Source organism: Anser anser, assembly GCF_964211835.1.
Source record: "Anser anser genome assembly, chromosome: 12".
Lineage (NCBI taxonomy): Eukaryota > Metazoa > Chordata > Aves > Anseriformes > Anatidae > Anser > Anser anser.
Window position 1 is genome coordinate 16775215 of NC_139733.1, and position 287051 is coordinate 17062265.

Genomic DNA, 287051 nt, shown 5'->3' on the forward strand with positions numbered 1-287051 from the left:
TCTCTGGGTCTGGCTGCTGCAGTGCTAGCGTTAAGTCAGCCTTCCAGAGGGAAACTGGAGAATGGCGTTAGTTCAGGGAGCTGCACGGGATGAAATTACAAGACAGAATGTACAGCTTTTGCATGTGGACTATAAATCCCCAGTAAAGCGTCAGGGCTGAGGCATGAATGGGTGTATCAGACAGATACGATCAGAATTAAATAAACTGAAATTGATAAAGAAATAAAAGAAAAAGTAACAAGATCATTGGACAAGGAAAGAAAAGTTACTTCAGGTTTTAAAGGAAGCAGAAATCCTGTCACTTTCTGAGTGACATAGAAATTGAAGTAGGCAGTTAAAAATGATAGAATAGAGAGTGTTATGCTCTTGATCATGGCTCTCACTTGATCATCTCAGGACCTGACCACCCTGGACCCCTCAGCCGTCCTACTCTTTTTGAAAAAAGACTATGTAGCAGATGATCACTTTTTCCTTCTTTCAGGAGAGCAATGTAAGTACCTGTTCTTGCTGCGTATCCAGCTGTGGACGCCAGGAGGTGTCGCCTTTCTCTATGACCGTCCATTATTTGGTGTGGCTGAGAGGCCAAACTGCTGCCAAGAGCCTTAAAATACTTCAGGTAAAACTGCTGTGACTATTTCCTGCCAGCTCTTGCCTAAAAAGTTTTGTTAAGAAGCCCTGCAGGTTCCTCCCAGATCCTCCTTCACAGGACTAGGCTCAGATCGTAAAATGACTGAGCGAAGTCAAAATCTTTCCAAAGGGGGGGGTCTTTAAAAATTCTCTCATGCAATTAGCATTTTTCTAGGTAACACTAAAAGCCTTGCTAGAATTAATTTATTGGAGGCAGACAAAAAAGACAAAACGATATTTATTCCTTAGCACCTGTCAAGAATGAAACCATAACCCTCTACAGTATTCGATCAATTGCCTTAACCTGCAGTAGTACCTTGTGACAGCTGCAAATCTAAGAGGAAGTGATTTCAAATGTAATGCTTTGCTAATGGGCTAGCTTTCTTTTCAACAGCTAAAAAGCCACAGTAAGGGAGAGGCTGTTACAGTTCTAGGTGTTCCCAAAATTATAGTCTTTACGGGTTTCATGGTTGTATTAGTGCTCTACGAGTCATTTGCATCCTTATTCCTTTTCCTTACACTGTAATCTTATAACAAGAATTCACACTGTCTGGATAACATACAAACTCAACTAACATTTTTGGCTATATAATATTATGCACCTGTTTCTTTTCATTTTTGATTCAAATACAGAAGTCTTAAAAACACAACCGCAGAATCGCAATTGGTTCTTTCTGTTTGGCTCTTGACCTTGCTTTGCTGTTAAATATTGAACACTGCATAGGCAGGCAAGTAAAGGAACAAAATATATTCCAAGAGATCAATCGTATAATACATTTAATAAATGAACTGGGATCCATACACCAAAACAGAACATCGCTTACATAATGAAGTGGAAAGTAAAAACACTACCTCTCCTGCTAGTATTTTTTTTTTAACCTACAGTATACCAAGTTATACAATATATTTATAGGATACTTCCAAAATGTTTTAAACATCTACATTTTGCATTCCCTTGCATTACAAAAATTACATATTAATTACTCTGGAAAGTTTCTGAACTCTGTTTAGCAGCAAATCTCCTTTCTTGATGGTTTCTTGGTACTGCCAATTCTTGCTATCAGGCCTAAAAAAAATTGAGAATAAAAAGGTGTTTAGAATTGAGACCATGTTTTACACCAAGAAACTTACATTTATGTAGTAAGCGTGATCAAAATGTACAGAATTCAACTGGGGCGTGAAATACGATTTCTAGGAATTGATAACGTACCTGTTAGTTTCTACAATCTCATTTACTTTGTCTATTTTGCAGTGTAATCGCCCAGCTGCAATAAATCTTGAAAGCTCCCTAAGAAGAGAGAAAAGAAGTTGGTTAAATGATACTTCACCAAGGACCTGCAGGCCTAGCAGCACAGAACCTGCTCACATGGATAGCCTGCTGACAAAACAACACTGTCAACACAATATTTCTGAAGCAGCAACCTCTACGTATTTTCATAAGGTATCTTACACACCCTAATCTTATTAGTGCTTGGACATGAAACAAGAACAATCACTACAGCAAGCTGAATGCAAAACGTCTTCATATTTTCTTCTCAGGCCAAACTCTTGCTCTTGAGTTAAAGTGAGACTTATTGTTTAGCTTAGCTTCAATTACTGCTCAAACTCAAAGGCAGCAGTCACATAATACTTACAGGATAAATTCTGAATGTGTGTATAATAATCCTTCGTGCCAGTCAATTCATTTTAAAAGTCCCTTAATAAAGGTTTCTTATTTTCTGGTAGTTCTAAATATGCTGTCTTTTTTTTTTTTTAATTAATGAACTGGTGGCTCACAGAACATTGCTGATGTCAACAAACAAACAAAATTTCTGGGATATACAGTAAGACAAGTTACAACTAATACTAAATTAACGAGAAGCATAAGAGCTAGTATGACTTAAACATTTACCTCTGAATTGAATGGTATTTGGTTTCCCTTGAAACACCTATTAATTCATTTCTGAGTATTTCAAGCAGTACTCATATTTCTGTAACACTTTTCTATGTTAGAAAATCTGAAATTTCTTTATGAAAGAAGAATCATTCCTGTGAAAGCATTTGAAACAAAGCATTTCACATACATAATCAAGGTAAAAGTCAATTTCTCACCTCACAACAGTTCTCATCTAAGCTAACACACTTCACATTAGTTCTAATCTGATCTAAATCTGACTTTCCTTTTTTTACACTAGAAAAGGAATTGGAAACCGAGACTGCAATGTATATCTGATTTAAGTGAAAAACATCACATCCTGTTCACGTACCAGAAAGCAAGCAAAACTAAATGAAGGAGACGTGTAGGGCAGATAAAATGTGTTGATCCTTAAAGCTGAAATACTTACTTTGGCGTATCTGTGAACTAAGTTGTCTTCTAAAATATTAAGTTTCATGGCTTATGAGGGCCCACAGAAATACCAGTATAAAGAACAAAGTTACTAGTAAAAGCCTAGTTTCTCAGATGGCCCTCAGAATGAAAGAAGTACTGGAACAGTTGTGACGAGAGACTGCTCTCAAACTATTTTCTTTACTGAAACAAGATTCACTTATGTTTCTATGGAAGGAAGAGCTTGGCTAAATTTAACTTGGCAGGTTTACAGTCAAAGTAAAACAAAGATTTTTATTCATGAGATCATTATAAACAATTAAAATGTGTAAAGTGAGATCTTTATAAACTTAAAAAGCTAAACAACTTACTGATCTATGAATTCTACGCTGACTCCAAATGCTTCCGCCATGTATCCTAATGTCAACGACCGGTAAGACTCGAGGAGCTGGCTGTATGCATGGATTCTCATTTCCCGTACGTAGTATCGATAGTGAGGTGCAAACAGCCAATCTTTTTTCATCTCTTGCTCTACAATAGCTGAAAGGAGGAAAGAGAAAAAAATCAATTTCTAATTTGTAAGAAATGTAAAATATCACTTAGGTAAATTAAATATATATAACACCAGTTAATAAATAATTTGTGTGACCAAAACAACACTGTATTCTTGCATATTCCTGGGTATGAAAAATATTCTACGCTATGCATAAATAAATTTGTACAACTGTATTGGTTCTAGAACCAGAAGCAGTAGTAAGATGCAAACAATGTTGTGGCAAAGCTAATTTGTCAGCACAGAATACTTCTAGGATGTCAGCAACTCTCTCCCGCGTACTGCAGGGGGATCACCTCGCTCGAAGTGAGGGCTGAAACCTGCAGCCACGTTGGCGTAACCTGGTGCTGAGATGCAAGCAGGTGTTGGTGTGTATCTACCTGAAGAAACGTTCTTACCCAACGCCAGGTAATGAAATAAGATTAACTGTCTGGTTACAACAAGTAACTTACTTACACAGATTTCCAGGCACTACGACTTTTTCTCCTGCTGACACTTAGTTCTCAGCTTGTGGCAAGACCAGCAACAGAAAAACACTGGCCTTCATTTTAATCTCGTCAGGCCTCGTCTTCCACAAAAGGAAGGGTTCTTTTTTGCTCTTTCTAAATGTCTGATTTTCTTCTATTCTAAATAAAAGAACTGCCAAGAACGGAGAAAGTTTTCTGAAAAGATTTTTCTTAAGCGTCAGCCTTTTACACACAAACCAGACCAGAAAGCCTGGTAGCAGCAGTGGTAACAGCAACAATGAAAACTTCCCATGTAATTTCTTTTACAGTCTGAGATTTCAGCATCTTCATAAGGCCTGTAATTTAGTTCAAAGATAAAACTTTCAAAACTTTCCCGTTTGGCCTGGTTCTTCATGTAAGATGGTGCTCCACAGCTAGGTGGAAAAGAATTTGAAAATAATCAGAGGTGACCTTTCGTAAGGCTCACTGTATGTGAAGATTTTTTTTATTTTTTTTTAAATCAGAGAGCAACAAATTTCAGGTCACTGTTTGAAAGAAAGACCTTTTGTTTTCTGCACAAAGAAGCTCTAGTCCTAGACTGTAGCTACTCCACAAAAGTTGTGAATGATCTGAAACAAGCAACTGTAGCACCCGAAATACTGTTGTAAGAAACAACTCACCTAGTGACTGGAAAAAGGCTGCGTAACTGCATTCGTAAAGGGAAAAGAGATACTGTCGTACAGCAGGCAAACTATGTAACACTTCCAGAATCTCTGCTCCTTTAATAACCTGAAAGCAAACAAAAAAAAACATGTTTAAATATTATTACTTTCAGCATGGAGATAGAAAGAAAGGCTGGGTTTGTTTGAACCCACGCTTACCTTTTCCCTAAGGTCGGGCCTGTCTAATGCAATCATGCTGACGTAGACAGTGTATGTTACAAACGTTTTGTAATCCATAAGTTCATAGGACGTAAACGTCGAAACTGTGTCGAGGAAGAGCTCCGCTGCCTGTTTGAAATCCCGAATAGCTACACAGTACAGACCCTGGTACACTTTTAGACGATTTCTCCTATCCCAGTCTCCGCCTTCTTCTATTAGACTTAAAAGAGAAAAAGAAAAAAATTACTTATGCAAATGTATTATGGAATAAGTTATATGAAACAAGTACAGTGAGTCAACTGACAGGATGTGATCTGAGCAAGAATAATTTATTTTATGTCACAACTTGCTGAAACAGTCCGTACTTCATACATCTGCCAGGGGCAGCAGCGACACTTCCTTGGGGCAGGAAAAGCCAGCCGCTTTTGCACAATGCACGTCTCGACTTTAAAAAGTTTATAGCTTCTAAAATTCCGACAACAGCCTTTTGAGATGCACACGTAAATATTACTGTCAACCTCAATCACAACAACATACTTCCGCTGCTTTTGCTGCTAAAATCAAAGCTGTCCAACTAGCAGCACAGAAAAAAATCTAACAGCCAGACCACCGAAACAGCCAAACTTTCAGAAATCTCATTAACAAAATCGATGTGGCCAGAAGCAGGAGCACAGGCCAAGACAAAATCCGTTCAGAAGGCAGCGCACGAGAAAATCAGCGCCCAAGGAGCACTGCAACGGGTAAGAGCCTCTAACATCACCTCCCAAGGCACCGGCACAGACTGGAAGCTGCGGCTTGCTACAGGAACCAGTGAAACATGAAATGCTGAGAGCGCAGGGGGAGAAGCTAGCAGTGGAAATGGGGGAAGGACAGCTGCACCAAGGCACGCCGTGCTGACACTGGGCTCTTGCTCCTAGAGGAGACGCCGGCATTTTATCGGCCCAGCTGGACGGCGCTGGCGTCAGCTGAGTCCAGCCGACATTCCTGCACCGCGCTTTGTTGTGCGGGGCAATCGCACCCACGGCTCTGTGCTAACAGCTACAGAACGGGGCAGCGGGGGGGCACAGCTTCAAACCAAGTCAGCTGCCAGAAAATAACTGAAACAAAAACACCAACCTCTTCCCCTTCATAAAATTCTAAGGACTAGGAAGCTCTATAGTACAAGGTAACACCAGCCATTATTCTGTGATTCTGTCTGACAACCAGCCGTTGTCGTTTCGTGATAGCAAGGTGTTTACCTTCCATTTCTATTGCTAAACTTTCTCTGAATGGTCCCCCAGCCCAAACCACACCTTTTTGCCTTTTCAATGTTCCGCGTGATGAGGTCGTTGTCCATGTAAAACAAGCCAATCCTTAGGAGATAGAACACGATATCCAGGCGATGTCCCAGCGCCACCGTTTTGTCGTAAGTCTTGCGGAACGCAGTCAGAGCCCCTTCCTAGCAAAGCATTTTCCGTTACAAGAGCTTTAAGTGCAACTAGAATATTTGCAGAACATCTGTCAAACGCACACGCACTGTCTTCCATGGACAGTCCTGTCAGTTTCACACGTAATTTTAACGCTGCATATTCTGAATAATCTTAAAGAATCAAAGTTTAAACCGGAAGTTAAAAAATGTATGAGGAATGGCTTTTTTTAACTCTAAGGACTACGGCAATCAGGACTGTAATTTGAAATTAAGTTGCGTTGTGTAACTAACTTAGGAAAGCCTAAAGACACAAGGTAAATGAAAAATAAAATCTACAAATGGAAAATAAATGTCTCTCTTTTCAAGAAAAAATGTTTTAATAGCCTGCTTGTTTGTTACTAGATAATTTACGTTTCAATAACACCCCCCCCTCCATCTCCCACCCACGGAGAAACCACACTGCTGGTCAGCCAGCTTCCCCTCTATGAAGAGCCCTCACCACAACCCGCCCAGTTAAGGGGATTGCAAAGGGGATTGCAGTGCAGCATTTTAAACCATAAGCCATAAGCCATAAGGCCCATGCCAGGAACCAACCTTGTCCCCGATCCTGCACAGGTACTCAGCTTTGGCCATCATGGCATCTCGGATTTCACTCTCCCCCAGGATCTTTTCAGCATCCTCTAATTCGTTATCGAGACGTTTCAACTCTTCCTCGTTAGCTTTCTTCATTTTGCTCAGCAGCTCCGTGTCTACCTGCCACTCAAGGGACTTGCAGAGCGCTTCGTAATACGGAGCCATGTCTGAAAGAAAAGCCAGAAGGTTTGTTACTGACAACAGGGGTGCGTTTGTAGAGCAGGGCACTGACAGACACCACAAGGGCTCACCAATGCCAGCTACATTCTTTCTGCTGCCAGGTACCTGGTAAGCCCACACAGCCAGCCGCACGCTACTGAGACGCTTCAGCAGGCCTTGCCTCTCCTGGTTGGTTTCCCAATCCTTCCCAGCACGGCTCTTTTTACACCTCTCCCACTCAGCACTTCCCTTACCATTTATTCAACCCCCAGCACACCCCAGGCACAGCTCCTGCCTCTTATACCACCAGCACCCTGCTGAGAATGCTGATAGCCAGGGACGGGCACCGCACTGGTGCCTCCAACTCCCCTGGACCCTTATCCTGCCAGCACCCCAATCCTCCCCGCTGCTGTCGGGCTGCCCGTGTCGAGGGGCTGCTGGTGGTGCTCTCCAGGCGGGCTGTGGGCACACAGATGGACAGACAGAGCCCCAGGGCTGCCCCAGGGATCTCCCCAGCCACCTCTTGCTACCAGACAGACACATCCACCCCGTGGCTGGCTCACTGACCGGCAGACACACTGACAGACCCATAGGCTGCCAGACAGAGGGGCAGGCTGTCAGACAGCTCGTCAGACAGACCAACAGGCTGTCGGACAGACCGGGAGGCCGCCAAATAGACCAGCAGGCCGTCGGACAGACCAACAGGCTGTCAGATAGACCATCAGGCAGACGGGCAGGCCGTCAGACCGACCCTCAGGCCATCAAACAGCCCGGGAGGCTGTCAGACAGACCGGGACGCCGACCCACAGACCAGCAGACAGACCGGGAGACCGTCAGAGACCGACGGGCTGCCAGACAGCCCGGGAGGCCGTCAGACAGACCGGGAGACCGACCCACAGACCAGCAGACAGACCGGGAGGCCGTCAGAGAGACCGCCAGACCGTCGGACAGACCGCCAGACCAGCCGACAGACCGCCAGGCCGACCCACAGGCCGTCACGCAGACCCACGGGCCCTCCGCCCGCCCCTCCGGCCGCTCCCCGCCGGCCCAGGCCCTCACGCACCGTGCAGCCGCACGGCCGCCATCAGCTCGTCCCGCGCGGCGGGGTCGGGCGCCCGGGGCCGGAGGCTGAGCAGGAAGCGGAGCTGGGCGATGCGCAGGTCGGGGTTCTTGGGCAGCCCCTCCTCCTCCAGGTTCTCCAGCGGCATGGCGGCGGCGGCGGCGGGGCCCTCCTGAGGCGGCAGCGGCGGCGGCGGCGCGGCCTCAGTGACTCAGCCGCGACGGCCGGAAGCGGCGCCCCGCTTCCGCTTCCGCTTCCCGCCCCCCCGCCCCGGCCCGCAGCGCCCCCTGCCCGCGCGGAGGGCTGCGGGAGGGCGGGGAGGGGAGGGGTGCGCAGCGCGCGTGCGCGGTGTGGGGAGGGAGGGGAGGGGGGGAGCGGTGCGCGGGCACGGCGCGGGCTGCAGGGGGCGCGCGGGCACGCGGCCTGAGGGGGGGGGGGGGCGTGGGGACGGTGCCCGGAGCCCCTGCAGCCGCCTCAGCCGGCGTCCCGCACGCCATCCCCTCAGCTCCTGTGCTGCCCCTTCCCCACGGGGGGCGCGTGGAATGGGGAAATAATAAATAAAAATAAATAAAAATAATAAAAATAAATAAAAACCTGCCCGTGGTTGCGAGGCGGTGCGCTCGCGCTGCGCTGTGAGGGGAGCCGAGCCGCGCGCAGCGGGGTGCGGCCCCCCCTCTGATCATCCCCCCCAAATCGTGCCCTCATGCCTCACGTTGGGCCAGGGTTGGAAATTTGGAGGCGTTTCGTGTCAGGAAGAGCGGTCGGGCGTTGGGACGGGTTGTGGTGGGGTTCAAGGGGAGGTTCGGGGGTCCCTGGGGGGCTCAAGGGAAGGTTGGAGGTGGTGCCTGGGGACAGGGGTTAGTGGTGACACTGGGGGGTTGGACCGGGTGATCTGGGAGGTCTTTTCCAACCCTAATGATTCTGCGATCCTGCGATCTGCCCCAGAATATCTCAGTTCTCAGATATTTGGTGCTTCAAGAACAACGCGGGGGGAAAGCGCTTCTAAGGGATCTCAGCTTCTGCGGTGGGACAAATAGAGAGAGAAATAAATCAGCTTGTAGCCTTCATTGTGGCGGAAACAAACTTGACTATGTTACCCAAGAGCATACTTGTGGCTCAAAAAGCCAGAAGGCAGACAAAAAGGGCTATTAAAAACCCATGTTTTGATGCCATCACATGCTGTGCGGGACTGTGACTCCTGGCTTCTTCACCACACTCCCATGTACTTCTCATTTAGCGTTTGTAGCATTTCTCCATCTCTGTGTTAAACATTTTGGCTTTATCTTTCCCAGCCTCGTGCTCTTTCCCCACACCACGGTCCTGCAGGGCTGCTGCAAACCATTCCTGCTGCATTTCATAGACGGGGCGTGCGGCGGCAGCACCGCGCGTGTCCCCATCAGTTCCTCTTTGTGGAGATGGTACGGTTCAGCTCCGCTTGCCGCCCTAAATCAAGGCCCTTTCTCATCCTATAAAGCAAGGCGAGCATCAGCCCTCATTTTCCCTTGCCCGTTTGTCTCTGTCATCCCTAACAGGATAACGACGTGGCTGGAGTTGAGCTTTAAACACAGTGCCTTTGGTATTTTGGAGTTGGGTTTCTCTTCTAGGTCATGGGAGAAATTGTTTCCTCCACTGTTTTAGCACAACTTATTCCCAAGATTGGTTTCTTTACGTCGGTCATGAATTATTTAGAAGTTTGGCAGCAGACACTGTTGTCTGCTGCATTTTTGATACGTGCTAATATTTGTTATGTTGACTCTGATCTTTTTGTTTGTTTCTTTGTTTTTCATTTAAATTGCTGGCTTGCACTTCTACAGCATTTTACAATGAAAAAAAGGAGAACAAGTGTTTAGAGTTGGGCAGTTCCTTTGTTCTTGCGGAGCAGCCATTTCTTTTTTTCCCCGTTTCTTTTTTGACTTGCAATCTCTTTTGTATTGATTGTGCCATCAGGAATTGCTTTGATGCTTTGCAAAGAGCTGTACATTGCAGTAATGCTGATGATATTTGCCTGGTGGCCTTTGCTTTTGCTCAGAAACCTATTAATTAGTTGGTTGCTTTTTTGTTTTTTTTTGCTTAGGACAGACACTTTTAGGCCTCCTGCATATTTTCCTGTTGGAATCTTGTCCCCAGATATGTCTCAGGACGACGTGCTCTGGAGCTGTGGCCTGCCGCATATTGCTAGTGTGCCGTGGTTAGGAAGAAAAGGCCGGCTGGTTCTCTCTGACGAGTCCTGAGCGCCCAGGCACTCTGCTCACCCAGTGGGTATTGCTCATGAGAGACATCAAGCTGGGGTTTGGTCACAAAAATTTAGTTCCTAATAAAGATCAGTCTTTTTTTAAAGACTGTGCATAACTACTGTAGCTCTGGTCACTCATACTGGCTGCCCAAATCCCCTCACCCTTCTAATCCTGCTGCATTTTGGCATCCGTGACGCATTGTGGAGGGCAGAGCCAAGGTTTCATTATTGTGCCGCATGAAGAAGCTTTTCATTCTCCCATTTCTGGATTTGCCACCTTTTACTTGGCCCCAGTGTCAGTTGTTAGGAGCGAGAATAAAGTAAGGGAGTCGATTTTTAATTTTCTTGGGCTTAGTTACTGCTGAAATGTCATGTTTTGTTTTGTAACTGTATGAAACACTAGTTAATTAAAAAAGCCAACACTTCTCGTCTGTAAATATTTGCCTACACTTTGCATATTTATGTATATTTAAGCAATAACTGGGAGTAAGGGAGCTGGCTGCACGCATGTGACATTCACTGCTAAACGCGGAAGGAAATTGAGAGAGGATATTTGGGTCTCAAATACCTCTATGAGGAAATAAGGCCCCGTGGTGACTGTAATTCTCATGTGGCCTTACAGCATTTAAAAGGATCCAAATGAATAAATACAGGAGGTTTGGTTTTTTTTTTTTTTTTACCAAATGGACCTCAGCTGACTGCTTCCCTCCCAGCAAGGTGCGGTGGTGCTGAGGGCAGCCCGGTGATGGCCAACAGAGACAGCAGGGCTTGGCTGAAGTCTGGGAAGCGCATGCATTTCCACATCAGTGCCATGCATCGGGCACAACCTGGGACACGAGAGGTCCCGTCTGAGCATCAGGCAGCGCTTCTGTGCTGCCAGGTCAGCCACCACTGCCCGCAGGTCAGGATCATGGCCCCGAGCTCCCAGGAGCAGCGCAAATCCCACCGTACTGCGCATAAAACTGCTTTTTGGATACCCAGCCCCTCTGGTATGATGCACGAGTGATCTCTCCATGGTATCCAAAACGTGGGCGCAGTCCTCCCAGGGTTTTTGCATATCAAGGGAGCGCTGGGAGCAGCGAGCACCCCCACGAACACCAAGCTGCCCACCCCAGCTCACTTGCCCCCTAGTCAGCTCTCCTGCCACTCTCCTCTTTCACCAGCCACGGCTGAGCCCAAATATCACCAAATGTCTTTGCTTTCCACGTGCAAAAGGAGTGAAGGGTCCCGTGAGCGGGCTGCAGTGTTTCGTGCTGCAGCGAGGAGCCCTGTGCACACACCATCCCACCGTAAGCTGCGGGCTCACCTCCGTAGTGCCAATTACACCTTCTTACCTTGCTTGAAGCCACGCTGTGATCCTCCGGCTTTTTCATCTCGTCAGCTGGGTACCCGTTTCACTTTAATTGGTGCCCTTTATTTATTTATTTGGATATTTTCAAATCAGTAGGTCCTTCCCTGTTAGCGCACCGGGGGTGCTTTGAAGGGCAATATTTCCCTTAATCCACACACGAAGCCTTTTGCGGAATTAAATCAGGGAGTTCCAGCAAACAGCCGGTTTAGGGGGAAGTTAGTACCCCGGGAGGACAAAACCAAGCTGCATCATTAGTCGGAGATGTGGGAAGCTGTTAGCGTCTAATGGCCGTGAGACATCGCAGGGCAGGTGGGCGGCTCGGGGGCTCTTCCTTCGCTCCATCACCTGCAGCAGCCCTGGGCGCAGGGGCTGGCAGGGCGCTGAAGATGTTGGATGCGGCTGCTCCAGCAATCTGCTGGGGAACTCCTATTTAATAGGTGAGAAAACACTTTTATTTGTTGCCAGGAAAGCACACAGGAGGAGAAAGTTCCTGGGTGAAAAGGCTGACGGGAGGCAGGGCGTCCTTCTGCCCAGAGCCTGGTCCCGATTTGCCGTGCAGATTTTTGGACTCTTGTCATGATCCAGGCTCCTGCCCTGCATTTATCCCGCCATCAAGCACAGCACCACTGAACTGACATCTGCACAGGCACATAACAAATGCACGTGCAAATGGTTTACACTTGAACCTTAAAGGCTGCCTTTTATTTCAGATATTGTGGCTTTTAATGCAGTCAGGTGGATGTTGGTGTTGTGTGGCTGCTTGCTAACCGTCCGAAATGGCAGACCGTGAGCCTGAATTTCACAATGAGGTCCACTGACTGCATCTTTTCTCCTAAATGCAGATTTACTTTCAGAAAATTGGTGTTTTGGAGCAACCTACTGGTGCACTTGTTTCATATACAGCAGCAGCACCTGGGGTATAACCAGCGCTGCTATTGAGAAATGATGGGAATGTTTTCACAGCCTGGTGACGGATCTGGCCCTCGCCTGCCCACGGGAAGCACCGAGATCGATACCTCCCACAGACCGATGTCAGAGTTTTGTGGGGTGTGGGATAAGGTCTGCTGCTTTTTAAGATATCCTATTGTTTGCAGAAATCCACAAATCTTCATTAAGGTCTGTGGTCTCCAGCTGTGTGCCTGTGTCTGCCTTTGTTTTTTAGGTAATTTGTGCTGTACACTTTCACCAAATGATTGCTTTTATTGTATGCGGTTCCTTCTGCTGGGCACTTCTCTGTTGACTATGATTACTGCCATGTCAACTGTAAATGCTCCTTTACTGTATAATTAACTTTATCTGCTTTGCTACAATGCCTCTCCCTGGTAATTACACACACTTCAGCTCTTTCACTGCATTTCTACAACTTTACGAAGTGCTGTGATTACTCTTGCCCGGTCTCTGTTCAAACTGCAGGGTTTTCACGTCTACAATTACATCTTTTTCCTTGCAGCAGCCCTGCTGTAATCTGGATATTGATTACGGTACGTACATGATCTTTAAATAAGCCATCTGTTTGGAGTTCATTGGGGTTTGCATGTGCTGGTAGCAAAAAGCTCATTCAAGTCCTCGTGTTGTTGAACGGCTGGCGTTGTAGTTAGACCTGGGGAAATTTGAAATGGAGAGCAAGAATTTAAAAATCTTTCAGTCTTTCCGCTCTCTGGGGAGTTACTCTGTTTTCTTCCTTAGCTCAGTCTTGTCAGCCTTTTTTTTTTTTGTGTGGTGCATTAGTGACTTTTGTCCTCCGTAGATTTTTTAAGCTCCTTTTTTCTCAAGGTAATGGTCGCGTGCAATCATACTGGCCACCCGTCAGCCTGCGCTTCTGCTCTCTAATGGATTTTAAACCTGGGTCAACTTGAAACAGGTTTGTCAGCTGCCAGGAGACCTCAGCGGTGCATGATTGCTTGGATTTAGGTGCAGGCCAGGTAGGACTGACCCAGGCCAGGAAAGGCACAGGGGTTGTGGTTAACCCGTGCTGCCCTGCCCTGCAACGCCTGCACCTCCGCCCCAGCGCCTTCTGTGCAGCCCAGGCTAATTTTGTGCAGCCGTGGCAGGGAAGGGAAATGCGGGCGGCCATGAGAAACGTAGAAAGGAGAGCTGGGAGCGTTGCAGTGGTGGGGATGGGGACAAACTGGGCAGAGGGGCGTCTGGCCTGCGAGAAAGCAGCCTTCATTGGTGAGTGCGCACAGAGCGGCAGCTGACACCGTAATTACAAATATTGACGTGCTTTGCCAGGTCTTTTGCACAGCTTCTTTTCAAGCGCCGCAGCCTCGTTTTCTTTTTCGCTCTTTATAATGACAGGTCATTTTCACATCACGCAAAGAAAAGCGCTCGGCTGAGGAGTGTCATGTAACTTCTATTTAGATCTCGTAGCAAGTCAGTCAAACACCCATTAATCAAGGGAAGCAGCCTTTGATGCGAACGCGACTGCAGCGTTTTATCACAGTGCTGTCTTTTAAAATAAACACCGCGGTGGAGCGGATGCAGCCCGAGCACCCTGCTGGATTCACAGGGCAGGATACCGCTCTGAACCGCGTGGGAATCGGGCGCTGACCGTCGCTGAGGACTGGTGCTGTACCTGGCGGCGCCTGCCCACTGCCCGCGGCCGTGAATGTCAGATTAGCTGAGGAAGCCGCCCTCGCTCCTTGCCCCGAGTGCTCTGAGTGCCAGGGTGGGACTGGGAGTGAGCTACACCCGCACAGCAGTGCTGCGAGAGAAAAGTCGGGTTTAGTGAAAAATAGACGGATTATTGCTGTGGTGCTGCAGCGACGTAGGTACCTTCTGGTTTCGGGTTTAATCTTCTTCAGCAGCAAGTTGACATTTTAGTCCCTTTTGCCGTCTCTCTGTGTTGTAACCACCCCAAAGTAAGGAAACCTCTGCCGTGGTGGTACGTCAGGAATGAGCTCTTAGTGCCCTGCAAGCCCCTGGCTGGCTGGGTTCAGCCCGTCCCCCTGCTTCACTCAGGCTTTGCAGCTGAACTACAGCACTGCCTGCTAGGTGGTGTTATTTGTCTCTCCGTTTCCATTTTCCTTTCATCCCCAACTTCCCCCTCCCCATCTCTTGCTCTCTGTACCTTTTCTTTTCCCACGTGCTTTTTGCGCTTGGGGGGTGGCAATTCACCTCGCCTGGTAAAGGAGGTGGCTCTCCTGCTGTCGCCTCCTTTCAGCGTGCAGTTCGGGTTTATCACCTAGCGTATCAGATGCTCTATTTTACACAGTGTGATTTACAACTTCTAAATCCTCCCGGTAACTCACACGAGCAGGGCGCGATGCCCAAGCCCTTCCCAGGTACTCACCCTCTGAATCCACCTCTTTTCGCCTTACCCTCTGGGACGTGCGGTGTGGCAGCTACCAGTGCATGGACACCCATCTCTGCCTCAGCATTATTCCCATTTATTCGCTGTTTATTGCGATTTGGCACAAAAAAAGGATCGGGATAGTCCTGGCGCGCAGCCAGCAGTGTGCGCCGAGGGGTGGCGCGGCACAGCCTGCTACTTCTAACATTTTCCAGGTTAACGTTTTTTCCCTGGTACAATTTAATCCCTTCCTCTCTCAAAGCATAAATCGCCTTTAGTGTTTTCCTAGCGTGACCTGCACGACAGCACCTCCCCATCTTGCCCGTTTCCCTCCGTATTCACACCGAACCCTGCACTGCCACCGGTTCCAGCGCCGTCCCCATCGCGCTGGGGCTCCCTCCGGGGCCGTACCTGCTGCTCTGCTTTTGGGGCTGGCACCCAGAGCTGTCCCCTTATTATGTTCCCATGCCTGCTGGCAGCCGTGGCAATCAGGGCACGAAGAACAAGCTTGGACGCTGCGGCAGGAGGGCTTCTGCCCCAGAGCCCTTCTGGCACCGGGAGGCGTTCCTGCCAGCAAAAGGCAAGGCGCGTGGGGAAACGCAGCTTGCTGCTCTCTCGAGCAGAGACAAAGGTGTCCCAATTTGTGGCCATCAAGCGCTTGCTGCTAATTGCAAAATACCTCATCAGCTGGAGGTCCTAGCCCCACTTTCAGCACACCGGGGACACGCCGAGCTCCCCGATTCATGCCTTCCCCTGCTTATTTCAGAGCTCTGGCACCAAGCCGCTCTGAAGTTGGTGGCTTGGATGCAATCTGTGCGTGCTTCTGGTGACGGCCATCCCTGGTGAGATGCCATTTAGCCAGGGGCCTGACTGTCAAACAGCCTGCCCACTTGTCCTGGGTTTGGGCTGCAGTCAGGCTGAGCTCCGAGAAACCCTGCCTGCCTCAGCCTGGGGCACCCAGCGGTTGCTCTCTGCTGGCGTCCTTCTAACCACTTGTGCAATAACACTTATATACATAGCTACACACACCGTAAATAACTATACCTACATGTATATACATCTATATACACTGTGCTGTATATATGTAAACACACACGTATGAATATATCTGAGTGTGTATATATATATATATATATATCTATATATCTGCGTATGTAATAAGCATTGCAGGAGTCTTACTCGCATTTTTCTTTTCCCTTTCAGAGCATTTCCCTCCTGGAATTTTCTTTACGGCTGAGCCATAATTTTCTGTTTTGCTTCCCTTTTTCCCTCTAGACTCTATTTTTGAAGAACATCTAAAAATTACTATTTATTCAATAGACTTTTAATGTCTAGAACCTTTGCAAGGAGACTTTCCTGTCCTTTTTTATTTTTTTTCCCCAGCTATTTTCAGCTATCTTTTTCCCACCTACCTTCTCTGGTGTTTTGTGCCACTTTACTTGTAGTTTCCATGACAATTCTCCTTAGAGTTGGAGGCAGCCTTGTCCTTGGTTGCTGTTTTGCAAAGCAGCCCGTGCTCGTGCCCATCCAGAGACCTGCCTGCAGAGGTGCCTGCCCAGCTGAGTTCCTTACTTTCACATCTCCCGTGTGTCCCAGCAGCGCTATATGGGTGCAGCAGGCTGATATAACATATATTGCATTCAGCACGTTGCCTTGGAAGTGATTTGGAAGGCAGAGTCCTCTCTTGCTTGAAGGAATCCGCGTGTTCTGCCGGTTGGAAAAGGCCACTTGACCTGCGGAAGGGCTGTTAGGACGGATTGTCTTCTCCTGGCAGAAGGAAACCCGCTGCCCCTACTCGAATTCCCAGCAGCATGGCATTGCAGGTGTGCTCAGCCTGGTACAAACACCTCCTGCCTTTCTGCACGGCCTACTCAGTTTGCCCATATGCGAACCCCCCCCCGGCCATTTCTGCTCTTGAGGCTGATTTTTCTCCAGCTGACCGTTTCCTTCCATTTTTCTCTGCACCGCCTCCCCTCGCGCTTACCTCCTCTGGGCTCCCCCGCTGCCCCCAGCTTCCTCCCGTGACTCCGCTTCAGCGTAACCTAAACCACACCGCGTGGAAGTGGGAGCCCAGGGAAATATTTGCTCTGGCTCTCGGTGATGCCAGCGAGCTCGGAAACGGGTTCGCAGCCCGGCAGTAAACCGAGCCTTTCCCGTAAGTTGAAAATTCGAGTCTTCCGCGCACGCTGCAGTCAAAATGATTGTCAGCTCAAACAGCGCCTTTCAACTGGATTCAAAGGAATGCATTCAGAGCAGGTTTGGAGTTTGCACCACGATCAAACTAATTACAATTACCAGCTCATTACTGAAACAGAAAACACCCAGACTGCCACAATATTTGAAGCAGTGTTTTAAGGCACAAACACACCACTTCAGAAAAAAAAATGCTTTAAAGGCCAAAACGATCATTTTTTAAACAGACTTAATTGCCTGTAAGATAAATGGAAATGACGTGCTGGGGGGAAGGGGAGAGCAGTTAGATAATCCTTGTGGCTACGAAGGAGGAGGAGGAAAGGGAGGTCGCTGCAATAGATGGGCGAGCCACCCTGGGCACGTCCCCAGCCAGCTAGAGAAGTCCATGCCTCCTCCTGCAAAGCCGTGTCCTCCTCCAGCTTCTTTTTGGGAAATTAGTTTTCAATACTGAGTTGACTGGGGCCTTGGCTTACTCCTCCGTCCCCAGCAGGTGACCTCTGCTGGCGCTGGGCAGAAGCAGCAGTGGGCTCAGGGGAAGCTGCCCAGACTGAGCTGTGTCCCTTGCGTCCCTCATGGCCCACCTGGGGCTCATTTTTGTATTCGTTTCTAGCAGACAGAAAGCCCTTTCTGCCCCCGAGCTCACGGCTGGATGCACCCTGCGTTCAGGGACGTGCGGTGCGTTTTCCCCGAGAGCTGCTGCTTGCTGCATGCCCCCTGCCCTCGCGCTCTGGCTGCCTGGGGCCGGATCCCCAAAAACCAGAGCAGCAGGGAGCAAGGCATGGGATGAGCCTGGGAATCGTGGCCGGAGCTCCCAACCTGCGGCTTTCCTCTGTGTTTGGGCTCTGCCCCCGTGCCCCAGGGACATGGAGCCAGGCGGCGTGGGCACGGCTCGCTTCTCCTGCCGAGCGGCGGTGTTTATGGCTGGCCGTGGTTTTGGCACACGGGGCTCGTCTTGGCTTCGCCCCAGACGTGAGGTTTGGGGATGACGGCTCCCTGCAGCACGGGGCTTTGTCCGAAGGTCCGGGAGCTGAGAGGGCTTCGCCAGCAGCAGGCTGACCCCCAGGTGGTGGGGTCGAGGTGTGGCCGCTCTGCAGTCCCCTCCTGGCATCGCAAGGTGGCTGGCATTTTGCTCCAGGCTAGGCTAACGACGGGAATGTGCTGCAAAGAGATGTCTTGGGTACACAGAGCCGCTCACAAGCCTGAGAAGAGAAGAGGGAATTTTTCATTTGGCAGAGCGATAGGCATGGTGAGCGCTCTTGTTTTTAATAAGCTTACAAAGCTCTCTTTAAAGCCAGGGCTTTTTTTTTTTTTTTCCATCCTGAACACATGAGGTATTTTCATTTCATAATGAACACGTGTTATGTCCAACTTCCAGAAAGCCTTTCACATGAAAAAAAAAATAGCAAAGGCTTTTTTAGATGCCGAAGTGAACAGGGTGGAAGTAATCATGAAACAAAATGCTGGAGTATTTGTTCTGCGCTCGGAGATTGTGTGGCATCTTGCATTGTCTGAACCAGAGCACCGGGTAATAATCATACGAGCACATCTCTCAGGCTGGGGCAACAGGGAGAGAAGCCAATCTCTGCGTCTCCACAGAGCTGGAAGAAATCTCAGATATATCTGTTTGTCTGCAGAACAGCTGGGGACTTCTCAGACATGAATCTGATTAAGCATATTCCTCGCCACAAACACTTCAAGTCCTATTTCTGAGATCCGGGTGTCTGTCCAAAATGAATCCTTAGGAATATTGCTTTCATGCAGTGTGTGTTTGTTGGTTTTTTTTTTTTTTTCCTTTGGTCTGGGCAAAATTAAATTATTTTTATAAGCTCGGCACAAAATTTACTGAAGTCAATAATATTGATTGATATCTGGCCATCAGCAGAACGCCCTGCATTAATAACAGCCGAGTTTAATGCAGAGGGCTGGGGAGGCTGCTCTCGGAGTGGTGGCAGTGATGAGAAGGCTGAAGCCAGCCAGGCGGGGATGACATATATCCATGTACATACATTTTACACACCCAAAATGCTCAATCCTCTCCCTGCAGGCATGCCGACTGCCCCTGCTTGCAGGCAGTCAGGGGAGGACCAAACCAAAGGCATCATTTTCTCTGCTCACCACAAAAAGATCTTTAAAATACGGCATTTACTTCCTGAGATGTGGGCACTGCCGGGGTCTCCCTTACATTTCTGCCTCCCTGGTTCCTCGCAGCTCTCCCATGAGCCGAAGAGGAGGCAATCAGTGTAATTAGGGCTCGTTCGAAGTTTCTCCTTGCCTGCATTTTGCTCGTGGCTCATTTTCTGGGGAAGTGTTTTGCAGCTGGAAAAAAGAGACAGAGCCCTGCATGGGGTGAGGCTCTAAAATGGGGATCTCTCCCTTAATAATAATAATAATAATAATAATAATAATAATAATAATAATAATAATAAACCCCACCCATTTTTAGAGATAATTAATTCCTTTTCCTCCTCCTCTTCCTTATTGCACCTCCGAACTGCCCGGGAGCAGCAGCAGCCAGGCCTGGGGTGGCCGCGGGCTGTGAAGCTGCTGCCTGGGTTTGCCCAAATCCTCCCTCAGAGGAGGTGAGGCTCGGGCAGGGCAGGGAGCCCAGGGCATCCTCCTCACCTGCGATTTCACCACTCTCACCCTCAGGTGGGTTTTCCAGGGCTGGTTCTTTCACAGGTCATTTCCCTCTGGATTTTTGAGGATTTGGAGGACTCGTTTCCTCCTAATATTCCAGGGAATAAATTTGCCTGAGGAAAAATTCCGGTATTGATTCATTGAGGTTTTTATCCGTCCTCCTATCTCCTGCTACCTCTAATTTCATTCTTAATCCATCCGTCACCAGGCACACGGCTTGCAGGAATCCAGCCCTGGGCTCCAGGTCCTGCTTCATGATGCAGCTGAACTGCAGCTGTGGCGAGGCTGGTTGGTACAGCCACGTATCCTAAGACTGTCAACGGGAAAAAAAACAATAAGCTTCCATCTCATAAGCTCCTCCTTGGGTCTCTTACATCCGAAGTTATTTGTCTGTGCTCCTCAGTTTGGTTTATGTTCATTTGCATACACAATGTATAGCTGGAGACGGCGAATTCTCCTGGTACGCTTCCACTCTCGTAAGAAATGTGATGGGAAGCGGAAGATGTGATCATCTCTCTCCCTAGTGGCACCAGTAAATATCACACGCATCAGATTAAACCCTTGACATTTTTCCAACAGTGTGAAATTTGCTTGAAGACGTTGGAAAATGAGTTATAGATGTGAAAGCAAGGCTCGGGATATGAATGCAAACACGTTAACCCCAAAACCGAGGTAAGTTGCTCTCCCCAGTGTCCCAGAGCACGGAGCTGGATGGGGAGAGCTCCCGACACGGGGGCAGAAGCGGGGGGTACGTGGGGTGAGCTGTGAGACAGAAATGCCCCCGGCTCTTGAGCAGCAGCGGGTGGTGAAGTCCTGCCCTGGGGTGCTCGGGGGCGGACGCCAGCAGCGGCAGGGCCGTTGCCCACCCCAGCATTCACTGAGCAGCGTTAGCAGAGCAAGACCCAAGATAAAGGAGGAATATTGAGCATTTCAAGAGGCCGATCCTACTGCAGAGGAATCGTGGCAGCAATTACAGTACTCAAAGTAGCTTGATGCCTCTCATTAATTTCCTAAGCACTACCCTGTCAGCCCTTCGGAGACGACCGAGACAGGACCCGATCCCAACTGCTACTTGTGAGTGTGCTCACGAAAACTGCGGCTACTTGCAGCGCCTGTGAGCATCGCCGGAGTTTCCATGGCGATGCCCAGGCTGGCTGCAAGACGCCTTCCTTCACCAGCTCACCGCGTCCCTCCCCGGGGACACGGGCTGCGCAGCACCTCGCTGGGGCAGGAGGAGGCAGGGGGCTCGGGGGAGGCAGTGCTGCTGCTCGGGGGCTGACAGCGAAATCAGAGCGTGTACCGGGTGCCGGGTGGGTTGGGAGGGCGCCCGAGTGCTGGAGGGAGCTGAGCCCGGACCTACACCTGCAAATGGAGCTGGGGGAGGAATTTGCCGTGCCAAAATTCAGGCCCAAATACCCCCGCGGGATGCTCGCGTGTTGGCCTTGCTGACCTGGCCCGGAGCTGCTCACGGGTTTTTGTGCCCTCCTCAAAGAGGAGGTGGCTGCTTGGCAGGTGTGGAATTAACATAAATTGTCAGAGGGCACACTGATGGGTGGCACCGTAAAGGTCGCCGCGTGGCAGCAGGTGGCTGCCTTCCGCGCAGCAGATATTCCAGTTTTCTAAGCAAACATCCCCCAGACAAAAAGGTGAGGCGGTTACACGTGGTTAAGCTACTCGCAGATCTGGCATCTGGGGAAACGGGTCCGCTGCCGGTGTCTGATGGGAAGCGTGTGCCATCTCACGGGCGGGGAGGTTTCACTGGTAGTAAATCCTGCCCCTCACCTGAACGCAGGATGACTGCGTGTCCGCCTGCACGCCCGGCCCCTTCGGCTTCGTGTGCTCAGCCACCGCCTGCGTTTGGCATGTTTAGGTTTGCCAAAGAGATCCGACGAAGATAACACTTGTCTGGATGGGCTGAGGCACTGCACAACGTCGCTGCATCGCTTCTGCCACGGGGCATGTCTGCTCTGCCAGGTCCTGCTCCAAGACCGCGACCATCCATCCCCCTGACACACAAAGTTAGTGCCGTTCCTACCAATTCCAGTCCTCGGAGTGAAGGTCAAGAGTACCTTCTTTTTTTTTCTTTTGAGAGCAGTAATGGAAAAAAAATCTTACCAGATATGGAAACGGGGTCAGAAAGCCATGGATAAGTGGAGCAGAGCATCAAAAGAAATGACAGGAGACCTAATTACGGGATTGAAGGTATGGCAAGAAGGAGGTAAAAATCTCACAGGAACTTGTGTCTCCTTGTATTTTTTCGAGAACATGAAAAGCTCTTTCCTCTTCTTGCCTCAGCCTTTGAGAAATCAGTACATTTTTAGCTGAAAGTTGAAGACGGGGACCAAATGGCCTTGGAATTAAACAGCAGATTTCAGTTGTCTAGGAACAGCTGGAGAAGTGTTAGCGTTTTCTTCTTCATACACAGGATGGGATGACTGACCTTGAAAATGTAGATGAAGTCAAGGGAAACAGTTGGGCTTTTTTTCCCCACTTTTCCAAACTGGAGTTTGCAGGCACCACCACCACATGTCCAATAGTGCTTTCTACCAGCTACCCACTCCGTGTGCTTAATTTAGAAGGACAAAGTTATGTAGCACCGAGCTATTATATCTTTAATGCCTCAGTGAGTTCATCCTCGCTGCTTGCCCTGCTGGGCTGGCATGGGCCACGTTTGCAGAGTTGTATTTGCAGAATCACAAGCAGGCACTCACCTTCCTGCCTAAGAGCTTGCCTGTCCCAAGGTTCAAATTTGCTCGTGCAAATGGGGCAGCAGAGAGGAGGCAGCCAGCTGTAACCCACCCTGCCCAAAATTCAGCCTTCTGAAAGCCTCAAATCCAGGGACCCAACATCTGAGGGAGCGAATGAAGAGTGAGGTTGTGTTGAGAAAACATCCTCCAGACCGGGCTCTGGGGGAAAGCATAAGGAGCGTGAGCAGCATGGGCGGTGCAGAAGGGTCCAGGCGCCCTTCCCTGACGCAGGGAATTTCGGTTGTGGATGCTGCGGTGCTTCCTTGAGCTGCATTTCTGGTGTGGCTGCGAGCTGGCATCAGGCCCTTGCAGAAGTAACCGTGGAGCACCAGCGAGAGGAAGGCGTTAGGCTGCGGTGTGCGGTCCGCTCCCACTGCTCGTGAGGCTCTTCCTTCCCCGAGGCGCCGTGAATAAGTAACGCGGGATGAAAACGAAGCCAAGGTGGTTATCGGGGCTATTAGATGAAAGCACGTCGGGAGCTGATGTGGCTTTAGATATCCCGGCTGCAGTTTGATGCAGCGGGTAATGGGGAAATCACGTCTCTGGAAGAGCACACGTGCCGGTGGGAAGAGGGTGCCCCGCCGTCCCCGGGCCTGCCTTATCTTCGGGAACGAGTGCTGTGGAATCTGGCTCCGTGTTGGTGAAACTTGATTACTGCCTTATCAGCCAGACCTCGAGGGATACAGGCGTGCTGTTATTAAAATACGTTATTTCCTCGCAGCTCCTCATGTAAATGATAGAGGCTGCGATGCAGAACCGCCTGTGTGTCTGAGAGCACATGGAGCTCACCTCTGTAAGTGAAAACCCGTCTGTTTCAGAGCCGGAGGTAGGTGCTCACTGCAGGGCACTGCCTGCTTTCTTTGTCTTTTGCAGCAAGCCATGGTCTGTGACGGGGTAAAAGCCTCATGCACTAGAAATAGGAAACTTGCAGTAACTCTCAGGACAGGCAAGCAGCTCCTCTGGCACCAGGAGGTAACAAAAAGGCTTCCTGCTTTCTTCCAGCACCCTCCCTGGATCCCAAAAGCTGCCCGGTTTAAGCAGCTCAGGGTCCCCTGGAGATCTCCTATGTTCTGCAGCACGGCGCGTTGCTGCTTCCGTGCAGAGAGCGCTGGGCTGGGACCAAGCAGCCCGGTGCTGGGGTGCCCCCGCGCCCCGCCAGCCCCATCCCAGCAGCCTGTGAGCCTCAGGCTGGTCCCCGAAACCACCCTGCAAACCCCAACACACCCAGGGGCTGGCCACCAGCCTCAGGCTGGTCCCCGAAACCACCCTGCAAACCCCAGCACCTCTAACGCCAACAGGCAGGAACCTGCTGGTGGTGCTGGGGAGGCCCCAGGCACTGCCTGAATATCCCCAGACAGTAATTTCCTCAGAGGAAAACAGTTTAAAACATTTTCATTTTGCTCGTCGTGTCTCTAAACTGCCTGCAGATTCCATCAAGGATTTGGGGTTGTTTTGACCTGGAAGAATCAAAGCATCTCCGTTCTGACAAGCTGGCGTGCTTTGACTGATGCCAGCTAAAATCAGCTCTTTCAGACTAAGACATTTTACAGCATCATTTGCATACAAACGGGGATCCAGACAAGCACTTGAAAATTTCTTGCGCATCCTGGCGCTTGAGACGAATAAAAGGAATTTTACACGGAGAGCCCAGCGGATGCTCAGCAGCATCGACATCCTCATCAACATCAGTTTGAAACTCCGGATTATGAAAGTGATACGGGGATAATTCCACCTTTCTTTCCTCCCCCCCAGCCAGGCTCTCCCGACACCGTGGCTGTTATCAAGCAAGCAGCATTAAAGCTGGAGGCCTCGGGGGCTGCCATAAAGCCTCCACGGGGAGCGGTGCTTGTTTGCTCCGGTTCTCCGCGCATCCCAAATCAACTTCCTCGCTTTGCATCTTTCACTGCGAGCGATCGCCTTCATCAATATGCAAAGAGCTGCTTCCTCCGAGCACGGCCCTCAGCCAGCACCACCGGGCCAGGTGGTGGAGGCAGGCGGGGAAGCCAGGCGTGCTCACCCCCACCGTTACAGAATCTGAAGCAAACTGTTGGAAACGTCCCTTCCCTTCCCTTCCCTCCATTTGGCCCCCAAAAATGGCAATTTTACACCAGCACTCACTTAGCTCCCATGTCCTGCCCCTGTGGCCACGCAGCTGGTGCAAAACGCGACGTGCAAATATTTCGCTCGACATTTTTAAACCATTTTTACAAGGTTCTATGAATTTAGCAAAACTCCTTAAATATTCATAAACCACTCACCAGCCACACCATCTGATGAAGGATGGAGCAGGCTCAAGGGGCGGGGGGGGAGGATTTACTATTTTGAAGAGTCATCCCATAAATTATTCAAGAGCTCTAATGTGACCAGCTGTATTTACTATCAGGGGCCAAGAGCTCCCAAGGCTGCTGCCTCCCCGCTCTGACCAGAAACCTCCCTGCTTCGCCTCTTGGCTCGGCGTCAAGGGGCGATCAAACCCATCCGGCCGGGGCAGGAGGAGGCTGGGGGCGTCTTCGAGTCCTCCCAGCCCGGTGGCGAAGCCTTTCGCTCAGCATCTCCTCCCAGGTGCCCTTCAGATGCCAAACACAAATATACAAGAAAGAAAGAAAAAATAAATAAAATCACTTTTCCATTAGAAATGATGTCATTATATTTAATTATTTTTTTTTTTTTTACAAATGATGAGGATCGTGAATGAGCAAGAGAGGGGCACTTCCAGCCCCATGGGGTACCGTGGATGGGGTCCTCCCGCAGCCCCCACCCCAGCAGACCCCCTCCATTTGGCTCAGCAGCCACACGGACCCTGTCCATCGCCGTGCCCCGTGGAGCCCCTGTGCTTTGCGAGCGATCAGTAACAACTGCAGCACCTCCAGATGTTTTGTGTATGCTTCGGCTTTCATTTATTTGTTTTCTGGGCCGAGTTACTTGGGATACTGGAAATGTAAATAATGAATATGTGATGAGCAGCAAGAATGGATGTTGCCCCTGCCTCGCTGTTCCAAAAATCCTAATTAAACCAAGTACCAAAATAAAAGCTGCTTCAGCCTGCTCCAGCATCAGCCATAAGAGTACTTGTGAGCAAATAACTGACAATTAGAGACCAACTTACAGAAAAGAATCGAGGATTTAAATAACCTAGGATTTTTAAGCTCCTTGTGGGTAAAGACATAATTGTGCTGAAGCTTTGGAGTTGGGGAAACTGAGGCACCGAGCCCTGGCAGAGCCAGCAGCTGGGCAGGGGTGGCCAGGGCCGGCTGGCTGCAGGGCTGGAGCTGTTATCAGTCCCTGCACGTGCTAATATATATATATATATATATAAAAATATATTTATACGTAGCCTAATGTACACACAGCCCGGCCGAGGGCCAGCGTTCCCATGGGGGTGAAGCTGACGTGGGATCGTGTCCCCGGGGACGGCGCGCTGGGCTGCATGAGTGATGTGTGTATATATCTGGGTGCGTATAGGCACGTACGTGTGTGTATATGCTGCGACGTGATGGGCGCTCTTCAGAGCTTAATGCTTTATTTAGGCTGAATTAGCTCGCTTCACGGGGCTTTGTTTATCCATTTTAATAAATCAGTTCTTTCAGCTAAATCTCACTTTAAGAACTGATCGTATCCAGAGCCTCCAAGAGCGCAGCAGATATAAATATTTGCTTTTACAACGGGAAAACTCTCCTGAGAGTGCTTTAGCAAACGACTGCGGTTTTTGCCTAAAACAGGGATGTCGGTAATTCGCTGTGTTATTAATAAGGAGGGGAGCGGCAGCAGGGTGGAGCAGCAGGCAGGAGCTCTCGGGTCACCGCTCCCCCCAGGTGGAGCAGCAAGGGGGGGATGCGCCCAACCCAGCAGGTCCATGCCAAGGAGCAGAGACTTGAATGATTGAAACTTCCTCCTTTCTTTTCTTTTTTTTTCTTTTTTTTTTTTTTTTTTCCCTGCTTGGAGATGCAGAAGGGCATTCTTGGCACCAGCTGTGGCTCCAACAGTGTCTCGATAACTAGCAAGTGAGTGTCAGCATCCAGCAGTACCTGACTGGGAATAAAAGGCTTTTTTTTTAATGTTAATTTTTATTTTTAGTATTGTAGAATAGAAATACCTGTGGAAAATAGCTGGTATTCCAGCATGGTTGCTCGCAGATGCTTTTGGAAACAGGTGCCAGCTCTCTCGTGGCTTGTTCATGGCCCTCAGCATCCCTGGCCACCAATTCCCCTTTTCCCCTTGTACTCAAACAGGACCTGAATTCCTAAATAGATTTAAGGACCTAGGTTGAAAGTAGGTTGCATAAAGTCTCCTCTTTCTCATCATGTCAGGTGGTGTGAGCGAATGGGATCCCCCACCCCCTACAAAAAAAAGAAAAAGGGCATTTAGTCTTTAAAATAGCGCCCTGGAATTGCTCTTAGCTAATGAGCTTCCCCTGGCCGCGGAGGGTGGTAACCAAATAGGTGACAGCAACCTGCAGGAGAATGAGGGCAGCCCATATTCAGCAGCAGCATGCAGCTCCCCAGGCTTCCCGTCCCGAAGCCAGCCCACCCGGGGGGTTAGCCGCAAGGCAGGGCAGCGGCTGGCACAAAGGCCTGGGTAGAAAGGGGAAATGGGGAAGGAAACTGCTGGCTTCAAGCGGCTGCTTCTGAAAGTCGAGAATATTAAAAAAAAAAATAAGAGAATCCATTAAAATTAAAGTTGAGTGCTCCTTTGGATACTGCGTCTATATGGGGGGAAAAAAAAAAAAAGAAAGATCTTTTATGGAAGAGAACTGTGGCAGCAATAGGCCTAAACAGATTTTTTATTTATTATTTTCTTGTAGCAGGGTTGATGCTGTGCCAGCCCGACTCTGGTACCACAGCTGGCAAGGGCTCCCTTGGCAAAACCCCTACATCAGCAGCACCCCCGGCTCCCCCACCACCTGGCGCTCATCTGCATCAGCTGGGGCCACGTTAACCAAATTTTGGGAGATGGGGAAGACAGAAATGACTGTGAAGGTGCCCCAAGGTGCCCCCTGCTCCCCAGGCTGCCGGCGACCCGCAGCCAGTGGGTGCACGAGGGTAACCCAGCGGGGCCAGATGGCGAGGGAGCGGAATTTCACGGGCTTGTAGCTCCAGCCCTCAGGCTCAGTGGGTTTGTCAGAAATGGTTAATCATACCCTGAACAACGGGAAAAAAAAAAGAAAAAGAAAGGAAGAAAGAAATTTTCTTTTTCCCCATGTGCACAATTGTATGGGACTTCTGGAGCCCATATGAAGAGTAAAAATGATTTCGAAGTTGGGTTTAGCTGGTTTACACTTTTATTGCTGAAATTCAAACTGACCTGGGGCTTTCTTCCTTCCAAAATGCGGTGTGAGATCTTTATGTTGGGCTGGCAGAGGGGAGCATCGCGGGAGCTGCGCTTATAGCAATAGCACGGGAAAAGGTGCAGCCCTGCTGACGGTCAGTAACGCTTTAACCCTGGTTGGGCACCAGGCAGAAGCACTGCTCGAGTTGGATTTTTGGAGAGGCAACAAGCGGTTAAACGAGCAAGCGAGGGATTAGTTCTCTGTCATTTGCCGAGCAATTCAGGGTTTGCTGTACAAACAGTCGTTAGTCCTCAGGCAGCTCAGCTGCACAAGGTACTTAGGGCTGATAGACAACATTCATTGTGCTTTTAATCAGTGACAAAGAATTAAATTGTACATATTAAAAGCCAATTATATAATAACCTGTAGTTAGTGTCATACTTGTCACTGAAAGCTATACCCCTACCCTCCTTACCAGGCCTGTTTGGGAAAACATGCAAAGATCTGTGATCTTTCTGAGGAGAAGGCTGTTATTTATAAATTACAGGTTGAAGTCTCGCTCGGCACAAACCAGAGCTGTGCTGGGGATTTCAGCTGAGCTGCGCTGACTTGCCCCAGGTGAAGATCTGGGATTCTTAAACACCAAGCCAGCAGTGGGGGCAGCAGCCCTGGGGGGCACGAGCCTCCTGCCTTGGGTTTCCCTGCCCACCAGAGGAGTCAGGGATGGGATGGAGTTGATCCTCATGCTTTAATTGTAGCACTGGCCTGGTGGAAATACAGTCTCGTACTCCCCAATTAACCATCACACCTTCAGAGTAAAATCATACACGTGAGACTCTTCCCTTTGGATGAATACTTCCATTTATTCCAACTGGAAAAAAAAAAAACAATATTTTTTTTTAAATATACTTAAGTGTCATTTCTTTTTTTTGTTTTCTGTTTAAAGGAATAATAATTATCACATTGTCCTTTACAAACGACAAAAAAGTTCCTAGCAATAGTTTGTGGTGTGGAGACATCCATCTTCACGATTTTCCTGCAGCTGCTGCTGTGGGCAGGCAACGCCGGGTCCCCGCGCTCTGCAGGGATGCTCCTGCAGTGGGGAGGAGACGGGGCCCCTCCGTCCTCCCGAATTTCCACTGGGAGGTGGTGAGGATGCCGGGGACCGCTGCCACAAGCAGCATCGCCTGCGACCCTGCTGCTACCCCGATGGTTGAAAGCACGCAGAGAAAAACTCGTGTCCACCAGAACCCAGCTGAGCCCCACCGACGTGACTCTCGACCAGGGCGATGCTGTCGGTGGTCGGCCAGGGCAGGAGCAGTTTGCAGTCGGTCTCTGAAGTGTTAGGCAGTAGGCAATACTGAGACTTCCACTTAGTAATGAACAGCAGTTAACATAACCCGGAAAACTAGAGCACCATAAGACAAGTCTATATTCAAAACAACGTCATGCTGACATCACACAATTGCACCATTTACACTTTTATTTACTCCAAATAATAGTTCAACGTTTAGTAACTTCAGCATTCTCTACAGAGATGTAAAATTCCTTCTCCAGCTTTGGTCATTTACAACTTTGCAGACATTTGGTAGTTCTGTTCTTTCCTATTTAACAAAAAAGTCACTTTTGCAGCTGTCAGGACTCCTGTATTTGACTGAGAGTGTACCTAAAAACCACAGGTGTGAGCAGACTTCAAAGTGCCACCTAGGCCTCTTCAAGATTTAATGAATCAGCGAATGTTCTCTTTATTTACCAGGAACAAAACAAACAGAGAGACAAAAAAAAAGGAGTTTAAAAAATAAAACAACTACTCAAACTCTCACTGATATGCTTAAGAGATTTGATGATGAAATGAAAAGTTGAGGGGGGCTAAAGTACTGTTTGTTCAGCTCTGGCGGGATACAGCTATGGATGTGCATGCATTTTCCCAGTGACTCCTAAGATATAGAAATTCCTCTGATATTACAAAATACAAAAATATTTTCTCCAAACTCTCATTTACATTGCATTTACAACAATCATGGAAATAACTTAGGCTCCCACACTGTTTGAGAGAGACAAAGACGTAACAAATTGGGTAATGGGAAATGATGGCATGGTGGAAAGCAAGAGCTACCAGCAAGCAGATGGTGATAGCCAACAGTGGTAACAAAAACGTACGGGCAAAGAGAACTCAACGGGTGGCAGTACTCGGGAGAGAGAAGAGAAACTACTAGGTAAATATTACAGGCTAAAGTGAACTTTTTTTTTGTTTTCAAAGTAAGATGTGCAAAATATATTCACTGTGCCCACGATTATGACTATTTATAGAAGCCAGTCTACAACCTTCTTACAAATCCCTACTCCTCAGGCCTTTTTGTTACAATAAAAGCGCTTACATGGTCTAGAACAGTGCAAGTTTGTGAGTTAATCTACATTCTCCGAAGGTGCCCGGCAAGGATGCCATTAGGATATGATACAGTTTTTGCTCTTCTGTCTTTTCCGGCTGTGCAACTGTCCTCTGCCGCCCAAGGTGGAAGACTTGGGCATGCTGTAGGAGCCGTACTTGTGCAGGAGCTCCTCGCTGGTCACGTACCGGAGGCGGGCGGGCTGGGGAATCGGCTCCCCGAGGAAATAGCCCTCGTTGTCGGACTCCGAAGAGGAGGAGCACGTCGAGCACCAGTCGTACTCGGCGAAGTAGGGCCCCCAGCGCTCGCCCAAGTGGTTCTGCAGGGCGAGGTCCGACACCGTCCTGGGGCAGTGGCCGTAGGCGTCCCTGCGGGGACCCTGCTCCAGGCTCTCTCTGCAGCTCCGCTGTTGCACGAACTGGTCGTAGTCATCCCTGGCTCGCAGCGAGGGCCTCTCCTTCAGCCGGCAGCACTGCTCGCTGGCCAGGTGCAGGGCGTTATCCGAGCGGGAGCGCCGGGAGCGTCGCGAGCGGTGCGGGCGGTAGTGCCGGTCATCGTCCCGCAGGGTAGTTCGCCGGCGCGTGCGCTCGCTCATGGGGGCATGCCTCGCGCCGTCCTGCACCCCCAGCTTGCCCCCGGGCACCCCGCTGCCGTAGTCGAAGCTCTGGTGCAGGCGGCCGTGCGCCGGCCGCTCGCGGTAGCCGATGGGGCTGGCCAGGCCGTGCAGGTTGGGCTCCAGGTCTTGGTACTGCTGCACGGAGAGCAGGCTGCGGACGGATTCGGCGCTGCGGAACTGCACGGAGGAGTTGAGGGTCCCCATGTTGCTCAGCTTCTCCGAGACGTTCATGCCCGAGTCTTTGCTCAGGTCGGGCATGGAGAACCTGGAGAGATGCTCCTGGCGCTTGGCTCCGCCGTCTGCTGAGAGGCCTTGGTGGGGAAGGGGAAAGGGAGGGAAAAAGAGAGATCAGCAGGAGAATTTCCTGTCATCGGAGATGCAGGGAGAAGGCTGGTTTTGGCCTGAACCTGTGGGTTTTTGCTTTAAAATAAGCTCTGTTCTACATGGTGTCCTGAAGAGCCCTTCAGGAGGATGCTTTCTGTTTTATTTTATTTTTTAAGAGGAGACAGATCCTCCTTTGGGGAAATCACGCCAATTTAAGGTGTTTTGAGTAGGACTCCAAGGACTGTTAGATGCTTTTCGCGACTCCCTTCCCCATATGTCTACACTGTCTGCGACTTGATAGGAATAACCAGTGATGCCAGAAACGAATTCATGCGTCAGAGGTAACCCGAGGCCCCCGGCACGCTGAGATAACTAGGGTGCCATGATCCGGCACCCACCCCTTGCTCAACGGTGACATGTTTTGAAGGACTGGGCAATGTCAGGAGCAGCCAGAAACAGGGCCGCCGACCAATTCAGGCTTGTCACCGAGCTGTGCTGCGATGTCCCCAGGCGGGGTGGGAGGCGCAGCCTTGGCCATGCTCAAGGTGCTTCCCTCCAGCCCCGAAGGCTGCCGCAGAGAAGCGGGCCGTCTGCTCTGTACCATCTCATGGACAAGAAACCCGGCGTGCTCCCTGGTTCCCTAGGCCCTGGCCTGTTTTCTGGGTGTTTTCTGACTATTTTCTGACTGCCTCCACGTTGGCTTGACAACTGGCAGCAGTAAGCTCTTGCATTACAAGCTAAGGACAACATATTTCGCAAGCTGTTTCAAAGGAAATACATTTCATCCCAAATCAAATGCAGAGTGTTTGCTTTGGCACTTTTCTCCCCGTCACTCTCCGGCAATCTCCCCGTGCAGACCGAACTGGGAGCGCTGTGCACCATCAGCAGGATTTTCAACATGACGCACGCCCCTTATGCAATCGCCAAGAATTTACGACTTGGTAAATTAATTAAAAAAAACAACAACCCAGCCCACAATTCAAGAGTAAATTCTTTCTCCCTTCACAAAAGCTGCTTGCATTTCGTCAAGAGCTCGGCTCCTTCGGCACTACCCGCTGCCTGCCAAAAACGAGCAAGAAGAAGGGCTGCTGCCACTAACCCCGCTCACAATCCGCTTCGGCTTCTTTGGGACTTGGCCTTAAGAAGACCTACAGATCCTGCAAAGTTGGGCAAGGCTTTCCTGAAGTGCCCAGCCCAGCTGAATCCTATCCTTGGGGGCACTGGCAAGAGCTTCAGCACTCGAGCACAACCGGCTGCCAGTGTTTCAGCCCGGGTCTGGCACTGCCTGGCTTTGCTCGCCGAGTCCCAGCCGCCGGCACCATTTATGAAGCGAGACTCTCTGCTTGTTTGCTTTCCTGCTTTTAATTGGGAAGCTTCCAGTTTTTATCCCAGCAGAGCAGAGCTAAGCAAAGGCAATGCCTGAACGCTACGGGAAAAGGGAGAGGCTGGGCTAAGAAAAGCAAAGCTGCATTTATTTTTGAGGACGCACTTTGCACACCAGCTTCGTGCCTTTATTTTTTGCTGATCTCAGGTGAGTTAAACCAACCCCGCCGGCTCCTGCAGCTGCCCCCCGCCTCCTCTGTTTGGAAGCAGCCCTGCACGAGGCTTCCCAGCCCTGCTGCTGCCTTTGCAGCACCGTCTGTCTCGTGCCACCGGAGCAGCTGCCTTCTGCGCTCTGCTCCTGGTTATGCCGTTTGTCGCATTATTCGCTTCGCCCCGGTCCCCTCTGTGCCACCGCAGAGGAGCTGGCGAGCCCCCCGTGAGGGATAAGCACCCTCACAGCATGAGCAAAAGCCTCTCGAAAGGCTGGAGGAGCAGCGGGGTGGCCGGCTGAGCCGACCCAAGCGTGAATCACAGCTGCCGACAGCCGAGTTTGGCCTTAATCAGCTGTGTCAGACAATAGCTGATGTCAAAGAAAACGAGCCCTCGGTGACATTCATGCAGCCCTTCGTTAAGAGAAGCAGCGCAGCCCCGTAATGAGGAAGAACGACACGGGTGCTTTGCAGAAATACAGCTCTGAGCACCGCAGGATGCTCCGCCAGTGGCAGCAGATCCGTTTTGGCAGCACCATTCGCAAGGGGCCGGTCTCACCCTGCTCTGCTGGGACAGAGATTTGTCCCGGTGCACAGCCAGCCCCTGCCACAGCACCTGCACTCTCGGCTCCTCCGGGTCTGCATCCAGCGAGAATAACCTGAGCGTGCAGGGAGAGGCTCCCGAGGCATGAGAGAGCTGAGCAGGATTTCCAAACTAAGCACCACGGCACCGGCAGGAGCCCTGCACGCAGGAAAAACAACCAGCAGTGCTCAGGTTGAGTTTTTGGAGGACCCCAGCCCCTTTTTGGAGGTCTCCAGCCCCTTGCATGCACCTCAGTGGGAACAGAGCCCCTTCCTTCCCCTCTTCGAAGCGCTGGTCAGCACCCAGGGAAAATTTTGGACAAGGGGCTTGCGCTACGTGCACAGCTGAAGCTCCCAGCATAAGGTTCAATCAGCAATTATTAGGCCCAAGGGATGGTTTTGGCTGTTCATCCGGATGGCCTGAATATAATTAAGCGCACACATTATGAGGTCTTTAATCACTGGGAAAACATTGATTGTACCAAGGCTGAACGCCGAGCCGGCTCTGGGAGGGAGCGTGGCTCCGCCATGCAGACAGGGGAAACACCCGAGAGTTTCAATTTTGAGATTACCAAGCCTAAACTAAATTTGCTTTAAAAGCGCCATAAATGTGTTATATTTCCCCACTCGGCTGGAAGCAAAGCACAACGGGTGCCTGCCCGTGGTCCGTCCACGCTCTGAAACAATCCTGCCCTCCTCCAGGGAGCCGCGAAGCCTCAGCGAGCCGGGAGCGCTCCAGCCTGACTGCAGGGAGTCCAGGGGACAGCAATAACAAACGGTCTAAAATGTTTGATCTGGAAAACGTGACCTAGGAATAAAGTTTGAAAGACCAGGGGTTGTTTAGTCTAGAGAAGAGGAGGCTGAAGGGGAATGTAATAACAGCCTCCAAGAGCTGACAAAATGCTTGCGAAGAGGAGGGGAACGCGTTGTTCTCCAGGTCGGCCGAACTCCTGCAAGGAAAATTTCGGCAGTAAAAGTGGCCAGAAACCTGCAAAATGGGATGCTGGAGGACTGCTGGGCACAGGCAGCCGCTGCTGGTCCTTGCGCCCCATGCTGAGGGCTGCGGGTCCCTGGGGATGCTGCTGTGGTCCTGCATTGCCCCTCCCTTCCCCTCCTGCGGCTGTTTAGCTGCAGTACTGCAGCGAGGCCCGAGCTTCTTGAGTTACCAGCACTTATTTACAGCCACTGCAGCTCCCCCTTAATGAAGTGTTTCATCTGGGAACACAGCTAATAATCCGATCGAGCCCTAACCTGGAAAAAAAGGGAATGTGAGAGGGGGACCCTGCCACGCAGCGGGTATTTTTCCAATAAGGAAACCCGAGAATCTGTTTCACGGGGCTGCACGGGAGCCTCGCTCTAGCCCGCGGTGTGAGCTGGCTGCTTCTGTGCAAACCTCTGGCCCCTTTCCAAGGGCGCAAGCCCAGGGGTGACCCAGTAACCCAGAGACGGCTCCCATGAGGCTTTCCTTCTGCAAAGGCATGAATCCCCAGCGGTACATGCAGCAAACGCACAACGCGGGGCTGGGGGTGATGCAGAAGTCCCAAATGTCATCAGGGGCTTCTCCCCACCATCCATCGCACCCTGAGGCTGCTGCTCCTGCTTTGCTGATGCCGACCATGGCCAGCCCGAGGGCTCTGGCTCAGGCAGGAGGCGATGTGCCCGGCTGTGAGCGCGGTGCCGCTGGCATGCCCGTCCCTGCAGCCCGTGCCCGTGGGCTCAGCAAGCTGTCCTGCTGCTGCCTGCCGCTGCGTGGGGCTGCCAGGCTCAATATTTCACGCTGAAGCCATGGAAACGCACACGTTTGGGATGAACACAAGCGAAAGCTGTAGCTCGTCTGCGGGCACGCGATTTAAAGCTCGGGCTGGCTACGGCTCTGGGAACGCAGAGCGGGTTTCTGTTTAACATTAGGGTTTGCTAGGAACACGCTGTACGATCCCCACCCCGACTGCAAAGGCTGCGTCTATCCTATCGGATGCTTCCAAGGAAAATATAACAATGGGAAAAGCAAACCAACAGCACGAAGTCCAAAGAGCTGATGTTCCTTGTACGCATCACCTCTAAAGCCTCGCCACAACAAAGCTCCGCAACGCGCTCACATCTCCCCAGCTGCGCTACGTGCTCTGCTAAACCAGGGCTGCATTAATTATGGATTATTAAAACACCGAGCAAATGACAGCGGAGGGGCTACGGCGAGCACGTACGCTTGGTGTGAGGCTGGAAACGAGGCACCCACGAGGGGAGGCAGCTCCCGGCCGCCGTTACGCCGAGCTCCCCGCGAAGCTTGGCTCACGCAGGGCGGCATGTCCGCAGCCAGCAGCAGCCCGTGCAGAGATCGCATCGTCTGTCTCTGCATGGGGAGAATGCAAAATTTGTGATACTGAGAACAAACAGGGCTCTCCTTGCCTTTACATTTACCAGGGCGCAGGCATTTACCCGCACATCACAGTCCTCAGCACCCCAGCCTCATAGAGGTGCCTGCGCCCGGACAGGAGAGCTGCTGTGCGACAGGGACACAGCCACGCAGGAGGGGACGGCGTGGCTTCCCTTCCCTCGTTCCCCCCCGTCACAGCCTTGTCTCTCCCCTAGCACCAGGCAGGCACGTCCTCCCTGCCCCTGAAACAGGATTTATTTTAAGTTCAATCCCCAGAACTAAAAAGGGACTTAAGGAGAAACAGCCTTCCCGGGGATTTGTTTATAACTCAGCCTCGCTCCGCTTCTGACCGGCCTTGGGGTGGTGCAGAAATAAAGCAGAGCCCTTGTGTAACTGGAAGTCACAGAACGTAAACAGGGCTGCGAGGGAAAGGCCAGGAGCCCTGCAATTCGGGGGGAGCCACAGCGCTTGCCAAGCACATCATGGACCCGATGAAATCTTCCCATGTTGGGCACATCCCTCCCCAGCTGAGCGGGGGGAGAAGCACCCAAGGGATGCAGCGGGGGGGTCTGACATCCCCCTGGCACTGGGGGCACAGGGATGGGGGCCAGCCCCCAGCCCCTGCTCGCCACAAGGACCATGCCCACCATCCCCAACAGTGCGGGGGACGAGGTATTTGGCGCCGGGAGCAGCATGGTCAGGAGCTGCTCCCAACCTCTCAGTGCAGGAGACGTTGAGCCACTGAACTTTTTCTTGGGAAAACATCCCCCAGCCCTGGGAAACAGCTTTTTCTTTTCCCCATTTCCCCCTGCTTTCAGCCTGTCTGCACAGGGCTTGGACACAGGCTGTGCCAGCAGCGCAGCCCTGCAGGGACCAGGGCTGGCGCACACGCATGCAGGCATTTTCTCTCCCCACTTTCTGGCTATATCACAGTTGTTTAGTCCTGGGGAAAAAAGAAACAAAAGCTGTTTGGGGCCTTGGAGCATCTCGTAACAGAGGAGGTAACAGAAACGTGTGCCATCCACGTGCAGTCACACTGCACCCTGTAACGGCACCAGTTTTTTCTTTTTTTCCTGGATTTATGCCTGTGACAGATGAGGGGAGGAAATGAAGCTCGGCTGTTACCCTCACCCAAACATGTTTTCCCAAGAAATACTTCAAATCCCTTTCTCCTTTTGCATGGAGCAGTGTCACCGTTCAGCGCAGCTCCCCTCCGCAGCACTCGTGCTCTCTGCACGCGGCTCGGCCGTCAGCGCGGAGAAACATTCAGCCCGCGGGTACCTGCTGAAGTGGGCTATTCGACCAGCTGGCATTGCGTGGAAACGACTGCTGGGGATCAGCAGAGATCAGCTCCTGATTTCTGATTCAGCTGCTAGGCACACACAGCACTTGCAAAACCTTTTCAGAGGGCGATGCAAGCACCCCACGACTAGCAGCACGCTGGGCACACCGTGAACACCGGGGTTGGGGCTGTAGTGGACCAAGCGCCTTTTGGGAAGGGACAAACCTCTGGTGGGACCAGATTCCTCCCCACAAGAACAGCTTCCTGACCAGCTACATCTTCGCATAGCCCTGGTTGCTTATGAAAGGAGCTATGGGGTAATCACTGCCGCAGCAGCCACTGGTTTGTACTGTTGCTAATGACATTAATAAAAAATAAAAAAATAAAGCAACCAAAGGAAAACAGATATAAAGGGTAATATAAAATACAGCAAAAATCAACTTGGAGAATATGCTTTCAGATCTCAGCTGAACATCCAGGAGCAGGCGCTGGCCCCAAATCTCACTGGAAAACCCCCGTGACCCTCGCTGCTTCTCCCCACCGCTGCCTCTGCTGGCACCTGGGCCGGGGCAGGAGCCGGCCGCCCAGAAGGGGCCGTTCAGTTCAGGTCTGTCACAGCCTTCGGCTGAGAGCAGAGAGGGATTTCCAAACTGCAACGTGGGAGGAAGGACGAGATGAGCCCCAGCAGCAGGAAACTCTTCCCTTTGCCAGTGCTCAAATCCCGTCAGCGTTCACGGGGATTACACAAGCACAAGCAGAGGCCAGCAGAGAGGCTGCCATCTAATTCCAACCCAGAAACGAAGCCCAGGGAAGGCTGTGCTACCTCCGACACTCGGGCACCTAACGGAGCCTGCTGAGGCACCACAGCGTGGCCGCAGAGCACAACGGAGCCATTTAAGGGTGAGTGCTCGGGAGCATGGGATGACCGTGGTGCCGCACACCCCAGCTAAGCCATTCGGGATCTGCTTTAGGGCGACTAAGCAGTGTCTGGTTCATAAGAGGCTCCCCAGGACTTCAGTTCACTTCTGTCCAGAGGACAGGAACCACCATCAGACACCAGGTTTGTTCCCCACCCCTACTGACATCTCCGGCTAATTACTAGTTAAGTCATAATAGAAACATCACAGCGAGAGCTGCTGCCAGGGAGGAACCAGTCAGCTTTTAATACGCACTCTGCAGGTCAGGGACTGTTTGCCCTTCAGCTCCCCATAAAAAAAAGAACGTTTCCAACCATGCCATAAAATATTAGATGGATTCAGTGCTAATTATTTCATTTTACAAGGTGGAGCAACGTTCAGAGTTAGTAACTCAAAGGGAGCTCGCAGCTGGGCAGGAGAGAAGCTGCCCGCAGAGGCTGGGGCGTGCTTCACAAGGGTCTGCAAACCCAAGGAGTTACCGGTGGCCCCTGCCTGACTTCCAAACATAATTTACAAGATGTGCATAGGGAAAAGCATACTCTGGCACAAGCGGCACCGCAGCCCGGTTTGCATTAGTATGGTGTTTGCCATGGAGCTCGCTTTGAGGGGCCCAAGGAAAGGCAGTGGCTGTGCCCTGCTGCAGAATTTAGGCTTTGCACCTGGCTTCAAAATCCCACCCTCCCACAGACCTTGGCCAGGTCACCAAGGCTGTCCTCAAAACACTGCCGACGAAGTGGGATAATTCTGTCTCTGTCCCCGATGCTCCCCGCCAGCGAGCGCAGCCCTGGAGAGCTGCGGTTATTAGCACAGCGCCCCTGAGCCCGAGCTGAGCCAGGTCCCAGAGCAATGAAAATTACTAGATCTTACACATTAATAAAAACGTTATCACCTCCCTCTTCAGAGGTACCGCTCACATTCGTTACAAGCCTCATCATGCTGAGCAACTTCTCAGAAAAGCAGGAAAGAAGAGAGCTGCTTGCACTGCCTGCAAAGAAACACACTACAAGCACACAACGAGGATGCCTCTGGAAGATCTCTCTCCCAGGATTCCCGAACGAAATACAGAACGAGTTTTCACTTTAACATGAAAGATTTTCTACGTTTCTCACCTCTTGACTTGTATCTCAGAAAATTTGTTACACTTCAGCTCCAAAGCAGGAAGCAGCCGCTTCAGTATTCAGATATTGCTCACTGGAACTCGGTGTTGCTCAAGACTGTTTCTACTGGCAGGGTTTACACAATATGGGTTTTCAGGAACAGGAGCAACTTTTGAAATACGGGGCTTTGTTTTGGAGGGCAATTCCCAGCTGCCTCTCCATTTCACATCTTATTTTCCTTTTTTTCTGAGGCTGTTTGAGCCCTCTCCAGCTCATCAGCCTCTCCTCTCCCTCCATGCTCTTAACGTTTGCTGTTTAGAGGGATCCTGGCTCATTTCACATCTTGCCACGGGGCTGGCAACTTCCCTAAACAAACACACCAAAACCCATGAATAGGGCAAGGGTGTACCAAAGCAAACCTGCCCGTCCGGGCTGGGTGAGCACAGACCCCAGGTTCACCAGCACGGGCTCCCCAAGGCCAGCGATGCTCCCTGGGGGGAACCCCTCAGGACCAGGCTCCTCTGGGCTGCTCATGGATGGGGGACAGTGAGGGAAGGACTCGATTTTGCAAGGGCAGGAGCAGGATGAGCCTGGCTCCAAACAATGCTTGGCTGGAACGGAAACATGCCGGGGGAGTGGTGAAGAAGGAGCAAGCCAGCATCTCTGGCAAGCAAACCAGGCTTGGTATTTTCTTTTCTGAGTTTGCTGCTCAGGGAGTCCGAAGCAAACGCCAGCTGTGTCTGGTTTGGGATTGGGATGTACTGGGGAGAAAAGGGCTCGACACTCATGCGAGATGGGAAAAGCATCTTGCCTGGCTTTTTCCTGCAGTCGCAACAGTATTGGAAGAGGAGAAAGAGAGCTCCATAGAAATGAGAAGGAATTTGTCTTAACTAGCCGCGAGCTTGATGGCTGCCTAACAAGCAAAAGGGGTTGCAAAACTGGGCCTGTTTCAAAGCATTTAAAAATATTTTTAGCCCACAACGGCAGCTGACAGCAGTCCTCAAAGTGCTGAATGCTAGGATCTGTCTCTGCTTTAGCAGTTGGCCTTGATTTTTCCTCCCTCTGCACAAAAGGGAGGATTAAAGAGCTTGAAAACATTTGTTTTGAGCTATGCAGAGAAGCCAACCAGCTCTAAAGAGCTGCATTTGCTAAACAAGCAGACCAAGTGAGACGGGGCTGCCATGCACACCGGGGGCCGGGCAGGCGGCCGGTGGCCCCCCGTGATGCCCCCAGGCTGCCACCCACACCAGTGCCAGCATGTCTGGTGGCTGAGAGCAATGGGAGAGGGACGGGAACACTTGCACCCCACATTAATTACAGTAACAGGCTATAACGAGCCCAGCTGCTGGGCTGTGCCCACCCCCATGTGTCTCACCCCGGGGTGACCAAGCACTTTGCGGGTCCCCGGGTCTGCTTCAGGGGGAGGAGATATGGAGGACACCCGCCGTGGTGACCCAGCACACGGGTCCCATCACACGGAGGGGGACAGGAGCCCGGGGTGACGTACCTGTGGCATTTGAAAGCGCCAAGGACTCCATGGAGCCGCGGGGAGTCTGCTCGGTGGGTGTCAGGTCCTCCGTGAACTTCAGGGCGTTGATGGGATGCCGGGTGCGGCACTGCGGCGTCGGCATCCCACTTTCCTCCTCCTCTTCGTACTTGGGGACTTTGAGGCTTCCTCTGGTCTCGGGGAAGCTCTGGTTGGACATGTCGCTGTAGCTCTCCTGCGAGCGAAGCCGCCCCGAATAGTAGTCCTCTCTGCAGTCCTGGATGAAGCTGCCGCCGTGCCCCTTCATCGCCAGCGAGGAGCTCCTCTTCGGGTTGCTGAAGTGCTTCGCCCATAGATCTGGCTGAGAGCCCGGGACCTGGCCGGGGTTGTAGGAAGTCCTGATATTGCATTGGCTGAGAAGCTGCAGAGGGCTTTGGGACTGCCCCTGCTCCATTTTACTCCCGTAGTGGTAGAGCTCGTCCCTGCTCCGCCACACGTGCTCCCTGTTGAGGCTCGGCGTCTGGCTGGCCAGGCTCAGCAAGTCCATCTGCAGCGAGAGCGGGTCCACGTCGGCGGAGAGGCGGCTGGAGGTGACCTGCAGCTGGCCCAGCGCGCCCTCCTCCGCCTTCCCCTTGTTCTTGCCGATCTTGGCGCTGCGGCGGGACTCCTTGGCCCGGGCGCTCTGGAAGGCCGAGTCGGAGGAGTCGGAGCCGTTGGGGTCGTCGCCGACGCTGCAGGCCCTGGAGCAGAAGATCTGCCCCTGCTTGGGCAGGAAGGGCCGGCCCAGGAGGGACTTCTTGCACTGCGCGCAGCAGAAGCAGGTCTCGGTGGCGTGCCAGTGCTGGCCGTCGTACGTCATCTGGCCCTGGTCGATACCTTGGGGGGAACCACACAAAAAGTCAGCCCTGAGCCCTTCCCAAGGCCTGGTGTGCTCACCGCGGAGCGTGGCGCTCAGGCAGGCCGAGCGGCCCTCCCGCGCCAGCAGCACCTACACCCGCGCTCGCTCTCACAAACCCTTCGGAGGAGTTTCTCCAGCGTGCGAAGTTACACCCGTTCCTAATTCTTTGCAGGCCTCTGCTAGGGAGTTACTCAGTGCTGGGAAAGGCAGCGGAGTCGAGCCTCAAGCTATTTCACATTAAACGGGGATATTTCCGATCATAAAGCATAGGAATGCGAGTTCTCCATAAAGGCCTCGAAGCCAAAGCAATAAGATGCTGCCTATTTAAAAAAACAAAAAGCCTCCAACCGAACCATAAAGAGGGATCTGTGCTGCCTCGGTAAGTACGTAACAGAACAGATCACATCCCTGCCCCTCGCTGCTCTGCTCCCGACCGCCTTCCCAGCCTGACTTTATTCTGGCTGCTGGGGCCCCTTCCCCAGATCGGAAAGGAAAGAGCCTGCCCAGGGGGTCTGAGCACGTCCCCTTGCCTTTTCCCCCAGCCAAATTTCCTGGCTTGCCCCTGCCAAGCCCCTTGGGATAAGGAATGATTGCACTGGGGGCTGACAGAGAGCCTGTCCCCAGCCAGCGACACCCCGGGGCTGGCTGCAGGCACCGGCCAGAGCCGCTGCAGCACGTTTACTGGTATAGATGCAGCGCTCAGTCAAAGCCATGAGCAGAGCTCCCGAGGCTTCAATTATAGCATTTACTCGCCTGTTTAAGCTGCCGTTCTGCGTAAAAGCCCCCGTTACCTGAGAAACTGCTGCACAGGGCGCAGGCTGGCCAGGGCAGCAGTGAGCCACGCTGCACGTGTGCACAGCTCGTGTTTGCACGCACGTTGCAGCCCCTGCTTGCACACACTGCACAGCTCGTGCCTGCACACATGTTGCAGCCCCTGCTTGCACACACGCTGCAGCCTTGCTGTTGGAAGGGCTCAGTGCCCTCAGAAGATTTCCAAATTAACAGCGTGTTCACAGTCCATTTTACTCCAAGCTAAATTTGCTTTAGCCTAGCTGTTTTTTTTCCCCTCCCCTTATAATGAGCAAAATGCCTTTACAGAAAGCGCCCTTGTAGACAGAAGAGAGAAAAGACAGCGGGTGGGATTTTATCAGCTCCTTTCTCAATGATCCAAAGCCACCTCTCAGAGACAGGGGCACAGCTTCCTTGCTCAGTAGCTCTACCAAAAATCCCAGTCCTTCCAAGCACATGCCTAACTCTAATATATGTGGCTGCTAAGCCCAACAGCTAGCAACTACTCAGAGCGAGTCGCAGCAAAATGGCTGCAGTCCCTCGTTGCTAGAAACGTGCAGATATGCTGCAAAATGGGAACCGGAGGGTAAACCTGACAGCGAGCGGGCTCAGCGCCGATCCGCCGCGCCAGCCCTGACGAAGGTGAGCCCTCAGCCCATGCCAGGTAATCAGCTGTCACATTTACCTGTTACAGGCACTTTTCTTCTATCAAGGCCTGGCAGATTGAAAGCACGTCTGCCACAGGGAAAGGGATGCGAATGGCCAGCTAGCCGGGGTCGGTCCATGCAGGGCACTGCGGTAGAGCCAGCGAAGGGGATGGAGGGGAAAACAGGCAGCAGATGGGGGAAGCACAAGGGAAGGGAGCGTGAGAGGCGTAACAGCTGCTTCTTCACTGCTCCGCAGCTGAGCTTTCGGGAAGGATGTGCTATAGGTCGCAGCAAACACGTCCTCCAAGTGTTTTGTTGAAGCCCCGTGTCTTCCCCCGTGCCATCTGGCCACCGCACAAGAGCAAAATGTTTTTTTCTCTCCCTGCAGCCCGTGAATGATTCGAGCGCTGCACAGACACGTGAGCTCACCTCCACGGACAGATAAAGGGCCACCCCGTGCCGTGCTTCCAACTGCAAGCAAATGCTCAGCCAAGTGGCAAAGTGAGCACGGAGAGCAAGGCTGTGACAGCCCGGCTTGCTGCCCTGCGGCCATGTACCAGGGTGACAGCTAGCCCCAGCGTAAAACGCACCCTAAATCACCCCGTCTCCCTGTGCTAGGAAGGCAGGTCAGCTCTGATCCATCACTTCTTTCCGTCTGAGAACATCTATCTGTGGGTTAATTAAAAACGGCAAACACAAACAATAATGATGCCTAATGAGCAACCATCTTTCCCATCAGTAGCTCATTAACTCGTGCGAGCCTTCAGCAAGCTCGGCTGGGCAGAAGCTGCAATTCAAAGAGCCAGGCTGCTGACAGGAAAATGAGTTTTAGAAGAAAAATGCACACGTTAAATTCGGCCAGAGGAAGCTCTCACTCGTTCCAACAGCTCCTGGGGCTGCTCTCCAACAGCCCTCCTGCCACGAAGAGGGATGCAAACCCGTCTCGGGGAGGAGCACGTACCGATGTGCTGGGCGCAGGTGTCGCAGTACTCGGCGTAGAGGGACTCGAAGCAGCTGCAGCAGTAGGGCCGGCCGTCCTTCATGATGTACCTCTGTCCCCCCAGCACAGTCTCGCACTCGAAGCAGCAGAAGTGCTTCATGTGCCAGTGCCGCCCTTCGGCCTCGGTGCACTCGTCGGCAAAAATGATCTGGGAAAAAAAGGTGGAGAAGAGTTAAGTCAGAGAAGGGATCTGGGATGTGGGCCCCGGTCTTTGCGCCTCCTGCCTGTGTGATTTGGCCGTGCCCCTTTGCTCACATAACCTCTGAATTTTACAGCTAAACACTCCGGCCCCTGCAGGGCTCCCTGGGTCTGGCTGCAGGCAGGTGCACCCATCGGATCCAGCACCCAGGGGAGCCTCCTGTTACAATGCAAATACACCAGGAGGGTGTCAGTGCACAGACCAGAAAGCGTTAACACCCAGCTCGCAGCAACGCGTCCTGGCGGTGCTCGTAAGCACATCCATCAGCAGAAGGGGTCGATCAGGGTAATAAACACACTTATATACAACCTATTGATCCGGGGGACTTTTGAAGAACAGAACAGCCACTTATTAAAACACATCTACCCGTCTCTCAGACAGGGGCCTGAATACAAAGGATGATCAAAAGGACAATGAAAAGTGGCAAGTCTCTGGAGGGAAGGGAAGAAGTCGCAACCTGGCTCCTCACCATCGTCCTTCCCACGGCTGCCACTTGCTTGTGCCGAAAGCTTTCCCCTTTCTGAGTTTCTTTCTCACGTGCTTCAGCGGAAGAAGCGTGTGTGAAAGAAGACGCTGAATGAAGGACTTGTATGAGAATTTGCAAGGATAAAAAATACATGAAAAAAAATTACCCAGCCTAAACCACGAGGAAACGGGGCCAGTTGCATGGTTAGGAGTTGTTTTTTCACTGGTAACATTACAAATTTAATTGGATACATACGTCAATGTTCTTTATATTTGAAGCGCATATAGTCTTGGATTTTTACTATTATACGCTTGCATAGATGGGACTTGCTATTTTATAGTACATATGGTTTTCCACACTATGGTTTTCATAACTTTAAAAGCCAGAACAATTTCCTTCACCAGCCTTTTAAACAGAGATTGACACTTGAGAAACGTTCAGAGTCAACTCTGCATGGTTTTCTATATTCGTTTTGTATTCCATTTGTTCAGCTTCCTATATCCCTTTAATCTCCTCTCTGAAAGCCAGTTTCAGCTCGGCGTGCACTCAAACACCACTACTTGTAAGAAACACAACACTCATCCTACCAGAGGCTTCTTCTGGGGGGGAGAGAGGAGAAGGAACGGCGCACACACAACCAGGCTAAAATTACGCAGCACGGGTGGGTGTGTTGTTACTGGAAACGCTCATGGAAAGCCCTCCCCGGATGCTTGTGCGTAAGTGAGGACCTGTCTCATAACAGCCTCGGGCAGTCTTCAGCTGAAAATCCCACAGTAACCCCAGGATGCCAACTGGAAACCCCAGGAAAAGCATGCATGAACGATGCCAAAGCATCGCATTTCTTGCGTGCTCCCCACATGCACAGGGGGAAAATAAGTGTCTGTGCCATCCCCGTGGGCTGTGTCCATACCGGGGGTGCATCTTTCAGTGGGCAGAAGTGGGGTATTCCCCTTTGGTCCGCCTCTCAGCTCCCAGGCTCAAACCACTGTCCATCCCAGGACTTTGCTTTATTCTCAAGAATCACTCAAGAAAAAAGCTTTGCACCTTAGAAAAACATGGTACAGGGGTGGGCAGCTGGGATTTTAACAGGGCTTGCAGGCTCTTACCTCGTCGCACGCTGCGCACCGGGGCTTGAGGCACTCGGCGTGGTGCCTGCCGCAGTAAATCTTGCCGTCCTGGTAGAAGTAGATCAGGTCGACCAGCAGCTCGTTGCAGACGCTGCAGATGAAGCAGGGAGGGTGCCAGCAAACGCCGTGCCCAGCTCGCGAGGCAAAGACAGCCATGTCCCCGCCGTTGATCTGCCCGCCGCACTGTCGGGAAAGCCAGGGTATGACATGGGTACGGCGAGCCCGCTGCTGCCCATCCCTAATGAGTTGTTTTTCCACAAGTGGGAGAAAGTGCTAATTCACTGCTCAAGGGAATATCCCTCTTTTTGGTGTCTCTCCATCCCTTTTCACCCCCAGGATCCCAGCAGCTCCCCCCACATGAGGCCAGAGGCTTTGGGATTAGCCAAAGAGACTGCTCTGGTCCCCCAAAACTATGGGGTGCTCGTGGCACACACCTGGCTGACCCCAGCTTTGGTTATTGGAAACCCGCCCTGCTCACACCGCTCCGTCAGCCGCTACCCACCTGCTCGCAGATGGCTCCCGTCATGGTTACAGGGAACGGCCGGACGTTGCCTCTCCCTAAGTTTTCCCTCTTCCTCTGATTGCTGAAGAGTTTGAGCTCTCTCTTCTCCTCCTCATCCAGCGAATTGCAGTAGCGGACCTAGAAAACAGGAGCGACACTCGGTGTTCCGAGCCGCGGTCCCATAGGCTCTGCGAGCCTCGCTAAGGCACCCGAGAAAACACAGAGCTACCTCCAGAGGCGGGATTTCAGCAGGAATCCAAACCCTTCCCGCAACTGCTTCAATGACGTATAAAAGAAAAACAACCACAAATGCACAACCAGGCCCAGGATGCCTGTAGTGAACAATAACTGCTGTGACAGTGCCGGGCTGGCGTGCCGCACAGCAGGTCACACAATGGGACTTGGTCCTTGCCATGCAGGGGGTTGCTCTCCAGCTGCTGGGTTTCTAGGAAGGCTTGGAAGTCTTAAAAGTTGTGTCCAGACCCAGCAATGGGACCGATGGTTTCCTCCTTCCTCCACCAGCCACCTTATGGCAGAGGTTTTACAGCGGCTTCAAAACATTTTGTCGGTGTTTCTCGAGCACAGCCCATGTTCCCTACGTAAATGATGGTGTGCCGGCTGTTCAGGACCTACGCCTATTATTCCAATATAGGGTAAAGTTTGCGTGTTTGCAAAACCTCCTTGGAAGGCAATAAGTAAAATAAAAGGATATAAGCAATGAATGTTGCAATTTCCCCGAAGCTTATAAAACTGTGAGGTTTCTCTGGATATTTTCACCCCGCAGGCCTAGTTCTTGGCTGACCAGATCTCAGCTGAGAACACGAGCAGGGTCCCTCCCGTGAGCACACCGCGACTCTTCAGAGGAGCAAAACCGAGCACGAGGGGGAACTGGCTGCAAAACCTGCCAAGGTGCAGGGAAGCAGCGCAGGCTCTGTGTTTATCCCGACGTCTTCCAGCTGCGGGAGACCGTGGGTGTCCGCGGCTGCCAGGGAAGGCAGGCGGGCAGGTTGGGGCCCGAGGGTGCAGGCGAAGCCCCTGCCTGCTGCCTGCAGCTCCCCTCCGCGCCGGCAGCGCCGCCGTGCTCCCGTGGCACCCGGCCACGCATGGGCAAACTCGTTAACGTCTGACCTAGATGCAACAAGCTCCCTGCCTGCAATTCCCAGAGCGGATTCTTCAAAAGGAGCACGAAAAACTTTGTTGTTGTTGTTTACGCAGGGAAATTTCGTGGGCTACCAGCAGCCAGTGATGTCACTGTTGGAGGAGCATGTCAGAGACCAGACCCTTCTCGCTTGCCTCTTGCGAGAGGCACCGAGGTGTGTTTGCTCTGCTGGTGTTGACTCAAACCCTGACTTCCCAGGCTCACAGGCTCCCTGCTCGCACCTGAGAGCCAAACACCTCCTCGCTGCACGCGCTCGTGAGCTGGAAGCGGCGTTTGGGAAGGGCTTCCGTAACTTTGGATCTGGCCCTGACTGATCCAAACAGCACCCGGAGCCGCTTTCAGCGTGGCTTTGGCCTCCACGGGCTGAGAAAGCTCTTTTGTGACAGAGACGTGAAGAAAGCCCGTTTCAACAAAGAAAGCTGAAACTTTAAAAACAAACAACTCCCAACCTCCAATGGAATCCCACCAGGTAGTAACCTGGTGTCTGTTTAAACAGCAACGTCACTGAAATCCAAGTAAATCCCCCCCAGAAAGCACCCTTAAGAGCTGCAGAGAAGTCCAGCCATGCCTCTGACCAGAGGGACCCCAGGAGGAGCACCCCGTCCCCTCCTGCCACCCCGCCACCGTCACGCTGTCCCCGCGAGGACGCTCACCCCCCTGGGCCACCCACCTCATTGTCGTGCGGCGGCAGCTGGTGCAAAAGCTGCTTGATGCGAGATTTTTCTCCCGGGCTGTTGACGTAGGGGACCTTGTCTTCTGGGAGGCAGCTGTAGTACTGGTGCACCTAGGGGACGACAGAGGGGACTGTGGTGACGCTCCCGGCCGAGCCGTGCCCCCGCGCACGGAGCAGCCGCCCCCGAGCGCAATGGTTATTTCTCATCATCTCAAGCGGGGCAGCTGCGTGCTGCTTCGTTTTTCCTGCCCTTTTTTCTCAAAAGAGGGCTCGGGAAGGGCGGCAGCCCCAGCCGCGGCCCCGGTGGCTCGTTACCGTTTGCTCCGTCAGCCTCCATAGCGTTAGCATGCTTCGCCGGCTGCGGGGATGTGTCGGCACCTGCCTCGGCAGGGGAGGTTAAAAAGGCTGCGCCCCGGCAGCCTCCGTGTTGCTGGCTATCTCAGCCTCCACCTCCATCAAAACCCTCCGGGCCTTTTCTGCTGCAATTTGTGGAAATAAACAGCAGATAAAATCTGTTGGAAGGCTCGCTTTTATTTATTTATTTTTAATTTTTTTTTTTCCCCCTTCTCTTTCGTCTCGGAGCGTGTAATTAAGATCAGTTACTGAAAATGCAGCACGGTGGGGCACGGCGTGCCCCGGTGCAGGAAGAGCCCGGTGGCAGCCCGGAGAGGAAGCACGCCCTGAACTCCGGTGACTCTGCTCCGGCTGCCACACCTGGGACATGCACTCTAGGGCCGGGATGAGGCTCCTGGGCTCAGGATCAGCTCCAAAGCAGCCACGGTGGCGTTCAGGCGTTTGGAGGGACCAGGAGAATGTGAAGGTAAGGGAAAGCTCTCACTGCTCGGCTGGGATCTGGGGTCTGCGCAGCCTCGGACACCTCGGGATGCTTGGGCAGGAGCAGGGGGATGGATGCCTTCCTTAAATCTGCACTCGGCTAGAGAGACACAAACTGCTTTCCCAGCACTTGCAGCTTTCTGCCTTTGCCACGCTGGATGAATCCCCCGACACGTTTCCTCTGCTTTTGAGCGCTGCAGAAATTCATTTCAGAGCATCTGCACTGCTGGCAGATTTCACAGCGCTTTTCCCAAACGGCACACGCTTTGCAGTGGCTTCACGTGAGCTTTTGTGGTACCTGCACGGTTCGGGCTTTGACCTGGGCAGCAGCACCTGGGCTGGGCTTCCCCAGAGAAGGTTGTTCCTCTGCTGGCACAACCACACAGCATCTGCGGGATGTACAAGCTACAGCCGATCACCGAGAGGGACAGGGCTGGCAGGAGAGCTCACCCACGGGCTGGCAGGCTTTGTTCGTTTTTATTCTAGGCTATATGTCCAAACCCAGCATTATTCTGGAATAATTACTCCGCATTCAGCTGTCTCTGTCCTCATTCAGAGCTACCTGCAGGCAGAGCTGCAGTGGTGCTTGCAATTGCTCTTCCTCTCAGCAGCTCCATTTTATGGTTCTTCTCTGAACCAACGCTTAGATACGACTGTCCCTTCATTGGATTTTATGAAAAAAGAGATTTTTAGCAGATTTCCACCCATAACTCTGCAGTGCTGACAAAGGAATTGCTCCTGCCATGATGCTGAGGAACGCACTGAGCGTGTGCCACTGCAAACCCCTGAATTTGCTTTGCTAAAGCACGGCAGAAACAGACCCACCAGCTATGGAAACCCTCAAAGCAAGAACGGCTGCTAAGTATTTTGTTATGTTAAAAGGGGAACAAACTACATACGTTAGAACACTTACTTTGCATTTATAGAGCATCCTTCATCCAGGGACATCAAAGCACATTAAAAACACTTAAATTCTTATGGCGCGCTACACGAGGGAGCAAATACATCCACTGCAGAGCATTATTTGGGGGATAATGACGTGAAACGGGCTGCCCGAGTTCATGCACCTAGTCCACAGCGGAGCTCGCAGCTGAAAATCTGCTGGCAATGTCCCCCCTGCCATGTCTTTTGTCTGGCTGCCAGGCTCCAGCTCTTCCCCGCTGGGCCGTCCTGGGCGCCCCAAACGCCTGCTGCCTTCTCTGGGCCAAACTTCCCACGTGCGGGTGGATGGGCTGCTCGGGTCGCTGGGTTGGTTTGTTTTCCTCGTGACAAAGTTCTTTTCCCCCGTTGAGTCCCTGAAGTTGGCGGAGACCAGAAACGACTTCTTTTTGAAGAGCTGCCAAATTACATCAGGCTGCTCTGGTCCCTACAGTAATGAGCTGTAAGACGCGCACCCTAGGCGAAAAAAAGCAGGGATGTGTGTTTTGTTGTTTTTCCCCTGGCAGCCCAAGCGGCCAGGAGCTGTCTTCCCGCAGCCCGGCACGGCGCTACGTGTGTGCACGGCTCCTCTCCTGCTTCCGCTGGGAAGTTTTCCATTTAATCCCATCAGGTCTGCGGGAACTGGCTCCCATCTCACCATCAACATAGCTCGGCAGGGATGGGCGATTGGGTTTGAAAAGCAAAACAAAATAAATACTACAGGCTCCAACCTGCGTTTCGTTGCCCGGAATAACCCGAAAAGTTTGCTTTGGATCCGCATCAGCCAGCGGGACCTTCTGCTCACGGAGGGGCTGCAGAGGAGGTGGCTGCCGGTCCTGGGGCCACGGATGGCAAACAAGCCCCGCGGCCGCCGGCCGGGACTACGGGCACGTGGCTGGTGCAGATGCTGGGTGACAATAACCCAGGCTCCTGCCAACAAAACCTCTCATTTATTGCTTCCTGGGATGTCCCTGATCCGTGGGACAGGGACATAAGCTGCCAGCGAGCAGCCAGCGGTTGGGCTGGCACAGCCCTGGTGTGATGCTCAAGAACAGGGAAAAGTAAAGGAAAAGGGGGGATTTTCAGATAAATCTGGCTTTTCAGAGAGGAAGGTCTGCAGAAAATGTTAACTCACTGGAAAACTAAAACTGCTCCGTCTGCACTTTGCTTTTGTACAAAAGGTCGGTATTTTCCATGAAAGTAACTGCTGCTCCATCGGTGCCGGTTCAGAGCACACACACAGGCCTTTGGAGCCACCACGGCCAGAGAGCCTCATCCAGACCCCCCCAGGAATGAGCGGACGGCTCGTCGCTGACCTCGGGGGCTCTGCAACATGAGCTGCACCCAGATAAGGACAACAGCACGGGGCGATGACTCAGGACGGATAACACATCCCTTTTAAGTCGTGCGGTATCCAACTGCTTTATTATTAAATACTTGCACTGTACAGCACAGCAGCTCAACTTCCTGCTATTTCCCCTTGCAACAGGCCTATTTTGTCCAGGATTAGCCTCACAAGCAGCATTAAAACACACAAACCACGTGAGGGGCCCAGCTAGATTTCCTCCTAGGTTTCCTCGCTTGCCCCTCTGCTCACATCTGGATGGGAGAAACCCTGGAGGAATCTGGAAAACATCAGAGCAAATCAAAATAAGACTTCAGAGTGGGTCGGGGGCCTCAGATACCATCGGGATGCGGTGGTAGGGTGCAGGGTGAGCCCCCTCCTGCCACGGGGAGGTCTTGGTTGTCCCATGAGTGCTCGGACACGCTCCATGCCGTGAGTGTCTGGGCACATCAGTCGCTCACCTTCCCACCCATCCTCCCCATCCCGGGGTGTTATCCTCATCTTCAAAAAGAAAAAAGTTATCCAAGCGCCCTGTGTTTTAACGAAGGCACGGCTAACAACTGCTGATACACAACTTGGAAGTTAACAGCTCCTTCAAGCTAAAAGAAGGCGGGGGGCAAGATAGAAACCAGGAGAAAGGAAAGAACATAACGTAAAATGAGGGTAGGGAAAAGTCTTTAAAGTGGAGCCAACTTTATTCAAAGGCACTGAGGAAAGTAATTACATTAGTTTACAAATGCCTTTGTGTTCCGCAGCCTTCCTAGGTTTGGGGTGTGTTTCCAGTTTAACTTTTACAGTTTAGAAACCTACCCCGTCCCTGCGAAACACGGGCATGGCTGCGGCTCCTGCCAGCGGTCCCACAGGCTCCTCGCCAAAGACAGAGCACGCCCAAGCACCTTCGTGGGCAAATCCCTCTGCACCTTCTTCAGGAAGGAAAAATTTGCAAGCAACCTGTGAACGTAAGCCATTGACGAAGGATCTCTTTGATAATGAATTAAAGGGGGGTGGGGAGCAGGGATCACGCTTGTTATTCCGCGAGTTGTTGGGAAGCAGCACTGGGCATAGCCCCTTGGCAAACACCACAGTCACCAACAAGAACACACCTCTCTTACAACACCCCTACCCCGAGCACCCACCCAGCAGGGCTGTTCGGTGTGACTGTACCGCTGGATGGACCACAAAGGAGCACGAGGTGTCCTGGCATGCTCCGTATAGGTAGGTGCTGAGTCGCTGAGCCGCAACAGCTCCGGCACAGCCAGCAGGGCCGTCCCGCCTGGCTCTGACAAAACCAGCCCTGCGAGGGCAGGAGGCAGCAGCCTGAGTGCAACGGAGCACCAGGACGTGTCCCCAAAGGGTGACCCTGGTGGGGTCAGCAGGGCCGTGGGAGATTTGGGGAGATGTGATGAACTCTGGTGAAGTGGGGAGAAGGCAGCAGGCAGCTCCAACAAGCCCGTGCTGGCCTGAGCGAGCGGGGCTGTGCCGCCTGCCCGCCCGCTCCTGCCCTGTGTGGGTTTTTAACAGCACCGAGACGTTAAATCATCTTTTACACCAAGCACCTGAAAGCTACAAAGGAACGAAGCTGATGTCTTCGATATTTCTACCAACCCCGCTGGTCTGCCATGGAAAAACAAGGTGGAAAAAACCAAACAAACAAACCATACAAAAATAACTCTCTGAAAGCATCTGCAAAATTTTGCAAGTGCTTGCACACAGCCCTCACAAAAGAGCTCTACAGATCGCAGACGTGTACAGCTAGAAAACAGGTTCCGCTTGGCCCAAACCTGGCACGTCTTCCTTTTCTGTGGCCGTCAGGATACAAAGCACTTATTTCTGGGAGCAAAACAATCCTCGCAGTGAGACCAGGCGCTCCGAAACAAAGCAGAGAGCGAGCACTGCACGGCTGGGGCTGGCTTGGGGATGCAGCTGGGCACGTCCCGGGACAGCCGGGCACCCCACGGGATGACCAGGGCAGAAAGGCTGCTCTCCATCTTCCTCCTGTGCCCACAAGCAACCTACTCTGAAAACAGGGAACTGCTGTTAGGACGCAAACCATTAAAAGGAATCCTTTTATGCTTGTTATTATTTAAAACTATCTGTTCCCTCTTATAACTGAGGAACCCCCAGGGAGAGTGTACAGGCCTGTGTCTCCAGGACTGGAAATTGTGCTGGCAGCTGATAAGCACCACAAATGAAGAGAGGTGTTGGGAAAAGCACACAAAAGCCTCAGGTGGGAGAAGATCTTTATCGCTCCCCAAATCCGTGATCGTGCCTGCGTGCTGACAGCAAAGACCATCCGCAGCGCCAGGCGGCCCAGCATCCCGCCGTGCTGTCCCCGCGCCTGCCGCTACGGGTTTGCTCTTGCAAACCCACTCCAGAGTCATAGGGACAAAGGCAGAGAACAAAGAGAAACAATTCCCATAAATTCTGTTTGTTCTGGCACACTTTGCAGCTCTCCGTGTGCTTCTCTCCCACAGCTAATGGCAGCGGATCCATTTGAGTGTTGCTGTTCCTTGGTTTCTTGTTGAGAATGACATCAATTTCTGTCAGGCTTTTGGAGCAGTTCTTGCTCTATAAAAGATCCTGCAGAGACATTGCTTCCTGCTGGCATTAAAGAAGAACATTTGAATCAAGGACGTACATCCACAAGTTTTAGACTTGTGAAAGCGCATGCCATGATTTTTCTTTTTCTAAGCAAAAATGGAAATTGGATTAAGCAGTCAGAAGCAGTGCTTTCAAAAGCTTTTGATGGTGGTCTTTTGGCTGCTACGTGCTGACCAGCAGCCCTGCTCCCACACCACTGAGTCCCTTGGAGCACCAGCAGTTATAAGGATCATCTGCTGCACTGACTGTAGCTGATAATTCCTCTGGGTATGCTACTTAAAATGCTCTTTTATTTTTAAGTTGAGGGATAGCATACTAGAATAATTCTGTATCAAGCACAAGCTGTAATTGTAAACTGGAATAAAGCTCCAGGACAAGAAAGGGTGAGAAGGTAAAATCCACTTGATCGTGATACGTAGGCACAAGTGAGGCACATGTCCCCCAGAGATAAACGGCCCAGATAACTGCCTTTCTTTTACCACTGAGGTGGTAGAAGTTGGTATTTTTAGTTAAGGTGTAAATGGGTGCCCACTGCAGGTTTGCCTCCACTGCCCTTTGCTCACTAACGACCTGAACAGCAACTCATAGAGCTTGGAGGTTTTGTAACTCAGATATGTGCTATAGGCCCTGCAAGAGCTCCAAAACAGGAATCAACACGTACATTAGCCCCCGAATAAATTCCCCTGACACCTATGGTCTCACACCACACTGCAAAGCTCTCGAGCTCCTATCTCCCGGTGGCTGCCTTAGAAGAAAATGGCCCCCTGAATCATAACGCTACTAATATTAGCACAGATGAGATGTTCTTAACTTTTAAGGAATTTGATTTGACAAACCGTGCTGTCAGCAAGAGGGAATTACGTTCTTATGGCACATACGAGGGTCTTGAATGTTGGCGTGTTGAAGCCATACGGGAAGCCATACCACACCTAAGGCAAGGCACATCTTTTGTTCAATTTGAAATCTGTGCCTGTAGCCAGCTGCTCCTATTATGGAGACACAATAAAGACAGAAATCCTCAAAAATCCCTTGTATCCAGAAATTCAAGTTGGCACGTTGTAACCTCTTTGGATTTCTCCAAACCACAGGCCCGAGGAATTCAAGGCTGCGCATTCACATGTATTTGCACATGCTTTGCCTAAAAAATGTGAAAAACACATTAGAGGAGTGCTTATTTTCAAGCATCTGCCCCAGACTGGGTGTCAGCGCGAGGAAGGCCCAGCTCGTGGGCCACCAGCCCCAGCAGACACGCCGGCTCCTGCAGCCGCCCTCGCAGGCCTCACAGCCAGGCCCATCTTGGGGCCACTGGGATGGGTTTCTATTGCTGCCTGCCAATTTCAAGACTTTCACACTTTATCTGACCAGGGAACTGCAGGCAGGCAAAAAGAAGAATTTCTTCAAACCCCGAGCTTCTGTTCCTCCCTTCGTACAGCCGTATTTCTCCCATCTGCATCAGCGTCTTCCAGAAGAGAGCTCCCTCCTCTACCACGAGACGATTTTTCATCAGGGTCCTGATGCAGGTGGGATGAGAGCTCACAGCAACCTCCCGGCCACCCTGGGTAGCCAACTGCTATTGCAAGAAACCACATTTTCTGAACACACTGTAATTTATGGAGCTCACTCTTGGGTTTTTACTCTCCGCCTTCCCTGTTGGCAGGTTGCCGCTGAGCCTAACACCTCTGATGGTTTGAAACCTCTTCCAATTTCCTGCCTGAATGCATTCAGAGCCAGTTTATATCTATGTTCATGTGCCAAAGTTTTAGCTTGAATAACTGCTCTTCCTCCTGTAATACATAGGGAGTGATAACAGCCTTTCGACTGGGGAGGCTGAGCAAACCGAGCTCTTCTGGGCTCCGCAACACAATAACATTTTCAATCTCCTTCAAGTTTAAATTTCTTTCTTGAGCATGGGTTTCATAAATTTTAGCCCATTTTCCAGATGATTTTTTACCATACCTTATGCAGTTGTATTTTAACATTTTTATACCACTATCCTTGTTACAAACATGCTTAGAAATATATAATATTTATAACTGTTGTGTAAAGCACTTTGTAGTCCTGCAGGCTAACCAGCTGTAATAAAAGGGATAACTTGCAGCTCTTCAGTGCAACAGCTGGTTCATGATCCAACGGCTGGATCTGACTTGACCAATGCTTTTTTTCTGTTCAGTAATGGGCATTAAGTAATCAACAGGATTTTTCACACAGCTGGAATGTACCATGGGCCAGCTGATCACTCCTGAATTAGTGTCCAGGAATCCAGCAAGACCTTGCATGCTTAGGTTGATTCCCCTTCAGATTATATTTAATAAATATTTTAAGCCACAGATAGAAGGGACTCTCCAAATTCTGAAATGACCTACTGAAATTGCCAAAAACCGATGTCATGTTTGTTGGCCAACTTCCCCCACTGAAACCCTGTAAATTGCTGCGCTGAGTGAGACGTGAAAACTGTCTCCCAAGAACAGCGAGGTAGGAAGGCTGTTGTCCAAGTATAATAAGAAAACTGCATTAGTCTTTCAGGGGACTACTTACCTCCCCAGCTCATATGCTGCGCGGAGATTTTAATAAAGTAGAATATTGCAGAAAAAGTTGTTTCATTTCATCTGTTTCATGTCAGAGAAATACGACAGCAAGGCAATGGAAGGCAGAGAAAAATTCATTGCCTGCAAATATGCATTTTCACCCCAGCCTGACAGCAGCGTCCCCATCCTGCAGCCGGGCCCAACACCAGCTGCTTGACGGCAGCTGCAGGCTTCAGACACCAGCCTTCGAGAGGCTTTGCATCACGTACGCACGCTTGACTCATCGAGCAGAAAGCCACATGTCTGTCTGCAGCCTTGTACAGCTCCAGCAAGTCGCTGCAGAGGTTCCTGCTCACCGCACCGCGCTGGGCTGTGCAGGAGGCCAACCTCCCCGGCGCCCCAGGGCACCTCCAGCACCACTGTTATCTACAGGAGAAGCTCAGGGTGCTGCTCTCCACCCCAGCACCACCACCACTACCTACAGGAGAAGCTCAGGGTGCTGCTCTCCACCCCAGCACCACCACCACTACCTACAGGAGAAGCTCAGGGTGCTGCTCTCTATGCAGGCACAATGCCTGACCCTTTGTGGCTCTTCTAAAACCAAACCTTGCTTTTGTCTCCCTAGAGGCGAGATCCCCAACGGGCTGATGGATGAGCTATGCTGGAAAGATTTCAGTGCCTGTCTTAGGCTCTGCTTATGGCTGCTCTTCATCTATCTCCATGGTGATTAGAGACAGGCCTGAAGTGGTAAATCTGCTGAAAGACCCAGCAACACAGACAGAGAAGTGTAGTCAGAAAGCTCGTGTTTGTATCGAAGAGCACAGTGACCTCTGAAAGAAACAGGTGCTGGAAGAATCTAAAAATACATTAACTTGGGTAACGCATCAGACGTCAGTACCTACTGCTAGAACTAATGGACTTATTTTCTCCTGAGCATCCCAGACTCCCTGAAGGGAAATAATTTCTTAAATATCACCTCAGGGATCAAAGAAGCATCCACATCTACAGGGATATATCACCACTGTGCTGGAGATGGCTCTCAGTTGCTGTCCATGGCATGCTGCAATCATCAGATAACATGTCTACGTGGTCAGGCGTTGCCCGTTGCTAAATAGCTGTATTTCTACCCAAAGCTACAGTGACACAGGCCAGTGTGGGCTCCAGAAGCCACTGGGCACAGGGCAATGCTGAGAGCCTCCAGCTTGGGTATGGTCCTGCAAGGAGACTTCTGAAACCCACCTGGTTCGTGTCCCCTCAGCATGAGGGACAGGCAGAGCTACTCCAGGACCATCTGAACCTGGCCATGCACCCAGCCTGGCACCTCCTGGGAGGCTCACAGGGAGCCTCCACCACCGGGAAGGGGACAGAAGACAAGGCTACTGCCTGACTGCCACAGCTGGTTGGCACCAAATGGTGCTGCGGAGCTGAAAGCAAGCGCTAAGCCAGGCTTGTAAAGACAAGAGGGGAAAAAAAAAGAAAAAAAAAAGAAACCCAAACAACTGGATTTTCTCTAATCAGACAGATAATATTTACAGCCTATGGGTGGTGCCAAAATATTTCAGGAAATGCCTAAGCCCCTTGAATAAATCTCAGGAAAACACAGGATTTAAAGACAGTAACTGTAACAATAAGAATGAAAGCCTTCCACCCTCTCCCAGCCTCCTTACATGGTTTAAAATGATTGCCATAGCAATTATCAAGGCTAAGCTCATTTTGAAGTCCCCACTGCAAATTAAGTTCTGAGTTGAACATGTAAAAGATCAGCATAAAAACTAAACGAATCGTGTAAGCTGCAAGGAGCAGAAATCAATGCACTTTCCACGCAGACAGCATGCTGAGGTCTAATCCGTCCTGTTAAATTCCTACACAGAGATACTTGAACTTCACTGGAGAGATTCTCTCCAGTAAGTGAAACTTCTTGCCCATTTTTAGAGCGACCTGTTGGCTTTGTCCGTCTGTCCTGGGCTTACTGCAGGGGCACGGTGGCCCAGGAGAGCAGAAATGTGTGCCAGCTGCCCCAGGCATACTGGTGTCCCACCACTTCTTCCCCATGAAACAGAAATATGCATGTCTGTACCTGTTCCTTTCCACAACCACAACAAAATCCATCCTGAAAGTATTTTGCTTCCCCCCTCTCAGTTGCCAGTTACGCCTACAGACGCAGAAAAACCCAAGTCCCACGAGGACCGCATCCCGACGTCAGTACATTTGTGCATTCAGACCAGACCTGCATCAGAAAGTTTCTACAGCACACGCAGAAACGGAACTGTACGCAGCAAGTGCTCGCTCTCCTGAAAAATCAGGGCAATTATTTCCAAAGAGCAGATTCCCACAATGTATTTTGGCATCTCGGCGTTACGGTTACCTGCTCGGGTTTCAGGCCGGGGGGCACCCACGCGTACTCCTCCAGGGCACAGCCCGAGTCGTCGTCGGAGGTGGAATTCCTCTGGAAGTCGAACATGAGCTTGGTGACGGTCTTCTCCATCTCCAAAGGCATAACTGTCACGATGTGCTCTTCCTGGGAGCACTTACAGTGAAGGCAAATCTTCCTGCAAGGGGAGGAGAGAGAAAAAAGAAGAGGTCCCCTGGTGAGCTGCACTGCAAACGGGAAACAGCCGAGATCCCTGCCAGCCGCTGGCCTGCAGCTACTGAGCTCAGCCACTTTTTTTTTTTTATGCTCAGGCATTTTCTAACAAAGCATTTGTCTCTCTTGCACGCAGGAAATAAAAAGTCCGTATTTGCTATAACAACACTTGGCAATTCAGCTGAGTCAGACTGTCAGACATTTGGGGCTATGTAATTGCTCGTCCCTTTGCTGCTCTGCAGAGAGCATTTCCAGGGGCCACGCGCCCGCCTGGCACGGACCGGCCGGTAATTGCGGAGCACTTACCAAAATTAGGACAGCCAAGCACTTGGCTAATGCATAAAATGGTGGATTGACCGGGAAGCTGTGAATGACAAGTCCTTTTAGCATGCTGATAGCATAAATTTGCTTATTAAAGTAGCATAAAAATTGATTATAGTCTGAACATATACAGCTAAATTAAATTAAGGGAGGCGACACAAGCTACAGTCGCACACCAGCGGGATGCTAACGGCCCAGCTCGATGGCACACGCCTCAGCTCAGCGGCACGCCAGCTTGCACACTGCCCAAGACACATGCAATATTATAATATAATATATTATAATAAGAAGTACAGAGAGAGTAACCAAAAGGTTGCCATTTGACACACGTTAGCTGAACTCAGCGCAACTACTACCACTTAACGTTTCTTTTAAGTGTTTTTTCCTGCAGCTGGTGGTCCAAAGGAGATTTTTTTCATGGGCATGGACCCAAGTATCCAGCTGCTCTGCTCCTAGAACACCCCAGCCATTCACCAGGGGTGACAGCGAAGGACAAACCAGGCTGAAAACACTCCCCATGCCCCCAAACTGGGGTTAGAGGGCTGATAAATTGCCTTCTATTTCTGAAAACACAATGCTCTTCCACAATGTGGGTCAATGTTATCTATTTTAAAGTAACCGCGCAGGGTTCTGAATTAATTGGAGCTAATCAAACACTACTGACTTCTGAGGAATTGGGTGTCACTTCACGTGGGCAGCAGAAGGGGGAATCAGGCCCACATTTCAGAAATAGTAAGGGAACAGACAAAAAGCAGGAGAAAAGTTACTGCGACCATTGCAGCTCTCTCTGCTATAATTTCCCTGCCCTCCAAAGAAAATTGGAGAGCAGGAACAGTTAAACATCAGGGGCTTTAATTTTCAAACACCTTTCCTTCTTTTTAACCGCCGCGCAAAGGCTAGCAAAGCATACCAGTGCTCAGATCCAGCTTTGAGTCTAAGTTTCCACTTGGCCATTACAGCACAAAAAATGCACTCTAGCAAAAGTCAAGAGGCTCCGTTCAGTCAAGCCAGGGAGATTTGCCAGATTTTCCCATTTCCTGCCTTTCATCAGATCTAACGTACACACAGACCCAAACGCACCCCCAGCGTCTGGTTTGCGTCCAGCCAGAGAGTCTCGGCATCGCCTCTGGCCGTTACCTTAAAAAATAATCAAGGCACAATTTCACGCGAATACTTTAATTAATCAGCTACTGTGGAAAGGCGCTCTGCCACAGCAAAGCTGCCGGTTTCTTAGCCGTTTCCATCTCATTTCACAACACGATTAGAAGCAGCTCGATATGCAACAAGATGTTAAAAATAATTAATAGCTCCAGAGCCTCGGATTCGGGGTTTGCGACTTGGGCAGTTACCCTAACGGAGTTTAGGGCTCCTTTGCCAAATTTAATTTTCGGGACATCAATCACGGGCTTCAAAGGGAGGCAGCCCAGCAGCGTGTGTGCTCGGAGAGCTAACGAGAGAAATTGCGGTATCAGGTGGCAGGGTGGAGAAAACGGCACGGGGAGGGAGGCTGAGCGCAGGCAGCCTCTGCCCCGCTGCCGCCGGGATGCGCTACGTGCCAGCGGCCACGGGAGGATCAGGAGAGCGAAGGATGAGAAGGACGCACGGAGCCCCTTGGCAATGTCCCCAGGCCGGGACAACGGGCTCTGTAAAAACCTTGCACTGTTAAAAATTGAGCATCTCCAGGCACAGGGTTTCTGCAGCCTCCCTGGGCAAACCGTACAAACTTCAAGATCTTGCCCTGGAGATGTTCAGTACTCCTCCTTTCCCCTCGTTAAAAACGGAAGATTAACAGTTTTAATTACAAGTATTTTCTTTATGTTAGGATATGCTGTTTCATGGGAACAATACTCAGCATCCTAAGAGTATCTTTCTGCTCCTATGATATGGTTTCCATGACTTCTTCACATAGGTCTCACTTACTCAACTTCACTCGATCATCTTCCAGCTCCTTATAATTAAAAATAATTCCCCAGAGTAAAAACTTAATATAAAAATGTACATTTCAAACGTGAGATGAAACTGCAAAAGCAAGATCCCCAACCACAACTCAAAGCAGGAGGGCGTTAAGTGAGTTAACACCGGTACTCGATCGTGTGAATAGTGACCAGAGCAATAAGATGCTGGTGCTGCTGATGCCCTGATGCTGAGCTGATGGGTTTTGGGGGACACGGGGGGCCACCAGCCCGCCCGGCAGCTCCCTCTACCACGTTAGGCATTGCTGCGGCCACAGGATGAGCATCCGAGCCCGGAGCAGCTCAGCGCCGCCCCGGCGTGCCGCATGCCTTTCCTTATACAGGGTGCTGAGCTGCACGTCCTGCGCAGGGACAAACCCTCGACTTGGCCAGCCACCAGCCTCAGCTGAACACCGCCACCTTGTCTGGAACCGCTGCTGCTCCCCAGCTCGGCTCGCAGCCTCAGCCAAGGAACCCGATGCTGCCGGGGGTGAGAGCAGGCGGTTGTCTTCTGTTGGTTGGGTGGTGGTTATTTTTTATTATTTTTTTTTGAAAGCAAGAAGGAATTAAGGCCAATCGCTCTCTGGAAATCCCATCTTCATTCCTGAGCCCTTCTGTCCTGCTCTCAGCCACGCTGGGGTGGCTCGTGCTAGTCCATGAGAATGCAGAAAGGATCTGCAAGCCCCTCTTGGGGAAGTCCTGCCCCAGAGAGTAACGGGGATGCCCAGCAAGGGAGAGGCTGGAGATTTTGGTGGTTACTGGAATCTGGGAGCATCCCAGAACCTCACCCGACTCCAGAGCTGAGAACTAGCAAAGAGAAGGCCAGCGATGCTGTGATTCCTAAGAAAGCAGGGGGAGCTGACAGCACTGCCAACCTCGGGCATGGAGAGCAAATCCAGGAGCTGCCAGCCGGGAGCAAAGAAGAGAGGGAAGGTGCTGAGGGAGGCACGGGCTGTGGAGCATCCTGGCACGTCCGCTCCGCGTGGAGCTGCGCGTGGGGACAGCCCTGCAGCCGGGCCGGGAGGGAGGGAGGGGAGAAAACCGGGAGAAAATGACATTTCCTGGTTTCAGATGGAGCTGGAGAGAGGCCCGCCTCGAACTGACTGCACGTGGCATGAAGCAGCAGTGGCCTGAAAACAGACTGAAAACTTTGTTGTACTCAGGGTCAGCAATTCATCGGGTGAAGTTACAAGACGGACGCGTTTGATTTTGCGACGGCTGCGTGATGTGGTGCTCCTGGCACCGGGGAGGCCCCAGCCCGTCCCGTTACCTCCCCACCCACTGCTGGCACACGCTGCATCCACCAGCCCTCACCTGAGCCCTCTTCCTTCTGCAGCCAAAACCAGGCACAAAAGGGGAATGTAAAGGAAACAGGGCCAAACAGATCAAGTAGAGAGCCTGGCTGCAAAGTCCCTCTTGCTTGGGATGCAGAAGCACGCTTCCAACCTAGGTGCACATCCGTGAGATTCAACATGAGTCAAACTGACCAACAAGGTCTCTGGGACAAGGATCTCTCTTGTTACACACGGCAGTCAGCAAATGACACAGCAAATGGCACCAAAGCGACCTGTGTCCAGTTTAGGACACTTTAAAGCTGTGGCAGAAACGTTAAAATTCCTCTTGGACAAAGAAGGAGCTCGGCAAACTGCTCTTATCATCTACCCGCGCTGCTTATCTCTGTTCCTCACTCGTTTCTTCTGCGATGGAAATAAATGGCTTGTACCAGGGAGCGATGTGAGGAACAGAGCCTTGTCCGCAGCCGGGCCACGAGACGCCTGTGCTCCGCTGTCATGAAGGATTTGCATGCATTTGTGAGCACATTAGCATGCAAGGTTGGGAATCCCTCAAAAAGCAATCCTCTGCTCAGCTCGGATGTGATGTCTGAAAAATAATGGGACGATTCCCTTGCATCGTTGCGTAGAGTGATTTTTTTTTTTCCCAGGATTGAGCCATCATTCTGATTGCAATCAGACTTTTCGGTCAGTTGTATGTCACTAAACCACAAGGCTTCATAGGAAAAGGGAGAGGCTGCGGATTTGGGGCAGCTCATGTGACCCCTGAGCCTCTTAACAAGGGCTTCTTAATGTCTCTGCCTGTTATCTCCTCCCTTCATTTGAGAGCTAATGAGGCATCCTCCCACCCCGAGCGAGCTCCAGCTACACGGACCCGTCTCTCCAGAACCCACAGGCAAGGCAAACATTTGTCCTGACTGAAAAACGAACGCGGCCCTTCACTCCTGCACCCAGCGCCCTGCAGCTCTCCTCCAGTGTGGGCAGTGCCCTCCCATTTTACAGACGGGGAAGCTGAGGCACGGCAGCAGAGCTCTGCCTACGAATTCACCATGGCAGGCTGAAAGAAGAGTGGCTGACCGGCACCCCACGTTGGAGCTGAAGCTCTGTATCCTCCTCCTTCTCTAACACCATATTTACATTACACATTACCCCAGGCAGCTGCTGCCCAGAGGTGCCCGGTGCCCACAGAGCTCAGCTACGAAGTGGCATCTCTCTGGACAAAACGTTTCTGCCACTTTTACACTCTTCTGGACTCACTTCAGCCAGGAAAAACAAACACAGCTATCAGCAGGAATGAACCGCAAAGACTTTGTGAGACTCGGGTTGAAAAGAAAGCTTAAAAAAAAGCTTTTATCTGCAAAACCGGGGTGCAAAAGGCTAACAGAGGTGAACTAGCCATGGGCATTTGTGGTAGCAGTAATCTAAAGTCTGAGGACAAGGTGCCCTTGGTGGCCTCTAAGTACAGCTCAGTTGACCCAGGATGCTCGGATCAAGCAGTTGGCTTAAGAGATCACCATAAGGCAGCAGCAAGAGAGCAGGTAGCACAGTAACGCCACGAAACTAAGGAAGGGAGAAATAACCCAGCAACCAAACTACCCCGACAGCCGCAGCTCCTCCTGATCTCAGTGCTGACAGCCAAGCATGCACAGGCTGCGCACCTCCAGAAAGGCTTGCAGCACATTATTTTATTTCCCTCCGACCTTCACGGTGCCAACAGCAGCAATTGCTAAGGCACTCAGGTTGGTGTTGAAACTTTTATGACAAACCCCATTTCCACTCCTGGAAAAATTCTCCCCTCCTGGCTGATGCTGTCCATGCTCGGATTCAGACTGGAGACTAATTTTACTTTTAAGACTTGGTAAAAATCCTTTACCACTGCAAGATTTGTTCGTGCTTAATTAAGAAGAAAAAAGAACTATCCCCACTGTCGCCAATTTCAGCGAAATATGAGCAAACCAGCCTAGGATGGTTTTCCACTTGGTCTGCCTCCATGGTGAGTTCAAGCAGCAGGTGGAGCATCTGCCTGCAGGTCCCCACTGCTGTCCCCAAATCCTGCTCCCCTGGGGCACGGCCCCAGGCAGCCTCCAGTTTTGCTGTCTGTCGTCTTCAGCCCCACGTGGTAGATAAGAACCACCAACACACAAAGCTGGGCACCTGAACGATGAGACCAAGGAGTTGGGGCAAAACAGTGCACAATTTACCAGGGGGAAAAAAAAAAAAAACACCACCACCAAATCCCCAGTCTGGGTTCTCTTTGTGCATTCCTAGACAGGCAAGAAAGCAGGACTGCATCCAAAACCATGGCCAGAGCTCTCAGCGGCACCACGAGACGGATTAAAACACACCAACCTTCCCGTGCTCAGGTGCCACCCTGTGGCTAAACCCAGCTGGAGGAGCTGGGGTGCTTTGTGGGTGGGCTCGTGGAGCCCAGGGGCGCCCCAGCTCTCTCCAGTAACACCAGTCCCCTCCCGAGCTGGGCGAGAGCCCCGGGGTGCTGAGCACGCTCCCGATCCAGATCCAGACTGCTCCCCCGAGCTGCAGCCCCCAACCCTGACCACGACAGATCCAACGCGTAAAGGTAAGATGCTTAAATTAAGGAGTATTAATAACGTGGCAGACCTCAGATGAAGCCTATTTGGAGTTCCCAAGATATTGTGCAGAGGATGCAGCACTTTTATTTCCCATAACACAGGACAGACAGGGGTGGGCTCCCTGCTAGCCGGTGCGAGCTGCAGACCAAGCACGGGAGAGAAGAGCGCGATGCAGCGAGCCCCATCCCTGGCCAGGCAGGCCAGCAGGAGGGGAGGTGTCCAACAGGCTGCTCTGACACATCCTAAGCGACGGAGGCAGCCTGCCAGCTCAGGCTCACATCTCAACATATCTGTGTTTTTTTTTTTCCCCTTAAAGGTCCAGCCCTTAGAATACAGAAAGGAAAACAACTGCCTATTTTTCCCCAGTCACAGAGATGAAATGCAAGCGTTAGTTTCCAAGTCAGAGAGCACAACAGGCTCGGTAACAACCCCAAAGCTGGTAGGAAACCAATCCTTACGACAACCTCATGATTTTGGGAAGGGAGCCCCAGGAAGGGGGCTGGGGACACCTGGGGGGGTTTGGTGTCCCCTGTGGCAGGACAAGCCCAGCCCCAGAGCTCAGCTCTGCCTGGCAGGGACCGAGCCCTCGCTCCGGGCTTTGCTCAGCATCGCTCCCTGCCCAGCTGCCCAGCACTGCCCTACGCCACGGGTTATCTTGTCGGATTTTTAATTACATCGTTCAGCGGCTTTGCAGCCCAACGAGACGCAGAGCTGTACCTCAACGGGTTTCTTTCCACTGCTTAACCGTAGGAAGAGAACTGCCTCCAACCTCAGGCTCTAGCAAGATGTAGGCTCTACCTCTCGATCCAGAACCAGCTCTCCACGAGCCAGGGAGCAGCCCGGCTCTGCTCAGCATGCAGATTCTCACAGTCCCGTCTGCCTAACACCAGCCTCTCCGTGAGCAGGATTTATCTCCCCCGTCCCTCTCCCTTTGCCCCCCAGTTCCAGCTCCTGCAGTGTGTCCCCCAGCAGCGGTCCTTGGCCAGCAGCGAGGCCAGAGCAGGAGCGGCGACGTGCCCCGGGGCTGTCTGTGCCGGCTAAAGGGACTTCACCCGCTCCCATTTGCGGCATGACAAGCAGAAACCAGGGGAAGCAGCGAACCCCTTTCAATCTCAGCGCATCCTAGGCCGCGCGTCCTAAAGGAAAAAACCTGACTGATAGGCAAAATGCTCAGACGCGGGATAAGCTGCGCTCGAGACTGTAATTATTTCAATAGTTGAGGCTCAGACAGCGTCCCCCGAGAGCGGCAGTGCTGACCCAGTTGTGCAAGCAATTGCTGCCAGACTGCCGTGTGTGTGTGTGTGTGCCGGCTCACCCCCAGCCGGGCTGCCACCAGCGAGTGCATGAGGCTGGGTCGTTTTGTTCAGCCCCATCCGCCTGGTATGAAACAAGCAGCAGGAGAAGATTAAAACGCGAAGCAAAACGTAATCTGGTTAGCTGCAGACAGTTTTACTTGACAAATCTTTATCGCGGGCTCAAGCCGGCACCCTTATAAACACAAGGCATTGATGTGAGACGTTCGAGTGCTCCCACAGCAGGTGAAAAAATAGCGGAATAAAAATAAGTCAGATAAGTTACAAGATAAGGGAGCTAAAACTGAAAGGATGACACTGCATCTGGTGCGAATAATTATTTTGGCATTATTCTGCCCAGTGCTAATCCTCAACAGCTCGAACAGATTCAATCACTGTTTAACCAAGGAATCATGACTACAAAACAAAGAGTAACTGGATTAAAATCTTTCCATGGTCACAGGTCACGTCTGTGTCACATCTGCTTAAAACGTTCCTCCAAGGAATAGAGAAAAAAAAAAAAAAGAAGATTTGACTTTAAAAGATTGCATTGAAATACACAGCCTCCAGGTTTCAGTTCTAGCTTGGTTTATACTTAGACATTCTGGCATTGCAAAGAAGGACGCGTTATTACTTTAAAACTGTCTGTTCTCAGGAATCCAAACCCAGCACAATAAACATCCGAACAGTAATGTCATCATCCACAACACCAGCCTGCACACAGCCTGCTCAGAAAATGCCCAGAGAACCCAGGCTTCCTGAGGCTGCGCTTGCCAAAGCAATAAAATTAGCACTGAGAGATGAGGGTTTTTTAATACTTATTTAAAGCCAGCTGAGCCTTTCTGATTATTTTTAAAATGAAAAATCTGTTCGAGTGGCATCACCGCTGCTGACTTCCTGCAGCTGCAGCGACGCAATTTAACCATTAACCTTTTACATCCATAAACAACGAGAACAGCAAGGGCTGAAAAAAAAAAAACCTACAGCCCCTCTAAAGGTCGCCGCTAACTAACAGTGCGTGGAGCAAAGTTACCAGGCAGCTACGTGCATGCACAGAACACCGCTCATCCCTCCTCCCTTCTGCTTTCCATTCCTCCCAAAAATACACGACGACTCCGAAGCTGTTGCAAAAAAGGCAGGCTCTTACCTGTCCCCGCCGCTGACGGTGGCCGCGCTAGTTGTGACAGCTCGCTTTGGGCTGGCGAGCTGCTCCCCGGCACGCCGTGAGCACCGCAGTGCAATAAAGCATCCTGGATGCTCGCAGAACAGCGCAACAGCCCGGCCGGGGCGATGGTGAGGAAGGCAGCGGGGCTCCGGCCGCTCAGAGCAGGCTCGTGCTCGATGCGGTGTAGCAGCGGGGAAAAACACCCGTGGAAAACCGCGCCGCTCCTGCCCCACGCATCAAGCTTTTGCTTCCATCGCCTCGCTCGAATCGCAGCTCCGGGGGGCGGGGGGTGCCTCCCTCTCTGCTCCCAACTCGGCCGAACCCAGCAGCCCCCCGAGCTGCCTTCCCCTCAGTGACCCTCGGCGGTGGCAGTGGGACATCCGACTTGCTCTGCGAGCGCCGGGCACTAAGGAGCAGAGATGCAGCCCGCGGAGAAGAATTGCGGGAGCGGCGCGGGGCTCTGCTGTTGCATTGCTCTCCTCTGCTGCATGCTAATGAGCAATGATGTCAGCCAGCCAAAGGCACCGCATCCGGACCGCGCCGCCACGGCCCGGCCACCCTCGCATTGATTTACATGGAAATCAGCCCGCTCCTATAAATCAATAAGCCCCGCAGGCTGCTTTGGGAAAGGGAGAGCAAATCCTTCCCTCTGGCTCGCATGTGCGCCTTTCAAAGAGTTGGCTCCGCACCAGCCGCCCAAATTGAATGGTGTGAAGACACTAATTATCCTTCCCCAACCATCGCCTCATTTGATGCTGACCCAATCGCAACTTGCTGTCAAACTTAAGGCACGGCTTCGTAGGTAAGCGGGCTATTAAAGCAACGATCTGCTGGCTCTGAGCAACGGATCATTTTTCTCCTGGCTTTCAGTGCCCTCTTAATTATTTTCTGCAGTCACTCGCTACGATTCCCCACTGGTTTCTCAGACGCAGCCTGTTTGCGCACCAGCAGGGCTAAATATTCTGGGAAACGCGAGTTATTAGCGTGGCATTTCGGTTGCCGCATATTTTAATGCGTTTTCTCTGCTACGGCCCCCAGAGATGCCCCGCTCACACCTTTTCTGAGCGCCTCGGGCAGGCGCTGCAGCCCCCGGGGAGCAGCTGCCCCAGCGGGGATGCTGAAGCCTCCTGCCCCGCGGGGGGAAAAGCAAAGGCACGGAGGGATGGAGCTCCGCTGCTGGGAGCTCTCAGCTCGTTGCTTGGGAATAAGGTGGCAAACGAAGCTGTGGTGTTTGCAGAGTGAAATTTCAAAACCTCATTTCCGTGTTTTGGGACGATAAAAGAGGCAAATAAAACGTTCCCAACGTGTACTGTTTCCACGGCGTGCTCCTGGCTTCCAGGGCCTAGCTCCAGCTTTGCGAGCCCTTGCTTTTGGCAGTGCTAACCGTGTTTACAGAACACAGACGGGTGCGGAAACTACAGCTGCGAGTCTTCCTCCAGCTTAAAAATGCCTTAAATTATCATTATTAAGGCTCATAAATTAGGTTTCATTACAGAGCATTATGCTCAAAGTACACAGGGCGAGCCCTTCGGCTGGGACTCCCCAGCCCAGCGCCGCCCAACTCACCCGGCCCAGCACAAGGCGCAGGACAGACAGACAGACAGGCAGACAGGGGACGTGCAGAGCCCTCACCCGGCTCAGGCATCACGTTAGATGAAAGGCAACATTCATGGCTATTAATGAAATACTTGAACACTTCCTTACTCCCCTCTCTTTTTGAATTAGAAGCAGCAAGTGCAGGAGTTGATCCCTGAATCTGTTCCTGTGCCCAGCCGGGTCAAAGCTTCCCCTGGTGGCAGCACCACCACCACCACCTCTGCTGGGCGATGCCGAGGAAGATCCCCTCCAACCACACTTGCAGGAAAAAAAAGCCCCCCTGCCCTCCAGCCTCCTAAGCTGACACATTTTGTCCCCTCCAGCTTTCGCCGGCATTGCAGGCAGGCTGTCAGCTCGCCTCTGTCTGGTGAGCATGCCAAGGCCCCAGGATGACGTATTTTCCCTCTTAACTTCAGAACACGTTAATTAAAATACAAAGGAAGTGAGACAAAACTGAACGGGGCAAAAGCAAATAAAGAAGCCTGCTTGTAAAATGATAATGTAGAGCAGAAACTCTGCAGAGCAGAAATTACCCGTGTTTACTGTAACAACCTTCCCTGGAAGTATGTTGTTAAAAGCACACAGCACTAACAGGGGCTGCGGCTAGCACAAAGAACACGCACCGCTCAATATGACAGGTCCTGTAGGTGCTAATTTTCACTGAATACATGAGTAAAATGCCTGCCTTTATCTGCATTAACTTCCAAGGAGCGAAGGCCCCGAGCTATAAACACTGGGGAGCAAGGCGTCAATTAGTGCGAGTGCCACTCGAGCAGGAGCCCCGCCGGCAGGGTGCGAGCTCCTGAGCCCACCTCTCCTACACGTGCTCGGTGTCACTCGCCCTGCAGCAGCTTGGAACCCCCAGAATCAGCCTGGCACAGCCCCGAGGGCAGGGAGATGGACGTGCGAGCGCCAGGCACCCAACCAGGCGTCCTACAGCAGAGCTGAGTCCCGCAGCACGTTTCGCTTGGCTGTCTTGGCCAACTGGGTCATCCCAAAGGAAGGGATCGCACCAGAAACTGCGAACTTTTAAGCGTAAGCTGATGCACGAAGATGAAACGTGGGTGAGAATCATGAGCTGATGTAAAGGATCGGCCAAGCCACTGCTTAGAGCATCTCAGCTGCACGGCTACGAGCGAGAGCGCGCGGTGTCTCCAAACAGCAAGTCTAATCAGTTCCTGGCAGACTTCCTGCTCTGATGCTCACAGGCCTAAATATCACCCAAATCCAATGAACGGGCTATTCTGAGACAAGAAATCAGATTAGAAGATGCCACTTGTGGACACACGACTGTCTTCGGAAAGTGGAAATGAGCCTTCCTGCTCCGAGAGCTGCCAGCGCGTTGGCAATTGCTCCGTATTACTGCTACCTACTCAGCGCCTGTGAAAAGGTCATGTGTTGGAATAACTCCAGAAGGCACGCGGTATTTCTTGATGGATGCTGCAAATTACGCAGGTGAAATGGGCGTTTCATTAAGCAGCAAGGTGAGGACTGAGCCGGCGGAGCATATTTCTGAAGGTCACCTGAAGGACTTGCATCCTTACAGGGATGGATGCTGACAACTACCCGCAGGGAAGCGAATACTCTGGACGACCCGAGGTAAAACCTGAGCTACCGAAATAGAAAAGCAATTGCATCAGAGCAGGAAGCCATGCTCAGGTTCACAAGTGTGTGGTGGCCAGCTCTGCTCGTAGCCACAGCCACTTCTTTCTGCCCTCTGCTCCAGGTTTTAAAGGCAAAGACCCAAGCTTTAAACTTCCTGACATTTGCACAAACTCATCCCTACAGCTGGTATGAAAAGTCGCTGTAAAACAGCCCACATCTTTCAAGTGCTGTCTTCTTTTATCACCTTGGCATATCGATCAGCCGCCAGGCTCCACGTGATGCTGTTTGTGATCACAGCGAGCTACAAGGCACGGCCACGTGCAGCCACGGCAGCCTGGCACCCTCAAGGTCACCGGCTGCTAAACCTGACGGATGTCAGGTCAAGTTGCCTTTCTGAATTATTTAGTGAACATCCTCTGCTTGTCAGGGACGTGCTACCTCGGGATGCTGTGCAGGCTCCAGCTTCTGCCATCCCAGAAAGCTGCCCGTGGGGCAAAGGCTGTCCCCTGCTCTCCTGGGCTGCTCGGGGACGGTGACACAGCAGTTCAGCAGCTCCCCTTCGCCACGCCTGGCTTTGTGCACAACAACAGCTTACTTTCCCACCTCTCTTTCTACCCACAGAAATGCAGAACTGGATATGTGCAGTGTTTTTTTTTTTTCCCCTCCGTTCCCACACTCGCCCTGTAATTTGCACAGCGATCTCCGCTCTCCCAGCCAGCGCTGGCTCCGACGCCAGGACGGGCTGTGCTCCGCGCAGTCCCAGCGCGCTGCCTGGGGCTGGGGACATCTGGGGCACAAGCAGGGACACCAGCAGGACCTCCTGCCCGAGGCCACGGGACAGCAATGAACAGCAGAGCAAGCAGCTCTGCAAACACCGGAGGGGAACACCAAGGTGCAAAGCAGCAAAGCCTCCTGCGGCACTGCTCCCAGGGGAGCCAGTCCTGTTCCACCCAGCCAGACGCTGGCTCTTGAGGAGATGCAGAGCATGCGGGGTTGTGCCCAAGGTGCATGGAAAGCTCTTTGGAGAACCCATGCCATGAAACGCAGGTCAGAACTTTAAATTAGATTCAGCTTTTTCCTTTTTTTTTTTTTTTTTTTTTTTTTAAGTGAGGCAGCAGGCCCCCCCATAGCTCTCAGTGCCAGAACTGGGGATGCCTTATCTCCAAAGAATTCTGAGCAAAAACGGGGTAGAGGGAGAGGCAAAGGAACTAGCATCCGATGCACACCGTTAATCCCCAAACCCCAGCCTGCTCGTCTCTTCCCCAGGCCTGCCGTTCGTACCTTCACGTGGCTGCTGCCATGCGCGAGACAGACACGTTCCTCCTGCTGTTGCTGCTGCTGCGTTTCACTTATTTTTGGCAGACGCACGGGTGAGGATCCGTGCTGTCAGTCTGCAAGGAGGAATTTAGTTTTGAAAACCGTATCGAGCCCAGCAGCAGACGACGCAGAAGGAGAGGTACAGCCTGTAAATACCGCAGACGATTTCAGACAGCTATCGGTGCTCCCTGCTAATTCAGCCAGCAAGACAGACCCGACCCTCACAGGCGCTACCCTTCACGTGCAGCCCACGTGCCCTGGCACCCCTGGAGCACACAAACCTGCGATTTCAGGTGGCTGGTGACGAGGTGGGAGGACCTGGCACCATGCACACGCAGCCCAGCGAGCACACAGCCTGGGTGCATGCACGCCGACAGCGCGCCCCGGTGCCGGAGCTGCAGGCTGGATTTCCATCCATCGCTGTATTCCACCCCCCCCCCCCTTTTTTTTTTAATCACCTTAATGCAAGAAGCTTTACACAGCTTAGCAACAATAAGGCTTTTCATAGCCTCCGGCTTGAACTCTGCACTACTACGTTTTTTACTTTTGTACGTTAAAATCATATTTGTAACAGAATGCGAACAACAATCTGCATGCTCATGTTTTGTTTCTTCCCCCTTTGCTAGCCTGACAGTATTCTCATCTGAATGCTTTTTAATAGTGCCCCTTAATAATGTCTACAAAAGCCTCATTAGAGCACTGCGTCGAAACTTAAGCTAAATAAACTCAAAGCACTATTTTTTAATTAAATATTTTTCTTGGGGCCTTTCCACGAACAATAAAGCACTCAGTGAAAATATGCTACGAAGGAAATCCATAAATCTTCAGCTTATCTTGCGGTGTGGTTTTCTAAAGATCTAAACACCTTTGATCGGTTACACAAATTAATTTTCCATTTACAAAAAATAGAAGCTGCATGTACAGGATAACCCCGCACTACCACGTACCTCGGCAGCAGCTCGGGGCTCCCTCGCTGCAGCTCTTCTCACCACTACCTGACACTGTCAGGGTCGCTGTCACTGTAGATGATTTTTTATTTATTTATTTTTGCTTCAAATCTGTCTGATAGGGTGTTTTGGGTCACTGGTTGTGCCCTGAGGGTTTCATGTCTTTGCTCACAGCGCTCCCCTCAGCGCCATGCACGAAGAAGGCTCTGCCTCCACCCGCTCCCCCCAAAACCCCATTATCGCCGTGTTTTCCTTTCCCAGCACGTTCAGCTGTCTCCACACTCAGCAGCAAGTCTCGAGCCAGCCCAGGGCCCTGCCCAAGCAACACGAGCAGGGTTTGTACCCACCGAACCCCAACCGCGCCAGCCTTCCCTGGCTGGCGGCTGGATTTCGGCACTACCCCTTGCCTGGGCTGGGCACGGCCCCGGGCAGCACGTGTTGGCCAAACTGCCCAGAAACAACCAGTGGTTTAAGACAGCCGTGTTTCTGCTCTGACATGGCCAGATAGGAGTGCTTGCTCTTGGCCAGCTAGGAGGAAAGACCTGCTCGGTCCCCAGCTGCATTTAATGCAGCGAGGTAACGCCAGCACGTTTTAGATTCATCTCCTGCTCCTGTAACGTATCACACGTCTAGGAGGAGAATGTGTGTTTGTTGCCAGCATAAATGGGCTTTCATGATGCAGCGAGTCTTTTACGTTTCCAAGTGTATCTGCAAATGCAGGGAGACCGGCTGTGGTCAGGAATGCGGTGGGTCCTCACGTCGGGTAATGCACGGCCTCCTTAATGCTCAGTGGGAAGAGAGGTGCCAAAATGGGCTTTGATTTCCTACCTTCACATGAAGTTAAAAAAAATAAAATAAAATAAAATAATGGCAGCTCAACTTAATTTCACTGGACCCAGCCCATTCTAGACCACAGCCCCAGAGTGCACAGGGCAGGTCAATACCTTTTCGGATACTGCAAGGCTTACAGCCTGCCTGTCCTACAAATGACAATAGTTACAAATGACAATAGTTGTTTGCTATCCTTCCCTTTGTTTTAATTAGGAACAACAATTTGTTATCGTGGCTTGACATTTGCTCACACTCAGGGATAAATTGTTTCCTCGAATGATATGCTGAGATTACAACGGGTTTTGCGTGTTTGTATTGGTTTTAGTAGCTCATAACAAACCATGAAATTCATTACTCTTGCCACAAGCACCCATGAGATATGCCAACCAGGGTGTGATTTATACAGAGCTCGACTCTGAAATTAAAAGATTTTAGTGTTGCCTGCAAGAACTCAAAGATTCAAAATTTTATACAGCTGAGTTACAAAAAAGTCTCGGGCTCAAGCTATTCTGTTGTTTTATCTGCCTAAGGAGCCTGAGCATTGAAGTCAGGGTAAAAACAATTCACTAAATATTAATTGATTTAAGCGTATAATTTGAACAGTCTTTTTAGCTATAAGCCTTCTGGCCTGCAAGTTACTTCATTATCTTCTTTAACCGCTTAGATGCTACATACAGGAAGATACTTAACAGCAAAACTTCTCTGCTCCAAGATTTTCGGCAACAACACTGGAAGAAATCACTGGAAAACAGCCCGTGCCTCAGCATCCTTAGCAGAAAAGGCCTGTCAGTCATCCTGCAGCCCCGTTTCTCAGCACCACGTCAGGCCTCGTACATCAAGCACAATATACAAATCGCCAGCCCCATCAAGGCCATTAGAGCTGCTCAGCCCGTCACAGAAAGGTCAGGCTGGCGCTGCCGGCGCGGGATCAATCACAGCCCTCATCAAAGGCGGCCACGGCCGAGCCCGCGAGAGTGCGCAGCTGGAAACCCCAATCCCTTCCCTTTATGAGCTGTCATCTTCTAAACCGTTCTCCCCTATTGTAAAACATGGCCAAGCGTTTATCTTATCGCAATCTACAGGGAAACGCAACTAAACCAGCTGCCGAGCAAGCGGGGGCGAGCAGGACTCCAAGGGAGGGATTAAGACCGTATCAGGCCTGGGTCGAGCAGGGACGTGGCCCTAACCCCAGCGTAGCTCCCAGGGAGGCTGTGGGGTCCCAGCTCTCCTCGCTGCCTCTTGAGATGGGCACAAGCAGCGCACAGCCCTCACTCCGACCACCCTTGTGCTGCTAAGCCTGGTCTTCCAGGTGGTGCGTCCCATGCAGGAGGGGTCCTTGGAGCATCCCTCCACGCCTTGTCCCCACTCGCCCTATGTAACAGGCTAGAAAAAGGTCAAAGCCACCTTGCGAGGAGGCGCTGGGTGATGCCACGATGGCAACAACGAGGCGCAGCGTGCAGATGTCCCCAGCCAGGGGACTGCGCGAGTGCCCCACACCCGTGGAGGAACACGGGGGAGACACAAACATCACCGCACCGGGGGCCCCAAATGGGAGCCTTGGGTGCAGAGCTTGAGGGCACCACCAGCACTGGCTCACCAGGGCAGTAAAACTCCATCGCTCACATTTAACGTGGAGACAACAGCCATACTGACTGCTATTGCTCCCACCAGCCAGTACAGACTGAAAACCACAGGCCATTTCTTCCCTTCTTTTTTTTTTTTTTCCTACCAAACCCTGCTGCACGCAGCATTATCTTCAAAGGGTAAAGCAAACATGTTTGCTAAACATTAGCAGACTAAATACATCAGCCCTTTAGAACCAATTATTGCTGTTAGAGATTTAGTGAGTCTCATTGTTTCGTGGCTCAGAAAGCATTTTCCAGGCTGCTTTGGAGCAGGCTGATCTTCAAAGCGAATAACCCCCCGACTCGTCCCCCAAATAGAAACCAGGTGGGCATCCAGAGGAGCCGTGATTTCTTTTTTTTTTTTTTGTGGAGATTTAACTTGCATCGTCTCCTCGCAACAAAAGAACAGCTGCAATTTTGGGGGTCAGGGCGCTCGAGTCCAAAACGGGGGATCAAAACCCTTTGCTCCACCGTCACACAGGAGGCAGAGCCAGCCACGCTGCCGGGGCACAGGAGCTGTGCCACATCTCACCCTTCCGTGCCCTTATTTCAGGGCAGATCAGCAAATCCCCAATGTTCCTCCTACGTGCCAAACAGGATTATTCCCCCGCAGCAGCACGGGGAAGCAGAGGGGGAGCGCAGCTGGGCTCCCCGCGGAACAAAACACTTCAACTGTACCTCCAAAAGACAGTCCCCGTCTCAAAGACGAGCAACCACGGATGGCCAAGCAGACAGATGGGGGAAGGAGAAGGGAAGCTCACGATACCGGTGAGACTGTTGTAATTAGTGTAATAAGCAGCAATCACAGCTCAACAGCTGCCTTCCCCTTGCTGAGCGTCTGCTCCGCGCACCAGCGCAAACCCACGGCCAAGGAGGATTTTGACACTCCCTGTACTCTGAACATCACCGCTATGAGGAAGTTTGGACTTGACTGGAGTTTTCTTTCCAGGTGCAATGCCGAGGGAAGCAGCCTTCCTGCTCTCCCAGCCCCTGCCCACCTGAGCAAGCAGCACCCCGTGTTACAGAAGGGTCACGAAACCAGGCTCGGTTTTGGTGTTGACTGACTTCGTATGGGGCTTACAACAAGACCTCATCGCCCCTAAGCTGAGACCAACCTTCTGAAGTCCAAAGAGCCTCAGAGAGGAACCATGATACAGAAAACAGCAAAACGTGGCAAATCATTTACTGTAGTTATGCCACCAGCCTTGCCTCCAACCAGTTTTAGGGGCTTGCTGGATCACAAACACAGCGAGCGCAGGCACGGCAAAGATGCTTGTGTGACAGCTACGGGTCCCAAAGGGCAAAATACGTCGTGGCTTAGACCCAGGCTGCTTCTGAGTCCCTGGGCACACTGTGAACACATTCCCAGGGAGAACTGCTCCTTCTTGCTGCCTTCTGCCAGCCCTTTGTCTACACGGATGGTCAACGGGAGCCGTCGGATGCTCGGGCCCTAATGGATATTTTGGCAGGAGTTAAGCACGGAGCTCTCACTGATTTTTAGTGGGTGTTAGACACTGATTAAGTGTCTAATGTGAAGATGTTCGGAGGTGTGAGCTCTAAACTCTTTATGCGAGGGTCTGTCTCCCACACTGTGGGTCCTACAGTGCTTCAGAAAATGAGCGGGCTGAGAAAACAAATAATGACAAGCTCGGAAAGCAGAAAATGTTTACACCAAGGAAATTTAACCCCTCCTTTAAACAAGCTCCAGACCAGGCTGGGCAGGAGAGCCGAGGACTAATTGCAACCAGGCGGCGAACTGCTGGAACCAGCATGTCAACAAACACAGCACCGAAGGGTTAAAAAACATGCAACGCGAAGCCAGAACAAAGATTTCTTTAATTTCCCCGTGCAAAAAAACACGTTTGAATTTTCCCTGACAAGCGGCCCGTCAAAGCGACAAAAGAAGAGCAAAAGAGCCATTTGTTGTGACTTTGATCAGCCCCAGCTCCCCAAAAGCGCCGCGGGTCGCCGCGTGCGCAAGGCACAGCCACAAGCAGCCGCCCCGTTAACGAAGGCTAACGAGCAGCAAGGTGAGCCCAGAGTTAATCAACGCCGGCTTACGCAGCGTGCACCAACGCCTCGGCTTATGCAGAGTGACAAAACACGACACGGCAGCAGCGGTGAGCGACGCCGCGTCGTTTTCCTGGTGGCTGCGGGGAGCAGCACGGCGTGGTCCTCGTGCGTGGGGCGGGACGAGCCGCGCTGTCGGGAGGCAAAGAGCCCCGGCACGCTCGAGCCTTTAAGTTGCAGCTCTGCTGTAAGGCACCAGTGGAAATTAATGGGGCTTTCAAGTGCATAAATGGATGGCGGAGTCATCCACGGCGAGTCTGTTAGCTAATTAGTTGAGATTGGCATTTATTTTATGCAAGGGGCGTTCAGGTAAAGCAGATATTTTTCTTATATCTGTATACGTGCCATTTACGCTTGGCAAATAGTCCACCAAACCCATCTCCTGATGCTCCGAGGCTCACACCAAGGCACACTCTTTCCTCCCATGCAGACAGCTACAGCTTCACCCATGGGTGCAGCCTGGGCTGGGCACATCTCCTCCTGGGGCAGGTGGCCCACAAAGCAGGGAGGAAGCCCCCATCCGGCAGACCTTTGCAACCTGTACAATCCAGAACAAGGTATCCCAAGACCTGACACAAGAGCTTATTTCAGAGGAACGTTTAACCTGCCAGGTTGCTGGCGCTTCAGCCCTTGCACCGCTGTGGGAAGCCAACGTCCTGTGCCCTGATCCCCTACCTGAGGGTGCAACAGCCAGCAAACAAATGCAGCTCAAACGCTCAAGTGGCTTCACTTGCAAAACCTAAGTGACGCTTCAGATTTATAGCACCCGAGTAATTTGATGCCTTCTAGCCTGTTAATGAAGCAAGCCTTAATACCATTTTATCATCAGATTTAATCTTCCTGGCACCACTTCACGCCCACGGATAGCGCACTCCCTGTCTTGGTACCTTGGCGGCTGTCGGACACAGCCCCCGAGCAGCAGCTGACTCCCAGCCCCACTGAGAACTCAATCTCGGCTAATCCCATCCCTTTAAAGCAACTCAGAGTTGAGCAATCTAAAAAGGAGACAAATGAAGTCACTTAGGCTTATCTCTCTAATTGCCTGCCTGTGAATCGGGAGGGCTGGTGTCAGCCACCTGCACTCACGCAGCGTGGAGATGAATTAATGCCGGGCAGGGAAATCAGGCCTAAAATATTTACCGTGAGCATTTTCAAACCTGTGACTGGAAGTACTGAAACGCTAGCGCTGCTGCAACGCCAGATCCAGCCCTGGCTGCGAGGAATGCGGCCGTGCCTTCCCTCTGCTCCTGCACCACGATGGGGCCTCCTCCTGCACTGCCCAGCGCCAGCATGGTGCAAATGTTAACGAATACGCCCCGTGAATATTTAATGCACATTTTCCTGCAGGTCCTGCTGTGATAAATGGCCACCTCATTACGAATGCCCACCTTTCCTTCATTTGTATCTTGGCGCAGAACACCTACAGCTGGAACTACGTACGGGCAGCTGAACGGCCGGAAACATCAGCAGATAAACCAACACCAAGAGGGCAGAGCCCAAAGACAAACTTCAGGGGAATGTGAAGAGAAATGCATCCTGTTCAGAGTGAGCATTTCATCTCTGCCACCTCCCAGGATGCACAGAGAGAGGCCAAGGGAAGAAGCCAGCACCACACTTTCTTTTTAGTGCAGTTATTTGTCCAGTTTTATCATCCCTTGGCTTTTTCAATTGTACGTGGAGGTCCCAGCCCCAACGGGGGCACGCTGCCATGCCACATGGACACAGACATACGTGGGTACCATGCCCATGGCTGGCTCTGCTCCGACACCTCCACCCAAAACCAGAGCTGGGCTGCTCTTCCCACATCTGAAACCAGGGAGCGTGTCCACGACTGGTCCCAGGTTACGCAAGCAAACCAGGAGTGACGTGGGGAGGGAATGGGGATTGCCCCACGCTCTCCTGGAGGCATCACCATCACTATGAGGCATCACAACGCTTGCCACGCTCAGCTGGGGCACCCAAGATACAGCCGACCACGAGAACACACCACCACGCTTGCACTTGCAGTCACAGCTATAACCATTTAGGAGTCCTGATGTAAAAATACCCCGGGGCCACGCAAAAGGTTTGTTAGGGGAGGGGAGTCACCTGGCCCGAATTCACAACATGAGGCTACAAATGCAGAAGACCCAAGGGAATAAAGCTGGGGTATGTTAGAACTGTCAGTAATTCTTCCCAAATATATAGTTTTGTTGGCACTGATGCTAAAAATTACCCAGAGGGCAAGCATTTAGCTCTGTTTTAGCTGGAGAGTCCCAGCTGATGTCTCTCCAACGTACACATGGAAGCAGTCTCCTTACTCAATCCACGTTTCCGCGAGTTCTGCATCAGGGGAGGCATGAAGATAAGGCTAACGAGGGGAGCGTCATTACCACACAGCACAAAGGCAAGAACAAATAGGCTCGTCTGAAGCAGGGGCTGCTGCTACATGGGTCACAAGGAGCCTCCGAAGTGCCAGAGCTGAATCTCTCTACCCTGAGAGGGCAACAAGTGGCGGTGGGCGGGCAACACCGGTGAAGAACTGGCACCAACTGGTGGGGCTGCACTCGCAGTGCTGCTCAGGGACTCTGGGTGGTCAGGGCAGTGCTGGGAACATAAAGGAGATAAAAGATGCTCTCTGGCCTCCCGACCCAGCAGGGAGGCAGAAGTGGAGGCTTCAGCCTCCCATCTCCTGAGCGTCCTGCTTTAGGCTCACCAGGATGCTCGCCCTTGTGTCGCGGGGTGCGAGCTTTCCCAGAGGAACACTCATCCCTCCCGCACGCAGAACACACCCCAAATCTCCACCGTCCTGCAAAGTGAGGAGCCTGTGACAACCCCACTATTTCGAAGATTTGAAATATCTGAGCAGGTTCCGAGCATGAACCCATGCATTCAAGAAGACCACTTCTACACATTGCTTTGTCTACATAGCCCTGCCATCGGGAACAAATGTGTATCTACACCCCACCTGGGTTTTAAATTCCCTGCTGCTGGGGGAGCAATTCCCCGAGGAGCACCGATGCCCACCCCTCAGTGTCACACCACCAAAGGCTGGCATCACTTCCACAGCCAGCCTGAAACAGCCAGGTGGGTTTCTAGGTCGCCAGCCCCCATCTGTGCCTTCGCTCTATTGGGAACCCCACCAGAGGACTCCAGCACAAGGGGTTTCGCAGGGAGGAGCCCAGCAAACTGCCCCCCAGCCTAGGAGAGCCCTGCTTGGGCTCGCTTGTGCGCTCAAGTGAGCTGGCAGCTGCCTTTTGGAGAGGAAAAAGACCTTTTGAAAGGGGAAAAAGAGAGAAGCGTTGTGTTTTTTTTCCCCTTCTTCTTTCTCTGGGTGCACAAACAGACTCATTTAAGGTGTAAGTAGATCAAGTAGCTAATTAAGAAAATAACCGATAACTTAATCAAGATCATTAGAGGAATCAGCATGTTGCTGCCATTATTTAAATGGTACCAGAGCAAAAATATGCCTGCATAACCAGAGCTTTAAAAAAAAAAAATCAAACCTCGGGGAGGCCGGCTCTGCCAAGAGCTGAGCACGGGGAGACTTCCACGTAACACTGCTCGCTTGTGTTACACCGAAAGCTGCGCACCATCTGAGCCTGCTTCAGGAAAACGCTCAAATCTCCTGGTAATTTCCTGCAGACAGGACATTTAATCATCCCCCGGCCTCCACCGCAAAAATGGAGGGTCAATGATTCGCACTTCCAGAGGAATTCACCCCAAGAACAAGCGCAGTCTTCTGCTGCGGGACGCAGCCCCGGCCTCTCCCCGGTGGGGGGGGGGAAGCGACTTTTTAACAGAAATACAGCTCGACACGTTGGGCCCTGAGCATTCCTCTCCTTCGGCATCGTGTGCTGACTCTACTGCTCAGCGGGCTCCTGGCAGGACGGACTCCGCACCTCCGCGGGGACGTGCACCGACTCCCTGGACATGCTGCACCCAGCCTTTTTGCATTCATTCCCACCGAGAATTTCTTTCCACTACGACACACAAGACTAGAAACACACATTTTTCGACTCCCAAACTCACCCAATTCCTTCTCCCGACCAGCGCCACGCTCCCGTGTTCTGCCACCCAGTTATTTTAAGGCTCACTCCCCCCACGGTGGGTGTTTGCTCTGCGTTTGCTCAGCACCCTGCCTCTCCCTCTAATTACTCCACCAGTTGCACGGATAAAAACATCTGCTTCGAGAGAGAAGCACACAAATAATTTGCATGGCCTAAACAAACAGAGGATGTTGGTAAACAGCCCTGTGGGGGCAAGCAGCCCGGGTCCAAATTCCTGCTCCTCCTTTGCATGAATCCTTTTTTTTTTTTTTCCCCCCAACCCAACACGTTGTTTGTCACTAACTGGCGGGGCTGTAAAACACAGCTTCCTCTCTGCTTAATTCCCATAGTATTTGAAAGCAATTGAATCCAGCAAGTTTGATTAAGGGCTTAGAAGTCTTTGTTTCACTTAAAAGAAACCTTTGTTTTGCCTCAAAGAAATTGGACGTTTTCTCTGGAATTTACAATAACACAGGAAAAAAAAAAACAAACATCCAAGAGTTAAAAATAACCCTTTCCCCTCTATTAAACACAGCTGCCAAAGGTTCAGGATTTGCATTTTGCCATGCCACACAAACCCCTGCAGCAGCTGAGAAGACACACACCACATTTGGAGACCGAGTGCTAAAGATAAGCCTCAGACTCCCGCAGGGTTTCGCACTTTGGATTTTTTAAACGGGTTAAAAAAAAAAAAAAAAAAAGCAGGAGCAGCTCAGACGGAGCTTTGCAAAGCCCCGACTGTGTCACCTAAAAGCTTTACGGTGTCCGTGGGTTCAAATGTGAGCACTGGGGTATTCCTGGTCCCTGCTCTGCCCCGGCACATCGAGGCCCTGCCTGGCAGCGAGCACTAAAAGCCTTGGGCAACGCAGCGCCGCTACCCCGGCAGCAGCGCTCGCGAAGGCAGGCAGAAACCCGAGCTGCAAAGAAAAATCATTTCCCAACGCAAACATTTGTAGAGCATTAAAAGGGCTTATCCTTTCACATGCTATAAATCGAGCGTGATTACTTACCCGGGCTAAACGGGCACGCGCTTCACACGCCGAAACCCCCCCGGGTGACGGGCAGGGGAAGGGGGGAAGCTGGGCAGAGGCGAGGCGAGAGCCTTCGCACCGGGACCGGGGCGCATCCTGCCGCGGTGCCCTGCCGGAGGCTGCCTGCGAGCCAGCAACTGGCTGAGGTCATCTGGGGAGTTAAAGCTCCCCGGCTGCCTCCCCAGCTCGCAGAGCGTGACGCCCACCGGAGTTTTAGCTTATTGGTGAAAATTGTAAGCCCTAATCCAATCCTGTCCCTTTACCCAAATTTAGCTCTCCACGGAGCCAACATCTCTTACGGTTTTGACTAGCGGTCTGAAAGCGAAGTTACCTCGCCCGGAAAATAAATCACGTCAAGAGAAGCAATAAAAAGCCCATGCTCAATTTGCTTCACCTCTTTCTCCCCAAAGAGCTTCTCGTCTACCTCCTTCGAGGGGACCACAACCTCGCACGTGCCTCTGCAGGGCGCCAGCAACCCGGCCTCGCCGCACGCATCACCTGAGCGCAAGTCAACGAGCCGAACACCGCCGTGCCAGTAAAAACAAGATTTATCACAACGCCTAACCAGACGCTGACACGTCTGGGTCACGACCGCATCACGCACGGGGAAGGTTTACAGAAAGTGCACGGTTCCCGAAGTTGTACCGAATTTCACAAAGGGAACTGCTGAAACATAAAGGGTTCGTGGCGAGTAACAGCCCGGTGGGCGCACGCATATGGGTTTCCTTTCTGCCGCCCGGCGCAGACGCTAGGCACAGCGCACAAACCCAGACCTCGGCTGCGGCGACAGCCCGGGGAAGCGGGGCCGAACCGGGGGCTGCTGGAGGAGGCTCGGGAGCCACAGCGCTGCCCCCATGCACGGGGGCTTCCTCCTGCGGGCGGTGACCGGGGACCCTCGGCTCTTTTTGCAAAAAATGGGTGGCGGCGGATGAAAGGCACGCGTGCAATCGCGGATTTCTGCGCCCCGTTACAGATGTGCAGAGCCGGAGTAACTCCAGGACGTGAGCCAGCGTTTGGGTAAGCTCCGAACGCACTCGCACAGCTACCTCCTAACGAGAGGAGCTGCCTGAGCTCCAGGCTGCAGGAGCCAGATGCAGGCAAAGCTGCCCTGGCCATCGCAAGGGTTAGGGCCTGAACGAGCTCTATTCATGGAGAGCTGAGCTTCTAGTAACTCGGATGCAGCGCTTCCAAAGGGTATTCTCATTGTAAGTCTAATAAGTCCCTTTGCATTTTAAAAGAATCCCCTTTGCAAGCTTGAAACGCGGAAATAATCAAAGCATGCATTAAAAAAAAAAAAAAGTTATTTTGCACTTGGCAGCGCTGAGCTTGGACCCATCCCCGTCAGGAGCGGGACCAGAGGAGCCCGGCAGCCGCAGGGAGGGCTGAGGCTGGTTCTCCAGGAACAAAAGCAGCTCACACAGCCCAGGTTCGCCACGTGAGAGCCTAATTAGAGACTGAAGCCCACACAGCAAACAGACAGACTACAGAGGAAATTGGAGTCTAATTTACATGGAGAACGATTACTTACTGCAACCAATTAGTGTCAAGCTGACTGACAGACTACCCAAAACAGGCTTTCCCCGCCCTGCCTCGTACTGCAAGCCTGAGCTTTCCTTGCCACTTTATTTTCAGGAGGCGAGGGGCAGCGCTTTGCCATCAGACACGAGCATCCCCCCAGCAAACACAGTGTTGGAGCTGCCTGGGAGCCACCCAGCACAAGCCTCAGCTGAGCCAGCAGCAGAGAACAGAGCAGTGTGCTCTCTTTCCTGGTCTTAAATCCTTAAATCACATCCCAAGGGTCCCGACAAGAAATTCGTCATTTTGGGGCAGTGTTTCCCTTTTCATATCCTGCCTGCCTGCATCTGGAGCTTTCAGTCCCTGCTGCGCAATCACGCAGGGGACCCGGAGGTAAGGTTTGTGTCCATGCAGCAACAGGGCTTGCAAAGTGCCCGGGCTGCATGTTCTGGGTCCTGACCCATGCTGCTGGCCTCTTCTGCTGAGAGCAATGGTATCACAGCAGCAGAAGGGCCTGATGCTTTGTCATTCTCTACAAAGGAGCTAAAAAGACTCCCTGTCTCCAGCAACGGGACTTCTTCCAGCTGCTTGCAGGGGAGCAGGCGTATATCCTCAGCTGATATGCTGCCCTGGAAGAGGAGGACTTCATGTTTACCAACATACAAACTGCTTGCTCATACTACAGAAAAGCTGCCCTTCCTCTGCACTGAACTAGTCCAAAAACTGGTAAACAGGCTTAAAAAAATAAACTGAAGCATACACACAGAATTGAACAAACGCTGTTTGCCTTCCATTCATTGTTAAAGAAAGAATGCCTCATTCTGTCGTTACCATTTTCCCCTTCCCAGAACGTGCTCCTTATGAACAGGACTAACTGCTGTCCTTTGCTCTGCACCACATCTGCATTCTGCATTTTGAACGCAGATTACAACTTGCTGCATTATCCTAAACAAACTTCTCCTAAGGACAGGCTCTATGAGCAGCCTCTTTGCTCTTCAGAGAGCCTTTGTGTGTGCATATTCAGGCACACAGGGGCTGCATTTCTCATATTTACGACAAGCTAATCAACCCTTCCTTTTAGAAGCACCAATATAAAGCATATTTAAGGACTCTATGGGTCCTCTGTACGGATAAGACACATGACTTTTTTCATCTCTGCAAGCTACATGGATATTTGGCATCTTAAAGGAAACTTCTGTAAAAAGCTGACTGGGAGGAATCACCTTGTGAAGTACCCGTTAGCTGTTCGGCAGTACCTGGGGACAGCCAGAACCTCAGGTGGTTCAGCACCAGCAGGGATGCTCTGATTTCAGTTCACCTCAGGTCGATGGTGATAAACCAATTTCCAGCACAGGAGCACCATCAGGAGAGGTGATGCCCGGCCACCTCACCTCCGTCTCCTGGGGACAGCCACCACGAAGGCTGCGAGTTGTGGTGGCCCTGCTCCCCCTCGTTAAATCAAATCTGCGCTAATTATCAAGCAGATGCAATGAAAACGCGCATGGGCTCACACTCCCCAGAATTAGGCTCTTAATCTTCCGTTTATAATCAAATTCACCTCCTTCACACCCCTTTTTTCCCCAGGAACTGACTCGCTGCCACTTTATCTGCAGCTCTGAGAACACCACGCTGCTTCATTTTTGCATTCCCCTCCGGTGCTACTCCCTGGATCAGCTCTTCAGGGACGGGGCTCCGCTGGCTGTAATTCCCATTAATTCCCGCTATGATTAACAGGTCAGCTCGCAGTCCTCTGATGACGGCGGGGTCCAGAAGTGCAACTCTATCAAAAATTATCTCCGCATAAAAGACGATAATTAGAGGAGCGAATGCCTCGCTGAGACTTTATCGGCTGCGCGCTTGCTGCTCGCTTTTGTGCTGCTGCTGACGGGTTTGGAGAGGGGCAGGCTGCAGCCCTCCTCCCTCTGTGGCAGGGGCTGCAGGCACACAGCTCTCCGTGGCGGTGGGCGAGATGTTGATTACCAAAGGGTGGAGAAAATCACTCCAGGAGGTGGTAGGGGCAGGCAAGGAGAAATTAGAGAAATTTTCTGAGTGCATCCGCGCCGCTCCCATTAGCGCTCGTGGAAATTATGCCTGCTGATCAAGTAGGTGGCCTTCGGGAGCCTGCTCTGAAATTACAGGGCAGGGAGGGGAGGAAAGGCGAGAAAAGGGAGGAAAAAGGTGCAAAACAAATTAACCCCCAACGAAGGCTGCAGAAATCGGCCTGGCTCCCTGGCTGGGGAGCAGCTGCTCCCCGCGGGCATCCCCGCGCTGGTGGTCACTGGGGAGATAAAAGGCAGCGAGACCAGTTGTAAAATACTTGTAAAAATGCTTCTGGGCTCAGGCCCTTTGAAGCCATCTCGAGCACTGCTAAATCGCTTGTTTTATTTGTGCTCTGCCCGGGATTTGCTTGGGTTTGCACTAACCGTGTTTACGCTGAAGCACGGCACGTCCGAAGGTGGCGCAGACCCGAGCCCAGCTCCAGCCTCACCCCGCGCTCCGAGGGGGTGCTGCAGCAGCTGAAGTGCCAGGTGTGCGCAGCATCACATCCTTCTCCCTCCCAGAGAACCACAATTAATCTTTCCAGAGCAGCCTTTCACTGCAAACCTCTGTAGACCACCCTTCCCTCTTCCTTCTGGCTTCTCCACTAGGTGCAGGGGAAGGAGAGCGGAAAGCACCTTCACACCACCTTCCTAAGCCTCTGAAAATGCAGCAGCAGGAGCCATTGCAGTAATAAAAAACAGAAGGAAAGGCGAGAACTTTAGTTGCAATCCTGACCCTGAAACTCCTGACAAGGTGACAGGTTATTAAGAAATATCCATATTAATCCCAACCGCGAAGCGCTCCGTTCAGCCAATTAAACTGCCTGAATGGCTGAGCGCTCCTGCAGACCTTTGTGCTCCTTTTTTTTTTTTTTTTTAAATGCCCTCTTAGGGAAAGGAATGGCTTCTGCAGAGATGAGCCGCCCGGCTCCTTCCCTCCTCGCCATGTGTGTATAAAATGTTCTTGGCTGCTTTCAAACCCTGCACATTAATCTACGCAACAGAGCCTGTCTCTTCCAGCGTCTGAATGATTTCTCTTTGGGGCGGGTAGGACGGAGCTGTTCCACTTGGCATCACAATCCCCTCCCTGCCCCCTCCTCGCCTCGCTTTTTATTTTTTGGTACTGCCAGAAGAGCTCACAAGACATCTCTCCGAGCGTGTGCGAAGCTGGAGAACATCTTGCTGTAGGAACACACAGATATATATATATATATATATATACACACATGAGACAGCTACGATGCCCAGAAACGAACCAGGAGATCAGGCTTTTAATGCACCACGTTATGAAGAATACAGCCCCTCCCTGCACCTTAGGACACACCGCTTATTTCTCCCTCGGTCGTTTCTTTGCCTGTGGCTGAACCCAGAGAGACAGGAACTGTTTCCTGAATTAAGGCTGCTGGAAATGAAACAGAGGAGGGGTTTATGCGTGGCGATCACCAGAATTCCTCCCGCACAACGCAAGCCCCACAGTCCCATCTCAACTGGCCTCATACAGCGATAAATCCAAACATCCCCACCACACAAAGGGCTGTCCGGTACAAAGCCAGGCCTTTTTTTTTTTTTTTATTAACACCACGCTCGGGGCTGGGATTTTCATACCTGCCTGCCCCAAATTTCTGCTTGCGAGGATCCTGGCTGCTCCTGTAGCTGTCAGGGAGCCCCTCGCTGGCTGCTTCACGGCGCCTGGTGTCTGCTCGGGGCCTACACACAGAACTGATGAACGCTTCTGACCCTTCAAAGAGGGCCTGGATGGGGCCTTCAGGAGCAAGGACGGGAAAGATAAAAGATGTCTAAGGACATTCAAGCTTTTCTGAGCAAGCACCGTACACCCTGTCACTCCTGGAAACCCAACCCAGCTCCCACGGCACATCTTGAACCTTGGAAACTGCCAGAGGAACAGCGAGCACTTTCCTGTACTTCCAAATATCCCCAAATCCCCGGCCTCTGGGGCTCTCACAGTAATTCAGCGCACAGTTCTCAGCACTGCAACCCCATAAAACAAAATCCATATGGGGACTGCCCCCGCCAGCCAGCCGATACCTGCCAGGAGCAGTAATCTTGGTGACACTGGATCTGTACAATAAAGAAGCCCATTTCACCGGGGCAGGGTTTTCCTATAACTAAAATGGAAACAAAAATTGGCTCACGAAGACAAACGATGCCTGTGACAGTTTTTTTTGCTGCACTTGATTAAATACAGCACACAACAAAACCATTTCTCCTCCTCGAACGATAAACCCCATAGTCTAAAATTAAGCCCAGCAGGGTAAGATCCTGTACAGATTTCGAGATATTGCAAATTTCTTGGAAACCCTGACTGCACTGTGTACACACACTGCAAAATCGCTCGAGAACCTCTGGCACCAAACATAAACACAGCAAAAGCTGAAAATCATGTAGTGTTTTTATCTCCATACAGCCTGTACCACTGAGTACAGCTGTGGTTTGCCATTTCATGATAAACCGCGCTTTGCTTTTGATTGTTTTGGTGTGTAACTGTGGATGCGAACGTAAGATATTATCATAAAAAGAAAAGGGGAAGAAAAAGCACAATCAAAGAAGTGTACCGACCCGAAACACGCTTTCCAAGGGGTATTTGTAGATATCAGAACTGCACCATTTCTCTTCAAGACAACTGATCCTTTTCATGAAAATATAATAAGCCCTAGAGAAATTCTGGATGATCGTTATTAAATGGACAGGCCTCATACATTTTTCCAGTAAAATGACTGAAGCTTGGCTTTAGCATAATCCTGCAGATTATTTACATCTTCTGCAGTTTTTTCCATGGCTGCTGAATAATCAAAGCTCCTTAGAAAACCACTGTCAGAGAAACATAAAACCTTTTTCCCCCTCCTTTCCTTTCTCTTTTACCTGTTTTTATGCACCCCTTCTCACACAGGAGCAGAAAGGAGGCCAAAAGTCCCCTGCAAGCAGGCCCAACAGATACCCCTCAGACCAGCTGTGAGCAGTCAGCATTCCCCACACCATGGCACTGCCCAGTTTTTGGGGCAATTCTCTTATTTCTCCTCAATACCCAGCTTCCAGAGCCACCTGATTAAATGGGAGCTTGGGCTGCCTTTTAAATGCGTTTTCTTCAAGAAAACGGCTTAAAAAATGGCAAAACTGTGCCTCTTCTGCCAGCAATGAGAGGAGCTCCATCTCCTCTTCAAAGGAAGGACCTTAAAAACCACTGGAAATTACTTGAATATCGGGTGCTTTTCGGGGAAATCTTGCAGGGATGCTTCAAAACAAGCACTTTGCTTTCTTCTTCAGGCTCTGTGTCGTTTCCAGTCACACAAACCCCTTCCTTCCTTGCTTTTGCGCCAGTTACAACCATCCACCACAAATGGCTGCGCACAGAAAACGAAGACAATTAAATACTCTTAAACAGTAAGGGCTGCAATTGGCATGTTAATGAGATCTTTACGCTCCCTAATGTGCTTTCTAAAAATAAAATTACACCCAGGTATACAGCTCTCACGGCTTTGGCATGCCCAGGGAAATGTCTGAATGGAAATTCTCTCATAATTTCATTGTGCTGTCCTGAAGCCAGCCGGGCCCTGCCAACGCCCCGCAGATGCTCCACGCGCCCTCAGAACAACAAGGGCTTGGCTGCCGGGCAGGGTCCCAAATTTTGCCTCATCTCAGGTCAATTTGAAGCCAGGAGACGTGGCGCTTGGCCTGCTCAGGGCCAGGGGTCACCTCTCGGCACCGCCAGGCCCAGGGCCCAGTCCCACAGCGGGGTCGGGACCCAGGTCTGCTCCCGCACGCGGGACGTGCTCGCTGCCACCCCCTGGGGACCTGGGGGGTCCCATCCGGAGCAGCAGTGGTTTGAATTACACAGCAGCCTGCTCTGCAGAAGGCTCGTCTGCAGTAATCAGAAGCATGATGTGGGTGCAGGGGAGGACTTCAAAGCACACCGGTAGCAGAAGTCTCAAAAAGAGTGGTCAATGGGCAAAAATTCGTAAGAGCCCTCAAGCATCTCTTAAACCAGAATTATTCAGAATTATTTTTTGGGGGGGGGGACCTGGCAGGTCACTGCAGAGCCTGCTCCAAGGAAAGCTCGCGGTCTTCTTTCCTTTTTGTATCTTTTAACTCATGCAATTTGCGCACACACACAGGCAGACACATGCTCTGCTTTTCCTCTGCCTGTCTCTAAAACCGAACGCAAACAAGGGCTCGTGTATATTGAAATCTGTAGGAAGCTTAACATTTACTTGGCTTTTGTGTAAACACTTACGTGAATTACACAAGTTTCAGCCAAGAGGCTCGGCACCCCATCGTGCAGAGCCATATAATTCATTACAATTAAAAGCAGAGAGCGAGGCAATCAGGCTTGCCCGACAGTGTGCTGTTATGGATTTGCTCTTCCAAATGGCTTCCAATTTGTCTCCGCAGCAGCTCAGCCTCTCCAAGAAAAACCTCCCAGAGCATCCCTCCCGGCCCCATCCTGCACCACCATCCATCCCCTCTGGGAGCTGCTGCTGGGGTGGTGGCACCCAGCTGCAGCTGACGGACGTGGAGGGAGGACCATGCCTCGTATTTTTCTGTTTATTGCTCACCCCAATGATGCACGGAAGATGCGGGTCCTGACCCTATGGAGGTGAAGGTGTCCCAACAAATGCATTTAAATAACACGAATCAACAAGAATGATGCATAAAATGTGCATCACCCCAAAGTGCAAGGCACTGTGTATTCCCCAAGTCTCTGCCGTTCTGATTCAGTATTCATAAGATGCTAAGCTATTACACTACCCTTCGGAAAGCGCTGTGGCTTACGGTGCTGCAGACAAGTGGTGTTATCACTTGGTATTTCTTCTTTTGTTATTACAGGGAATCTTCCTACATCTCTGAAAATAATCCAATTATTGCTTACCACTGGTAAGGTCACTGATGCTTTGAACAGAGATCTGGGTAATACTCTGATTACTCTTAAGCAAATATTGCTAGGGCTTGGGCAGAAATTTCAGAGAGATTGAAAATCCATTTTACTGGAAACCACAGATAGAAAAATCTTCACACCCCAGAGGATATAAACAACAACAACAAAAAGGTATAGTTTCTCAGCCGTATTAGAAAAATATTGGTTTATCTGAAATCAAGAGAATGGATATATTCAGCTATTAAAACAGTATAATTTCTCATACTGTATAACCTTCAGAATAAGGCAATCATCAAGTCTTTATTAAATGTTCCCTTACAGGCTCCAAAATGTATTGAACTACTTAAATGCAATGTATGGAAAACAGCAGAGGGTTTGTATCACTTGTGGGAATAAAACCGCTCACAGAGAAAGGCAGATATCAAAGATCAATCTGTAATACGGAAAAGGCAGTTAACATCCCTCATAGCAGACTCAGAGATTATTTTGCTGCATTGAGCCAACTAGATAAAAGAAAATTCACCTGAAACGCTTATGATGCCAAAGAAAAGGTGTCTATAATATGTCTTTTGGTGCAATTAATCACAGGTTCTTTACTGTCAGACCATCTTTAGGTAATGACAAAAAAAAAAAGGGAAAAAAATAGCCAACCCTTTTTTTCCTTAAGAAGGAATTAATCACGTTGTCACTGAAAGATGGTTTTTCTGCCATCACTTTTCTTGCACTGGCCAACTGATATTAGAAACAAAACCCTGCTAGCGCTCGCTGTCCTGCTGACAGAGAGGAAGGATGCTCAGAATTAACCCACGCGTGTCCTCCCCGCTGGGAAGGGGCACATCTCAGCGACACCACCAGAAGACCCCAACGCGAAGGGGTGTCTCTGGACCTGGGGCAGGACAAGTACCGCCAAGGGCTGCTGGGGTGCCTGAACCACGTGCAGCTTCTCTTCTCCCCTCTGCAGTGGCATTGCTTGCTGTACAGTGACGTTACATGACTCTATCCCATGGCTGGGATCTGTCCCACGTCCTGGCCGAGCCCCCTGAAATGCCACCGAGGCCAGGGACGGTGAGCGGGCGCAGCGCTGCTCCAGCTCTCCTAGGAAACCTGCTCCTCCTGCCTGACACAGGGACGTCCCCAGGGACAGGAGAGAGTGGGAAGCACGTCAGTGTCTTTGTCTCCTGCCTTCCGTCTGGGACCGAGAGAGGGAAACCCAGCTGGGGATGTGCGTGCACGGCAGGGGACCACAACCGGGGCAGTCTCTGCAGGGAAGGATGCACAGGGGACGTGGATGCACAGGAACACGCAGAGGCACAGGGACGCTCTCGCAGACACGCTTCAGCTGTTTTCTATTTTGAACAAATAGCACGAAGAGTACAAACACTATCTAGCAGCAGCTGCAGCGACACGGGGCTAAAGACTCGTGTCTCGTGCGATCGTTCCTACAAACAGATAAGTTGCCAACTACTCCTCCCTTCCCTGAGTAATAAATATATTTGCATTTTTTCGTGGCACAAGATCTGTTTTTTGAAGGGAAAGAATCACACAAGCAGCAGACTTAAATACTGAAAACTGAATATTTAACAAGTAAACTCTGTTTATGCCTTACAAAGAGCACTGGCTATTTTAAGCACGTTAGATTGTTAAGTGAAATATCAGGAAACATGGGAAGAAAAATACACAGTGCTTTGTGCTCCGTTAACAGGACGAAAACCCAGCACACAGGAAAGCACATGGGGATGGATTTGTAAAACCTTCCAGCAGAATGACCTCCAGGTGAGAAGTGCACAAAGATAACTGCATTCAAAATTTCCCTGTCGCCTTGCACTGCTCCTTCCCAAAAAACAGCCTGGGTGAAAGAGGCTGCAGTGATGGAGGCACGAGGTAAAGGAAAAGGCAAAGCGGTCAAGGAGAGGTCATGGCAAAAAAACAACCCACGCAGTGCCCATCGTTGTCCTGGCACGGCACAGCCTTGATGTTGGCAGGGTTTTCACGGAAAAAAATAAAATAAAAATCAGCTGGAACATCAAAAGTAAAGTTGGTTTTAGTAATATTGGCTTACAACCAGCACCTGGTAGCACAGGCCGGGCACAAGGACTTGCAAACCAACAGATGAACCAGAAGGATGCAGGAAGGCTCGTTACGCTCACGTTTGGGCTGCGGCTTTGAAGCAGAGCTGCTGAAAGGAAAGGGGCCTGGGGAGCCTGGCGCAAGAGAAAGCGGGACAGGCGGATCCACGCAGAAACCCAAGGCGGCTCATTAGCGTGGAGGCGAGCATTGTTAAAGAGCTCACGTCTGCACCAAGGCACGGACCTGGCGTAACTGAGCCCTGCTATTTAACCGGGAGTGAATTAGGTTTTAGCGCACGGAGGTGAGACAGAGAACACGGCACAGAGCTGGCTCTGCAGCAGCCGCGGTGACCAGCAGACCTGCAACAGCCCGGCACCAGCAAACACCACGCACGCAAAACAAAAGGATTAAGTTTCCCCTTATTACTGCACGATCGCAGCCCTGCCGGCACACACCCCTTACACCCACTGCTCCCCCGGTCTCCCGCTGCAGGAGCTCTGAGCTTTCCTGACGCTTTGCTTTCTATTGTTACGGGTTGATTCAGTCGTAACTGCACGCCCCTGCGGGGCTGCGGAGGGAAGTGTGAACACCATCACCCCTATCCTATTAAATACTCAGGTTTTGGGGACTTTTCAAGTCGGACTAATTGCTACGGGTGACAGAGCTCCGCTGGAGCCAGCAGGACTTGGCCGCACAGAGCAGCCTTTCCAAGGCACAGGTATTTTCTCTCCCTGCCCTTCGTAAATCTAGCCAAATAATCAGTTTGTTTGGCATGGAGCGAATGCATGGTGAAGTAACGCCTCTTGCGTTATCGAGGTTCTCTTCAGGGATGAGTATGTCATTAATCACTGCTGAAGCCAACATTAAAATGATATTGATGTTAAGAATCCCAGGTGTCCCATTTGGTGCTCACATAACATATGGTACATGTGAATTTTATAGCTTTTGTATTAATCTGCCCAGAATGCCATCACTTTGCAAGGTTTCATAAAATATTAAAATTACGGAGGATAATTTATTTTACAATTCCAGGCAAAGGCCCTGGGAACCATGAGAACCTCCCCATTAAATTCACACAGGTCTGCGACTCGCAGTCCTAATATCTTGCATCTGTTTGCTGAGCGAGAGAAAGACGCGATGTCTTGCAACTCCATTACGTGATGGATCAGTCTGAATTTCCTTATTAAGGTTCCTATGATCCATTATCACTGCAGGGGAGAGAGAGAGGGAGAGGGAGAGAGACACGACAGACTAAGGATGTTTATCAAACCACATGAAGCCCAGACAGACACTCCAAACAAATACTCCATAGTCACTGCAGAGAAGTGCCGGGCATCTTTATTGACAGCCCAACCATGCATCACACGGCTGGCTTTTAAACACCCAGCAAAAGGCTACAATTTGTAAGGACAGCAGACTAAAAGACTGGATTTTCATGTCTTTTGGTTAATGTATCACCGCTACAAGCATTTCAAAAGGACTCCACGCACCTGTGTGCCAAACACTATTTGTAGCATCGAAAGGTGGCCGAGATGCTCGTGCACCAGGGCACAGAACTGACCACGGGGTTAGGAGGCAGCTCCCCGGTGCCTGTCTGGTTACTCGTGGCTGGGAGCTGTGTGGGAGCCAGGCTCACGGGGGCTCTGGTATGGGCTGGTGGGCACAAAGTCAGAGGTGACATGATGCAAGGGTGGCTTTGAGCCACCCGATGGCAATCCCCACCGCATATGCAGCAGGGGTTCCACGCTACGCCTTTCGGAGCGGGCAGGATGGAGCTGGCCGGTGCCAAGATACTCCCTGCTACAATGATTACTGGAGGGAGTGATTTCTGCAATAGCTATCAGGAAGATTCAAAGCCAGCAGCTGCTGTGAACTTTGAACAACCACAGAATTCAATAGCAAATCTCTGATGAATGTTTAACACCTTGCAAATCTCTTTTCAAGATCAGGAACTGGTATAAAACTAGTAGCCTGCTGCAAAACTACGTGCACACGAGACACAAAGTCAATATTTTGAACAACTAATCCCCCCTCCCCCCCCAAAAGGAGGCTGGGAGGGATCGTGCAAGGTCCTTTGGCCCAGCCCCATGCCCCAAGGCTTCGGTGCACGGACTGCATAGGCAATCGCCCACGCTGCAGGAAGAGGCAGGGGAAGGACTCAACTGCGACACCCCATTGTCAAGCAAAAGTGTGGAACTGCCCAGGTCGCACCTGAAAAAACAGTTAGTAATTCTCATACCTTAAAAGCAGCACACGCAAACTTCTGCAAAATTTATGATTCCCCTGTTTATCGTTGCAAATGTGGCTTATTGAAATCCTCCAAGTCTTGCGACCAAACAAATCATCCTACCGAACACAAACTGAAGGAAATGGATGTGGCTGCATCTGCTTAAATGAGCACACAATTGGTAGTTACTAAGCATGCAATTATGAAAATTTGAGTCTGTATTTACAGAGATGTTTCCCATTAAAAACATCTTGGTAATACCAAGTATTCTTGGACCGCTTCTCCGCAACGTAAAGAAATAATGTGCAAAAGTACATTTTACTTCCAAGGCACCATAAACGTGAACGTCAGAAAACCAATATTCTGAAAAGGGAAGTTCCAAGTTTTCGTTCTTGCCCCAAATGGCAGCAGTACAAACAAATGTGCAAACAGCAACAAAACAGCATGTGTGCGTCCAGCAGAAAGATCGGTGTCCCACAGCCAAGATCGCAAATGATAAGGACATCAATGACGATAAATGAAGTTGGACCAACAACATCTGTGCTGTGAATTACACTTGGATTCTGTGACTTCCAGCTCCCATGGCACACATGCTAAATGCATGGAGAATTTATCATGGGGACATGTGGATCTGTGCATCAGTCTCAGAGGTACGTATGTGGATTCACACGAGCAGAGCGAGATCGTGTGCCCCAGCCAAGACACTCGTGTCCCTCTCACGTGCACTGACGGGTGGGAACAGGCTCTTCACTGCCGCTTTCGTGGTTGGTTCATCCGTAATTAACATCCAGGTGCCGAAAGAGAACAAAAGCTGACATAAGGCCCAGGTCTTCCAAAACTAAGGAGCTCTCTGAACCCTTGAAAACTAAACAGTGAATTAAGTAATTCATCCCTCAACCTGAAAAGGAGTTTTCATTTCCAGTTTAAACACATGCTAAGTTTTATAGATGTGTTTGCCCAGGGTTCTGACCCAGCATCCCAGCTGGTGAGAGATGACCCAGCAGATTGAGGGATCCACAGCACTGCCCTGTACCACAGAAACAAGATTTTGATTTAATGGTTCTTTTCTGGAAGAAGAACAAGTGGAAACATTCCCATTAAATTAATCAGGGTTGGAGAATAACAAAACAAAACAACCTTACATGCACCACCAAAATGCTACAAAGACGCAGATGGCCATTGCAGCTCAGCCTCCCTTTCTCCCATGTGAGATGCTCGTTGGAGAAACATCGCCCGAGGGATAAATCAAGTCCCTGTTCACAGTAACCCAACCTGGGGCCCTGCTCCCTCCCTGGGGTGATCACAGCGCACTGGCTGGGATGCAAAACTGTAACAGGAACCAAAGAATCACGAGTTGGCTTCACAATTTCATTTCTGGGAACTTCCCAGCAGCTCTGTCCTTCCCTGTTAGACAGCCCCATGCTGCTCATGTGTAGTTTCATTGATTTTCCTTGTTTTTACAGGTCCATCAGATACGACTAAAAGCAGGAAATGGACAAACGCACCTGGGAAAAAGTCATTACCATCCTTGTAACACTCCCTCAGACACTCCTTGCCGTGCTGTATTGGAGGACACCACATGCTCTCTGCATGCTGAGCGTTAAGCACTCCGGCAAAGGAAATAATCCTGGTGCTCTAAGCCACAGCAAATCAATCTGGATTATCCCATTATACCTGTCCTGAGAAATAAGGAGGCATTTCTCCAGGGCATTACCCATTCCCTGATTCCCTGATACCTCCCTGCATTCGGCAGGGCTGGCTGCCCCCAGGCACAAGCAAGACCCCACTGCCCAGCCCACTGGGGGGCTCTCGTCAAGCCCCCAGCAGCAGATAGGGCTCCCGCTCCATGACATTGCTTGTTCACTGCACCTCCACCAGCAACGTATCATGCCATCACAACTACTTCCATAATGCTCCAAAATTTTACTTTTTTTTTTTTTTTTCCAGAACTCCTGGCTGGGGATTACTGACCTCAGGTCACAGCCTCAGCCATCATCCCTGCAGGGTGCCGGCTCTCCAACACATGCAACGTACGAGCGAGGTGTCCCTATCTGGTGGTATAACCCCACGCAAGCAGACACGACCCCTGCCAACACCTGGGGGAGATACAGGGCTGAAGCTGGCACAGTTTGCTTTCGAGTAGCCGCTGGGGATGGAAGTGAAAACACGACGAAGTGATGGCACGTGTTGTCAGCAGCGCTGCGCTAACGTCACGGTGAGCAGGAGCACGCACACCTCCCCTGCGAGTTCGCTGCCACGCTTTTACACCAAGCTATTTGGGATGGTCTCCAGCCACCATAAACACGCCTTTTCTTTGCAAGCTTAATTAATGCCTCAGCAGCGATTAGCAGAATCTGCTTTCACCAATGCATCTTAAAACCAAAGCTGGAAGAACAATTCAGCTTATCCCAAAGTAGATCTGCTTCTCCCGTGCTAGGCAGAACACCAACACAGGCCTTTGAGATACATTTTCAATCCCCCTCAAAGAAAATATTAACCATTTTGGTGACTTACATTTCAGTTAGGAAGAGTCCCACTCCACATTTAAACCCAATTATCACATACCAAAACCCACAGTCGCTTACATGGCCTTGAGATCTTCATCAAATGAGGAAGACAAATCTCACTGCCATTAGTGGAAGGATGCTCTGTCTTCAGCTTTTCAGATGCTCTGAACGTTTGACATCGGGAACGCAAGTCAGTAAGTAATAACCACAGGGCAATGCTCCGGGTCCCCCAAGAACTACAGACCATTCACCGACAGCAAAGCTTACGCGCACATTTTCCACGTAGTTCCTGTGTTGGATCTGCCTAACGTAACTGTCTCAGGTGATTTAAATAGGAACTGAAAACCTTCCCAAAAGATCGAAGCAGCACCGTCCAATTTGTAAATACCCTGGGCTCCGTGGAAGGTTGTTAATGTTAATACAGGAAATCTGTTTGATGCAAATGAAAAAAAAAAAATTCTCATTACAGAGTTTCTTGTAATGACAGTGCTCAAATATAACCACAACAGTCTGCTTTTGATTAGAGGAAGCCGTTTAGTGCCGCCGTTATTATTTGTTGTTTCTATGGTTCCTTGGGTGTGCATAACTCTTCCCAGACAGACACAGGGAAAGGCTCAAATGCTTCTTCACTGAAGTAACAAATTCTGCTGCGTTTCAGTGAGGTCAAGCTTCCTCACCGTGCTCCCCACTCGTTTGTGGTCCAGGGCAGGGCTTGGTGGGTCCAGTTCAGACTGGTCAATTCTCCTTTCCTCTGCATTTCTATATTCTGTTTTCTTTTTTTGTTTGTTTTTCTTTTGTCTTTCCACCTTCCATCCCCCCCTTTCTTTTAGGAGCAGGAGTGGGGTTCCCTTACTCATTCATCCCTACCGGGAACTTACCGTGCTGCCCTATCAACTTCCAGAGGAAAAGGTTCCCATTTTTATTACAGCTGAAAAAAGTCATTCCCACCTTAAGGAGAATTGTTTCATGTTTGTTTACACCAGCTCGGTGCTATGGATGTAAAAAAGCTGCTGGCCCAGACGAGCGCATCCAGTTAAGCACACGGTCCCCATCCAGCTACATTGGGTGGCACAACCAACACTGCAGGCTGGCAAAGCCACTCTCAGCCATCACATAGCGACATTTTCCTTCAGTCTCCTCAACGTGAGGCTTATTTTGATTTTAAAAATAAATAACGATAATAAAAAAAACTCCTCCAGCAATCTGTCAGGTCAGAGCGCTGGAAAATGGAGTTCACGTTTAATTGCCCGGCGGTGGCTAACAGCCCCACAAGCATCTTGTGTGCCCAGATCTGCGACCTCAGCTACTTGGCACGCACTTTGTTGGGCTACAAGAGACGACACCAACCACACAAAAGCGACTGCACAGATCCGAGGTCAGTTTGTGCAGTATTAATGAAGCAATATAGATGATAAGAAATACATCCAGCGCCTGGATATACTGTATGCTCAGGGGAACCGGGCTCATATTAAACAGCAAAATAGTGATCTATTGTGCAGGATGCATGTCTGGAGGAATGGCTTCCAGATGGGACCACACCACTCATAAACAGAGATTGCAAAAAAGCCCTCTTTTTAAATGAAATAAAATAAAAACATATATATACACTACACATACACATCGCTCACATTTTTCCAAAGGAGACTTTGTAACACTTCCCCTTTAATTTGTAAGTCTTTTGTATGTAGATTATTTTTTTTTGAGCCTAAGGTGTTTTATTGTCACAGTATAGCTGTGATTATTTATTTATTTATTTATTTTTTACCTTAGAAGAGGCTAATTTAAATGAGAATTGCCACACCTTGCTTCTGCCCTGCCAAATTCTTCTCCCAGCTCTCTGGACGGCTGGGACAGATTGCAAGGCTGGAGCTCAGACAGCAAGGAAAACAAATGTAAGCTGTTTTAATTTTTATAGTGCTTCCATGTGCAGTGCATAACCCCCTATTCAGAGTAAACAAAACCATTGCAGAGCTGGAGGGGGTGATAATCAGAGTACACAGATCTCAATAAATACGTCAAACTATCAAACTGCCAAGCTTGGCTCTTTTCCTTAGCTATTTGAAAGCAACCAAGCAAATTCTCGGAATTAATCAAAAATCATTACAAAGGCCATATAACAACGAGGCCGGTAATAAATCACATTAGCGAAGTATCACAGAACGAACTGGCACTTGTCTTTTGGAGAGACCGACACTGGGAGAAAAACGCTGTTCTCCACCCTCTGTAAACATTATTAAAAAGTTGTTTAGTTGCCATTGACATATTGTTCACAAAGCTGTTGAAAGATGGCCCGCTTGCCAGCGATGTAGGGAAATGTTCAGCACGGGCTGAAGCCATACCGCGAGGCCGGGTCCCTGCCGGCAGGCACCAGCGCTCCTCCGGGTGCCAGGGCCGAGGACACCCAACAGCCACAAGCCGATTTTTACCTCTTGCAACTCCAATATTTGACTCCTGCTCCGTTTCTTGCATCTGTTCGCCAAGCCCAGCGATGTGCTTATCGGTTTCATTTAAACATTATTTACCTCTCGAACATAAACAGTTTATCGCTCAAGAGCTACTCTACGCCAAACACGGGCTGCGAGCAATATTCCATCCTCTCACTTATGTAAATACCATTTATTCACAGGAGGCACAAAGTGCAATGCCTGCGCCGAGGCCCACGAAGCTCTGCACCCACAATTTGACAGAAAATCTGAAAAATGGGGAAAGGCTCGATGCAAAATCGTCAACAGGTATAAATCAGGAGGGGCCCCCCGCACCACCAGGGCACGTCGCAATCCGACGCTCGCTGTGCGCCACAAGCCACCCACCCAAAGGTGCTAAGCGATTTTCGGCAATCCCAAGCAGTTCTGAAAAGACATTTTTCTGGGCAGGGGAAATGTCAGATTATGGCAAAGTTGGTACGGCTTTTTGCTTTGTGGCACTGTTTTGTCACAGTCAGGAGGAGCCTGGAAAAAATGATGGCCAAAACACTGTGACAGCCAGGTTGTGCCGCTTAGGTGATGGAAATTGGTATTCCCAAGTAAAATGGTATTCCCAAATGACTGATGATACAACTGATACAAGTTCAGTGCCAACAACAACAAAAATATCCACAGGAAAAATTAATTCACATTCTAATCTCCGTTTACTTTGCTAATGGCTCCAAACCCTTCCCCTATTCACCGGCGTTACTACTTGTTTACTAAATACTGCAATGAAGAGCTTTTTTCCCCCCCTTGTTTATTTATATTTCCTATTAAGAGGAAGGCAGCGCCTTTCGGAAGGGCGATATACCTGGTGGCCGCTGTCAGCAAAACAACAGCCACCACAGCCGCCTGCGGCCTGAGCAAGCTCCCGGGCGAAGCGCCGCGCGGCGGGGCGGAAATCAAGCCAAGTCGCGCCCGCTCGCCACATTCAGCAACGTCCTCCGTGCAACCAGCTTGGCAGCCGGTGGAAATAAAGCAACCTCTCACGGACCTGCCCGTGGCAAAGCCCCGAGTGGGGTGGATGAACGCCCCGTGAGTCACTTCGTTACCAAGGCTAAGCGCGAGCTAATTAATTGACTGTATCTGTTGCTCTGCTCTGTATTTATGAAATGCAATCTCCCCCCAGAAAGGCTGGCTGCCTTGCAGTTACAACATTCAGATGTTATAAATTCGTGAGCCAGAATCAGTAAACATGATGCAATTAGAAAAATAAGCTGATGTGGAAAATCAGCTTAAAGGGTCCTCGAGAGAAAAAGCACTTCTAGATAAAACGCCTCATAAAAATGCACGCGATAGCGGCCTGGCTGCAGCACAGCAAACAGCCAGGGAGTACATTTTACTTCGTCCTGAGCAGATCACACCCTGAGACAGCTCATTCTGCCTTCCCATCACAAATGTGTGGCAAATGTGAAGCACGGTCCTGCTTCTCGAGCCATTTTACCCACACTGGACCAAGGATTTGCGGCCGTATTTAGTCTGTAGGAAGACGGACAGAAGGGTTCTTCTCCGGCTGTGCTTCTTGCTGTTTGCCAACATTTCTTTGTGATTTTACTGTCACGTTAATTCTCTTTAAATCCCATTATAATCACCCTTAATCCAGCTGCCTGGATCCCAGCGTTCGTTACCTTGCCATTTACCCTACGTGAGGTGTGAAGCTGCTTCATCCCACCCGAGTCAGATGAGCTTCTAATTGCAGAACCCTTCCCAGGTTCTTTGTTTCTACTTGCAAAACAATTTCCAGTCGGGAGGCAAGTAAACCCTTGCACAAAGCCTGCGCTTTCACACGGTCAGCACATTTCTTGGCTCCCTCGGCAGCTCCCCAAACCACTGACCAGCGGCCTGCCTCCTGCAGGACCCGACACGAGAGGACAGGTCCGTCCCTCGGTGGCTTCTCCCTTCTCAGAGGTCTCGAGACACCTGGGTGGGCAAACCTCTCGCCTCCTCAGAGGGCTCCCATGAATCACAGCCTCTCATGCAAAGTCTGAGGTCACTCGGAGAGAGACCAGGAAGCATTTTTGGTTGCAAGATCATCATTTTGGGACACTCTGCCCTACATCTCCACCAGCGGGTGTGGAGGCCGAGGGGCGGGCGTCTCGGCACTGGGAGAACACCCAGCTGCAAACCAGGCACCAAACCAACACAAGACCAGGGTGATACCCCTACCCTTAAGACCTTGTAACCCCCTCGAGGAGAGAACGGGTTTATCCTACTGCTTTTTTGGGTTACTTCGTGCAACCAAAAGCGGCCAGGAGCACTCCTCTCTCTTCTCCTAAAAGAAACCCATAAAGACCGCGGCGCGGATCACCGGGCTGGGGCCACAGTTACTGCCCTCTGCTCATCCCCAACCCATGCCCACAACCCCGCACCCCTCGAGGAGCCGTAAGCCACGTGCACATCAGGACTGGGGATTTGGGGGATTTTTTCCTTTCTTCTGGCTCCGAGTGATGCAAGGAGCTGGCTGAGCACTTGGGCAGATTGTTAACCCAGCGCTCATGCCAACGTGTGTCAGACACCATGGCAACTGGTGCGCTAAGCTAATTATGGCTGTACACAACGCTTAATAATGAAGCATTATATCGCCTCATTAGAGAGCCTTCGCCTGGCTTCGGCCCCCGCTCCCCGTGCTGGCTGCAAGGTGAGGCAGGCACCCGTCCGCCAAAGCTCTGCGATGCTGGGGGGGGCACCCGGGCATGGACCGCTCCATCCATCCCAGCAAAAAGGGCTTTGTGGGTGACAGGCACCCCGTCGAGGTGACAGAGCCAGCAAACTCTGCAGCTCTTCTAAGAAACAGCCGTGCCACAAGAAAAACTGACAGGGGCGAGCTCCGGGCGCAGGTCCCGCTGCCCACCTCCCTCCCCAGCACCATCGCTGCTCTCCGTGTGTGGTCCCCGTATAAGCACCATCTGTCTCGAGTTTAGCACAACACCACCGCAGTCCCACCAATTAAAACAGCCTGCCAGAGTTAAATCCTAAATAAATGCGAAGTTGAGTAAATGATCGGCAGCGAAGATAAATAGGAAGGGGAAGCACAAGCACCAACGGGGTTGGGATAGGAGCTGGGGCAGGCACTGTGCTGATGCACGGGAATGCGACCCATCCCCAAATCCCACACCCACTGTGCCTGCAAACCCTGGGTTTGGCACCCCAAGACCATCCCCACCCCCAGGATCCAGGGGTACAACTGAGACACCCAGAGACTCAGCCCCTCATCCAGCCACTGCAGCCCGTTTGCTGCCTTCATCATCCAGAGGGAAAATCAGGTGCTGTTTTGAAAAGGGAGCGAGGAATAATGGGCTGGTTGTGCTGCACTCGTCTCTGAAATCCAGGTCAAGTCAGCCTCAGGTAGAGTCATTTCCCTTCCTGGCCATTGGAGTGGTGACAGCCCCATCAGAAAATCGCTGGCTCTTTAATGCCGACTGAACTGCTCGTGGCTGCCTGTACCTCGCTACAGCAGCAGCAGTCGAGGGGAAGGCTGCAGAACATCACACGTGGAAATGCAGTTTGCTGTGAGTTAGGGGAAAGGCACCGTCAAAATGCAAATCTTGTTTGTTCAGGAGCAGGATGAGTTTAAAAGCTGAAACTCCAGATGCGAGGAGCATCACCTGGATGTTCCCCTCCGCTCACCTCTCGCTGACAACAAAGCGAGCAGCGATGCAAGGCGAGTTAAAAACACAGCCACATGTGGGCAAGACATGAAAGCGCAGCCTGGCCCTCACCACATTAGCAGGAGTGACCGGAGCAATGCGACATGAAACGATGCCCTCGAAATGTAAATAGGGAGCGACCATCTGCATGGGGCCAGGAGATGAACCCGGCAGCGTTCGTCACCACGCTCGTGTTACCAACTGATGTGGTTTCCAGAAACCCTGACTGAAGCCCAACGTGCAGCTGACCTCGATTTACTTTCTCCTGCTTACAAAAAAAGAAACGCAGAAACAACGGTTTCCTCCATAGCTCTGCGAAGACTTGAAAAGCAAAAGGCGATGAAAAGGAGCAGAGGTGGATGGGGTTTGGGGAGCAACAGACAAACAGAGCACACTGAGCAGCCGTCGCAAAGCGTCAGGCACCGGGCCAACCTGCCAGCTCCCCAAAAACCCTGCCAAATTCACCGTCAGCTAAAACTACAAGCCACCATGTGCCGAAGAGCCTGCAGAAGACCCTGCTGCCATCCGTGCCCAGGGGGGTCCCACGGCCAGCTGGCTCCCCGGCTGACTTTCCCTGCTCTCAGCTTCCCCATGCGAGTGCCAGCAAAGCTTTGGGGCACGGTGGGGTGCTCGTGCATGCCAGGATGCAGACACACACACGCATGCTGCTGGCAGTGCTGCACAAGCATGCTGAACAGCTGAATTCCTGCATGCTTCAAGACACCGAGCCACTTGGAAACACGTCTGGAGCAATAGGAACAACATTCATGTGCAGCCCTCAGCCAGAAACGAGCAGTGCTGAGGAATGGGATGGGGCTTTGGGGAGTAAGAGGAAAATGGAAGAGCCCTCATCTTTCTCGTCCTGTCATTATACCTCTGTCACCAGCACACGAAGCTCCTCTGGTCCCTGATGCTCACGCCACAGAGCTGTGTTCACCCAGATGGGAGCACTGTGCATCCTCTCGGAGCAGCAGTCCCCCACCGTGGGTGGTGCCTGCAGTCACCCCGTGGCCCCTTCAACCCCTGCAGGCAGGACAGGACACGTGCCCTTACAGTGGCACTGACCCCACTGCAGGTGTCCCAATGACTCCAAGAGGAAGGGGACCGAGTCTTGACCCAGGGGATGCAGGTGGAGGCTGCTCGGTGGGGATGCTTTAGATAAACATCACATAAAACAGCTCGATCCCGATTCCTGTGCAGCAATGCATTGGCTTGTGTTTACCACCCACATACCATTTTATTAAGACAATCTCAAGTAAGAATTGTTGCCATTGCTGAAGTTTATTTTAACATATGGCTAACCGAGATGAAGAAAAACATGTAAAATACATTTTAATGTGCTATTCTTGCCTAATGGTTTTTATAATTTTTTTTAATGCCCAATATATATTTATACATTCCAAACACTGGGGGGGATGTACGTTAAAAAATTATATCAGTCACATGGTGACTGCTAAATGAAAAAAGTACTGTGGTTCCTTTGTATTAGTCCAAAACCGCTAGCACTGTTCTAATTTTCAATAGGCGAAAGGTAATTTGTGGTTTCATAAATTCTGTGCAAGACATCATAATTCTTACCTGGTCACGGCTGTCAGATGCTGATACACCACGGTGAGGGGTTTTTAAAACCCGAGATGGATGTCTTGTAAAAAGCCCAAGGCATTTAAAAGGCAGAAACATTCTTTCAGTCCAGAAAAAGCCCGGTTCAAGTCTTGGTTGGGGTGAGCTGCTTCTGCTACGGTTCAGCAAGGCACTTAAACACGTGCCTAGTACGAAGCCCAGGAGCAGGCTGTGCTGCCTTTGACAAACCACCCACGTGTGCGACTTCAGGCTCATGATGTGCCATTTAATCACGGCACCAGCACACCAACAACGCGAACCCGTTTGCAGAATTGGCCTCTCTGGAGAGGTGCCCCCGAGCAGCAGGCTCTGCAATCCCACCCACGAGCACGGGTTTCATGGGGTTTCGTTCCAGAAACCAGGACTGACCGCCCTCGGGCCGGCACAGCCAGAAAGGTAGCGACCTCGCAGGGCAGCCCAAGCTTCCCCCTACAAATTGTATGGGCTGCCACGACCCTCAGAGACTCCGCAACTCATCCGTATAATGAATTATTGACTTAATCAAGGGTGGCAATGAGTCTTGTTCCTACCACGAAGCCATAAAAACAAGGACACGCCAGGTGGAAGACGAGCTCCTAACTCATCAGCTACTACACCCCGGGGCTTTTTCCAGCTCCGGGTACCAGGACTGGATGAAGTTACAGCAGAACACCCTGCACAGTCCCTGCTTTTCAGGCTTGGAGGTACACGGCCCTAAATGCATTTATCCTCTTCTGAAAGCCTACTCTGCAGAATTTAATTGGATATATTCTAAAATGTCAGCTTTGTTTCTTCACCAATAAAGCAGAAAGCCACTCTCTCACATGTTTATTTGAAATAGGGATTTAGCGGGTATTAAACGCGCCCCTCTCAGCTAAGGTTCCAGGCCAGGGTTTAAGTATCTGTGTTACGAGACGAATTGGAGTTTTAACTCGCAGTAAGCACATTCTAAAAATGGAATAAAATAATCAAGTCCATGTGCAAATCTCTGCCCCCCCCCCGGTAACCCTCCTGACCCCAGCACAACCCACGCTCTGACCCGTGCGGGACGTTCACCTCTGCTTGCTGTATACATGAATTAAAACAAGCCAAGAAAGCAAAGACGGAAAATACTCCCCGATTTTGTACTTTTCAGCTGATTTCCCTCAAAAGAACAGAAGGGCAGAGTAACAGGGGATGAACTCGGACCACTCGAAAAGGCCGCCCTGCACACACGCAGCATTCTGTACGCGTTATTTACATCTCCGCTCGCATCCTGTTTTGATGTAAGTCATAACGTACTTCACCCCGTCTGCAAAACCAGCAAATTCCTGCAGATCTGGCAAAACACTTAAGCCACTGCTTAGCTTCGAGCCCAGAAGTTGCTCAATGGGGCCATTCATGGGCCGTGCAGGGGCTTCGGTGCTTCCCGCACCCAGGGGTGCTGAGCTCTTTGCCTGGATGCACTCCTGAGCTGCTGGCACTACCCAGCCAAGCAGATATTTTCACCTACATGCCCTTAGGCTTTCTCTCTCCCTTTGTGCTGCACGTGACACAATGGCGAAAAGAAGAAAACCATGAAGGACACCAAGTTCTCGATTTGTTTTGAGCTGGTTGCCTGAAGGCAGCCGTGGCTCAGCACAAATAACAGGCAGCAGAGGATGGCATCGCCCATCCCATACGGAACAATGCTCCTAAAGTAGCGTTTTTCCTGGAAAACACTTGAGATTAGTCTCACACCAGTCACGGGGTTATCGTTTTATGATGCGTCTGGTTTCTTTCCTTTTTTTTTTTTATAAGAGAAAAAGAACCATAACTTTTTACGTTCAGTGAATTGAACTCCTTATAATTAGGGTTGCTGGTTTCCACGGCAACGAGGATCCAGCTCCGTTTTACAGGGAATACAAAAAGAATAGCTACGCTCCAGCTGTCAGTGTGGTCTGGGCACCGCGAGCCAGCAAGGGGACAGCGCTGCAGACGCGGCAGCGCTCGGGGCAGCCCCGCTCTGCTCCTGGCATCACCGTGCTGGAGGAGGCGTGTGCACCAAAAAGCCACGTTTTTGGCCAAATTCATGGTAAGAAGTGGAGATTGTGACTTCTCCGTCCTCCCTGCTGGAGCCCGGGGACACCACCAGCACTTATTCTGGAAGAGCAGCATCGCCCCCACCCTTCCCCAAGGGCTCCACGAGCTCCTCTGCGATGACTTCACCTATAATAACAACTTCCAGGGCCCTGCGGACTTCAGAGGAAAATAAAATCCAGTTATTTTTTTTTCCTTTTATAGCGCTCTTATTTTAAGAATTTGATGTGGGTGTAGAAGAAAAAGACACACCTATCGGAGCTGGAATAAAGCGCTGGGCACGGTGCGACTCCGGCAAGCAGGAAAGTGAATCACACGAGTATCTGCGCCGACTTTCTCAAGTAGTAATTTGCCTGGGCCAGGCTTCTGTAACAGATGTTGCCTTAAATATGTAATTTTGTGTTGTCTTTCTCAGATACGTGAGGAAAATAAAACAACATTATAATCCTTATCAGCAGGCCAGCACCGCTCTGCACATATCTGTAATGCTGAAGACAAACAGGCAAAAAATAAAACAGGAGATGCAGGCACTCACCAGCACCCAGCGCCACGAAGCACCACTGCAGGCCTCAGTTTGGGTTGAAAAAGGAGGATTTTACCAAAAATGGGTGATAACAGACACGGTCTCAGTGTGACACTGCTTGCAGCCTGCCATGAAGCCCACGCAAGCCGCGTGCAGAGGGAGATCGATGCCTGCATCGACTTTCCCCATCGGTTTGCGGCAGATAACGCCGCCGCCCTCCGCGCCTGATTTGATTTCACAAATCAATAGTGAATGCTTAAGAACGGAGCTGGCTGGAAAAGGCTTTGTTTGTGAATTTCCACGGGGAGAAAGCGAATTTTCTGTTATAATTTCAACGCTGACTTCTCAAACGAGCGAGCCCCCTTTAAACCAAAGCTGGGCACCTGAAAGGCTGAGATAACCGAGGGTCCGCAAGTCCCTTCTGAAAACTTGGAGCTCATTATTTCCTGGGGGGCTTCTCCCTCTCTCCCTGCTTCTGGCAACCCAGCACCAAAGCCTGGCACAGGCAGGAACCCCCAGGTGGACCTCGTGCCTCCCGGCCTCCGCCTGTCCCTGGAGCTGGGGAGATCACTTCCAACCAAAGCACGAGGGACTCACGCAGCTCCATCGTGCCCCAGCACCAGATGTCAGGCCTGGGCTGTTTATGGAGCCAAAAAGCCTGCTTACATCCGCGAGCCATCCGTGCTGATAGCATCTCTCAAACACAACAGTTATCTGCACAGCGCTTGTGCCCCTCCGCTGAAGAACACCTGCAATTTTTAAATCCTTTCCAGGAAAAAAAAAAATCACTTAACTTTCAACCAACCTTTTTTTTTTTTTCCTATCATTGTGTTGATTAGGAATCTTAATTACAGATATACTGATGAAGGGGTCAATTTGGTAGTAGTAAATAAGCTACCAGCACTACAGTATATTGCTATACACCAAACTAAAAGGGCACAGACATGACCTGCCCGAAGTGCCACGGGCCTGGGAGGCTCTCCCCTCTTGTTCCTCAGTTTCCTTGCTTGCAGGTAGAAGATGGTTGGACTTGCTGAAGGAAACCAACCAGGACCGAAGCCAACAAAATGAGCTGGTGCCCACCCAGAGGCACCGAGCGATGCTGCGGATGCCAAAAGGAAGTGCAGATTTAAAGGCAGAACGGGCAGCTCACGGGACAGAAAGGCACCTAGGGTTACCAAACACCTAAAATCACGCCTGGCTTTGAAAGTCCGTGAGTTGCATGCAGCTCCTCTGGGTGTGGGAGAGTCACACAGCCCTTCTGGCTGCTCCCCTCTGCACGGTGCTGCCGCGAACCGCACCGCTTACCTGACTCACCTGCCCTGCTCCCAGCTTACGCACAGCTCCCTGTTCCAAGAACAAGAGCACTTCATAAGGCATGAAATTACTGTTTGTTTCTCTGGTCTTTTAAACAAGAGCTTCAGTAGAAAGAACAGGAAGCCTACATTTGAGGAGTCATTCCCAGGGACCCGACAGACCTGTTTCTTCCCCCCAAGCTCTAGCAGGTTGCAAGCACCGGGGAAGTTTTGCCAAGGAAGTTTTTCAACCTAAGCCTAACATCAAATAAAGTCTAAATTCATGAGGCACTCTTAAGTGAACCCAGCAGGGACATAACGTGGCGCGAGGCATTTGCAAAATTCACTTTGGAAACGCGCAGAGGTACTCACGAAGACATCCACCCCGATCAAAGTGATTTATATTTTTCACAAGTGAGCAGTTCGCTTACTAGGAAAGAGACAGGTTTAATTTTTAATTCGATTTCCATCAAAACAATATTTTCTTGTTGCTATGACAGCTAAGGGGAAAACCTCTTACCTCCAGGACAAGCAGCTAACGGGATCGCCGCGCGTCCCCCAGAAGCAGGGGCTTGGGGAAGGAACGCGGCCACGTGCATCACCGTTGGCTCTCCGTGTCTCCTTTGATGGGGACTTTTAAAAGGCTACGCTGAAGCCAAGGACTAGGGAGCCTCTAGGGAGCTGGAGAAATACCTACAGACCACGGGAACCTCATACAGCCGGGGACCCGACAGAGCCCTGGGGATGCTTCCCAGGGTTTCACACCAGGCTGCGTGTCCCCGATGCCGCTTGGCGCACCTCTGATCCCAGATGCGCAGCGCTGGGGGGGGGGGGAAAGGACATCTGCTGACCATCAGCAGATATGGCAGGAGTCCAACAGCAATAACAGAACGGGCTGAAGCCTATAACCGCTTCTTCTCCTTGCGCTCCTCCTCCAGGGCGACCAGCCTCACAATGCTCAAGAAGTGCCCCGATGAATAAATATCTTCTTTTCCTTAGCAACAGTTAGCAACGGAGTCGAGTCGTGTGGTTTTTTTTTTCTTGCTCAGAAGAAACACATCTCGAGCTAACACAGACGATTTAAGCGGCAATAAATATAGGACGTGGGTGTAATCAAAATCACCGAAATGCAAATCGCACTTTTTAGCCTGGGTTATTTTAAAGCACGAGTAGAGCTGCCAAAGATATGTAGAAACAGAGCGAAGAGGGCTAAGGGGGTAAGGAAAAACGCTGCAACATTTCTGGGAGGACAGAAAGATGCCGGCCAAGCAAAACCCAGCCCCGGAACAGCGATGAGATCCCTGATATTTGTCTTCAGCCTTTAGTACAACTGGTGTTGCTGCAACAGATTTCTCTGTCTACAAACTGCAGAGGTCTGAGATAGTCAAAAATCTGTTAAATGCATAACCCCGGCACACAGAAAACGTATTCTTTTCACAGCTCTATTCCTTTAACAGTTCATTTAAGACGTCTGCCTTGCATTTTTCCATTTGGTGTTGGGAAAATGTTTTCTTTCACCTGGCTTAGAGCCCGATTCAACAGAAAAAGAAAGCCCTTCCCGTTTCCACGGGGCCCTGCACTATAAGACACTGGACTCGCTTTACCCTGAGCTGGGCACCTTTCGGCTCTGCTCCCAGGTATTTCGTGCCCTGCCCTTCTGCCTGGGCTCTTCTCCACTTGCCATTTAAAGGATCGCTTCATCCTTCGATGGATTGCTTCATCCTTCAATGGATCACGTCTCCCAATCCTGATGCTGTCAGCCAGAGAAATCCCATTGCAGCTCGCTCCCGACAACCCAGCGGGATGGGAAACACTTCCCACAGACACGGGATGGTTTGGAGATTTAAATGAAACCTCACTGCTCCTTTGAGACCAATGGCATTACTTGCAAAACAAAACCATGGAGTGGTCAATTACAACACAAATTCTGGCCTTAAACATAGCTCTTTGCACTACCTGCCCTCCCCAGCCATGTTCCCATAACCTCGTCCCCTAAAGTACCATTGCACGGTAGTTTTGCGACAAAACCAGCCTACAGACGACCCTTTTAATTCTCTGATGGTTATGAAGACAACTCACTGCCATCCCTCCTGCAGAGAGCGACAGCAGCCTGCTGTCAGCTGGTTTGGCATGGACCCATGCTGCTCGTCACAGATTTGGGTGGTGACCGTGGTCATCAACTTGGATTTTGGGGCAAAAACCTTTGTGTTTAGAACACCACATTTCCTTTTCCTTTTTTTTAAAAAAAAAAAAAGAAACAACAACAACAACAACACAAACCCTCCCATCATTTGCCAAGCCAGAGCACTGATAATACATTGCTGGAGGGAAATGTTTGAGGGGAACAGGAGGGCCTGGCAATTGGATGGGGAGAAAACGCTCTGCAGGACACCTGGCTCCCAGGGCTGCGCGTGGGATGGTGAGGAAGATGGTAATGGAGCCGGGCAGCCCTGGCGTACTGAGCCTTTATTTCTCTAGAGACCCTGAGAGATAACAGCATTTGGTTCCTGCTCTCTGAGTTTTTCAGGATAAAAGATTGTTTCAATTTTATTTAATTTTTTTTAAATTGAAGCTCAAGATTGCGGAAGGCAGCTCCATAGCTACAGACACCCGGCTCCCCTGGCTGAAATTGTATAATGACACATCCCCTTCCCTACCCTGCTTTATTCCAATAAGGGCAATATATCCGGTGCTTCTGTCTAAATAGCTGCCAGCTTCAGAGAAGGAGAAGTCCTTGACAGATGCTGTGATTAATGGGAGGCCGATCCCCATCGCAGCCACGGTGAGGACACCGGGCTGTAACGCCTGCTGCGGGGCCACGCCAGACAGATTTACAGCTGAAACGATTCGGTAGGATGGTGTCAGGCAGCGCTGACCAAGAACCAGGCTGCTTTATGTTTATCTGTAATATGTAGATATTTAAATCCCTAAGCCTGAAGTAAAATAATTTAGAAGCTCCAACTATAAAAGATCAGCTCCCAAATCCTCCTCGCTTTTCAATCCTAGTCTCTGACACATTATACTCTTTCTGCATTTAATGTGCCCTTAAGGTGGGGATTAGGTAGGCATTTGATTATGTCTTTTATGTTTATAGCGATTCATTTCCAAACCTTTACTAACTTTAATTAAATGCTACATTTTCACTGCCTCGTCCTGAATTGAGAGAGAGCAGGAGAGAAAAATCTGTCCTCAAACAAAATTTACATTTCTAAAGCACCTTTTTCTGCGCAAGCACCTTGGGGCTACTGCATGAAATCGTTCTGAGCTGCCTTAAGATGTATCGGTGCAGACATCAAAGCAGCTCTAATACCAAGACTCACGCAGACCCACAGACATCTGAGATCACTACATTCACAAGCAAGAAAAGACCTAAACCAGCTCCTGCCAAAACCAACCATCGATCCCCTCAAAAGACGGCCATGGGGAGAACAAGAACAGTCAAGCTCCAGCAGCAAACGCTGACCTTCCCTTGGAGGAAGGGGCATGGGATCACAGAGCATGACGGCCTGCACTGCGCTCAGCCCAGCCCCACATCCTATTTCCGAGCTCTGCTCTCTATAAGAGGAGGCATCAACACGCCCCCCATGGGACCCGACGGGAGCTGGGTGACCCCAGCAAGGAGACTCGGCACAAGGGAACTCATCTGAGCGAGGTCCAGAGCTGAGAACAACCACGCCACCTCAAAGACAACGTCCCTCGAACATAGATGCTCCTAGTGGTTGGAAATTTTATTTCATTTGTCTAAAATCTGGATCGCTCTCTTAGGTTTGCTTGCAGTCACCGTCACCCCATCCTTGGATCAATGCAAGGCCAAGCAGGGTCGTGCATTATTTCACACAAGGCACAGTCCGAACTCTCTTCCTTCAGCATTTAGGAGCAGGGAGCTTGGATTTGAAGCCAAATTTTTTAACTACAGGTTGGAAATGAGGATTTTGTCCCATTTTGAAATCTGGGTGCAGCTGAAACCAGATCAAAATCCCACAGACCTCCCAAGATTAGCTGAGCTCGGCACCTTTGCCCTTTGGGGCCAAGGCACAAGAATAACATCAAACTTTTTTCAGCTAAGAAATTCAAGCCTAACTTGAACACCACCACATCTCTGCAGCCCATCGGAATACATCCACACCGTGCAAGGAGAATACTAAAAAGGTTTGGTGAAAATCTCACAGGTCGGGTAGCTCCAAGGTTGAAGCCGCAGATGACTCTTCACAGAGATGCACAAAATGCTGAATCTGTTGCAAGATCCACGTTTGTTCTGCTCTTGTGCAACTCCCTGTGTATCCCTTAAATGATATAAAGGGGTTCAGTGTCCAGTGATGCTGCACCCTGCTCACTGTTTCCCCACCCTGTGTGCTTCAGGGTGGCAAAAGGAGGCAAGATCTCTGTAGCTGTGGATGGTGCATGAAATCCACCCAAGCTGACACGTCATCCCGAGCCATCACAGCCCGCTTTAAGTCACCCAAACAGCTTTAGGGGGGGATTTAAATAATTGATAAGCCTTGTGTTTGCCCTCTGGGCTGGGCTGAAATTTCACTCTTTGGGTTACCATGGTTAGAAACACAGCAAGTGCGCGTACCGTCCCCGGGTTGCAAACTCATCCACTGCTCACATCAGAATGGCTCAGCTTTTCCTGGCTTGCACAAAGGCATTTCCCAGTGAGAACCAGCATCAGGATGAATTTTGGCCTTCTAGCTGCAGTTCTTGCCATTTGAGAGCATTAAGAAGATGTAAAGCTGTATTTTACCTTGCCGAGAGTGCCTGGAAAAGGCCAAATACTTTTTATTTGAAGGCTGTCATCACCGGTCTCACACTGGAGACCACAAGCCAGGTCCCTGGGAAACTTAGGGCACGTCTCCCAGTGACTTCCCCGGGGCCAGGACTTCACCCAAGCCTGGAAGAGTCCAGGCCAAAAAGAAAGCTTAGACAGTCACTGCGTGCACTCGGAGGGAGTGGCTGGAGGAAAAGCCAGCGTTTAACAGCGCTAGCAGCCCTGCAAAATTTTACAATACACAACCCTCACGTTAGAAAATCCATTTCTTTCTTCATAAAATATACGGGGCCTTTCCACAAGCTCCTTTTATTGGTCCATTTGGCTACTTGTTCCTTTTATGAACTGCTCGAGTTCCAGCATCAGCTGGAAAAGTCCAGGAGGCAGCCGGGCTAAAGCAAAATGATGTGCTAGGCGCTGGTAAAAGCATCCCCGCTACCAGGATTTGGGCACCACGTGTAAAAGCACAGGTGAGAAAAGGCAGCAGACAGGGCAGCTGGGTTTCATCACCTGAAAGGAAGCACACAGCGTCTCTTCTTACTGTCTGCAAGGTCCTGGAGCTGCAATGTTGATGTGAATACCCCAAGCCTCTCGCCTCAGTGCAAAATCCCCTCGGCAGCAAACAAGTGGTTAAGGCCGGGGATATTTTTACCAGCCTCCCATAGCTCTTCCATGGGGGTCCTTTAATGGCTACAGTTAAACAGCAATCTCGCATGGAGGTCCACACGCTAACATAACAACATATTTTAACTGTGTATTTAAGTAGTTTCACTTCTATTGACATTGGCTAAGGTGAGCCCTACGGCTCGAAGGTCTCTCGCGCGACGCTGGGCTGCCCACGAGCACAGCCCTTCTGACTGCGCGCTGCCAAATCTGCTGTAGCGACAAAAAGCTCCTGCAAAACATGCCATAACCCTCATTTCTCAGCAAGCTGGCTGCCTGAAGCACTCGGGGTGCTCAGCAGGGTGCTTCACAGCATGGTCGGTCCTGGATAACGACACGTAAAACCTGCAAGATAGGAAGAGCCAAGCGGCACGGGCAGAAACGTGCAGCAAACCGAGCTCTCGTGTGCCTGGCTCCACGTGTCTGGCCCCCAGCAGGGCACGCACGGGGGTCCCGCAGTGCTGGCCGTGCTGTGGCATCCTGCTTCTGCTCTTTGTCCCAGTGCTGGGGCTGCAAGAGTTAAGTCCCAGTGCCTCCCAGCCCCATGCAGGGGCATGCAACTGGTGGGACAGGACGCGCCAGGCCGATCGCCCAGCTCCAAACAAATCTCGTGATGTGGGAATTGCCCTAACGGGTCCAACCACCATGTCCCAGGGCCCCACGGCAGCAAGGCCTCCAGCAACGCTGCCTGTGGGCAATTATCTGGGCTCATCAACATCACCGCGCCTCTGCGCTGGTGAGAAAGTGTTCTACAGCACGCAGGGCAGCCCGTACGCTGGAATTTGTCATGCACATCATGCCTTTGCTGCACCAAGGTCTTGCAAAATAAGAGCACAAGGGTGAAAGCTGCCTGCAACAACCCCTCCGAGATCCTGCAGCAGTCCTCTAACAGGGTCCGCTGCCCTCCCGGATAGCAGATTCTACTAAAAAATCCTTACTACTGTAATCTTAGATTACTCCCTAACATCCAAACTTTAATTGGAGCCTGTTATAAGGTCCCTGCAACATTTCCATGTGTCTCTGATCTTCCCCTTCCACAGACACCCAGCAGCAAAATCCACCTGGCTCTGTATTTTGCATAAAGAGGTTATCTTCAGCCACATGCCCTCTCACGCTACTGGCTGGCAGGACCCCCAAGTGCCCACACCTCTGGTGCGGTACAGAGATGCTTTGGGGCTTTTTGGGAAAGCCTCATGCACCAGCAGCTCCCACCCCGTCCGCTGGGACATCCAGCTCTGCCACCTCACGCAGCCTGGTGCTGCTTCCCCCTCCATCCAACAACCACACTGCTTTAACCTTCCTTAAATAGATGAAAATCGCTATGGGGAGATGAAAACCATCTCAAGGACTTTCCCACCAGCTCCGTGCTGCCAGGAGCGAGACCACAGCATCGCAAGCTCCGCACCAACCCAGCACCAGGCTGAGCACTGCTCAGCACAGCATGCACTTCAACTTCAGCCACGGCCACAAACATTGCAGTTTATATTATGTGCTAGGATTATTTTTTATATATATGCCACCCTATGCTTTTTTATATGCACACACACACATATATACGGGCAAACACACACAGAGTATTTAATTTCTGCAAAGCATCGTGTGAGCCCCGTGGTTTTCTCCTTCAGGCAGCCAGCCTCCCAGCTCGACGATGCCGAGTGCCCTCTGCTGTACACCAAGACAAATGCCTCTTTGTTTAAAGAGATTATTAGTATTTTAAATAGTTATAACTTTACTTTGGACAAAATATTTATGAAAATTACGCGTGAGCACTTCCAGCGCGACACACGGTACTGATGTCACAAGACTTCTGCTTGCAGGCACTGAAGGACTCGTGTCTCCTACAGGTTGCACCGGCAGAAAGTAAATGGTCTACGCTCAACTGCGCGGTCTACAGTTTGAAAATGTTTTATTTATACGTTTGAAGATAGCGCAGGGAAATCAGAACAAACAATATAGCTTCATTATTCAGGCATTTATCAGATAGCCTTCATACCTCAGTGAATCCCACACCTATTAGAGGTACAAGCTGGAACTATGAAACGGAAACATGAAATCATTTTTCTTTTGTAAAACACCATTGCTCCTGCTACTGCAAGGAAAGATAATATTAAAACATATTCAAATATATGTATTCGAAACCTCTACATCTTGTAATAAATTACGCACTCGATATTAAAAATCTGAGCTACACCGCACATACCTGGCTTAGGAATATTAAGTTTTATCGTCTTCTCACTTCCCAGCTGTCCTGGTTCCAGTTAGGACAGAGTTAAGTAGCTCATAGTAGCTGGTAGGGTGCTATGTTTTGGATTAGGATGAGAAGAGCGCTGATAACATGCTGATGTTTTAATTGTTGCAGAGCAGTGTTTACACCAGGCCAAGGACTTTTCGGCTTCTTGCTCTGTCCTGCCAGCGAGCAGGCTGGGGGTGCAGCAGGAGCTGGGAGGGGACAGACCCAGGACAGCTGACCCAAACTGGCCAAAGGGGTATTCCATACCATCTGACGTCATGCTAAACAATATATAGGGGTGGCTGGCCGGGGTGGGGGGGCCGGCTGCTCGGGGATAGGCTGGGCATCGGTCAGCGGGTGGTGAGCAATTGCATTGTGCATCACTTGTTTTCTTACACATTATTATTGTTAATACTATTACCATTATCACTATTATTATTATTATTGTTATTATTATTTTCCTGTCTTAATAAACCGTCTTTATCTCAACTCACAGGCTTCACTTTCCCGTTTCTCTCCCCCCATCCCAGAGAGGGAGGGGGGAGGGTGAGCGAACGGCTGTGTGGTGTTTAGCTGCCAGCCGGGTTAAACCACAACAGTCTTTTTGGCGCCCAACGTGGGGCCCGAAGGGTTGAGATATCGACAAATCTGACCAGAGTGTGTTAAACTAAAATTGGTATAAGTATTGGACCTGCTTAATAGTTGCTAGTCACGATGTTGATTGCCTTAATCTCCAGTCTGCTGTACCTGTATTCCAAATTGAGTTTTATGGTGCGTTACTTTCTGTATGTGCTCCCTGTTGCACTGTTTATCCTTTCCGGGCCCTGGTTTAAGATTGTTATGGTACTGTGCGGTGTAGCAATGGCTTATGAAATGATGAAATATCTGGTCACGACTTTAACCTGGTATTTGTACTCAGCACTGACGTCGACTCTATACTTTGGAACCCATATCTCGGAAACTATTAGCAATTACACCTATTGCCTGTTTTCGTTAGGGAGCCAATCTGTGAAGGGGACAGGGGAAGACATGTTTCCCTACCTGTTCACTCTCCCTTTCTCCTTCACCACCACCCTCTTATCCCCCGAGTTAGTTACGGTGGTTCTCCGAGATGTTGAATATCCTTGGGATACTCAGACCAGCCTGCTCTTGTTGTTATGTCTCCTGAATGCGCTTCAGATTTTGTGGAGGGTTAAACAACTACTTAGGAATCTCATCCGGAGATCTGTCTTGAGGCGGGATAGTTGCGAGTGGCAGGGAGTGTGGGAGGATATGGGCAGGTTTCTAGAGCAGTGGTCACCTCCAGTGTTTTGGACATTCACCCCTGAACAACTGCAAAATCCTAAAAAGCTGGCAGAATGCTTGAAAAAAAGGTGTCATGACTCTGGCAGTTCCAAAGTGACACAAATCACTGTAGCGTGCTGGGGTCTGGCTTGTGCCTATCGAGCTGCAATTGATGTTATTAGCAACCTAGCTCCAGCTCCTGCAGCCGCTCCAGTTCCAGCTCCTGCAGCTACTCCAGCTCCAGCTCCTGCAGCCGCTCCAGCTCCAGCTCCAGCTCCTGCAGCCGCTCCAGCTCCAGCTCCTGCAGCCGCTCCAGCTCCTGCAGCCGCTCCAGCTCCAGCTCCTGCAGCTACTCCAGCTCCAGCTCCTGCAGCCGTTCCAGTTCCAGCTCCTGCAGCCGCTCCAGCTCCTGCAGCCGCTCCAGTTCCAGCTCCTGCAGCTACTCCAGCTCCAGCTCCTGCAGCCGCTCCAGCTCCTGCAGCCGCTCCAGTTCCAGCTCCTGCAGCCGCTCCAGCTCCAGTTCCTGCAGCTACTCCAGCTCCAGCTCCTGCAGCCGCTCCAGCTCCTGCAGCTGCTCCAGCTCCAGCTCCTGCAGCTGCTCCAGCTCCAGCTCCTGCAGCCGTTCCGGCTCCTGCAGCCGCTCCAGCTCCAGCTCCTGCAGCCGCTCCAGCTCCAGCCCCTGCAGCCGCTCCAGCTCCTGCAGCTGCCCCAGCTCCTGCAGCTGCCCCAGCTCGTGCAGCTGCTCCCACTCCTGTGGCTGGGTCAGAGAAACGAGCTGTAGCAGTGCAAGTTGACCCCGCAGAGGGTATCCCAACCCCTGTGGCAGACCCTGTGTCTGGGTCAGAGAAACGAGCTGTAGCAGTGCAAGTTGACCCCGCAGAGTGTATTCCAAGCCCTGTGGCAGACCCTGTGTCTGGGTCAGAGAAACGAGCTGTAGCAGTGCAAGTTGACCCCGCAGAGGGTATTCCAACCCCTGTGGCAGACCCTGTGGCTGGGTCAGAGAAACGAGCTGTAGCAGTGCAAGTTGTGCAAGTTGCCCCTGTAGACAAGGTGAAAAAATGGTATAGAGGCTCAGGTCGTTTAAAACGCAGACAGTCTTCTGCTAAGTCTGGGCGAAGTGAAGACGAGGCTGGGCCATCAAAGGTGCAGGAGACTGAAGATGAGGATGAGGATGGCGAAAAATCAACAGTAACTACCCGGACTCCATACCAGCCATCAAAGGTGCAGGAGACTGAAGATGAGGATGAGGATGTCGAAAAATCAACAGTAACTACCCGGACTCTATACCAGCGTGAGCTACGAGATGTGCGAAAAGATTTTGGTCGCTGTATAGGCGAGCAGCTTGTCACCTGGCTGCTCCGGTGCTGGGACACGGGAGCCAATTATGTGGAATTGGAGGGCAAGGAAGCCAGGCGGCTGGGATCCCTTGCTAGGGACGCATGCATTGACAAAGCAATTGGAGATGGAGCACAATCTCGCAGCCTCTGGAGGCGTCTCCTGTCAGCTGTGAAGGAAAGGTATCTCTTCAAGGAAGAACTTGTATGTTTACCAAGCAAATGGACCACCATGGAGAAGGGAATTCAGTACCTGAGGGAATTGGCCGTACGGGAAGTAATTTATAAGGACCTAGATGACGCACAAACATCCACAGATCCAGATGCAGTCCAGTGTACACCACCCATGTGGCGGAAGTTTGTACGGAGTGCCCCATCATCATATGCCAGCTCATTGGCAATACTAGCCTGGAAAACGGAGGAGAATCCCACAGTGAATGAAGTGACTAAAATACTCCGGCAGTACGAAGGAAATCTCTCCTCTTCCCTAAAGGCCTGTGTCTCAGCTGTGGAGAAACTCTCTGAAGAGGTCCACCAACTTAAAGAGAATTTATCTTCCCCTCCACCTGAACGAACCAGTGTCCACCAGCTAAAAGAGAATGCTTTAGAGAAACTTTCTGAAAAGATCCACCAACTTGAAGAAAGATTATCTTCCCCTTCACCTGAACGAACCAGTGTCCACCAGCTAAAAGAGAATGCTTTGGAGAAACTTTCTGAAAAGATCCACCAACTTGAAGAAAGATTATCTTCCCCTTCACCTGAACGAACCAGTGTCCACCAGCTAAAAGAGAATGCTTTGGAGAAACTTTCTGAAAAGATCCACCAACTTGAAGAAAGATTATCTTCCCCTTCACCTGAACGAACTAGTGTCCACCAGCTAAAAGAGAATACCTTGGAGAAACTTTCTGAAGAGATCCACCAACTTAAAGAGAGTTTATTTTCCTCCCCACCTGTACAAACCAGTGTCTCAGCTATTAGGGGTAAACGTTCATCTATGCAAGGAAGACAATATGGTGGGCACACACACCGCGCCACCCTGTGGTTTTACCTACGTGACCATGGAGAGGACATGAGAAAATGGGATGGAAAATCTACTGCGACCCTAGAGGCACGGGTACGTGAATTGCAAAGGAAAACAATTGGGAAAAAGGAGTTCTCTGAAAGGTTTGCTGCTCCAACTTCCAGCAGGCAGTCCTTTAAACACAGAAATGAAGATTCTGACCAGGACTAGAGGGGCCCTGCCTCCAGCCAGGGGGAGGAAAGGGACAATCGAGTTTATTGGACTGTGTGGATTCGATGGCCTGGCACGTCAGACGCACAGAAGTATAAGGCTTTGGTAGACACCGGTGCACAATGTACTCTAATGCCATCAAGCTATAAAGGGCCAGAGCCCATCTGTATTTATGGTGTGACGGGGGGATCCCAGCAGTTAACTGTATTGGAGGCTGAAGTGAGTCTAACCGGTAATGAGTGGCAAAAGCACCGTATTGTGACTGGCCCAGATGCTCCGTGCATCCTTGGCATAGACTATCTTAGAAGAGGATATTTCAAGGACCCAAAAGGGTTCCGCTGGGCTTTTGGCATAGCTGCTTTGGAGACAGAGGACATTAAACAGTTGTCTACCTTGCCTGGTCTCTCAGAGGACCCTTCTGTTGTGGGGTTGCTGAGGGTTGAAGAACAGCAAGTGCCGATCGCTACCACAACTGTGCACCGGCGGCAATATCGCACCAACCGAGACTCCCTGAGTCCCATCCATAAGCTAATTCGTCAACTGGAGAGCCAAGGAGTGATCAGCAAGACTCATTCACCTTTTAATAGTCCCATATGGCCAGTGCGAAAGTCTAATGGTGAGTGGAGACTAACAGTGGACTATCGTGGCCTGAACGAAGTCACGCCACCACTGAGTGCTGCAGTGCCGGACATGCTAGAACTCCAGTATGAACTGGAATCAAAGGCAGCCAAGTGGTATGCCACAATTGATATCGCTAATGCATTTTTCTCCATCCCTCTAGCAGCACAGTGCAGGCCACAGTTTGCTTTCACTTGGAGGGGAGTCCAATATACTTGGAATCGGCTGCCCCAGGGGTGGAAACACAGCCCTACCATTTGCCATGGACTGATCCAGTCTGCGCTGGAGCAGGGGGAAGCTCCTGAACACCTGCAGTACATCGATGACATCATTGTGTGGGGTGACACTGCAGAAGAAGTTTTCGAGAAAGGGAAGAAAATAGTCCAAATCCTTCTGAAGGCCGGTTTTGCCATAAAACAGAATAAAGTTAAAGGACCTGCACGAGAGATCCAGTTTTTAGGAATAAAATGGCAAGATGGACGCCGTCAAATCCCAATGGATGTGATCAACAAAATAACAGCTATGTCTCCACCAACTAGCAAAAAAGAAACACAAACTTTCCTAGGTGTCGTGGGGTTTTGGAGAATGCATATTCCAAATTACAGTCTGATTGTAAACCCGCTCTACCAAGTAACCCGTAAGAAGAATGCTTTTGAATGGGGCCCTGAGCAACGACAAGCCTTTGAACAAATTAAGCAGGAAATAGTTCATGCAGTAGCCCTCGGGCCAGTCCGAACAGGACCAGATGTAAAGAATGTGCTCTACACCGCAGCCGGAGAGAATGGTCCCACCTGGAGCCTCTGGCAGAAAGAACCTGGGGAAACTCGAGGTCGACCCCTGGGGTTTTGGAGTCGGGGATACAGAGGATCTGAAGCCCGCTATACTCCAACTGAAAAGGAGATATTGGCAGCATATGAAGGAGTTCGATCTGCTTCGGAAGTGGTCGGTACTGAAGCGCAGCTCCTCCTGGCACCCCGACTGCCGGTACTAGGCTGGATGTTCAAAGGAAGGGTCCCCTCTACGCATCATGCAACTGACGCTACATGGAGCAAGTGGGTTGCACTGATTACTCAGCGGGCTCGAATAGGAAACCCCAGTCGCCCAGGAATCTTGGAGGTGATTATGGACTGGCCAGAAGGCAAATACTTTGGGATATCACCAGAGGAGGAGGTGGTTCGTGCTGAAGAAGCCCCCCTGTACAACAAGCTACCGGAAAATGAGAAGAAATATGCCTTGTTCACTGACGGGTCCTGTCGTATTGTGGGAAAGCATCGGAGATGGAAAGCTGCTGTATGGAGTCCTACACGACGAGTTGCAGAAGCTGCTGAGGGAGAAGGTGAATCGAGTCAGTTTGCAGAAGTAAAAGCCATTCAGCTGGCTTTAGATATTGCTGAACGAGAAAAGTGGCCAGTTCTCTATCTCTATACTGATTCATGGATGGTAGCAAATGCCCTGTGGGGGTGGTTACAGCAATGGAAGCAGAACAACTGGCAGCGCAGGGGCAAGCCCATCTGGGCTGCGGCATTGTGGCAAGATATTGCTGCCCGGGTAGAGAACCTGGTTGTAAAGGTACGCCATGTAGATGCTCATGTGCCCAAGAATCGGGCTACTGAAGAACACCAAAACAACCAGCAGGTGGATCAGGCTGCTAAGATTGAAGTGGCTCAGGTGGACCTGGACTGGCAACATAAAGGTGAATTATTTATAGCCCGATGGGCCCATGACACCTCAGGCCATCAAGGTAGAGATGCAACCTACAGATGGGCTCGTGATCGAGGGGTGGACCTGACCATGGACACTATAGCACAGGTTATTCATGACTGTGAAACATGTGCTGCAATCAAGCAAGCCAAACGGTCAAAACCTCTTTGGTATGGAGGACGATGGCTGAAATATAAATATGGAGAGGCCTGGCAGATTGATTACATCACACTCCCTCAAACCCGCAACGGCAAGCGCCACGTACTTACAATGGTGGAAGCAACCACCGGATGGCTGGAAACATATCCTGTGCCCCATGCCACCGCCCGGAACACTATCCTGGGCCTTGAAAAGCAAGTCTTATGGCGACATGGCACCCCAGAGAGAATTGAGTCAGACAACGGGACTCATTTCCGAAACAACCTTATAGACACTTGGGCCAAAGAACATGGTATTGAGTGGGTGTATCACATCCCCTATCATGCACCAGCCTCTGGAAAAGTTGAACGATACAATGGACTGTTGAAGACTACACTGAAAGCAATGGGTGCTGGGACATTCAAAAATTGGGATACACATTTGGCAAAGGCCACCTGGTTAGTCAATACCAGGGGATCTGCCAACCGAGCTGGACCTGCCCAATCAAACCTGTTACGCACTGTAGAAGGGGATAAAGTTCCTGTAGTGCACGTAAGAAACATGCTGGGTAAAACAGTCTGGGCTACTCCTGCCTCAGGAAAAGGCAAACCCATTCGTGGAATTGCTTTTGCTCAGGGACCTGGATGCACTTGGTGGGTAATGCAAAAGAATGGGGAGGTCCGGTGTGTACCTCAAGGGGATTTGATACTGGGTGAGAATAGCCCATGAGTTGAATTGTAGTATGTTAATTATTATATAATAATGTATGTCATCACTACCATGATTGCTATATATCATAGATGAAAATGGTGATTAATTAGAATGTATTGGACAGAGTGTAACCTGAGCATGACATAAATGGTATGGAATAAGGGGTGGATATCTGTCCTGGTTCCAGTTAGGACAGAGTTAAGTAGCTCATAGTAGCTGGTAGGGTGCTATGTTTTGGATTAGGATGAGAAGAGCGCTGATAACATGCTGATGTTTTAATTGTTGCAGAGCAGTGTTTACACCAGGCCAAGGACTTTTCGGCTTCTTGCTCTGTCCTGCCAGCGAGCAGGCTGGGGGTGCAGCAGGAGCTGGGAGGGGACAGACCCAGGACAGCTGACCCAAACTGGCCAAAGGGGTATTCCATACCATCTGACGTCATGCTAAACAATATATAGGGGTGGCTGGCCGGGGTGGGGGGGCCGGCTGCTCGGGGATAGGCTGGGCATCGGTCAGCGGGTGGTGAGCAATTGCATTGTGCATCACTTGTTTTCTTACACATTATTATTGTTAATACTATTACCATTATCACTATTATTATTATTATTGTTATTATTATTTTCCTGTCTTAATAAACCGTCTTTATCTCAACTCACAGGCTTCACTTTCCCGTTTCTCTCCCCCCATCCCAGAGAGGGAGGGGGGAGGGTGAGCGAACGGCTGTGTGGTGTTTAGCTGCCAGCCGGGTTAAACCACAACACCAGCCCTCCTCAAACCTGACATTTAAAGGGTCTGCACAACCAGCACATGGCCTTATTAAATCTGTTTTCAGATTTAATAAGGCACGGACGCGGCTTCGTGATGAATGTTACCATTTGTTTGGCACGGGAGAAGGGAAAGCCGCTCAGCCTCGCCGCCCTCCGCCTGCCTCTTCTTCACACGCCGGGTAGCCTGGAGCAAAAACCGACTCCTGTGGGGTTGTGGGGTTTGTAAAATCGGGAATTAAAGCTGCACAGCACCCAGAAATCCCGGTTACCTCTCCGTGCTGGCGATGCCTTCTGCTGGGAACAGCCCGAGACCGAGGACAGCCCCGCGCACGGCCCTGCTGGGCCACCCGTGGGCGCAGCTCCCACCCTCGGGGCCCGCGGGCGCTCCCACGCAGCCGCCCCGTCCCGGCCGGCCCTGCACGGCCGCACCGGCACGACGGGTTCCCGTGACTCACCCCAAACCCTCTCCATTCCCAACCTTCGCGTTCGCTTCCCAGCTCACGTTTCCTAGAAGCAGCAGTGCCCCGAGACCAAGCCTCCTCTTCTACCCTCTTTTAAGCGTGCTCAGATGAAGCCAATCAAGAACTTTTTTTTTTCCAATGAATTCATTTATCAATATTTTTCCCCAACCAAAAGTTGGTATTTTTTACAACTTTTCATCTTGCTAGCCTAAGTGGTTCTCGTCCTAGTTTCCCTATCTTGGTTGGAGGCCAAGCATCGCTGGCTGAGCCAGAGGAGTATAAAAGCATCTTTCTAAGACACTATAAAAAGGAAGAATCGGATCCTGGCAGCCCATTCACTATCCTGCCTTGGGTATTTAAGGATCAAACATGCATTTGTAAGCAGACAGAAGGTAAGAGGTGGCTTTGAGACTTCATGGCGTCTAAAGAACCCTCTGAAAACAGCTTTTTACTAGCCAGACAGCACAAGAGAAAACGAGGAGCAGCGGCATGTCCCCGGGGACAGCAGGGCTGCTGGCCACTGCTGCTGGCACACGGGCACGCCGCACTCACGCCGCTGCTCCGCTTGCAAAGCAAACAGCTGAAGGCAAGGAAATGGGAACCACCCAGGACACTCTGGGGAGGTTTCCTATGGTTACTGCTGCCATGGAAATATTTTTTTTTGTTGTTGGCTCGATCTAAATAATATCTGGCTCCTCGGCTACAGCGCGCTTCTCGCGAGGTCGGCTTGACGCTCGGACGGCGCGTAGGAGGGGAGCGCTTTACGCACACAAGTCCCTCGTGTGCCACGAAGGATGGACACAGTGCAACGAGACCTGCTGTCACCAGCACCCTAATACCAAGGGGTGACTGCAGGGAGCAGGATCCGTCCCCGAGCTGACACGGCCACCCGAAGCTTCGCCCCGCTGGCAAGGCACACAGCGCTCAGCCCCGCCGTCGGTCTCACACCCAAGTTGCTCCGGGCTTTCCTGCCCGGTTCCCCGAGGCCGATGGCTTGGTTTCAAGGAGAAAAGGAGGAGGAACCAAAATGGGGAGGGAGGGAGAAAGACATCTTTTACTAATTGCTCCCAGCTGCGGCCAAGCAGCTCCCATTTCGGCTGCCAGGAGCTGCAGCCGGCAGGGAGCGGGCTGGGGCGAGCGCGCCCGCTCTGCCTGCACGGCAAAGGGCTCGGGAGCAGGAGGAACCCCTCGTGGGGACTCTCCTCCATCCGCAGGCTCTGCATAGGGATTTCAGTAATTATATTTATACACTCTCCTTATCAGCGAGAGCAGCCATTATGCCTTTTATCACTGCGGCGGCAGCATCTGCACAAGGGCAACTGATAGGGGATGAAGTATTTGCTGCGATGGCTGAGTACAAAGTGCCTCCCTCCGCGCTAAGAATAATAATTGCGATACTTAGCGCTTGAAGTGTTAAGCCCTGCCATCAGGGCCCTTTGGAGAGCCACACACAAGGCAAGAAACGGCCTCTCCAGTGGCAGAGAGCACCCTGAATTTTATAGGATCCTCTTGGACCAGCACCGGCCCCAGCCCTATTTTGGTGAAGCTGAGCAAAGCTCTGGCTGTCGCCTGCCTCGGGGCTGTGCACACCCAGAGCCCATGAGATAAAGGCTCTGTACAACACCAGCCTTGCTCACGAAGTTTACCCCAAAATTAGTTTTCCTCACATCGGACGATTCTGCTTAATGTTCCAAATTCCTCCAACATTAGATAGTGACCACAGAGCAGAAAGATGTGGCACGCGTGGGGAAAGAGTCCCCAGCCTGGCTTTCCAGCCTAGGAGATTATTCATCGGAGAAAAAGTAAATATCCAAACGAGCATCCTGAACTGCAAAACCATCTGCCAAAGAGCTGAGCTGATGCTATCTGCCGTCCTTAAGCTCGGTGATATACTTACAAGCCAGACAATGAAAACGCAATTGATTATTTGAAGAGTGACTCACTGGTGTAATAAGGATGGATTACTGAGGGGGAGGTGGGAGGGAGCGGAGAAAGTCTTTGAAAAAAAAATAAAATAAAGGCCAGCAGATTGACTTTTTAAAGGCAAACAGAAAGGGAACAAAAAACAAGGGCAACTCTCAAAAGGGCTGAACAGCCCTCGACGGGGGAGAGCAACAAAGAGGAGGGCAGCGCTCTGCGGGTGCCGGCCCCAGCCTGGGCTGAGCATCTTGGTCACCAGCCCCCGTGCTCCCCGCCCAGGTCTTTCCCAATCGGTGGCCAGAGGTGTTTTTTTCTCTGTGACAAGCGACCCTTGTGATAAAGGCCTGTTGCAAGCCCTCTATTAAGGGAGTAGGAGGCTTCCCTCCCCGCAGAGCGGCCTGCTGGGCACGTGCCGCACGCCCCGCGCGGGCGATCGCAGCCGCACGTGGGGTCCCTCTGGTGCTCCCCACGCTGTGACCCTCAGCATGGGGAGTCAGAGGCACATCCTGGGGGGAAAGCAGACTGCATAGAGGCTGCAGCAGGGCAGAAAAGCACAGGAAGGGGATGGGGACCGCTGGACTGAGTGACCATTCATCCCTCACCCGCCTCCTCCTTGCACCAGCCTGGCGAAGGCTTCAGTGAGCGATGTAAGGCATTAGCTGTGTATGGGGGGCTGCACAGGGACTGCGGGACCCTCCCCACCCAGCCGTGACAAGCTGTTAAATCAGCTCACCGCCTCCCACTAAATCACACCCGACACAGCACCCGAATTCATAACCGCAGCCTCCAGCACTGACAGCTGTCTGCTTGGAGGAAATCCCTCGTGCAAGCCAATCTACCCTGCCCCTGTGTTTTGCAAGGTCCGTCTCAGGCAATTTCATCCAGAAAGGCTCCGTGAGGGAAACGTGCTTGCTGGTGAAAATCAGCTCAGCTCCGTGGCTGAGGGTTGGACCCAGGCGCTAAGAAAGAGCTGGCTGCTGTGCTGCTGCCTTCAGGATAGCAAAACACGCATTTGCACTCGCACCAGGCAGGTAACATTTCACTCTTTGCATGCCGAGATGCAGCTGTAGCCATTTTTCCAAAAACTCAATTAAAAAAATAACCCATACACGTAAAAAAATTGTTTAGTCTAGGAATAAAATACCAGGTAAAACCAGAGCTCAGTGTTTTTCCACTCTGCCCCCTCACTCATCTGGTCCATTCAACAACCACCAAGAAAACAGAACAAACCCCCAAAACCCACATCAGATTATTAGTGTTTTTTCACCCCATTTGTAGAACTAGAGTTGCACAAGGCTGCTTCAAAACAGAGAAAACACATCTACAAGGTACTTTCTCTAGGAGAAACTTTGCTTTTCGCGCTTCTTAGGGCAGCCCGCAGCAACTCCAGTTACACCAGCTGCAGACTGGGGCTCTGTGTTGGGATGAAATTTAATCAAGAAGTGTCTCCAGCTCCTTTGAGCTCCTGCAATACAATCCTGAATGACTTGTAAAGGACTTCAAACAGGCTCCTCGGGCTTGCCCGGAAACAAGTACGTACCTCACCTGCTCTTTTGTATGTCATGTACAAAAAAATTAAAGAATTTATTTTGGGCTTTTTGCCAGCCACAACACTGCTTCCAATATTGTAGCTCTCTTAAAATGGATATCATGCCTCGCAGCCAACACAAACAGGATACCTTATCAGTCCCGGCTGTTTTAGGCGCTGTTTCAGCAGCGGGGCATGAAGATGTGAAAGGAATAGGCCAAAAAATCTCCCGGGAGTCCCTAAACTCAACTGTTTGCTTGACATTTTTGAAGAGAAGGGATGTCCCATGGTGGGTGGAGGTGGAAAACCCATGGGATCCTCGCTCTCAGATGTGCCCAGACTCACATCCCGATGCCAGGCTGCCCCTTGGCATGGTCCAGCAGGACCATGTGGGCAGGATGCGGCCACTGCCCGACATGGGGCAAGGCTCCCAGCCTCCATTCGGTGACCTCGATGGGACTCAAACACCTTCAGTGAACTTGGCCCCTGTCCTGGGGCTCCCAAGGCTGAAGCAAAGGCAAGGACATCTCTGAGGACACGCGGCAGCGCCTCCCACACAATCCATCACCAGTTACGTGGCTCTTCCTCTGCTGACACAGGGGTGGAAAGTTCAAAAAAAAATAATCACCCCTGATTTTTCAAATGCTTGCACAAGTGCTTAATCTCACAGGTGCAAGCAAATGGGACAGCTGAGGTCATTTATGCCAAGGGAGGTGCAGGCTCCTGAGCCCAGCTTCAGCACAGGCAGGGGATCGGCAGCCACCCCTCCCAAACCAGCCCTGGCCCACGGCTGAAGGACACTGGCTTTGGCAATGAGTCACCTGGCAGGGAACGACTTCCCCGTGCCCAAACTGCTTACAACAAAAACCATCATGAGCAAGCTAACCACGCCATCCCCTTACAGACAGGGCCTGGAAATCAGCAGGCAGAAGTCACTTGAGTCTTGTTTGCACCCCCTCCATCAGGTCGATGGCCTGCTCAGGGGCCAGGTGACTCCTGCCCACCACAGGGACAGCCGCAGGCCCCATAGGGACAGCCACAGGCCCCATAGGGACTCACCTCCATAGCAGCACACGGCTCCCCGCCGGCAGAGCTTTCCTAGCCCAGCAGGTTCCCCGCTGCAAAACGAAAAGCTGAATAAAAACCACAGGAGCCGACGGTGCTCGCTGTGGAAGCGACGCGAGCATAAAGCCGGTCTGAGATAAGGTATTGCCATCCTCGCATCTCCGAAGCCTTTCAAATAAACACGCAAGGAAGTGAGGAATATCTGAATCCGAAAGGAGGGAGAGGCACAAAGCATGTTATTCACGAAAGGGAAAAGCTGGGGCCGTGTGTGTGAAAGATACATAACCTACTAAAAATGCTGGAAACATATGGAAGCAATAATCTGTACTTTTTTTTTTCCTGAAAAAAAAAAAAAACTAATAACAAATGCTTCAGGGTTCGGCGTTATTCGTTCCTGTGCTACACTACAAACATTGCTGTTTCTCTGGACGAGGCACAAGTCACCGGGCCGACGACCTGAACCAGCTGGGGTGCAGCAGGGACGTCCCGGTGCCAGGTGAGCGCAGAGCCAGGCAGCACGGATACACACAACACACACACACTGCTTCCCATCGCGCCCACAGCCGTGTTTGCTGCTCGCCACGCAACAGCGGATCGGGTCCGGAGGAGTGGGAACTGTACAAACACGCAGGGCAGAGGAAAGGAAGAGCCACTGCTGCTAGCAACTCCCAAGCTACAGTCAACAAAACAGAGGCATGAGATGCCAAGCAACCCAGCCGCCATCATCCCGAGACTTAAAACATCTTGGGGATCTGGCTGACCACCTTGTTCACCAGGTTCCCCATCCTACTACACGTATCTCCACTTTCCTCGCCCATCAGCTCAGCCTTGTGCACAGGTTTTTGTGACCCAGTCATCACTCAGGGCCCTAAGTCCCCATCATCTGGGGTTCCCAGGCAGTGTCTCCTGAGAAGTTCAAAAGTTTGTCCTTGCTAATAATGCTCCCCGACCTGACGAGGCCAGATGTCATCACACTTCTGTGGCACTGGCCGCGGAGGATTACAGCGAGGCGCTGAGTTATGGAAGCCAAGAAAGAGCAGATCTCCTCCTCGCCCAAGTGTGTTTTCAAGGGACGAAGATTACACAACAGACGTGAGAGAAAAAAAAGACTCCAAGATAAGATACAGAACACCATCTCACGTTGAAACTAAGAACTCAGCAAGCCAGTTTTTGTCCTTATGTCATGTTTATTACTGTAATTTAACTGCTTCTGCAAGAGAGAAGAATAACTATGGCAACAAAGACTTCTCCGAACGTTTCAAGACAATTTTTAAAATCATCTTATCTGCCACAGCCTCTGAAAGCCTTCCCTCAGCAGCACCTGGCTCTCCGAAGGCTTTGCAGACCAGGGGGGTTGTGTGCCCCCCTCACATCACAACACAGCTCAGGTATGGTTTTGAGACCGAGCTTTGCTGCATCCATGCTTCAGCTGGCATTTTTGGAGCAGGTAGAGATGGGGGAAGAGCCAGGTTTGTTGAAGCAGCAAGAGGAGCTCTTTGGGAAGGGCTTCCTCAAAGAGACCGTACACACAAACAAAACACACCCGTGTGTGCCGAACACATGCCGGTCGTCCAACACGAAGAGCCCACTGCCCTCAGTACGGCACCAAGTCCGTAACTCTACTTCGCCCAGGATAAATCCCAAATTAAGTTCCTCACAGCAATCTCAGCGACAGCTCAGCTGAGAGCCATTTGTCACCCTTAAGGCCCCGCATGCTCCCACTAATTGCGCAAGGAAGAGGCTGTAAATTCCCTTCCCTCCTCCCAGACCACCTCCCCGCAGGCTTTTCCCTGCGCATTATGCAAAAGCCACTCCTAATGGCCATTCAGCCACCCAACTCCAGTGACAGCTTTATTTAAAGCCAAAGCTTGTTAACGAGCTGAATGGCACACAGCTTAATGCGATGCAGATCTGATTAGAAAACAGCAACCGGACTCCTAAGGAGCTGGAGATTTTGATTGAATTTGATTTCACTTTTTCCACACAAAGCCACCTTTCAAGTATCAACCTGCGTTAATGGAGATCTCGTTATGTGTTCCCAATTTCCATCCTCAGGACCACAGCCCACACAGAACTCCTCGGTCCTTGCATACTTTACCAACAGGCTACCTGAAAATAAAGCGATGTGATCAGAGGAAGGAGTCATTTCGCTGTTCGGGCCATGAGAAATTGCAGGTTATCCTGGTTATGGTTTGACAGCCACATCCTCACAGACTGCATGCTCAGGAACGATGGGATTCAATCCTCAGCCTTTTCAAAGAAATCACTTGCCTTCTCCTCTTTGGGGCTAAATGATTTCAAACTGAAAATTGAATTTCTGCCTTACGAGAGGCAGAGGTTTGCAGGACACAAGTTGGGAAGCTTCAGAGGGGTAAGAAACGCAGCGGGCTCCAGTCTAACCATGCCTGTAAGCACTTGGGGTCTTCAACTCTTTGCTTACACTGAATTTATGTAAAACTTGTCACACGTTAACAAGAAAATTCATCTGCTACCCCAAGCCATAATTCAAGAGCAAGATAAAGAAGATTCAGAAACATACTCCAAAGCCAGGGATATTTTTGCACTACTTGGGCATCCCCTTCCACCTTTTTCCTCACATCACCTACAGCACCGGTTTTATTCTGAAAAGAAAACAGTTCTGCAGAATACAATTTATTTTCAAGTGGTTTCCTTGGCTCAGGAAGCATGCCTCTGCTCCCAGGAATGATAAATTCAACCAACGCTCAAAGCCATCTCTCCTTCTGAGAAAAGTGGCTTTTAAGAGAAGGCACGGGCACAGAAATCTTTAGCGTCTAACAAAGCAATTTGCCTGCCTGATGGATTGGCCGCGCAGATCATACCTAAAATCACAGGTGACTAGAAAACTCAGCCCTGCATAATTGCATATATGACAATGCGTGCATCAGCAGCGGGGATGAGCTCTGGTCTCAGTGCCTAAAAGCTCATACATTCTTTCCTCCCTCCCTAAAGCATGTCACCAGTTCCCATCTTGGAAGCAGAAAGCCCGATTCCCACTTCTCAGCAAAACTCTACTGTTAAAAGGATGATAAAAAGGCTTATGAATCTCTAGAGATTAATTGATCTGGGTTTGTATCCCTAATCTGCAGATCTCCTTGCAAACCCTTGTTTTCTTCCAATCCCATTCTGCTCAAGTGTTAAAGTATTTGTGAGCATCCCCAGCAGGAGCTGGAGGCATCATCCTGTGTACACGGGCTCCCAAGCAGGTCTGTGACCTACAGAGCTACCTGCTATCAGCAATCTGCCTGCTTACCTGGCCTGGGCACTAATAGACTGCTCGCTAGTGAAAAATGGATCTCCTCCCTCTCTATTGTGTTTGGGCAAATAGGTTGCCGTTTTGTTTTAATTGCACAATTACTCTTACATCGAGGCAATTAAATGTGAATGTGCAGGAAGGCTCTGGCTTGTCTGTCCAGTGTGAAGCAGTCTGTATCTGTAGGATGCTCAGTGGGATGCAGAGCTGGCAGCACCCATCCTTCTGCTGCCCTGCTGAGATAACCCCTTCCTTCCCCAGAAGGATCCATCTGTTTTAACCAAAATCTGTGCAGGGGGCAAGGGGGGAGCTTCAAGAAAGGGCAGCCAGGAGGCGGCTGCACATAGCCCTGCTGGGCTGAAGCCTCCTGCTCCTTTCTCCTGCATGAGGGGTTTTGCAGGATCTGGCACGAGAGGCACAGTGTGCTGCTGCAGAGGTCACAGCCTGCACAGAGCTATGTATTTGACACCCCCAAGAAGCTCAGCGGTACCTTTTCTGCTTGTCTGGCCTTCAATAAGATGGTATTGTGTGATAAGATGGTATCAAAACCTTGCTTAATTTTTCAAAATTAAGCGTAACATAACAATCAGCAAGTCACAGCACCTTATAATTCCTCAGGCCAGAGGAGAAATACCTCTGGTGACCATCCCTTTTCTTCTTATCCTACATTTTAAAGTTCTCCTGACACTTTCAAGCATTATGAAGCACCTCTGCGACAACACCTGCTACCCCAAATTTAAGCCGTGAGGAAACCTGTGACGGATCGTGAAAGCATTTTGTAATCCCTTAAAAAAATAGGAAGACGACACTCAGGGGTGACCTTATAAATCCATTAGCGCACACGTGGCAGACCCCGATTAGCAGGAGGGTGTCAGGAGACCACAGCTCCCGTGGCTGTGACACCTTCACCTTCTGAAGGTCTGAGGTAGGACGTGGGGCATCGGAGGAGCTGCTGGCACCTGTGGGGACGGTGGCGAGGATCATCCATCACCTCGCTGCTGCACCAGCCATGCGTCCCCAGGGCGGACCTCAGCCCAAGGACCCTGTCCTGCACTGCCAGAAGTGTTGATTTGCAAGGCTGAAGCTTTAGATGGGATTCAACGCTAATAAATCAATCCAGCATCCCTCTCCTCGCTCTGGACCTGTGTTTTAATCTGCAGAGACGCAGCTCTGAGAAGTAGGGCACATGCCGGGAGAAGCGCGGCAGATGCTGGACAAAAGGGGATATCCTATAAAATAAGGCTAGAAGATCACCAAGGGCTCCCTGTTAAGTCTGCACCAGCTCCTGGAGCCCACAGCCCAGAAGATTTAATATCACCAAATCCCAAATCACCCAAGAGCAGAAGCTCATCTCCAGGCAGCACGATGGGGGGAGATGGGGCTGATCCAGCACGAGGCCAGGGACCCCACCCCTGTGCCTCGCAGGTGCCTGCATTGCCAGCTTTATGAAGACATATAGCACAGTACCTGTTTGTTCCACATACACCCCCACACCCTGCTGGGGCTGGGGGGGTCCCATCCATTCCAATAGCTTGAGGGGGCAAAAACCCACCGTGGGGGCACGGGGAGAGGCAGGAGGTTCACGCAGCCTTTTGGGGCAACCCTTCAGGATCCCCCCCACCATGTCCCCTCCCCATCCCAACCCTGCTGCCCCCTGCCCGGGGCCCAGAACCACCCAGGAGCAGCAGCAGGAGCCCCTGACCGCAGCGGGGACGGGTGGGCTGTGAGGGTGCTAACGGGGGCACTGGTGACCCCAGCCCAGGGCTCTGTGCCCACGACAGACACCAGCACACCCATGGACTGCTCCAGGAGGATGGTAGCGCCCACCCGGGACAGAGTCCAACCCGCCAGGGTGGGGGACATTCAGAACAAGACAAGCACACCCCAAAATCCCTATTTGCACCCCAGCTAATCCTCCGCAGAGCCACGAAACCCCCGTGCTAGCTGCAGCCTGTTGGCGGGTCAAGCTCCCACTGCCCCCCATGGGTGCTGGGGGTCAAAGCAGGGAGGAGGGGGGGTTCCCACTTATCCCTGGGTGCTGGGGGTCAAAGGGGGGGTTCCCACCCCTCCAAGGGGAGCCGGGCAGCGGGGTGTCGCCGAGCCTTACCTCCACTTGTGCAGGGCGAAGCCGGGACACTGGTCCCCGCAGGTGGTGCAGGGCTGGCCCCGCTCCGGCTCCCCCGACGCCGTCAGCTGCAAGAAACGCAGAGGTCAGCCCCGTCCCCGAGCCAGGGGCGGGGGGGGAACAGGGACAGGGACGAGGACAGGGACCCCGCGGGGTGGGGGCACGCTTAGGGAAAAGGTGGGGAACCAAAAAAAAAAAAAAAAGAGGGGGCGCTTGGGGTGGCGGGGGCAGGACGCGCACCGGGATGGAGCCACAGGTTGGAGGTGGGGGGGGGGGGGGCTGAAGGAGGACACCCCCCGCCCCAAAAACACCACCGTCACCTCCACCCCCCCCCCCCGGGGGCACTCACCGAGCGGCCCGAGAGCCGCTTGCGGGAGCCGCGGCCGAACATGGCAGCGCCGCCCGAGCCGCCCCCGGCCGGTCCCCGGCTCCGTCCCCGTCCCCTCGTCCCTCCACGGCCGCCGCCGCCGCCGCTCCCGCCCCTTCCTCCCCGCCCCCGGCCCCGCAGGCACCGCCCCGGGCCGGCCCGGCCGCCCCCCGCCCCGCCCGGGCTGCCCGCCCCGCCCGCTGCCATCGTTCCGCTCCAGAGTGAACAGACGGGACGAACCCCCCCCCCCCCGGCTGCTGGCACTTTGACGGGGGCAAAGAAATAAGCGGAGATCCGCGGGAGGGGGGATCCTGCAGAGCCCAGGGGGCGAACGCTGAGGTTACGGCTCTGAGTGTGCTGCTGGGGGGGGGGGTTACTGGCTTAAATAAAGCAGGGAGCGAACAGCCTGGGGTCCTGCTGGGCTCCTGTTCCCCGCCCCGCTGAGGGCAGGTTAAGTCTAAAAACAGCAGGAGGAACGCAGTCGTGTAAAATGCATTTGCAGCTTGAGGTCCCGGGTGGGACACGAGGCACCTGTTGCACCCTCAGAGCTCCCGGGGCTGGGGACCGTGGGGCTGGGGGCTGTGGGGCCGGGGGGGGGGGGTGGGGGGCAGCCCGTGCACCAGCTCTTGTCATCCGTACAACCCCCCCACAAAGGGATCCCCCCGGCCAGCCCCCGGTCCGTACCCCAGGGGGCTGCAATCTGGTGCAGGGCAGAGCGAAGCGACGTGGGGAGAAGCGTGAGCAGCAGGCGGGCTTCGTGCAGCGGAGGGGCCTTGGGAACGCTCGGAGGGAGAGGGAAAAAGAAGGCGCTCATCCTCGCCGGGGAAGGACCAGCTTCACTACCAACATCTCACAGCCTCGCCCCGGTGGCTACGGTTGTTCGCAGATCCTGTTGTCTCCTTCCCCTCCTTCCCCACTTCTTTGTTCCTTTGCCTTGCTGCTGCACAGCTGGTTAAAGCCGTAAGGCTTTGATAATTCTTCATTTAAGCAGGTTTTTTTTTTTTTTGTCATTTTTTCACTCATATCTTCCTCGCTAGGAAACCGAAATGAGGCTAGGAGCTGCGTGGTTGGCTTTTGAATGTCTCAGGCAAAAAAAAAAAAAAAGTTTCAGGGTGATTTTCGCTCTTTCCTCCCATAAATGTTGGGCTTCCTTTAAAAAAGGAAAAAAAACCAGGGAATTTTATCATGGAAAAAATTTCCTTTTGCATGAGATTTCTTCATGTCAGTGGGAAAAACTGACATTCCCTCCTCGTTCTGTTCTGTGGTTGCTATTTTTACCCCTCCAAAGCCTTCCAGCTTCCCCTCGTTGCTCCCTTCTGCCAAATTTTCTCATCATGTTCCTTCTCAGTTTCCCGCTCATATGGCGGTGCAAGAATACATCCTAAACTCTCAGGGATGGAAGCGAGCTCTTCAAATACACGCACGTTTTGTCACACAGTGGGCAAATGCTTGCAGGCTGAGCTTTGAGCTCATATGAAAACATCCCTACCTTCATGGCTTATAGGATACAGTAATATCAGGGGTGCAGAGTTGCTGTCATCTCCACTGAAGGGCAACAGGATTTTAGGGAATGAGCATCACGCAAGAGAGGACCTGAAATTCGCCAGCACTTGGGGTGTCTTGCATAAGATTCAGAATATTTAAAACTCCAATTAAAACTGCTGAAATAAAAGCATTAATGGATACAGGACTTATAACAAGACTCAACGTGCTGTGGGAAATGCTTTAAAGGTGACCTGCAAATCCTTTTAATTGCTTCGCTGTTGCAAGAGGTGCTGTGTGCCCTCAATAACAGGGCTGGCGAGGACATCTGCTATAAGTTTAAAACAGCAAAAGTAAGTCAAAGTTGGAGGGTGAAGTCCTTGGAGGCGTGGCTGTGCTGAATCACGGCTCCCGTCTTCTGATGAAGAGGCAGGTCCTGAACTTAAAGCAAGCAGAGCTGGCCTCCTGCCCTCCATGGTGTCGAGGTGGCCATGGGGCCACCAAAACTGCCTGGCGCCCTGCAGGGCCTCTATCCTCCAGCATCAGTTCAGCAGCTGCTGCAGATGCTGGTGGGCAACTCCTCGATGCCCAGGGAAGGTGCTGAGCATTGAGACTTGCACCGAGGTGCTCGGAGGGAGAGGGGAGATGGGGGCTCAGCCCTCAAGTGCTTCTGCCCTGATGGTCCTGGAGGGGGACGTGGGGAACTCGCATACACCCAGAGCCATAGAAAGGTTCAAGTGCCGCAGCCCCCAGTGGAGGCTTAGCAGCTTCTAGGCATCTAAATACCTCCCGGGGCGGCACTTAATCTCTCTGACCCAAGGCATCTGGGACAAAGGAGGGTTAATGGTCCGTCCGAGGTCCAGGGCTGTCAGCAAGACCTAACTCGCATTTTTGGGATGCTCAAATGCTGCATGAGAAGAGAGTCGGGCCAGAACAGCATCTCTGGGATGTATTCGGGAAAGGGAGGGGAGACATTATCTCACTGGCCTGAATGCTCCTCTTCTCTTTCCTCCCCCAGAAAAGCTGCCGAGAGCGAACACAGCTCAGGAAATAAACTCCCACTCCCTTGTGCTCAGCATGTTCGGGGGGGATGATGCACACAGGCTGGGAGGGCAGGGGACAGGCACGCAGCTCCAGGCCTACCTGTGCTCTCACACTCTCCCAGGAGGTACTTTCAAAAGTTTCTTTTTTTCTTTCTTTTTCCTTTTTAATTTTTTTAATATATACACCTAGATCTTCCTCTTGAGAGAAGCCTCAGCTCGGAGGTGGGGGCTGTCAGATACTGCTGTCAAATAGACTCAGAAGCAGAGACACGCGGATAATATATGCCAGACAGTTTGTCTGACAAATTATTGTTTCTGCTGCCACTTAAATTGTTCTGCACATCATCTTCCCCTCCCATTCCTGTTTCAACCAAACGTGCCTAGGGATGACACTTCTTACAGCCCTTCTCGGGACTAAATCAGCCTGAGTCCCATTTTCCCCTTTCATGCACAGCAAGAAGGACCATTTTCCTTTTTGAAGTTATGGATGGTGGCAGAAGTTGGAAAGAAGAAACCGGTGATGCTGCAGAGCTGTTCGGCTTGCCTGACCCTGTGGCACGTGCCTGACCCGGCAGCTCTGCACGAGACCTTGGGACAACAGCTTGAGCAACAGCAGGAGTGAAGTCACCTGTGGCCAAGCCCAGGGGACACACAGGAAGAGGAGCTGCAGTAGCTGCTACCGGTGGCTGGGAAATATGGGGACAACGTTCCCAATCCTATGGAGCCAAGAAAGTTGGCTAGTCTCTCCAGAAAAGTGCCCCTCGCTCATCTCGTGTCTTGCAAACCATGTCTCCTGTTAGGAAGCCACCTCCGAAATAGCTGCAGAAAACTCTGAGCATCCCTCTGCCAGCTCTGCCACCCCCTACGCCTGCTGCCCTGGCCGTCAGCACCAGCACCACCAGCACGGCCCCCTGCAATCAGGCAGAAAGCAGAGCTTATTTTGCCCGCCGGACCCGTTCGCTTCTCCCCACCACCTTGTCAAGGTGGATTTGGCTGTTAGGGACTGCTCCATCAGTCCCCTTCTGGTTCCTCCTGCCGGCAGCCTGCGCAGGTGAATTACAGCTCAGCGTGGATCCTGTCACCATCCAGTACCCTGAAGGTGATAAATGGCCGGCTGTTATTAGGCAGTTATTGTCTGAAGCCTTTCGACAGCAAAAGGGGGTCTTGGAAACTGGCTCTAAATGCCACAGCTGCTGAAGACACATGCTAGGGACCAGGAATTTATTTTCCTGCGCAGTTCTTCCCCCAGACCTCCTTCCTGGGCAAACGTGCCCCCATGAGGGCCTTTTAGGAGGGAAACCATTCAGTGTTTCCGCTCATTCCAGCTTCAAGATTTGCAATTATTGCAGGCAGAAAAGATTGCACATAAACCCCAGTTTGAGGTGGGGATATGGAATTTCAATCTGTGCTGTGCATTAACAGGAACCCGGGCCGGGATGAATCATGCTATGTTACTTCACTTTGATTTTTTTTTTTAATTTTTTTTGCACTGCGTAGGCTTTTCTAGGGCATATTCCATCAGGCTCATACTGGTCAAATTTACTTTGAACGTTTATTACACTGTTAATCTGTGGTACACATCTTTCAGATGTCAGAAACAGTAACAAAGTGGGTTTAGCATCTTAACAAAACCCCTCCATCATTTCCACAGATCGCCACACGTTTTCAGAGTGCTCTTTAATCACAGCCATTCGACCACCGCAAGGATTTTTTGTTGTTGTTGTATTTGTCAATTCTGAGGTATTTTGATTAAAACCGCACCGAGTAATTTCACCTTTTCTCCTTCATCAATACAGTAATTTGTAAATATCACATGATCTTTTTTTTTTTTTTTTGTTCTCCCACCCAGGAATGCAAATGGCCATTATGTGCTCCCCGAGGTATTGCCAAATAACCCTTCTCCTTTTAACCTTAGGATTTTATTGTGTTAGTTGCTAGGTAACTGAGTAAGATTTATAGTCATCTATTGTTAATTTTGAAGGAGTCTTCAATTTCCCTGTAAATAGCATTTAGGAGTTGGACTCCAAACCAATAAAACTTGCAGCCCGGTCCCGCTATGCGGAGGCGAGCACCTGCTAGGAAACGCGGAGCCAAGTGGAAACACAAAGCTCCCACCCAGCAAAAATGAAAAGAAAAAAAAAAAAAAAGAAAGAAAAAAAATACAAAATCTCTAAAATCTGTGCTGTTGCGGTTCGGAAGGTTCCACACGGGTGCTGTGCTCTGGGGAAGTTAACTCAAGCTTCATTGCCCTCTGGTGCTAGCGTGGCGAAGTGTTCGCTCGCCGTGGAGCGCAGCCCCCAGCCCGCTCGCTGCCCTTGCTCCCACTAACAGCAGCCTTGCAGTTTCTCCCAGAACTGCATTTTTTTGCCGTCAAGCTCGAGAATCCCTGGGTGCAGCTCTACCTCGAGCCTCTCGCCGCTGAGGGACGGGCGGTAGGTTAAGCTGCTCCGTGCCTTCCCCGAACACTGCTCAATTTGAGGCTAAGCAAAGCAACGAAGTGGGTCGCTGTCAATTTGCGCAAAATCTCCTCGTGCTATAGCAACAAGTAATTTTCTACTATTTCCCCTCACTCCCTTGAGCTCTCTTATGATCCAGCAGGATTATTTGCTTTGTGCTGTAAAGTCACACTCCTTCCATGCTACCTTAACTTGTCAGGACCATTCCCGAAGATGAGAAAAAACAAACCTGTTTGGGATAACTTGTGGAGAGGTGAGTAAGAGCAAACAAGGTGGGAGAAGGGCTGTCGGGGGACGAAGCCATCCTGCTGTTTGCTTGCCATGGCACCTGAAGCACCACACATTGTTCTGTGCTCAAATTAACCAGGCATTTGCCATCCCGCAGGTGGAAGTATCATTTTATTATATATTTTTAAAGATGTTTTCCTGCTTATTCTCATTGAGGGAAAAGAAAATAGACTTTTTTTTTTTTTTTCCCCCTAGTGCAAGACTGAAGCTGTTGATAAGTGGGGGTACGAGATACCTGAGAAAACCAGACTGCCAGTGGTTTGGAGGATGGTAGCTCAGAGCAGGCAGACGTTAGGTAGCTGCTCCAAGGGAAAACTCAGAGAACCACGTGTGTTTTCCCTGTTTGCTCTCTTCTGGTCATAAATTTTTGCCAGGTGTTTCATTTGTGTGATTTTTGCCTGCTGGAGATGCTGTTTTTTTGGCTAAGGACCTACTTGCTGTCTAAACCTTACGGTACTCCCAAGGTAAATGCTTCTGCATGTTTAGGCTCCTGAAAGGCCCAGGCACATGACAAAATGGGAAAAAGCCAACAGAGAAATCCAAACGCAAGTCATATCTAGAAGGCTTCACCTACCACTTGCATAACCCAGAGGAAAGATGACAAAGAAGAGGAAATTATCAGATTATCTCAGGCACCTGACAGAGGCAGCCCCTCCCAGCAGAGTGGCACAGCAGCACCAGGTGCACCCGCGGCTTTTCCATGGGGAGCTGCAGACATTGACGAGAGCACTGGAAGGACTTTAAGACACCCCAAAGCACTTAATGCAGTGTAGTCCGCAGAATTTAGGAACATCTGTTAAAAAAAAATAAAATAAAATACCACTGTATCTGAAGGGAAGCTCGTGCTGGCATGGCCACCTCTCCATTCAGGCAGGGTGAACAGCAGAAGCGAGGCACAGCGGCCTGGTCCTGCTCTGGTGGCCTTGCTGAGGTTTTTCTCAGCTCAGCTGTACCACAGCCCCTGGTGCTCTTGCCCCTGAGGTGCCAGGGCTCAGACGGACCTGGGAAGGGGGCAGCCAAGCAGGGGTGAAGTTAAAACACGGTGATAACTTTCAGCAGCTGAGGCCCAGCACAGGTGGGAAGAAAGAACACTCGGTGCCGCCCCACGGGGCAGGGCTTGGACCTCCTGGGCCAGCAGGCAGCCTGCTGTGGTGGCTACCAAAATAGCAGCTTGTCCCACACCGTCTGTGGGTAATTATTTCAGAGCTCATTTGCCAGCTCAGCAAGCACAGGTGTGTTTTACCCGCTGCTGAATCTCCCCAGGCAGGACCAGGCTGCCCCCAGTGGGCACCGGCCTGCTCCAGCGGAGCTGCAGCAAGGTGCAGGCCTCAAGGGCAAGTGCCCAACTGCATGCTCCCAGCACCACAGCTCTGTCCCCTGGACTCAGCAGGACTGAGGTTTTCCTGGTGAAAACGGGTTGATGTACATGGCTGGGCCTCAACCTCGGCACCTCACATCCAGCCACTGCCTCCAGGGACTGACCTCTGTGTCGGCTTCGCAATAAGAAATGTATTTCGACCTCCCCTTGCTTAAACCAGCACCTACAGCAGATCTCCGTGCACGTCCAGCCAACAGATCACATCTCCAAACACTTCAGAAGTAACGTTTGTAACCAGAGAGAGACAGAAATAATTTCATGGAAATTTCACAGTTTTGAATTTTTTTTCCCCTTTTATTGAAACAAACAAACCAAACTTCCCCCTAGGAAATAAAGTATAAAGAGCATATGTGTTAGGTCAAAACAGTATTCTGTTCTCATTCTGATTTTTTTTAAAAACTGTGCCTTATGTTTGGTAATATAAAATAGCTTAAAAATTAAGCCAACTTTGAAGTGGAAGCGCAAACTCTTCTGCGAAGTCCAAAAATAATTTCTCGGCATTCTTCATCTCACTGCTGCAAAGAGAGGTCAGAAACTTGTCAACTAAATCTGCTTCTGGAAGGCTGCGATCCCCATTGCCTGGATTACTCCAGAACAGGCGAAAAATACTTGGAAAACGCTGGTGTGAGCCTGGCAGGCAGCGCCTGGGCCTTCTGCTCCTGCCTCCTGCACAAAGCGAGCTGCAGCCAGGAAGCAGCTTACCGGGGTGAGCGACTTCAGGATGAACTCAGAAGTCATTCTTTCAGAGCCATTTCTCTTGATGCCAAGAGTTCAAGTGATGGGAGAGCTGAGCTGGTCAGCTGCTAATGATGGTCATTGGAAATCATTGCTGGTTTTGTCTGAATGCCTGCCCCTGGGAGAAGGGAGCACTGCCTCAACTCTAGGCAGAAACGTTTCCTCTGAGCCAGCACTCAGATAGCTGTCGGAGGAGAACTTGTGTTAGAAAAACCAACAGACCTGCTCTGTAAGTGTCTTGGTGGAAAATGTCCTTTCCAAGCCAGACTGCCCTCCTTGGTCATTTCTGCCTCTCCCCATTTCTCAATACACTTTTCAAAGCACGCCTATGAGGACAAGACAGTTTTCTAGTGAACATCCCAATTTAAATCTAGCTCTCTGAGACGGACATTTCCAAGAGTCTTCAACAAAACGCTTTTAATTTCTCCATAAAAGAAAAACGCTCATTATTAGGACAGAAGAGAAGGCTGGAGAGATGAAGCGACCGACTCCATCTCTGAAGCAATTAGTCCTGGTAGGCTGTACAACAAGGCTGAAAAAGAGCACTGTAATTTTCACAGAATTACCGGACCTAAGAGTCAAAAGTGTTTAAATAACCCCCTCGTTATATGGGGCTGGAAAGTTAAATGCTATTCAGGAGCCATGCACAGCAGCATGGCTCCACAGCAGCCCACACTGGGAGTCTTTTTAGTCATTTATTAAAGATAAATGATAGCAAAGAATGACACCTTTGAGGTATTGGTGAGGTATCGAAAGTAAGAGCCAAGGTTTTGAAATAGTGCATGGTCTGTTTTCTGCATTTGATGGTGGTTGGGAGAGTACAAGAAATGTATCCTCTCTCTTTTTGGAATAAAAACACAGGAGCAGAAAAAGGCTGGAGCTGCCAGTATCGAGAGATCTGCTGCATCTTCTGAGAAGAAAAAAATAAATGGTGGACATGTACAGGAGGGCAGAAAAATGCAAACTCCTCCCTCTGACCTGCAGCCTCTGCAGCAGAGGAAGCCCAAGCACTCTAGCATGTCCATTTGCTCCAAAACCTGCCAAACTTTGGTGCTCAGAGCCAGTGGGGTGGCAATTACATCCTGCAGCTGATCACAGTCAGACACAGATCCTCAGCCTGACTCCACAATTCTCCCCAAAGCAGCTTTATTAGGCTTTTTTTTTATTTTTTATTTTTTATTTTTTATTTTTTTTCCTGATAATTAGAGCAAATTTCCAACAAACCATTTATAGGTCTTTCGTTTCCAGGTCTATTTCTACTTCCATTTCCGAACCTTGTTTTTTAAACTGTAAATCTGACCTGGGGCTGTGTTGACTTAAAATTGTTTATAGAAAGTTAACTAATTAGTAACACTAATTGGGACTTATGTTGCCTGCCACAAGGCAGAAATAGAGACCTTCAGCTCAGAAACAAATGCTTTTCTGTCAAGTGAATTTTTAGCCAGTAACCATGTTTTTTTTTGCTAGCAACATTGAAATTACCAAGTGAAGAGAGTTGCACCACAATCAAAATTTGCTAAGAATATGTAATCTGAAAATTGGTAATGATATGTTATAAAGAAAAGTATCCTTTAAAATGTATAATTGCTGATTTACCATGATGACAATAAATTAGGTTATCTTTTAGGAAATAGTCCAGTCTATTTATATCTTTCCTGCTATGTAATTGCAAAATGCCTGCTGTAGGAATGTGCTTTTGCATGTAGCTTAGCTCCTAAAGCAGAGCACACACTGCAAAAGAGAAAGTCTTTGGTTTTCCAATATGCTAAATTTGGCCTTCAAACCTGTTGGTGAATGTGAATGGAAACAACATTGGTTATCAATCAGGGCAAAGCCTGATTGATGGAAAGCTTCGGGCCATTTAGGAGCAACTATTTGAAGACAGTTAATACAATTAAGGAGAGAAGTCTGGGGAAATAGGTATGGGGCTGAGCTGTCTCCTTGGCTGCTCCGAGGGATGCTCCTGGTGCTGGCACCATCACATCGCTGAGCTACAGGGACGGATGACACAGCTCCGTGTCCTCTTGGAAAAGGCAGCTGGCTGCAAACCCAAAGGAGAACTCTGACACAAATGACTTCTGTGGAATTTCAGTACGTGCTTAAAGGCTTTTGTGAGCCACAGCTTCAGGTATGTGCTTCTGCTGTGTTCATGCCTTGGGCCGCGTGCTCCTCCTGTGATGAGGCATGTCAGAGCTGGACATCGCGCGGTCAGGGTGGGTGGGAACAAACCTGGAAAACTCTGAAGCACCGCGACCTGTGGGAGGTTGAGGGACTGGCCAGGAGTCAGGGGGAGCTGGGAGAAAACCCACGCATTTGTGATTGCTGCCACATCTCTGTTATTGTCTGTTTTGTTAACATCAAAAAGAAAAAAAATAAATCCACACAGGGAATACTGCAGGAGCTGTGGGAGATGACAGCTTGCCAGCTTGGAGGAAAGCAGCCTGGCTGTGTGGAGACTGAAAGGGCTCCCCAGGAGGCATCCCCCTTTACCATCATCCCAGTTGCAGCCTGTACCACCCTGCCTAAGGGCAAACCAGCAAATGCCAGAATCTGGCTACAATTTGCTGCTTGGTTGCCTTCCTGGGAGCCAGTCCCTGTGTTTGCCTCCTTTTAACCCAACTTTGTTCCACATACATTTTCCTGTAGACTTGAAATGATTTTTTTTTCCCAAATTTTCTATGTTGATTTATTTTTGCAGCATCTCTAGCAGGTCCGGTATCCCAAGTCATCCTTCAGGCACATTTGTAGAATGAGGGGTACACCTTGTACCTGGGGCTGTTCCCCCCTGGCCAGGAATTGGGAGCATCAGCCCAGGCAGAGCTCAGGACCCTGGACCACAGGGCAGGGCTGTGCATGAGCAGCATTCCTGCCTCCCCCCGCTCCTTTTCATAAGACAAGAGAACAAGGAACCCAAAGCCTGGAAATAAAAACCAGCGCAGAAACGGATGTTTACCATTCACTGTATTATTCCCTTGTGTACAAAGTATTTTGCCTTTATAATAGCACACAGGTATTGAAATACGATGGCAAATGCAGAAAGACCATACAGACATCTCTTACAGGTCTCTTCATTTCCTTTTGAATATAATCAGAAAGAAAAGAAATACTGTACAGGAAAGTGCTCGCAAAACAAAACAAAACAAAGTTTGTAGAAAAATAATGGCATTGATATACAAAACCCAGAGTTGTTTCCTGAACAAGAAATGTTGAAGGCCTCTGGTCCTCAAAGTCTGTTCCTATTTAATGAAGCCCTTTAATGAACCATAATCTAGTGAATCAGTGATCTACCAATTCTTCCCTTATAGTTTAATATTTTTTTTAGGTTTCTCTTGCTCTGTTAATAGCTGTTATGAAACTATATGGTAGACAGGAATGTGTACAGGTCAAAATAATATTTCTTTTTATAAATAGCCATTCACTTCATTACAGAAAATATAATAAGCCTGTACTTTCTAAGCACCACTGTTTCTCTCTAAAGTTCATAGTGCAATTTTCCCTTTTCCCCTACAGAAGTTATACATGAGCAATTATCATTAAAAAATCATTATTCCATTACTATTGCTTTTCCCTTTTTCCTCTCCCTTTCCCATTCCCTTTTTCCCTTTCCCATTCCCTTTTTCCCTTTCCATTTTCCCTTTTCTTTTCTTTGACTTTTGAAATGGTATTTTTGGCATTTTTCTCAGAAAGGCATAATTCCTCATTGCTACTCATAGGCATACAACATAGGTGAAATCAGTCGTAAGATATGATCATATCTACTTATTTTATGTGCTATTAAACAAAACAAAAAACAAAAAAATCACCCCAAATGATGAGTAAGATAGTCTCATTCTTTCCTCTAAGCCTGAATATTAACGAGAGCGGCAGAGGCACGCGTGGGTAAGTGCCGAGCACCAATTCTTTAGCTGCTGCCTTTTAACAGGACCCTGCTCACACATTAGATGTCTACCGATTTACATGAATATGTCAATACCTGACTGTCAGGATGACGGGTTTTATTCTGCAGGCTGAATGCATGGGTTATGAATCCAGGGATCTGATGATTTATCGCTATTGATCTGACTATTTTGTAACAGACTGATTGCTCCTCCTCTGGGGAGCTGGCTAATGACAGGTAAAAGACTTGCAGAAGATCCTGAGGTTGGGTTTGCTGAGTATTTGCATCCAAAATCGAAAGATTTAACCAGATTAGCAGACAAGACTCCTTGGTCTTCCAAACTGCTGGCAATTTTGTGCTAAAAAGCTTCCTTTCCTTGTACTTTGTGCTGCTGGCTGCCCTGACATATGGCAGCGGGGCAGCGTCTTCCTATAGCTAAGTAAAATTGTGGAGAAAGAATTAAGAGACATAGTCATAGACTACAAAAATAATCTGGTCACATCACCCCCGTTCAACGTGCTACGAAGCTCTGCGAAAAACGTGGCGTGCCGCAAGCAGCAGGCTATGTACAGGCGGAGCTGCAGTCATCACACAGCCGCGGTGGTGCCTATGGGAGCTTTCCCCTCAATTAAAAATAAAATAAAATAAAAAAAATAAACAACACAAAAAAACCACATTAAAGGTCTGGTTGTACATTGGATTGCGGACAGCAAAGAGCGCAGATGCCCTACCAGGAAGATACGAAGCAATACAGAAGTAGGCGTAAAGCAGGCTGTTTTCGAGGGGGGGGCAGAGAGAGCTGCAAGTACACGCTGATCTCGCTGCTGCCGCCCGCCCGGCCCTGCGTGCTTGCAGATGGGCTGCCAGTGAGTAGGAAGCCGGGAAGCATCGCGGGGCAGCGGGGCAGGACGTGCTGTCCCCAGCCCCTACGTGCCCTGCTCCCTCTGGCCCCCCCAGCCACGCAGGCAGGTGCTTGCGGGTGGCAGGAGCGCGGTGGAGATGCTTTGGGCTCCGCGTTTGGATTTTGTGACAACGTCCCTAATAAGCTGCGGTGCTTCTCAGCCGGGGGAAACATATGGGCTCATCAGCCGGCCTGGATGAGTTAATACCCCGCTGCCAGATGGAGCCAGGAAGCACAGTGGCACATGCAATTATTAGAGAAATGTATGTTGTTTTTTTTTTTCTGAAAAGCGAGTTTGCTTCGGAGCCCTACTAATAAAAGGGGCTCAGCTGAAGATCCATCTGCAGGAATTTTCCTAAACCTGGGGTAGATCTCAATCAATTTGAATCGCCTGACAATTTTTCTGCTTTCCTCCTTTTCTCACTGATAAAGGCACTGGATTAACTAAAACTACAGAGCGTTAATAAATACCATGTTAGCACCAAACCAGTGCTTTAGCACTGGCCACAGAGGTCATGTGAAATTCAAAACATACCTAAAAGATAAAGATTGCTAATGCAACTAGCACTGTATTCATTGTCATGTTTTCCTTGAGTGCTGTTGGCCTAATCACTAACATCAAATTTAAGCACATCTTGTCTATTTTCCTTACAGAAAGACAGATTGAAATGCCAAAAATACCCCTATGCAGATTGTGTAGCACCGTAGAGGGCCAAAGCAGCCCGTAACTGAAGGAAAATTACTGATTGAAAGTAAACAACTGAATACAGTGACAATAAAGTATCACTTGTCATAATGCTACATATAATGTAGAGTACGCAAAATGCAGTGGTTTGACTGCAAGATTTAACAATAAAAAATAAAAATAGTAAAAGCAGCCTTAATATAATGATTTTACGTACAAAAATATTAAATCAAAATAAATAATTCCAAACATAAATATTATACTGTACATTAAGAATATGCGATCTATATACACACATAAACAGATAAAAAAAAGTGGAAGGCAGAGGTATTGCATCGCTATCCTTCATCCATCTCGTCTCCGCGGGCTGCTCCCAGACAACCTGCAAAGCAGAGATGAGGAGCACGTCAGAGTCAGGCCATCAGTTTTGCCTTCGAAACCTGTAAGTGGTGAGACCAGTGAGGGATCTGAGCCGGAGCAGATGCCAGCAAGGTGGAAAGGTGCTTCCCCTTGACAGCATCGCTCCCATGGGCATTACAGGGAGCACTGGAGTTGCTCCTGCTGCACAGGGTGCGCTCGCTGGCCCCATGCGAGAAGCCTCTCACAAAGAGGCATGCATCCAGCAGTCCCATGGGACTTTTCAGGCATTTTTCAGATTATCACTGGAGCAAGTCTCCAGAAGATGTGCCCCAGACCTGAGTGATGAGGTGCCTTTGGGGAACGGGAGCCGGATGCTTTGCAGCCATGCCCTGCTGTGTGCCTTCAGCAGGACGCTTTGGGGAAGACTCCCCGTTGCTCTCGGCAGGGCACTTACCATTGCTATAACACCTGGACATCGAGGCCTGTTCCAGACGATGGAGTACACTTCCCACAGTAACCACCGCATTTTCCTACTACTTTGGTACCATCCTGCAGGAAAAAACAGAAGCGACATCTCATGTAAGGGCTCAGGAACTCCACGCAGTGAAAGGGCCAGATCTGGGTTATTCCAGCCAGGGCTTTAATAGAAAATGTCTTGGAAGAAAAACAAATAATGCCCAAATCAATCTACAAAATTACAGTTACATTTAAATGTATGCAAATGTAATTCCCTTTAGTACTGCCAGGTCAGATGGTGAACACAAATAAGAAAGGGTACTTTTGATTTATTACACTGCAGGATGCCCAAGGAGAAGGCCATTTGGAGGGATATCTCAAGGACATCTGCTTTCTCCAATCTGCCCTACAGTGAGTAACTGCTTGTTCCACTGTAATGAGTGGAAAACTTGGATCACGAGAGAGAAATAACACATCTAGACAAGAACAGCACCTCGGTGGTGAGCGAGCATGTGAAGGGCACAGAGGACATTTGCAGACATTACTGAGAAACATCTATTTGGAAGGGAAGAGCTGGCGTGGCTCCAGAGCAAGGACACGACAGGGATGTGGTGAGGCTGTGCCATGTACTACGGTGCTGTTCCCCCTCAGCTCTGCACCTCCAAATCCAGAAAAGACCCAGGAAAACACAGTCCTGGGCTGGCCAGGTCTCCAGCAAACACAGGGCAACTCCAGCCTCAAGTCAGTTGATTGATGCCAGCATTGGCAACACCTCCATGTGGTCTTCCTCGCCCCACCTCTGCACAGGCTTTCTCCTCTTGGTCACTACCACGGACAGACAGTCCTCGAGGGGAATTCAACCCTCAATTATCAGAAAATTGGGCTTAAGTGCAGGACAGGCTTGCACAAAGATTTTATTTTTAGACGAGCTCCCTCCTGCCCTTGACACTATCGATCTGTGATTGCAGCAGGCTGCTATCATCACTTCTCGCTATGCCTTCTTTTCTTCTGCTCCTGCTGGCAATTAAACCCCTGGAGCAGCGCTTGACAGATGCCACTGGGTGAGGGAGGTAAGAGCTGTCTCTTAGCCTCCCTTGGCCCTTAAAGTTTGTTTTAATTCTGCCAACCATGATTGTGTCTGCCCTCTGCAACCCCGAAGGTGGCCGCCCGAGCTTCTCCTCTCTGAAGTGGAGAAGAACAGCAAAGTACCAGCCAGAACTAATGTACGGGGTCTGTGCTAGTCCTCTTACACCTGCACCGGGGCACAGACCAGCAGCATCCAACCCCTCTGCTGAAAAGGCTCCTTTATGAGCGCCAGTACTGACAAGGCTCATGGGCTTGAGGCAGCCCAGGAGAGGACGTTTTACAAACTGCTTCTTGTTAAAGGGCTGCAGTGACCTCTTTAGGACAGTTTTATCAGGGGCAAACATTCTGGGAACGATTTCTTCCCAGGGTACACGCTTCATCCCCACTCAGCATCCCTGCCCCAGTGCCCCCAGCCCTGTCTGCCACGCAATGCATGCTCTGTGCCCATGACCAAAGCCAACTAATTACAGATAGGTCTGCCCCACAGCACTCACAGTGTGCAGATACAAAGCTGAGCAGACTTACTAATTAATTGCAATAACCTGGATCAAGTTAAACCCACTAACGTCCTCCCCCCTACAATTATGGGCAACACTTTGTTTCTAACATCAGATGTTAGATTTTTGTTAGCATCTAATTGGAAGATGTTGCCACAAAAGATGACGTGGCAATTAGAAATATCCCATGAGTGGATATAACCATAATTAAAATTGCAACTTACTGGGGATTTCTGAATTTCCGAGACTGCGTAATTCCCTTGCGAGAGCCACTTCGCTGTTCCCGTTAAGGACAGGCCTGTCCCGTACAGGTCTATGCTGAAGCGACCCTAAAAAGCAAGCAGACAAGCCTGGTTATCCCAAAGCTCCGTGCCTCAGCCACGCTTGCCACAGCATCACTTCTCTAACAGGATCGTGTCAGCAACGTTTCCAACTTTTCCATCGCTCTGACAGTGATTAGCACATAGTGTACAAATCTCAGCATGTCTCAGGTCAGGAATTTCATTTTCGTTTGTGGCTGCATGGAAGGAGGGGCCTTTGCTTGGTTTTTCAGTGCTTTTACTCTTTTCCGCTGCCTTTTCGTGGTTTGCCGATTGAGGGCATTCTTCGCTTTTCCATGGCAAGCTGTGGAGCCTGACATGCTCCAGCGGCTGATGGAGAAGGTACCCCAGGAATGTGCTGCAGCTGCTCTCACTTCTCCCTCCTCAACTGGAGAGGGCACGCTTGTCCTTTTTACTGTACTTTCCACTGAGCTTTTTTTTTTTTTTCCCCCCAGACTTCAGTAAAATCAAAACTCTTTCATTTATTTCTTAGAAATGTCCTTCACTTCATTTGCCCATCTCAAAATGCACAAAATGGATGGAAAATTCAGGGGTATGTCTACATCCACCCGAGATCCTCCAGGAGACCCCAGCCTGGCCCATTTTGGGACAGAGAAGGCACCCTGTGGGCACACCCCGAGGGCAACCCATCATGGTACCAGGTGCCTGGGAGCTTTGCTCCCCGTGCTCGCTGCCCTGGCAATGGAGATGCTCTGTGAGGAGCGAGCTGTCTGGTCGGGAGGATGGACATTAACATTCATGAGCCTTCCCGAGGTAAGAAGGCAATCCCTAAGCTGCTGAGCTGTGCAGAAAAGTGCCAGAAGGAGATGGAGAGGTTTGCCCTCTGCTGCCCATTGCTGCAGCTCCTCACCTAATGCCCTTTTCCAACAAGGTCTGCATAGTCCAAGGTATTGGGCAAACACATCACTCATCATCCCCCAGCTCCATAAAAGCTAGGTGTGCCAAGGACAAAGAGCGAGCCACCTGTAGCACGGTGTTAATTAGTCTCCTAATGACTTTCAAGAGCACATATTTCTTCCAAGCAACTGAGCTTGACATCTTGCATTACCTCCCAAAGAAGCTGAGGATGTGACTCAGCCTGTGCCCAGCTGCACTCCCTACCTTCAAACACACGTGCACACACCAGCCCTTCTCCCAGTCTCATTTCTTCTCCTTTTCCTCCTTTATTGGTGACTTTCTGAGCACCCGCAGGGACTGCAGGCTCTGGGAGATGTCCCTTAGCTAGTCCTGCTGCTTGTCTGATAACAACCTGGCACCCTCCTAAAGAAATGGGAAGAGCGGCCAAAGGGAAAAGTTTCTGACTGCTGATTTGAGAATGTGATGCTCACTGGAATCTGCTTGATGTGACCAGCAGTAATTAATAGAGGGCCTGGACATGACAAATGGCACCAATTCCTGTGAAATGCTATTGTCAAATACCTGCGGGCATTTGGCTGCGCTGTAGCAGTCCCCAGCAGTGGCATAAGGAACAGGTCGTCCATCATGTGTCCGTGCAAACTGTAAATCAGTTGCTGTGGAGAAGAGTTGGTGAATAACATGGGAAGAAAGATGCAGGGAGAGACAAAATACATGTAAACATGCTCTTTGCTAATGTTTAAAGTCACTAAAGCTCTTTTCATGCATTAATCTTGAGAGTTGAGACCTCATCTGCTGGATTTTTAATATTAAATCCCCAATTCATCCCACACATGACTCCCAGCATGCTAGTACTGAATTTCACAGGACGCTCATACACTCGGTTTTACAGTTGGGTTCAAGTTTCGGTGATTTAGGGCCTAGGTATAAATAACGACAAAACCAGAACCTATGCCTTTCCTTTTATTTTTCTATCGGACAATTTCCCATTTTGATGGGGCAACTTCTAAATCTTCCTTTTGAACAAAGCCAAACAACTGTCCCCAAACTGCCCCTAGCCTGGGTGCTCCAGCTCAGGTGTTCAAAGGGATTTGGGGTATTTTGCAGTGATCTGAAGTAAGTGAGACTCCTTTTGATGGGGATGCAAGATAGCTCCTGCCTGACAGAGGTGGGCGCCCAGCTCCTTTTGAAATGCAAAGGGAGTTGGTATCAAATTCCCTGAGGGTGGCTCCTAGGAGCTTTTACAGACTATTAGAAGCTTTTTACAGATTAATAGATGGTAAGGACTCATGTCTTGAAAATAAAGTGATAAAACCCCCTGTCAGATAGAGAGTCATTTTACAAGGAAGGGTTTTAATTTGCTAAAAACCTCTGCTATTTACTGAATGAACCCCCAACAATATGTTGCATTTTTAAAACATTTGCTGGAAACTAAGAGCATCCCCAGAGCCAAAGGGACTGAAACTGTACCCGAGCAGTGGGGATGCCTCCCAGCTCCCTCGCATGCTGGGTCACAGGGTACCACTGGTGTGGCACAGCTACAGATACCTCCCCCTCTGCAAACCCACAGCCATCCCCTCTCAAACCCCTCCATCCCTCTCAACGCCAGTTATTTCCCCAGGTCTGACTCTGCCAAGAGCCTCCTTCACTTTCCTACTGCCCCAGTGCTAGCACCGTGCATTTCTGATGTGCTCGGGCTGCAGCCTTTAAGTGCAAAGGTGACCAGGTCTAAAAGCTGCTTTTAATAGGAGAGCTCAGGAATAACCTTCACTAGACTACTTCTGCTTGCTTGTATTACAGCTACATTTGTGTAAAATAAACATTGGTTTTTAATGGCAAGGCCCTGTTTTTACTCACTTATTATTTGCATAGTGTTCAGGTCCAGCCTTACTTTGCTGAAGGTAGAAAACCCAGCTGCTGTGTAATCTTTCCTACACTGGCAGTCTTCTCGTCTGCTCCCGTTATACGGACACTCAGTCGGGTTATGCAATCTAAATCAAAAGAAAACCCTTTCTACTCATGACAGGAAAATATTGCTACAGCAAACAAAAACATTGGAAAGCTCAGAATTAAAGGGATTTCTTACCTGTATCCATACACTTCTGAAAAATTCTCTGCATCCCCATTTACAAGGGTCACATACTCCTTTGGGCTGTCAGTCTGCATCCCAGAACAATACACCTGAAAGAGAGAAGCCGTAATTTCGTCAGGCATCACGAACAAAAGGAATGCCTAGAAAACTGGAGGTAGAAAATGCAAGTGGAAGTGAGGAGCACACGCAGGGTCCTCTTACACCTTTGGGAAATGCATAAACCATAAATCTGTTGCTGAAACGCACCTTTAATGTCTTCCCTTTGACTTTAAGGAAATATTCACCATCGTCAGTGACACCTTTGAGATTTTTAACATCTTTGCAACTCCTTGGTAATTCACCTGAAACAAAACAGAAATACTTAAAGTCACTGAGCAGTGGTACATCAACATTGCTTTTATGAGACATCTACAGCCTCAAGACAAGATGTTTATTTTTAAGAGATCTCCCTGAAGTGCCTTAGTGCTTTGTTGGATGGCCCCAACGCTTTGAAATACAGCACATCTCCAGGACTTTGACGAGAACAGAAACTCAAGGAGCAAGAAAAGCAAAGGAAGGTGCTAAGCTGCAGACTCACAGTCATGGACATTGTGACACATCCTCCTCTCTTCGGGTTTCAAATCCGCGTGGCACAAGCTGCTGAGCTGGTCATCATTTGTCAAGCACTGCACCGACCGGTGCATGACTCCAACTCCACAGGTCACAGAGCACTGCAAGGCCAGACAGAGGTTCCTATTTTATCTCAAGGGCTTCTGGGCTCTGGACCAGAAGAATAGAGGCAGCCAGTTTCCCGTGTATAAAGAGACAGCAGTAAAGGTCCCAGTCCCACAAAGGCTTAATTTTAATCAGACAAGTAGTCCCTTTGATTACTAATCCTTTCATTATTATCATCATCCTTAATTATTTCAAGAAGACTGTACTTCACTTAGCACTTACATACTTTACTGGATGAGACCTGTGCTCAAGCAAAAACGTTCATGTTTTGCAGTAGGAAGGCTGCACAAGGAAGAAACGTCCCCCAGAAGGCCTGAATGCTAGAAGGGCTCCCCTGCCACTGACAGGCCTCTGAGCAACCATGGCAGAGTTTGTCGTCTTCTAACCAAAGCGTATCACAAAAACACAGCCTCCAAGCCCTCTTGCTCCTCCTCATCCAGAAAAATGACCCAATTGTGCAAATTCTGGGTTGTCCTTCCATGGTCCAAACCAAGGCTGCAATACCAGAGGCCACTAGCGGTCTTGAGCAGCTTGGCCTAGCCAGCTGCTGCAGCAGGCCGCAGGCTGTGCCCAGACGCTTGCTAACCCTCTGTACCTTGTTCTTTCTGTACCTGAGAACTGAAAATCACCTCAATCTACAGGCACCAGTTTAGGCCACCAAGAAAATGAAGGTGCTCATCTGTTTGGAAACGCTTTGTGTGCTTCAGCACACCGCAAAGGACACTGCTTTCAGCAGCTCGCGCCATTTGCAGCTTGGTGTTTGCTCTTTATCAGTTCCAAATCCATAAAACTTCACGACGGAGCAGAGCAGCACGCTCTATTTGTCCATCAAAGGTGATGGTAATTTACACCGAACCCCTTAGAAAATCAGAGGTGAGAAGGGTCACGGCACTTTGTAGTCCCTGGTACGTTCAGGAGCCCCAAGCAGGGATAGAGATCTTGCTCTCTGAAATGGATACTCTTCTCGACAGAGGTGCATTAACGAGTTGGATATTTTGCACTGAAGTTCTGGGGGGAAACGCCAATTAATCGAGGCTGAGCTTTTTGCTGTAACTCCTCTGCCCTGACTCGCAGGGAGGATCTGAGGTTTCCTGTGGGGCGCGAGGAACTAAGGTTTCAAACAGCTCTGCCATTTACTGTGACAGCTTCCACTGCATTTTGCTTGACTTGACCCTCATTGCCTTGTAAAGGTTTGACAAATTCCTACAAATCTCTGAGCTGGGTTAATAAATCAAATTTATGGGAGAAACAGCACATTTCAAAGAATGTCAGAAGCCCAAAGAAGTGAAATGTTATCACCTTAACTAAAATCTGATCTTGTAGTTCAGGCCCCAGAAATGGGTCGACACAAATAACTTTTACAGAAAGGTTAAGTTCCTTCCCCTGCCCTGTCCCAGCATTTGGAAGGAGGAGGAAGAAGGTGGGGGGAAGAAAGAAAAATCCTTTTAAGGCTCAAATTACCAGTCTTTTGGCCTTCTGCTGGCTCCCACATCTTGCTCACACACATGGACAGGCAGGAGCAACCCCGGCTGCCAGCTATGCATGGCTCCCTCTGTTCTAGCACAAGAGGTTCAGGCCCTTTTCTGGCAATGACCCCACTTTCTGACTAAGCATTCAGTATGGCCACAAATTTTAGCTACAGCTGAATTTTTATGGACATCATGACTTTCGTGGCTGCTGTAAATCCTCCACATGATGGGGTTCATCATGGAGCAGCGGGCCCTATTCTCACCCTACAATGCACCAAGGCATTCGATGCATTCGTTAACACAACTCTTCAACATCCCCCTGCCAAACCTTAGGAACGTGCCTCCTGTGTAACAAAATAAACATACATATAGATAAGTTTGTTCCAGTTTCTTTTGGTTAAAAAAGAGAAGGTCGCTAAACTTACGCTTCCCCAGTTGCCAACACGCCACGAGGCCGAGACGGGGCACTCGCCGAGGTAGCAGGGCTGGATGTTGGGCGGCTGCGTGCCGGGGCAGTTGACCGTGTTCTGGTACCCGTACTCGTAGTGGTCCTTGCCGGTGTAAATCTCGCTGCACGACACCAGGCGCTGCCTGTAGCCCTTGCCGCACGTCACGGAGCACTGGGGGCAGAGGAAGCGCCTGTCAGTGCTTCACGCTCGTGGTGAACAAGGCAAGGTGCTGCGAGGGATCACTGATAACTATTTAACCCAGCCACAAGCACTGGCTACATGTGGCTGGGGCCTGAAGCTGCCTTTGATCCCCAGTGCCTCCCTGCACTGCTCCTGCAGCTGCTCCAGGACCCCCTGCCCCACGTGGGCTCCAGGCCACAAGTTCCCTTTCCACGAGCAAAGAGAGGAGAAGGGGATCCTGAACTCAGAAATGTCTCCACTATTGGGGTTTTCTTTCTTTCTTTTTTTCTTTTTAGGCCATGGGGTGCATAGAGAAAGAACACAGTCAAGATTGACCCTGAGCTGCAGGTGCTTGGGAACACCTGGAAAAAAAGGGAAGGCTTTCCTTGTGAGCTCCAGCTCTGCCTGCCCTCACCCATCACCTCATCTTCATGGGGCTGAGAGTGCACAGATGGGTCATGGGCAGAGGGGCAGGGCTCGCAGGCACCCTAATATTTCTCCCAAAACACCACCCAGGAGACCGGGCTGCTGGAGATATTCCCATCTCCGCGTCTCTCCCTCCTGTGCTATCTCGGGCTGCGTGCCTCTCCTCCCCCTCACTCCCGGCATGTTTGCTTTTTCCCTTCTCTTGCTCTTTCTTTTTAATCAGTGCTGTGTCAGCAGCTGCCTCGTCACTTCCCTCTGCCGCTCCTCCAAGTGGAAAGAAATCCTTCGCTCGCTGCAGAAGGAAACAGCCTAAGATTAGCCTGGGTCCTCCCGCATGGAGCGCCTGCTGCGAAGAAAACCCATCTATTTTCCTTGCCAAGCCCTCTCCCAGTGTGAGGGCAAACATGCTGCCTCCACTCAGGCAGGTCCTCACTCCTGCTAAAGACAGCACTGAGGAGGATGTGTCCCCAGGGTCACATCCAGGCGTGCCTGGATGTACCTGGACCCTGCACCTGGCTGCAGGCTTATGGGGCCCCAGAGATCCCAGGACGAGGTGGGAATAATAATAATAATAATAATAATAATAATAATAATAATAATAATAATAATAATAAATGGCACAAAACCAAAGAGAGTGCCTGCTGGATGTGATGTGCTTTGGGAGAAAATTCAATATCCCGGTTGTCTCTTGCAGTTCTTCTCCTCTCTGTCCAGCAGGGAAATTGCACAGAGAAACAAACCAACAAATAATCATTTAACCACGCAGCGCTGCCCTGCCACCTTTGATTTGGGTTGCAATATCTCAGCGAGGCTGGCGGCGAGAGGAGGAGGGAGTGGTGGGGACAGGGATGGGGACAGGGGATGGGGACTCACCTCCGACCACTCCCCGGTAATCCAGACGTACTCGCAGGGCGGCAGCTGGCAGCTCTCAATCTCGGGGGGCCGTTTGCTGGCGTCGCAGTAGGCGCTGTTCTGCTCCTGCTTGCTCTCGTCCATGCAGACCACCTTGCGGTACCGAGACGCCTCGCCGCACGTCTTCACGCACTGCTTGCAGGAAACAACAGCTCACCCAACGCACCAGGGACTGCAGCGAATCCACTCGCACCCCGGCCCAAGCACATCCTTCCTCCGCCGGCCTGAGCGAGCCTGTGGCTCTGGGCTTGGTGCGGGCATCTCATTGTATTAATTGAGGCAAATCTAAGGGCAGGGCCAGCCTGTGCCCGGCGTGTGACAAATCATCCCTGCTCTCTAGAGGTGCCAAGGCAAAGTGTAGGGATGGGGAGGAGCAGAGTACGGGATGGGGCAGGTGAAGGATCCAGCTGTGACAGCAAAAAGAGATGCAGAGGTGCCACACCAGGACAAGGGGGGGGAAAAAAGGGGCCAAGTCTCATCATTTTGTCCCCTACTAAATAGAGTCGCTGGGAGAAAGACAAAGCAGCTGCCCCATGCATGACATAGGCCATCACGCCCCTCATTGTGCCTTGCCAGCACCCTTCTGCTTCCTTTCTTTTCCGAGTGCTGCCCTGACTGACGCTGAGAGCGACCCAGGCTGGCCGAGCACAAACGCTCCCCGGGGTCTTCTGGGGACATGAAGGGCTCGACTCCTTCTCTGCGCATCTCGGAAAAACAGCCTGGCTGTGAGGCTGCGCCTGCCACCCGCAAAGCCCTCGCAATGCTCCCGGGAGCAATTTGTCTTGCAAAAAAAAAAAAAACAACCAACAAATAAAACAAAATAAATCACTGGAAGAGTGACTGTCCCAGTAAAACCATATTTTCTTAAAGTTCTCATCTGTAATAGGCTTCTTACGCTTTCAACTAACTGGATTAACAAAGAGAAAAATGCATGAAAGCAATTATTTTATGGAACGTGCAGGAAACTTCTTGCCCTAAGGAAAGGATAAGACGTCCAACCAGACCATTCCTATCAGCACAGGAACACCGTTTGAAGTCACCTAGGCTTAGGGGACCGTGTCAGCTTAATCTAGTTAGAGCCTTGCCATCTGAATGCTGCTTTCAGCCTCCCTGAAGCAGCTCCTGCTCTCCTGGCTCACCTGCAATTAGCAAATCTTGGAGGGTTCACCTAATTGCAAAACGTAGGCACCGTCAGGCCCCGCTTTCTGTAATTAGCAGTCAGGATCAAGATGGCAAATTATTTGAGGGCTTTAAAACCCCCAAATCAATACACAGCATAATATTTGTCATAAATACCCAGTAAGCACGCAAGCCAGGGGGCGGGAAGGGGAGCCAGCCCTACAAAGCAGAGCTTATTCCAAAGGAATAACTCGGCAGCTCTTAGGCAACAGGCAGCATTGCAAAATCTGCAGTTTGCCAGAAGGCCCCGAGGGCTTCGTGCGCTTTCGACCTTATTTACTCTCTTGCTCTAAGTCGTCGCACTGGAAGTTGCTTCTAGGTCTGTGCCGAAACACGGTGGTGCTACGGGAGCTGGAGGAATTTGCTGGAGAGTGATATAGCCAGAGAGCAAAGAAACTCTGCTGTATTTGCCCATTTCTGACATATTATGTAAGGAAAATATGGAAGTGAGTTATTGCAAATAACCCACGTGGCTTCCCTGAGCAGGCACTCACCGCAGCGGGGCATGGCTGCGGGATGCTCAAAGCTCCCCTGGTCTCACATTTCCCCTTCCTCATGTAAACTTAAGCCTAAATTTGATTAACTTTAGGTGGGTGAACAATCTCTTTGCCATCAAAGGGTCTTCTGACACTGGCCACGACCAGCTCTCACATCCCAAATGAGCCCATCCTCATTTAAAACCACTGATTGCTGATGGGAGATTGGCACTCTCAAACATATGCCACCCTCCTTTGTTTTTTCTCCACAAATAATGGTCATACGGATAACTAAAGCTGTGCCAGCTCTGCACATCTTGCTACCATCAGTTAATTGAACTTTGATTATTTGTATTTGGGGGGATAAATGGCAATTAAAATAATTCCGCTGAGATATTAAATACAGTACAAAGACAGAGAGACCATAATAAAACAATTCAAAGAAACATTGCGGAGGTTCCAATCAGCCACAGCAAGGTTATAAAACATAACCCCAGAGAAAATGGACAGCTCAGCTAGCATGGAAAGGTTTTCGTCCTTTGGAACGGGGACAGATTTTGTATGAAATCTTATGCTCATGACCGATCGAAACCTCACATAAGAGAACAGCAGCAGGGGTCAACAGGGATGGACAGCAAGAACTTGAAAACAGGCTAGGCATGTGACAATATTTGTCTCTTTTGCCCCATTTCCCAAATTTTGAATTGTTTTCCTGGCAGTTCAAGTTAAGGACTGTTTCAAGCAGCTCTGCAGCTATTTTAGACAAGTAATAATAACAAAAATTTTAAAAACCCCGAAGGTATTGCTTTGTGCAAGCATTCATTGTGTTTCTTGGTTTTTCTTTTTTCCTAAATCTAACTCTGAAACACAGTCGGGAAGAAACCCCACTTCAGACATCCCCTGGGTGACTCTGGAATCCAAATCATGCAAGGATGGCTTAATTTTCCCCTGAAAAGAAAATGTCAAAGATTCAAGAACTACATTGCAGCTTCCAGAGCTGGGCACTGTCCCTCCCCACAAGCCCATGTAAAAAAAACTCTCTATCCACCACTTTCCCCTCTTTCTCTGTGACCCTGCCCTCACTTTTACTCTGACATTACCCAGGCCCTTTCTACTGATGTTCTCCTCCCTGGTGTGGGCGCAGCTAATTAACGGCGATACTATAACAGATCAGTAAATGGTTCCCAATAAGTTCCCTTTCACTTTTCATTGGCAAAATGAACTTTTTCTAAACAACAACAAAACGGAACCAAAAAAAAAAAAAAGAAAACCTCTTGACAGATTCCCTTTAAAGATAAGAAATCAAGAACAAGACAGCGCTGGGATGTTATTTTGCATCCTGCCTTTCGTGTCAATTAGGGCTCATTGCTCAGCGAATGCTGATGCAATCTGTGTCTCCTCGCTACAGGTAACTTGCAGCCAGGACTTAGGGCTGGGGAGGAGGTGACGTTGCTTTTTTCACCGGGTACATCGGAACAAAATAAGAAGTGCTCAGAGGAACTGTTTGGGATCAGCCGAAGGGGGGAGCTCGCATCGGGTGACACTTGCATGTTTCTATTAACCACCATTTATGGATGAGGAAACTTTCAAGTCACCCTGCTAAAAAAGCTCCCCTGGAATAAAAAGCTGGGTAAAACGTTAAGGATTTCCTTGGTGCAGTGGGGAGCCCTGGGGCTCCCCTGGATCCCCCCTAGGGCTTGGGGTGGGGGCAGGCAGGGGAATCTCACCACTGGGTTGAGAAGCCACAGAACTAAGGGAAAGGGGACCAAGGGACGGGGTGGGAAAAGTGGCATTTTGACTCGGGCACAGCAGAGGGGAGGAAGCTGAACTTGTCTGCGATGTCCCGGTGGGGCCGAGGCACAGCAGCAGGTTTGTTGGATCAGCAGCAGCGAGCTGAGCACGAGCCAGCAGGGGAGGAAAGGCTTCAGGAAAGCACACGCTGTGTTCACCGTGATTTATTTATTTATTTTTTTTCTGGCTGCAGTGCTTGTTGCACAGCCTCTGCAAGCATGAAATGCTTTTCCTTTCATCAGTAGATTGCCTTTTCTTATTCTCCCCCTCTTTTTCCTTCTTCTTTTTTTAAATAGGGGCTCTGGAAGCGTCTGAACAGAGAGACTTTGCGCTGGCAGCACCTCCCCATCCTTTGTTACTGGAGCAGGAGGCCCTGTTTTGCATTTCCACCGCCTGGGCAGGGGAAGGCATCTCAACTTCGTCCTGCTTCAGGACGCCCCCCCGTGCAACGCAGGAGCAATATAAAAGCAGTCTGAATGCCAATGAAAGCCAAGCCCCTGTTTGATTAATGTTTGTCCTGCTCCCCAGCGCTGCTCACCGCAGGCATCGGGGTGATGAGGACCAGGCTCTGATCACTCGCCTCCACCACCAGCAGGATCTTTGCTGCTCTGGGGGTGCAGGATCCAGCCCCTGCTGCCGAGCCCCTGGGGCCAGCCCTGGCTTTGCAGGGAGGGTGATAAACCTGGAGGGAGAGGCTTCTCACCTATGGGACAAGGGCATCCCCTGCATGGGAGTGGATGTGTCCTGCACCACCAGAGGCAGCTCCCCCAGTGCTGGTCCCATTCCCAAGGCTGGCAGTCCCCTGCACCGCGAGGAGGGGCCTGGGAGAGCGGCCCTTTGTCTTCCAGCCACTCACCTCCTCCTGCCCCAAACGCTTCTGACCCTGCCCTGCCTCTCCTCAATAGCGATTTGGGTAGCCACGGACCGCTAGCCACCTTCTGAGGACCACCAGCAGACCACCAGCCCATTCCCCAGGACCACCAGCAGGCAGCTGGGCGCACACAACCTCTGGCCATCCATCACCTGCACTGTGGGGTGCTCTCTGAGCCACCCCGGCTCTATCCCTGCTCCTGGATGGCTTTGCTGGGACCGATTCTGACCACCATCACCCCTAGGAGACCTCATTTCCACGCTGCCCTCGCTGAGCAAGAAGCTTTGGGAGCATCTGGGGCAGCTCAGTGACGGCGGCAGCTGTCAGACGGAGCTGGGGGAGGAAAGGGACAACCACCGACGTCCACCTGTTCTTTCAAGAAGTGTTCCAGCCGAGGAGGGTCACAGCCCAGCCTCACGGACCAGACCCCAAATCCGCTAAACATTTGCACAGGTCCCAGCCAAACACAGGGCAGCACAACGCAAGAAACTAACTCTGCTGGCGTATTTCTCCACTCCCCCTCCGGCACAGTGCGGAAAGGGGCACAGCCAGCGTGCATCAACATCCCTGCCTTTTTTTTTTTTTTGGCAAGCCTTGCTTGCAACCCCAAACCCCCAAATAAAAGGAGGGCACAGGACCCAGACCCCCACCCTCATCCCTCCTACAGCATCGTCTCACGCTCGAGAGCCCGAGGGAGGCGGCGCGGGGGGCCCCACTTACCGCCTGCCATTCACCCGCTGCCCAGCGGTGCGTGGGGCACTCGGGGAGGTGACAGTCCCGCTGCGACGGAGGCCGGCTCGCCGGGTCGCACGCTGCCGCCTCGGCCGCCGCCGGGGAGCCGCCGTGGCAGTGCACGGAACGCCGCTGGACGCCGCGGCCGCAGGACACCGAGCACTGGAGGAAGGGACAAGAGGTGAGCGGTGGTGGCCGTCGCAGCCGTCCGCGGGGCTCGCTCCCTGCTTTGCCTTCGGCGAGGCGCAAATGCCGGAGCTGAAACTTCCAGGCATTGCACCGCTTGCTTTGCGGGGGAAAATTTTTTTGCAAGGGCAGAGCAGGGGCTGGAATTCCTGCTTCGCTGAAGCCAGCGGGAATTTTGGCCGCTGGCTTCAGAGGGGTCAGGTTTTCCCAGACGGGATTTGTGTTTGCGGAAACCTCTGAGATAGCAGCAGTGTTATATGACAGCGAACAAGTGGCAGCAAGGCTCTGTGTGTTACTTCTCATGCGTTCCGAACAAAAAGGAAGAGTTCAAAGTACATCGACTGCCACGAGCATCATCGGAGTGGGCTTTAAGGAAAAGCAAACTTGAATGATACAGAAGAAAGAGTGCGGCAACAGAGAGGTAAAGTTATACAGCTGGAATTCCTTTCAGCATGCATCTAAACATGCACAGAAGTCAGGACGTGCTGTAGGATTGTGAAAAGAAATGTCTTTTTTAAATTAGCTACTCTTTTCCCCCCCTCCCATTTCCTTCATTATACTGTGGGCACATTTCTGCCCACTTCTAGGCACAGCGAGAACAGCCTGAATTTCTCTTTCTCAGACATCTTCAAATTATTTTCTGCACTGCAATGCTTTTAACAGCTTGTTGTTTTTTTTTTTTTCTTTCACACAACCTTTCTTATTGTTGTGACTGCATAATGTAACATGTTTAACAATACTTCTCTCTGCTATGGATTCTTTCTTGCTAGGTCTTGAAGTATATTACAGAGATGTGGAACAGAAGGAATTTGTGTTTATAAAAGGAAGTGTGTAAAAATCAAAGGCGTTCATTTAAAACACAGCTATTACAATTAACTTTTGCTGAATTAACAATTAGTATAAGCATCCTCATTAATATATTATGTGGGAACTTATCAAACGAGATTATGGCCCACTATTTCAACACCCCTTGAAGCGAGTTTTCTCAAGGCAGGGAATTTAGCGGCGCATAACAGGGAAGCAATCCTCTCCTGTCTAGTTCTGGGGAGCATTCCTCCATAGTGCTGCCCCATAAATACCCCATAAAGCCAAAAGGACCTAAGAAAGCTGACTGAAAACTTCTGCCTGGCTTCAGAGATTTGTAAGGTTTTCTTTTGTTTGTTTGTTTCTTTTGTGTGTGTGACTTAGGAAAGTAGCAGCTAGATTTCTGTCACTGCTGATGCAAATGCTTCCCATATGCTGCGCTGCCTCCCTGTGATTAACAGCGCTGTTTGTCCTACGCATTCCAGAGGGGATGCTTAAACTGAATAATGGCAACGAACTTGCCGAATAATACGCACCAGGATGCACACCATGCTCTAAAACGCATTTTGCATTTATCACCCACCTAAAAAGCACGTGTCCGGGAACCCCGTGATAAAGGAGGTTGCGCTGGGGCGCTCCAGAGGGGCTGTGCCGCGTGCGATGCCCGGACAGCACAGGTTTGCGGAGCGGGATGTCAGTCCCTGGCATTGCGAGGCTCCAGGCAAAGCCCTCAACTTGTTCTGCTCCATGCTCAGGGTGAAACTTTCCCCCCGCCATGAAGCTGAGGGGGGTAAATATTGCCACCTGGCCCCATTAGCAGGCGGCCATGCCGTGGGAGCACTGCACCGGCTCAGGGAGCGAGATCCCCGGGACCGCCGTGTCCTGAAACGTCCCTTGGGAGAGATGCGAAAACACCCTCCTGCAAAAAGCTTTTCCTTGGCTACTTGGCAGCGGGCACAGGGAGGTTCCCCCTAGCCGAGGGCTCAAAGGCTCTCCCAGGGCACGCGGTGGCCCAGGAACCACGGTGCCCTCCAGCCGCACGGGGCACCAGCGCTGCTGTGCCCCGGCTGCATTTACAGCAGGCTTCGAAATCCCAGAGAGGCATTGCAGAGGCATGAAAAGGCAGCATCCTGAACCAGTTTCATCCCAGCTGCTTTAATCCAGAATACCGGTCAGTGACCTGTCCTGCACAAACACAGCCGGCTGGCTCTGCTGAACGCTGCAAGCAGAGCGGGCCTGAAGCTACCCAGGTTGGGGCTGCCAGCTTGTGCTGTACCCGTATATTCCTTCCCCTATGGGATGGCAGGAGCCAGGCAGCCTGTTTGTCCTTCCTGTGGAGTCCATACGTTTCCCCAGGAATGCTCCTTTTTCTACTGAGCAAGTCTACCAGCAAGCTGCAGAGCGCCAGCGCGGCCGTGGAGAAGCTCTACCTTATGAAAACACAAGGTGGGATTTCAGCCCGTAGCTGAAATATGTAAATGCCAGACAGCAGAATAAATATTGGTATTTTTACTAAGTGAAAGGTAAATGGCCATAATTGATAGCATTTAGGAGATACAAACACATTAAATCTGACATTTCAGTGCAAACACAAGCAAATTTAAACCTTGGAGAAAAAGACTTTTTTCTTCCCTTCTGATTATTAAGAGATATTAAAAATGCTTTGCTGTAGGAAAGCAGATTCATAACAATCCAGAAAAGAATTACCCAGCCGCTGAATACAAAACATCCAGAGAGAAAAGCACCTGGGAGCAGAGCGCTTGGCTCAGCCGGCTGCTGACAGGGATTCATCTTTAATCTTTCTGAAGCATTTCCCAAAAGTAAAAGGAAAAAACTAAAGGCACATGCAGCACGTGTTCTGTGCATCGACAGGGAGGATGCACTTGTATGGGAAAGCCTTGCCTTAGTTCTCACGCAGACTTTTGCTGGCTTACCCGTGAGCCAGCAAAGGTGCCCAGCTCACAGCAGCTTGGCTTTGGGATTATCTTTACGTGGCAACCAGGCCTTCAGAAAGCTTGTTTAATAATACCTAAAAGCAAACTGACCGGGCTCCTATGAACAGCTCCAGTGTCACCGCTGATGGGGAAGGTGATGCCACATTTCCGTGCCCGCTTAGGTCCCGACCTACTGGCTAGCAGGGTGCTGAGCCCCTGCCTGTTTCATAGCCTTACCCAGAAGTCTGGCACCTAAATCCACCTCGGCGTTAAATCTTTTGCAAAACCCCACAAGCCGTGCGCACCTCTTGCAGGGACAAGTGCGCTCCTCTTAGAACCGGCAGAGGATGCCCAAACTGCTGCCCTGTTCCCAAAAAACGCTTTGGAGGAGAAACGGAGGGCAGGATAACAACAAGCCCAGGACCGAGCTGGTGGAACCACCGCAGCTGTGCCGCTCCCCCCGGAGCCCCTCTGATTTTCGCACGCAGACAAGAGCTGAGTTGCATTCAGCATGCTGTGCTTCCTTCCAAACTACTTCTATTTCCTCTGAGGGAATAAGACATAATTAAACTACCCCGGGCAAGCTGTCTCTGCTGCATTTGGGGTTTGGCTTTCCTGCTCATAAGCGCTTTGAGGCCGGGGTTGATGTTGCAGTGGGTGCTTCCATGCCGAGCACCTGCAGCACCCTTGGTGCGGTGCTCGGTGCTCAGAGTGTGCTGGGAGCGCGCTGCCTGCTCCTCGCTGCTCATCAGCATACAAATATTCCTTAATTGCCTAGTCACAAGAGATTACCTCAGGCCATAAATCACCTCGTCCTCCAATTAAGTTGTGTTTCTTTCTCCACTTGCATAAAATTAACTCCAATCATGCGGAGGAATGTTGAGAATTTTGAAACACTTACTTTTATCAATTAAAATTAGCGCGTTTTAAAGCAATCGACAGACCATTACATTATTATGTTTACAATTATTAGCTGTAAAAAAAAAAATTACTTTCAGCAGCAGTCACTTTAAATAAGGTGCAAATAGGATATGACAAGCGCATATAATAGCCTTTTATTTTCAATCTAGCTTCCTATATAAAGTTGAGGGTTTAGTCCTGCAGATAATAAAGCAGGGGGTTAACTGTCAATATGGGAGCAGCGCTCCCATAGAGAGGGTGCCCCTGGGTGCTCTCAGTCAGACCTGGTGTAAAGGACCCAGATCTCAGTAGCTGAAACTCCACGGTGAATGTACACTTATCCCTTAACAAATGCAGTGGCAAACACTGCTATCACATGAATTCAAAGGTAAGCATAAAAAATAAAATACAAGTCTGAAAACAACCATAAAACGTCAATGGGTTTATTGCCTTTCTTAACAGCTGACATTAAACAACAATATGCTGTCCTAGTCCTAATGTTCACCTGGGTGCCTGTCGACATGTTAAGGATTTATCTTTTAGGGAACTTGCATACAGTGAGAATTGGTGTTTTGTACCTGAATGTAGAAGACAGATCGCAAGAGAACACGATGTTTTACAAGGTAACAGTTCATTTAGTCTGGGATTTTCAATAATTCTGCTGATTAGCACACTAATGAGGTAGACAGAGAGTTGAAGTTCAGAGCTAAAAATGTGATGCAGCAGATTCAAGGTGAAGACAAAGACATTATTTTCAGGAAAACAAGGATTCAAGATATGCTTTCAGCAAACAAGATGCTTAATAACTCCAAGCGCTTTCGCATTTCCAGCAGCCTCTGCTCTATGCATCAGTGCCTGACTTTTTAATGAAGCAAAATTAAGTGATGAGCTTATTAGGAAACAAAAGGTAGCGAAAAGCATTTTTAATGAACAGCTCTGACTGTTCTTTAGGCTTTCCCAGGAAGCAGATAATAAAATTAATTTCAGATTTCTCAAAACTAAGGAAGATTTTGCTTGGGATGTGACACATTTAAATAATGACAATATTAAAAACATGAATAAATAGTAGATTCTCTTTAATATTACATACTGTTGGCTTCTCTAGCGGGAGCTTAAAATATACAAGGAATTTGCTTTCAGTTAGACACTAAAAGCAAGCTGCCACGTTTTCAGCTGGTACAAATCAGTGCTGCTCCACTGCTGCCCATGAAGCTACACTGTTTTACGCCACCTGAGGAGCTGGCCCAAGACTTTTACCCTTGTAAAATTCAAGAGGACAGAAGTGATGGGAAAACCAGCTTCTAACCAACTTGACGGAGGAGGAATATCAAAGGGTGTAAAAGGGTATACAACGTGTCTCACCTGTCCCCAATCTCCCGATTTCCACTTCGGACATCTGCCCCCTCTGCATTTCTTTTGCACATTGGGCTTAGCAAGGTGCTTGCAATAATCTTCTTCTATATGCCTCCCTTCCTTTGTCAAACAGTACACAGTGCGGTGCTTTTGGCCCCTTCCACAGGAGACAGAACACTGTAAATATAAAGTAACAACAAATCAGCTCTCACGCAGGGCCAGCTACGCGGTTCCACATGGGCCATGACTACACAGGGCATTTTTGTTTCACCTGGACCAAAAAGCACATCCCCAGGCTCCCGGCAGCCCACACAAAGTTCAGAGGGGATACGGAGGGGCAGTAAGTAACCCGCTGGAAATGTTTCTGTTTGTACTTCATATCTCACGATGTTCGTGGTCAAAGCCCCACGAATGCCAATATCAAATTGAAGAAAGAAGCTGGCACTCAGCAGGGATAACGGGCTTTAGGGCTAGATTCCTGGCATTGCTCCTGTGGTTTCAAAGGAGCAGAGTCATCTTACGGGGATCAAGGCAGGAGCCCTCAGTATCTGCTCACAACTTGAAAGGGACCATTTCCATTTACCTTGGTACAAAAGGAGGTCAAATGTTGGTAAAACAGGAGAGTAAAGTGTGATATACACCTTCAGAGAGGGAAATAACTGCACAGAGGACAAGGCAGAGGAGCAAAATGCAGTCTTTCCGTGTTTGTTTTACTCTGTACCAGTGTGGACTGATTTACTTTTTTTTTTTTTTCCTGAACAAAGACTGAAACCAGGACATGCTCATCCTGAAGATTTATGCATTTTGAAAACAACTCAGAAGAAGGCAGAGCCTGAAGAATCAAAGCAGAAAGGAAACCAGCAGGTATGTTAGCTGCAAGCTTTGTAGTGAAGCAACGAATTTCAACCTCCCTCTGCAGGTTCACTGAACTTTTTCAAATGTGACCATTTCTGGCATGCAAACCCCAAGCAACTTCACTTTGATTTCAGATTAGTCTCCTCCAAAAGATTTAGGAATCAAAGGGGTCTGGAATCACGACAAGAATTTAATATGACAGTTTCTTGTAGAACAAGCCTCTTACTCAGCATGATGCACCCAGAGACTCAGTTTCAATTTCTTCATTACACGTTATGCAACTCATTACGTACTGTATCACAGGCATCTTGGCTCAGTCCTTGAGCATAAACACACTGCTCCAACCATCCCTCCATATAAAATGCTCTGCTTCCTTTACAGAAAGGAGCAAACATGCAGAGATAAAGCTTCCTCCTTCTTTTTGAAGCTACTCCATCAGTATATTTGCTAAGAAATAAATTACAGCCCAAACTCTTCCCTGCCTATGAATACATTTGAAACCTAACAAACTACAGATTATATATGTAGCAGTTCTGGAAAATCCATTAGACCAGAAATTGGCACTTGCATTGACAGCCGTGATTATTTTAAATTACAGCACTACTTCCAAATCATTCAGCCCCCATTGTGTTAAGAGGTATACAAAGAAACAGTGAGAGAGCAGTAACTTGCTCCAAAATGGAAAAGTTCAGGCAAACGTGGAGAGAAAGGGATGTAACTCATAAGATCAGATGTTGCTGCTTAAAAGCTTATATAAAAGCTTTATATACAAAACTGATGCCCTGAAAAAGGCTGTTTTCCTGTTGTAAGACCGCTACCAGACCGACACATCCCCTGAGGTCAATGAGATTTAAGGGCCCTTTAGGAGGTCAGGGCGGATCTGGCTGTGTAAGATGGGTGCCCCAGGTGACACCGATGGCACAGCCTGTCCCCGAGCCTTCATCCCCACATGCCCCGTGCTGGTGTAGGTGGTGGTGGGGCTGAGCTCTCCTCAGCCCAGCTGCTATTTCACAATTGGCCAAGAAACCCAAAGACCAACATTCAACCATGCACTGGAAAACAGAGGAAACGCTGTCCCTTTGTTCCAAAATAAGACACTCACAAATCACTGAGTTTCATAAACTTAACTTTTTTTTTTTTTTTTTTAGTATCAATAGGAAAAAAGATCGAGTTAATGTTATTCTACTTTTATAAGCCTTCAAATCTCATCAGAAGTTCATTTTTTCATTCTTTCAACATCTCTCCTCAGGCAACGAACATCAGCAATGAGAAGAAAACATCAAGTCCTAACAAACCAAGTTATGAACTTCTAATACATCCATCCCTTTACTGTCTTTGGGCTGAATGCCAAGGGTGGTACTTCAGCAAAAATTCAAGTGCTCCTCAGTGCTCTCTGTGCAGGTCAACACCACTTTAAGGTGATGGTGAAAACTACAGCCTAAATTCACACACTTTATCAGGGCTTTGTCTTGCCCCACATCCCGAGCCAGTAAAGCAAAGTGCATGCTTTCTCTAATTTAAAAAACACATTGGGCCTGGTATTTATTGTAAAGGAAGAGTAACAGCATCATTTTATAACACGAGTATGTTTGTGGGGACCTGAAGTTGTCTGATAAACATTTGCTCTTGCAAATAATATGGTACCAGTAATTTCCAAAATTGCTATCCCCCTTCTACAAATTGCTTACCTTTGGTGTGGAGCCAGATTCTGACATTTATCTTGGCATCCGATGCCACAACATGGCAGGGCTACAGGCACATTTTGGTGCACTTTGAGGTTGAGACATAATCAGACTAATTTTGTTAATACTTGAGTGTAATTCTCAAGATGCTGCAATTAATCATTTCTACGTCTGCCTTTAATATACATTAAAGTTAGGCAGCTGTACATTTTTAGATCTAAGACATCCATTTGGTTTCACGCACATGTGAGTTATGATCTCATTTGCTCTGACAGAAAATAGAGGCTGAACGACCTGATGCAACCAAGAATTAGAGACCGAAAATTCCTCTGCGAAGGGCCTACCTCATAATTGCCTTCTAATTCTTCTCAGCTATTTCCAACTTTTATTTGGCACGTAGGTTTTAGGCACATGTGAGCCATATGCACAAAATAATTCGATAGTGCTTAATCTCACTGCCACGTGACTGAGGGGAGCAACACACCTAGCTACTGCGGTCACCTCATCAGTTATTTCTGACCCTGGAGAAACTTTGCATTTCGTTAGCAGGGCTCTTTTCATCGCTGGAAACGCTGCCGCCCGCTTACAATGTCTATCAATAACAATGCCACAGTGAGGTAAGCTTTGACCTTGCCTTCTTTAAACATTTTAAAAGCACAGACAAAAACACTCCTCTCACCGACTCCTTTCGTTCTTTCTTTCTTTCCTTCTCCCCCTCCCTGTAGAAAATACTTCAATGTGCTGGGGGTGGACGGGTGGCTGGCTGTGGAACAGCAGCCTCATCCAGGGCTCTTTGAAGTCAACAGCAAGGCTCCTACTGCTTTCAGTTGTCTCTGGATCCAGCCCCGAAGGTGCAGCCAAGGTATTGTATTGACTTTGTTCACTGACCAGCTCCCTAGAGTCGGGGATCATGTGCACTCGGACATGCCCATGGCCAACCTGCCTCTGCCAAAGTGCTTGGAAACATCACTCTGAAATGCTGTCTCCAGCCTGAGGCAGAGGCACGGCAACAAATATCAGCACCCCTGATATTTGGACCTGGGAGAGCAGCCATCCTCTCCCCAGTGCGTAGGATGGTGTGAAAACAACACATGGTGGTGGTTCTTAACGCGGCACATAAAATAACAGAGAAGGACTATTTCAAAAAATAAGCCACAGCAATTGCGCTAAGGACGCTAGTAAACCTTCCTCTTGCAATCATCTTTATTATCTCCTTAAAATGACCGCAGTCACACCTGGTGCTTTACATGGAAAATAAGAATAAAAGGACTTTCCTTACAGCATTAGGATCAAAGCTTTTGAGCGCAGATTTAGGGGAATTATGCTTACTGGCATGTTCACAAAACTGATCACGCAAGTACTGTGGATTGGCATGCTGCTGATTTCTTCAAATAAATACACCACTTAGTTTAAATAAATGCAACAAAAAAAAGTCTAAATAAATACAAGAAAAATATTTCCGTACCAACTGTTTCCAGAAAGGTCAGAACATGATGCTAAATCTCTCCTGCAATGCATTGCTCTGTTCCAGCACAAGCTTGTATTTTTGTTTCCACAGAAATTTGTTTTCTGTTTCAGAGTTCAGGAATGACGAAGATTTTTCTACTTTACCAAATACGTGCAAATTGCTTTATACTAATCCTCACTGCATTTCCTACTGAGCCTTCCTGGAAGATGAGGGTACACCTTGTTGAGTAAGACCTTTCTAGAATAAGGCGGCTGATTCACTGGGCTAGGAGCAGGGGAAGAAAACCAAAGGAGCAAACAAAAAACCAGAATACATATCCAAAACACTCTTAAAAACTAGTACACAGTTTCTGGCTGGCTGGGCCCAGGTTCTGATCCCGTGCCAAAGCCGTGCTGCTGAGAGCATCGCCAGCCCCCCAGCACCAAGAAGCGGAGAAGCTCTGCTCTCATTGACTTTGTGCACCAAATGTCCACCTAACCACGGGGCAGAAATTTAAGTGGCAAGGATCTGGGTAAATTCTCCACCAAAAATGGGAACTTTCAGAAAATGCTGTCAGACTGCTTTTCCAGGCCCTGCGCATCAATGAACGATTTGGGAGGTATTCGAGATAATGAATGCAAGCTGTGGTGATCACCAAATGAATTCCCCACCATAGGTATGCTCAGATAGCTCGGGAAGGGCAGTGGAGGGGGCTGGGAAGAATTAGGCTAAAACGTCTTTATCAGATTCTGCCAGGAGCAACTTTTCAGAGGAAATTAAAATAAATCCTTGTAGGTTTAGATTTCCACACATTAAGGATTATATGGAAAGTGAGCGCTCATAAGTAAGCCCTCATTCATCCTTTCCAACAGTCTGAGCTGAAACATGTGCTAGATGAAATAAAACAGAAAAACCACGGAGTCCTACAGCACTGTTTCATGCTCTTACATCCCCTTTGCATTAGGAGCTGTGCTCCTGGATGTCAGCAAACTTCTCCCACTGCCAGCAGAGTCCGACCGTGCACCCTCACAGTGACATTGCAGCATCCTGTTAGCATACATCAGCCTCCTGCTACAACTTGTGCTGCTACCAGATGCTGGAAACTTTGACACAGCCCCATGACATCTGTACCTCTAAAGTCTCTCGAGCACAAAGGACATCAGAAGACACGCCACCAAGACAAGCCTGGATTGTCCCTAGCCAGCTGGCCCCTTACTGGAAGTCTTAAAATGCCCAGGCCTTTGTGTTATCCAGCAACAGAGGCTCCCTGGCATGCAAATGAACTCAATTAGCTTCAAAGCAGCAAGGCATTTTAGCAGGTAATTCCTTAGGCATTGGTGGGACAAGCACCAGGGTGCAGCTCCACATCACGTATTCTCCAGTGGCTGCAGCGCTTTAGGAGCTGGTTGGGAAATAGTTGCCCCTGGTTTTGCCCTACAGTTTGGGAGAACCTTTAGCAATGCCTGTCTAACCTGTGCTGGCTTCCCAGAGAACTGTGAGGACAGAAGAAAAGGCATTAACTCCCGGGATTTCTTTCAGAGGGCATGGCCCACGTGTGCTTGTGAGCATTGTCCAGAAATTGCTGTGGAAACGTCCGGAGGAGCAGCACGTGAGGGCAGGCTGCATCCCTTCCTCGCGCTGGGCACACCGGCAGGGGACACCCGCGCTGGCTGGCCCTGGCTCTGCGTGCCCCCCGTGGCAGCACCTCCAGCAGCACAGACTGCCCCAGGGGAAAGGATGCACGTGGGTAACTCTTAAAATTGAACATCCTGAGCACTTAAATCACTAAAATAATTTCTCCGAGTTACAGAACCTCACGGGACATGTTGGAAACAGGTACCTGCAGAAGCTGCATGCATCTCCCTTCTACAGCACCCATCTGCTAGGTAGCACCTTCTCCCCCTCTTTCTCCCCCTCACACCATTGTTACATCCCCTACAAAGACTGCCAGGTGCAGAAATCAGCAAGGCTGTGAGAGCCTGCTTTAAAAGCTGCATCCCTGCCCCGCTCCAAGCTTTTTAACTTAAACAGCAAACAAGCAAAAATCACCAAATAGAGACCGCAGGAGGAGTGACTTGAGGAGAGACTTTTCCTCAAATTAGGAGGAAATGTGTGAGCTACCTGAGGAAGCCTACATAATGGGATGTGGAAGGGGCTGATGGAGCCTATTTTCCATGCTGTGGCACTTTTAGAAAAGTAGCAATTGAAGCAGCAAGCAGCCTCGGCTAACTGACACCTCGTTTTTTCAGTGAGCAGTTGTATTATAATACCACTTAGAAGTACCATTCAGGGATAGGATTTCTCAGCGTTGGATGGAGAGAAACACAACATAAAGAGTTCCTCAAAGAATGCCAGCCCCATTTCACAGGTGTGCATCGCACCAGGTGCTTGTAGGAGGCAAGGGGCTGCTTCTTACTCCCCAGTTTTATAAAGAAAAATCTTGCCTTACTGCACCAGCGATCAAACACTTTGTCAGCCTGCATACAGTCTTGGGCATCAGGCAGATTTTCATGCGTGCTGCAGGCTCACTCGCCTTCCTGTGAGCTAGTAAAAATTAAAACATGAATAGAGCGTTAAGTGCCTTTGGAGCAAGATTAACTGCATTGTGTTTTCCCTAACGACTGCACAAATCTGTCACCATGAAAGCTAGAAACGCAGTAAATATCTTTATGCTTAATATCGCTCATCATCACACATTCTTGCTTCTAAATGCTACAATCCCTAGGATCTGGCAACAGCAATTATTGCAGTTTGGGGTATGCAGTGGGAACCTGGCACACGGACAAAAACACAAGCAGACTTCCCAGCTCCCAGCCCAGGGACCTGCGGGAAGTTGCTGAACTTCACAGCTCATCCTTGGAAGTGTTTCTGCTCGGATGTGTCTGCTGCAGTCAGACACGGATTGCAATCATTGCACAGAAAGCTAGTGCTTTGGGAGACAAATGTTCCCAGAAATTGCCATTTTATTTATCATTTATTTCTCCTGTGTGTGTGTGTGTACAGCAGGTCCGCCCGCAGCCACGAAGGGGCCATCCATGCCCAGGAGACCAAAGCCACTCCTCACTGAACAGCAATCCCCAAACCTTTTGGTTAAGCTCAGGCCGGCTGTGCATGGCCTGGAAAATAACTGCCTCACTGAGAAAATGTGTAAGAGGGGAAGTGTAAAAGGCAGCCAGGGAGGCACACGAAACGCAGCCTTCCCCTCCATGGGGTCCTGCAGCCCCCTGCTCGAGGGGCATCGCGTAACATCCCAAGGGGAGCCACAGGCAGGGACAGAGGAGAGACCTGCTCACTCCAGGAGGAGAAAGGTGAGTGTTTTACGGCAGGTTAGGACAGAGGCATGGATTGGACTATTCGTAGGGTAGAAAACATCAGGGATTACTGATGCAGTTACCTGCTCTGACTGGGAAAGACACTGGGAAGAGAGGCAGCACCTGGGGGTGTGGGGAAGAGAAGAGGTTCAAGACACAAGGAGACACCCTTCCTGAGTCCAGCCCCTGGTCCAGCGAGCTTCTGCCGCTGGCAGAGACAGCAGGAGAGGCTTACGAAGAGCAGATGATCTGGCTGTTTTCTGCAGCTCGTACCCTGGCACTACCCTAACATTCAACCCCTGGACCTGGGGGCTTTCGAGAGGCCACTGCTACCTACTCCTTTTACTTCTCCGTCAGCCCAAGAGAGGTGAGATTCAACCACCAGACCGGATCCCACCAGGCACGAAGACAAAATATGAGGATTGAAACAGCAGAGAGCTGTTGCAGGAAATAACCCTGTGAGGTGCTGATGCAGCAAAGCACCTAAGCATATGCTCAGAGCACCGCAGCAGGGTCCTCACCTGAGGCGCAGTGGGCAGGCTGCGGTGCTTGCAGTCCTGCTCACGCAGCATCGTCACTAGCCAGGGGGGACAGCAGAACCGAGCCTACATGGTTATCATTTAAGGAGAAGAGGCAGCAAAAGACCACTGGTGATAATGGGCAAACAGCAAGAATGGAATGGAAAATCAAGGGCAGGGCAGGAGGAAGGCAGCAGGCAGGCACGGCTCTGCCCCTCCGGCGGTGTTGGGGCTGGGTGAGGCTGGATAGATGGCACGCCGTATGCAGGGCTGAGGCGGGTCTGGTTTGCTTATTTTTAAACAAAGCAAAGAGGTCTGCACTGTCAAAGGCCTTTTTCTGACGAGAGAGCCAAAGCAGACAACTTCTTGTCTTTTATCAGCACACCAAAGAGCAGTCCCTGCAGTCAGGAGGTCTGCCTGACCCCAGAGAGGAGACAGACAGGAACCCAAGGGAGACAGCAGCTTTGGGGGCCTGGCCTGAGCAAACAGCGAACAGCTCTGAGATGGAGACAGATTGCTGAGGATATCCATAGGCTACAAAGTCCTTATTTTGGTTTGTATCAGCTTTATTAAATCTGCACTACATCTATTTCTACGTGTTTTTCCAAAGACATGCAAGCCACACACAGAGCATCCCTCTGCCTGGGTTACGGGTGCTGGGACCTTCTGTGCAGCCTTCCTCTGCTGCATTTGTCCTTACCCCCAAGGCTCCCAGGGGTAGGATTGTTGTTATTTGTTTTCTGACAATCCCTGGCACTACACAGAAATACAGGCTCGCTGCCGCAGCCTCAGAGCCTGAACCAACATCATATGAATGAAGGAGAAGAAGAGCAATGTGAATTACTGGCTGACTGGAGAGTTCAGCGTGCCCATCACTTCATTTTCAAGGATGGCTTTGTTATTGCAAAAACATGTGTAAAGGATCATGCCGCAGCTTGGTAATGCTGCTGTCACAGCAAATTCATTTTCTGCAGAAGAGAGGAGGAGAACAGCAGAGCTATATACACTTACAACCCAATTTGCCCCTGGTTATCACTTGTGCCTTAGCAAGAGCTGACACAGTGCCTGCTAAGAATATTATCAGAGCAACGACAGGGAGAATATTGCTGTTGAACAGCCTATTTTCAGCAAGCTTCACGGGGAGGGCATTTGGTAAACAACGGGTTGGGGCTTTGAGATAATTAAATACAAATAACCCAAACTTTGCACTGTCACCCGTTTTCAGGTTGAAATTCCTGTGTGCCAGGCAGCCCTCGTGCTCCCACGTCTCCAGAGAGACTTTGCCATTACCTACAGCCCTGCACACAGCCAAGGGGCCCTGCAAAGCCACCGGCTTCCAGCATGGGCTAATGGGCTACAGCATCCGAACCCAAAACTGCATTCCCATTGACAGTAACAGGATTTGGATTCTAGCCAGTTAACATTCTAATTATTTCATTGTAAGCTTCCAGTTCTTCACTGTTAGCTCAAAAGGCCTGCCAAAAATTGTGATAACCAGCACTTCTGCCTGTTTGATAAGAGCTGGGAAGCACACAGCACAGCTTCCCAGGCACCACGAGCTACCCAACCACGGCATTAGCAGCTCCAACTCTTGATACCAAAGAGCGATAAGTACTCGGCTGAGCAGATTACCTTTAAAATTATTATACTCTTTTGGAAGTAAACCACCCATCCATTGTCCACGGGTCAAATGCAAATGATTACTGTCCCACCACAATGAAGTCCAAACGACTGACCCGCCGGACCCAGGGCAGGGTGCTGTGAGATATAACTGTATTTCCTTATCTGTGTCTGTTTCCTAACACGGAAAGACTGAGAAGCCCACGACAAGGGAATTTGGCATTACTCACAAGTTGCATCAGGATACAGTGCACGTTAGGGTAAACTCTCCAGCACCGAAATTTCACAGAGGCTATTGCAAGGAGCAGATTTGCTCTGAGAGGAATGGGGTTTAAGGGAAGCGACAAATAATACTCCATGAGCATCTCCCTCATTCTGGAGAACATGGCGAGATTTCCTCTCGTTATTCAAGAGCATGTATAGACATCTGTGTTCACATCATAAGGCATTCAGGAGAAAAAAGACTCTCCGTATCCTGGTGACAGTCTCTGCATATTTTCTAAAGCATTATTTTAATAAAAAAGTCAGGTCTATCACACGCTTACAGTTCTGCAGTGTTTAAATACATGTTCTTAAATAAGCAAGGAAATAAAAGTACAACCTCCTCTCAGTCCTCTTTGAAAGTACATTATAATAACAAGGCACCTCACCAGTCTCCTATTATAAAATCATCATTTCCATACAGAACCTGTTTATTTATTTAATTGTCTCTTTAAAACCTGGATTTAACCAGCCAGATAAAATCGTTTGTTTACTGTATAAAACTGCAGTGGAATTTTGCCTGAGGACTGAGGGATGGACTCTTCAGATTCTCTTGGCTTTCATTTGTGTGTATTTTATAGCACTTATTTTATTCCAACTTGTGTGAAGCTAAGCCAATCAGATGCTTGCAAGAAATGAGTTTAACCAAACTTCATGATTTGTACACTTTTAACTGTGTTTTTTTTTAATTAAGAATGACAGTTTCTGTTGGAGAACAAAGCAAGTAAACCATTTCAGAAAATTTAGTAAAAGTTACCAAAAACTAAGTATATGATCTTAATTTAGCAAAAGACTCAAGAAATCATTATACAAATTCATTTATGATTACATTCTACTTGTCTTTAATTTTTTCACTGTTCAACATTAACATTAAACATTGTAAATGTATGCAATATTTATATAAAATTAAATAACAATATAGGAAAAATAAATACACTTTTACATAAATACATAAATCCATACTGCTGAAAAGTTTCAGCTAATACTATACTCTTGTTTCAAAAGTGACCAAGAAAATATGGTAGTGACACTCCATCCAAACAGATGAAGTACGTACGGCTACAGAATGATGTTTGCAACCGATGACAGAGCTAAAGCAAATCAGGTGCTTCCACACTAATGAAAAAATTTGGACACTGCTACCTACAGTAGTAGCACGAGGTAGACGTACACGTAGAGCATTTTGCAGGAGGGACACGACGCCCTGTTGACCCCAGAGATAAAATGCAGTCTTCAAACAGCTCTGGGGTCCCCTACGTCAGAGCCAAATGACACTTGGGTAGCAAGACCTGAAAAACCGAGTCACTTTGTGGCAGTGACTGGAGCTGGGCTCAGCGGCCCCTGCACTGGGAAGGGGAGTGAGGGGGTGCTGAGCACCAGGGTCCACATCCCCTAGGGGAGACGGGAGGAGATGCTGCAGGAAGGATGCCCCTGACCCGACATCCCACCTCTTCCCAAGAGACCGAGCGAGGGACAACCCACCAAGGTTAATACAGGCAAGAGATTTAGTAGAGACAAAGGAATTTTTTTCTGGGAAAAAAAAAAAACAAAACAAAACAGAACAGCCAAATACAGGACTGCATCCTGCATTAGGAGCGCACCCTGCATTTTAAGCAGAGGAGCAGATGCAGCCCTGCAGCCTGCTGCTGAACAGCCGTGGAGAGGCTGAACGCTGAGTGACACCAAAACGCAACGCAACTCTGTCCACGCCTGTGGTTCTTGCAAACGTCCCCGCACGGGTGACAAAGGCTCACAGCACTTCTCAGCTGGGAATGCTGCCACAGCGCTGCCGCACGGGTTGCTAGTTCTGCTTAGCTCGCCTCGCTCATTTGTAGCACCAACTATCAGCGTACAAGTGATACATTAGCACCTCAAATGATACATTTCATATCACTGTCCCTTGTACTGGTGAAGCACCATATGAATACTAGTCCAGCAGTTTTATGGCTATTGCATATCACTGAGGTATGAGAAAAATATTGAGAAACGTTACTGAAGGCATCCGCGTTACTGAAGCATCCACAGAAACTAGTGAGGTTATGTTCTAGCAAGATGACTTTTCAATCAAACCATGACAATTAAGGAAGTCCGATACATTATAAGAGAAAAAAGGCCTCTTTGTAAAGTGCTTTTGAATCAAATTATCTTTTTTCTTCCATTTTTTTTTAAATCTTCTTGAAAAGCTGTTATAGCAAAACACCCACTAAAAGTTGACATCTGTTTGAAGGCCACTCCAAAACGGGCAGGTCTGTGGTTTCCAGCACGCCAGAGGTGCCCCACGCGGCACTCGCGCTGGCACGGGGGCTGCTGCTCTGGGCAGCGAGGATTTCTAAGCCGCAGGACTCAAAACAACATCTAAGATCCTGGCTCAGGATCTAAAGCCACTGCGAGAGCATCTCTGTAGAGGAATCCCGGCCAGACAAACTCTCCAGCAGCAGCGGAGAGATGCGTGAGGATAGCTTACAGGCGCCTCTGCGCAGTGCATCACACTCATGTTTTATATGGGAGTAGAAATACACGGTATGAATGCACACGTTTCTATGTAAGTGTGCGTGGGGCGGCTGGGGACATGCACATGCATCTATACACACTTGTACCTGCAAGGAAGTTGATGCCATGTAGGACAATTTTTCCCCTGTCAGTTTGTGTTTGGCAGAGAACAGGCAACTTGTAAACCAGTAGGCACACAGTGCCGTGTTGCCACGGAATATCAGCACAATTTAACTTCGATGCAAAGGTACTGCATAAACGCCAGGTTTAAATCCATATGCAAAGGACTCCATGAGAACCAAGACTCATAATGCACAGCACTTGCTCGGTGTAGCAAAATGGACAAGTTGACTACTTAGCAGAAAGTGCCTCTTAAATTAAAGGACTTGAGCTCCCCTAACGTAAGCCCTTCCTGAAAAGGTGTTATTCTGAATATATCATCAATAATCCTCTTTAAGTGCAGTTTTAAGACACGAAGCATTAGCACCTTGGTTTGAAGCAAATTAAATTGGTTGTTATGGGATATCCACAAAACGGTTCACAAAGAGAAAGAGTTTATGGCCGTACCGAGCTCCAAGGACCAGCGCTCCAGGCAGCATCTCTAGGACAGTCCTGCACATTGCACTGCTCTCTGTCCGGTGGCTTGTCAAGGATTTCGCAGCTCAGATCCGTAAACCTTTCTCCGTTGGGGCGCTGACACACCACGAGCCGTGTTCTTGTCCCTGCCCCGCATGGCTTTGTGCACTGGAAGTCAGCAGAGGACAGAGGATCACCACCTGGGCACCCACAACTCTCTCGAGCCCGCAGGGTTGTTTCTGTTCCCACCTCACCCTCTCTAGCCATGTCCGCACAAGCGGATGAGACATCAGCTTCTCTCTCCCCAAAGCCATTCACACTGCTCCATAACAATATTGCCAGACCCAGCAGGATTATCTGAGGTTAGCATCTCCAATTGCTCATCTTGGATGAGTTTTCAGAACGGAGCAGTGTTTTTATTACAAAGAAAGGCCTTTGGTTGAACTAGACATATCTCAAAAAAAAGAAACCTCAATTTCTGTTCCCAGGCAAAAGCAAATTCTACAAATGTTTTCCATGACAAATGGAATCAAAACCACCACCAAGCAGTTGCTAGGGTTCACTCGTTTATCAGAGGCTGCCCTTCATGCTCCAATATTCCTAATTTGTAACCATGATGTCTCCCTCCTCCCCCTTTTCATCCCCTAGCAAAACCCTTCCCTGCGCAAGGAGGACAGGATTAATGGTGCACTCACCTCTCCCCAGTTGCCGTAAGCCCACTGAGGACAGGGACCGGACTCGCACGATCTCTGCTCCATGGGTTTGGTTTTCTCATCGCAGTTATTCGCAGTGTATCCGTTTTCATCCTGGCACACCACGACCCGCCGCTGGAACCCCCCCGCACACGTGCTAGAACACTGCAAGACACAATTGCCCATAGCTTCTCTGAGTCCAGGAATAATTGAGCACTCCCTGCTCCTTCCCAGCGCCCTGCACCGTGGGAATGCACAGCTAGAAATGTAATACAGCTAACAGGCATTATTAACTTCAAAACTCTGCTGTTACTAATAGCAGTGCAATGACTTAGGTGCTGACTAGGCAAAGAAAATAAACACGAGCCTGGTTTTGAGCAGGTGAGTAATCTCCCCTGCCTTTAACGTGGTGTTTAACATCACATTCGTGCTTAATTCCCTTTAGAGACTTCCATGATAAAGTGCTTCAAACTGGCTGGGGGGGGCGAGGAGCTGGCATTAAGGCTCTGCTGTGCTTTGGCAGCAGCTCTGCACAGCTGTAAATGCCCCAGGAGACAGCCAAGAAACAGAGGCTGGCTTTTGCCTCATGGAAAATGATGCTATCTGCATGGAGAGCCTGGACGATGTGTGCTGTGAGGGAATGAGAAGCAATGCCTTCACCCTGCTGCAACACTGGGGGGAGCGAGCAGGGAGCAGAATGCAAGGAGAGGGGTCCCTCTTTTCCCTGCACGGTGATGTTAATAATAATAGTAATAAATAATAATAATAAGCCTGAATTAGTCCATGAAAATAAACAGAAATAAGAAAATCCTGGCACTTACAGCACCCCAGGGACCGATTCTCCACTGATTGCCTCCCGGTATATGTGCACGGTTTCGGTTGGGGCTGCCTCCGGGGTGCAGTTTCAGGCGATGATCGGGATAGAGGAAAGGGTGGATGGGCCTGCCGTAGTCGTGGCTGTTTGGATGACAAGGAGACATGGAGCAGTCTTGCTCGGTGGCAGGGAGGTCATCTGGATCGCACTCACTCCTGTCCACCAGCTGGTCACTGTAATTGACGCAGATCACTTGTCGCGTTGCCTTACCTTGACCACAAGTCACCGAGCACTGCATTACAGTGGGAAAAGGAGAGACAGTCACATTTCAAGCTTTGAACATCAGATCGACCGCTATCACTAACAAAGAACAGCTGAAAACCTTAATCTCCCATCTTATAAAGGGCGACAGATTAATGAAGTCTATTTCCAGCACCCAGGTCTACAAGGCTCTCCTGTGAGAGGCAGCGATGCTTACAGAGCTCCACTCCAAGGCCTTCCACTGCCCACACGGTGTCACGGTGCACATTTCTGTGGCTGACGGCTTCGGCAGGTGGAAACAAGCGGACTCGTCGGCCACCGAGCCCTGGTCATCCCGACAGCTGACATATCTCATCCGCGTCCCTTTCCCACACGTTGCGGAGCACTAGGGAAGAGCAACAAGCACTCCACTAGATAGCTTCCTGTTATATGCCACAAGGGCTTTGGAACAAAAAGCCAGTCAAATGCACTAAAAAGTATCACCGCGTCTACTGTAAAATAATCCTGAAAGTATTACGACACACACTTACCGGTGTCCAGGATCCAAATCTCCACTGAGTCCTGTGAATGCCTGATAGGGATCTCTTGGCTTCGGGACTGTTTGGATGGGGAGGACATGCTGCTATCTCACAGTCCTGTAAGGGAAATACAGGAGGGAAACAAAGCAAGCAATGAAGAATTTGCAGATGTTTCAGTTAAACCACCTTTTCTTCAATGTTTTCTCCTCGTATGTTCTTGCTGACTCAGCAAAATTTGGAACCAGTGCCCCTAAAGGCTTCATATGCAGCACCTCAGTGGACTTTTATTACAAACTCTAAAATTGCGATCCTCATAACTAAGTGCCATCTTCCTGCATTAAAACCAGATGTTTTGAGGCAAGAGATGAAAGTTCATTAAGAGAGCTCTGGTATGAAGCAGCAGTTTTGTCTCCCTTCAAAGCTCCCAAACTCTTCGTTCAGTGCAAGACCTGCAACCTACTTAACAAAGGTTATGTTGTTCAGCTGACTGCAGCCCTCTGGCTCCCTGTAGCCCACCGGACTGCCCATAGCCACATGCTGGTCTTCTCCACACACTAAGTGAGAGAGGGTTTGGGGACAGACACCTCATGTTCAGCCTCGGTACGCTGCCTCGCAGGGGGCTCCAGTCCTATCTGGCCCTCCTGGGAGGTCTGGCAACAGAAATAACAGACAGCCAGGACTTGACTCCACGAACCTACAAATACTCAGTGCCAAACAGGAAATTAATGCTGATCTCCACTGCAGGAGAGAGATCGCCCGGCCCTTGACAAATGGCCTAAATCATTTCCGCATTGCTCTGATTTGACCTACACTGGAGATGTGCGCGCCAAACGGTCCCATGGTGTTACTGAGGCCAGGTGGGACAGGAATCAAAGACGGGGACGGGAACAGCAAGATTTACCTGGGTGTCTGTTGGCCTGGTTGCAGCATTGCACTCATTGTCATCCACCACTGACACGTAGGTGCCCAAGACACACTTCACCGCTCTCATCTGGTAGCCTTGGCCACAGGTCACTGTGCACTGGGAGAGGGCAGACAGGAGAAGTGCTGGGTCTGAGGAGCTGCTTCGGTTAGAGAGCGTTAATCAGCCCAGCCTGTGTTTAAGTACGTAGCATGAGCAGCAAAAATAAAATCCAGCTCCCCTTCCGCTTTCTCTCTACACATTTCAGCTTTAAACTAGGTCAAAGTTTTAATTCACTGCGCCCATCAGAGCCTCACATGCTTCACTTACTGTCCTCAGGAATGAAGGTGCGAGTGTTTAAATGATTTGCTCTTCTGCACACAGTAAATCACAGTCTGGTAGAAGCTGCACCATATCCTTCTTTAAAACTGGTCGTTCAGCCCCACAGTAGCACAAACAGCTAATGAATATTTTTGCTGATGGGCAATAAGTCTGGCTGGGACAACTGGCTTTGCTGCTTTTTTTTTTGTTTTGTTTGTTTGTTTTTAAGTCAGAAGTTAACAGCTTTGTGGAAAAGAAGATGCCAGAACACTCTGGGAGAAATGAGCAACTTGCATTTGAATAGAAAAAAAATAACTCCTCCCAGAAACTGGAAAACATTGAAAGCAACAACCACTAACTCAGTGGGAGCAGCTTTTTTTTGTGAGAATTAGGCCACATATTTATGTGCCTAAATATGGATTTAGAAGCGTAACCTTAGCAACCTTTTTCTGAAAATCATGACCAATGATGACACAGATCAAATTTAGCACAATGGGCAGGTGCTGTTATTGCTGCCCCCAAGCGAACGGAGGGTGTGCACATCTGTGTGTGCAAATCCATTCACACAGTTAACATCACCGGGATGAATCCGTCGTGGAGGTACCTGGCCCCAGGGCCCCACTTGCCACGCCGCACACTCCTGCTGCTGGCATGTCTGCACCGACTCCGGCTTCGTTTCGGGGTCACAAAACCTGTCATTTAACCGATCTTCTCCAAACTGGCACCACGTCTGGCGATGCTTGTGCCCTTTCCCACAGGTGACCAGGCACTGCGAGGGGGAAAGCGCAAGCTCAGGTGGTGCCCAGACAGCACCTCCCCAGAGCTTGAAAACAGACCCGAAAACATCACTTGAATACTGCTGGAGAGATTGCTCTGGCCAAACACCACATGCACTGGAAAACATGTGAGTGTACTGCAGTGACACGGGGCTGCTCGGGAGCAAGGAGAGCACAGCCACGTGGGGAACTGCACCAAGGACAACGCGAGTCCCTGGAGGCTCTTCATTTTCACTAAACTCAACAAGTGGCTAAATCCTGGTGTAAGACTGGTTTAAAAATGGCCCAAAATCAAGGTCCGCATACCGTACCCTGGCATAACGCAGCCTCATGGTTATTTTCATCATCATTATTTTTTTTCCAAACAATAGTTCTTTCAGTGTGCCAAAGGACATGGAGAAAAGCACAGCAAACGTGAGTGCCAAGCAGGATGGCCAGGAAGAGACAGAGACAACGATGCTTTCCCCCCTGCCAAGGCAGATATAACCTGGCTCCAGGGATGCTTACATCTTCCAGCAGCTCCCAGCAGCTGTGAGATGTAGGGCAAAGCTGCAGCACTGCCCTCCGGGGCTCCGGTGAACACAACAGTGTGCCAAAGGCTTGCAAAAGCAAAGCATACTTGCTTGCTTCTGAGCGTGCATGATAAAGTTGTGTGTGAGTGCCTCTTCCAGCATCTCTTCTACCACCACAGCACTCATCCCAGCAGACATGTAGTTTGTGGGGAACAACGGTCAATTAATGGTCTCCATTTCCACTTAATTTCTTTCATTATTTCTTAAAGCAATACATTCATAAAAATGAGAGCTATTTGGCCACAAAGGTGACGAGCAGCCTGTGAAGACTACTTCCTACATCCCCAGTCCTGCTGCAGGGAAAGCCTATTAAGGTACAGCTTTGTTGCATTATGAAGGACACCAGCTGCAGTGAAAGCAGTAATGGTAATAAAAGGCAGGGAGAGGGCTGAGCAAGATATTAGTAAGGTAAAATCCTTCCCTGCAGTGGCAGCCAGAGCTGATAGGGCACGGCACTCAGGCAATGCACACAACACAACAGGGACGAGCAGAAGAAGGGTGGATGTGTCTCTGCTGGCAGCGGTCCACTGATGTGGGCCCACTGTCCCCTACCTCGGACCAGTCGCCAGTTTTCCACTGGGGGCACAAGAACTCGCTGCAGCGCTGCACCGTCAGCTTCTCCTGCTGACTGCACTTGCTGTCGTCCAGGACGTCGTTGTAGGTGTTGACGCACATGGCCCGCCGCCTCCGCGTGCCCCCGCCGCAGCTCTTGGAGCACTGCAAAGAGGAGGCACTAAGCAAGCACGCTCCGCCGCCCTGTCACGGGCCGGGAGCCCGTTCATCTCCTCCTTTCTTGCAGTCAGGACTACAGACTGCGGAAAACCTCCACAAGAACAATTTGTACTCCAAGTAACAGGCTATTACTTTATATATTCCTTTAAAAATCCAATCTTGCTAAGCTTAATAAAATCTTGCAGCAATGGGTTTCACAAATTCATCTCAGGTTATAACCCTATTATTACTTTTACAAGTGTTGCCTTTCAGTTCCCCCCGATGGCTGATGCTTGTTCTCATTTTACAAGAGATTAATTCCCTCTCCCCAGCCTGCCCTCCCTGGAAAGCCCTGGGCTCATCGTTCTCTCGGTGCCGGGTCTGCACTCATGGATATCCTTGCCCAGCATCCTGCTGAAAAGGGTAAAGGAGACAAATTACAAAAGTCCTCGGCTGATGGTAACACAGCCTCCCGGCCTCCCAGCAGCATGACTGGCTTTGATGGGAGCGCACAGCCCGCGGCGCTTCGTGTAACAGACAGACCTCTGGACGTTTAAAAGCATACATTAATTGCAGAGGAAAATAAGAAGCACTGGGCTCATTCACACTGCAGCGCCCTCCAGAAACAGCAGCGAGAGTAGAATGGCTGTGGCCGACTTTCACAGCTGTCTGCAAAGCAAATAAGCCCCCCGAGCAAGGAGGCGAGGGAGGCAGGCCTTACCTCGGTCCAGGCAGAGTACCGCCACCCTCCCACATTACAGTCTCCTGTGCACTTCTCCCTCGTGCTCGGCTTGGGCTGGCTGCTGCAGAAGCGGTCGTCGACCTTCTCCGTCTTCCCCTCCAGCCTGTTGTACTTGGAGCAGTAGATCTCCAGGGTGCGGTACCCCAGCCCGCACTGCGCCGTGCACTCGCTCCTCCTCGCGATGTGCCACCTGAGCCGGGGAAAGCAACCGTCAGCCCCGGCGCCACAAAAACCCCGCAAGAGGATCGGAAGAGCACTCTTAAATGGGAAGTTTTGACTCTTCCCAATGTTCTGTGGTCTCCAAGCACTCCAGAAATATTAGGCAATGACCCCTGGCATTATTTCTTGGAGGGAAGCAACAGTTCCCAGCTCGTCCTTATATGAAGGAAGCCATGCTGTGGCCCTATGGGGAGGGAGTCCATGGCCAAGCAGAGAGCTTTGACAACTTTCTGCCCCACGTTCCAGTGCCGGAGAGCCACCTCAGCCACTAAAAACCAGAAGCTGAAAAACACAGCATCAGAAAGCGACCCAAACAGGCTCAAAAGGCGTGAAAAGGCACTGCAAGTGGCGTGAGGCCTTCAAAAAAGCTTCAACTCCCTGAAGCGCGAGCACGTGGCTGCCACAAGGCACCCACGGCCCGGAGGTGCCAGCAGGGACTAGGGGTGCTCCCTCCAGCCAGGAGGGACTCCCAGCCTGTGCCTGCTTCCCAGGGTGGGCAGCATGGGGAACTCCTGAGGGCCCACGTGGGGATGTTTTTGGGAAGCAAAGCCCCTGCTTCCCCAACGGGGTCAGCGGGGCCTGCAAGCACCCAGCGCCTGTCAGGGGCAGCTCCCATGGAAGATGGCAGTGACATCCCTGTGGGGCCTGGGGACCTCTGGTCAATACAGCCGCCTGTGCAGGCACACAGCCCCGCTCCTAAGCCCAGAGAGCAACCGCAGCAAAGCCAGAAGAATAAGATCAAGGGGATTTGGAGTCAATAGCAATCACAGGAGCCCTTGCATCCCTGCCCGCTTTTCAAACTTGGGCATTTCCCCTTCTCAAGTTTCCAACCTGTCGCAATGGCAACAGCTGTTACCGCGACAACCCAGCCTGCAGCAGCTCCGCAGCCGGCTGTTTTCACCCCAGATTTAACAAAGCAAGAGAAACCCCTCAGAAAACCCAACAATGCAAACTGCATCGCCAGCAGCCGCTTAATGCCACCATATTTAAGCTCCCGAAAGGAAAACAGATTGCTGCTTAAAGGAAAATGGGTTGCAATGATTTAGGCCACACTCCATCGATTCCAGCTCGCCAGGAGCTGTCTGGGGACAGCCCCAAACCCACTCCACACTTAAGCTCACTCTTCACCTTAAGCAAATGATGATAAATCCAAGCCTTAGTGACCCCTTTACTTTGAGCACGTTTTTTCTTTGCAGGCTGTTTGTCGAACAGCACTGAGCATTTTCTCATCTAAACAGATGCAAATTTCAAGCACTATGTTGCACAATAAAATTTTTCAACATTACGTGATTGTTTAAAAATTTTATAGTTAGCACTAATTTAATTCAACATGAGACGTGCAAATGTAGAAAAGTGCCTCCCAAAACACAGCTGGTGGGCATCGACCCCTCTTGGTTGACAGGGAGGCAACTGTTAATCCTTTTTTTTGGTTGTTTTTTAAAACCTAAGACAGGCTGCTGAGAAAAGGGATTAAGGCCAGAGGTGAAAGGAAAGAGAAGTAAACAATAAATATATGATGTAATGTATATACATGAGTGGGTAGAGTGCACCTTAATTCACACTCCGTGCCACAAGGCTCAGTTATCGGGTCAGGCTGGGGAATTCGATCACATCTTTGGTCTGACACCGTGAGCTGGTCTGACTCTCTTGTACACACGGGTTTCCTTTTTCGTTCTCCTACACAGAAAAAAAAAACAACACATTGTTTGAGACACAGGATAGCCATCAAATCAGTTGTTTCTCTACCTCCTTTGACAGCAGTATTTAAGAGGTATTTAATTATGCTTTTAAAATCTCTTTCAGGAACAGATGTACAGGAGGAACAGGGGCAGGAGAGCTGCAGTGTGCTGCACTGCATTTAGCAGGATTTGCATAGGTAGCTAGGAACTGCTGGATGATAGACCCAAACCAGACACCCATAACCTTTTGCACCCTTCGGCAATGCACAACCTTTTCAATGCTCCAGCTGCCTCATCTGCAAACCAGGCTGCAGGACTTACCTAGCTCAGAGGGGGCTGTGAGGGTTCCCTGCTTTGCAATTGGAAAGCAGCAGCACAGTGCTACCCCTTGCAAGCTGGTACGGGGCACCACAGGCAACCTACTGCTGCGGCCAGGGAAACGCTCAAACCCATAATGTGAAAATCTCCAAGGAAGCAAATGGAGATGGATTCATCAAGGCTGCCGAGATCCCAGATGTACCCACTGCATCTTCTTTAAAGCCTTCCCAAGCACCTACCTTGGCAGAGCTTACTGCAGGGCTGCCAGGGGCCATAGGCATTCCAGTAAAACTGCTGAGGTTTGTCTTCAATGGGGATATTAAAAGTGTAACGAACGTCAGGATTGTACAAATTGCCCACTGATAAAACCTGAGAGGAAAAAGGGATAAAGCAGAGTAAACTAACAGACTTCACTGCCTACTGTTTTCAGTCCAATAATGCTCGGCAGACTTTTCCACATGCACAACATATACTTCACCTGAAGTGTTATTTCTTGCTCAATCCGATCTGTAGAATTAATCCTTTCAACAGTATTATCCGATCCGCTGTATTCGATCACAGCATTCCCAACTTTGATTTCCCTTTTAAACATACTGACGACAAAGTCTCCATTTAATATAAAGTCTCCTTGACTGTTAGATAAGGCTGCATAGGTGCAAAAAACAAGAACTAAAGACGCAGAATTAACTCAGAGGTACATAATAACGTGGGTCATGCGCTCTCAGTGCTCCCTTCCACTGGATTTGGAGGAAAAGTCAACTGGCACCCTTAAACAGAAGGGACGTAAAGAGAGCAGCAGAGGTCTTACAGACATCGTGCCTACTCCTTTTTCCACTGGAAGCCTCGTTAAAATGAAGGCTGAATGCCTGAAGGTGTTCCTAAACAGTTCACCCATAACCTAGAGCGAAGAGACACCGAAAAGGCACGCCAGGCAGGCTGCTGTGGGCAGTCTGGATCCCAAGTGTAACGCAGAAATAGTTCTGCCCAAATCTTTTCGTTTGCTGTGCAGATAGGGTGACTTTCATGTTGCTTCCAGGTGTGTTCTTAAGGTAAATTTCTGTGCCCTAATTGCCTAAACTTCATTTTCCAGTGGATAATTACACGGAGTTTGGTCAGCATCTCCCTCCCTCCTCCCCTCTTACTTTTTTATTATTCCAAATCTTAAGGTATGTGAAAGCACCGAAGGCTTAAAGCCTAAATGCTTTATAAAAGGAACAGTTTCCTGAAAACAGCAGTCTGCTGCACAACTTCACACTAATGCGATTATGTAGCTAATTTCCTAAGTTAGTTTCCCCACCATTTCACCCATCACAGCTACATTACTACAAAGCCTCTGTACTGAAAAAATCCAAACTTAACACCAAAACACCGAAGGGAAGTTTTTTACACCAAATGAGGAGAGATAATGAAGCAAAACACTGCTTGGTCGCAAACAGTTGTAGATGGAGAAAAACTTAGAAAGCAGACTCTATACTTAACCAAATTCCATACTTTGGAGGCTTTAATGTCATTAGGCAGTAGTAAAACTCATTAAAAGATTCCTTCCCATTACTGTATCTTCCCCCAACAGTAGGTACGCGTCTTGGACTTGATGACAACATCAAATTCCTCCTAAATTGTTAAGCAACTACAGGGTTCACAGCACTGAGGGCCTGAGATTTCACACTCAGTGAGCTGCAAAATAAGTGGACACATGCACGCTTCTCATTTGCTTCTCTTCAGGCCTAATATGAAGAGATGCTTTCCCAGCAATATTAAAGCAACATTAAAGAAGATTTGACTTCATTGCTTCCCAAGAAGATTAAGGGCCCTCCAAGAAGAGCTGAGAAGTTCTCTGGGGCTCCTTCTGGGGTGAGCCACTCTGAATAGGCACCACATGGGGAGGACTGCTTTTCTAGGAAAGAGGAATGATGAAACCTCTCTCTCCCTCCCCCAGGACGGAAAGCTATCACCCCTCAGTGTGGTTTTCTGATGTGCATCCACGCTGCCCCATTTTGGTGCATTGCTGTGAAAGCAAGGGCTATGGCAGTGCAGGGACAGTCTGGTAATCGGCAGGGCAGTCAGTTACTGCCTACATAAAGGGTTTGGAAACACGGACAGCCTTTCAGAGCGACAGCCAAAACTGCACGATGGTCTCCTCTACCTGCTTCCCAAGTGGCACAAAGAAGGGAGCTTCTTCACCCCCCTGCCTGGGCTGGGAACCCCCAGTCCCGTTCCTAATGCACCCAGTTACATTGAATGCTTAGGCTAAGCTCCACATTTTGGGAAAAGGTGCAACAACTCATGGATATTGCTGTCCCTTCAGCCTCTCTTCAGTCTGTGGGAGTTGTGTGTCCCTGCTTTTGGCGGACACAGCTCGTTCCCCCCACACTGGTGCTGCTCTGCCTGGCTCCTCGCTCCCCTCAGAGTGAAGATGCTCCCCTCTGCGCAGCCCTTTCCCAAAGCATGCATGGAAATCCCCACAAAGCAGCAGCACCAGCCTCTTTTGCTGAGCTGTCTTTGCAAAATGAGGTGCAGCGAGCTCAGAGATCTAATAAATAAGTGACCCCGAGCGGCCGGAGCCAGGCACGGGGTGTGCAGAGGAGGGGACGCAGAGCCAGAGCAGCCAGCCTCCCCCACGGGCTGCCAGTGGACTCTGAGGGACACGGGCAGGACTTGCTGGCAAACCCAACCTGCTGCCAGCAATGATAGAGTCAGCCACAATGTGTTGCCTCCTCTACTGAGCCCAAGAAGCTCTCGCTATGGATTACTGCTTGGCATGGTGAAGAAAACAAACAAATGGCCATGCTAAAAGCTACGTGGTCTAACACAGTACTGCAAGCGTTCTTCATCTGGCTCTAGAGACGTGCCCACAGGTTAGAGAAATCACTCTCTATGAATAGCCAACAGCCACAGGTCAAGGTATTGTTAGATCTAAATCAAACCAACTTCCTTGGTGCATTTCCTTACAGCTATAAGATATTGGATGGCAGAGACAAGAAAGGCTCAGACTAAGTGAAATCAGAATTATTATTCTGATACTGCAATAGAAAATGCTTTCTACCCACATCTTTCTAGGTATGTCACATTTACTGCTCAGCCAAGTCATGGTGACTGCAGAGGAGTATTAATTTGCAATTAGGACTCCATCAGAAGTCCCAAGTCTGGCTGCTCCCCAGCTTTGTGCCTCTGCTCCCACCCCACAGCCTGGGCTCGATCATCCCTCTTAGCCCCAGAGACCCTGCAAGGGGACGCTTCCCATCACCTGAGAGCCTCCCAGACTTTGCTGCAAGGATAGCAAAAACGAAGAGCAGGAGCAGGATGAGGCTGAATGTACTTGGCTGACATACAAGATATATTCTTGATAAGAAAACCTCCTTTAAATTAATTCTTCATCTCCATTAGCAGAGAGCAGCCAGCAGATATATCAACACGACCAGAAAACAGAGCCAAACTTGGGACTGAAAGACGCACTGCAACTCACCCAGATAGTTGTCATCCTCTGGTTTCCCTGAGTAACTGTGCTGACGCACATCAATATTTGTTGCACCAGCTGGGATGCGGACCACAACGTTATAGCCTAGAACAGATTTAACACGAAGTCTATTACACAGGCATTTCATTTGCTTTTTATGGGGGGAAGGGAGATGAGCAAAATTACCTCACATTACACAACCCAATACTCTTCATTTAGGGATAGCATAAATAGATATAAACTGGAATCTGCTATAGCTAGAAGGATTTCGCATTTTCCATCGGTGTTTTTGTAGATTAAGTGTGGTAATGGCTTTTATAGACCCGCATTTTTCACGATAAAGTTTTTAGCAACAGATTCTTACCATAATGCACCGTGTTAAATGTGCCCGCAACAGTTTTGCATGAAGAATTATCCCCACCACAAACACCACATTTATCTCTTCTCGCTTTTGAATTCAGCACATGATCACATCCAGCTTGCTTTAAGAGAAAAAAAAAATTGAAAAACGAGATTGAGCAAACGCAGACTGGAACAGCATTTACAAACCTCCAAATTAAGCCCCACAAAAGCTTTGTGTGGAGAAAGCTGCCGCGGGACAAACTGCTTTGCTTCCCCGCGTTTCTGCGTTGATTTACAGTGCAGCCATCCCACGCTGGTTACAAACAAAAAGCAAGACTCAGGAGCACCGTCTGCACCCGGCAGTGCCTTAGCTGGAGAAAACTTCTCGCAATTCGTCTTTCCCATAGAGAAAAGTGCCGCCCTGCCCCACAAAATGGAGACCATCATTGCAAAGGGAAGGGAAAATCGTTACCCGGCAGAGGCCCTGCACGCAGATGTCGTTGGTGTCGGGGCCGCAGGGCGTCCCGTCGATGACGCGGTCCCGCAGCTGGTAATATGCTGTGTTCCCCGCCACGCGGCAGAACAGCTTGCACCGATCCTTCATCAGGACTGGGGAGGGAGGAAGACCAGGAGAACGTTACCCACTTGCCATTGTCCCGATGGACCCCCCGGAGGAAGGACCCTGGCCCCCGCCACTTACTGCCGCTGTATTTGGGCACCCAGCGCACGTTGGTGGGCAGCCCGTTGATGTTGAAGTGCTTCCCGTCGAAGTCAGCGCACTGCTCGTCCCGGAAATCCTTCTTCAGCTTCGAGCAGGGCTCGGTGTTGCAGGACTTAAATTTCATTCGGCGCCCCACGCAGTATTTCCCACCGTTTTTAGGCCTGCAGGAAAAAAGGAAAGAGAAGCTGGCTGCACTGTCCCATCAGGGCTGCATTTGCCAGTGCCTCCTGCATTGGTTTCACCTCTCCTCCTGGCCTCCAGACCCTGCCTCAGCCTCCTGCCTCCGACCTCCATCCCCAGCAAGCTTCTGCATATGGGATGCGGCACAGAGGAGAGGTTTTGTCTTATTAAAAGACAAAACAAAACACAAGCGATGCTAAAAAGGGATGGAAAAAGGGAGTATTTGCCCTCCACAGCTGTAGTGGGAGAAGAGAGGAAGAGCAGCGCTTTCCTCCCCAGCTGGGGATTAAGCTTCAAGCTCAAGGATCCCATAAGGGGAGGGACCATCCCTCCACACCTCATCGGCCCTCTAGATTTGGAGGGTTTGCCTCTGATCTACTGGCTTGCAAATAACTGAACATCACAGCAGAGAGCTGCTTCCCTGCGGAGGCTGAAAGGCCAGGCAGCACTTAGGGATTTATAGCCCAAAATTGTGGAAATGGTGACACTAGACACTTTTAAATTGCTTCATCTCCACGTGTTCCAGAAAAGACCAAAGACAGCCAATAAATACTTTACCCCCATTTCATAATAAGATGACTATGGCATAAACTGGGAAGAGCGATATCTTCCAAACCACATAAAAGCCAGCAGATATGCTGGGAGAAATCATCCTTTAAAATTTTTCCAGTCCCAGATTCGGTGCTGTGGTCATGTAACTGCTGCTGTTCTCTGACAGCAAGTGGACAGCAAACCACTGTGTACATACGAGGGTCTCTACACGCAGCAAGCCCACAAGCTCCTACAGCTCAACACAACCTTTCGGTGCCTCAAAGTACAGGCGCATCGACCACCTGGGAAGCCCAGCAGTGCCTTTCCTCCCACAAATAACAATTCCTCCCTCACATTTGAAAACCATATGTGACAAGGAACAGAGTTCCTGTGAAATCCCTCAGTCCCATCCCAAATACAGCCGGGTATGATTTGTCCTCGGGCACAGCCTGCAGCAGGAGCAGTAACACCAGCTCCACCTGCTCCGAGGGCAGCTCTCACACGCCTCCTGGAAACTCAGCATTGCCACTTGCAAAGCTTTCAGGTGCTTGCAATTAAGCAAGTAACAGTGACACAAAGCCCAGCCGACCACGCAGCACTAATGATAGATTTCATTTCACAGGCTGCTCTCAAACTGCTTCCTAGTCTAAACCTGGTTTCTACCTCTACCAACTCAGCCTGTTCTCCACCTTGGTTTGACAAATGACTTGGACAAATAACTAGCGCCTGCCTGGCCCTCTCCAGCCCCAAAGGGAAATCCTGACTGTCTCTGGAAGCCTCCTAGCAGCAGCAGCACATGCTCCAGACCTCGGTGAGCCAGAATCATCCATGGGGGAGTTAATAGGATTCATCGTTTTTGCTTTGAAAGCATTTATACCGCAGTAGGATTGTTGCAATCTGACAAAGCCTTTAAATAATGCAAACCTCTAACAGAGCTTTTCTTAAAAATAAAAGCTTGCAATGATGACAATTTTATGGTAACCACATGGCTTCCAATTCAAATCAGTTTAATTAATGAGACTTCTAAATACTGTTAATTAAAAAGAACGTGCAGGAGCCTTTTTTCTTTTTTAAAGGGTATGTCTAACACGATCCAAAGATCCCAAGCTATAGTTTCCTTTTCTCTAGACACGACACATGGGATTGAGATAACATTGAACACATGGGCACACCACAAACCAAATGATACTAAAAGTTGCCATCGCGTTACAAACCATCAGCTTTGTAAGCATGGCAGTAAATCTCCCCACAGCAAGCATTTGGGGCTTAAGCACATTCACATTTCAAAAATAGCCCCAAACCACTCTGACAATTTTAGGGTGTTTTTAAACCAGTATTGCTTTTCACAGAGTCTGAGTAAACAAAAAGAGCTGACCCTGAAAAATAAATCAGCCTCATATACCATCAATTTTTAGTGCCATGAAGAAATGCTGGATTCTTCAGCGCTGTGTAGTATTTTTATGGATCATCAACACTGTACCGCGGAGCTGGGAGGGAAGCAGTGCACACACAGAAACCTCCTTGTTCGGGCTCGATTTCCCTTATCTCTGACCCATCTATTTTATCAAGTAATGGCCAGTACGGACCCGCATCCATTCTGGCATTGCTCCCCTTAAAAACTCCGCAGCCCTGCTTTGCTGACCCCTCAGCTAGAGGTCTCCTTCAAGGCATCCTAAGAAGCCTTAGGACACGAGCTGCCAGCTCATTCATCCCCACACGTGCCCACACGGCCAGCTCAGACAGCTCCCAGCACAGGTACAGACTTTGGTGATGGACTAAAATGCAGACGTGACCCGACTCGCATCCAGAGATAACGCTCACCCATGCGGAGAGGCGCTCCTGAACACGGGGCTCCTGGCATTGACATTTTGAGAAATATGCCTTTCCCCCGTAACTCCGAAGCTATGCCTTGCTTGGAAAGCAGGGCTCGCACCACAAACCCTCTACGTGACGTGCTGCAGCCCGTGGCTCTGTCGGGACCATCCAGCCTCAAATTCCCAAGGGGCTCCCTTGGTGGGATGGGTCTGGTCTGGTCAGCGAACACATTCCTTAAACCTGTGTCCAAACACTGCCTGCTTCCTTTCCAGAGGCTCACAGCTTCCTGCAGCCCCGCAAAGAGCTCAGCCATGCAGGTGTCAGAGCAACACACAGAGGCAGGAGCTGCAGCATGGTACAGGGAGGTCATTCTGAATGCCAGATTTAGCATAATGTTTTATTGGCATGCAAGATGCCACCCCAGACTCCGGTGCAGAGAAAAAGCTTTAAAAAGGGGAAACAGTCTTTGAATATAAAAGACTTGAAAAGTATTACTCCAGGTTGGTTTTGCTGCTTTCAACAAAGCAGGAAAAGCAAAGACGAGACCTGCTCTGTACATTTCTGAGGTACTCTGAAAAACAAGAGAGGCAGGCATGTTTTGTTCTCGCCTCATTCACTTGCATCATCTCAGCAGCACCACGCTAACAGGAGGGAGGATAGTGGGAGCCCACACTACGACGACAAATTTTTGGGACAAAACAACAGATTCGGCACAAAGCTGTGTGCACGGTGCTACAGCAGATGGCTCCCTGCAGAGCCCTTCCAAAGGGTTCGAGAAGGGGCCAGCATCAGGTCCATGGCTCAGGACAAGGAGCTGGAAAATAAACAGTGGGAAGCGCAGGGGGTTTCACAGGCAGCTTGGTGCCTAGTGGATATAGGTGTTTCTGAAAGTCCCAGGCAAAGCAATGTGCCTCATAAAACACCAAGACACAGAACAGATGCTATAAAAGAAGATGGAGTTTAAAATCCTTTGGCTAGCCTTTAGGATAAAGGAGATTTTCTATCAGGAAAGCTATCAGTCCAAACAGACGCTGCTCCAGAAAGCAAGAATACATCTCACTGACAGCATCCGAAGTTTTGGCTGCACAGCTATTTCTGTGCGCAGAAAGGTATTTCATTTCTGTGTATCCATGGCTACTGGAAGACCATATGGCACGTGCTGACTCAGCACAGCGAGACGAGAACTCCTTCACACTTGGGTGTTTCTCGGCGTTGTTTTAATTCACGGGCTGGTGTCCGGCTCCCTTAGCCTCACCATTTCTCTTCCCTTTCAGCATTTGCCCAGCCAAGCTGAGCCAGCCCCTGCTGCCACTGTCACCGTAGGCACAAACTCTCCCATCAGCACTCCTCCAGCATGGGCTTCAAAGGCTCGTAGCAGGTTTTGCAGAGGGATGCAGAAGCCGTCACGCTGCTGATGGCAATTTCCTCGGCAATAAGCAGTCTGACACCAAAGGCGAGGAAACACAGCCCCTTCCTCCAGCCAGCCACTGAGCTGTCTGCCCTCCGTCACCTTGCTCTGCCCCAGACGAGAGGCCAGAAAGCATCCTGCCCACCCCTTCTTGCTCTCGGGGGACAAAAGGAAACAGAGAAACCAGCACAGTTCACAATTTGTGCAAACACCCTGCTTTCATACCAGTTGCTCAACCCATTACTAATATTTCACAGGCCACACATTCATCTCCTCAAAGCCCGTGGCCAAATTCCCTGCCATTTCAAATAGTTCAGGATTTTGCATTCCAGGCTGATGGCAAACATTTTCAAGCACCACTTTTTAATAGGGCACAGATTTCAACTGAGGTTTTGCTAGTCTGCACCAGCTGACACGTACCAGCATAAAGGATCAGCTGCGAAAGCAACCAAAAGCTGCAAAAACATCCAAAGCAGGAGAAAAATGGTAGAAAACCACGTAAAAGATCTGGCCTGCAGGAATAGGTGCAAAAGCAGGGCTGAAATGGTGAAAAATGGGTAAATAATGCAGCATATCTTATCCCCAGACTCCTCCTCTCCATCCAGCATCTTTCTGACCCACAACTTTGAGGAAAGAAAAACACCACTGGGACTAAGCAGGACCCCAGTTGTACCCACTGGGAAAACAGGAGGCAATAAATAAATGCAAATATAACAGCTCTTCCTTTTTCCCCCCCCCCACTGAATGGGTCCCTTTTTAGCACACTTTGCCCCTGAACAGAGCCGCACATCCCTGTCTCAGCACTTACTCGGGCCGGTTGCATTCCCGTATGGCCGTCTTGATGCCACCGCCACAGGTTCTCGAGCACGTCCCAAAAGGGCTCCAGGTCCCCCAGGCTCCATCCACCACTGGCGCCTCTCGCTCCTTGGGCACGCACATCCCAAAGCGGCAGTGCTGCATGCAGAGAGATGGGGAAGGGTTGCATCACCTTTCCATTACCAGCTGGGCGCCAGAGACCAGCCCTGACGCCAAAACTCATAATGCAAGAACAATTTCACAATGAAAAAGAATGAACTCATTTACTTTTTTCTGTCACCTTCCTTTTTTTTTTTTTTTTTGAAAAAAAATCCAAGAGTTATAACAGAGCGAACACACCAGGATGGCCTCGGGCAGTGATTTACAGAAGGAGGATTGAGGACAACAGCATCCACCAAATACTCCCTTGTTTGCTGGTGCCGAACAGCACGGCAGCGCTCACGGCACTGGCGTTTGGAAAAGCTGCTTATCTGATTTCCTGGAGAGCAGCGGGAACCGCAGAGTGTCAGGAGAGGAGACAGACCACAGGGAAAAGAAGAGAAAAAATGCAAACCTCTCCACAGCTGTGCAGAGCCCAGAACAGAAGAGAGAAAGGAAATTTCTAAATCCAAAGGGCAAATTAAAAGAAGAAAAATGAATTTCTCAGTCCAAACTACTTTTTTTTTTTTTTAAACTCAGCCATAACACGGGACTTGCCAAAGCCTGGTATGTGCTTGCGTTTTCCAGCTATAACCCTTGTCTTTTGTTTGGAAAACTGGTTTAAATTATCTCGGCAAGCCCCTGTCCCTGATTTTTTATGGTATAAGTTGTGTTTCTTTGGGGTGTGTTTGCTAGCACAACTACACAGACTTCTGGGCAGGCAATACCTAGAGGACAGCCACATTCTGGCGCTGCTGATTGAAATGGATGGATAGAAAAATGGCATTTCACTCCCAGCGAGTAGTTCTTGTTAATGCAGATTGACACCCATGGACATGCCTATCTGCTGGCAAACACCTAAATCTTTGCAATTTTGTTAAGCCCAAACATTGCTGACTGCTCACAGATTAGAAGAAGTTTGAGATCTAAAGAAGAAAACACGTAGATGTATCACTAAAATATTCCCTTGCAGTATTTCTCCACACCTGAAGATCTTCATGGCAAAGGGGCTGCATTTACTGATGTGCTGCATTTATCCATCCCCTTCACTAACACCAGAACAAAGTTGCATCAAGACACACCACGAGCTCACCCCTCTTTAGACATCCTTATGAAGCCCCTTAGGGAAAGCTAAGGGATGGGGACCCCTGTGCCAGTCCTGCACAGGGACAAAGAGGTCCAACAGCTATCACCAACGAACAGAAACACACAACATCAATACAGCAGAGCTGTCCCGGCGGGGAACTTCTTGCAGAAATGTTGATGCTCCCAGCTAAATATATAACCGCAGTCATGCCTGGCACCACTGACCCAGAGAAGACGACCGAATAGCTAACTAGTGAATGTACACAGCCTTCGGACCGTGACGTGACTTAGACGTCTCCCATCCCATGGTTGAGAATTAACCAGGAAATCACCTACATCTCTTGATTTTATTCAGAATTGGGGGTTTGAGGGTGATAGGAAATCAAGTGGGGAAAAAAAAAAAAGAGCAGCTGTTTTAAATAAGCAGCAAGATTATCTTATGGAAACGCAATGGTGTTTCTTGGAACCACGCTGTGAATAGTCTGGCTGTGCAGCCTTCATGCCTTTTGTATTTTAAAAATAATTTCTATGTTGAATTACAACAGAAAACTAAAAAGTCTGCCAGGGTTCTCTTTCCTATGAGCTTACAGATCAGACAATGAAGAGAATAAAAGAGTTTTGTCTGGAGCAAGTTCAAAATAAGTAAAACGGACACAAAGTTGAACAGGAGAGCAATAGCAGGGACAGGAGACACTATAACAGACTTTCCTTTCCTTTGTCTTGCCACAGGAGTCCTAGATAATTCACCAAATCCAGCTCCCATCCATGGGCTGACTTTGGCTGAATAGATTAGCAGGGGGCAGACAAGTGCTGTGAAGCTTCATGCATGCATAACATATACGCTACCTGCTGCCCAGAAGGCAGGAGACAGAAATGATTACTACCCGTCTACTCTTCTTTTGCCATTCTTTAAACAAACCTGAAAACCGCAAGAGATAGAGGTCCGAGTTTACGACCCTCTTTATTTCCTTTCTTTGTGGCACGGTGATTTATTTCTCGCCCGTAACGCACCAGTGCTGTGAAACACAGTAAACCATTCTGACTGGTATTCACCCGAACGCCAGGCTGAGCTTATTCCTTGGGCCAGCGGTATCAAATTCAGTGTCCTCACATGCAAAATATGCATAAGCTAACGCTCCCATGTTGTTTTAGTATCCCTGATTTAAGAATAAATTTAGAGCCTGATTAAATCGACATCCCAGCAGTTTTAGCCAGACTTTTCTTAGCTATTCAGGCTCCCTCATTTCCAAAGATATCTCCATAAAAAAGGCATGGTATTTTCTCCATCTGCCAACCCATATATCATGGACTTTAAACATGCAGACTTGAAGTAAGGCATTAGTCAGCAAGCAGCAGTTTGATGGGGCTCCTGGCCACAGCAGAGTACCAAAATAGTGATTTATTCCAAGGAAAAGCACTCCAGACTCACACCTCAGCACTTTACAAGCCCAAGAAAACACTCAGGAGGAGAGAGTTGATGACAATCCAAACTTTAAGCTTGAATTAGATCAACACAGAGATATAAGAATTACTCCATAAAGCCTTTTTTGAGACTACATTCAAACGCCTAAGCATGATTGGACTGTGTTATCCTTTCTTAAGAGCCCCTCCGCTCTCTGCTGAGAAGTTCAGGTCACATTTGTCTAAATTTGTCTAGCCTTGTCAGACTGGCTAAATTTGTGGAGTGAAATGTTTTCCCTTACATAGGCTTTAGGAGCCATGCAGATGTACATGGCCTCTCAGCTAATGCATGCTAACTCCAAGGAAGTGCTAATGTGCTGAACTGCAGATGTTTGAACATCGCTCTGGTCCCTACCTGAGGGTAACAATGCTTGTCTGAAAAAAAACTGCAGCCCAGATTTTCAGCCTCAAAATAGTCATTTCTGAGCTTCCAGCAGCGACCAGCACTCACAAATGGAGAAGTTGAAGATACAAGGTCTAAAGTCAAGGAGACTCCAGGGATGCCTAAATATTAGTGTGTCACTGGCTCCAAAGGGTATCGCAGGAGTAGGATTTCCAACCACAACTCTAAAGCACATTCTCAACGACAAAAACAAATGTGTTGACTGCTCTTTTCCATGAGAAAGGAAGGCAAATTGATACAGTGCCTGTTGTTTTGAATGAAATCAGTCAAGTTTTGTTGAACAAATGATTTTTCAGGCATACATATGCAGCAAAAGATTAATTCCAAAAAAAAATGATATACAACCTTTGTTTGTTCTAGTTAGGATTAGAAAACTAGTTAGGATTTTTTTAAAAAAAATTCAGCAACTCAATAAAAGAGAAAAGGAAAAAAAAAATCCTCCCAGCTACTTTTCTTGAGATCTGGACAACTGAAAACTAAAAACTTATTCTAGAAACCACAATACTAGTTGGAAGCTAACATTGCACACAGAAATTGAAAAAGTTCCTATGAATTACTGCCAAAACCGTTCCATACAGAAAATGTCAACCAGTTCTATATTTTACTCGTAAGTTGTCAAGACAAGAAGCCAGTTGGCAAATTTACGTTATGCAAAATTACTAATTACTCACATCACACAGGAAATTTCTAATAAAAGCATAGGGAAGCTTTGCAAAAGTTTAATCAAGAGTTCATTCAAGGGCATTAAAGTAAAAACTAACAGAAGCACTCCAAAAAGAATACCTGCTTTAAACAAAGTTATACCAAGTAATTTTAATCACGTTATCAGGGGTAGAGTTGACCCCTGCGTACCAGGCTTAAGACACACGGAGATGCTCTGGACTTCCACACTTGCAGGCAGAAGCTGTGCCCCATTCAGCCATTGGGATTAGGATGATTGTGACAGACACAGGAGATGTACTACAAGGGACAAAACACCAGGTACTACAGACCTTTCCAGGCTCACATTCTGTCCCATCGGCCCAGGGTGTGTGCTGGGTACGACATCCTTTGTGCGCGCCGTCAATGTTAATGCACCAAAGTCGCCGGCACTGCATCTGCTTAAGTTATTGAAAACATCAAAATATTAAATAAATTCTTCCCATATGCCCTACTGGATAGAGAATCCTTTATGAAATTATCCCCCTAGGATTCATCTTTAAATCAGAAGCTTGACGATAACCTGATGGCTCATCCCACCTCTGCAGCCAGCGGAGCCAACAGCCAGCTGGTGGGAGCAGCCTTCGCACCAGCCCCCTGCCCTCTTCACCCAACCCTGGGAGCTTTATTTTGCTCTGGCAACACCAGCAAGACCTAGGTGTGGAATTGCACTTACCATGTAGGGGCACACTTGGGATCCAGGTCCAAAAATTAACTCGCATTGCTTATTGACATCATAAATCAGCCCGGGAAGCTGCTGAGGCAAGGCGTAAGTTCTTGATGAAGGTTCATCAAGCAAACACTCCCCGTAACCAGTGCTACAACACAGAGCAGATGAATGGCATTAAACAGGAGGTGATGAGACCAGAACCCACTGCTTTTTATCTGAGTTAGCCTTAGGGCAGACGGACACCGCATTTGCCCTATTTAGCATGCTACAACAACTGCTGTGGGCTCAAGCACAGGGGCGTAGGAGGCCGTTTACCCATTCACCACCCACTCCTCGTGCTGTGCTAACAACTATCTACCATAATGCAGCCAGCTACGCTGGCAAAAGCATGTCTGAGCGTGCACGACCTGCACTTAGCTGCTGAGCAAGCACCGATACACAGTTAGGAAGAAAATCATTGATTAGCAGAAGAAGCACCCAAGGGACCGAGCTCCTGGATTTGCCAGGACACCATCAAGGGTCTTGCTCTGTTCCCCACCACAACTTGTGGAAAGGCATCATGGCAAAATGGGCGATCACCGTGCATCAAACTGACCCGAGGGCTCCTTCAACAGTGTTTCCACGATGGACTAGTGCCAGGGCTTTCTCTTGACCTGTGGAGCAGAAAGGCAGATGCAATCTGCCTCCCAAAACACAGCTCCGTATCTGGGCCACAGGGCTTGGAAAACTCACTCTTCAGGTTAGAGGAGAACATGCATTCCTTAAAAGCAACATCCATGGGGGAAGACTTATTCCTCCCCTTAGAGAGGCCAGTCCTTGCCAGCTTATCACGAGGCTGAACTGGCAGGGACTGGATGCCAGGGCTGCATTCCTGCCCTATGTAAAGGATGCGTGCACACACAAATCCCTCTCATTTCCTCCAAGCTCTGCACACCAGGGTTTCAGATTAACTGATGAACCCTGTGGGACACATGCACATGTAAAAACAGCCCGACACACACAGATGTAAGGCCTTACTCCAGAAACTCAGTGATGTATTTTCTACTGCATTTTGACCACATCCAGGGATTGGTGTAGAAGTTCAGTGTCGGTGCCATAACGTGCTGTTGATTTTTTCCTCCATCTTCTTTGCACTTGTGATTGTCATCGTGTGGCATGTTAAACCTAAGAGAAACACAGCAGTGACAGCTTCAGTTGGATAAATTACAAAGTATTTAGTGTAGAAAGATCAACAGCACGAACTAAATATAAGCAAACTCAAGATTTTTCCACAGATATGCTACTGGTAGGCATTACAGCATAAAAATAGATGACTCCTTTAAGGACTTTAGGGATCCTTTTTGGGGTAAGACACGATTTCAGCTGGGGCTTCCTTTTCGGCTGACGGGCTTGGCCCTGCAGGCAGGCACCTGGCCCCGCCTTTGTAATAATACAACCTCTCTGGAATTGAACCAAAGAGACAAGAGATGATCAGCGAATAGGTCTGCAAAGGAGAGGGATGACTTGAGCCCACGGACAACCAGAGCCCGAAGTCCCTCACGTATGTAGGCAGCACCCTGTGCTGGCTGTATAACGGGCTGCACTGGGGACAGACTTGGCTCCTATACTTTATGTGGCAGGTTTACAAAGTGCCATCGAGCATCAGTATCAGCACAAACCCACATGAAGCTTGCAGCACATGACACATTGAGGAATGCGGCAAATACGCAACGGAGACAGAACGGCTTAAACCGCTTTGCTGTTTGAAGTGGAAAAGGGGAAATGACCCGGTGTGATCCTGCGTTCGAAGGCTGGGGAGTTTACATCCCATTAAGATTACCTCCGGTGAACCACCTTGCCACTCTGCTCCCCGCAAAAGAGCAAAGAGGCATGTCCTGCTCGGCAGCGCCGCTAACCCCTCGAGCAGCTCTGGGGCAGCATTAGCGAGGGAATTAGCCACAGGTTGGGTGTGGGGAAGTCCTTGGGGGTCTTTCTGTCGGGAAATCTCATTTAGATAAATACTCTTCTGATTTGAAATAGAACGTCTCAGGCAGCCCTCTGTGCAGAAAAAGGGAGTTTAGGACAACGAGCAATCTGTGCCTGGGTACTCCTCCATCCCACACCCACAGCTCCCACTGCAAACCAGGCAGGAGATGGTTTCGGACTGAGACAGCTGCCTAAGAGGGCTGTACCTGGGGACAAGGGACTTTGTGACCTAAAATGATTTCTCTAATTATTCATTCTTGAAATCAAAATGAGTTAAAAGAAATTTCCATTGGAGGAGGTGACTCTTCAATGACAGCATCTCTTCAGGGCATGTCAGTAGCATGAGGTTTACCTTCACAAAACGGCTCAGCAGGTGGGTTGGGCTCATTTATACATCCCAACCAACTGCCACATGCCCTGGGTAACTCCCCCAATTCCCACAGCTGCTGCTTCACCAGCAGCCCCATGTACGGTTGTGGTGGCAGGCTGAGGACCTGTTCTTGAAGGAGACTTCAGTCCCAAAGGCCAGGTGAGTTGTGCCCGTGTCCCTCGCCTTCATCCTCCCCACCGCACCCAGGGATATTTTGTTAGCTTCCCCCCCAGCTTGGGGTACCGTCACTTATCCTCCCCAAAATGTGGATCTGCTGTTTTTGCTGCTCTTGGATAAGCTCCACAGCACTCCACTGCCTCCAAGTCACACCATGGCTTAATCCTCCTCAGTGGTATGCCTTCTACCCAAGTATATTTATCTCCTCTCAAATACTTAGGCTCAGCAGGTACTGAGTCCTAGCCTGGCTGGCAAGTCCCAGCTAGCATAAATCTCAATCTATTTAAATGTAAATGTATTTACATAAAACATACACATGGCCAAGTTCATGTGCTATTGTGAACGCAGTGCTCAGTCCGTTATCTTCACTAATTGAACAGCTCCTGTAGGGGTCACAGACAGTGCCCAGCTCTGCCAGACCTAGGAGGGAACAAAGGTTCACAATAGAAAAGGAAATATCACCCACAGTTCAGCACAGGCAACTAACATTGTCACTACAACAAAAAAAAAGTTTTTAAATTACAAAGAAAAGGTTTTCCTTACCCAGAGTATCACACTTGTCATGCGCTCTACAAATATCCTGTCTGAAAGCAGAACAGACCTGACACGTTAGTTTTCAATGCGACAGTGCGACGAAGTACAAGCACAATAATAAAAAAACATCCACAAAGTAATTCTTGGTCCTCCAGCAGACCTTCTTGTGCTGCTTTGCCATATCGCCCTGTCAGAGCCCAACCCAACCAGGGGGTTTCACACACACTGAGACCCTAGGCAGTCCTGAACCTGAGTCATCTACTGCCCTGGGGGACACGTTATCCCAGTTCTGCTCGTAGTTACACTGCTTCCACAACTGCATGTGATTACACCCACATCAAAAACTGAACGTTTCGCACAGCTACAGATATTACGTGCTCACAGCCTCTGGTACGCGACTGGCCATGGTCTTAATGAGAAGATCCACCATACCTGGTGACAAGGACGGCCGTGTCGTGCTGAAGGTGACTCCCTTCAGGGTGGTTCTGGGACTGCTGCCACTGGCAAAAATTTTTTAATGTTGTCTGGGCATTGTAAGATATTGCAGGACCATCCTAAAAAGCGATACACATAAAAGCAGGTATTTAATTATTCATCTCAAGGCTTGCTACAAATGTCACCGTCAAACAGATGGAGAAGAAAAACACTTCCTTTACCTGTTCGTTATGTATCACGACCAATTTCACAATAACAATATTAATTAAATTTCCAATGCTTGGGTCTTTGTAGATAGAAGCCACCTGTTTTAAGAAGAAGCACTCAGAATTATTTAAGGAAACAAATAAGACAACACTTGCTTGTTTTCCAACTTGTAACCTTTTTTCTCCTGAGTCGCTCTTCTGCCCTGCTCTGTGCCCTGCTGCTACCTGGCTCCACACGTACCCATGACTCGCTGCACACCTTGGAGAGACTTCCTGCCAGCAGCACAACTTTATATGAAACAAACTAGTGGTTTTGCAGAAACCCAACACTTCCCTTTGCTTTACCACATCACCAAATTACAGGATCATTCTGCTCCAAGACCCAATGACCACTGACCAAGACTGTCAAAAGCAGCTTATTCTCTCAAGTGTCTCATTTTGACATGGATAGTTTTAGACCACGATATCCATGGTGCTTCTGCACTCAAATAGGATGAGAATCCCTGCAGGGACATGACCGGGTCGGATGCTCCCTTCCAGTCACCTTGTGTCTGTAGAGCTGTCCAGGGACTGCACTACTGCATCCTACTGCCAGCAGCTACTAAAATGCTTGTGCTCAGCCTGGAAAGCCAACCCTAGCACTGTTCTGAGGACCAAAGTGATCACAATCTCTTTCTCCTTTAACAGTAAGGGAAGCCAAGCAAGCGCATAACCTACTAGCATCCATCCCTCAGAAGGCTCAGTCCTCAAAGCACATTTTTAATTCAGCTGCTATTTGATGTGGGCCTAAAAAAAGAGTACAATCTGTAGGATAAAAGGAGAGGTGTGGGAAAGGTTAGGAAACGCGATGGGTCTGGGAAGGAAGAAGACTCCAAGTGATGCTTTCCAGCCAAACTCTACCGAGCTTTAAACTACACCTAGCTGAGGCAAACTGATGGTATTCGCATAAGAACATGGCAGAAAAGAAGTTCTTTGGCCACCAGGGGTGAACCCACTCCCCGCAGCTGCATACTCACTATTGACATCAACGTTAAGACATAGTGCTGTAGATTAGCTCCATGGTAGGCGACCATCCTGCTGTCAGCCACCACCATCACTTCCACAAACCGAGGGTAGGAGAGAAACCGCTTTGTTCTTCTGTGGCTCTTCTTTTCACTGATGGTCCCGGTCTTGTTGCCATCCGCAGAAAATGAATTCACTTCCAGGCTGTTCCTTAATGTCTCCATGTCGGAAAATATGCTGCTGTCTACCCACTGTTTTCTCCAGTGTTTCCTCTTGTTCTTTTTGTGACTATGTTCATGATCTACAATTAAAAAGCAGACGCAAATATAAAGTACATTCTGGAGTGAGCAGAGTTAATATCCCAAGCATTTTACGTCAAAATACCTATTGACTTCAACCAAGACATAGTAGGCTTGCTCTAAACAACTTACCAAAAGAGAAGCCTTGTGTGGAAGCCTACCACATAATCCAATGTCTTTAATTCTTAAAGACTGAAGCCAATGACACTTCAGGTAAGGGCTTTCTAACCGCAGGGCCATCCCGTGGCCATGCACGAGGCCCCGGGCCCGGGCTGCAGTGGCTCCGCTAGCCCCGAGCCCGGTGAGGGTAATTAGCCAACGTGGCGGCAGCGTGAGGATTCTGGGCACGTCCAAGGTGGCCAGGAAACCGCAGGAAACAAAGGTCCAAATCCTGTATTTCTAACTCAGGCATGAAGGACAGCAGGATTTGGCCTTCATAGTGAAGCAATTATATATGATTTATTTCTGTCTCTAACAATAACATGGCTGGGCTTCAATTCCCCCCCTCCCTTTATTATTCTGTGCTACAGGAATGGTAAAGGTCATCTAATAGCCAGCTGCCACTGGCTAAAGAATAGAATTCAGGAAGTTTCACATATACTGCTTTTGATATTCAATTAGGCCAAACATAAAAGCAGCCTGAAAATATACTCCATGCTGACACAAAGACGGCAAAGCAAAGAGGGAGAACAGGCAAATAAAACATATGGAACGTGTACAATTAAGATTTACCATCTGATTAGTATGTAATTATAGCATTATTTAAATATAAGAGCAAAATCAGTCTTATTTGATGCCACTTAATTTTTAATCATTTCATCATAGGAAGTTGCTAATTGAATGTGATTCATCCACGAGAGTCTGTTCGCTTCTGCATTTAATATAAAGCCAGATCTGAACTACTCATCTAAGACTCCAGGCTACAACCCTCACAGTCTTTGTAGCTTCAGTTTAATTCAGTCATGCTGGTGAAAAATATCACATTTCCTTATCTGACCCAGTGAGTAGGTTAGAGGAAGCATAATATTAGGGAACAAAGGAATATTCAATGCTCAAACAAGATTTAAACGATAAGAAACTTCTTAGCTATTTCTCATGTGTGGTTTCCTCCTAGGATATTTGGTAATAATTTCCAAAAAAAGAAATATGAAATATATTCTCTAACATCAAGGCAGGCAAAGGGGTTGGCCAGCATCTAGCCATCTGAAAAATACTGTTTTTCCCCCACATGTACATAGGCGATGGAGCATTTAAGAATTAAATTCCATTTACTCTGCACTACCTAAGCCCTGTGAATTCCCCTTTCTTGATACAGTCCAGACCACCTTAATACAGCAGAGAGTCCACAGTTATTTGAGTAAGAATTCGAGAAAGCCAATGGCATTTGTGGTTATAATTGGATTGCCCTAGTTCCTCTGCACTAATCAATGCCGTTGTGCTGGCAAGGTTATGCTCTCATGCTGGCATGGCTTCGTGGGCAACCGTGACATTATCCCGACTTGTGCAGTGCCAGTCAGCGCGGGGAGCCAACCGTGCATACAAATAACTTAAAGGTGAGAGGAAGACCAGACGGGGGAGAAAGTGCTGACCTCAGCCCTTCACCCAGTCCCCCACACGCTACGTGCCTCCTCTCTGCACCCTTAGCTGGTCACTTAAATTTCCCTCTTAAATAACTGACTTCCAGAGGGATCGGCCACTCGACGAACAAACACGTTAAAGGCTGTGAGATGCTCAACAAGGGGGCTGCAGCGAGGCTGGAGGTAGGGCTGCGGTGTGAAGGACTGCAAAAGAGGGAAGTGTAAAAGACTGTTTGAAGAGACACCCGTTATGTTGGAGGTACTTAAAGAAATTAATTCCTATTTACCAGGCTTGTGCTGCTCAGGAAAAACAGGAAAAAACACCTTTTTTTCCTGTTGAAAAAGGTCTCATGGTGCTTCCTCTCTCCAACACACAACTCATCCCTTCAAAGCCCAACATATTTTTTCCCACGTATGAAGTCACTCCAACACTTACAGCATGATATCTGGACACCGGTCACGCACAGTATGTTTGCCAACCTAGTTACTGTAAAACCAAGCACAAGCGAGTGGGGATACATTTCATGTCAAGCCCCTCCTGGACTTTGATAGTAGTGAGCTGTTATCTTCACCCATCTTGCGTGTAACTACACTCAGAGATGGTGCACATTCACCTGTAAAAGATTAAACACTAATGGCAGTGTACTGCTCTCAACCCATGCATGAAAACTCCCACCAGCCTCACTGGGAGTCGCACCCAGGGACTGCCAGCACTCTGCTGTTGCTCTCTGCCGTTGTGTTAACGATGGCCACAACACAAACGCTTTTACTCAATGGCGTGTCCTACTGCAGCTTAATTAAGCACAAGTGAAAAACTCACATCATACAAGAAAACTGTAGTCTTATGATGCCAGCTTCCATTGCAACACCGAACACCAAAAAAGGGTGGGATATTTTTCCACATGCTTTTGCTTTTTTTTCCCCCCCTATCATGTTAATATGTGAACAGAAATCAGGAAGCAAAATGGTCTGCTTGGCAAGCTCCCAATCTCTGCAAATGACCTGAAAAACATCTACCTACACATGGCAGTAATTGGATGGGTTTAAGTACCAAAACATTTTCTTTAATTTGCAGAAAAAACAAAACCCCAACGAGTAGACAAACACTTCAAAAACCAGGCAAACTGCAGATCAATAATTCAAGTACTAGGCTAGTCTATGCACTGATTCAACAGTTAATATTCATTTATGAGATGGCTAAAAGGCTGCTGGAGTAATGCCCATTTTATTGCTTGCTTTACTAAGACAATACATGGTAGTCCTACTGTCTTTAGACACACCTGAAGGTATATGATCTTCCTTTTTTTCTTTGCTTGGTTTATTTTTTGCTATGTGAAACTTAAAGAGGTCTGATCCTGTGATATTCACTGTGACAGGGATATTCCTTCCTTGATGGCATCTTCCAACACATGCTGCTCATGCTTGCTTAAGATGCCTCAGCCCTGAGCCCACTGAGCTGATTTATGGATGAATCCTGATGATTAATGGACTATCCCAAAGGAGAGGGTAGGGGAGAATCAGGCCCTCCACGAGCACTTTGCCTGCATGAAAGGGTGACAGGGTAGGGCCAGGGACTGCTTTTGAAATAGTAGCTATTGTTATGCTAAAACCAAAAATTAAAGGAGAGGGTGATAGCTTATCCCAATAGTTCTAATCCTTTCCATTTCTGCATTAACTTGTCCTTGGAATAGAAAGCAATTTGCACAATTAAATGAGACATGTGACAATGAAAGCAATTCCAGTTCAGCTCCAAGTTCATGAGAGCTCTACATAGCAGGGGAAAAATAAAAGGAGAAAAAGCAGGAGAGGGAAAAAAATGTCTATTTCTAGAGCTAATAACATTAATGACCTCTCCCTGCTAGAAAAGGAACATGGTCCTTTCAAATCAGCTTACTCTTGTGAGTTTTCTGAGCGTGTGACCTAGAATTTTTAACATGAAGTTTGCTACTCTGTGACTGGCCCAGAACGCTCCTAGAACTGCTCTGATCCAGCCCTGCAGATGATAACACCCTAGTTTGGGAGTTAATTATTTATTGCACACCTTCATAAAGCAGATCAAAATTCAACTGAGCTCCCTGCGGGCAGCACATGCCCTGCCTCCCTTGGCTCCAGCACAACCACAGCAGCAAACCCTGCCCTGATGCTTTGGTACAAGGCCTGGCTACAGTCAGCTTGCCCAAATTTGCTGCTTGTAGAGGCTACAACAGTGGTTGCTGAAGCAGCTGCCACCCCTGCAAAGGAGATGCAAGAGACAAAATGACTTTTCTACATGCAGAGGTCACGATTGGATGACATCCCACTAGGCTCTTCTTGCCAAGAAAGGGGATGGAAACTGCCTCCTCTTGAGGACCCCCACGGGTCCTGAACTGGACCAAGGGATTTTTCTAGCCCTGGTTCTGCAATATAAGCAGGAGCTCCGTTTTCATTCTATATCAATACATTATATATCTCTATCTATAGATTTATCTACAAATACATCTCAGATGAATTTATAGGTGGACAAATGCTCATTTCTGTTACTGTGGGCATGTTGCTGGAGGCAGGAACCCCACGCTTAAACCAGCACAACCCAGAGCAGAACACCCTTTGCTGCTGGCAGCTTCTCGCTCTGGATTGCCCCTTGGCTTTGCATCCAGAGCTGCTGCCACCCCCAGAAAAGGAAAATAGCCTTTATTGGTAGAGGTGAGATCAATGACCCGCACCAGGAGAGAAATGAAGGATCCAGGTCAGCCAGGATCCAAAGAGAAGGGCATTCTGCACTAAGGGTGAAAATGAAAATTTCCTTGATTTTCTAATCCCCAAACCAGAAAGTGCTCAAATGAAAATTAATCTGCACCACATAACCGCCAGAAATCAAGTAGATTTTCAAACTTTATGAGCGAGAGCTGGACAAAACCACATGAATCAAACTTTTATGGCTGGAACTAATGAAAATGCAGTAAAATATCAGACCTTTCATAGGTGTCATTATTAGAGCAATGAAGAAGGGAAGCTTTAATTTTCCACATTCATACTTCCCTTTGAATTAGGAAATAACCTTGGCACACAAGAGCTCCCTCCGAGCCTCTTCCAGAAGAATAAAAATATTGACCTTCAAAACAAATTTTTTTCTTTGCTGCTAAGAGAAACTTTTGTTTGCTACCCAAGCATACCTGCTTGATAATTTCCTTTCCCTCCTTCCCTTTGAATTTCGCACTTACACTACTAAGTGGCTTCCTAGGTGCAAAGCCAGAACCCTCAGAAGGATCCGTGCCCAGGAGCACCTGCTGCTGCAGTCAGTGCCTGCTTCCAGCCCACAGCCTGCAATTTGAAAGACCAGCAAGCAATGGAGCAGTCCCATGAGCAGTTTCAATGAAGCACTGGTGATGGCAGAAGGAGCAGCTCCATCTCCGTTCACCCTCCGCAGCTCCGTCCTTGGAGGTGTCAGGGCTCAATGAAGCAGAGCTGAGCCAGGGCTGGCTGTGCAGCACTGCCAAGTCCTGCTCAAACCAAGCAGGATGCCGACCTAGGTGAACTCCAGGCCTCCTCCAAGCGACATTTCTGCCAGTCTGGGATCCTACTCATCTCCCAGATGTCCTCTGTCTTCCCTCGTCTTGGTGTCCCCTTAAGCTTGCAGCCATCCCAAACTTCTCCATCGCTGTGGCTCTTAGCTCCAAAGCTGCACCGGTCCTGCTCCTCTCCCCACAAAAATCCATGCCTTTTCTACAAAACCCTCAACTTCAACTGCCCAGCATGTGAAACCTTTTCCAAGCTCCTCACCGCATGACAGAGCAGTCCCCCCAGCCCTGCTAAGGGACCACACGCTGCAGAGGAGGCCAGGAGACTTCAGCAGAGATGCTGAACCCACCTCTACCTCTCAGCTGGATCCTGCCTTTTGTCCTGCTGCTTGAACCAGACAGCTTGAGAACCACGGGCTTGCGGTTAGCACCAATCAACTTCCCGTTGAAAGAAAAATATTCGCTGTTTTTACACCATCCGAGCACCAAAGACCACACGTACTCTAGACATTTCCTTTCCTGATGATGCATGAGAAGATGCATTCCAGCTTTAAAGAACTTTTCTCTGCCTACGGTAAAAAGTTGTACATGAAAGCAATCAATTTTGCACAGCAGACAGAAACTAGATTAATGAACAAAACAATAAATTGCCTTTTTAAGGCACATGCGAGTTAAGCATGTGGGGGGAAAATGATTCAAGATCATCTTGCAGACAAAATAATTAAATAACTGCAGGGCACAAAAGCATCATTGAACTGATACAGAATTGGTTTACGGAATGGCTGACAAGGTTACAGTGCTGAAAATCGCCTGTACCAGTTCCATAACCCACAGGTTCAGGAGGAAAAATAAACCGACCCTGTAGAATGACTAGAAAAAAACATTGAAAAATACCTTTAAAAATCACCCTGACACTGAGCCCAGTGTTTCATCAGTTAAAAGACATATCTCAGCCAGGCTGTGGGTCAAACCAATATGTACCACAGCCACAGAGACACAACCAGTGGCATTTCAGCCTGCCAGGAAACCAGCCAGAGCCAGTGATGCCACACCAGAAGAGCTGAATGAGACCACAAGCAGACCATTAGAGCAAGAGACTCTCCTGCATCACTCTGAATAAACACATTTCCTGTTTGGTGACTGCTGCAACAAAACAAAGATTTCACAAAGCTGCCTTTGCCAGGGCTTAAGATGTTGAAACAAAGCCATGGTGACTGACAACTACTCATTTACACCTATTACAATGGTTCTTGCATAAACGATTTGGTGCAAAGATGTTTTCTTGTTTTGATTTACCAAGTCAGTACAGCTTTGTGATTCATGCAGGCAGCGGAGACTCCACAGCAGTCATTGATTACACATTGTGGATGTTGCCACTTCGAACACGCAGAATACACAGTGTTTTCAAACTCCAGCATCTTCCAAAACCTGCCTAAAGTTCATCTTCACAGGAATGATGCTACTGAATCTGGGAAGATGACAAACACGTGGAAAGCCTACAGCACATCAACACAGCGGGGCCAAACGTCACTTCAGACAGCCAGATCAGTCATTCACAAAGGACACGGCTTCTCCAGCGGATTGACACCCAAGGCAGACCATGTTCTCATGGTCACAATAACTCCACCACTGAAAAATTTGCTAGCTTTATGACCTGCCCCTAATTTTGCATCAGGTGAGGAGCAATGCAGCATTGTATGCTTGCCCTGGAGAAGACAGGATAGTTAGGATACCAGCATATTATTCACACTCACGCCTAGCAATACCCCAAATTGAGGAATTCCCATGCCAGCTGGAAACAACACTGAGACCACCACACATCTTTGTGCTGGCACTCCGTAAAAGATGAGAGGAAATGTCCCATCAGAAAGACAGAAACTTGGCCTAATGGTTAGTCATGGAGATGCTGGCAGTAACAATACAGGCACGCGGGAAGAAAAGCCACAGACTGCTCAGCCTGCTAACTTTCATTAGGATATGCCATGGGGTTGAGATGGGAAGTACCGCAGTAACAGCTCCCTGCCTTGCGCCCACCCCACTTCTTCAGCTGACATCCACACAGGCAATGTAAAAGTAGTTGCCAAATCACACATATATCTATACATCTGTTTTGACTTCAGGAGATTAATTTAATTCTGTTTGTTTACTACGTCTAAATGGCAAAACAATAATAAATCAATAATAATTTGTTTAGTCCCGGTGTTGGTCTTTCACTGTTACAGAATTAACCTCTCTTGCCAAGTGGATCTTTGACATATTTTCAGTGCTAAGAGTAACAACAAAATGCCCGCACCTTGCTTCCAACGCTTGGAAATTTTCACACAAAACTGCAATCACAGGATCTGCGTCAGTGTAGGTGATCCAATTTTTTAAACTGAAGTCTGCCTAAAAACTTACTTCACTTGCCAATACCGCAGCGAGATAGCACAAACATTGCAGCCAGATCCCTTTTCCCAAGTCAGTATGGGAAAAGCTCGTGTCGGACATCCCAGGCCCATCTGACCAGTACTAGTTGGCTGTTACTGCTCTACTACCTCAATGGGAGGCCAGAAATAGAATTAATTACATTAGCATACAGGATCCGTGACGTAACTCTCTCATTTGCTGTTTTCGGGAGGGAAGGAAACCTGAAATAATTACTCGCTGGCTATAAATTACAATCCGCTTCCTTACAATGAAAAACTTTTCTGAGGGAAAGAACGAAGTCAATGCATTACCCTGAAGCCAAAAGCAAAGCTGACAGCTTAAACAGACTTCTGAACGAGCTCAAGGATCGCTCAACCTGGAAGCAAAGGCTTAGGAAAACCTCCCCCCAGCTCTTCTGCAGCCCCACAGTTACGTGAGACCCAGCAGTACAGAATTTGCCTAAAGACCTGCCTGGAAACCAGACACCTACAACGTGAAATACTACCGGATTAAAGACTTGAAAACCAAAACAAGAACATGGTTGGAGGCAAGACAAACAGTCCAAAAGAAATAGCAAAAAATGTGAAGCAGCTTTACCCAACAGCGTGATGCAAAGCATCCAGGGCTTCGTGACTCACAGGAGTGTCAACATTGAGTCCCGTGGAAAAGGCATTCAAAGTTTGTGTCTCAAAACTTCTATAAAATCATTATATAACGCAAATAAATGGTCTGTAGAAGAGGGATGAGATTTTCTACCGCTGTTCTCCAGTGGTGCCATTTCTAATCATTGGTGCACACCTCCGAGCAGAGCACGGACAGGAGCAAGAGCTCATGGCAGGAAATGGTGTTATATGGAAAGGGACAAAGCCAGACGTTAGCCATGGCATTCAACTCCCACCGCATCCCTCTTGGGTCCCTCTGGCCACAGCACCACCGGCACAGTTACAAACCCACACCCTTGCACCCTCCACCAGGCCACCCCTTCCCATCACGCGGCAGGACCACCTCCTGCTTGCAGCACGGGTCCACCACTGCCTTCCCACACAGCTGGGTGGCATGGGAAAGAGACAACAACCACCTCAAGGGCTGTGCGGGCAGGTGCTAATTAGCACGCGGGAACAGGATTGCAACCATGGAGCTGGCAGCACCAGGCACCGGATTGCTCAAGACTCAGGGCGGCACCACCCCTCTGCTCTGGTGACTCCCCAGTGCCGCGCTCAGTGGTGAAAGTTGTTAAAGTTACTACGAAAGGGTAATCTATTACAAATTACTCATTAATGCAACTAGAAAATCAGTGACATATTACTGATTATGCCTGTGTCACGCTAGCTCGGCCACAGGACCTGGTTCCCACTGCCAATTTGTCTTGTGCCTGTTACGGCCACTTTCTGAACACTACTCGCACACGCAGAGCTTCTTTCCACCTCCTTGCCCAAACGAGCACATGGGCCGTGACTTTTCGGAGCTGCCATGCCTGCTGCAGGAGCCAGAGAGCAAGGTGCTGCCTCCTGAGCTTTAACGCCTTGCAATTAAATGCCCGGCTGCAAATCTGAGCCTCTTCTGCACTCACACAAATAAAACACTGCAAGAGCAAGGAAGGCCGGGAGCAAGACCAAACCTTGGGGGTTTCACGTGGAACCCAGCGGGAAGGTCTCACCAGGCTGCTCCTGGCAGGAGGTCAGGCCAGCCTCCTGACAGCATCCACAACACCCCAGGATGCAGCTCCGTGTCTTTTATCATCCCAGTCAGATGGTTCCTCTGCACGGCTCAGGAAAGCCCTGCACTCCAGCTACGCAATGAGCAACTTCCTCCGCTTTCTTTTTTAGGATCTGAATATCTTTTCTCTTCCTCCTCCACCTCAAAAGAGCAGATATTAATAATGTGGATCGGAAGAGCTTGCTATCGTGAAGCAATGGGTGGTAGCGGCGCTGCACCTAGTGACATCACGCAGGCTGCCTGGCCAAGTCTTCATCCCGTCAGGGCTATTCAGTAAAACACAGCTAATTATTCCGCCAGATCCTCGACCAGATGACAAATTGATTCACGGTAGTAACTAAAAGAAGGGAAGGAGGAGAAATTGCACCATTTCCTATGCCTGAAACTACATTACCCGTTGCCCCAAGGAAAACTTTTGACAAAAGTTTTTATTGCAGCTGTTGAGCTATACACCAGACGGCTGAAGTGCGCTGCCAGGAGACCCCAGTGGTGTGCTACACAGGTTTATACGCAGAGCACAGCTTGCATTTGAGATCCATCAGCATCCAGAGGAGAAAGATTTTTTTTTTCCAGAACATCTGCAGTGTCTTGTGTATAAGGGTACCTAAACAATTATCAGAAACTGCTAATTAAAAATTAACAAAATCAAAAACCTATTTCTCTACGTTGACCTGAGGATGCTGAAAACTAAAAGCAACGCAAGGGAGGCTGCTGGAAATGAAAGCTTTTACTCTATCAGTCAGCTCGCAAGGGACACTTTTACTGAATTCCACCAGAAGTCTATAATTACATCATCACGGCAAGGGCACACAGTATGCTGCTTATTAATCATTTCCAGGAAGAACACTATCAGAAGGCAATTCTTAATAGCACCGCTGCCTGGCAAGGTGCTCTCCCTTGCTCACTGCAGGGTGGGTACTTAAGACTTCCCTCGCATGAATTTCCTCTTTGAGCAAATTAAGATCTCTGCCAGGAAAAGCCTGCAATGCAAACGCACCTTTTCACACGTTGCTCTGACAAAAGGCTGGGTTCACACAACGCCCTACAGTGATACCAAACTCTCACAAAACCATTCTTCTCTGATAGAAGTGACAGACACATCCCATCCAAAAGTGTGAGCACTGCTAGAGCTTGTGTTTTCCCCCTGCTCCCAAGGCACATGAGATACTTTCTCTCTACCAGCCATTGTCTACTCTACACTTGCTCCTTAAATGAAGCGACCAAGACTTGTTCACCAAACACGTATAACCGAAGCAGCTTTCCCTTTCAGGAGCAGGAACAATAGCACAAGAGGAGGAAGGGATGGAGGGGAAGAGGATGGGGGGAAAGCAAGGCGATCATGGCTACCTGGAACCCCCTACACCTGCATTCGAGAGGCAAGACCTCCTCCTTCCACTACAGGAAGGAGCTGAAAACAGAAAGAAAACAAAGACAAGCAAGAGGCAAAATTTGCTGGAAAAGGGAGGAACATGGGTATGTGTACTTAATACCATCTATTGAGTATTGTTATTGTGATCTGAAAGAGTAATGAAAACTACGAGACATAAAGGGGATGAAATACAATGGGCTACACAGAGTCAAGTCCACAAAACGATTGTCAGAGCCCTCCCAGCTACCTTTGGTTCAATGAGTCCTGTGATCTGCTGCTCCGTTCCTCCAAGGGCTACTGATGAATTGTGCCAGATTCCGGGTTTCTTTCCAACTGTTCTGAGTCTCCTGCATCTGATCTCAAAGAAGGGAGCAGAAACAGCTGGAAGAGAGAAACCAGAATGGCATAGTCCAGCAGCAACCCTTGGAAGAACAGACAACAACAGCCTTGTGAGAGGCACCATGGTCCCCCAGCACGCACGCTTGTATGTGGACACATATCCACACGTCTTCTAGGAGAAGAAACACATGTTCCTAGTGAATCAGCTCTAAACTGTCACAAAGCACCAGAGCAGCTTCTGACTTAGCTGAACCACCAACAGCTCAACAGCATGGCCACGATCCACAGTCACGGGTGCCAAATGAGTCACACGTGCTAAATGCAGGCCAAGTTTGGCACCACGCTTCTCCTCCGGTGGTACTCTTACTCCCCAAGCAGCTCCACCTGCTCTGCAGCACATGAGCAGCTCTCAGCCCATGCAAGGGAAGGCAGTCAAGGTCTACTCTGCTTAGGCTCTAAAGCTTCTGTGGATCTAGCTTCAGGCCAAAGGAAGAGGAAGAAACAGCAGGTGAAACAGGAGACCGAAGGAGTGAGCTTCTTCAGAGGGAACTTGGGTATTTGCTGCCAAAGGAGAGGATTAGTTGTGAAAATCAGGAAGTCAACGAGGCAGGGAGCAGCAGGAGGCCACTGCAGATAATAGGGACAGTAGGAGCAAGGCTATTGCTCACCAAGGCACGTGAAGGGGAGATGAAAAGGCTTGTGCTCTTTCATATGTGCAAAGACTAGAAAGAGGGAGCGAAGAGGTCAGGAGACGGTGCTGGTGGAGGAAGGGCCACGAGGAAAAAGAGAGTCTTTGAAAATGAACCATGAAAAAGTGATTAATAAGGGCAGAACTGCCAGGGTTGGTGTCAGTACCTTCTCATTTCCACTAGAAAGAAACAAGACGTTGCAGCTTGCACTAAGACCTGGGGAGGGAGGACCAGGGGCACAGCAAGACCAAGACAGAAGGATGTCATTAAAAGGACAGAAACAGAATTTCAGACAGAGAGCAAATCAGATTAGGATGGTTAGGAATTACATGGAGGTGGGGACAGAAAGCAAGTTTAAAGGCTCGTGGGATATTTACAGCGAGACAGCCCAAATGATCTCCTGCCAGGAGGGATGAAATGGAAACCATAACATTTTTCCTGACCACAACTTCCTTGTAACTGATTACTAGAAAGCACAGGCGCATCACGTCTCTCCAGGACAGCAGTACCACTGTGAGCCTCTTCCTAACACACGCCGTACCACTTCTAAAAGGATCCTCAACTTCACATCCCTTCTGCCCTACTGGAACCTGGTGACTTTTTACTGCAAATTAGCTCCCTTTCGTAAGGGCCAAGTCATTAAGAGCAGAAACAAAACGAGTACCTGGAGTATCACAAGTCTGCCTGTCCCCTGAAGAGTTGGTTGGAGGTGTCCGGTGTCGGTAGACTAGGTGTGGTTTATTGTGCTCTTCCTCATACTCCTGTTCAAGCGATAGCAGCGGCTCGACAAAATAGTCCCCATCATCAGACTTGAAAGTGCCTAGCTGAGAGGGACCAGAGAAGGGTAGGCAGTCAGCTTTGGGCAACGACAAGCCCAGAGCAGGACTACCCAAAGCAAGCACTAAACAAGGAGATGCGTTAGCTGGGTCTGCAGCAACCCCCATGAAGGCAAGGCTGGAGCTCCAGCTCCCATCACGTGGATCACACCCCCACCAGGCTGCACCGCTTCCTGCAGCTGTCCTGCTGAAGCTTATGAAAAGCAAGCTACTAATTTGTAGGAGGGAGCGTGGCAGGGGAATGCCTGCCAGATCCTATGCCAGGGACCAAGCCACTCCTGCCCAAGGGGACACGGTGCTGCAAGGCACATCAGCACAGCCCCACCACATTGTGCTGCTTTTCATAAAGCATCTCTCCCTGAAACAGGATTTCCATTCACACGTGAGGATCCAAGGGAGTTATCCAGCCAGCGTAGCCCCTGCTTATGAAAAGACACCAGTGCTCCTAGTTGCACCTAAGTATGAATGTGATTTGGTGGGTTAAAGAAATAAAAATAAAAAGAAAAGTACAGCCAGGACAAAAAGCATCCTGTGGCCATCCTAGGCTGGGAAGCAGGGCTGGTGGCTGGGACACGGTGCTGGGAGGAAGGCCTGCCCAGCCACACACGTGTGCTAGCCTGGCTCAGCCCCCAGCCTGACCCGTGGGGCAGCACTGCTGCACCGGGATGGATCCCAGGGCTGAAGGGCTGTGTGAGCTCACGCACCCAGGGCAGCCCCTGGTTCAGGCAGGGACCTCCCAGGGGGACACCCGGGACAGGCACATCCCTTCCTGTACATCACTGGTACCCTGGGGTGCAAGGATGCCGGAGGGGTCTGGGACCAGCACTGCTGGGGTGCTTCTGCTCATCCCTCTGCCAACATTCCCAGGTGCAGAAGGACACTAGGACAGGCTGCAATAAAGCCTATATTCCTCTTTCCTTGGGTCATGCCCTTGTCCCGAGCTGCAGGAAGGCTCTGGGGTCAGCACTGCCGGCTCCCCCAGCCACCCCTTCCCAGACCCCACCAGCACCCCGTGCTGCAGGACGGTGCCCTCCCCGCCCTCCCTACACCCGACCATCTCCTCCCTCCCTCGCGGGGTGCCGCTGGGGGGCAGTTTTGCCCCAAAACCCGCGGAGCTGGATGTCCTTACCCCATTCCCCTGACCCCGACGGGCTACAAAAAAAACGGGGCCGGGCGAAACCCCAGCGCGGGGTGAGCGAGCCGCCCCCATCCCGCAGCCCCAGCCGGGGGCGGGGGCAAGGGGCCGGCCCCATCCTTTCCTAAGCCACCCTCCCTCCCCCTGCTCCTCCTCCTCCTCCTCCTCCTCTTCGCTTCCGCCGCGGCGGGGCCGGGCAGGGGCTCGCTTACCATCCCGGAGCAGAGGCTGATGACGGCGGTGTGCCGGGGCCGGGCGTTGACGTGCCCCCGGTAGAAGCAGTGCTTCACGTCCGTGTCCGCCGCCTCGGCGTACAGGCGCCGCTGCTCGGCGGAGGGCTCGCCCAGGAGGCTGACGGTGAAGAGGGGGGCGATGAAGGCCGAGCTGGCCGTCAGGTTGAAGAGGAACTGCTGCCCGAAGGCGGAGAGCCTGTAGTGAGCCTTAGGGGAGGACGAGGAGGAGGAGGAGGAGGAGGTGGTGGTGGAAGCAGCCGCCGTCCAGGCGTCGGGGGCAGCGCCGGCGCTCCGCCGCCTCCTCCTGAAGTGGACATCGGTGGGGAAGGGCTCGCCGAACTCGTCCACGCGGGTAGGGGTCACGATCTCGTACTCGCTCAGCTTCTCCAGCAGCTTGGCTGCAAGGCAACGGAGGCACAGACCCCTGAGCGGAGAGGCCGAGCGCCTCGCCCCCCCCCCCCCCCCCCCCCCATCCCCCGGGGCCGGCAGCCCAGCATCCCCCCTCCGTGCCCCCCCAGCCCCAAATCCCCGCTGCCCCGTACCTTGCCTGGGGTGCAGCCTCTGCCTCCTCGCTGCCGTCCTCAAGCCGTCGATGAAGAGCGTGCTGAGTGCCAGCGCCAGCGGCGCAAGATGCATGGTGCTGAGCGCTGTCCTCAGAGGAGCGCAGCCTTCCCCCTGCGGCGGTCGGGCTCTTCTCGTCCTCTTTTTTTTTTTTCCCCCCCCTCCCTTAGTTTATTTATTTATTTATTTGTTGTTGTTGCCCCCCCCCACCGCCGCCCCCCGGTGCGCTGCCGGAGCCGGGCGGCGTTAGGGGCGGGCGGGCCGGCGGGGCGCGGGGCTTTTGGGGCCGCGCATGGGGCCGGGACCGCCGGGCCGGGCCGGGGCAACCGGCCGCCTGCCTGCCTACTGCTTCTCCCTCCCTCCCTTCCTTTCCTCCTCTCCCCCCGTCGGGCTGGTGGACGGGGCGCTCCCGGGAGCCAATTTAAGGGGGCGGGCTCCATAGATCAAGCAAGGAGAAAAGAGCCCGCCCTGTAGGATCAAGCACAGCCCTTCCTCCTCCCACCCCCACGCCCCCCTGTTCCCCTCTCTAACATGTCACTTTCTTTCATTCCCGAGGAACGCCGGAATCGCAGGGTTTCGCCAAGAAAAGCCCTCGCTCACCGCGGCTCCCCGAGCCTGGACGGGGCATGCGGGGGGCTCGGGGGGAAGGGAGAACCTCATCGCCCCCCCCCCCTCCGGGAGCTAAGAGGGCTTTTCTTACCCAACTTGGCCTTTTTCTTTCTTTTTTTTTTTTAAGACAGCTCGAAGAAACGGACGCGAAGAAGCCCACGTGTGGCACTTTTTATAGCATTTGGTGTCTCCTGCGTTTGGCAGATACGAAGCACTTGAAGCAGCTTCGGGCAGGGTTATTTTTATGCCGGGCAGTTTTCAGCACCCTGGGGGAAAGAGAGAGATTATTTCCTTATCTAAGGTGGTTGGTGTTTCGTTTTACAATTTGGAAAATTTCCATAAAAATTTAAGACATCCTTTAAAGCTAAGTGCCACTCAACATTGTTTTCTGCCCTTTGTCAAACCTTTGTATTTTTTCCCCCTTGATGGGGAAGGATGCTATGAAATTTAAAGCCTATAGCAAGGCAAAAGAAAAGAGATGGCTGTGAGCTTGACTTGCTCTTCCACAGAAAATGTCAAAGTTTTTTTTTTTTACTTCACTCAGTTCTGGGACAAAGAGCAGCAACACCAGCATTTCCTGCAGAAAGGGAATTTACTTTAAGATAGTAAGTTCAGAATTCACTTCTAGACAAAACAGCACATCCTGGCTCTTCTAAACTAACTGCTGAAGCCCTGCAAACCTCAACCATTAGCGGTAGACTATTAGCTTTATACAATGAATGCAAAAGGCCATGTAAGCAGATCATCATCCACAAAGCCACAGCTGAGCACAGTACAGGATCTCCACGTTGGTGGAGACCCACATCAGCACATCCCTAGGTCACCCCATAACAGCACGTAACCTCCCAGTGTGCCTCTGTTGTGCCTCTGCTTATAAGCCATGTTTAATTTAAGTCGAGGGTGCTTACGATAAGGTAACTCACCCATGTGCCTTCTGGGGCTCGGCAGAGCCCGACTGCTTCCAGATGTGAGTTGCCTCATGTGTGGCCAGCTCTGATGATGGCGCTGGGTCTCGCTGCATCCACCTTTAGGACTGGTGCGGCCACAGCCGTGGCTGCGTGATGGTCCTGGCCTCTGGGGAGCAGAGATGTCTGCCACAGGTATGGAGGAATAGGGACGTGCCCCTCCTTGTAGGTGTCACCTGCTCTTCAGAATAACCAAGCACGGGTGGACCTTCATGCACTCACCTGCTTGTGAACAAACCTGCACCAGGTTTGCTTTCGGTGCCACAAAGGGCCTGCACGGTCACATCTTCCTGTCCTAGCAGCCAATTGATTGCTCACACACACATTAAGAAATCTGCAGAATAGGAAAGACACCAAACTATTCTAAAATAGCTTCCATCTGCAAAGCCTGCTGGGGCTACCGTGCAAACCCTGGCTACCATGGCCTCTCCTGGCTCGTCATGAAAGCGTGGCATCCCCACCCTTCCCACGCTGAGCAGTGTCCTGATCGCGTCTGAAAAGCCAATGAGGTCCTTGGGCTGCTGGAAGAACAAAAAGGGGAATTTTGAAACATCACCACATAGCGACAAGGCTTTCTTCCAGGCTTGTCCTCTTGGCTTTCTCTGCCTCATCATCAAAGAAATGACTTAACACATTGCAATATCTGGTCCCTGAGCTGTGGTGCTGGACTAGTGGGAGCACAACACATGTTACCAAGCCCCTGACAGTCTTCCATCACCTTCTCACCATTTCTACACGTGCCCCAAAATTTTAGGCTTCACGTGCAGAGGGATGCGGTGTGATTGAGCGTGGGCAATGGCCCCAGTTGCGACAAGGAGGAGGAGGTCGTATCCTGCACTCAGGTGGGCGCGGACACATACCGGGAGCATTGAGCAACACCAGGCTGCTGCCGGTCAGTGAGGGAGTCAGCAGGAGCAGGACAAGCAGCGGAGTTGCCTGAGGAAAGAGCGAAAAGCCGAGCATAGCATGGGAGCTGAGTCAGAGGGGAGGGGAAGAGGCTTACGTGGAGCTGGTCCTGCGGTGTCCTGGGTGAGGGATGCGGCCCTAACTCATCTCCTCGCCCTCTCATCAGGGGGCGTTGGGAAATGTTCTGGTGTTTTATCGGAGTGCCCCCAGGGTGTGGGGATTTCACAAGCACCCCGCATCCCCCTGGTCCCAGCCACACCGCAACCTCGCACCAGGGCGGGTGTTGGCAAGAGATGGTGCAAGAAAATCTATCAAAGCTTTACTTTCTTGCTCGGTTTTCTACCAGATAATCAGCAAATTTAGCTCTGGGGTTGGGGTCGAGGAGCTCAGGAGCTGGCATGGGGTGACGTGGCAGCACGTACCTGTGACATGGGGGGGTCGGACACCTCCTTTTGGTGCTGGTAAGCTGGATGGAGCCGGGCTGGTGCGTGAAGAAGCATCCCCACGGGTTCTGTCTTACCTGAAACCTCAGCACCTGCAATCCAGGAGAACAGGACCAAAATGAAACCTTCCTTCTTCAGAAGTGGGGAGCTGCCCCATGGAGCGACCACAGTTAGGTCTTGCTTCTGGGGCAGAGCTGGGGAGTGCACTGAAGCGCCCCCGGGACCAAATTCAGGCTTTGCGATGGCACTAAGTAGTCTGTCCTTCCAGGAGCACGGCATTGCCTGCATACAACACTGTTTCCATTAACAGACAGAAAAGTTGTATGTTGTGCAGCGTTCTGAATCTTTACAGCTGGCGATTAGAAAGCACAGAAGGAAAGCTGTAGCATAAGTAAATAGATGATGTGGAGTTTAGAGGAACTAAGCTACAAACTTAAATAACTTTCCTATTAGGAAGGATCTATTAATACTTACGGTATGGTAATTGTGCAGGCTCCAAAGTCCTCAGCCAGTCAAAAAGTAACCCCTAAGAGCCCATACCTACTTGTGGAAAAATCCCTTTGAAGCACTGGGAATTTTGCCTTCGTAAATACTGCAGAAGTCGAGCTGCAAAAGCTATAAACAACAAAATGAGAACTTGATCAAAACAGCAAAACTTCAGTAGGAGAATTCAGGCGATACATGCTGCTGCAAGAACATGCTGGAGGAGACCAAATCTCCTGAAGGCTTTGCGCTGCTTTTTGCCCTCCTCACCATTTCCTTTTCCTCATAGGTGAGCGCAGTTCCCAGACTCCGATCTTTGTTCCTTGCTGCTCTGCCTCTCTGGGTAAGTGTCATCTTCCTTTATCTGCTGCATCCATTCGCTTGCCCAAGAATTATCCCGGGAGGCAGAGAGTTTCTCTTTGATGGTTTCTCTTCAATGGCAGCAGATAACCCAAGAGAGCAAACATTTTCTCCTGGTGTCTAATCTGCATGGTCAGAAAGTGAAAGATTTCATTCCCTTCAAACAGCTGACCGCTGCCCGGACCTCAGCCTCACTTACTTGCACTGCCAGCAAAGAAACTGCTCTGTGCTGCTTTTCTCTCAGGTTTGGAAGATGTTCTGCTCAAATAAAGGGTTCTCTTTAAAGGACATTTTCAGCAATTGTGTCAGTGCTGTTTATTTTTAAAGTTGTTTTAATATTTCCCCATTTATTTGGAGGGGCTGAGACTTACAGGTTCACCGTACGGTTAATATTCAAACTTATTTTCAGTGCCAAGCCAACTCTTTCGATCCCGATTAAAAGGATTTAAATATACTCAGTAATTCATCTACAGTAGCTGCTTAAGCTCCTGCTTTCTCTGCTGGGCTCTCTGTTCTCAGATTGAGCCATGCTCTGCGCAGCACGCTGCTGCTGTCGAGGTGTGAGCCACTTGGTGGATTTGGGGTTTGCTCCTCAGACCCTTAAGAGGGCTGGATGGCAGTACCTGCATTTCAGCTGCATTTCAAAATTCAGTCCAGTCCCGTCCTGGTGCCCTGAATACTGAGATGTGCACGTTGAGGAGACTCATCCAAGATCACACAGGCAAAGAAGGCCCAGATGTCCTCCAGCCTGGGCTGGGGTCACTGTGTGCAAGCCTGGCGCCTTCCCACCCAGTGTGCTGCATGTCTGGGGGAGATGGAGCCGCAAGCTGCATGCGGTGGGAACGCAAGGATGGCTGTCCTTGGGTCCCTGCTCCTTCCCTGGGCCGGGAACCAAGGCTTGAGAACAGAAGGTGAAGGAGGAAGAGAAAACAAGTGCCACAGAGCACTCCGCTCACACGCGAGGAAGCTGCCTCTCGGTTTGCCTTAGGAACAACTTTGACCCTGAAAACTCATGAGTAGGAACTAGGGACTGGGCGGGAGGAACAGCAAAGCCCACACGGACACTGCAAATCTGTGGGATTTTTGGTTTCAGGTCAGCACGGATGGACGTCATGATCCCTCGAGGCTTTCTGATTGAAATTGCTGGTTCCAGCTCGCCCCTCCCCGGCTCCCAGCACTGCCGCTGACCGCTCGCACGCTGCGCCCTGTGCTTGCACCTCTTATCTGCGGTGGGGGACACGCATGCCCAGAGCAGCCCAGCTCCTGGGTCCCACTGCTAACTTGCGCTTACAGCCCCCATCCCTACCCTCGTTACTGCAGGCAGCAATCTGGGGCAGGTCCCAAAGTGGCTGAGAAACACTTAGTGCTGCATCTGCCCAGTTTTGTGCAAATGAAGCCATCGAGTGAAACATTACAGTGGTTTATCCTTTGTGTTTGACACACCATAAATCAAACAGGACCTGAGTGCACTCCTTTTGACTTTTGATATTACAGACATGTGCACCCGCGCTAAGTTCCAGGTGCCTTTGCCAAAATGTTAGCAGTAATGCTGGGAGGACCAAGCAGAGCAGATGTTCTGTAATCCCACACCAAAAGGCAACCTGGGAACGTTGCAAATTCTGCAGGTACAAAAAGTTTTGCCCTTTGAGCCACGTATTTATATTCACATAAACTAATTATCACAACAGCTCTGCAAGGTATCACCGTCACCTTATGAAGAGGAGCCTGAGATGGTCGATTTGGCACAGGACACGGAGCCCTGACCCCGTGATTATTTCTACCCTCCCACACCAGCCTGCACAGAACATAAGAGTACAGCTTAATATTTCAGTGCAGGCACTGTTAAACTGTAAAACTCTATTTTAGGAGGGTTGTTTTCATTCTTTCCCTAAATAGTAGATTGTGTCCAGAGATAATAAGATACAAACCTCTAATAGAGTAGGGAAAAAGCTAAGCAGCTTTACAGATACCAAGCTCTTTTTCCCTAGGGGTGTCACAAGGTAGCCAGCTACAAGCAAAGACATCTCCCTGGGGGAAGCGTTGGCGACATCGTATTTGTGTAGTGGTAGGAACTCTGTACTGGTTATAAAACCACCAGAAGCCCATCAATAGCTAAAAACCATGAATGTTTTAGGCTTAATCCAGTTCCTGTCAGAACTGACTGATAAAACGTCCAGTGACTTGGAGAGGTGCAGAAACAGTGCCATTTCCAGAAGGCATTTTATAGCATCACAACATGCTCATTAATATCCACCTGGAAAGCATATATACCATGCTGTATTTCGTTACCAACGTGCAACAACTCCTACATGCACTCCTGTTCTTGTACCTCTGAGAACAGCACCGATAAGGAACAGACCAGGGACGCTGAGGCAGTGGGCAGTCAGTATAGAAACGTGACAAAAAACAAAAAAGGGATTGGGTCTCTCCCCAGCTATGTTGTGTTTGCCATGGATGAGTGAGGGGTGAGCACGATCTATTTGCAGACGTTCAGTCTGTGACCACGTGCCTGTTTCTCACAATGGCCATTGCCCGGCCTGAGCAGCCGGGCACAGCTAACGCAGGATCCATCACTCCAGGTTTGTGCCTGGGTCTCGCTCTGCTGTCAGGTGCCCGCAGCCTTGGCTTTGTTACCTGACTTTACTGTCAAACGCTACTTGTGGAAACAAAATAGGGCACTTCCCAGTAGGAATTCGGTGTTTCTTAAACGGTGGAGTTTAAGAGATGTTAAGGAACAGGCTCAGAATTAGTGGGATGCAACCAAAGGAGAGCAATTTCTGGCTGATCTGCAAAGCTAAAACAGTTGTCCTCTCCTATTTCCACCAGCCATTTCTGCTACACGCCTTCCTGCCTTCTCACTCACTAAATACTTTTCTTGATGGCAAAAGCTGTGTAGGATTGAACCTGGAATCCCCATGTTCCCCTCGCAGGTGCAGGGAGAGCTATGCGAATGATGTGAATTGGCTGCAGCCTTCATAACCACATTCATGTCGTGCCACTCAGCCTGGGCTGCCGTAGAGAGAATTAATGGAGTGTAAATCCCTGTTTGGAAGTGCACAGCGTCTCCAGCTTCTCCCTGTAACTCCTTCACTCCCTTTGCAAACCACAGGAGAACGAGAACTCCCTGGGGAACCCCGGCTGGACATCTTGCATCACGATAGAGAGAAGTGGAGTATCCACGCAGCCAAAGCTGCCTGGCTGACAGTTTCAGAGCTAGCTGTGACAATTCCAAGAGAATCTGTAGTGCTGAGACTAAAGCCTGCTAGAAACAATCTTCTTTTAAAGTTACTGTATGGCTTGGCTACAAAGATAAGGCACCAGATGGCTTGGGAAGAATTTTTAGGAGACAGTTGTGCTGGTATGCCTGGAAGGATCTCGAGAGTTTACATTTACAATAGAGTACTTCTTTGGAGGCGAATGTTTGTCAGGATCATCAGTTTTAATTACCCAAAATGCAGGCTGCTTCTAAATGCAGGCAGTCAAGAGGAGGATTTCTTCTTTTCCTGCTTTTTTGTTGTTGTTGTTCCTGAAGAACCCCTGCCTTTAACTTTATAGGTAGCAGATTGATTCATGAAGGCTAACATTAAGCAGTTTTCATGCTAAATAGTATCCTGCAGCATTTTCTTTCACTGATGAATTACACATTGCAGAAAAAGGTACTTCATTTTATCTGTTTTCAACCAATAGAATAAGGTGCTAATTGTGTCAGCTCTAAGCGTACACAAACATAGATCAGTCCCCAAATTCCCTAGACCTTTAAACCAAGCCTTACTTGGCCTTTTTTGGTCGGAGGAAAGGTGAATTGGTAGGATTGCTCTCCGTAAGGATGCCAGGAGAAATAAGCACGATTCTCCTGCTTGGGCCTTGCCCCTAACCATGCTACCACCGGAGCTCCTGGCAGGTGGGTGGCAGCCCTAAGGAGATGAGCACACCGACAGCTTGCCTTGCATGCCTGCAGACACGGCAGCACTACTGAGGAGTTAATTTCCTGTCCTACCATCCAGGAGCATTGGGATACACATGCCATATTTTTCAGGCCTCTCTGCTTTCTGTATACACTGGAATATAAATAACATTACTGAATGCCGGTGATGGGAATCAGGCTTGAGTTTTAAGCCAGCTGTTTCCACGTTTTCTCCCTGTGTTTTATCAGCTTAATTCTTAGATACCTCTAATGTTTCCATCCAGAATTTTTAAAGGGAGGAAGCATGACTTAGAAATCACTGTAACGTGAATGGCTGTGTTGACTTAACTGACGTTGTTTTGACATGCCAGGGCCTACCGAGGGACCAAGACCCCTTTGTGCTAACTGCAGTACAAACACAGGCCTGAAAACGAAGCTAGTATCGGAGTTCCCCTGCCTTATCACACTCAGTTAATGCATTACTCCACGCTAGCTAGCCAGCTGAGAGTGGCATTTGGTACAGGGGGAGGGCTAGCTTGGGCATAGCAGCAGCATTGTTTCTCTGTACTGTTTTCATAGCAGGTTCCCTGCCCACGGCCCTTTGTAACTCAAAGCCCATATTCAGAACAGATAATTGTCCAAATCTGAGCCATTTCACCTACCAACAAGGTGGGCTTTTGTGTTCGTACAACACCAAGGCAGGGAGATGCTAGTCCTTGGCCGAGAGCCCTGGCCCCATCATAGCTTGTGAGCCACGCTGGCATCTCTCAGCACCCACAGGTGAGACAAACACCACAAGAGCCAAAAGGGCACCCTCGAGCAAACAGTAGTACTGGGTTCATGAAAACAAACTCATGCTTATCTTGTTTGGTTCTGGGAATTAACTAACTCCTCAGAACAGTGAGAGTATAATTGTGTAGCCCTAGCCAGTGGGTATGAAACCACCTGGTTAGAGCAGCAGCACCTAACTGATTGCATGAAATTTTACTGAGCACCGCAGTGGGTGGAAAACAGGCCCCAGGGGCAGGAGTCAGCAGTTTTCAAGACCTGACATGCTTCTATTGAGAACATCAGGAAGGACCTGGAGTCACCACCTCTCTGCTGCTTTGGAAGCCTCATGAGAGCACGGACCAAGAACTGTCCCTGTGTCCCTTCTCCCTTACAATCCGCTCCACAGCACAAGGAACAAAAGAGGAGCTTCTGCATTGCTTAAACACACAAGAACTGCTACCCTGTTAGGGGCCAGCTCATGCCATCTCCAGGGCATGTCAATGGTGACCATATGACAGTGACACCATAAGAAGGTGGTAAGCTTACAGCAGTGCCTCACCTGAGCACCAGTCCATCTTCCAGGGATGTGCCGCTGGGTGATCCACGCCAAAAGTGACATCTTTGCGTTCCTCTGCTGAGGTGCTCCAAGAAAAGAGGGATCTGAGTCCGGCCTGGGGAGATGCACACACCATTATAACTCTCACCAGTTTGCAAATACAAAGTTCGTGTTGAAATGCTCAGCCTTACGCTCCCCTACCATCTTATATTGATACCAAACATGACAGCTTAGCTCACACTGAACACCCAGAGCAGACATGGCCAGGGAAGTCTCAGAGTAACAAAAAATCCCATAGTGTCAACGGCCATCATGTGCAGCCAGACTAGGATTGCCAATGGCTGTGAGCTTTTAGCAGAAAGGGCTGCGAGAATTTTGCTGCACAGAGCTACTATTACAGTTGTCAAGCACAGAAATCCCTTTCACTTTTCTGCCCCATTCCCTGAGTCTCTTTGGATACCCTGCCCTCTCCTTGCATCCTTCCTTCAGGCCACATACCGTCTGCCCAGGTCACCAGAGAGTCAGGTTCCTGCACACAGAAACCAGCTCACCTCACTGATGGCTTTTTCTTTCTGCATCCACCAAAACCTACACAAGTAGATTGTTCTTACTTGGCAAAACCTTAGATATTTTGCAACCAATTTATATGACCCAGCAAAGAGCTTCCAGGACAAAAGACATTAGGGTGTGATACAATGACTGTGATCCCAGTTACCAATTATTTTTTTCTCCTGAAATGCTTTAGAAGTTTGCAGTTCCCTAACCAAGCCCTTCAGCAAAAGGTCACATTTTTTTTTTCTCAATCTGGGGAAAAAATGCACAAAAGCAAACAGCCTCACACTGCTGCTGAAGGTGTCTGGAGTACCCTGCAAGCATGGGTTCAACCTCATCCTGCCATCGTGCCGCAGCAATGAGCCCCCTGGCCCTGGGGGGCGTATGAATGGCACGGCAGTTGGAAAAATTCACACAGAAGATTTTGCAAGCTCATTTGCTGGATGAAACATTGCCCTAGAGACTCGAGCCTCCTGCAACTGTGAGAAAGGAGGTCCCTTTTAGTTTATAGCTGAGGTCAGTGGAGGGCCAGAGCAAGGAAGTTTGTATTGCAGCAATTTGTACCTTATCTTGTTTATAGATGTAAACAGAAGGTTTACGCTTCCGTTACTGAACTCTCCTACACCAAAAATGTTCAGTGCACAGAGGAGGGGAAGGATAGGCAGTGTGCACACATTTCTTGAGCATATTTTGAGAAGCACAGTTAAAGTATCTGGTGTTTCTGAAGCGTGTGGGAAGTAGGATGCCCTTGCAGTGACTGAAAAAAAAATAAAAATCACAACCAGCCCTGCCTCCCCTTTCTGAATAAAAATCCAAACACCAAAAACCCCCAAATCAACCACAACCAACCACAAAACCCCAGCAATCTCCTTGTGGGCTGCAGGGGTCATTCCAGGATCTCCATAGGGTCTGGATGTAACTCAAGTCTCGTATGGACTTGGGTCAACTTCCATTGAAGGCAGGAGTCCTTTCATGAGCTTTAGGTCACTCCCAGTTGCTTCTGAAGTCATTGCCCAGGCTTTTCTCATTTTAGTCACAGTACCAAAGTTTTGTATCGTTTGAAAAGCTCCAAAGCGAGGGACATATGGAGCCTACAAAAGCATAGTTATTGTGCTAGCTAGCTCCAGTCCCATGCCAAGCAAATTATTCATGCATACTCTGTGGATAGAAGGCACAAGCTTTCATGTGGTTACATGGATAAAAAGGGAGGAGAATTTGGGCCACTGACTCAGCCTGTCAGCAATGTTTCCCCCCTAAATACAGGCATGGAGCTGCAACGCAGATTTCTCACAGCGCTGACGGTGGGGTAGTACTCTCTTTGGAAAATGTGACCTCTTATTTACATGCCACTTGGAAATCGGTATCATGTAAGGGTGCCAAATGCTTCCAGAAGTAAGGCCTTTTGATTATAACCTTTCATGAAAGTGACTGATTGAACAAAAGCAGCTTAGAGATAGCATTTCAAACAAGAATCAGACAGCTTGTCTGGAACATAAGCAGCAGCAAACTGCCCAGCCTGTTAGAAGAATGGCCATGCTATATGATGCTGCACTCCTGCATCCAAAAGGAAACCTGACATTCAACAGGTGTTCTGCTTCTTGGGTAGTCTCATGGATGGAGAGGGAGTTTGAGGAGACACACTACAAAAAGGTCCTTTAAATGTACCTACTTTTCTATTTCAAGCTCCACAACCAATTTTTTTTTTTGCCCCCCACTGTCAGCGGATTTTATTCAACTACCATTGCAGTGGCCGCTGCAGAGTATGGGATACATTCCTGCTTCAGTCGTCTTTGTGTCGACTTGGCAGGAATCCTGAACACCCAGAAAAGCAGACAGTAACTACTGTCCACCATTTTTACATTTCCTGTAGAAATATTTCTTATTTCACCTTGCCACACTGACCAAAAAAAAAAAAAACACCACAAAACAACAACAAAACCAACCCACAAGCAACAACAACAAAAAACCACCCTTACGGTCTTTTCATAAAGTAATTAAATTTACTCTGTTATTCTAGTTAGTGGAAATAGAAAAGCCAATCAGGTGACTGCAGTGGTAAAATAAAGCCAAGAGTAGTTCACTTCAATCTTTGTTCTGTAATACTTACATAATTCAGACCTGCAGACAAAAGCACTAAGGTCATGGATTAACTGTGGCTTAAAGTTGAAAATAGCCTGAGGAAGTAAGGATGACAAAGTAATTACTAGCGGGCAAATCATATGTTAATGGGTATGGGAATGATTTAGCGTATAACATTTAATCAATGTAAATGGAAGGAGCATATAAAAGCAAATTCAACTTTTAAATCTTCCATGGATATGTATATATATACATGTATGGCTAGTTTCTATAATTGAAATAGATCTACAAAAAATTAAAACAAAGTTTCCATATATTAAAATAATTCATTTTGTCATAATTATAACAGCTGTTGAAATAGAGATAGTGCTCATGAATAACGCTTTAGATATTTGCTTTGCTCCATGATGTAGAAGACTAAAGCCTGTACCATTCAACTGAGGCACCAAACAATAGAAAAACACTATACAGAAAACCATTCCAAAACACCTGTCAGGAACTGCACTTTTCTAGATAAAACATCATAGTTCAGAGGTAAATTCACTTTGATATAGCATTTGAGATAAATCACATCAAAGCCTTCCTGTGAATACCCAAACAAATTAGTTAAAGTCTATAATAAAAGCTCTGGCAGGGTCCATATGCACCAGTGCTGGAGGTCACAAGACACCTAGCAATGCTGCATTAGGATCCCCTACTGCAAGTAGTACAGCTGGTACAGAAATAATTACTGTGCCAAACATAATTGTGGAGATTGCAAGAGTGCAAAATGCAGGAAAATTAGAAAAGGAATACTGTGACGAGAATGCCATGCAGTAGTTCCCACTACACACAGGGAGAAAATTAGATTTCTGAATAGAGGCTGAATATTCATTTGCCAGATTAACAGCTCCTGCCTGCACTGAAATCAGCCCTGAGAGCCCGTGGGATGTTCAGAGCTAGGAACAGCTGAACACACCCAAGGAGAACAGCAACCATTATTTTTCTAGTGCTTCTGCAGGTAAAGAAATTACACCTGCACACGTTATCGTCGGGTGGAAAAGTACACATCAGTAGAAATGCTCGTGAACTAGGTCTGTAACTGAACAGACCACCTCCAGCTGCCTCTTGCTCAGGACAACTCAAAGGCAAGGGCCTGCTCTCGGTTGGGGCCTACTCTTAGAAATTCATCCTGCCCTGAATTCTTAGCTCAGAGCAGAGAGTTTACAGAGAACTTTTGGTTCTTTGTAGCAGCGTTAGCAATAGAAGAAATAAAACCACTGTTTTAGGATGATGCACCTTCTTTTATACAAACATTTCATCTCAAACTCTTAAGTAGGCAATAAAGTGATAATCAGTCATATAAGTCTTTTTTGTTTAGGTTCACAGTGCACCAGCTTACCACATACATTCCCCACGTTCAGAACACCTAGAAACCTCTATTTATCAGTGACCCATACCACAGTAAGTGTGCCATTTGATTCAGAGATCATCTATTCTGAAGAAGGCTGCTAGCCAGGCCCTGTGAATAAGGTGCGCTTAAATTATTAAAATTAATTAATGTACTTAATTATTAAAAAATAATTAAAAAACCAAATTCAGTCGTGAATTTTTGCACACCATGATTCAAAACCATGCTTTCTTCATTCAGATACAGGGTAGGACCTTATGGAAATATCCATTGAGAACTTCCCTGCTGCCTGCCTTTGGATGCCAACACTGGGAAGCAGATGAGACATTGCATAGTGTGCTTGTACACACAGCACAATATCTCAGGCTTTTTCAGGGTGTTTTACCTGTCCTTCAATTGCCCCTTACAGAAGCAAAAGATTGTTAAATATCCGTAACACAATATAAAGACTGCTTAGCAGGCTGCTTCTGATTCCGTGTGTCCTAGGAGCCACGTAATCCCATTGAGTGTTTTAGCTGTTCCATAAACAAATCAGTAACTCTGTACTCTTCCTTCTCCAGTGGCAGCAGATATTAATGCCTTGAGCATGCAGCACTCAGCCAAAGCAAGCATTGAAAGCGTTAACTCAAAGGCAGGATAATGTCCTATTTGGTTAAAGCAAAAAGTAAATAAATACAGGATTTACTGCAATTTAAGGCTTAAAATGAGATCAGATGCCTGTCATCTCCAAACACCTCTCAATCAGCAAAAAATAATCCTTCACAAAATAGATTGTTATTTTTGCTGCAAGTTTTTTTCGTGGAGAAAATGGAGCCATATATTATTCCTCTGTAGGCTGCAAGTAGGCGAAGCATAAACTCAGCTGAAAACTTATCCAGGGCTTCTGGCAAGTGCAGGCCAGAAGTGTGTGATTTGTGCTGCTTACCACATCTCTGCAGTTCATGAATCCCAGATGATGTGCAGGGGGAATCTCTTTAAATGGACGTAGGAAGCTAAAACTGTCAGCAGCTAATGAAGAGGGCAGGGAAACGAAAATGGAGCAAAAGGGAGAGCGGGTCCAGCGCTCTGCCCCAGCCATGCACGACGAAGAACTTGCTCATGTTGATGGGAATTACTGCCTTTAAGCCACCTGACTACAGGGTTAATTTTCTTCCCCTCGTCATTTCAGATGAGAGGAGTCAACCTGACCTTTACTGTCAGATCTAAGAGAAGCCTTGAAGACAAGAACAGTGAAGCAGTCCAAAGGCAAACACTGGCTGCAGTAGACCTATTTATAAATAGTTTAGAAGAACACCATGAACTGCAGAAGGAGGGGAATTTTCTCCACCCCCCCCAAGCTTGCTGCCTCGGTGAACATAGCGGCATGCTTGAATTTGCTTTCTTACATACCGGGAGGCCTGCAGCAGAAAATGAAGTTAAAGCCACACGCACAGCCCCTGATTCAGCCGCGTGGCACCAGCTCCAGCTTTGCTGCGGTGCATGAAGCTGCACAGCAAGCCCCTTGTCCCGAGTGCCCCCTCCAGCACAGCCCTCCAGCCCTTGCTGGCGATCCTGCCTGGTGGGAACGGCCAGACAGGGCTGCCCAGGGGAAAGTCCTGACCTGGGTCAGCCAGCAGGGAGGAGATCTGCCCCTAAGGAGAGCCTCCCAGGCTGCCTCCAGCCTTCCCTTCCAGCTCTCTCCAACCTAAACTTTCTCTTTATAGGGTTCGTAAAGAATAAACAAGCATGCCCCTCAACTTAGCTGTGTGCCCTAGTAAAATGACAAACCTGAAAAGTGGAAAAATAGCCCAAAATAGCCAGCCCCCAAGCCCTTACAGATGCTCGTACCAGTTCAGATTTTTCATAGCTTGAAACACAGCTCTTGCTTACATGTATGACCAGCACACTTTCGCAGGGCTGCTACTTTCAGTTTTGAACCTTGGCCCTACTTGGACTCTCTGACCAGATGGCTAACCTTTGCTTTAAAGGATGTCATAAGTAAAAGCAAATGCTGGCCTTGTGAAGCTTTCATCTTTGTACTTTTTTTTTTTTTTAACCGCAAAATTACTTGGAAAAGTAATCCAATAGATTAAATTTCCCTTTCTGAGAAGTGTTACCCAAAGGCAAATCAGTACTGACGTCACCGGACAGATGATACAGTCACATCGATGCGACTACTTGGTCAGAGGAGACCGTTCAGATACTTCAAAGAGCATTGCAGAATGAGGAAAAAACAGAACAAAAAACACTTCCAGACCTTTTCATTCTTTCCTTCTGCAGCTCTGACATTAATCTTTCATTTCATCCCTTTTCTGCCCATGCCACACACACGAACACGAAGGTCCAAGGGAGGTTCATGGTGCCTGACAAAGCTAGAGCAGACCACACAGAGTTGGCTGGTTGTACTTTGTATTATTGCAGAACAATACCTATCTACCTGCAATTATTGATCTTTTTCTCTCCTACCTGCAGGCATCCCAGGCTCTCTCTTACCCTCATTCGAATTACTTCACAGGAGCACATGAGGACTGGTAACAGAAGTCGATTAAAGGCGAGATGCAGAGAAGAAAAAAAGCACCTCTCTGGCACATCACTGTAAACAAAGGTTAATCCACCTGCCCCTCTTTTGCAGATCACTTTTAAAGTAGAGGGATTTTACCAACCCAGCCATTTCCATTTACTTTTATCTTCTTTTTCCCATCTTGTTTCTCCTTAAACCACTTTAACAAAGTTCACGGATGATTTCAGGAGCCAGAGAGGTGTTCTTCGTATTGGTATTTCATAGCCATCAGTAGAATTGTTTTCCATTATCTCATTTGGTTACTCCTGAACTCAGGAAGTTCACAAACAGACAGCTGTAGAAAGGAATAAAGATTATATAGTTATTATTATTTTTTTTTAAACCAGTAGTAGTTGCAGACAGACTTTTCTCTCCAACTGGCTGCCTGAAACATCCCATTCCATTTCGCAGGATCTTCAAGCTCAGATGAAAGGGTCATCGAACAAGTTGTTGGCTACCTCAGTGGCACACTTGCTCTTCTAAGATAGCTGTGGCTAAGTTACTTTTGTTTCTCATTCTTGAATTCAAGGAGAATAAGAAAAAAGGTGTAAGAGGAGAACCAGGCCCACCATGTTGACCAGACGTGGCAGCGCTCATTTTGGACAACCTGCTGGTGAGGAGGCAGAGTCCCCAGAATTTCATACATGTCCCAGGGCATCTGCAAATCAGCTCCAACAGGGACCCAGTAACCCAAGGGTGACAAGGGAGGGAGCGCCGAAACTGCTGTGCCTGCACCAAGGTCCCGGACATTACTGGCAAAGCACCCCTTGAATTTATGGTCCTTGGATTAGGCTGATTTGAGAAACAGCTGGAAAGGTGAGTGTCTTTAATTAAGTGGACAATAATTTATGAACTGCATTGGATGCCTCAATGTAAAAAATAAACTGTTTATTAATAATGGTTTTAAGGCTCAGTTCCTGTTTTTAGCAAAATAAATTCAAGTAAGCAATCCCAGCTGAACTTCTGGAGGGATGGAGTTTACAGCAAAAATTAAACAAGTTAAAAAAAACAAAACAAAACAAAACAAGAACTACTCAGCAGTTACTTGTGTTCGTTTGCCGCCTATAAGCCTTTAGGAGGAACCTCATGCAACACAGCTCTTACACTTGCGTGAACAATTACCAACAAGCATAATCCTTCTTTGGAGGAGAATCTGGAACCTCAAAAGCTCTCTTTTCTTATTTTCTTGACATTGCAGGTATATTTTATACACACACACTTATTACTGATGCAAGGCTTCTTGGTACTTTTCTTCAACAAAGAATTTGGCCGCTGAAATGTGCCCAGCTCGGACTGGCTAGCTCTCCCAAACACACCACAGCAGATGGAAAGACCAGCAACTACACACCATTTTGTTGCTGAAGAAGGATCAGTTCCCTGTGATACTTCAAATTCCTTCTGTAACCAGGAGTAGATGATTTAGTGCCAGGCATTCAGGGGGATTTAGGTTTGCAAAGATACAGACAGAAAATGTATAGGAATTTCTTTAATGCCTGGTGCCAAGGGAAGCTGGACATCTGGGGAGAATTTTGAGATCTGCTGTGTGCTTCTTTCTCTCCTAATTCACCTCAACAGATTTAGTTCTCTCTGCCCCAGCTCTTCCTTTTCAGAAAATGGCAAAAAACAGTCATTTCCTCCCTTATCAGGAAAGATCAGGAGAGCGAGGTGCTCTGACAAATAAGTCAGCCAAAAAAAGGAGACAGAGGAAGGAAAAGTTCAACATATTGCTTCTCCCCTTTACCATCATGAATGATTTATAAAATACTTACTGGCAGAAACGTATGAAGAGAACATCAAAACGATTCCCCTCACGTTAGGCCATGCTACCTAGAGCCAATATGGCATCATAGCTTCCTGTACATTGTCTTTCTTTTTACGTTTAACAACAAATGTTTGTGCAGACTTGGAGCAGAGCTTTAGACCTGAAAGTGGTGTTCAGCTCAAACCACTTTTCTCAGCAATGATATGTCAAGAAGTTGGTTATGAGGGTCTACTGAACCACCGAGCTGGAAAACAGCTCCTGCGTTCCCTGCCATGAAACATGCCTGCATCTAGCACAAACACATGGTTTTATCAGTTTTCATTACAGGACTATTATGGTCCAAACATCCATGTTCTGGGATCACGGAGACATCACACTATCATGAATCTGGCACGTTTGCATTTGGGACTTACACAAGCCCCTGCCCCAAACCCGCAATGTTCTCAGGTCACTATCCCATCTAATGCAAGAAACCTTTCTCTGCCCTCAAGCTTCTTTTCCTTCTGTCTTTTGGAGTTGTTAGTAAAGAAAATACTGGAAATGCCTCTTCCAGGGCTGTTGCACAATATTTAATAGAAAAACCATCTTTGTATACACAAAAAAAAGAAAAAGGAAAGGAGAAAAGAGCAAAAAGCTGGCATGCATTTCTGAAGGTGAAGTTAGGAAAGTATTCAATCACGAGCCAATTCACAAGCAGCAGAGGCTGTTAAGCCTTGTTTCCTTTGGCTCCCTGGCTCAGGGTTGGGCCAGCCTCTGGATAGTAAAAATCACACAAAAGTCAAATCCAAGCATCTCCTATAGAGGAAATATTCTCTCCTATGAGTACTCTCTGGTGTTTGAGATTTCCTTGAGATTACAGGCCTTTTTTTTTTTTTTCCCCCTCTTGTGGCAGGGGGACACAGGAATTTCATCTCTCCTTTCCTCCATTGCTTATCTTAATATTGCTGACATATCTAACTGTCAAACTTATATGAAACTTGGCAATGTATTCAGATGTAGAACATGACCAACAGTCTGATGGCAGAAATCTTCTCTTTAGGACACCAGGCTTTAAAAAACAAAACAACAACAACAACACCCTAACTATGTAATAAGTAGTTTGACATGTCTACTTCAACTGCATCAGCTCTACTGGTAATTCATGGGGAGTTACTGAAACAAGTTCACAAAACATGATGCACAACATGGGAACTGATTGCCAGTACTTGGGGGATTGGATAGAATATTAGTCTTCTATTAGGATAGAAGATTAGAATATTAGTCACTTATCAGGATAGTAAACACACAGAGCTTAGCATTCCTGTAGGAAACACCATCAACTTTTGATACGAGACAAGGGACCATAGAAGATCTTTCCTTGAAGCTACGGTACATGCAAAGCAGCAAACATATTCTCTGCACCTGAATAACAACATGTTTCTGAGTAACATTTCCAAGTGAAGAACCATCAAGAAATCCAGACACTGTCCACTTTCTCCCCAGGATACATCCTGCGGGGGTTTCCTACAGGTCATTATTGTGTTATCTGCTCAGCCATAAGACAATAAGCCGAGCCAGAGAAATGCTGCCTAGTGAAATGTGACGTGAGCGGAGGATGCATCAATTTGCTACTTAAATAAATAATTGTTTAAATATTTAAACAAAACTTTTGGTTTAAAAGGAAAAGCTCTGTGAGAGAGAGATGAAAGCTGACATTTTCTGGACCGACAACAGATATAACTACTGATCCAAAAAAACTTGAATGTGGGAATCACTGCCAGGTTCCTGTTTGGGTGCATAATGAATGGCTGAAGTAGTTAAGTGAAAAGAGATGTTACGCGATGCTAATTTCAAAGCTCCAAAAGAACATAATTTGACTTCTTTGATCAAGTGAAGAAAGAAGAAATCCCCACCTTGGCTCTCCCCGCAGCAGAGTGGTTGTCTTGGCAAAGCTGAGAAGAGATGGCTAGGCTTGCTCCAAACTGATGCCTGCCCTCTCCTCCAGGCTCTCCATCTGACCTTGCACGGGAAAGCCTCAAGGCAGGAGAGCAGTAGCTTGAGTAGGAGGACTTTGGTGAAGTCTTCCAGGAAACGCTACCCACCCTGAAGGTCAGATTTTGGAGGTTTATGCTACATCGGGAGCAATGGCATGGGGAGTCCCTCTTTGCTACACGCAGCCGGGAGTCTGTGCAACGAAGCCCCAGGTGCCCCTCTGAAGGTGAGTGTGAGACAGGACCATTCTGCTCTCTACACTGCACTAAGAAAGCTTGGTGTGCTGGCAAAAAAAACTACAGCTGGGATGTAGCTCTAAACATTAGCAACCAAATAACCAAAGCATGCATTATTTCACAATCCTCTCTCAGGGTGATGCCAGAGTTCCAGGAATTCTGTCATCCCTTCCTTCGTATACTCACCAGAACAACATCTTACCTACCTCAGTTTTGCAGTATTTTTACCTCCCACATCCCTTTCATTCCAGCTGTTTACCAGACTCCAACCATGCCATAAGGCAGAGCTGGAAGAACAGGTGAGCGTGTGAGTATCTTGAGGGAGTGTAATTGGTGACTGGAACACTGTCAATAAAAGTTATTCAGCTATTGTTCATTCAGCATCATGCTCAAGAAAAAAAAAATCTGACCTTAGGCTATTTCATAACCTTAAAACTACTGTTAATACTAACGGAAACATTTTGCTGCATATTTCTGAGAGTCATCTGCCGAAGTCTAAGGAAAGATTCCCGCTGCTTTAGAGTTTAGGGCTTCAAGGCAACCAAAGCTTTTGGAACAACTTGCAGATGTCCACTCTGTCACCACTAAAAGGTGCACTCCCATTTCATGGAGGGTCATGTTCCAAAAATCAGGCATCTTTGGCTCGAGAGGAAGGTACACATGCTCAGTGGAGATATGAGCTTTCCTTCTCCTTTAGAGAAAGTTCAAGTTCGTTTTCTGGTACTGACTCAGCACCATTACCAGCTACAGCCCTAACCCATATCACTGTGTCTGACTACAGACCAGAGTCTGCAAAAGCATCTGCAGCCATGTCCTGTCCTCACAAATCTGAACACCAAAACCTTCAGTTCTGTAAGCTATCTTCAAACTGAGCAGATTTTACAATCTGCAGCTTTAGAATATCTCACTACCAGTACATCCATAGATTAGGCTGGAATATTAACTCAATAACTGTACTACATAAATCCTGACAGCCTTTTTAAAGTCTAGCTACCTTCCAAAACCAAGCACTTCTCAAAAGGTTCTTGTTCCGTTGCAACAATATGTACTTCCTTAAATAATGCAGTGTTCAAAATCCCAGTATATTTTTAAAGGATATAAAATGTTTCACATGTCAAATTAGAAGTTATACAGAAAACTTCATATAGACCATCTGGGTTTGACCACTCAGTTAATATTCATTGCTGGAGTGCTGGGTCACAAAATTCTATTCATTTCAAGAGCTGGCTAAAACTTCACTTGGATTTTATCCTGTTGGCATGAGTCTTGTATATCTTGTACAATTTCCTGGCTGTGTAGATGACATGTTGCAGCAGTAAGCACAGAACACTTAGAGGAATAAAACTGAGCAGTCTTTGGATACTGGGACAGTTTTCAAAGGCCATTGCAAATACACTCAATCTATCATTTGCTTTGCATTACTCTAAAACATGCATATTCCCTAGGATAGATTTTTTATTTATTTATTTATTGTGTGTTTCTTTATTTTTCGGGGCGTGGGGGGGAGAGAGACAGGGTGGTAAGGGGAAATGGAAGAGGACAAGGGAGGGAAAGTAAGAAAATGTGAGTATTCAAAGTGAAAATTAATATTGTATAAATAACTATTTGTGCTAAACAACTATTCCCAGGCTGAACATTAAACATTTTTCTACTAAGTATAAACCAAGCTGCTTAATGTAAGTATAGTTGAAATAAACTCTTTTTCAGCTAAACAATTTTTTTTCAATTAAAATAATCACCCAAGCTGTGAAATACCCCCAATCAATTTTACAATGATTTAACCAAGGCTCTGCATAACTGTTAGGATCTTTGCACAAGCCTTAAGTGCACACGGAAGCATCAGTGGATAGAGTCTGTCCTACTGCCCAGCGTTGCTCCTAGAAACTCTCTTCAGCCAGGCTGTGAAGTTCTGCACATGCTTTCTCCTCCAGCATCCCCATCTTGTGCCTCAAAATAGAAGAACCTGAGCCTTTATGTTGTAAACCCCATTGCTCCTTGCCCAACATAAATGGGATCGAAGAGGGAACATTCAAGTTCACCTCTCTGCTCCTCTCTTGGCCTAGAAGAGCTCCACGCAGCCATTTTGTTAGCCCTGTCCACAGCTCCCTCCCTCTTTGAACGGGAGCAGCCATGAGGCTGTCCAAGTCATACTGTGGAGGGTGTTACAGATGAACCCTTCCCAACAGACATCTCACCTGCTCTCAGACACCCCTGGTGATGGAGCCTCACACCCTCCAGAAGCAAAATATTCCTGTTCCCAAACAGCCTTGAAGTTACAAAGCTCACCCTACGGCCTACTCTGAGTTTTCCCTGCTACGTGTTAAGCCCAACAATTCTTGCAGCGTTTTCTGTAATGATTTCTGGTTCTCTGCCTTGCTTCTGGAACTGGAGACAATAAAAGAATAACATGTTAACTGTGAGATGCTTGGGCAGGGGAGAAACTCTCCCTGGTGGGCTTTCAGAGCAGACTGGCTCCCTTTAGAACTACGGTTGTGTTTAACCTCACCATGCCTTGATATCCTACATCTCTATTAGTCCTTCAAGGATGGGAAGCAGAGATGAGCTTCCTCTGTTCCTTTGAGATGATGCTCAGGGCCAGGAGCATATTTCTTAAAACAGTTGCTAGTGGAAATCCCAGGTTTCACTCCTTGGTCCCTCTCTAACACATGACACACATTCAGCTGGCCAGTAACACAGAGCGTCGTGGGGAGCTAACGAAGCACAGCATCAGAAAGACCAAACAACAACAATCGGTGCAAATCAAGTGCTAGCAAGAAAAGCCTTGCTAGAATGAAATGGTTTCCAGACTGGAGAGCTCAGGGAACGTTATCTTCAGCAAACTGGGTTTCTTAGTTGCTTTGATCAAGTGAGTTTCAAAGGTGATTACAGACCCAAAAGTGTTTCCCTAAGCAGTATCCTGTGGGATGGGGAAGGCCAGAATTCAGGCAGAAGCTTTCTCCTGTACAAAAGCCTTGCCACTGACATTGTCAAGGGATCTGTTGCACTCCATTGTGTCCATAATCTTCAAATTAAAGCTCCCTAAATCCACAATAGTCTAATAAACCACAAGCCTGTAACAGCCCCTTCAATTTTCCACGTTAATAATCCATGGATTAAGAGTCTCTCTGCTGCTACAATAGACAGAACTGATCTTCTCTACTGTGTCAATGACCCATGAATTATAGGGCTGTGTCTCAGATGGTTAGATAATACTTCACTCAAGTCCCTAAGGTAGATTTTTCTAACGCAGCAAATTCAGGACTCTTTGGAGTAAAGGCACGTTGTGGCATTCTCATTTTTTGGGACCGCTCTTCCTATTCCTCTTGGCAGGATCCCTACACAAAAGTACAAACCCTTTTTTCATCATCCCATCCATTTGTTTTTCAGTAAGTGGCCCAGTCGCCTTTCATTTACAACTGAACATTTAATATGGCATATGAAAGCTGAGAAAGAGACACAGTTTCATAACTAGCTAATGAACTAATGCAAAAATCCTTCAATTTTCTTGTAATAGGGTCTTATAATAACCTAGAATATTTTATCCTGATTTGTGGATAGCACTTCTTAACACATTTGCATCACTTAATAACCCTTTATTATATCATTTGGTAGTAAGTACGTACAGCAGCTACCACGGCTCAATCAGAGGGCAAGAGGAAGCAGAGTGGAGTCACTTCAGAACTGCTCAAACCTATCATCCATAAAATGCTCATCGACTTTTCTGATCAGGAGCAAGCAAGCTTCTTCAACAGCTGCACAATTTCACCTCTGCAAATACCACTGCAGTTGGCAGCCTGGGCTTTGTATATGGATGGCAGCGCCCCGCCAGCCACTGGCACGGAAAGAAATGTGATGGGTAGGAGCAGACAGATTGTCTCCGTGGCATTTCCGCTGGGGAGCACAGCCCCAATGGCACGTTGTCTGCCAGAACATAATGCCAATGCGATTTTTCCCTTCTCTTTTTAAAAGCAGAAACCTGCACATTGAACTGAACGCTGCACATATCATTGCACATTGTAGCAGGGTTGTTAAAGACAAGGAATGCCTGTTAGGTTAGCCAGCCATATCTCCATCAAAGCCTGGCTGTTCCATACCATTTCTTTTACAGCATTTTGTCCAGACTCTTATTACCTGGGACACTTAAAACTACACTGTTAGCTCAGATGGGCATGGGAAGAGGCTCTGCAAGTAATCGGCTGCTTCAATCTCTGCTCTCTCATCTCAAAGCATATTGAATGAAAAGCTTGGTTTTCTCTTGCCCTTGCTAGGGCACCTGGTTAAAAGTCAGAGCAGATAGTGCTTTTAGGCAGGTAAAACTGTGGCCATGACTTAGGGGCCAGGGTGATTCCCAATAAAGATGGATCCATTACTGGCTGAAGAAATGTTTGCTGATACTCTGTTTTTTCCAGAAAGACAGTGAAGATAAGTTTTGTAAATAACCCGTAGTAGCCATGAGAGTCTATTAAATAAAATAGTCCCAAACAAAGACTTGTTAACATCAATTCTGTAGCTTCGCTCCACTGTTAAATCTTTCAGTGTCAGAATAAAGGTCAGTGCAGCGTAGGCAATTAAAGTTACAGGCAAGGTAGTAGTGGCAGCCACAGCAAGAGGGCAATAGGAGTATGGAGCAGTAACAGATAATGCATTTTTTTTTTTGGTTGTATAGCAATTGTGAAAACAATTGTTGAGCCAAAGTAAGGCAAGTTCTGTGCTGCTGGCTACCACGTGTGATGTGTTTCTGCTGCAAAAACCTGCAACGCCACAAATAATTGGGTGCACCTTAGCTGGCTGCCTGGTTTACAGCTATCAGAATCTCACCTCTTATTTCACCCTGGTGGAGATTTTTGTGATTTACTTTATTGTCCTTTAGAAGATGATAAAAATAAGGCTCTGAGTTGCCTCTATCTATCTATCTATCTAGGGCTGCAGCTCAGATTTGTGAAACCAGATGTACTAACTGGCAAAAAAAAACAACTGACCCTTTTGCTTCATGGAGAGGCTCTACAGTTCTGTCCCCCATTCATTTCCCTTTTCAAACAGGTGTAAGAACAATAAGTGTATTGTCATTAGCCAACACATAGAATAAACAAAAGAAACGAGCCCATGCTAGCTGGTCCACGTGCGGCAGAAAGCGCTGCTTTATCTCCTGCTATTGCTGGGACCTGTGCAATGAGCCTCCCCTGACCGGGACACAAAGTCCGCATTGTCTCCCAAACACATCTCAGCCTTTAAGTTGACCTCGTAGTATTTCTCTTGGTTGTCACGCTGAGCGCAGTGTTTGTCTTGTTATGCTATTTATACAGAGCGGACTACTTTTCCATCAGGAAAATATCAAACGTCGAGCATCTGAAGTTGCAGGGGGCCATGCACTCAGGCTGGGCTCCCTGCCGCAGCCACGGGGTGAACTGGGAATTCCTGCCCAGGGTGACGGCCCCAGGACCTTCTTGCAATGCAGACATGAGAAACGTCTAATGCATTTACTCATTCAGCCCACGTTAGAGGAGTATTGCTATCGTGAGACCTACGGTAGCTTTGTTATTATTCCCGTTTTACACTAAAACAGTAAGCCCAGAGAAACAAGGACAGTGCAACGTGCCTGTTGGAGCTGGGGACCAAAGGGACGCCTGAGGACAGCCCCGGATAACCCCAAGCCCCCCGCGCTGAAGGGCGCTGGGCATGGTGTGGGTTACACGAGCCTGCACACCCCTCTGCCCCCCTGCCTCCAACGCGCTCCTGCCTGCTCTTGATATCCACACAGCTTGTTAGCAGCCCCGCGGGGGTCCCCGAGCAGTGAATGAAGGCACGGCAGCCGGGACTGTGCGATCATAACAAGCAGCCCCGTTTCTTCTGCCTCTAAACTTCCCTCTTAAGCCCAGGAGGAGTGGCTCCCGAGGAAAGGCCATGAATCTTTTATTTCCCTGACCAGAGGGTGGTTTTGCATGGCCTAAGCTATCCACATTGTTCCCCGTTACTAAGGCAACAGGTACCTTACAAATGCTGATAATAAATAAACTCATACAACTCCGCGGTCTGCTTCCAGGGCAGCTTAATAACCAGCGTGGCCGCTGCCGGCTGCCTGTCCCCCGCTGGGCTGGAGGAGCACTTGAGGAAGCATTATCTGCCTTCCAGCCCCGACGCTGCGGTGCATGCACAAAGACGAGGCACTGAGCTGGGAAGCTGGGCCGCTAGCAAAAGGCAAAAGGTTTCGGAAAGCTGCAGGGAGGAGCGGGAACGGCTGTGGGATGGTCACGGCCAAATGGGAAAGGGGAGTGGTGAGAGGAACCCCCGGTCTGGAAAATATTCTTACAAGCATGCTGCAGCACTGCTGCCTTCTTAAAAGCAGCAAAGGATCCCTAGTGCTCACCATTCAGAGGGAACACGTTGCTTTTCCACTCCCATATGGAAAATCCCACAATACAGACTCTTCAGCTGCAAGTTGTGCCCCCACCACCAGCATCCAGAGCTGACGGATTAAGGACTGTTTGTTAAACTTCCCCTTGCTCCCCCCCATATGCTGCCTGATACACACACCCGGTTTTTGGGTGAACACACCATGTCCCCACTGCTCTTGCAGTGAGAGCAGGGTTAAAATGCTTCGCTGGTCTCCTTAATCCCTCTCACATGGTTTAGTCAACACCAGTGGGGGGAGAAGGGCGGCAGGTTTTGCCTCCGTGGTGGCCCCCCTTCAGAGGTCAGGAAGAAGAGATGAATTCAGTGTCACACTCGTGCTGGATGGGGTAGGAGCTGCTGAAAAGTCACAGAACCACAAACACTGAGTGCACCCAGTGGGTGCTGGGGGATACATCTGCAGAGCCCCCGGCTCCAAAGTTAATCCTGCCCCTGCCTCAATGCCGGCTTTTTTCACTGCTCAGCACCATTTAAATCTTGAAAGAGATAAAAAAAGCAAGTGGAATTTTAAAATAGTGATTTCTGCTTCTGCCCAGAGCTGCTGAAGCATTAGTTGAGTGATGGGGAGATGATCACTGTGCAGGAGAAAAAGCCACTAGGTGAGAGGAGCAATTGCACACAACTGCGTGTTGTGTGTGCGTTCCTTCTCAGTGGACCTGATATACCCCAATATACCAGTGATCTACCTACAGAACATCCTTTTCAAGAACAATTGCTCTGTCAGAGAAACTGAGCAAGTGGCCTTATATCTGTGGACTGGGGGTAAACAGAGAAGAGCAGGATGGAGCTGTACAACATGCTAATGGGAGCTCAGGAGAGACAGAAACCAAAACAGCTCAAAACTTAATGACTGATCTTCAGCCCCCACCCCACCCCCCTTTCATTTTTTTTTCCCGTCACTTTTCCCTATCCCACTTTTTTTTTTTTTTTCCCTGAAAAGAATCTATGGTGCATATATTTCAACTATTTTATGCTTGCTACCGGTCAACCCCTTTGTCCTGATGATCTAACAACAACAGAAATAGCTTAAATGCTGTATGTTTAACTTCCTTCCAAAAGCAAAACACAGGATGGGTAGTGCAGCCCTCTCAAAGAGCTTTACAAGCACAAAACGAGGACAGCTTTACAGACCCCATTCCTGTGCTGGATGACTTGCTGCTGCTGCACGACAAGGGTCTTTTATTGAAATCCCAGCAGAAATGTAAACATTTGAAATAAAGCTAAACAAGAGTTTAGTTGTTGAGGAAAAGACAGTCATCTGTCAGCGTTCGGCAAACATGCTTCTCTTAAGAGTGGCCTTCCGCGAGGCTGGGCTGGGACTCCGGTGCTGGATTTAACTGTTCCACTCTGAATCCCTTCTACCTAATGAGAGGGCTCCCTGCTGTATCAAATTTGCAGCACTGTTGGCTGCTGGAAGCGTTATTCATTTGCCAAGTAGCTCTTAGGAAAACAAACCCGGGTTCCAAGTCTCAGGAGCACCAAAATACGCTACTGAAGGGGTTTGCCTAAGAGAAAACACTGCGGGCTACCACCTCCCTTTGAATGCCATTAGCGAGCAGCGTCTTCCCTCTTGTTGTGCATCCACTGCCTTTCCATTTTGCCTCGCCAGACCTTGTACGCACTATCCTCTACCCAAGCCGACCCTTCAGGGGACATGTGGAGACGTGTGGAACAAATAGGTGGCCTGCCAGGCTCAGAGGGCAGTGCTCGGTGACTTGACGCTTGACTGGTGACTGATCACCAGTGGAGCTCCTCACACCTTTTTCAAACAAAAAGAGTCACAGGGCTTCTTCTCATTTACCAAGTCATCCCCTCGAGCCTCTGTGCGACTTGCCAACCCAAACACCTGCTTCAGATGGGCAGGGTGCAACAAATAGCTGACCCATATCTGCAATTAATCCTGAGGGCGCTTGGAGTTTTCAGAACATAAATGCACCTAGTGTTCTCAATAAAAACAAAAAGCCCAAACAATCCAAGCCTTCTTGAAATTGAGCAAAACCTAAAGCAGATGGGTAGACAACAGTTGCAAAACAAATATTCCGTGGTTCAGCTGAACTTCAGATAAGTTCAGCACTAAAAGTCTGAGTAAGCAAAGATAGTGTGTTACCTTTGGCAATCTGCGGGGCTTCAGTTTTGCAGTATCATTTCTGATCTATGCAGCCTGCTAATCAAAAGTGACTATTCAGATTCTAATCAAAACAAACCTCCAAATTACTTCAGATGTGAACCATGGTTGAGACTGAAACATCAACTGCTCAAGTATTTGAAAAAGCTCTTTGTCTGCATACCCTAGCTCAGTCCCCTCGTGCCGACAGATTATTCAGTCTTTGGTTACATGAAGTGTGTGAAAACTAGTAAGAGGAAAGCGTCCTAACAGCCCCATTTACAGCTCTGCTTTATCAGAACGACACAATTTGACCTCACAAAGAGCAAGAGACAGTCCAACAAGCCCAGGAAATAGCGAGACCAGGACACACTTATAATAATGAGCTGTTTTTTCTTTGTGAGGTATTTGTCATGAACAACATTGATACAGGACTTGAAACAACATGTTCCTTCACTGAAGACTCTTGAGAGCAGTCCCAACTTTCAATATGCAATGCCTTATGTCCTTTATCATGAACCTCCCTCCTCCTCAAGATGTACTTTTGAGTCATTTGTTCTAAATTTTAGTTCAGAAACCATTCTTTTATTCTCTTTCACATCTTCAGGTGCTCCCCAGTTTCTCTGGCAGAAGAACAGCAGTGACAGCACATCTTATAAATAAGGCAGAAGTGCTCTGGGAAACCCAATCACTGGGATACATGGAAGAGAAGGGAAGAAAGAAAGCACAAGCACTTCACACCCTAGAGGAAACTATAGCATCATTGTATGGACCCTTTACACCATGATTCCTAGAGGTGTTGAAAGGCACAGACAATTTTGCCTGGAATGGAGAATGAGGGAAGGAATGATTAGTTATGGCCCTTGTTAGTGCATCTGATCTCCTTCAGACTGAAACTCCCCTTCTGAGGTTCCTACTGGGGTGGTCCCAGTGGAAAACCCTGTTGCCAGATATTTGATGCTTCCTTTTTTTAATGCTTTCTGGTATCTACCAGCAATATAATGGCTCACCTGCACAGATATATGAGAAGACAAGTTTCTCCCCACTGTACACCAGCCCCACTGAAGGCAACTTGAGGCCATCTATAGCATGTCTCAAACATGTATCTTTTTGTTATGAAATTTTACGCTATTTTGGTACCAGCCTCTGGCAGACACAGCTTAAGTTTCAGCATATAAATCAAACTCCTCCACAGCCTGTCAGCACTCACCTTGGCACACAACTACTTCTATCTCAGGGACTTCTTGAACTCTGCGGCCTGAGTCTACAAAAATCTCCTTTTGTCCCCCCAAACTTAGGGGAAAGATAGGGTTACACTTCTTGTGAGGTGTGCTGAGAGTACACCCTCCTAGCAGAAGTGGGCACTGAGAGCTCTTCAGTGTTAGTATTACTACACTAGAGAGTACGTTACTGCTAGGACAAAGTCTAAAGCATGCAACATGAATAGCACTGAAAATGCGAGATGTCTTAGCTGAGTCAGATCGTTCTTTTCTGGTTCTTGGCCATGCCTGCAACGAACAATGAAAAGCAGGGAGAGAAGATACAGCCCCCCTTTCTCTAGAAGGATTTCATGGATTCCCATGACAAAATATTTGACAGTTTCATTATCCCTCCTAGATCTCTCCAGTTGACTCTAAAAAGTCAGTTTGGAAGTGGAAAAGTGGTATCCTGACCACAACATGCATTCCCTCACTGTTCTGTATCAGAGTGCAAAGGCCAAGAGAAGAAAATGCTCAAGCCCCCCATCCATCCATCTCACTGGCCCTTGGTTGTTTCCCCAGTCTTACAGAACCATTTAAGTTGGAAAAGACCTCCAAGACCATCAAGTCCAACCATCAGCCTGACCTATCAAGTCCCATCACTAAACCATGTCCACCGACCTCAAATGTCTCTGGGGAGTGGGGACTCCACCATTTCCCTGGGCAGCCATTCCAATGCTTGACCACTGTATGAAGAAACTCTTCCTAATATCCGATAACGAAATTCTTCCCAATATCCAGTCTAAACCTCCCCGGCACAACTTGAGAGCGTTACTTGCTGCTGCAAGACACTGCTAGAGCACTGCCTGTACTCAGAAACGTTGCATACATCCACATGTATAAGAGCTCCTTTGATCTTCAAAAGAGCTCTGCTCCTTTGATTAGGAGTTTATCAGTAGCACATAATCAGGCTGCAGACACACACACTCAGTTTAGTCTTAAACCATTTTGTTTGCAGGTACATAGTCAGCAAATGTCCTTTAAGCTCTATCCAAGTATTTATTGAGATAAACTGCCTTAGCTTTTCCAGGAGGCAGTCTTTCTTGACAGGTGTAACAGGTTTAGTTTCTCAAGATATCAAGAGCCATCACAGCTAATAAACTACCTGCTCTGTGACTTTTCCCTCAAGATGAACTTTTAGATACTCCATATCTCGTGTCGATCCTGATAGCAGTGCATTAAACATACAGCATCTTTGCATGTGGTTTTGCTCTCAGACCACGTTTAAGTAAAAGCATGTCAGAAAAACAAAAATAAAACAAATAGTAAAATCCAGAATTGGGGGCAGGAAAGGATGTTTCCTCTTTTGACTCACATCAGGCTAAAAACAAAAAGACAGATGCTAACCTGGAAACTTTCCTCATAGACAAGTACAGCCTGTAATTAAAAAGAAATTTAATACCTGCAAAGAGAGAACTGAAAAGTACTGCAGATGTAATTAATTACTTTGTGTCAGTATTTGGTAGCTGATTTGGTTTCTGACTCATATGGAAGTGCTGGCAGGGCAGTTCAGAACACCTGCTGCTATTTAGGCAAAAAAAGCATCAAAACAAGGGCAAAAAAGCAATCTGTTATTCCATGTTTGCAAGCCCACAGCTAATGCTCTGAAATCCATTAGATTTTAATAGCATCCAGCCCAGCTTCATTAGGTGGAGATGAAATTCTGCTCAAGGTACATGTGATGAAGTTGCATGTCCCCAGCACTTGGGGAAGAGGGACTTTAAGCAAGCTCCTCTGGCTGTCTGCAGCCTGAGCAGCCTGCAGTCTGATCCCTTCCTGCTCTCTCCAGTTCATCACTGATTTCCCCAGCTTTTTGCTGCTATGTCAGAGTCACGAGCTCTTGGCATTTCTTTTCTGTAGGCAACATCGAACGAAATACAAGGATCCTGTCTAAACGGGACATTCTGAGAACTTTCTGAAAAGTATTCAGAATCAAAAGAAGGGTGAGATTTTTTCGGAAAGAGTAAAAACCCCTTCCATAGCAGCCAAGACAACACTTTTTAAAAGTTTTTTCCAGAAGAGTGCAACATGCTGTTTAACACATCCAAATGCCTCAGAAAACCTGGCCTCCATTACGAGTACTGAACACCTGGAACTAGCCATGCTTGTTTTTGGACGTCTGGTCTCAAAAGCAAAGATAGCTTGTGCTGTTGTGGGTAATTCAGTTTTGGAAGCAGAAGCCTTGCTTTATATGAACTGCATGCTAATGGAGAATTACTTCCAGTCTGTTACAGATTTCAGCACTGAAATTAGGTGGCTTTCTTGCCAAATTCAGGACCAATGTGATTCCAATCGAATGGGTCTGAAGACCTCCAGCTCTATTATAATACTGCATTATAACTTGCAACCAGCTTTTACATGTTTGGGGTTACCCAGAACTACAAATTGTTGTTTTATCAGATGCAGCTGACTGAAAAATGAATAAAAAAGTCCACTCCCTCTTTCCTCCCACTCTGCAAGCCTTTAAAATACAGTGTTTCCCGGAACCTGGCTGGCTGGCTGGAATTGGCAGAGTGGCTCATGCTGTATAAAATATGGAGGGACAGCTGTTCGGCTGATCGCTTTAACAGATAAAATGGTGACACGAGGATGACAGCTCTATTAGATTTCAGGAGGTGATGTGTCACTCGTTCAGTAGGCCACTCCACATCTTCATAAAAAGCACTTTTTATGGGGTGAGACAAGAGAGATCCTGATAAAAAGCGACATAAGAATGCTAGCCAGCTGTAACCATGAACTCGATTCCGATTCAAGATTTGCTGGAAATCACATTAAATGGGAGTTCAAGTCTGCAGATCAGCTCTGTGGCATTCCCAGTTGGCAGGAGGGCTTTTCTCTTTGCAGGCTGCTTCTCCTGGGAACATCCTTTCTCCTTGTGCTTGCACACACATGTAGGTGCTACTCTTTTCAGATGTAGGGGACTGCCCGTCGCCCAGAGCTTTGCTACACGATGGACATTTAGAGAGGATCCAGGCCTGACCTAGTAATACCACAAGAGCACTGTTATTATTGCTAGTAATAAAACACAGGATGGAAATCCACACAATCCATGGGGCAGGAACTGCCCCATTCCGAACAATGCCTTCTCCTCCATGCTATTAATTTTAGGTACTTGGTCCTTGCTCTTTGCCTGTGACCTTCTTCCACTTCAGCTTGTATTTCCTTTGTGAATGGATTTTTCAGCTCTTGAATCCCAGGTGTTTCTCTTTCTTCAGCTGAAACTCAGGCCGTGCATCAGGCAGCCATCATGTCTTGGCAATGGTTTGCTGGGTCAGTGGAGGAAGACCCTCAGATCCAGATTTTTGCTATTATAGTTGTCAGTCATACAAGTCCCTAGAGACTGCAGGAGTATGGAAATTAAATCTACGGATTGAATTATCCTGCCTCTCCTGCCCCCCCCCCTTCCTTAAGTGCACATGCGGCCTTGTCATATTGTCATTTTTATCATTGTTAGTGACAGTCCTCTGCAAAACACAGGACAAGAACATCAAATTTCATACTCCTGCTGGGAACTGAATACCAAATATGAGCTCCACAAATTGCAGCAACTTATTCTGCTTTGTCCATTGCATTGTAAAAAAGAACATTTATGTAGCATTTGCAATAAATGTAGCTAAAAAGATAGATTTTTTTTCCAGGACAAAACAAGGATGGTTACTTATTTCAGATTCCAGTGATACTTAGCTGAGATTCCTTAAAAATAATAATAAGAAGAAAATTAGGTCAACAACTCAGAGCACAGAAGGAGAATTATGCCACAGGCAATAATGTATAAAATGATGCCCTGATATCGACAAGTAGGGCTACCTGAGAACATCTGCACCCTGCCTGGCAATTGGTCAGGCTGGAGAGAAAAGTCCAACTAATATTGTGACTCTGACCTCTATATCGCCGTCCTCAGCCAACCACACTCAGTGATTACTAACAAAGACACTTACAGGAGCCCCTGGAGTTCCAGGACACGAAATATACAGTTGACAGCTATGGAAAAAATGATGCTGTTCATTTTAAAGACAAAGTTCATTTCTACCAAACTTTCAGTCCAAAATGTCTAGCCAACAAAGATGAGACAAAGACACAAACCCATGAAAGCCTCTGCTTCACATTCATGAGTATTCAGCAATCTCATTTTTGCTAATATTAGCACAGCACCCTATTAAAATAGACAAAGAAACTTATACAGCTTTTTTTCTTAAGAAAAAAAATAGAAAGCAGATAATAACCAGCTGCATGCAAGAGCCGCACAGCACACCACGCTATGAAGACTCAGGCAGTATGCTGGGGATGGCTACAGAAGGATATGGACTGGGCTTTGGTACCTCTGCTGTAGGCATACGGGGCCTGAACAGAGCCAACACATTTTTTGTTTGTTTTTTTGTTTTAAAGTGACTAATCAACAGCCCAGAGTTTCAGGTGTAATGAATAAGTTGTTTACATGATTTTTTGGTTGCCTATTTTAAGCCTTCTTGAAGGACCTAAGAGGATGGAGCACCCCACCCTTGCTGGAAAATCTGCTTCAAGCTGGGTAATCTTAAATATTGTAAATAACTCACAGACACCAAGGAAAAGGTTAGTGTACCACAAGCCTGGGTTTCCTATGAAACTCTAATAGCAAAGGACAGGATTTGGGAAGAGAAAGTCAGAAAATCAGTGGGCTGAGGGCTATTGCCTTCGTCCCAGATCACCTGTCTTCTGTTGAAAGTCAGATCGTGCTCACTTTGTCAGGTTAAAAATCAAGGTGAAGCGGGTCTTTGTAACTCAGAGCAACAAATCTGAGCACCCCACACATGGGCATCAGGAGACAAGAAACACTTCATTAAAAATTTAACAGGTTTCATCTTCTATTCACTGTCTGGGACTTTCATCAGTCTCAAGAAAGACAAACATCTTACATTGATAAATGACTTCACCAAGTCAAGCCTGACAGCTAATACTGTTGTGTCTCTGCAGCTAAGCAATCAATCTGGCATCTTATGTCAGCACTAAATATTCATGTAAAATTGAAAAGGAAATACTTGAAGGAGTTGGCTCAGAGAAGCGAGCTAAGCTTGCTTCTAAGGTTTCCTAAGATGTTCTCCATACAACCTCATACAGTAGAAACCAACTGCTCCAATACACATCAGGTTTTAGAGCTCATCTCCATGCTGAAAGTACCCCCTGAATGCCAATTTACAGGGAAGAATTATATATGTAGCTCCCTCAGATGTGTCCCTCCAACACTTCGTGTGTTGAATGTGCTCTCAGCTTCTCCCACCATTTCCAGTATTTGCTGAACCCTGGTACAGAGAAGTGCAGTTTTCTGGCAGGTGATATACATATAGGTGTGCTCCATCTATTCTAAAGAAACAACAACCTTAACCCATAATAAAACTTGGTGCTAGATCCATTGTGGCAATTACAAGACATCCAGCTCCACAGCTTAGTCACATCTACTCAATGTTGATGGCTCTGGATAATTAGACAAGAGAAGGAAGTGTCTTGATTAAATTCCTCACCTGATGTGGAATGAGCACAGGCCCACATTTGACCCTCCATAATGAGGAATTTCTTTGCTAATTTCAGAAGTTTTCTGAAGTTTAGACAGGCACACAGTATCAATGCTAATACAGCACTAGGGATTTCTACATAGCAACTATGTTGCTAAATCATTTCTATTCTGCCTCCTGGCATATGTCCAACACCCACATTTATTTCTGTATAAGTTGTAATTTTTATGTAAGAATTGTACAACTGTAAAGTTACATTTTACTTGCAGTTTTGTATATGGCCCCCCTGGTGCTGGTTTCTTGAAGAACCCCTGAGTATAAGTAAAAGAAACGTTGTGCAAAATGTCAAGGTTGTTTTAGTAGTAAGTTTCTTTTCCAGGCTGGATTGCAGGAGAAAGGTAGTCCCATGGGGAAAAAAATTGAACATATGTACTCAGTAAATTCTTGATGCTTTATGAAAAACCTTGGCCAGCATACAACCATGGCTAATAGCCCAAAGTAAAGCTAGTGGGGAAAAAATTCTCATCCTCAAGCTGAACGTTTTAAAAGTTGAACTTAAAGCCTTCTGAGTAGACATCCAAACCACATCAATTATTTCATACACCAAGTAGCTAGATGAAGAGCTAAGAAACTAACTTAGGCTGAAATCCACCCCTGAGTCTTCTGTATTACAATTATAACCTGAAGGTATCTTACTACTCTTACACTGAGATACAGAGTGCTGTCCTTGCTATGGACATTGACAAAAAGCATAACAAAGCCAGGGATATTCAAAATCAAATGTATTTATCTGAAACAAACAACAACAACAACAACAAAAAAACCCACCAACATCTGACATTTGAAACCAGGCAGAGGAAAGTTTTGCATTCCTTCCCATATGGGATGTCAGTCCAGCCTGGGAGCCTGGCCCACAGTGAAGGACTGGAGCATGAATCCCTCGTACTCCCATAAAGAGCAGTAGCACCATTTTGAAAGAAAGTGTTTAGATTTTTAAATGAAATATTATTGTGCTCATAGGAAATAAATTTGGGCTGTTCCAATAAAAGTTATTTTCTATTAAGGAAGCTATTTAAATTGGGCTGTTTTACCAGCCACAGCAGAGGATTGTTCCTTCCTGTATTCTATTTGTAGCTTAACCCTATCTCCACAAAGAAAAAAACAAACAAACAACATCCAAAGTCTTCTCCTCACAAGAAACCTCTCTCGGCTTGATATCTTAAGAAAATAAAATCTCTAACAAAAGAAAGGAGAACAGCTATGCCCATTTACAGCAACTGAGATTTGGCCCTCAGACATGCTGAAATCAAAAACACACACAGCAGATGCAATTTTGTCTCACAGCAGAAATAAATATTCAACTTACTACAGGAATGTCCCAATGGACAACTTTTCTAGAAATAAATTTCAACCAGAATTCATTTAGTTTTGCAACAGATGCTTTGAATTCGAGTCTGCTTGCTCTCAAAAGGATGAGACAACAGATGATCATAGGCCATATTTTCCTATCACCCTCATTCTCATATCAATTTATAAACTGCTGAATGAAGTTAAGAATAGAATTGATCTCGTGTTTAGGATTTACAAATTACTTGGAAGGGTTCAACCTGCCCTGACTTTATTTTGTTCCTGTCACTAAGATGATCATTAACTACTGTTAAAGAATCACCAAATAGTTTCTAGAGATTGTAATACAGCTATTAAAAGCCTTCTGGATCCAAACAGTAGTTATTCAACACCAATCTCTCTCCTGACAGGCACCATATAGGCAGACGTCAAAAAGAGCTGAGTAGTTGATGACATTTTTACGGAACAGTCTGCTAGAAGCAGTAAGGTTGTGCACCTCCAGGGTTTGAGCAGGGTCTAGCTTGGGGTGCACAGACTGGACGTATCTCTGATGTACCACCACAAGATCAATGTTCCGTGCTTTTAAACGTTCCCTTTGAAACATGAACAAATCTAAATCCTTTCAATAAACATTGTTTATAATCTTGGGCAGAAAACAATGTAGGAGTTAACGCGCACATAGGAAGGGAGTCTTAAATATGTATTCTACTCTCCTATTTGTTTGAAAAGGTCCTGTTAGTAGCCCTGTTCTCTCTTCTTTCAGTTATTTGTCAAAGGAAAACATTTCTGTGAATGCCACCAGCTGTTTTATATCCTAATTAGGGGATTGGTTTGTTATTAGTACTTGAAGAAAAATATATTTTACTGATAACTACAGAGTAAATATTTATGGCTGCTAGTTGCTAGAAAGAAATAGTTCGGAAACAGCTTTAATCAGTTGTTACTCTACCTGCTAGCAGCATAACTCCTAAAAGTATCATGAATGCAAAACAGAAAATCAGTAATGAGAGCAAGGGAGTCTCCATACTCTCTTCTCAAAGAGAGAGATGCTAGCCCAGCTTTTACTGTACTCTGTAGGTTTTTTTTCTAATCACAAATGCATTGAAATGAAAATGCTGTCAGTGAAAACCAGATGACTGCCATCTGTAGTAGCTTGTGTGCATGTATCCTACCCTGCAAATGAGTTTGCTTCAGTTGTGCTGCTGCGAAAGCATAACGTTAGCAAATCTCTTTGCTAGGAATTTTGCAAAACCAATATATTTCAAGCAAATAATGGAGCATACTAATGAAAGACAATACTTACATTGCCAAAATATTCACCTGAAACCGAAGTCCAGATACCACAAACACAAAGTTAACTTTGTGCACATTAGAGATGTACAGAACTCAGGACCATCATGGTGCATGAATAAATTGAATCACAAGCAACATTTCAGAAAACAGTTCAGCATGAACTTATAGTCATTTATATCTAGAAAAACACTCATTTACACCATTGCTTTTAAACATGTATTTAGGCCTAAGTAAAGCGTGCTTAACTGCACATGGGTGAAATTTGATTCAGAGACCTCATGAGATAAGAAAAACTTGACAAGAAGCAATTCACTCACAGTTGGAAGGTTGTTTATAACTAAACAGTGATACACAAAGCTTGTTTGCTAAAACTGCTGAGCAAAACCATAGCTTGGTCTTATCCTATTTCTCATAAAAAAGAAAAAGCAGAATTCAACCACAGCCTGGTGACATTCTTGGGTTATTGAAAACAAGAGTGAAAACACGTACTTAGACCATTTCTGAAAGTAGGAATTGTGTGAGGGAAGAAATCAGAATCTTCAAAGAAACTCTAAAGATCTGCTGTGGGGAATTACTGTCTTTCTCCCCTCTGCAGATCTTTGTGGGCTGAAGACAGATTTGTCTCAGAAACTCTGTGCCCCACCAGCTCCACTTTTAGAATGATAAAATACAAAGAAATGAAGAAAATAAGTGGGAATTAGTTGCATTCAAGGGAGGTAACCTGCTCATTCTGATCTCTGTCAATCACAGTATAGCTCAGCTCAATGGAGTCTGCAAACAAAAAAGATCACAGACGACAATGCTCCTTAGGAACAGCTCTCGTGCCAATACTTGCTGAATGAGATCACTTCAACACCTAATTTCTAGTAAAACTTTTGCTATTACATTATTTGTTATATAACAGTATCTATGTAGTGCACATGTTTAAGTATCCTAAAGGATCAATACTGTTGGAAAATCAGCTTATACTCCTCAGCCATGCTTTTGTGAACATACAAACTCAATGTAAAGATGAATTATTTTGTGCTGGAGATGACGTTAATGCAAGGTATTCAAAAACATCTCTTCACAATCCCCTGCAAAGATCCGTGCTATTCTTGAGTCGCAGGCTTTGCTGTAATGCAGTCACAGAGAGGCAGATTTCCCATTGATGACAGTGATGGCAGTGGAAATTTTATTTCAGTAGGTAACTGTAAAACTGGGTAGAAATCTTGTTCAAAATTCCTATCCAGATAGAACATCTTCGTAGCCAAATAACTTGCAATTGTGCCATGTGCTCAAGCCAGGGATGATGAATCTTGTTGGTTTGATTAGATTTGTTTGGCACAGGGAGCTGACCAAACAAGAGTAACTAATGAGAACAGACGTGCTGTCCTCAGCTGTAACCACAGGCACATCCGATAGGCCTCGTCCTGAGAACAACAAATAAACCTGCTTGGAAGTCCCATACCTTTAACAATAGATGAATAGTTTTAGCCAAAACAGTTACATTGTCATCTGGAGCCTCCTTGTATAAGGATCTGATGGCGGTGGTAACCCCAGCTAGGGCATGCCTGGACACTACCATTATTTTATACCATCTTAACATTATTTATGCCCATCCCAAATTCTACACAGCTGCAAAGAACAGGCCACTGGTGACTGAAGACATGATTGATTTGCATTGTCAAGGAAACAACTAAACAGAAAACAGAAGAAAATATTGCAGCCCTCCAACTGCTGCTGAAAAATTATCGCTACACAAAGCTTTTTTCCAAGAACATTCCCATCCCAAAAAGTCAAAATCATGGCTTTCAAATAACACCTCCAGGCAAGCCTTTGTTGTTCTTGGAAGCTGTCACTCAGAAACCTAGACCTGGGCCAAAAGGCAGTCCAAACGTTTGGCTTCTGGGTGGAAAAAATTCCCAGCCAACACACAGTTTACAGATATCTGTTATCTGTCATCACTTCCCTGCTCCATGGATCACCACTTTTATTCTCTGAGAGAACCTGGTTGTGCCAGGTATCTCCAGCCCCGCGTGTGCGTGAGCTCATCCTTCCTTTACTGATAAGGAGAGTGCTCTGTGCGGGGCTATGGCACAATCACGAGATTAATTCCCTCTCCATTCCTCCTTGCTCTCCCCTTCTCTCAGGGCTGTGTTCCCTTCCCCTGAGATACGTGGTCACATAACACTGGCATTCTGCACCACCAGAGCCATCCTTCACAGGAAGAGTTATTCACCAATCTGCACTACACATAAGAAACGCACGACCAATATTTCCCTTTCTAATTTAAGTCGGGTTTCATTAAGTCCTTCACTTCTGCCACCTGAAGCAGGAAGCTTTGAACAAGGTATTATACACGAAAAATATTTTCCCTTCACACCTCGCAGAACAGACTGCTGACTTAATTTAAAGAAAAGAAAGAAATCAGACAATAGACAATGATGCTATTAAAAAGTTCCCTATCACTGTAATTTGAAGGCATTTTCTAAATGGATCAAGAAAGCATAACAGACAAATAGCTGAATAATACCTCAGACAACTGTCTAAACAAGAAACATTTTTCTTATTTTAATCTGTGTGATGCATACACGAGCATTGATAATGACTGCAAGGAAACAATTTCTGTAAGTACTGTGTGATAGAGTATAATAGAGTAAATTGGCTATTGTTGTCTGGGATTAGGATCGGATGGGTACCTCAGGATAAAACCCCCAAGATGTGGCTGGACAAACACCAGGCACAAACACATGCAGAAATTCCACGAAGCACTTTATTAGCAGGGCCATTCACTGAATGGCAGCTGATAAGGCTTTCAATAACATGGACACTGCTAGTTGTATAATGCTCTGTAATCTAAACATAATTAAAAGTGTTAACAATTTCGTAGCCTTTATCTGCACACATTTTTCCCACATGCTTTGGGTGACCCGGTCATAATCCGAAGACAAGCAACTCTCTTGTTTTACACTATTAAGCTAGCAAGCTGCAATTTTTTTCCTGTGCTCGGAGGTCATTGTACCCCAGGCAACGTCTCTTGTCGGTATCTTCCACAAATCCAGGATGCACCAAAACAAACACAGATGGATTACATGGTGTCTATTAGCTCAGCATTTCTCTTCCTTTCCCCAGATGCCAAAAAATAATTGAAGAGCATTTGTGTGTGAGTGGTGGTAATGAATTCATATAATTTGGCAATTATCTTGTCAGCTACCTTTATTAGATTCTCAGTACTGTAAATTGCTTTAAAGTATGTGCTATATGGCTCAGCTATACTTGCTACACCATCTCCTACAACTGCACGCTCAGAGATAACTTTTAACAGTAAACAGATTTTAGTGCAGTTCAGGATATATTTATGTAAGAGCTTTTTTTATTTGTTCTGTTTAAAGGATCTAAATCTTCTTTAGGAGGTTAAGTGGGATTTTTTGCTTTGCTTTTTCAAGGGGAACTCAGTTCCCTTCTAGTCACATACACAAATAAAGCAACTTTGAAAGATGCAGTGTCCCAAAAATCTACCCTTCAGGCATCAATAGATACACCAGATTTTTCAGTGGATTTAGAAATCTGGCCAAAATTATATCACTATGAAACAGGGACGTAGGAAAGGAAGTGAAGACACCCGAATCTGTGACAGCTCAACTTAAAAGATAAGGCTTCAGTCCAAAAGAGAAGGCAGAGGTACAGGGGCACCAAAGCCTGAATCCCCACCTTGGTAGAGTGCCAGAACTGGGAACACAGGAGCAGAAAAGTGAGATTTTGTAGAGAACAACATTACTTCTGGTAAATCTGCTGGATTCATCAGAAACGAGGGACTCGATGTACTGTAATCACGATCTTAATGTACCCTAAAATAAATATATTTCCCCCCAAACCATTGAATATGAAAAGCCACAACAGCAACCGTGAAGTGTTTGATTGGCTGTTTCCCTCATTTTAACTACATATTTTAAGGAAAAAAATATCTGTCTCCAGTTTCCAGTGCTTACTGACATACTGAGATAGACCATGACAACAGCAAAGCCAAACTCCTGCTGTCACGCTGAGAGGCACACAGTGCATCTGAGCCAGTAAAGCCTACTTCAGTGCCACTTGGAGAACTGAAGGATAGTTGGAGGATAATTGCTAGCTCACTTTAATTTGCAAAAGCTTCTCAGGAGCCAGGATAATTGAATGCACTATAAAACTATCTGAATTGTTTGAACATTATATTCATACTCTAATGGGCACCTAACGAATGCAGATGTGATTTCAGGTATCCACTCCCTACTCTCTTAACTAACACCTACAAACATGCAACATTTTTCTGCTCTGTAGCTTTTTTTTTTTTCCTTCTTTAGAAGGAAGAGACCAAACATTACTTTCCCCATGGAAAAGTTTCCTTCCTGGATTAAATTCAACCACGTCCTTTGGATGCAAGAAAATTACAGATGTGTGAAGGGCAAGTAGAGGTCCTCGGAACTGCACAAAAAAATAATTTCAAATGTATTGGTCACTGCCCTTTCCATCCCCATATGAAGCACAGAAGTGGACACACCACACTTGGTTTCACAATGAAGCACAGCTGCAGCACTCAATTTGCAAGCCTTGATTTCACAATGCTGGCAAAAGCACATCACAGAAGCTAACACGCTCTTCTCATTTCTGTCAGTGTTTTGCTTGCATGATGGCACACTCATAAGGACTGCTTCACAGCCAGGCTGAGATACCTTTTCCAGCTGAATAACATCCTCAAGCATGGGGTCTTGCATCTCCAGCAACCCCGGATGGGGATTTGTGTACCTGGCATCAGGCAGGGACTGCAGGTGACCAGACTGCTGGGATCATACAGGCAACCTGCAGGCACTGGTGGTCACCAAGCATGCAGGAAAATGTGTTATCCCTACCTCAGGTAAGATGGTAGGGATGACAGAAATTACCATAACAGTCATTGGTGCAATGGGAAGCTAGAGATGGAAGTCCCAAAGATAGACATATCTGACCATGGCTCTTTGAGGATATGACCAGCTACAATGCTAGTAGGGATAAATCCTATGGCAGATCCCTCCAAAGTTCAACTCATGGATTTACATGCAGTCTGTTCTCAAAACATTACAGCCATTAGAGGAGGTTAAGATGTTAAAAGTCATGGCAGAAAGACACTGAAGTTTCATAAACATACAGAAAACATACTTGCAAATTTTATAACCAATAAGGTTCAAAACATAAGTTAACAAGAGTTCATTTCAGATATGATGAAACAGAATTGTTTGAGTATTTGATGGGTATTCATGGAAATTTTGTAACAATACCACAGACTTTCCCAACTTACAAATGAAGTGATAGAACTTTTTTTTTAGATAGACTAAATTGTTATCTTTATATGACTTTTACTAGTGATTTCTATGGATTGTCTGTATCTGAAAGATTTAAATGGGGAAAGAAAAAAAAAAAGACCTATTACTAGATTGGCCTAAGTGTTTTGTTTCCTTCTCCTCCCTCTTTCAAATGTTCTTTTTTTCCCCCCTTCCCCTTTCTTCACTGGGAATGGAAACATCCCTGGAGAGACAATCTCCTGGTTAGAATACAAGCCTGAAATTTAGCAACTTCTGTTTTGAATCCCTGCCCTATTCCAAGAGGAGCAACATTAAGGTGACCTACAAGTGAGTAAGGTGCCTAGGAGTCTAAAGGTTCCTTTCATAAATGGCTTAAAAACAAATTCAAGGAACTTTTTTATTGTTTAAAATGCCAGACACCTGATGTTTCTGGTGTCCTGGATACTTCAGAAAAAAATCTCACTAGGACCATACCAACTTCAGATAGATATTTAGCTATCTAAATAGCTAAACATACAAAAGCACTTGGGTGCATTGACACCACAGCAGGATCCAGTGCCCTGACCCAGACAGGTATCTTGTGTTTAAACAGTACCACATAATTTCTAGGGCCTGGATCCTAGCGTTTCCACTTCCAGGTGAGTGCCCTAACCAATACGTTCCAGACTTGATTTCATTCTTTTGCACTTTCTTTCTCCTGGTCTTCTTATTTAATTTCACTTTTTTTTTCTTTCCTTTTTTTTTTTTTAATCACTTAAAATTTTCACTTATTCAATGAAAAAATCAGAATAGTTGTAGCTGAAGAGGTCCCCACGCTGCCTGTTTCATAACAAAATGGTTTGGGCAGCCCTGGGAGAGGCAGAGACAGGAACATCAGCCTCCTGTGGGCTGAGGAGGGACCTGCTGAGCGTGGACCCATCAACCAGAGGGAGGACCTCCCAGTCCTGGAGCTAGTGGGTTTAAGGGGACCTGGCTAATGGTTGCCTTCTCTGCTATGCTACACGGACACACCAACTTCTCAGAATTTTAACAGTAGATTATTTTCTGTACGATATCTTTACTACCCAAAAATGTAGATATCATTGTTCATGTACTGCATTAAGTGCTGCTAATCCCAAAGGCAGTGCTTCCTTCATTTGTAAAGGGAGGAAATATTGCGAGCTAAACAGTTCAGCTTTTTCCTTGGCATTACTCATTTGTGTAAGCAACCACCGCTTAGCATTGCCCAGTCAACTCCATTTAGTATGACACTGTCATGACTGCAGATATTTCACAATACGAACTGATCTCTGCCAGTTTGCTCCTGAATTTCTACTAAATTCAAACTCGAGCCATGTTGTGTCTAATCCCCAAAATGTCATTACTAATTACAAGTCTGTTAATGCAGCACTTAAGCCATTGAGTTTTGGCTGCAGCTTAGCACGTCCCCCCAGCGTTGATGCCACTTGCTGTAGCTAAACAAACCGCCTGCGGAATCCTCCCCCAGGATAAAGGGCACCCAGGTACTGCTGCCCCCGTCCCACCAAGATAGTTGAGGTGGGAAGCCCTGTTTTAGCAATACCATTGCTTGGAAATGGGATTAAGGGGAAAGAAACAGCAATTGCAGAGGCTCTGCTAGAGGTCAGCTTGCACATGCTTCCCTGTATGGATCTGGCAGCCTCAGAGAGGCAAATACCTAATCACAGCAGTATGCAATCTGTATGGAAAGTTCAGACCAGATACAGTTACACCATCAGGAAGCAAATAATCGGCGCTCATTTGCAAAAAGCCACATTAGGAGGGGACAGTCCGATACCTCCCCAATGATTTATAAGCTACAATTGTAATTACCTCTTTGAAACAGTACAGAGAATGGCCTTTCACCAAATGCGCATACAACACCCAGTCATCATTTCTACCCTTCTTGAAGAAGAAAGGGCAAGGAAAAAAAAAAGATCGTTTCATTCTAACAACAAAGACCTTGCACAGAGGGAAAATGATTCACATTAATTTGCAAGTGGTGAGGGGCTCTGGAGGTAACAGTCCTGCCTTTGAACCTGGAGGAAAAAAAAAAATGGATCCTGTCTAGTAAGAAAAAATACCTGCCCCAGTGCCAGAGACATCTCAAGGTGGACATGACTAGCGGCTCCTTGTCCAGATAGCTGAAGCCTTTGAAGATGAAGGCATTAGCTGAGCTCTGATCTGGAGCTGTACCTCTTTTTGACTGTTTATTTACGTTGGTACATGAAGAATAGACGAAGAGTAGCCAGGAGAATGAAGTAGAGGAGGAGGGAAAAATCAATTAAAACGTACTCAGGAAATTGCTAAAGAGAAGAAAACAAGCCAGTGAAGTACAGAAGGGGCAGAGGTGAAGGTCAGGACGCGGTACGCAGCGCGGGACCCGGGCAGAGGAAGCAGAGATGACCATACACTGAGTAACAGGGCTCCCCAGGGCAGCAGGTGAAGGGGAGCTGTGAACTTCAAGCCGATCTTGCCACGTAGGTGGTACTCCCCTAGAACTCCCTTTTCCCTTGAAGGAGAGGAGGGGACTGGAGCCCAGCCAGCTGCACAGCGGCCAGCCCTGCAGCTCCTGGCCATTGTGCTCCAGCAGCCTGGAAGACGGCCTGCCCCAGGACCAGTGACTGCCTTCACTGAGCAACTTCAGTCACCAATTTATCCAAGATATTCCAAAGGAGAAGGGGTTTTTATCATGTTCCACAGAGAAACAGTAAAATACCAACAGTTTTCAAGTACTGTGGTGCTAGACTTACTGTTTGAGAGCACATTGCAGGACACTTGTTTGTATGATGTATTTTCATTGGTTTTGTATTATTTATGCTCACTTAAGACAATAGCAAGGAAGGAAGTTAACCCTAATATCTCTTCTATAAAACAAAGATTTATGACCAGCATTTCCATCCCATCCCTTTCTGACATAGGAGCTAATGGGCATTGCCTCCCCAAGCCACCCAGACTGCGTGTTCCAGGATTACAACAAGAGCTTTTCTTTGGGGCAATGAAACAACTTGGAAGCTGAGCACAGAGAAGGGTGGGAGGCAGAAGAGAAAAACTACAAGTCGCTTCACATCCTCATCCTGAGGGCTCATGAGATTTCTGGAGATTTAACGTCAAACCTACCTTCATTAAACCAAGATAAGAAAGGATATCTCCCCTGCCTGAGGGACAGCTTCCCTCTTCCTCCATACCACCTCCCAGACCAGTCACTTAACAGCCAAGGTTTGATGTCCTCTGACATCCTACAAGAGCCAATTGCATCATGAGATCTGCATGGATGTCCCCAGAATGCCTGCAGTCCCAGTGCAAAAAGGAAATGGGTATCAGATCCATAGCACAGAATCAAACTGGGCTTCTGGCTGGGCACATCTAAAAAAAAAAAGGCAAAAAAAGATGGAACTTTCCTTTAATGGAGGGTTGGAATTCTTAGAGCACCGTGGTGCAACTTTTGCACTCAAATATTTGGCACAGAGATATTTCTAGATGGATAAAGAGCCAAAATGCAGGGAACATCATGGAAAAAAACGGATTTCCACAGCACACTGAAAAGGAGAAAACCTCTCATGAACACTAGAGTAGGACCCTGATCTGGGCTCAAACCAAAAGCCCCAAAACTGAATATTTCTGCCCAGAACCAATTCCCCCAAGCCCGGACCATTTTTCCCAATTCTCCACAGAGGTTTCCCCATCCCGAGCAGCAGCTGCAGCACAGTCACGCCTGGGAACAAGGGGCCAGGCTGAACCAACACAGCAAGCAGAGGACATGTTTTTAGCACGTTTCACCTGAGTGTAACACTCTCTTGCTCAAGCGATGCCATGTGTGTGGACTCTGTACCCCCACTTCATTTGCTAGCCATGAGTCAGAGAGAAATACAGCATCCCTTGGTTTTAATTAAAACGAAAGGTCACGCAAAATCCAAGATGTCAGGCAAGGCTCAGAACAGAAAAACTATTAACAAATGCAACTGAATTAGCAGTTCTTTTCCCAAAGACCACACAATAAGTTTTTTTTTTTCCTTCCCTCTTTTTCATGGAAAAAAAAAGAAAAACTCTGCTTCCCTGGTGTCATTAAGCTGATTCAGAACCAGCTCCTGCTGCCAGTGACTTCAGCTAGCAGAGGGCGGGGATGTACTTTAACAGAAACTTCTATTCGTAACTTGCCTGAGGTTACATCATTTTCCACAGACACCGCAGAGACTGTCCAGGTTACAAGAAGACTGAGACAGCTGCTCAGGAACAGCCTCATACATCCCTAACCCTGACAACTTTCTTTGATCGTGCATTTTAGGGTGCAGAGGGCAGATTCATCCCAGGCTCTGAATGCCTGTACAGAGAAACCCTTTCTGTAGCCAGCACAGAAGGAGATCCTTATATTAGTCGTGCCATCGCTGGTCCTTGGAGGTCAGACTTCACCCATATGCCAAAAAAAAACTTAATTTTTCCTCAGCAGGGTAAAAGCGACCAGCAGAAACAGGATGACCACTCTAGCTCTGAGGACTTGCCTGCCTTTCTGTCCCTAGCAGCCTGGGTGACAAGCCTGAAGTTAAATGTACGAGTTAACAGTCAGTTCTCCACAGACACTTTGTCTTGCTTGCATGTGCACAGAAGTCAAGCTTTGGAGGCACACTGCAATGCCCTGTAAATATTACTCAGGGGTGGTATTGAATAAAGTCATATAAAAACGCACAGGTCTTGCAGCTGGACTGTGGCTTGTTTCTCCTAACCCTTGCAAATCAGAAACAAACTGTGCAATTAGAAACTAGGAAAAAAAAATCAGATTTATTCTGGCACCCAGAGGTCTGTGGACATAGCTCAAGAATATGAAAAATTATGTGCAAAACTCATATAGGGGCATAAAGGGCTCTGAATTAACCATGAAAAATGTACATGCAGTTCCACAACTGCGATGTGTACAGAGTGAGGAGGACGAAGGGGACATTCTGGGGCAAGGAAATGAAAGAGGCCCCCAAGACTGAGGGAAAGGGTGGGTGGGGGCTGGCTTGAGGATGCATCTAAAATTAATAGAGCTGATGAGAGGGGAATCTTCAGCACTTTCCTTTGTCTACTTATCCATCTTGCCTCTCCTCAGCTGTCCTGGGACACTCATCAAAAGCACTGAGTTCATGGTGGATGAGTTAAGACTGCAGCAAACCTCCGGGCAGATACCTTTATTCAGAACTGAAGCCAGCCTCCTTTAACTACAAGGCAGTGCAGACTAACACCCTTTTAAATTTACACTGAAATTACCCTAACTGGGTCACCTGAGTGCCCTCATGCAGACAAGCCATTCTAGAGTACTAGACAGATCCTCCAGACAGCTTTTCACAGTAACTGTCGCTCTCACAGCTCTTTGGGGCACATGGAAAACTTCTTTTCACTTGGAAGTAGGCACAGGCTAGGAAGAAAGGTATCTCGCTGCCAGCACCCAAAAGGAGGTGAGCCATCTATTCACTATTCTCTGCCTTGCTGGGAAATCACAGAAAACCCCTGAACTTGTCCCTGCTCGATGACCCACTTGCCAGGAAGGCTGCTCTCCCTGCCTGGGAACCACTGAAGCAAATCGTCTGGTCCCGAGGCAGCTGCCAGCCTGGCCTGACCGAGGGATAAATAAGGCAAAATAAGCTCAAAGCAAGAATCCGTGGCCGCGTTACATTTCCAGATTGACTGCCAATGAATGCGTCTCCAGCAAGGTGCAAACAAGTGAATGGCCCGTTCCTCCTGCATGTTAAGTGCTCCTGCCTTTGAAGATGAGCAGGAGCTGGAGACAATGCACTACATTATCTATTGCTTATTTAAGATGGATGTTACAAAAGACTTTGGAATTTGTCCTCTTTTAAAAAAGTAAAAATATGGTTTTAATATAAAACAAGGCTTCCGAACCAAGATTTTACCCTGGACAGAGCTAATTCAAGTGCTTTCCGGCCCTGGATTCCCAGGGGAAGAGAGAAAACTGTTGAGTACAAAACTACAAGCACTGTTAAGCTGGGACCTCTTCAGATAGCTAAGAAGTGAGTCATAAGAGACACCACCACTAAGCTGGTCATTCATCAAAACCAATCTGGCCACAGACACCACAAGTCCTGTTATCTCGCTGCCAGACACTACATTTCCCATATCAGTCTGCCTTGCAGCCTGGTCTCCTCACGGTCTCACAGTCTACATCATTTCGCTCTTCGATGGATTTCTTTCCTCCTTTCAAGCACTTTCACTTTATCCACCAGGTAACAGAGGAGAATGCGCAGAGCACGTCTGCATTTTTAAAAATTAACTTACTGGCTCTTTGAAAAGCAGAGTAAGTTTTTGCTAGCTATCTCCAGGCATAAAGAGAGAAATGACCTGCATAAAAGCAGTGACCAGGTTCATGTTACTAACTTTCCTCCTCTTCTATTGAAAAAAGTACTCAAAAAAACCCCAAAAAAAACAAAAACCTACCACAAACCAAGAAAACCCACATCTTTTAACCAGGTCTCTTTTCTGAAAGAGACAGAGCAGCATACAAATTTGGAATAACAAAACAAAAGACCTACCCCTCCCTAAAATTAAAGCAGTAAGCAGATAGTTGCCCCCAGATGAGAAACACACTGGAATTATATTTGCCATGTCACTTAGTGCATGATTAGTGAGCCGGTGGATATTGCAGCAGTGAGACAACTGCAATAACATACACAGAACTGCCAGGAAGGAAGTTTTATTTTATTTTCCTAATACAGACCTAAATTATACAAGTGCCTCTAGAAAGAGCCTTTGCAGAGCATCCTGGAGTTTAAGGTGGCCAGTGACATGTGGGCAAGCCATTATTTGCTTGCGCAGTATAAAATCAGACATCCTGAATGGCAGCTCTTTGCTTCTTCATTTTCAGCTTTAGGAACCAATTCTGCATTTGCTTCTTGCATTCAAAAAAGCCACAAGTTGCTCTGTGCACTCATCCAAGATGTCTCAGCAGCTCAGCACGCACATCTTCGAGGCAGCCCACAACACAACGCATGTCCTTGCGAGAGGCTCTGGGTAAGCAGCAGACAATAGGCTGCTTGCTTTCAAACCTCTCACTTGGACTGATTTCCACCCAGAACAGCTTCCAACCACTGCTTTTGCTGACTGCAGGGGAAAGAAAATAACTCCCAAAAATATCTGTACCAGTGTTCCTGCTCAATTTGTCTTGAACGAGGGCAACCATAACACAAACACGCCATCTTCAGCTGGGGAAAGTGGATATGGCTCCAGCGACCAGCACTGTGCTGAAATCATCTTACACCCACTGACACACGGATCCAACGCGTTTTCCATTATGTTACAGCAACTGATACAACTCCCATTCCTCTTTATAGTGTCTGTGCATATCTGATTAATTCTTCTTTCTCACAGGAAGTCCAGCAGCCATAGACTACCGTTTTATTAGGTAGAGTATATCCAGATGATTTCAATAAAGCACTTAAAAAAAAAAGGCTGGTTTCCCGGTATTACAATAAAAAACTACTTGGAAGGAATAATTTCAGATGATAAATCTGCTGCTATTCATCAACTTTTGTATAGCTGATTAGAAACAGTGCATTGTCCCAAACATGTCCCCTCCGACTCCCCGCTGGGAACACTGCAACGCCCAGAAGTACAGACACGAAACACAACCCCCCCACAGAGATACTAACATGGGTGATAAATCGGTAACATTCAACAGCTTTTGCACTAGATCTCTTGACTGCTTGCGTGTATCCTTTTATACACATTTATAATATTTTAGTCCAAATATGTCAGTCAATTTCCTATCATCTTGATTTTTTTTTCTTTTAAATTTAAACTGTCAAGTCTGGAGAAATCAGAACAATCCACTGTCTATGTCAAAACCATCAAAAGCTAACAGTATATTGAGGACAATGACAAGAGTGACACTGGTACACACAATAGAATCCAACTACATCCATTAAAAATAGCCTATTCTAGCCTGCGTCTAACTGGCGTTTTATTATGCAGCATCCTAACAGCTTGCTACAGCAGTATACAGGGAAGCACACAGGCAATGGAAATAAGAGCATGAACATGTAAGAGGAGAGGAAAAATAATAAAAAAAATAAGATAACCCATAAGCATTATGATTGCATTAAAAATGCAATTAAAAATGGCTTTGTGCCAGCCTTATTTTTTCCATTGGTGTTTGCTGCATCAGTGCTTGCAGTAAGAATGTTAAGCTTGTAAACCCGAGAATTGCCCCAGAAATCATTTGGAGGACAGAGCACTTTTGCTAAAGCAGTGTGAGATACTTCTCCCAAAGATGCCTGGGATTCAGAAGAGAAATTAAGAGTGACACATAGGTGGAAAACGCATTTCACAGAACAACCATGCAAACACGCACAGTCAATTTGTAGGAAGAGAAAAGCCAAGCTCTGCTGGCCCATGAAGGAATGGTTTTGTTTGTGTGTTTTAGTGAACACAGACATTCACAATCTCTCTTATTTCCCATGCAACACTGCCCCCCAAATTTCTGCAAATAGTTTCCTGCTTTGACCCCTTTACAACACAGCTGATGCTTCTATAACTCTGCGCATTGAACTCCCAGACCCGAAACACAAATGTAACTGATGAGAGAGGGTGAATTGAAACCCCATTTCAATGCTAAGCTTAAAATATGTGAAGTCAGGGGTCTGTGATTACGTTCAAATAGCCTTTAAAAGTGTTATTACAGAAGTTTATTTGTAGGACAAGAGGAAGACGTCCTCCCTAACCACATATACACCAAGAACAGAAAGCAGAATAAATTGTGAAATAGGAGTCTCTGTCTAGCTAATAAAATAGTGGCTAAATTCATGGGCACACAACTGACATGCGTTAGCTCTTTGGTTACCCAAAAAACACCAAGTCTTTGAAGAACACCTGATATCACAGCATGCAGGCAGAATGCAGTACATGCATCTTTCTGAGCACATCTATCATATCTTGGAAAGCACTGCTTTAATTTAGCCTTGAGTTAGATGACTGTTTACGTAGGTTGCAGCTCTGGGCCATCCCCGTAGCACTGGATGTTTGTGGTCTACTCAGCTTCCTGTCCTTCAGTCGCTTCTCACTTGGAGCTTGCCATGAGATGTGTCAGATACAACATCTGTGCATGTAACATCAAAGATCCACTGTAGTTTACATTCTGGTGAGATGAAGTAAATGCAAGTTGTTTGGGTCTTTTTCAAATTTATTTTTCCTCGTCTTATTTTTGCTCTTTAGAAGAGAGCCACTGATAGGTCTCAGTTCAGTGACAGATTAGCATAGCAAAACGTGGTGGTTGTCTGCCAAGCTTGTTGCACGTTCTCCCCATTGGAGGGGGAAAATAATAATAAAAAAGTCATTGTACATTCAGGCGTAGGGGGCCTTTGCAGGAAAAGATTGTCTATTCAAACTCCAAAATAGAAACTACCCTAGCAGTAGCACTTCTATTTCAATTGTTATTTCTCCTTCCACTTCCATCATTACACAAGTTTACCAAGGAAAAAGCAAATTTGTTTACATAAATGTCTACAGTAAGGAAGAGAAATCCTTCTGCTACACTTACAGGATGAGACAGCTACTTATGAACTGTTTTATAGAAGGGGAAAAAAAAAAGACCAAGCAGATCAGATGATAGTCTCAGATTTAAAGTGCCGCATTCATCATCCTGTCCTTAATTAGGGACCAGCATATTTTGATAAATCTGGATGTGACTCCCACTACAGTCATACTGCTAGAATGAGAACAGCAATATTACCCTACCTTCTGTATTAGAGAAAAACTACATTAAAGTCACAGATTCTTAGATATCTCAGTGATGGGAGACAATGGTACCACCAAGAACTATATGGCACAGCATCTGTCCCCTGTTCATGCAAGAAGTCCAGCAAGAAGTTCATACCAAAGTTGCCTATTTTCAGTGTCTCTTCAGAAGCTGTTATCGGTAAAAGACTTTTTGGGATACCACTTATCAGTAGAGGGACTAGTGTTAAAATGAACAGAACTGAACCACTTAGGGCTGTAACACACAACTTATTTGCAGTAGTTCAAAGGAGCAAGAAAACCTGCAGCATGCAAGGGAAATGCAGAGCTGCTGCCAGCAGCCTCGTCCATCCTGCAGAACCGCCGGTGTCAGTCCTACCAGCAGCAAGTCATGGGTATAGACACTCCTAACGCACCATTAACATATATCCTCAGGAAAGTGTGCCTGGATTAAGAGTTCTGCATTTCTCCCTTTATCCACAGCCATATAGCAGCATTTTGGTTATCAGAGTTAGGCTGTTTAAAGGGCAATTTCTGGCTATTTTCACATTACCAGGTACCGTAAATAAGAATTGCAATTCCTTAGCTGCATAAAGCCCATGCCGATGTGTGCAAAACACTCATGGCTTAAAAACAAACAAACAAACAAAAAAACAGTGCCCATAAAATCTAATTCCTCTTTGAAATTTACATTTTTCAATATAAATTCTGTACTTCCTTATTTATATATACACACAAATGCATTTATTTCTATGTGCAATTATAACTCTCTCTGAAATTCTCTTTTCAAACATAAAGCAGGAAAAAGCCACTGATTCAACACAGAATATTGACATTTTATTCTTACTGGCCTGGATATCTGCCCAAACAAAGAGCTGGTTAAAGGCAAAATACAAAGAATGCTTTTGTGAGGGGCTAAGTTCACCTGGGAGAAGTATTAATGAAGTCCCACAGGGGTGGGGACTCAAGCTTCCCTGCTTTCAACTAGAATAGAAGCCAGACTGAGAACACCAAGTTCCCTGCCTTCCTCACCCCTTTGTCTTTAAAACTCGAGAAGGAGTGCTAACGTAATTGAGAATCAGGGACCTTTCTGCCATTAATCTATATGGTCTGTAATGAAAGGTGTTGGATTTTCAGGTGGCAAGCCAGCTACAACATGGCAGCAGAGACCCTAAAACAAAGTTCATAAGCAGGTCATTACAAGAGGGCAGTTAACTCTGACAGAAAGACCTTTTTAAAGAAATCAATACCATAAGCAGTAATTACACGTGGTAGCAATACAAGTGACTGAACTCAGAATATGGATGTTCTAGTGTGTATTAGGCATTAGATCAATTTTTTTTTTTGCTACTACAGAAGACAAGAAAAAAGAGCATTGCTCTACCAGGAGACGAATGTCTACTCCCATCAAATATCATCCCTGGCTTTATTGTGCAAAATATAACTCTCCTAATGGTTAGCTATTCATCAATTGTGGCAGGAAACATCTTTCTCTGACCTCTTATTTTTGATATTTAGTTTATAGCTTAAAGTTAAAACGTTCAAATATCTTTTACTAATTTTTTAAGCTTCTTTAACTCTTGATGTACTCTTTGTCTTAGCTGTTGCATCAAAGCATGCTCAACATTATAATTGTGTTATGGAATATATATTTAATTTCATTGCCTTTTTCACACATTGAAAAATAAGATAAAAGACTCATCCTTTTTTGTGTAGTATCAAGAGACCCATGCATGTGCATGAATGAGAGGAAGTCTACAGAAAATAAGTCATTTGCAAAAGGTGATAGAGGTTAGCTTACTCCAAGAGTCAACGCTTTACACTGACTCTTTAAAAAGGGCAGGGCAGGCGGCTGCAGGAGCAGCAGAGCAGCCCAGGGGAGAGGGAGCAGGGGCCCTCCTCTCTGTTCTGCTGGTGCCACAGCCCTGGAGAGCCAGGATTTTGGCTGCTTGTCTACCAGTAGGAAGAGCCAAACAGAGAAAAAAGAGAAGGGAAAGCAACACAGTGCTGCCACCCCAGACATGGCAGAAGAGGAGAGCCAGGCTGATAACCTTGTCTTTAAGACCAGAGAATTGTACAGTGCCTGAGCTGCTGAAAGCCTTCAATCAGCCTCACCCACCTGTGGGACAACCCTACCTACCACCTGCTGTGGTATGAACACAGCCCTGCTCTCATCAGAAACAAGTCCCATTTCCAAGGTTTTTGTACTATAAGTTCTGCTCCTTCTTTAACAGAAGCATCAAAACCGCTCCCTGCAGCGCTTTTCCTGTTCAAAGCACAAAGAAATCCACACAAGGTGTGGGGATCCAGCTTCTTTAGCAGCAGTCACAGCTTTAATGAGAGGGGCAAGTTTCCAGATCATCTCCTTCATTTTGAAGTCCACCATTTCAAACTGCCCAGCAAATCTCCTTCTCCGTCTCTGGAATTACGTTCATTTCCAGCTACACAGTACATCATCACAGCTTGCTGAGGAGCGCCGTGGAATAGCCCTGAGGTTGTGAATAACAGCTACTACAAAAGTTATAGACACCTACACCTCTCCCAAGCACAAGCTGCTGACACAACTGCATGCCTCCCTCTTGTAAAGGCTAAAAATCACAAGTGAATGATATTAAGAGTACATATCTTGAATGGATGAGTGAAAGCTAGGAACAATTAAGACAAGTTACCAAAGCAGAAAGATTTATAGCATTCAGGAAACCAGTATTTTGCAGCAGACGTTCTTCAGACTTGCATAAAAAAATGAAGTAAAATTTTTTGGATGAACCAATTTCTTTTTTCCCTTTCATACTTCCCCACCATGCATATGCTACCTGGATTTTCTATTACTTTATTTCCAAGAAACTTAGAAATACTGGGAGCACACCAGCACTTGACAGTGATGCACTGTCATTTCAAGTAATGCTCATTACTCAAAACAAATACTGCAACAATGACCTTGTAATGTGCTTTTAAGAGAGGATCTCGTTGAACGAGCACTGTAAAAGGCATTTAGACTGGACGTGAAAAAGTGAAAATTTCGTAGCTGGTAAAACGCTTTTGCTCTGAGTAGCTTAGTTCTTTTTGATTGCAGAACTAAATCAAGATGAATCTGGTTAGTGTTCCTAGATAAATTATTCTGTCATTTAAAAAACAAGTCTGTGTAGATGTAATTGAAGGTTACTACTTTCTGAAACATGATAGAGGGTATAATGACTCCATTCTAGCTACACTAAACAGGCAGTCTGTTATAGTAAGTCAATATAACATTAAACAGGATATATTATACTGCCATTGTTATGAAAAACCTATAGCAAGAAAAAAGAAGCATTTTTTTTTCAAGAAGCATAATTCAAGGCTTTCTGTAAAGACTCAGAAGAACTGGATGGGGATAGCTTTCCAATTCTATCAACACTAGGTTAAACGTACACACACACAAATTCATTACCTTGGATAAACACACATACGCAGGTCTTCTGTCTTCATGTAGAAAAGGGCATAAGGTCACCTAGGTGCTAAGCTTTCTCCTGGGAATGCAGGAATCCCGTTTCCACTCCAGTCTCAACTCCCAACCAAAAGGATCCCCCACAAGAGCCACCTAGATTCCTCAGCCTCCTCTCTCAGAGGAAAAGAGCTGCATTTGTGTTAATCACTGAGTGAAAACACCTTGACCTGCCATTCAATCTGAAAATATCCCACCTGCACAAAACAGTGAGGGGCTACAGGTGGGCAGCATTGCCTCCTGCCTGATGGCCTTCCCCATAGCCACCTGCTTCAGCACACCTACAAACACGGCCTGACAGGACAGCACTTTTACTTGAGCAAGGGCTGCTGGTTTGGGCTGTAGGCTTACTGAGCCAGGCTATAAAAAATATGTTAAATAAATCCAAGGTTCCTTGACATCTCACATAAATCAAAGAAGTAAGCCAACTGCTGCAGCCTGTGCTCTTCGCTCACTCCAAGCAGCAGCCAGACAAGAAATCAGGTGTGGGTTTGGCTCAAAGTACCACATGTGAAGTCTCTAAGTCTCTCACACGAGTTCTCCAGTAGTTCACCAAGAGGTCTCTAAGCAAAAACTTGGGTGCAGTCTGTGGGAGCCTCACACTTCAGGTCTGGATCCAGAGAGCGGCCATGAGCAAATATTTCAGCCAGCGAATATTCAGCAGAACACAAAAACACTCCAGTCAACAAGCACGAACTGGAGTTGTTTTGGCTGAAATGCTTAGGTGAATCGGTGGATCAGAGAACATGAATCACCCTAGCTGCCATATAAAATGCTAACCTTATAATTCATACAAAACATGCATGTGCACATATGCATTCATATAGAGATTTAGTTTATGTACTCTATTTTTTGACCAGGTTGGAGACACGCAAGAAGCTCTATACATATCAAATTTAATAAGCACCTTGCTTATATTATGTACTAGGATTTGTCCTGTGACCACCTTATTAAAATTTCAGTGCATGGCTGTTTAAATCATAACAGTATCAGCACAAGCTTGGCTTTCTTGGTTTAACCTGAAGACTGATGGATATTCTCTCAACTCTTGCTGAAAGATTTTATTTTATTAGGTCATATTACAGACCTATCTTTCTGAAGAATGAAATAAATTCATCTCCTTGGTGATGGCATGCATGACTGGCATGATGCACTCACCAACATCTTGTAGACAGCTGTGAACATTTGCTGTGGTGCCAGTTAATCTACTATAGCATCAACAGTGAGAGAGAAACAAAGAAGCCAACACAAAAAGCTCTATTGAATAACATAATGAGTGATGCAGGTGTTCTGTGACTTGGTTTAATTTTTTCAACCTTACTGAAAGGTAACACTTGAGTCAACAGTGGCCAAGGTGTTTCCCAGTCACCACTGCCTCTCAAATGGCAATGCACAGCCTGTGGGTTTTACACTCAAGTACAAAGCTTGTGTATACAAACACTACTTTATTCATGGTATGACTGGATGGACATTGGTTTCTAAAACGGTTTCTAAAATGGCCTTCAATGCTCTGACTTTGATGATTTTTGCAGGAATCTTTGTGGCACTAAAAAAAAAGATATAATTCAAAGTAACCATTAGAAACAACTGTAACATCCAATGAACAAAATGGCAAAACTCAAAAATCCAAGCCTAAAGCTCACTAAATTTAATGGGACGTAAGCACGTGCTAGTTACTTTGCTGAAAGGGGGCCTTGCAGTTGTAGCTTAATGAGTTGCTTTGTAAGCTCTAAGCTAAATGGAGCTTGGAATCTTTAATGACCAATCTGTGTAAACAGCAGCTACTAAATTACATTTTAATGCCCTGATGATCTTTTAATTCAATAGACAAATGATGAGGTAATTTTAGCTGGCATCATAGCATTAATGCAGCAGGGAATGCACACTGGGAAGAACAAACAGAATATGCGAGCACAAAGGATGAACAGTATCTGGTACAACTCCGGTGCTCTGATCTGCTTCCCAGAAATCAGATATCCAACGTTTGTCCCAGTTTAGAATGTACCTATTTTAGCAGAAAAGCAGCAAGGTGGTACTTTAATCATGATGTACACTGGCCCAGGGCTTTAGAGCCATGTTTCCACTAATGCTGAAGGATGCAACGTGATTAAAGCACAGTATTGAAAAACCATCTTGGCACGCTCACAATGAAAACTGAGATGTGAAGGCCCAGTCTGGTAATATCACAGCTGAGTCAGGAAGGGCTGTGCAAATGAGGGGTAATGGAGCAAGCTGGTGGTGATCGGCACGCTCAGTTACAAGTCCTACTGCCCCAGCCACAGGATTGGGTTAGTTGACAGTCAAGTAGTGAAATAAACTCTTTATGAAAAAGGTGCGGTTGAAGCCACGATGAAAGCAAAGCTATGTACTTACAGAGCACTGCAGTGTCTTTAAAGAAGTGCCGGCTGTTCTCCTGGGGTGTGTGAGCCAAGAGCTCACCTAGGGTCTGCATTTAATCTGCTTATGTGCTTACAGCGACTGCATGTGTAGTATAGCAGACTGCAGGTGCAAGTGCTTTGTCAGCCCACACTTCTGAAACCTGGCCACGGCTCTTTTCTCTTTAAAAGACATCACCATCAGATTCTACTGCAGATGCCAGCTACCTATAGGGTCACTCAGTCTGGATCAGGCATGTGAAAACACTTCCAACACATGTTGAACTATCTCCAAGGCTCTCTTACCTGCTGTACACTGAAGTCTCTCAGTTCAGGCTGCTCCTTTCTTTCATCGTAGCCTTGCATTGTCTCCTTCTCCCCCGACACAAACTCTTCGATCCCTACCAGACTCCTTAGCGCACCAAAGAGCTGTTTCGCTGGGTGATGCTGCACTTCAGAGCCCCAACAGGTCTGGTGCTTTCTCTGTGGGACTTGATCAAATGCTGTTTCCCAGCCTCATGATCTCTGAGGCTTCCCTGAATAAGCCTTGCCTCAAAATATATTGTCACTTTTCCTGACCTCAAGGAAATCCATGAGCTTGGGAGGTCCAAAGACAGCATCCACTCTCTTACTCAAGTGGAGTTTAGGAGAGATGAAGTCCCTGGTGGTTTATATGGGCCCTTTCAGATATCCAAAGGGGTTTGGTTCTGCCCTGTCTTGCCCTGGGATGGGGCCAGTTCCTATTTCCTTTGATCGTGTTCTTCCTTTCTCAGGGAAGAGAAACCAGCAGTTTCTTCAGTGCCTCTGCACTGAAAATATCAGTGTTTGTACTGGCCAACATCTGAGAAAGCTTATTCCATTGCACAGGGGATGAACATTGTTGCTTACCTGTTGGAGAGCAGATACCAAACTTTTATTTCTCCAGTTGCATTTGGAGGCAGCTTGAGAGAAAAAGAAAGGGTCTGTTCAGAAGTGCAAATGTCAGCCTTTATGAACCGACTCTTGCGCAGGCAGGAACAGAGGGGCCTGAAGAGATGAGTTACACATTCCTTGGAAGCTGTAGGCTCTTCGTGACTGGCTATTGACGCAATGTGGCCGAGGAGAATCCGTGTCAGACTTGTCAGCATGTTCAATGGACCTGCGGGAGAGACCTGGATCCCTGAGGGAGGCCAGGAGACACAGAGGAGGCCAGGGCGAGGGCAAGCACATGACTGAATCCGAGCAGCATTAATCTAAGAGTTGTCAGTGCAGCAGGCTGTGTTACACACAGCAGTTCCCTGCTTTGATCCCTTTTGATTTGTTATTGGCTTAGTACCCTAAGATATTTTATGTATCTTTCAGCCTCTTCATTCGGGGCTGATTTATACCATCCATCCCAAGAACTAGAGCAGGAAGCCAAAGGAGGGTTCAGAATCTGTGGAAAATGCATTTTCAGGCTTTTCAGCACAGCTCTTCCTTTGGAAAGCCTGCTCCCTGAGCTGGCTGGCCACATTGCTCCCGTCTGGCTCAGGGTGCCAGCAGCTGCCCTTGATCTCCCAGCTGCAGGATGCTTTCGCTCTGGGTAGACGAGCTGGCCTGTCCCAAAGCACTGATAGTGGTGAGAAACTTCATTTCGATGTTCAGCTAAGTGGTTCCTCCAAGTAGATAAGCTGTTCTTTTACTTTTCCTGGATTTTTTTTTCTTTCCTTTGTGTGGCTGCTGATCGCATTCTATGTTGGTTTTTATGGGTGCATTAATGCCTCTTCTTTGAAGGTTTGCCAGTTCATTATTTAATGGCTCCATCAAGACTAAGGGAAACTTTCCCTCTGCAAAATAAGGCCCAGCAAAGCTGTGTGCCCCGGACAAGGTACAGAGGGACAGTAATCCCATGTTTAAGCTGAGCATATCGCGGTGTTGTGCTGCAGCCGTGCCCATGCCTTCTCTGCGCTGCTGGGGATGGCACCTCTCTGTGCACCAGCAGCCCAGGCAGTAACATCGCCTGTCCTGGAGGTTTCTTATCAGCAGCCTGCATTTCCTTACTGCCCTCAGAATGGTTTGATCATATTCCTGCAGCCTAATTTTTTCTGCTTATCAGATGACAATCCAGCTGGCAGGAAAGAGCTTGTCCATTCAAAAATTCAAGTGTGAACGCAGCCGAAGAGTTGGCAGTCCCTCCTATCTCATTGATTTATTGAGTTTGGATCTGACAAATTCACACTGTAGCATCTTCCTTTGCACTGGTTTCTTCTTTTAGTTCCTGCAGTCACTGAAACTTTGGGACAAGGCAAAGGTGCTCTCCATGCCCCTTGCACTACAGCTCAGAGAGGGACCACTTTTCCATGCCCTCTCCACAGGACATACTGTGTTCCACAAAGCTTACGCTTCCAGCTGGCTTCTGTTTGCCTTTTGCGTCCTCTGTTCGACCTGTGTTCTTTGCTTCTTGGGATCTCTGTACTTCTCTCCCAGGGCTGCTGGCTCTCAGGAGGTGTTCTTCCAGGGTTAGAGCTGCTCATCTCACCACTGCCTCCTGCACGGTGGGGTCCACACTCCATAAATAACCCTATCTGTAGTTAGCCCGATTTTGTATATCTAGACTTGTGGTTTTAGCCACTTCTTCGCTGAAGCTGAAAACATCGCTCACCTCCTCTGTAAGACTGACACGCTCGGGTGAGCACATCACACGATGGGCCCGCCTGGGCGGCAGGTCCAGGAAGCGGGGCGCTCACCCTGAGAACAGCAGTTGGTTCAACTTGTCCTTATCTCCTCGCCATGAGAGAAAGTTGAGACAACAGACAGGGTTTTTCTATCTCCCCCAACCCTGTTGTCAGTTCTGAATGCAGACTCACCTCTTACCACAAGGCACACGTGAGACTTTTTGCCTGGTTGTCCTGGGAGGCTGAATCCCTCCAGATTGCCCCTTTCCTTCCCGTTCTGCCTTTTCCACCTTCTAGCACTAGGTGCTGTTTCATGTTTTGAAAACTGAACTTCTTTCTTTAGCAGGGGACTGAGGCACATGTGCCAAGCGTGGAGGTCCTCAGGACTGCTCACCTAAAACAACCTCCTGGAAGAAAACCACCTACAGACTCACTTCAGCCACTGCTCAGCACACAGCCAGGCCATCCACAGGCTGAATCCCCCAACCAGGGTCTCCTCACCGCCTTTCCCACACATTTGTCACCCCATCACAGTTCATAAGCACAAGGTAAACGATGGCCGTGGTCACAGAAAGGCTCTGAAGCCCTGAGCTGCAGAACTGCATGGAAGGAGCATCAGTTCACTGATAGTCTCCAGCTCTGGTGGGCAACATCAGCAACTTTCTCTGAATTCGCTCTCTCTCCCCACGTGTCTAAATGTGTTATTACTTACATCCTGGCCTCTGGAAAGATTTGCTTCCTAAAGCTACTCAGTCTGCCAAAAATCCTCCCCAAGTTTAAGTGCTGCTGCTTAAATTGTTTTGTTATTTATCAAAGGCTACTTATGATAGAAGAAGGCATATGATAGAAGAGAATTATGGTCTGCATTCAAAATTATTGTATAACCCCCTCAGTAAAACATCATTTGGATGTTTTTAGAACTGCTGGCGGATTCCACCAGAACAGCTGTCTGTACCAGCAGAGCAATGACTTGGGGCTGCCACATCACGTGCCCTTTGTGAATTCTGCTACTGTCAGGAAAGATGACCTCAGACTTGAAATTTTGGATTAAAACAGCACCCAAGCATCAGAAATATTCTAAATTCAAACTAAATTTGGGTGAGAATGTTCAAGGTGCCTCCTCTAGCCTCTAGAGATGAATGAAACATCAGTGGATTTAGATATATACTTACATCTGACCTCCCCAGCCTCTCAGAAACTCACACCACCAGAACACGACTCCTTTCAGGAGTGTCCCTGTGTCTGTGACTTTTGTCTGCACAGAAACCAGCTCAGCAGGAGGGGAACTGCTCCAGTGCCTGTCCCACCGTGTTGGCTGTGGCCTGCTTGCTTGCAGCCTGTGCAGGGCACCATCAGAAACTGAGGCTGTTCTGGAGGACGCTGCTGTGGGAGCACAAGTCTATTTCTACTTATAAATATAAAAGAACAGCATTCTAAGAGGACGTAACCTCTTATTTCCTGGCCATATGTATACATAACCAGAATGCCCAAGCAGAACCAAGATTGGCAATCATGACAGGCTGATGATACAATTTAATTTTGTCAGAAGCTGTCTGCTGATTGCAATACAGAGAACTGGGAGCTTTCCAGGACTTAGCATGTAACAGAATTATCAAAAAGCAGACAAGCAGTGAAAGTGAAATTCTCTGGGAGACTTAGCAAACAAAAGGCAAAATTAACAGCCATCCCTTTCACGGCCATTAGCAGATGAATTGAAGATTTAATTAGGGGATGCTTTAAATATTTTCAGACAAATATAGCAATACTTAATACATCTTCATTTCACTCAAAATATACAAAGGTTATTGAGTATAACAATATTTTTAAGGCCCTTTAAATCATCTTCAGTCAAAAAATCTTAAGATATAACAAGAAGTGATGGTAGGGACAGTCAATTTGTTATGAAGGACTAAAGATTTTTCTTGCAAAACCCTGAGCTCTTTCCATTGTTGCTGAAACCTGTAAGAGAGGGGTGCTAGACCTGGCCTTACCTGGGCTTATCGTGGGGACACTGGGCATTACAACTCCTACTGCAGCATCTTCAGGGGTCCAAGTCTCCCCTGGGAACTGATGCAGAAACATCAGTCACCCCTACTACTCACTCTGCCAAGGTGGGTTCATCTCTGCTATAACAGTAGCTAGTTAGAGAAAAAGCACTCTTTTATTTTCAATGGCTGTATGTGTCCAGGGATTTTTGATTTTGGAACTTGGTTCTCATTTTCCAGAAAGCCATATGTTTTTTTCTGCACTCTAAGCACCCGTATTTAATATGAAAAGTAGAATATCTTTTAAAACAGAAACCAGCTGTGCAGTTTGTGGGTATCATCATATGTCTCTGCTTTTTGTTTCTTTACTTAACTGGAGTTTGGGGTTTCCAAGTTGCCAAACTGCTAACACTAGTAAATGGAGTTTATTAGAGACAGTGTTTGTTGAACAATAACATTTTATATAGTCTGTCACTGTCTAGTACCTTAGATGAGTTACACATTTCTGGCCTCTATTTTTGACTTGATTATTTTGGCGCTTTAGATCCTGTTTTCAGCAGCGTGCTGAAAAGAGAAAAATCAAAGTCCTGATCTTGTGCTTTCTTATGAAACTGCAAAACCCTTCCCAAAGCAGAGTCACCCAAATGTCTGAAGAGAATCAGGTCTGCAAGGGTTAAACCCACAGTGTTTTTTGGCTGAGCTTAGCCAGCAGGAAGGGATTGGATGGCAGATGAAAAACCTCCCCAGGAGATGGGCCCCTTTGCCCAGTTGTAAAAGATAATGGGTCCATCAAAAGGCTGGAGTGGGTGGGAAGGCTGGGAGAGGTGGGGACCCTCCAGCAGTGTTGCTGTCCCCTCCCAGAGCCCTCCTCAGCCTCTCCCTGGAGCTTTGGGGCATCACTGCAACAGGAGCAAAACACGCTTGCGGTCTAGGACATCTCTGGAAGTTGTTCTCAAAAGGCTGAGCTTGTGTTTTGCTCCAACAAACATCAGAAAATTCAGACCCTGATGAATGACCAGAAGTGAGCACAGTTTCTGCTTGGCCCTTTAGTGGCTAAAGGGCCTGCGTAAAGCACAGGAATGAATCAAAGCAACTGAAGTGTTAGGGGACAGATGAAGGGAGGGTCATTTGTAGCTCCCCATTTCTTCCTTGTGCTCTACAAATATCACGAGTCAGCTCTGGTAGATATCTTTATCTTGTTATCTGCAGCTCTTATTCCTCTAAGCACAAAAGTCGTGCAAGGCCAACTTTAAACAGCAGGATTGCTTTTAATAGCATGTTAGTAACTTCAAATATAATTAGTGCTCCCTTTCACCAGTGTTCCCCTAGGTACTGGAGGAACTAAGCTTTTAAACAAACGCTCTGTGGGTGCAGCGTGCGGCCAGCACATGGATCAGGGGTTACACTGAGTTCCTCCTGGTTCAGGAATTATGGCTTCAGTGACTACTGCTAACTCAGCTCTGAAGGAGGTGATTTATCTTCATGGTTCATGAAAATACTTCTTGAGAAATTTCCCTTTTCCTGTCCCCCTTTGGAATAGCCAGATTG

The 287051-nt window shown here is 48.5% G+C and overlaps 4 protein-coding genes and 1 long non-coding RNA gene across 14 annotated transcripts; all 5 read right to left on the reverse strand.

Annotated features, from left to right (window-relative positions):
• Nucleotides 1–1387: 1387 nt before the first annotated feature.
• Nucleotides 1388–8334, reverse strand: PSMD6 (proteasome 26S subunit, non-ATPase 6). Its single transcript, XM_083795038.1, has 8 exons — nucleotides 8076–8334; nucleotides 6815–7020; nucleotides 6105–6250; nucleotides 4813–5032; nucleotides 4612–4720; nucleotides 3304–3472; nucleotides 1838–1915; nucleotides 1388–1693 (listed from the first exon to the last, which is right to left on the reverse strand). The coding sequence occupies exons 1-8, from the start codon at nucleotides 8218–8220 to the stop codon at nucleotides 1597–1599; spliced, it is 1170 nt and encodes a 389-aa protein (XP_083651164.1). The 5' UTR covers nucleotides 8221–8334; the 3' UTR covers nucleotides 1388–1596.
• An 8409-nt stretch (nucleotides 8335–16743) lies between these two features.
• On the reverse strand, nucleotides 16744–25580 carry LOC310880126. 2 transcript variants are annotated; one of them, XR_014571457.1, is made up of 2 exons: nucleotides 24784–25580; nucleotides 16744–19457 (listed from the first exon to the last, which is right to left on the reverse strand). It is a non-coding gene; the product is annotated as an uncharacterized lncRNA (long non-coding RNA). The 2 variants fall into 2 exon arrangements; XR_014571458.1 differs by having other exon boundaries at nucleotides 24644–25580.
• Nucleotides 25581–28634: 3054 nt separating this feature from the next.
• PRICKLE2 (prickle planar cell polarity protein 2) lies at nucleotides 28635–135438 on the reverse strand. Of its 3 annotated transcripts, XM_083795464.1 has the most exons (9): nucleotides 135310–135438; nucleotides 134943–135028; nucleotides 58434–58617; nucleotides 47843–47956; nucleotides 46014–46151; nucleotides 45491–45694; nucleotides 43681–43867; nucleotides 40407–41261; nucleotides 28635–31105 (listed from the first exon to the last, which is right to left on the reverse strand). In XM_083795464.1, the coding sequence occupies exons 1-9, from the start codon at nucleotides 135349–135351 to the stop codon at nucleotides 30237–30239; spliced, it is 2679 nt and encodes an 892-aa protein (XP_083651590.1). In that variant the 5' UTR covers nucleotides 135352–135438; the 3' UTR covers nucleotides 28635–30236. The 3 variants fall into 3 exon arrangements, with proteins under 3 accessions (XP_083651590.1, XP_083651591.1, XP_083651592.1); XM_083795465.1 differs by lacking the exons at nucleotides 134943–135028; nucleotides 135310–135438 and adding an exon at nucleotides 82295–82449; XM_083795466.1 differs by lacking the exons at nucleotides 134943–135028; nucleotides 135310–135438 and adding an exon at nucleotides 67248–76587.
• Nucleotides 135439–145657: 10219 nt separating this feature from the next.
• ADAMTS9 (ADAM metallopeptidase with thrombospondin type 1 motif 9) lies at nucleotides 145658–222983 on the reverse strand. Of its 6 annotated transcripts, XM_083795468.1 has the most exons (40): nucleotides 222571–222981; nucleotides 222008–222426; nucleotides 220489–220648; nucleotides 207947–208233; nucleotides 206946–207029; nucleotides 206722–206843; nucleotides 206299–206339; nucleotides 206070–206175; nucleotides 204261–204407; nucleotides 203250–203391; nucleotides 202867–202974; nucleotides 198779–198924; nucleotides 194016–194197; nucleotides 193788–193924; nucleotides 193338–193455; nucleotides 192983–193078; nucleotides 189998–190164; nucleotides 189759–189888; nucleotides 189073–189199; nucleotides 187283–187493; nucleotides 186403–186567; nucleotides 185107–185271; nucleotides 184182–184301; nucleotides 183293–183397; nucleotides 182980–183147; nucleotides 182509–182793; nucleotides 181691–181852; nucleotides 180987–181163; nucleotides 168245–168412; nucleotides 163047–163220; nucleotides 157971–158141; nucleotides 156468–156662; nucleotides 154437–154569; nucleotides 154106–154200; nucleotides 153854–153948; nucleotides 153625–153758; nucleotides 152332–152423; nucleotides 150796–150900; nucleotides 148987–149081; nucleotides 145658–148554 (listed from the first exon to the last, which is right to left on the reverse strand). In XM_083795468.1, exons 1-39 carry the CDS (start codon nucleotides 222662–222664, stop codon nucleotides 148992–148994), a joined length of 5823 nt encoding a protein of 1940 aa, XP_083651594.1. In that variant the 5' UTR covers nucleotides 222665–222981; the 3' UTR covers nucleotides 145658–148554; nucleotides 148987–148991. The 6 variants fall into 6 exon arrangements, 5 of the variants coding, with proteins under 5 accessions (XP_083651594.1, XP_083651593.1, XP_083651595.1 ...); XM_083795467.1 differs by having other exon boundaries at nucleotides 202867–202971; nucleotides 222008–222983; XM_083795469.1 differs by lacking the exon at nucleotides 168245–168412.
• On the reverse strand, nucleotides 222760–237190 carry LOC310880128 (uncharacterized protein). 2 transcript variants are annotated; one of them, XM_083795473.1, is made up of 5 exons: nucleotides 236533–237190; nucleotides 231590–231701; nucleotides 225492–225604; nucleotides 225024–225099; nucleotides 222760–224681 (listed from the first exon to the last, which is right to left on the reverse strand). In XM_083795473.1, the coding sequence occupies exons 1-5, from the start codon at nucleotides 236683–236685 to the stop codon at nucleotides 224602–224604; spliced, it is 534 nt and encodes a 177-aa protein (XP_083651599.1). In that variant the 5' UTR covers nucleotides 236686–237190; the 3' UTR covers nucleotides 222760–224601. The 2 variants fall into 2 exon arrangements, with proteins under 2 accessions (XP_083651599.1, XP_083651598.1); XM_083795472.1 differs by having other exon boundaries at nucleotides 222760–224684.
• Between the last annotated feature and the right edge of the window lie 49861 nt (nucleotides 237191–287051).

What these genes read in the sequence shown, in the direction of transcription:
- PSMD6 (XM_083795038.1), bottom strand. Translation starts at nt 8,220, where the DNA reads ATGCCGCTGGAGAACCTGGAGGAGGAGGGGCTGCCCAAGAACCCCGAC. An exon ending in GGCCCGACCTTAGGGAAAAG is followed by an intron (nt 4,721 to 4,812) that starts GTAAGCGTGGGT and finishes GTTTGCTTTCAG; the next exon opens with GTTATTAAAGGAGCAGAGAT. An exon ending in AGCGTAGAATTCATAGATCA is followed by an intron (nt 1,916 to 3,303) that starts GTAAGTTGTTTA and finishes CTCTCTTCTTAG; the next exon opens with GGAGCTTTCAAGATTTATTG.
- ADAMTS9 (XM_083795467.1), bottom strand. Translation starts at nt 222,664, where the DNA reads ATGCATCTTGCGCCGCTGGCGCTGGCACTCAGCACGCTCTTCATCGAC. An exon ending in GCGTGCAGGGCCTCTGCCGG is followed by an intron (nt 193,456 to 193,787) that starts GTAACGATTTTC and finishes TTTCTCTTAAAG; the next exon opens with CAAGCTGGATGTGATCATGT. An exon ending in AAACTGGCGACTGGTCCGAG is followed by an intron (nt 185,272 to 186,402) that starts GTAGGGGACAGT and finishes TCCCCCTCGCAG; the next exon opens with TGCCTGGTCACCTGTGGGAA.
- LOC310880128 (XM_083795472.1), bottom strand. Translation starts at nt 236,685, where the DNA reads ATGGCTGGGGCAGAGCGCTGGACCCGCTCTCCCTTTTGCTCCATTTTC. An exon ending in GAAGATGGACTGGTGCTCAG is followed by an intron (nt 225,605 to 231,589) that starts GTGAGGCACTGC and finishes CCTGGATTGCAG; the next exon opens with GTGCTGAGGTTTCAGGTAAG. An exon ending in CCGACCCCCCCATGTCACAG is followed by an intron (nt 225,100 to 225,491) that starts GTACGTGCTGCC and finishes CTCTTTCCTCAG; the next exon opens with GCAACTCCGCTGCTTGTCCT.
- PRICKLE2 (XM_083795464.1), bottom strand. Translation starts at nt 135,351, where the DNA reads ATGTTCGGCCGCGGCTCCCGCAAGCGGCTCTCGGGCCGCTCG. An exon ending in CCGGCCTGAAACCCGAGCAG is followed by an intron (nt 47,957 to 58,433) that starts GTAACCGTAACG and finishes GTCGTCCCCTAG; the next exon opens with GTGCACCAGTACTACAGCTG. An exon ending in GGTGCGCAGCGTGCGACGAG is followed by an intron (nt 43,868 to 45,490) that starts GTAAGAGCCTGC and finishes TTTTTTTCCCAG; the next exon opens with ATCATTTTTGCCGACGAGTG.